The 281,885-nt window shown below is 40.5% G+C and overlaps 46 protein-coding genes across 74 annotated transcripts; 29 read left to right on the top strand and 17 right to left on the bottom strand.

The window, feature by feature from the left end:
* Positions 1–9,741: 9,741 nt before the first annotated feature.
* On the top strand, positions 9,742–10,734 carry RB195_002859 (uncharacterized protein; the record flags this gene model as incomplete). 2 transcript variants are annotated; one of them, XM_064200301.1, is made up of 4 exons in its annotated part: positions 9,742–9,948; positions 10,009–10,088; positions 10,202–10,458; positions 10,625–10,734. In XM_064200301.1, 4 exons carry the CDS (start codon positions 9,742–9,744, stop codon positions 10,732–10,734), a joined length of 654 nt encoding a protein of 217 aa, XP_064056182.1. The 2 variants fall into 2 exon arrangements, with proteins under 2 accessions (XP_064056182.1, XP_064056183.1); XM_064200302.1 differs by having other exon boundaries at positions 10,157–10,458.
* Positions 10,735–17,596: 6,862 nt separating this feature from the next.
* Positions 17,597–20,334, top strand: RB195_002858 (uncharacterized protein; the record flags this gene model as incomplete). 2 transcript variants are annotated; one of them, XM_064200300.1, is made up of 2 exons in its annotated part: positions 17,597–19,647; positions 19,701–20,334. In XM_064200300.1, 2 exons carry the CDS (start codon positions 17,597–17,599, stop codon positions 20,332–20,334), a joined length of 2,685 nt encoding a protein of 894 aa, XP_064056180.1. The 2 variants fall into 2 exon arrangements, with proteins under 2 accessions (XP_064056180.1, XP_064056181.1); XM_064200299.1 differs by having other exon boundaries at positions 17,597–19,726.
* Positions 20,335–20,459: 125 nt separating this feature from the next.
* Positions 20,460–22,229, bottom strand: RB195_002857 (uncharacterized protein; the record flags this gene model as incomplete). Its single annotated transcript, XM_064200298.1, has 1 exon — positions 20,460–22,229. One exon carries the CDS (start codon positions 22,227–22,229, stop codon positions 20,460–20,462), a length of 1,770 nt encoding a protein of 589 aa, XP_064056179.1.
* A 6,085-nt stretch (positions 22,230–28,314) lies between these two features.
* RB195_002856 (uncharacterized protein) lies at positions 28,315–35,567 on the top strand (the record flags this gene model as incomplete). Its single annotated transcript, XM_064200297.1, has 9 exons — positions 28,315–28,372; positions 29,517–29,651; positions 31,697–31,830; positions 31,894–31,995; positions 33,527–33,614; positions 33,825–33,973; positions 34,482–34,640; positions 34,738–34,795; positions 35,380–35,567. 9 exons carry the CDS (start codon positions 28,315–28,317, stop codon positions 35,565–35,567), a joined length of 1,071 nt encoding a protein of 356 aa, XP_064056178.1.
* Positions 35,568–37,686: 2,119 nt separating this feature from the next.
* On the bottom strand, positions 37,687–42,618 carry RB195_002855 (uncharacterized protein; the record flags this gene model as incomplete). The annotated part of the gene is made up of 8 exons (XM_064200296.1): positions 37,687–37,903; positions 38,552–38,669; positions 38,881–39,128; positions 39,195–39,353; positions 39,478–39,591; positions 39,995–40,125; positions 42,417–42,506; positions 42,571–42,618. 8 exons carry the CDS (start codon positions 42,616–42,618, stop codon positions 37,687–37,689), a joined length of 1,125 nt encoding a protein of 374 aa, XP_064056177.1.
* A 74-nt stretch (positions 42,619–42,692) lies between these two features.
* Positions 42,693–69,648, bottom strand: RB195_002854 (uncharacterized protein; the record flags this gene model as incomplete). Of its 2 annotated transcripts, XM_064200295.1 has the most annotated exons (23): positions 42,693–42,798; positions 43,190–43,299; positions 43,358–43,482; positions 43,982–44,084; positions 45,189–45,292; positions 46,303–46,457; positions 54,279–54,376; positions 55,262–55,402; positions 56,338–56,532; positions 57,039–57,139; positions 57,244–57,307; positions 57,564–57,655; positions 57,825–57,902; positions 58,276–58,393; positions 58,449–58,527; positions 58,710–58,808; positions 58,870–59,033; positions 59,118–59,242; positions 59,309–59,433; positions 59,497–59,601; positions 60,551–60,680; positions 69,193–69,230; positions 69,605–69,648. In XM_064200295.1, 23 exons carry the CDS (start codon positions 69,646–69,648, stop codon positions 42,693–42,695), a joined length of 2,499 nt encoding a protein of 832 aa, XP_064056175.1. The 2 variants fall into 2 exon arrangements, with proteins under 2 accessions (XP_064056175.1, XP_064056176.1); XM_064200294.1 differs by lacking the exons at positions 69,193–69,230; positions 69,605–69,648 and having other exon boundaries at positions 60,551–60,657.
* Positions 69,649–81,773: 12,125 nt separating this feature from the next.
* Positions 81,774–96,700, bottom strand: RB195_002853 (uncharacterized protein; the record flags this gene model as incomplete). Of its 3 annotated transcripts, none has more annotated exons than XM_064200293.1 (18): positions 81,774–81,817; positions 81,875–82,000; positions 82,067–82,185; positions 84,337–84,503; positions 84,993–85,099; positions 85,247–85,364; positions 85,423–85,555; positions 85,702–85,862; positions 86,128–86,238; positions 86,331–86,456; positions 86,507–86,620; positions 86,686–86,777; positions 90,030–90,136; positions 90,942–91,081; positions 92,229–92,283; positions 92,507–92,572; positions 96,382–96,514; positions 96,571–96,700. In XM_064200293.1, the coding sequence occupies 18 exons, from the start codon at positions 96,698–96,700 to the stop codon at positions 81,774–81,776; spliced, it is 2,049 nt and encodes a 682-aa protein (XP_064056173.1). The 3 variants fall into 3 exon arrangements, with proteins under 3 accessions (XP_064056173.1, XP_064056174.1, XP_013307653.2); XM_064200292.1 differs by lacking the exon at positions 90,942–91,081 and adding an exon at positions 94,577–94,670 and having other exon boundaries at positions 96,420–96,514; XM_013452199.2 differs by lacking the exons at positions 90,942–91,081; positions 92,507–92,572; positions 96,382–96,514; positions 96,571–96,700 and having other exon boundaries at positions 92,229–92,275.
* Positions 96,701–106,517: 9,817 nt separating this feature from the next.
* On the bottom strand, positions 106,518–107,599 carry RB195_002852 (uncharacterized protein; the record flags this gene model as incomplete). The annotated part of the gene is made up of 5 exons (XM_064200291.1): positions 106,518–106,607; positions 106,923–106,997; positions 107,056–107,111; positions 107,198–107,338; positions 107,587–107,599. The coding sequence occupies 5 exons, from the start codon at positions 107,597–107,599 to the stop codon at positions 106,518–106,520; spliced, it is 375 nt and encodes a 124-aa protein (XP_064056172.1).
* A 56-nt stretch (positions 107,600–107,655) lies between these two features.
* On the bottom strand, positions 107,656–117,174 carry RB195_002851 (uncharacterized protein; the record flags this gene model as incomplete). Of its 4 annotated transcripts, XM_064200289.1 has the most annotated exons (14): positions 107,656–107,754; positions 108,975–109,140; positions 109,198–109,364; positions 109,420–109,529; positions 111,064–111,232; positions 113,247–113,357; positions 113,440–113,530; positions 113,626–113,716; positions 113,843–113,907; positions 113,971–114,106; positions 115,113–115,188; positions 115,282–115,355; positions 116,712–116,835; positions 116,906–117,007. In XM_064200289.1, 14 exons carry the CDS (start codon positions 117,005–117,007, stop codon positions 107,656–107,658), a joined length of 1,581 nt encoding a protein of 526 aa, XP_064056169.1. The 4 variants fall into 4 exon arrangements, with proteins under 4 accessions (XP_064056169.1, XP_064056171.1, XP_064056168.1 ...); XM_064200288.1 differs by lacking the exons at positions 107,656–107,754; positions 116,712–116,835; positions 116,906–117,007 and adding an exon at positions 115,644–115,680 and having other exon boundaries at positions 108,852–109,140; XM_064200287.1 differs by lacking the exons at positions 107,656–107,754; positions 108,975–109,140; positions 109,198–109,364; ... (7 more) ...; positions 115,113–115,188; positions 115,282–115,355 and adding exons at positions 115,823–115,917; positions 117,111–117,174 and having other exon boundaries at positions 116,906–117,009.
* Positions 117,175–121,011: 3,837 nt separating this feature from the next.
* On the top strand, positions 121,012–124,494 carry RB195_002850 (uncharacterized protein; the record flags this gene model as incomplete). Its single annotated transcript, XM_064200286.1, has 5 exons — positions 121,012–121,081; positions 121,147–121,284; positions 122,782–122,933; positions 122,991–123,382; positions 124,305–124,494. 5 exons carry the CDS (start codon positions 121,012–121,014, stop codon positions 124,492–124,494), a joined length of 942 nt encoding a protein of 313 aa, XP_064056167.1.
* Positions 124,495–127,240: 2,746 nt separating this feature from the next.
* RB195_002849 (uncharacterized protein) lies at positions 127,241–137,049 on the top strand (the record flags this gene model as incomplete). 3 transcript variants are annotated; one of them, XM_064200285.1, is made up of 22 exons in its annotated part: positions 127,289–127,312; positions 127,388–127,491; positions 127,974–128,081; positions 128,172–128,324; positions 128,381–128,580; positions 128,645–128,721; positions 128,775–128,846; positions 129,635–130,219; positions 130,278–130,439; positions 131,559–131,642; positions 132,901–133,022; positions 133,087–133,222; positions 133,291–133,369; positions 133,532–133,630; positions 133,819–133,944; positions 134,005–134,109; positions 134,603–134,605; positions 134,700–134,782; positions 136,486–136,530; positions 136,600–136,730; positions 136,788–136,865; positions 136,953–137,049. In XM_064200285.1, 22 exons carry the CDS (start codon positions 127,289–127,291, stop codon positions 137,047–137,049), a joined length of 2,673 nt encoding a protein of 890 aa, XP_064056164.1. The 3 variants fall into 3 exon arrangements, with proteins under 3 accessions (XP_064056166.1, XP_064056164.1, XP_064056165.1); XM_064200283.1 differs by lacking the exons at positions 127,289–127,312; positions 127,388–127,491; positions 127,974–128,081; ... (4 more) ...; positions 129,635–130,219; positions 130,278–130,439 and having other exon boundaries at positions 133,819–133,981; positions 134,035–134,109; positions 134,412–134,605; XM_064200284.1 differs by lacking the exons at positions 131,559–131,642; positions 132,901–133,022; positions 133,087–133,222; ... (8 more) ...; positions 136,788–136,865; positions 136,953–137,049 and having other exon boundaries at positions 127,241–127,312; positions 130,278–130,505.
* Positions 137,050–138,908: 1,859 nt separating this feature from the next.
* RB195_002848 (uncharacterized protein) lies at positions 138,909–151,012 on the top strand (the record flags this gene model as incomplete). Of its 3 annotated transcripts, XM_064200280.1 has the most annotated exons (21): positions 138,909–139,010; positions 139,111–139,234; positions 139,367–139,440; positions 139,836–139,905; positions 139,986–140,121; positions 140,178–140,242; positions 141,098–141,188; positions 141,258–141,348; positions 141,971–142,081; positions 142,375–142,543; positions 143,319–143,428; positions 143,480–143,646; positions 143,716–143,881; positions 146,534–146,657; positions 149,082–149,217; positions 149,876–149,940; positions 149,995–150,085; positions 150,161–150,251; positions 150,299–150,409; positions 150,467–150,635; positions 150,927–151,012. In XM_064200280.1, 21 exons carry the CDS (start codon positions 138,909–138,911, stop codon positions 151,010–151,012), a joined length of 2,349 nt encoding a protein of 782 aa, XP_064056161.1. The 3 variants fall into 3 exon arrangements, with proteins under 3 accessions (XP_064056161.1, XP_064056163.1, XP_064056162.1); XM_064200282.1 differs by lacking the exons at positions 146,534–146,657; positions 149,082–149,217; positions 149,876–149,940; ... (3 more) ...; positions 150,467–150,635; positions 150,927–151,012 and adding an exon at positions 144,597–144,744 and having other exon boundaries at positions 138,975–139,010; positions 143,716–143,820; XM_064200281.1 differs by lacking the exons at positions 138,909–139,010; positions 139,111–139,234; positions 139,367–139,440; ... (8 more) ...; positions 143,480–143,646; positions 143,716–143,881 and adding exons at positions 145,912–145,965; positions 146,730–146,791; positions 146,920–146,995.
* Positions 151,013–153,719: 2,707 nt separating this feature from the next.
* On the bottom strand, positions 153,720–155,272 carry RB195_002847 (uncharacterized protein; the record flags this gene model as incomplete). Its single annotated transcript, XM_064200279.1, has 9 exons — positions 153,720–153,733; positions 153,798–153,912; positions 153,974–154,099; positions 154,156–154,265; positions 154,323–154,459; positions 154,527–154,680; positions 154,747–154,885; positions 154,945–155,119; positions 155,181–155,272. 9 exons carry the CDS (start codon positions 155,270–155,272, stop codon positions 153,720–153,722), a joined length of 1,062 nt encoding a protein of 353 aa, XP_064056160.1.
* Positions 155,273–157,697: 2,425 nt separating this feature from the next.
* On the top strand, positions 157,698–161,625 carry RB195_002845 (uncharacterized protein; the record flags this gene model as incomplete). The annotated part of the gene is made up of 5 exons (XM_064200278.1): positions 157,698–157,719; positions 158,239–158,348; positions 158,404–158,570; positions 158,679–158,796; positions 161,317–161,625. 5 exons carry the CDS (start codon positions 157,698–157,700, stop codon positions 161,623–161,625), a joined length of 726 nt encoding a protein of 241 aa, XP_064056159.1.
* Positions 158,428–158,967, top strand: RB195_002846 (uncharacterized protein; the record flags this gene model as incomplete). Its single annotated transcript, XM_013452207.2, has 1 exon — positions 158,428–158,967. One exon carries the CDS (start codon positions 158,428–158,430, stop codon positions 158,965–158,967), a length of 540 nt encoding a protein of 179 aa, XP_013307661.2.
* A 4,618-nt stretch (positions 161,626–166,243) lies between the features above and the next one.
* On the top strand, positions 166,244–166,990 carry RB195_002844 (uncharacterized protein; the record flags this gene model as incomplete). The annotated part of the gene is made up of 4 exons (XM_064200277.1): positions 166,244–166,419; positions 166,502–166,559; positions 166,657–166,782; positions 166,877–166,990. 4 exons carry the CDS (start codon positions 166,244–166,246, stop codon positions 166,988–166,990), a joined length of 474 nt encoding a protein of 157 aa, XP_064056158.1.
* A 1,244-nt stretch (positions 166,991–168,234) lies between these two features.
* Positions 168,235–168,816, top strand: RB195_002843 (uncharacterized protein; the record flags this gene model as incomplete). The annotated part of the gene is made up of 1 exon (XM_064200276.1): positions 168,235–168,816. One exon carries the CDS (start codon positions 168,235–168,237, stop codon positions 168,814–168,816), a length of 582 nt encoding a protein of 193 aa, XP_064056157.1.
* Positions 168,817–169,147: 331 nt separating this feature from the next.
* On the top strand, positions 169,148–169,417 carry RB195_002842 (uncharacterized protein; the record flags this gene model as incomplete). Its single annotated transcript, XM_064200275.1, has 1 exon — positions 169,148–169,417. One exon carries the CDS (start codon positions 169,148–169,150, stop codon positions 169,415–169,417), a length of 270 nt encoding a protein of 89 aa, XP_064056156.1.
* A 910-nt stretch (positions 169,418–170,327) lies between these two features.
* On the top strand, positions 170,328–171,976 carry RB195_002841 (uncharacterized protein; the record flags this gene model as incomplete). Of its 2 annotated transcripts, XM_064200274.1 has the most annotated exons (2): positions 170,328–170,935; positions 171,034–171,976. In XM_064200274.1, the coding sequence occupies 2 exons, from the start codon at positions 170,328–170,330 to the stop codon at positions 171,974–171,976; spliced, it is 1,551 nt and encodes a 516-aa protein (XP_064056154.1). The 2 variants fall into 2 exon arrangements, with proteins under 2 accessions (XP_064056154.1, XP_013307662.2); XM_013452208.2 differs by having other exon boundaries at positions 170,328–171,191.
* RB195_002840 (uncharacterized protein) lies at positions 171,347–171,976 on the top strand (the record flags this gene model as incomplete). The annotated part of the gene is made up of 1 exon (XM_064200273.1): positions 171,347–171,976. One exon carries the CDS (start codon positions 171,347–171,349, stop codon positions 171,974–171,976), a length of 630 nt encoding a protein of 209 aa, XP_064056155.1.
* Positions 171,977–173,411: 1,435 nt separating this feature from the next.
* On the bottom strand, positions 173,412–176,948 carry RB195_002838 (uncharacterized protein; the record flags this gene model as incomplete). Of its 2 annotated transcripts, XM_064200272.1 has the most annotated exons (10): positions 173,412–173,556; positions 173,605–173,728; positions 175,454–175,598; positions 175,654–175,779; positions 175,836–175,945; positions 176,000–176,136; positions 176,202–176,355; positions 176,423–176,561; positions 176,621–176,795; positions 176,857–176,948. In XM_064200272.1, the coding sequence occupies 10 exons, from the start codon at positions 176,946–176,948 to the stop codon at positions 173,412–173,414; spliced, it is 1,347 nt and encodes a 448-aa protein (XP_064056153.1). The 2 variants fall into 2 exon arrangements, with proteins under 2 accessions (XP_064056153.1, XP_013307665.2); XM_013452211.2 differs by lacking the exons at positions 173,412–173,556; positions 173,605–173,728 and adding an exon at positions 174,490–174,647 and having other exon boundaries at positions 175,484–175,598.
* Positions 173,481–173,993, top strand: RB195_002839 (uncharacterized protein; the record flags this gene model as incomplete). Its single annotated transcript, XM_013452210.2, has 1 exon — positions 173,481–173,993. The coding sequence occupies one exon, from the start codon at positions 173,481–173,483 to the stop codon at positions 173,991–173,993; it is 513 nt and encodes a 170-aa protein (XP_013307664.2).
* Positions 176,949–178,541: 1,593 nt separating the features above from the next.
* On the top strand, positions 178,542–179,065 carry RB195_002837 (uncharacterized protein; the record flags this gene model as incomplete). Its single annotated transcript, XM_064200271.1, has 2 exons — positions 178,542–178,745; positions 178,811–179,065. The coding sequence occupies 2 exons, from the start codon at positions 178,542–178,544 to the stop codon at positions 179,063–179,065; spliced, it is 459 nt and encodes a 152-aa protein (XP_064056152.1).
* A 2,010-nt stretch (positions 179,066–181,075) lies between these two features.
* On the top strand, positions 181,076–181,612 carry RB195_002836 (uncharacterized protein; the record flags this gene model as incomplete). The annotated part of the gene is made up of 1 exon (XM_064200270.1): positions 181,076–181,612. One exon carries the CDS (start codon positions 181,076–181,078, stop codon positions 181,610–181,612), a length of 537 nt encoding a protein of 178 aa, XP_064056151.1.
* A 176-nt stretch (positions 181,613–181,788) lies between these two features.
* On the top strand, positions 181,789–182,511 carry RB195_002835 (uncharacterized protein; the record flags this gene model as incomplete). The annotated part of the gene is made up of 1 exon (XM_064200269.1): positions 181,789–182,511. The coding sequence occupies one exon, from the start codon at positions 181,789–181,791 to the stop codon at positions 182,509–182,511; it is 723 nt and encodes a 240-aa protein (XP_064056150.1).
* A 323-nt stretch (positions 182,512–182,834) lies between these two features.
* RB195_002834 (uncharacterized protein) lies at positions 182,835–183,446 on the top strand (the record flags this gene model as incomplete). Its single annotated transcript, XM_064200268.1, has 1 exon — positions 182,835–183,446. One exon carries the CDS (start codon positions 182,835–182,837, stop codon positions 183,444–183,446), a length of 612 nt encoding a protein of 203 aa, XP_064056149.1.
* Positions 183,447–185,864: 2,418 nt separating this feature from the next.
* RB195_002833 (uncharacterized protein) lies at positions 185,865–186,784 on the top strand (the record flags this gene model as incomplete). The annotated part of the gene is made up of 2 exons (XM_064200267.1): positions 185,865–185,928; positions 186,471–186,784. 2 exons carry the CDS (start codon positions 185,865–185,867, stop codon positions 186,782–186,784), a joined length of 378 nt encoding a protein of 125 aa, XP_064056148.1.
* Positions 186,785–186,829: 45 nt separating this feature from the next.
* RB195_002832 (uncharacterized protein) lies at positions 186,830–187,261 on the top strand (the record flags this gene model as incomplete). Its single annotated transcript, XM_064200266.1, has 1 exon — positions 186,830–187,261. One exon carries the CDS (start codon positions 186,830–186,832, stop codon positions 187,259–187,261), a length of 432 nt encoding a protein of 143 aa, XP_064056147.1.
* Positions 187,262–187,456: 195 nt separating this feature from the next.
* RB195_002831 (uncharacterized protein) lies at positions 187,457–190,131 on the top strand (the record flags this gene model as incomplete). Of its 2 annotated transcripts, none has more annotated exons than XM_064200264.1 (3): positions 187,457–187,660; positions 188,120–188,829; positions 188,874–190,131. In XM_064200264.1, the coding sequence occupies 3 exons, from the start codon at positions 187,457–187,459 to the stop codon at positions 190,129–190,131; spliced, it is 2,172 nt and encodes a 723-aa protein (XP_064056145.1). The 2 variants fall into 2 exon arrangements, with proteins under 2 accessions (XP_064056145.1, XP_064056146.1); XM_064200265.1 differs by having other exon boundaries at positions 188,120–188,867; positions 188,960–190,131.
* A 30-nt stretch (positions 190,132–190,161) lies between these two features.
* RB195_002830 (uncharacterized protein) lies at positions 190,162–190,968 on the top strand (the record flags this gene model as incomplete). Its single annotated transcript, XM_064200263.1, has 1 exon — positions 190,162–190,968. The coding sequence occupies one exon, from the start codon at positions 190,162–190,164 to the stop codon at positions 190,966–190,968; it is 807 nt and encodes a 268-aa protein (XP_064056144.1).
* Positions 190,969–192,022: 1,054 nt separating this feature from the next.
* Positions 192,023–192,691, top strand: RB195_002829 (uncharacterized protein; the record flags this gene model as incomplete). 2 transcript variants are annotated; one of them, XM_064200261.1, is made up of 4 exons in its annotated part: positions 192,023–192,149; positions 192,299–192,365; positions 192,461–192,483; positions 192,594–192,691. In XM_064200261.1, the coding sequence occupies 4 exons, from the start codon at positions 192,023–192,025 to the stop codon at positions 192,689–192,691; spliced, it is 315 nt and encodes a 104-aa protein (XP_064056142.1). The 2 variants fall into 2 exon arrangements, with proteins under 2 accessions (XP_064056142.1, XP_064056143.1); XM_064200262.1 differs by lacking the exon at positions 192,023–192,149 and adding an exon at positions 192,172–192,220.
* A 49-nt stretch (positions 192,692–192,740) lies between these two features.
* RB195_002828 (uncharacterized protein) lies at positions 192,741–202,171 on the top strand (the record flags this gene model as incomplete). 4 transcript variants are annotated; one of them, XM_064200259.1, is made up of 21 exons in its annotated part: positions 192,741–192,843; positions 192,930–192,995; positions 193,053–193,138; positions 193,214–193,304; positions 193,533–193,560; positions 193,622–193,638; positions 193,672–193,716; positions 193,783–193,806; positions 195,930–195,982; positions 196,788–196,908; positions 197,691–197,764; positions 197,863–197,938; positions 198,027–198,162; positions 198,383–198,447; positions 198,506–198,596; positions 199,092–199,182; positions 200,264–200,374; positions 200,456–200,624; positions 200,753–200,862; positions 200,936–201,102; positions 201,892–202,171. In XM_064200259.1, the coding sequence occupies 21 exons, from the start codon at positions 192,741–192,743 to the stop codon at positions 202,169–202,171; spliced, it is 2,004 nt and encodes a 667-aa protein (XP_064056138.1). The 4 variants fall into 4 exon arrangements, with proteins under 4 accessions (XP_064056138.1, XP_064056140.1, XP_064056141.1 ...); XM_064200260.1 differs by lacking the exons at positions 198,383–198,447; positions 198,506–198,596; positions 199,092–199,182; ... (3 more) ...; positions 200,936–201,102; positions 201,892–202,171 and having other exon boundaries at positions 197,863–197,936; positions 198,027–198,066; XM_064200257.1 differs by lacking the exons at positions 192,741–192,843; positions 192,930–192,995; positions 193,053–193,138; ... (6 more) ...; positions 197,691–197,764; positions 197,863–197,938 and having other exon boundaries at positions 196,863–196,908.
* A 113-nt stretch (positions 202,172–202,284) lies between these two features.
* Positions 202,285–203,753, bottom strand: RB195_002827 (uncharacterized protein; the record flags this gene model as incomplete). Its single annotated transcript, XM_064200256.1, has 3 exons — positions 202,285–202,387; positions 203,456–203,552; positions 203,645–203,753. 3 exons carry the CDS (start codon positions 203,751–203,753, stop codon positions 202,285–202,287), a joined length of 309 nt encoding a protein of 102 aa, XP_064056137.1.
* A 204-nt stretch (positions 203,754–203,957) lies between these two features.
* On the bottom strand, positions 203,958–204,949 carry RB195_002826 (uncharacterized protein; the record flags this gene model as incomplete). Its single annotated transcript, XM_064200255.1, has 4 exons — positions 203,958–204,019; positions 204,093–204,211; positions 204,672–204,744; positions 204,805–204,949. 4 exons carry the CDS (start codon positions 204,947–204,949, stop codon positions 203,958–203,960), a joined length of 399 nt encoding a protein of 132 aa, XP_064056136.1.
* Positions 204,950–205,297: 348 nt separating this feature from the next.
* On the bottom strand, positions 205,298–208,730 carry RB195_002825 (uncharacterized protein; the record flags this gene model as incomplete). The annotated part of the gene is made up of 13 exons (XM_064200254.1): positions 205,298–205,378; positions 205,556–205,642; positions 205,817–205,912; positions 205,983–206,129; positions 206,801–206,914; positions 207,216–207,308; positions 207,454–207,560; positions 207,638–207,732; positions 207,911–208,008; positions 208,082–208,182; positions 208,259–208,439; positions 208,524–208,600; positions 208,706–208,730. 13 exons carry the CDS (start codon positions 208,728–208,730, stop codon positions 205,298–205,300), a joined length of 1,302 nt encoding a protein of 433 aa, XP_064056135.1.
* A 314-nt stretch (positions 208,731–209,044) lies between these two features.
* Positions 209,045–209,599, bottom strand: RB195_002824 (uncharacterized protein; the record flags this gene model as incomplete). Its single annotated transcript, XM_064200253.1, has 1 exon — positions 209,045–209,599. The coding sequence occupies one exon, from the start codon at positions 209,597–209,599 to the stop codon at positions 209,045–209,047; it is 555 nt and encodes a 184-aa protein (XP_064056134.1).
* A 2,716-nt stretch (positions 209,600–212,315) lies between these two features.
* Positions 212,316–224,610, top strand: RB195_002823 (uncharacterized protein; the record flags this gene model as incomplete). Of its 5 annotated transcripts, XM_064200252.1 has the most annotated exons (16): positions 212,316–212,360; positions 213,242–213,428; positions 214,000–214,145; positions 214,269–214,407; positions 214,472–214,617; positions 214,694–214,840; positions 215,125–215,188; positions 215,252–215,346; positions 215,464–215,604; positions 215,662–215,700; positions 217,195–217,222; positions 218,270–218,415; positions 222,608–222,746; positions 223,114–223,259; positions 223,328–223,468; positions 224,374–224,610. In XM_064200252.1, 16 exons carry the CDS (start codon positions 212,316–212,318, stop codon positions 224,608–224,610), a joined length of 1,986 nt encoding a protein of 661 aa, XP_064056129.1. The 5 variants fall into 5 exon arrangements, with proteins under 5 accessions (XP_064056129.1, XP_064056133.1, XP_064056130.1 ...); XM_064200251.1 differs by lacking the exon at positions 212,316–212,360 and having other exon boundaries at positions 213,426–213,428; positions 214,032–214,145; XM_064200249.1 differs by lacking the exons at positions 212,316–212,360; positions 217,195–217,222; positions 218,270–218,415; ... (2 more) ...; positions 223,328–223,468; positions 224,374–224,610 and having other exon boundaries at positions 213,248–213,428; positions 215,662–215,859.
* A 143-nt stretch (positions 224,611–224,753) lies between these two features.
* On the bottom strand, positions 224,754–224,990 carry RB195_002822 (uncharacterized protein; the record flags this gene model as incomplete). Its single annotated transcript, XM_064200247.1, has 1 exon — positions 224,754–224,990. The coding sequence occupies one exon, from the start codon at positions 224,988–224,990 to the stop codon at positions 224,754–224,756; it is 237 nt and encodes a 78-aa protein (XP_064056128.1).
* On the bottom strand, positions 224,754–226,867 carry RB195_002821 (uncharacterized protein; the record flags this gene model as incomplete). 2 transcript variants are annotated; one of them, XM_064200246.1, is made up of 2 exons in its annotated part: positions 224,754–225,297; positions 225,351–226,867. In XM_064200246.1, the coding sequence occupies 2 exons, from the start codon at positions 226,865–226,867 to the stop codon at positions 224,754–224,756; spliced, it is 2,061 nt and encodes a 686-aa protein (XP_064056126.1). The 2 variants fall into 2 exon arrangements, with proteins under 2 accessions (XP_064056126.1, XP_064056127.1); XM_064200245.1 differs by having other exon boundaries at positions 225,209–226,867.
* Positions 226,868–228,822: 1,955 nt separating this feature from the next.
* RB195_002820 (uncharacterized protein) lies at positions 228,823–230,032 on the top strand (the record flags this gene model as incomplete). Its single annotated transcript, XM_064200244.1, has 5 exons — positions 228,823–228,843; positions 228,893–228,956; positions 229,135–229,229; positions 229,622–229,762; positions 229,841–230,032. 5 exons carry the CDS (start codon positions 228,823–228,825, stop codon positions 230,030–230,032), a joined length of 513 nt encoding a protein of 170 aa, XP_064056125.1.
* A 4,841-nt stretch (positions 230,033–234,873) lies between these two features.
* On the bottom strand, positions 234,874–238,505 carry RB195_002819 (uncharacterized protein; the record flags this gene model as incomplete). Of its 2 annotated transcripts, XM_064200242.1 has the most annotated exons (5): positions 234,874–235,107; positions 235,284–235,425; positions 235,482–235,720; positions 236,451–236,617; positions 238,445–238,505. In XM_064200242.1, 5 exons carry the CDS (start codon positions 238,503–238,505, stop codon positions 234,874–234,876), a joined length of 843 nt encoding a protein of 280 aa, XP_064056123.1. The 2 variants fall into 2 exon arrangements, with proteins under 2 accessions (XP_064056123.1, XP_064056124.1); XM_064200243.1 differs by lacking the exons at positions 235,284–235,425; positions 235,482–235,720.
* Positions 238,506–246,191: 7,686 nt separating this feature from the next.
* Positions 246,192–249,634, top strand: RB195_002818 (uncharacterized protein; the record flags this gene model as incomplete). The annotated part of the gene is made up of 6 exons (XM_064200241.1): positions 246,192–246,337; positions 246,390–246,508; positions 246,570–246,744; positions 248,031–248,131; positions 248,193–248,245; positions 249,359–249,634. 6 exons carry the CDS (start codon positions 246,192–246,194, stop codon positions 249,632–249,634), a joined length of 870 nt encoding a protein of 289 aa, XP_064056122.1.
* A 1,234-nt stretch (positions 249,635–250,868) lies between these two features.
* Positions 250,869–261,910, bottom strand: RB195_002817 (uncharacterized protein; the record flags this gene model as incomplete). 2 transcript variants are annotated; one of them, XM_064200239.1, is made up of 9 exons in its annotated part: positions 250,869–250,967; positions 253,129–253,241; positions 253,743–253,901; positions 254,642–254,772; positions 255,801–255,892; positions 256,283–256,366; positions 259,012–259,125; positions 259,321–259,430; positions 261,595–261,910. In XM_064200239.1, 9 exons carry the CDS (start codon positions 261,908–261,910, stop codon positions 250,869–250,871), a joined length of 1,218 nt encoding a protein of 405 aa, XP_064056120.1. The 2 variants fall into 2 exon arrangements, with proteins under 2 accessions (XP_064056120.1, XP_064056121.1); XM_064200240.1 differs by having other exon boundaries at positions 261,595–261,748.
* Positions 261,911–263,608: 1,698 nt separating this feature from the next.
* On the top strand, positions 263,609–271,020 carry RB195_002816 (uncharacterized protein; the record flags this gene model as incomplete). 2 transcript variants are annotated; one of them, XM_064200237.1, is made up of 6 exons in its annotated part: positions 263,609–263,628; positions 268,465–268,600; positions 269,858–269,986; positions 270,489–270,619; positions 270,709–270,837; positions 270,921–271,020. In XM_064200237.1, 6 exons carry the CDS (start codon positions 263,609–263,611, stop codon positions 271,018–271,020), a joined length of 645 nt encoding a protein of 214 aa, XP_064056118.1. The 2 variants fall into 2 exon arrangements, with proteins under 2 accessions (XP_064056118.1, XP_064056119.1); XM_064200238.1 differs by lacking the exon at positions 263,609–263,628 and having other exon boundaries at positions 268,490–268,600.
* A 480-nt stretch (positions 271,021–271,500) lies between these two features.
* On the top strand, positions 271,501–277,844 carry RB195_002815 (uncharacterized protein; the record flags this gene model as incomplete). The annotated part of the gene is made up of 20 exons (XM_064200236.1): positions 271,501–271,605; positions 272,556–272,673; positions 272,741–272,808; positions 272,881–273,005; positions 273,070–273,149; positions 273,213–273,288; positions 273,366–273,430; positions 273,693–273,767; positions 273,841–274,034; positions 274,416–274,522; positions 275,036–275,107; positions 275,185–275,301; positions 275,357–275,499; positions 275,659–275,729; positions 275,799–275,869; positions 276,520–276,624; positions 276,854–276,929; positions 277,395–277,517; positions 277,570–277,650; positions 277,755–277,844. 20 exons carry the CDS (start codon positions 271,501–271,503, stop codon positions 277,842–277,844), a joined length of 1,962 nt encoding a protein of 653 aa, XP_064056117.1.
* A 193-nt stretch (positions 277,845–278,037) lies between these two features.
* RB195_002814 (uncharacterized protein) lies at positions 278,038–281,553 on the bottom strand (the record flags this gene model as incomplete). Of its 2 annotated transcripts, XM_064200235.1 has the most annotated exons (11): positions 278,038–278,184; positions 278,270–278,384; positions 278,621–278,714; positions 278,861–278,986; positions 279,046–279,220; positions 279,282–279,341; positions 279,488–279,664; positions 280,440–280,555; positions 280,642–280,842; positions 280,920–281,115; positions 281,410–281,553. In XM_064200235.1, 11 exons carry the CDS (start codon positions 281,551–281,553, stop codon positions 278,038–278,040), a joined length of 1,551 nt encoding a protein of 516 aa, XP_064056116.1. The 2 variants fall into 2 exon arrangements, with proteins under 2 accessions (XP_064056116.1, XP_013308303.2); XM_013452849.2 differs by lacking the exon at positions 278,038–278,184 and having other exon boundaries at positions 278,258–278,384.
* Positions 281,554–281,885: the final 332 nt, after the last annotated feature.

The following is a 281,885-nucleotide window of genomic DNA, read 5'->3' as shown; positions in this document are numbered from 1 at the left end:
AGGAAAACGGGGTTGTCGATTTAAAATAAACATATATTAAGGCGTACAAAATTTAGCGTAATTTAGGTATACAACATTCAGCAGAAAAACAGAAGTGAAAACTGCTTTTTTCAGACGTAGTGCTGTAACTTGAAGGAAGATCAGCAGTTAATGGCATGTTTTCACTGCATATCAGAATATATTCACAACTGAAACGTATTCTAAGGTTTTTTTTTCAGGTCCCGATATCTGCGACTAAAAAATGGAAGAGTTTTCTCAAGGAAGAAAAAAGTCAACAATACATATTCATTACTTGAGTTCAAAATAAATTTGTTTAATATTTGAATAAACGATTGGAAAAGACTCGCGGTTGCGTTGAGGAAGACTATTCTAGCATAAATAGTTAAGCTAAAAAGAGGGCACACAAACCACAAAATGATTTTTAAAAAATTCATTCTTCATAATTCTGGTGATGAAACTGCTGCACTTTTTGACATCTTGGCCATTACATCCTATGTTGAAATAGTGGCTGATGCTGATGCTCCGCAGTGATTGCATGGCTCAATGCGATGCTTCGATGTCTTTATTGTGACGGTTAGTGATCAACCCTTGCCAAAACTGCTGTTTTTGCATTTAGCTTAAAAGAATTTAAAGAGCACATTTCTCATCCGACAGTGACGAATTTCTTACTTTCAGTCGAAAAAGCAATTCTGATGCTGCTACTGAGCGGAAAAAAGACATCTACAGGCGCAATTAGGGTTAAAATTAGCACGAAGTTGGGTCCACGAGTTTCTGAATATCGACGCTCAAAGTGAATTTCATGCAATAAAGCTGGCTGCGATTTGCGTAGAGAGAGATTTCTTCTATGTTAATAGTCGAATTTAAGCAACAGCCAAGATTGTTAACAAAATTTATTACGGCTAACGTTTCGGCGTTGTTACCTTCGTCAGATCCTGGAAAGTAAGAACATTTGCAATATATCCTCCCAAATGCCTCATCCAGAACAAGTCATTATCCCCTAGGATGATTACACCCGGAAACAGAAACCAAAAAAGCCCAAATCGTTGTACCTACCTCAGTAGCCGCGTTGCCGTGATGTTAGCGGATATCCGCGTGGCGCAATCGCTCCGCTGATACTAATTAGGATGCGATCCGCATATGATCCCGTAGATCAAACCCACAAAGGTTTTGAAACAGAGCCAGCTCGTTGGTCACGGCTAAGCACTCTTCCTTTCTATTCATTTTTGGACCTTTTGCATTTATCCAAAACGCTTCTAAAGTTCTTTGAGCTATAATTTCGGGTTCGTACGATAGAATTGTGACAGCTATGCAGAAAGGAACGTTTTCATGACATTGTCTGCGGTGATTTCTTCTATATTTCTGCAAAGCTTGGTGCCTCTAGCTTTCCTAGTCTCTTTGAAACCTAGTTGAGAAAAATTCCCAATTTTTGCCTCAAATTTTCGAGTTTTTCTCAACTAGCTTCTGAGAGAACCAGAACACCTACAGAGGCCACAATTTGCAGCCAAGGGTTTTCCCTGATGCTCTATCCAAATATGGGGTCGAATTTTTCAACGGCGCTACCGTATCCTCTCAACGGGAAAAAGAGCGAAATCTCAGATTTTCGGCAACGCGTCAAAATCTGTATGTCTTCAAACAAATTTCCATAACTCAGCTATTAGTTTATAAAAACGAATTCGGTTTGCAGCGTTTTGTAGAGGAAGATTTTTGCTATCATAATTTGTTTTTACTTTCTTACAGGTGGTTTTTTTCTCTAAAAAAGCTAGTTGAGAAAAAGTTGAGAAAAATGCCGAATTTCTCAACTTTTTCTCGACTAGATTTCAAAAGAACCAGAGGCTCCCTGCAAATGAATTTTTTTACCATTTTGTATCGCAAATCTTCCTCTACACAACGCGGGCAGCTTTCTCTTCCAATGTCTCTTCGTTAATGAGTTATTCATGTTTATTTCAAGGTAACAAAATCCGACCAGTCCAGCGGTGATTTCCAATTAAGACCTGGTTCTAATCGCTAAAATAATCTCTGTATAACACTCCTATGTGGCAGACTGAATACATTTTCAAAAAAACTGTCGGTGAAATGTTCTCCTCGGTGGTTTTTTTCAGTTTTGCAAAAATCTAGATTCCGGCGGGGATGGAACTCTCAACCGTTCATTTTCACTGTCAATGAGTAAAATTGTTTGTTAGTAAGTGGAAATAGTGTGAAAGTTGAAAGTTAAAAGTGTGAAATAGGCTCTAAAAAAAGGGAAAACCCAAATAACAAAATTTGTTAACAATCGTGTTGCTTAAATTCGACTTCAACTGTTTTTTAAAACGTGTTCTCCTTCTTTTCCAGCTGTTTTTTTCGTTTTGCAAAAATAATGGTTTCAGGGATCGAACTTTTGATCATCCCTTTATCAATGTCAAACAGTACAATTGTGTTGCCGAACACACATTAAGAGCTCACTTATCTTTTCAAATTATATATCTACATATATACTGACTCACTTCTAATTCTTGCAGTAACGTCTACCTCGTGCTAATCCAAGCAAATATAGCTGGAGGATATAACATATAATTTCTAGTTATTATTTATTCTATTAATATCGCTGTATTACAATATATATATATATATATTGTTTTACTTGTAGCATTACTATTTTTTAAAAATAATTTATTATTTATTATTATATCGTATTATTTTAACTTATTTTATTTTATTTTATTTTTTTTATTTATTAGGCGTTTATTTGTTTTTTAAATTCTTTTTATTATACCCAAATTTTGATTGCTGTGTGGGCAGCTATACTAGTAGGAACGACATGAGGGGGCCAACTATACGCTTGACCCTGCCCCAGATTCGTGAAGTGGTGCCATTTAACTGAAAGTTTGAGTCAACAAATTAACTATTTGAACGTAAACCTAAACGTTAACTATTTGGACCCTCACTTAGATGATAAATTTCCCAGTTCCTCTTCCTAATATTTTCTTTTAAATGCCCTACCCTCATATAGATTATGGAGAGGTGGGTGATTCCGTCCATTTCTTGCTAATTGGCGTAAAAAACGGAATAGAAGATGCGGCGAGTGCACACGGCTGACGCGCTCCAATCGAACTCGTTGTGGAAAAGAGCGCGCTGGAACACTCGAAGCCGTATCTTCCGGGCCGTCTTTTACGGCTGTTAGGAAGAAATGGACGGAATCACCCCCCTCTCCATAATCTACGATCTCGTACGAATACTCCATCTGAAATCTGTACCATCTACGAATCTAATATTCGTTGGGTAATGCCTTTAACTTTCAATCAATTTAAAGAGTGTAGTCTAATTCGAAACTGGTAAAGTAATTATTTAGAGTTTTAAGATGATTTAATGACAGGATGAAGAAATTTCAAATACCATCCAGTTGATGTGAAGCAAGAGAAAATCCGCTGAGAGTCAATTTCTAGCTCCACATTTCACTGCAAGAAAAGTAGAAATGAAGCAAGTAAAGAACGAAATCAACGACACTCTACTGAGCCCTTCAACTCACTTTTAAGAATTTCAAAGTCAAGCTGTGACGGAAACACAATGTAGTGTGGTCCACATGAAGTGTGACGGGCTACAGAAAATCCAGAGATGCGGTGATTCCTTGAGCTAACTAAGCCGGTAAAGGCACTGACTGGACCTTCCTCCAAAATTGAGCATCAGTCCACGGCGCAAAGAAGACATTAAAATGTTTTGAGACCAATCTTCCGGATTTCTCCACGAAGGTGTTTGGCAGTCAAACTCGCCCGATCTCAATCCTTTGGATTCTGCTGTTTGGTCGATTCTAGAGCAAAAGGGCTGGTCTTTTGAAACCAAGTCACTGGATCGCTGAAAGCTAAAGGCAGTCACTCCGTATGTGATGTGTGGGACCTTACGTAGGATTTTCTGAATATTCAATTTAAAAAAAATTCGTATTTGGATTAATTGGTGCAAAGTGGTGGGATATATGGATCACAACGAAGTAAGAAGAATTTCTATTGGTGAATTCAAAATGTTAAGTGAAGGTTCGTGGACATGGTATATCATATTGTGGTAAGAAGTGACCGAAACAGAATAAATGCGGTTCACCTTACTCTGCTCATATCCAGTAATAAATTTTTCCAACAAACAACAACAAATAATCATTAGAAAAAAGAAGTATCAAACATCAACAACAGTTAGGTAATCTGAAAACCCACAAACCAAAGTTAGCAAAGATGACGGTGCTAAGATTCCAGGGTTGCTGCTTGAGAATTAATGATACTGAGAAGCAAAAACGCCAGCAGAGATATATGGAAGCAGCCGACGCTCGAAGAGACATCTTATCGGAAATTCAACAAAACTTTTCATCAGCCACAGCGTAATCCTCCATTTCCTCAAACTAACACGTACGCATTCCCGAATCCCCTATCCACTAATGATCATAGAGTTGCGAAACGCGGGGCACTAGGGCTGAATCAACCACTGGAAACCGGATTCTGTATCTTTTACATCCATGACCTTTTCCTCCTATATTTAAGAAATCATCGCTCATCTCCAACTATCGACTAGACCCAGAGTAGGAATAGGTAGAGCAGAAGAGCTTGCGGCGATGAGTTGTTTTAAAAATTTTCGATGTAGTGAAGGTTCGTGGAAGGAACAACCGTCGACGGGAGTCCAGGCGCGAAATATAAAGGTCCGTCCAGGAAGACAGTGAGAGGTCGATGTTGTAAATTACCTCCAATGAAAACGATCGAAAGTGAAAGTCCTCTCAAAAAAAAGCCGAAGAAATAAAAGTGGGATTTCCGATTACTCAATTACCCGACTACTTACTTAATCTCATCTATTAGTTAAGAAAATCTATCTTCCAATCTTTCGGTGATGAAATTATGGAGAAACGAAAGGGAGAAGAACAAGGAAATCGAGAAATTTTCGATGGTGAATGAGCAAATATGACTACTACTAATAAAACTGCTGGTACTCATAAATCCATAGGAAAGCTGGTGATGTGGTCTAAGAGGAAAATTACGTAAAGTTATGTTTACATAGTCTCGTTGTGGAATACGGTAACCATGAAAGGGGAAGCGATTTAGTCATTTGCTTCCTCTGTCACTCAAAAGAATACTTTAATTTTTTCAAAAAATGTATAAAGCAATGAACTAATAAAAGCTCCCTCATGTATAGCACGTGACATCATAAACTGCGCGCCTTCCGTTTAGTGATGGTTGGCCGAATTACAGGTTTGTGCGTAGGAGGAATTTTTAGTTCTGTTGCATTCGAGATTTGCATCCGATTGCTGAAGTGCAGAGAAGCAACGTTATCACATTAAGAAAGCAAAATTGGTAGTTCACGAGACTACAGTACGCGCCACCGTATTGCATCGTACATAGATCATATACCGCACCGTTCTTACAGAGTGAAAACCAAAAACAAATAACTTGGATCTGTGCCTGGATCAATTTATTAACGACATTTGTGGCATGTATGGCTTAAATCAGAATAATACTAAAAATAATGAATAATACTAAAACGAATGGCACGTCGGAAAGCGAAAATGCTCAAAACTGTGCAGAAAAAAAGTTCAAAACAGTTCTAAGAAGTGCAGATTACGGTCATTAGAAACACAGCAATAGCACACGTTACTTCTTCAGACTTCAGTTCTCAACTCTACAAAATCGTAAAGATGAGCAATAAGTGACAAGAACTCCGCCAGTGAGGTGCAAGTAAAACTTCATTATCGTCTCCATAGAGAAGAAGAAAAAATAATAGAAGACTGGCTAGGAATTTACTGAACAGGAGTAAAAACTGAAAATTGCTTGATTCTGCGTCCGTTCGCATATTACTGATGGAGATTAATCCACAACAGGAAGTGACGATCAACAATGATGCAATACAGCTGTAAAATCCGAATCTCCACCCAAATAAGGATTTACTTGTCTCGCATGAAAATGTAAAATAGTCATTTTGGGAATATCTACAGAAGTAGTTATTCAAACAAGATAAAAAAAACGAACTGCATTGAGAAAATAGGAAAACAGAACAGCATGAAGCGAATATGGATGAAAAACATAGGCATAGATTTCTATTAAATGCCTCTTCGGCCTTTTTTTTACGTCGTCATTAGAGAAATGTGGGAATTTTTTCAAATGTGATTCTCTACACAACAACACTGGAAAAGAAATGAAGGCGCATTAAGAGCTGAACCGAGCTTTAACCATAGTGCACAAGGGCTTCTAAACAAATCGAATGACGTCAACTTACGCCAAATTCTGCAGCAGAATAGATAAAATCGTAGAAAAACACGCTGCACATTCGGCTTCGCGTCAGATGTTACTTAAAGGCTCTCATAAAGAAATGCCCAATATATGATAAATAAACAAAGCATAACGGAGGAGAATGAGACAGAATAATTAGTGTCGTTGCTGTAATTTTTCTTTCAGAGTCCCACCACCACTTTTGAACTCTTGTACTTGTAACACATCCTGAATTCACAGTTAAAGCAAGATCTGAAGATCCTAACGATTTCATTGAAGCTATTACAACGTGAAGCTGATCTACAGTATTGATCTGTTCACAGTACGACTAGGTATAATGTTTTACAGTACAACCGGGGATTTTGAATTGATCTAAGATCAAATTCTCCCTTTGAGTATGGCGTAAAATGACGTGAGCGATTACGTAGGAATTCAGGAGACTGTTTTTCTGAGAACGTTTTTAATCGCTGCGGATGAGCTTCGAGCGAAAAGCGATGTGAAGCGATACTCGAGCAGACGATCATTGTCAATTTGTCTATCAGAGGCACACGACAACGGACCTCATCGCAGAGATCTGGAACTTTTGATCGGATTGTTGTTGTCATGTTTAGAGATCTAAATTGAAAAGCGACCAACAACTATCATAAATATGACGTTATAGTTACATTTATCTTCGAAACACATGAACTTACGAAATCAATAGAAACGGAATTCTAAAACGGCTCTACTGCAGGAGTGGTACACGGACCGAGTCCTTAGGAATACCATAAAATTTTCGATTTGCAAATTCACTGGAACCCACGTAAAAGTGGATTTTTGGTTCAGGTTTGCTCTTTTGTAACTCATTGTGGTTTCATCCGTATTAAAAAAACAAGCTTCTTGAAGTCTGGGACAATCGGACAGTTATCGGATCCACTGCGATGTCCACAATCACAGCAGTGCGGGGATGTCACGCGAGGGACTACCTACTGATCACCGGATAGGCAAGCACAGCTTATGTACCTCGACATTTCTGATTGAGCATCATCATTTGATTTCATTAGATTGTTTTTTTTTGATACAAAATAAATATAAAAGTATAGGACATAACATAAAGAAAGCAAACTTTTATATAAGACTACAGACTTGGATGAAACCAATGTGCATATTGTTCTGATGGAATTTGACAGACACGGCAGACATGACATCAGAAGAAATCGCAGAAATTCTTAGAAATTTATGCTGTACACAACACGTGCTTTAAGAATAAAATACCAAAAACGCTAAGTCAATATCCAGTTCGAAGACATTAAAAGCTTTTAAGAAAGATAGTCAACTGCAGTCTTCTCTCGACTAAGCTTGATTTCGCCAACGGCAGAAGAAAGAAAAAACTCGCACTTTCACAATTTTTAATATGTCTCCGGTATATGAGACTTTAATGAGGCAATCAAAGCTTTAGGGTCTTATGTTACTTCCTGTAAAAAGAAATTAAGTCACTCCGCATGTACGTGAAGGAAACGTCATGGACAACTGATGGATAAAAAGCAACATGTAATTATACGTACCAGTAATGTTCGTCGATATCGATAGGGGAGTGCAAGAAATTTAGTGGTGAGACATTAGTTAGACAGTGGTCTAATCTCGACTACATGGTTAGAATGAGAGCAATAAAATAAAAAAATAATTTATGAATTCCGGGAAGAGAAATCCAATCATAAAATAAAACAGGGGAAACAAAAAACTCACCTTGTGAAACAAAACAGTACTTCGGTATTCGAACTTGAAAGCACTCTGATACTGAACCTCCTTGTACGCTAGTGAGGCATAGCGAGTGAGGCAAATAGGCGGCTTCTTTTCGAGTTTAGCCCATCCCTGGTGGGAGTGAAAGCAGCCTAAACTGACACGGTATTCACAAAGCAGTTCTTGACAGTAGTAACAGAAATCCTCCCCATTATCGTTCAGGCGTCTTATCTGAGCAACTATAATAATCAAAAATGAACTTTTCGCCGCAGCATAACTCCATTTCAAACAAAGTCCGCTCCATAGTTCTCGAAAAAGCCCGCTCTGGACAACGCTGTGTTGATCGGTGGTGAGAAACAATCGAAAAGGCTTTGAAGCTGAAATTTATCACATGAAGATACAACGGACACAACGTACACTTCGCAAAAATTACTGTCGCACAACCGCAGACATCCTGCGTCAGTTTTTTTTGCTTTGCTGGATGGTATAGGCTAGCGGTAGAATGTTGTGTCTCATTTTTATTTCATTTCCGTTTCCAGAGCGAAACATTGAAGAAGTATTCAGGAATTGCCTACAGGAGCCGGAGTGGTGCATTGGTCTACGACGCTGCGCGAAGAGTTCAGACTTCGATCCCTAACCAGGGCTAACCAAATCTTCCATCTCATAGGATTGGTAAATTGGAAATCAGCGACAGGTCTGCGTGGCAGGCTGATCGAAGAAACTCCTTTGTCACATTCTCTTCGTCGGGAGGCGTCGAAAGCACGTAGACATGGCTTACAGTCTTACAAGAAAACACAACGACATGAAAGATTGGAAGGTCGTCGATATGTTCGTGCGAGCTAGTTGCTGCTCTAGAAAAGTGCAGGATTGAAATCGTCACGGTGAAGGAAACAGGATGGCCACGTAGCAGTGCAGAGAACATCAGGCATCTTCAATGGTAGCGTAAACAACCGACAACGCTTGAACAACCGTATTATGAAAATAGTTGCCGCCACTGATGGAACACTTCTTCTTGCGGTACGCCCCTTAAGGTATTCGAATCGAGGACGACTTCTGAGAGTTGCTCAGAAAAAAATGTTGAGATACCCCCAGGAACACACAAAGATAAGAGGCCGGTGATCTGAACTAACACGTCTTTCGAGCCGTGAAGGATGATATGGACAGGACGCAGGAACATGGTGGCGAGCACTTTCTTTTTGCCAATTTGTAGGGCATCTTCACTGAAAACAGGAAGTCTTCATGGCGATAACTCTACGTTTCACCTCGTCACCCTTTACAGCGGCAGCGCTAGGACGCATATTGACTTCGTGTTCATGAAACGTCCAGATCTGAAAGATATACCTTATGAAACGGTTGCAATGCAGCTTCGTACGCTTATCCTCACAGTCAAAATCGCGTTTCCAAAGCGGAACCACGATGATCGATAGACGTAAACACAAAGGTTCGTGAGAAGAAGGACCTCTATCACGTCTTCCTCTATCTCTATCTCGTCTTCCTCAATAGTAATATCCCAGAAAGTGTATTAATTACGGGAACGCAGGAAAGGACACAAGGGCCGCCCACAGCTAAAGATGCTCGACACACTCGAGGCACGATGGTGAAAGTCTCGTACACCAACTAGAGAGTTCGCGCCACCGCCAGACCGAGGATGTCGGTTTGTCGTCGATAATAAAAACGGAAGTCCTCAGATGGGACTGAAAAAATCTAAAGGAGTGGCGTAACTACTTCGAAACCATTTCTACAAGAGAGTTCAACGTTTGATCCACCAATTAGTCCAGCTCTGCTTACACATGAGCCAGTTCCGTAGATAACCATGGACGAATGTGAATTGGTCTTTCGAGACAAATGGAGGCAGAAGTCACGGGGTTGGGATCCTGTTAATTTGCTGGAACAGTTTCTGAAAAGAGTCGCCGAAAAAAGACGTCCGTGTGTTGACAGCGAGGCACAACAATACCTGTACAGCAGAAGGAGGACTCCTCGTAGTTGTGGTATGTGGTGGTTACCAAGTTTAGCTAATGGGGTGAGCACTAGTCAATGTGTTGTTGTTTGAGTTTGCCTACCGTTTGGATGCTTCCTGTAGGAGATAAGGCACTTGAGAGAACAAATCACCAATGGCTTTGATTCTTCTGACGGCTCTGACGAAGGCGAGAACGCCGAAACGTTAGCTGTTAATGAACATTAATAGCAACCTTAGCCACAGCTCAAGCAAATCAATAAAAAAGCTCAAGGGCAGTCGGACACGGGCAATTCCAAGAAGGCTATCTACTATCCAGGCGAGTACTCGAATTACAGGCTGATTCCACTGCTCATAGTGGAAAGATCCCTGAACGCATCATCGAACGAGGAATTCGGGTCACTGTTCAACTGCCATTAACCACTGCGGTTTGGTCACCAATCAAGGCGGCACCGATTCCCTCCACAGGCTCATGCTACGAGGCTTCTGAAAAGCACCCTGAGAAGCAAAAACAGTTGCATCTCGCATTTTTCGGCTTGAAGAAAGGTTTCGGCGCGTTTCGCATGAAGTCATCTGGTATGTTTTGCGGCAAAGTTCTGTATTTGAGAAGCAGATCAGATTTGACCAAATTTTCTACGTTGACCTATGAAGTCGAGTAGTGCGGACGTCTACGGAACTCTTCATCTTCACTGCATCATGGCTCAACCCTCTCTGCTGCTCCTAATCATGGATACCATAACAGGAGGCCTACTGGTGGATGTACCACTGATCCTGCTGTACGCTGATGACGTCATGCTGGCGTCTAAAGACAGAGAAGAACTGGAGCAGCAAACGCAAGTGCAGCAGGGATAGGGTGATAAGGTTAGGGCTACTTCTTAACGGCAAAACGATCAAGTACATGTGGACCGACGTAAAATGGATTGGCACCATTTAGACATAGACCTTTGGGGGACCGTCGTTTTCAGATGTTTGTTTCGATGAAGATGGAAGATTCTCGTTCGTGTTAGTGCTGCACGGCTGACGTTTCGAGCAAACATCAGTGTGCTTTGTGACAGAAGGATCCCTGACTGCCCCAAGTGAAAGGTATGTTGAAGCGCCATTAGACCTGCAGCGTTCTATGGAGCAGTGTAGCTTGTAACCGAAGAACTGGAACGTTTTTTCGAATTGAAGGAGATGAAGATGCTGCTATGAACGATTAGTGTCACTCTCCTCGACCACAGCCGGAACGAAGATATCCGACACATATTAGACGTGATTCCAGTAACCGAGAACATTTGTGGAACTCGTCTTCGATGGTAGTTACGTTCCAGCACCTGGGTGAAAATTACGTTCCTCTTAAATCGACATAGACTTATGCAAATATACCAGAAAAGCGACCCAAAAGAGCAGTGTCTTGATACGATTCACAACAACATGAGTCTAACTGCCATCCACCTTGACAAGGCACATAACTGGGCGAGAAGGCGCCATCTAGCAAGAAAAAAGGTGGACCCCGCCAATAAACGCGAAAAACGCTGGGTAAGAAGGAGATGTAGGAATTACCTATAGCACTCTCGAGGTGCTAACGCCAAGAGTGTGTTCTGCAAGAACTACATAACACCAAGTCAACCGAACGCCCCAGTGAGGTTTAAGAGCCATAATTTAAAATTCTTTCGTATAATACAGGCAAAAAGACATGAAGCTCGGTGCAGTTGCGTAAGCGGTTTGCACTTGAAGCGTGCGGTCGAGCGTAGCGGCTAGGATCGAGTGAGGATTCTTGCTACCACCGTTCATTTCTCACTTCGCGGTGGTCCCAATTCGATTCCAACCGCTCTCAACGCTGGGCCGCTTCAAGCGCAGCTGCATGCGCGACTGCAATGTGCTTCATGTCGTTTTGACTCGAGTATACGATCGATGGTTTGAAACCACTCTAGTAAAAGCCAAACCCCCATCGTTCCGAGAATAATAATAATAAAGGTACCAGTTTTGTCTGGGAGGAAAAAAGACTAACTTACGAACATCGGCTCCCACTTCCCACAACGATTCTGAATTGAAGTCGAAAGCATAAGCGTAACTCATTAGGGATTAATCAACGTTGTGCAATTTATCCCTTAAGCTTTCAAAACGCTGCGACTACATGCCAATTCTTCCGCCCAGAGGGGCATGGTTGAGAACCAGTTTTTTTAGAGGCACTTTTTCGCCGACCCCGTATAGGCATCACCCGTCGAAACCCTTACCTCCCCAGATTTGTGGGGTGATGCCTTTAAATGGGAGAGTAATTAGGCGTTGGGGAAACGTTTATTGTAACGATTCCGCTTAGGGATTATTCCATCAGACGGCTCTGCTTAAAGGCATCACTCCACGAATCTGAGGTGGTACGGATTTCAGGTGGAGTATTCGTAAACGGCATAGTAGATTATGGGGAGAAGACTGATTCCGTCCATTTCTTCCTAATTTCCGTTAAAAAAATCCCGGAAGATACGGCTTCAGACGTTCTGGCGCACTTTTTTCTACAAGGAGTTCGACTGGAGCGCGCCAGCCTTGTGCGGCGCCGCGTCTTCCGGGCCGTTTTTTCACGGCAATTAGGAAGAAATGGACGGAGTCACCCTCCTCTCCATAATCAACCATCCCTTATAAGAATACTCCACCTGAAATCTACCTCACCTCAGATTTGTGAGGTGATGTCTTTAAATTGGTCTTCCGAATTGGTCTTCGACGAATCGTAGGCGGGGCGGGGCGCAACGGTTGCAACAGAAAAGAAACAGTTCCGGGGTCGTCCGTTTACACTGAGACAGGGAGAGGTGAGCGGAATCATTCTCTTCCCCACAATCCACAGTCCCGTTAGGCATTACCCGCCTGAAACCCGTAGCACCCCTGATTCGTGGGTGATGCCTTTAATGAGCTACAATGTACTCGCAATGTTTATAGCTCATTTGCACTTGAGCTCTATTTTCCACAATTGTGTCCTTGTTCGTTTTAGTCTCACTTGAATGCGACTGAAAAGTAATAACTCATGCTTTTATTGAACTAATAAGTTGAAAGATACTTGATAAAGTGTCTTGCGTTAATCATTCCGCTTCGGGTGCACTACCGCTTTCACTCCAATTCAGAATCATTTGGGGTTTACGAACGCGAAATTCTTGGATGGAGTACTAACTTAAACCACTCACAATTTTTCGATATGGCAGTCTTTTTCCAGCATCTCTTGTACGTCCACATTCCCAAAAACTAGAGGGGTATATAATGACACGAATGATCTCAAAGACTTACGATACAACAATGTTTGAACTTTGGAAATGCCGTGGGAAAGTGCGCAATCACTCGTTTTCGTAGGATTCGAAAATGCCTATCTACGTTAATGTACTGGAACAGATGGAGACGATTTTTTGAAATGTTTGAAATGATTCGCAAACTTTATTGTTAATATGGTGTCACTTTGTTAAAATGGAAGTGTGTTCTTCCACGAATTTTGGAGCTGAACTTTTACGCACCGCTTATGCCTTTCTATAAGAAACAGGATATTCTTTTGGACTGCTCTGAACAAGCTTACGGGTCTAATGACTGGTTAATCGTAATTTTCAGCAGCGGAGGATTTATCACTCTTCGTTACAAAACCAACTCCGTCTTTTCATCCGATGCTCACAATTTCTCATCGAGGTTTAGATGAACGGATCTTCTGGCTGCTCTCAAATGTGAAAATATGCAATATAAAATACGTGAATATATGCAATCATTTGTTGATGTTATTTTGGTAAATCAGGAACTGTTCCACTTTACTTTCATACACTACAAAAATCACCTAGAGCTGGAATAGATAGCTAAAAATAGCTATAAATAAAATAGTTTTAAAACAGTAATTTTGCTTCCCCAAAAAATAATGATTGCTCACTTCAAATAAGAAAAAAAATGTAATCAAAGAACAAACTAACAAGCACCAACATTTCAAAACCTGTGTTTGCTTGAGTATGCCGTTTGACGCATGGAGCGATTATTTGCTCAAAAAAAGACCGAGACGGCAAGCAAATACGCGTAGGGACTCCCATACATTGTATCTCCCCTTCCAAGTCAGCCATCCCAGCGAGAGGTGAGCTCATGATTTTTCCCCATGTTGCTGAAAGTCTCAGCTTTGAGAAATTTTTGGTGAATTTCTAATCTTTTTTACTATTAGGTAGATACCACTATATATCTGCTTTCAAAATATAGAAAGAGAAGAAGAGAGAGAAAAAGAAAAAAAAATGATCCGAGAGAAAAAATTTTAATTTTATTTGGAATTATAGTCACTCTAATATCTGTACAGTAGTAATGTAGTTTTTTTTTCTAATTCAGTCGATATTACATTGCGGATGATTGTGTATTTATGTGAAAGTTACAAAAAATCTCCTCAGAGAACGATGTCGCCTTATTTATACGTCAGTTAGTGCGAAACAACGACATCTTTCTGAAAATGGTAAATTTTGAAGTGCATAGGGCAAAAAGTGGAACTCAGAGATTGGTGGACGATGATGTAGCGAATATGGTTCCTGTTCGGAGATCATATTCGGGAAAATTCTAAAAAAAGGGGAGTTTATTTGAAAGGTAGCACACAATTGTCTTATGGTTTTAGCTATACCCGATGTGGCGAAAAATAATTAACGCCCATCTAAATAGGGAAATACACAAATTATTTCATAAACATTCGCAATACTTCGCAGTAAGCTTTAGCTAAGGAAAATGAATTATAAGTGTCTCGTATGATACCATACTTGTACAAAAGAAGTCAATATTTGGTTAAAAAGCTTCTGATATGGATAAAAGGCATGTAACAGGATCTCTAACATATGACTAACGTGATAAATACAGCAAAGATGGCCGCAATGCAAACACCTTTTCAAATATTGCCGAATAATGAGCTTGGCGAAATTTCAGCTATGACGTCGAATCTTGAGAAAACTGTTCCTATTCACTTCGAAGAGATTCTCGTTCGCAACTCGTCGATAGTCAAATTTAAGCAGCAGCCAAGATTGTTAACAAACTTTATTACGGTTAACGTTTCGGCGTTGTCGCCTTCGTCAGAGCCTGGAAATTCTCGTTTCTCTCTAGAAAACAGCGTCAACTGCGCTTAGAAAGTCGAACCAACGAGACCACGTTCAGTCAGTTATTTGCACACCGTCCAGTCATACACAATCGATGCCGCTTCCTATCTTTCCGAATTTTCGGCTGGATGGTAGCTAGTTGGAGAATTTACTCATTGCTTAACATTGAATTATAGCTTTTTTTCAGCTGATTTTCGTTCTCCTTGAATATAAACACAAAAGTTTCAAATACTTTTCGATAAGAAAAATGTATGTGCCGATTTCTAAGAACCATTCTAAAAGGAATAATTTCCTTGTGGGCGAGAAGCGTTTCCGACCCCGCATATCTAATGTCAGATTTTTTTCTCAACTTCTCCGACTTCACAATGTTATCAACCGTTTCAAATGACGTGCGTACAATTGATTGTCTCGACATTCCTGCAAATTGTCACAAAACACATGTTATGTTTTCAGTTTCTGAATCCTTTTACAGTTTCTCTTAAAATTCTCTTTTCTTTCTCTCATTCTTTCATTCTTTCCTAACCATGAAGGAAAAAAATGTATCCAGAAAAATAAAAACATTTGCACGATATTCAATAACTGAAGAGTTTTTATTGAGTAGTTCCATCGGAAAGATTAGAGCTAGTAATTAGTTTCACTTTTTGGAAATTTTTTTAAATTTTATTCCCTTCTTACGTATTTCCACACTCTCGAATTGTCCGCATGTACCATAGTTACCTAGAGTTGCACGTGAAAGATTCACATTCTTCCCTCTGGGAAGCACATAGTTTTTTTTAATGACATAATGTCCCTTTCAAGGAGATTATTTGACTTGTGCAGAGTCTCTCATGAAATATACATTGAAATATTCAGGAAGTTTTTGAGAACAGAGATAAATGTCCCAGTCATTCATCGCTATCAATATTTCACTCTTCTGAGCGTCATTTTCACAGTCGAATATTTGCAGTTGAGTGTACGAACCAATTTTATTCCAAAAAAGCAAATTTTTATTTGCGACTTTTTTTAAGGGGCACACCCTTAAGTACCTTTACATGTTTCCGCGCAATCGCTACAAATATTAGAGAAAATTATAAAATTTGTGAAATATATTTGTCGGATGCATCCATTAAAGTACATAGAAAATCAGTGAGTAGTGCAGAACTAATAAAACAAAATTTTCCTTCAAACATCACTGAAATAACCATGCGATACAATTTTTTTTTCGCAAACGACGACATTAATGTAAGAAATGTTTAAGTGATCCGTAACTTCCATGTGTTTGCCATTTGCCTTTCAATCACAATTCTTATGAAACCATGAATAAGTTTTATAGGAGTTTGAAACACTAAAATTATCCAGAAGAACTTTCGGATAATCCTTAATAATAATGTCCTGTATTTCCTTCTTTTCTCATGACTAATACGAAATCTCCCTTTAGTCTGGAACAAACTCTTTCTTCTAGAATCTTCTCCCATTTTTCTACAGGACATTGAGTGCCTCTTTTCCGAAATTCACCTGTCTGTGACTGAAAGTACTACTCCAGTTCAGCTGAAATCACTACTTATTGGAGGACCGAATCCGAGTGCTATCACCAACATCACGGATGCACTTTTTTCTACGACCTTTTTTTGTAGGATGAAAACATGCGAGGTTGTCCCGGAACGTGCAAATATTCCCAAGTTCTCCTTTGAAGATCATACTACTTGTGTTTTCGTTTGTGTTTCCAGTCATTAGAAGCACTACATCAATTCTTCCTTCGCTCACAAAATTAACTTTTAGTTATTAGATTATCGATTACTTTAATCAAACGCTTATTTACTTTCCCTATTTGATGATTCTCATCGTTGACAGATATCCTCTTCTCTCTCTCTCTCTCTTTTGTGGGGGGGGCCCTTTTTTCTTTTTCCTCCTTCCCCCCCCCCCCACCAACACCTTCCCATCTCCCCCCCCCCTATCCCCCCACCCCTTCCCTTCCCCCCCCCCTTGGCCCTTCCTAAACGTTGGGCTTCGGGGGGGGTTTCGGCAAAACCCCCCCCCCCCCCCCCCAACCCACCCAACCAACCCCCTCCCCCTCCTTCTTCCTCCTTCTTTCCCGGCCGGGGGCGGGGGGGGGGGGGGGGGGGGGGTTTTGTTTTTTTTCTCCCCTTCTCCCCCCCCCCCCCCCCCCCCCCCCCCCCCCCCCCCCCCCTTTCCCCCTCTCCCCCTCTTTCTTTGTTTGCCCGCCCCCCCGCCCCTAAAAAGCGGAAAAACCCACACCACCCCCCCCCTTTTTTTTCATCCCTTTATTACAGGCTTTCTTTTTTTTTTTTCTCCCCCTTTTCCTTTTTTCCTCCTCCTCCATCCCCCATTAACCCCCCCCCCCCCCTTTTTTATATTTGCCGCTGTTGGAATCTCTTTTGAAAAAAAGTTATTTAAGCTTTTTTCCTTTTTTTAAACCGGGAAAAAAAAAAAAAAAATCTGGGTCCGCACTCCATGTACTCAGTTTTTGATGTGTTGAAGCGCAATCCATATTGCTGCAGCTGATCCTTCCAAGACTGCACTTGTTTCTGAAGATCATCTCGAGACTCCGACGCGAGCATGACATCGTCGGCAAAGAGTAGAGTCCACGGATGCTGCTTCTGGATTTCCTTCGTTATCGTGTCCATGCACAGTATGAACAGCAGAGGTGAGAGGGATGAACCCTGATGAACCCCTACTCGTACAGGGAATGGCCTGCTTGTTCCAACAGCACATCGTACAACGCTGGTAGGCTTCGCATAAAGCAGCTTCGTCCACCGCACATATTCTTCTGGTACTCTATGCGAACAAAGAACATCGACTCTTTTGAACAACTTACGACCCGAATCGGACGTCTGCGGATGAGAAGATGTGGCCCAATACCAGCTTTGACTATCTTCGTCGTTTACGCTCCAACATCAAGCTACGAAGAAGAAGAAATCGAAGCTTTCTATATGGACCTGGAGAAGTTCTACCAAGAAGATCATGCCTTCTACAAGGTCATAGTTGGCGATTTCAACGCTAAGGTTGGCCCAAGAAGAACGCCGGAGGAACTTCACATCGGGACCCACGGCCTACAATGGAATGACCAGGGAGAGAGGCTCTCCGAGTTCATCATGACGACTAAGACCATCCATAGGAACTCGCAATTTCAGAAGCCCTCTTCTTTACGCTGGACGTGGGAGTCACCCGGTGGAGGGTACCGTAATGAAATAGACCACATCATCGTCAATAAAAGGTTCTGCCTGACGGACGTCGGTGTTGTACCAAAGTTCTATACGGGATCGGACCATCGCCTCCTCCGAGGAAGATTTTCCTTCACAAGGAGAGCAGAGAAAGCCGCCAAGTTCAGAGAGAGAAATCCCAGGACTACCATCAACTGGGATCTCTTCGCTACGCTAGCCGGCTTTTGGGAAGATTCAGCAATGGACAACATTGACGAGGAATATGACCGTCTTGTCGAACACCTTCACGACTGCGCGAAGAAGGCTGAGAGTTTTAAAACCACCAAGAGGCGTCTGTCTCTTGAAACTCTTGAGCTGATACGCCAGCGTGGAGCAGCACGAGCCGCAGGGAACCAAGAACTCACGTCCGAGCTCGCAAGGCTTTGCCGAGAGGCGATAAAGGAAGACCTTAAAGAGAGAAGAGCAGAAGTGCTGGCTGAAGCTGCAGAGGCGGGGAAAAGCATCCGCTATGCCCGTCGAGACTTCGCCAGTCGCAAGACGAGGATGACTGCTCTCCGGAACCCAAAGGGAACAGCCATTGCATCGAGAAGGGGGATGGAGAAAATCATCTACGACTTCTACTCTGATCTCTTCGACAGCCATGTCCACTTGCCTCCTCACCATCTGAGGGAAGATGGACAAGTCATTTCAGAGGTTCTCCCGTCCGAAATACGACATGCTATCATGTCGGTAAGAAATCGTACGGCACCCGGTCCCGACAGAATAAGACCAGAACACCTGAAGAGCCTTCCGCCAGTACTCATCAACACTCTGGCGAGGCTCTTTACACGTTATCTGTCGGAATGCAAGGTTCCTAAACAGTGGAAGACCAGCAAGACCGTGTTGTTGTATAAAAAGGGAGATCCACATGACATCGGCAACTATCGCCCAATCTGCCTACTGTCCGTCATCTACAAGCTCTTTACAAGAGTAATCCTTAATAGGATTGAAAAAGTCTTGGATGAAGGACAGCCATGCGAGCAAGCAGGGTTTCGAAAAGGATTCAGCACGATTGACCACATTCACACTGTTTCGAAACTCATCGAGGTATCACGAGAGTACAAGATGCCGCTCTGTCTCACCTTCATCGACTTAAAGAAGGCTTTCGACTCGGTTGAGACGGAAGCGGTCGTGGAAGCCTTGGACAACCAAGGCGTCCCTACTCAATATATAAAGGTACTTCGAGAGTTGTACAGTAACTTCACGACCGGAATTTCGCCATTCTACAAGAACATCGTCATTGACGTGAAGAGGGGGGTCCGACAGGGTGATACAATTTCACCCAAAATATTCACAGCCACCCTCGAGAACGCAATGCGAAAGTTGGAATGGGACGACATGGGAGTGAAGGTTGATGGTCGGCAGCTACACCATTTGCGCTTTGCTGATGACATCGTACTGGTAACACCTAGCATCAGCCAAGCGGAACGAATGCTGACCGAATTCGACGAAACATGTGGATGCATCGGTCTTCAGCTGAATCTACAAAAGACGATGTTCATGCGGAACGGAGGGTCTCGGATGCCCCATTCACGCTCAACGGAACGAACATATCCGAATGCACCAGCTACGTTTATCTGGGTCGGGAACTGAACATGATGAACGACCTGACCCCCGAGCTGGGCAGGAGGAGACGAGCGGCTTGGGGAGCGTACAAGAGCATCGAGGATGTAGTGAAGAAGACCAGGAACACCCGGCTCCGTGCTCACCTCTTCAACACCACCGTACTTCCTGCTTTGACCTATGCTTCGGAAACCTGGGCATTTCGCAAGCAGGAAGAAAACGCGGTGAGCGTCATTGAACGCGCAATTGAGAGAGTGATGCTAGGAGTATCCCGTTTCACGCAAGTGAGGGACGGGATTCGAAGTTCTCTCCTACGTCAGCGATCGAAGATTAGAGACGCTGCCGCGTTTGCCAAGGAAAGTAAAATAAGGTGGGCCGGACACGTGATGCGCTTTAATGACAACCGTTGGACCAGAGCCGTGAGCGACTGGGTTCCCCGCGATATTAAGCGCACTACAGGAAGACCGCCGACCCGATGGTCAGATTTCTTCACGAAGTCCTTGAAAGAAAAATATGATGCTCTTCGTGTCCCACGCGAAAGGAGGAACCACTGGGCTACTCTGGCACGCGATCGGGACAAATGGAAGAATTACTGGCGCCCGCTCGACCAGTTCGAAGATCAACGGGAGTCAAGGTGATCAAGGTATCGTGTCCATGCACAGTAAAAAAAGGAGGGGGGAAAAGGGAGAAACCTTGGTAAACCCTAAATTTATAAGGGAAAGGCCGCTTTTTTACCAGAAAAAAACAGAAAACTGGGGTTGGTTTAAAAAAAAATCAAGGTGACTCTATGCGACCTCATGGACATCCATAACAGCTCATGTGGGACACGGTCGAAAGCTTTCTCGAGATCGAGAAAAGCAAGATGCACACTGCGGTTCTTCTCTCGATGTTTCTCCAGAAGGATTCGGACAGCATGGATAGCATCTATAGTGCTGCAGTCCTTCACAAAACCGCACTGGTTGAGTGAAACGCTAACAATTTTCCTCAGACGAGCTTCCAGCACACGCTCAAAAACCTTCATCGTATGGCAGAGCAGTCGTATAGGCCTGTACGAGGTGCAGTCAGCAATGTCTCCTTTCCCTTTCCAGACAGGCACGGTCATGGAAGTTTGCCAAACGTCTGGAGTCCGTCCTTCTGCAACGATCTTGTTAAATAGAGTTGCGAGCCACATGGACCCTCGATCTCCTAGCAGCTTCCAGAAATCAACAGGTATGTCATCAGGACCGGTTGCCTTGTTCGACTTCATTTTTGCGAGGGCAGCACTGACTTCGACGGCAGTAATTGGTAGAACAGGACCCTCGACGCTGGAAACAGTTGGGATGGGAGGATGACAGAACTCTTCGTTACACAAGTGACTGTAGTACTCTCGCCACCTCTCCAGGATCTGACCAGAGCGGCGCAGAACGGCTCCATCAGCTCCCTTAACGATCTTGGTGTGTTCCATATCCAACGTTGAGCGATGACGTGCTCTGACTAAACGATACACTGCCCGCTCGCCTTCTCTGGTATCAAGCATGTCGTACACAGCCTTGTAGCGGTCCGACTTCGCCTTGGAGACTGCCTTCTTAACCTCCCTCTTCGCCGCTAGGTAAGCACCCCGATCCTCAGGCTGACGCGTCCTCCACCAGAGCTTATACTTGGACTTCTTCTCACGAATTGCCGCCTGAACTTCCTCGTTCCAAAACCACGTATCCTTTTGTACCTTTGGCTTACCTAGAGTCGTCTTTCCCAGAGTGTTTTCCGCGGTCAAGCGTATAACGCTGGAAGTAGACAACCACATTTCCTCCACACTACGAGTAGGGTGGGGAAGTGTAGATGGAGCCATGGACGCAAAAAATACCTCCTTTCGATCCTTCAGATTCCACCATTTGATGCGCTGTGTTTCAGTCCTTGGATGTCTCTTCCTTGGACGGGAGATTTTCAAGTCCATAACGAGCAGATGGTGTTGGGCAGCGACATGGTCTGTAGGGATGACTTTTGAATCCTGCAGAAGTCGGCGATCTCGTCGGCGTAACATCCAGAAATCTATTTGTGTTTCACGACCGCCGCTGGTGTACGTGATCAAATGCGATTTTCTTTTCCGATACTGCGTGTTAGCAATGATCAAGTCACTTGCAACAGCATACTCCAGGATTCGCAACCCGTCGTCGTTACGAGCTCCATAGCCGTATCCACCATGACAACTCTCGAATCCGTCTTTCCGGGAACCGACATGTCCGTTGAAGTCTCCTCCGATTAAAAGTACTTCTTCGCTTTCCAGGGATTGGACGTACTGCTCCAGATCTTCCCAAAAGCACGCCTTCTCTTCTTCACTACAGCCCATCTGTGGCGCATAAGCAGAGACGACTCGCAATTCCACTTCTCCTGTATCTACTTTTATAGCCATCAAGCGATCCGATAGTCGATCCACCGCTGTGACGCTATTTCTAAACGACTCGTTCAATATGATACCAACGCCGTTGCGATTTGATGTGCCGTGGTAGATCAGCTTGTAGCCTTGGAGCCTTTCCAGCGAGTCTCCTGTACACAACATATGTCAACACGGCGTTTTCTGAGACTGTCTGCCAGTTCACGACTTCTTCCAGTAAGCGTCCCAACGTTAAGTGTTGCCAAACGCACTGGATGTTGCTGGCGACGGCGGACTAACTTCTTTGGCCGGCTTCGTCCTCTAGCCGGTACAAACTCTTTCTTCTAGAATCTTCTCCCATTTTTCTACAGGACATTGAGTGCCTCTTTTGGGGAAATTCACCTGTCTGTGACTGAAGGTACTACTCCAGTTCAGCTGAAATCACTACTTATTGGAGGACCGAATCGGGGTGCTATCACCAACATCACGGATGCACTTTTTTCTACGACCTTTTTTGTAGGATGAAAACATGCCAGGTTGTCCCGGAACGTGCAAATACTTCCCATAGTTGCCTCCTTTGAAGATCATACTACTTGTGTTTTCGTTTGTGTTTCCAGTCATTAGAAGCACTACATCAACTCTTCCTTCGCTCACAAAATTAACTTTTAGTTATTAGATTATCGATTACTTTAATCAAACGCTTATTTACTTTCCCTATTTGATGATTCTCATCGTTGACGGATATCCTTCTATTCATCTTTGGAAATTTCTTTGCTTCAAATACTAATACCTCCAAACACATGTTTAGACAAAATTACAGTTTTTATTCGCTCACTTCAGTTTAATCAGGGATTTGTCAGCATACATAACCGTTTCAGAATGCGTTTTCAGATTTTCAACAAGCGCTGATGGGGTTTAATACCCCAAAAACAATAAAGCTTCTCATGAAATGAATTAATAATCAATACTGGAGTGAAACTGATAAAGAAGTATTTCGGAACGTCTTATCAGTCTACGTAAGCACGTGTTGGCAAATACATGTTCGCCCTTCACAGCTTCACCGGATCCAACATTTGAAACTCTTAGAAATTACCTATCGACAAATCTACCCATATAATACGTACCTGATTCTTCTGGCACTAAAGAAATGATCACGTCGTTTACTTTCCCCAATGCTCTTGTCGACATAAATTCAACGTAAATCCTTTACTTGCGCTAATCTCGTCCGAATTTCGATACCGTCATATTTCTAGGAATATCCACGGTAATATTGCCTTTTTGAAATTAGGACTCAGTTGAAAATAGCATCTATCACCAATTGTGGTACACAATGCTTAGTGTGCATAGTGCTTAGTCTTAATTTCCTAGAAATTATAAACCGAATCAGGAGTAGTACAGTAGCAACCGTGAATCCTTGAAAGAAAAAGAGAAAAACCATAAATGTTTCGTTGTGTTTTTTGTGCTTTCTCTTCGTTTCCTGACGAAAAATTAGCGGTGTTACTGCAACGCCCGTCCACGGAAGATTCCCTCACTTGTTCGTTTCTCCACAGTTTGCATTCAGAAGGGATGTTGTTGATCTGTAGAAGCTGTGCAAAAATCTGCCGTATACTGTAACCGCAGTAGCTTTCGGACACCTGAGAAGCGTAACAAGAAGTTGACGTCAATTGCTATTTTCATTGTGTTTATGAAAATATTTGGGCGGGTGTAGCGGTTAGAGGTTCCGTTTCCTGCACGATCAATTGAAGGTTCGAATCCGCCCTTGTGCTAAGCAAGCCCTTCATCCCTGAGGGGTCGATAAATTGGTACCTGTCTGGGAGGATCAAAGCACTGACTTGACACATCGGCTAGCCACCGCAAGTCATTGTATAGGCCAGTTACACGTTCGTAAACCTCAAACGATTCTGAATTGAAGTGAACGTGGGGGCGCATCCCAAGCGGATTGATTAACGTCAGAAACTTTATCTTTTATCCTTTATGAAAAAATTTATTTGCTAAGTGGAACAGCAAATAATACCCAGAAATAGGTGTTTTCAAAGAATTTGAACATTCTTACTCGCAACTCCATCCATAGCACAAAATCTGGAGTGGTGGTGATTTGTTACGGCTGCAAAGCTGCAAACTTTTGTATGTTAACTTCGTGGTTACCTAACCATAAAGCAGCCAAGAGACAGCTGACTCCACGATGTGACTGCAATGAGAGTCCATTGTTGAATGACTGAGAGTCATGTTGAATGGAGCTGCCATGACCTCTGCTTCATGCAGTTTCGACTTTACTGTACGTAGAAACCTACAGTAAAGTCAAAACTACATGAAGCACAGTGCAGTTGCGTAAGCGGTTACGCTCGAAGTGGTGCGGTGGAGCACAGCGGTTAGGATCGAGTGAGGACCTATGCTACCATCGTACATTGCTACAGTTCGCGATGGTCCCACCTCGATTCCAACAGTTCTCTCCACCGCACCGCTTCGAGCGCAACCGCTCGCGGAACTGCACTGTGCTTCATATCGTTTTGGCCGACCATATTTCGCAGAAAATAGAACTAAGGCACACTAATATTTCTTCCGTGATCGTTCTTACTAACGCTGTTTGAGAGCCTTAAAGGCAGCATATCATCGGAATCTGAGGTGGTGCGGATTTCAGGTGGAGTATCCGTATACGGGGTCGCAGATTATGGAGACGGGGTGGTTCCGCTCAACTTTCCCTGAATCACTGCAAACAGAATGCTGTTTCGTACGACGCCATCTGCTGCAACGCTCCACCCCTTGCGCCGCCTCCGCCCTGCGATTAGTCGAAAATTAATTCGGACTGCCCCGTTAGGCAGTAAAGGACGCTATGCGTGCAAGGGTGGCGCGCTGCAATAGAAGGCATCGTAGAAAACAGCATTCAGGGGTCGGCTACTTGCAGTGATTCAGGGAGGGATGAGCGGAGCCACTCCGGCCTCCATAATCTACGATCCCGTATACGGATACTCCACCTGACATCTGTACCACCCCAGATTCGTGGTAGCTGCCTTCAAAGGAGGTCGTTGCTTCTGACGCGTCGTAGTTCGTTTTTAGAAGCGTAAAGAGTACAGACGTAGCAAAAGTTCCGCTTTCAGATAATGACTTGCTTCCACGCCTACATGTTCGTTCTAACATGTTCTCACTTGTTTGGGAGCCTTAAAGGAGATGTCAGGTGAGAACGCTACAAGTCCACCTCAAGCCTCAACTCCAAAGCACCCAGTGGTTCGCGTGATTTCTTTGACTTCGTTTGCCGTGCGCCTTCTGTCATGACATTGTTTCCTAGGTGCCTTCTGTCATCCTTTGTTGTCCTCTGTCATGTACGCAAGATCACGCGAACCATTGAACGCTCTGGAGGGGACGTTTGATGTTTACTCGTAACGTCCTTCCCTGACATCTCCCTCAAGGCTCCCAAACAAGTAAGAACATGTTAGAACAAACATGTCATTCCGCAGGACAGTCATTACCTGAGAGCGGATCCTTCGCCAGGTTTATATTTTTAAATTATTCGCCGTTTTTTCCCTTGATGACTTTGAACCAAGTTTATATTTGGTCAGAGAATTGGTCTACGTTTGCTCTAATTCAAATTCTATAAGAAATGATGTGGACATAAAACAAAAAACAATAATTGGAGTAGGAGTTATTCGGTTTTGTACTACGAAAATCTCAGAAGATTTTGAATTGATATATTGTATTTTGAGGTGATAATAAGAAAAATTCAATTTGTCGCTTCTCACCAGATCTGCAGTTCTAGCGTGGAGCATCGGTAATTCTACAGTGCCCATGCTCCGCGCTGAAACTGCAGATCTGGTGAGAAGCGACAACTTGAATTTTTCTTATTATCTTATCTTCTTATTTGCTAGGACTGTATATCATACTTCTCACGCACAACGAAAGCTTCATACGCGTCCGAAAAATATTCGTCAATTATAAATCCTCTTCATTAAAAGGATCCTAGTCATTTGATACCAAGGCTACCTGGCATCCTTGAAATTAAAGAGTCTCTTCAAACGTACGTGGAGGATAACTGAGGACTAAAAGTGGCTTTGTGCCCACCTCAGAACACAATTCAATCCGAAACCGTCTCTTTTTTACTGGTCTGCCAGAAATGATCCACACTTCACCTGTGGTCTCAACCGTGTTAGGCATGCGCACGAAGATAGGTCTGCATGTTTTTCGCCCTCCGCCAAAACCCTGCAGTCGAGCGACTCAAAGAGGCATTTGAAGCCGTTTGGAAATGCCGCCGAAGAACGCGCTTCCGGAAAACCTGTTCCGGACGAAGCGATGGCAATCCATGGGCGATCCTATAGAGCCGGGGATAAAGAAGAAGCCCACGGGTTCTTCTCCTTGACATAGGGCTAAGAAATTCTTGACTTGAGAAAACGTCTTGTACAACTGTTCCAGAAAAATAGAGTTTTAGAAACCATCTAGGGGATCTTAACAGAGGAGGATTATGATGTCTAACTGTACATACCATTCAAATACGCTCATTGTAACCATGAGAACAAGAGATTCCTTGAGTTTACGATGGCAACAAAGATCATCGATTGGAACTCACTAGTCCAAAACCCCTGCTCTCTGCGCTGGACCTGGGAAACATCCAGGGAAGAGTACCCTAATGAAGTCGATCATATGTGGTTGCGGTTACCATTAATGCCCAGTCACCTTTACTTGTCCCTTCATCTTCCTTCTTGCAAAAAAAAGTGGTAAAGTTAGATAAATTCCTCTTGGATCGTCGAATTCGAATCCAACATATCGGCAAGGAACTCTATAGCAGAAGATCTCGTCAGGATCAATTCCCAATCCATTAGGGATCTTCTGCAAGTCTTCATTAACACCACAAGTTCCCTCATACGCTATCTGTCCGAATGCCAAGTTCCTAAGTGGAGAAAAACTCAAAAAATCCACATGACAGTGGCAATAATCATCTGGTTGCTGTGTCTGTCATCTGCAAGAATTTTATTATACTAATTTTAGACACCATTTAAAATTATATAGATGAGAGATATGCGAGTAAGCAGGGTTTCGAAAATGATTCAGCGCAATTAACTGTATTTTCGTACAAGATTTCAAATACTCATTGGAGTATTGTGAGAGTAGGAGAAGCCGGTAAATCTTATTTTCAACCACTTAAAGAAGCCTTTCGACTCACTTCACAGAAGCAGAAGCGGGCAGGAAAACGTTAGACAACCAAGGAAGGGGTACATCAATATTTTTTGTGTGTTATCCACTTATCCAACGACAGTAAAGTAAAAAATAAAGCAAAAATATTCATGATCTCTGGAAGGATAAAGTGCACGGCATTGATTCGATCCGTAAATCGACTGCAGTTCAGAATCGTTTGAGGTTTCAAGTCAGTGGTTTTGTCTTATCAGACAAGTCTGGCACCAATTTTTCCTCGAAATGATAAATGGCCTGGTTGACACTAGAGCGGTTTCGAATCAACTATCAATTGTTTAGTTACAGCGAAACGTCTTACGTGCTGCGTTACACTCACCCATCCCTGATCTATGGTGGTACGAATTCTCTACAGATAAAGCGATCTCTGGGATTGACTTAGGTGGGAAGAAGTGGGAATCAAAAATGACGCATAAATTTTGTAACTTTCTCGTAGTCCAACAAGTCAGCGCAGAAAGACTCGAACGATATGGGAAATTCAAGCTCAAAGTGAAATTCTCGCTCAAAGTGATCACTTATTTAAAGGCATCACCCCACGAACCCGGGTTTCAGGTGGGTTATGCCTATACGGAGTCGTAGGTTATGGAAAGAAGGGTGAATCTGTCCATTTTTTCCTAATTGCCGTAAAAAACGGCCCAGAAGATACTGCTTCAGGCGCGCTATTTTCTGCAACGAGCGATTTGAGCGTGCCGGCCTTGTGCACGCGCCGCATCTTCCGTGCCGTTTTTTACGGCAATTGGGAGGAAATGGACGGAATCACTCACCTCTCCATAATCTACGACCCCGTATAGGAACTCTCCACCAGAAATCCGTACCACCTCAGATTCGTGGGGTGATGCCTTTGATTCTTAAAACCACATGGCTACAAGAAAGTCACATCACAGTCGTGATGTGAAGCGATGAGATCTAACTCCGAGCAGTGGTTATTCTTCGATTCCGAACGAATAAGTATCATCCCTGACAGTAAAAATCGAAGCATCAATTCAAATTTGCATAAATCAATCGTCAATTTATTTTCAGGATTATCTCAACGTTTCCCTCCTATATATGTCAACTCCTACTCTTTTTCTGAATTCTCGGAGATGAATTGTGGGTGATGCCCGACGACCTACCAAAAATTCCTCGGTTTCGAGGGAAAAGAAACCAGCCTAAAGGTGAGCTCACATGTTCTTTTATTGTAGTCGAATTCTTAAAGAATAGTTTTCGAAAGTTTCCTTCACGCCTTTTTAGAACTGCGCAGCAAAATCTCAAACGCATTGAAATTAATGTCCATTAAAGCTCTAAGATTTCAAAAGAATTGTTTCCTTAATTTTTGGAAAAAGGGGAATAACGTTGATCTGGCTAACCCAAATCTGCGTCTTCTCTATATCCGCTGAGTTCCCTGACTTGAAAATTCTGACAGTTATTGCCAACTCTCGATGTAAGATTTTCACGCTGACGATTATCGAGCTGTAGGCAAATTCTGCGAGAGACAAGTCCTCGAGAAGGCAGCACACATATTTGATCCAAATAGGGTACGCTAGCACGAATGTTCTGTCCTGGAATGTCTAAACTCACTTCATGCGCTTCTAACTAAACGAAATTTCTCTAAAAGATAACATAACGCTCCTAATTGTTCGCAAGACTTCCTAAAAAGGACACTACAGTACAAAAAAACATTGTCACATTCTCCTCAATGAAACTCAGCGGTTTACCTCGTTTCCGATGCATCCAATAATTGGATAGTTTTTGGAATATTTGAAGAAGAGAGATTTGCATGAGTGAGTACGGAGTACAGCAGTTTGCAACCAAGAATAAAGATCAAGAGAAGTAATAATGTACATTAAGATTTGTAAACATATTTAGGATAAAAAAGGTAGTGTTAGGAAATTGCTAAGCAATAACGTGCGTTAAGGGCGGGTGTGGCGCAGTCGGTTAGAGGTCCGTCGTAGCAACACGGCAGAGGGTTCGAAACCACATTAGTGCAAACCAAGCCTTTCATCCCTCCGGGGTTGATAAATTGGTACCAGACTTGTCTGGGAGGATAAAAACACTGAGTCGATCATCGGTTGGCCTCCGCAAGTCATTGTATAGGCCAATACGCGTTACAAACCCTCAACGATTACGAATTCCAGTAAAACGCGTTGGCGCATCCCAAGTGGATTGATACTCTGGTGACTTTACCCTTTTTTATACTTCAGTATACGCTAGAGCTCCGTCTTGACTATTGTGTAGAGCACACATGTAATCATAAGCTGAAACTGGTTAAATTCCTCTACAGTAACACTGGTAAATTGAAAAGTCGCAACATTATTTTAGAAAGTGCTTGGCGGCAGCAACGTCTTCCTTCATATCGACCAGTGATCAGTGCACGGAATTCACTGCCATTTACAGTTGTTACTGGCGTGATATTTATTGCAGTCGGGGTCCTGCTCAAGATTGCTTCTGACTCCTGTAAGTTTCGCTACATACTTGTGTTTTTGCACTGTTAGAGAAGTTCTGGCATGAATTCTCTTTTCCGACTCTTCGCAAGGATGTGGAGTGTTCGGTCTACATGGAGCTAAGTAAAGAAATAGCGCAGTTGGTCATCAATTGTTTTTGTGCATTGCCTCGGGTGCCGTGGGTTACAGCTAGAGAATTTTTGAGGAATAACCGGAGGAAAATGTGAAACAAACACAATCTCAGATTTGTACATAGAAGAAGACAGCGGCAGGCTGTGTTGTGAAGAGGCAAAGAGGCAGGATGAACTTCTCGACCTCTCGTGATTTATTCTCCCAACAACTTCCTTCCCGCCCTCAGTGGCAACCCTCCTTGTTTTGCCATCAATTGATTTGAATCTGGTTAAATTTTGATTATCCTGGTGACTGATGAAATGCCAGCCCTAATTCGGGAAAGCTCAGGGTCGCAGCTCAATCTTTTTATATACAAGTGGAAGCTCATCGCAAAAATCTACGTCTACAGCTAACATACCATATCACCGTCACACTACAGTGTAACAATGTCGTGATGGAATCCACAAGGATAGAAGTCGCAAAGGTTTTGTGAGGGTTATGGTAGAATTATGAGCTAGAGGCTGTCCTTAATACTATATGGTGAGTCAAATGTGAACAGCAACTAAAATTACGATTCTGACAGCTTTTCAGGGTAAAATTATTAGATTGCAAATTAGAGCAACTTGCCATAAAAGGCGATTCTTTTGATGAAACTTCTTCCTCGTCCACGAGGTACTTCTGTAGCTGATGACATATCTGAACTCGGTGCTGTACTTGAGCCAGGATCAATTCAAAAAGAACAATTTTGCGTCTCTTGTTGACCAGACCAGTCTTATGCAAGCGACGAACAATGGCGAATTGTGACGGGCGATGTGCGTTTTACGAGATGCCTCAGCCATTCTGACGGCTTGACGAAAAGTTTGCGAATTCACAGAAAGGGCTGCTCATTTATCACTCAGGCTGCCTCTTCAGACCTTTCAAAGTTGTCATATCCTTCGCCACATTAATTTGTCCAACATTCCGCGACAGGTCTAAAGCAGAAGAAGATTGCAACGTTCTAAACTTTTTGGGCATCTACAGATTGGCGAAGAACTATGTGCACCTAGAAAAACTTTGTTTCTTGTTTTTGTTTTATTTTTAGAAACTTGAACTTTGTTTTGGCTAACAACCACTTGAAAAAACGTATTCAAAGCAATAAACCAAAACATTTTAAAAAACATAACTACAAAAGGTTTCGAAGTGGCCGCCATGAGCTTTGATACAGCCGTCAATTCGCTCATTCGTCCAATTAGTGGTGCGACGATGTAGTTAAAGGCATCACCCCACGAACCTGGGGTGGTACGGGTTTCAGGCCGGGTAATGCCCATACGGGGTCGTAAATTGTGGCAAAAATTATGATTCCGATCATCTCTCCCTGCATCAGTGTAAAAGACGACCCCGGAACTGTTTCCTACGACGGCTTCTGTTACAATGCGCAACCGTTGCGAAGAGAGATAAATGAAATCACCCTCTACCCATAATCTACGATCCCGTATACGCATTACCGCCTGAAACCCGTAGCACCCCAGATTCGCGAGATAATGCCTTTAAGTCACTAAATTCTTTACTTTTCGATTCTCCTTAGTTGCTCTTTCATAATTCCCCGAACAGAAAAGTCTAATGGATTGAGATCCGGGGTGTTCGTAGGCTACAGATCTCTTGTCAATGAATAGCCGATATTAGTCTCGAGGAAGTGGATCGTTGTTTTGGTTAGACGGGCTGAACTGCTGTTTTGTCCTGAAAACATTGCATCACTCTTCTGTCTACGAGATCTCGGATACTGATCTCTGAAAACGGTAATGTTTAAAGTGTTAAAGATCGGAAGTGGAAACGTATCTGCAGTGCCGTATAACCCAAAGAGGTCATGCCTAGGGGGAAAAATGTTGCAGAAAAGAATAATTTATTGCGACTGTTTCTCTAGCTTCCTACGGATTCACACAATTTTCTACAATTACGATAACAATTTAGCCTTGGAGTTGGTCATTAAATACACCAATTGCACCACCACCGTTGGTAATTCAACTGAAGAGAATTCGGATTTCTCCTATCCAGATGGAACAGCTCAATGTCATCTCACGTTTGCGATTACTGAGAATTACACCGTTCGTATTAATATTTGTGCCTCCACGCAATTATTCTCGTCCTACATGCAACAATTCTTACAGGGAGATATAAGATTCTATTATGGTCTTCGAGAGTTCTATCAAAATAATCGGTTATACGTTGAGTCGAGGAATGATGTCCAACTTCTCGGTAAACTGGATCAGGTAAGGTCCTGGAATTTGCCTGATGAGTACTTCAGATTCTGTAAAATATAACAATTTATTATAAGTTCTATGCAGTTGGTTGTAAGCTCGAAAAGTCGTTATTAACCGTGAATTGTAAATATTGGATGGAATGTTAAACGAACAATGGCTACCTCAACTTCAGTTAGTTTTGCAGTTCCAACTTCTGCGCACATGTTGCTGCTCACAATTCTTTGTCTCCTTTTCTGAGGATAACTGGGGTGTTTGGTCTTAATAACGCTGTAGAATTCATTTGAAACACTTTCAAACTCTGAATTGAACTGGATTACTGATCCTTAAGTAAGAAGAAGAGGAACGAAAAACAAGAGAATATAGACTGGTTTTCGCAGCAGAACTGCCGCAGTCGTGGCATTAGTGCCTTCTGAAGATTGATCTGTCCAACTGTTTTTCTTGATAGTTGATATTGGTGGAATATCACGGATTTTCAGTCTATAGCTAGATCACATAAGAACATCTACCAATGGGACCTCGCAAATTCCTACGAAAATGAGCTTTCTCTGTTAACATTGAGTAGTAAAAAGGTGATCAAAGGGCTGCCGTCATCAACCGTGAAATTGGAAATAGCAACTGTGTATACGTTTGCCGACATTGGACATGGCCATCCTCATCCTAACACGGTTCCTCCGTCGTTATTTTCCACAATGCTAACGTATTTCGCTGAGAATTCTTTCCGATGTGGCGCAACATATAGTCGGGTCAAAACGACACGAATCCCGAGTGCATTTGCGCACGCGCTCGGAACGACGCGGTGGAGGCAACAGTTGGAACCGAGGTGGGACCGTCGCAAACTGCAGCGATGAGTGGTGCCAGCAAGGGTTTCACCACGCTCTTAGCCACTACGCTCCATCGAAGCGCCTCGAGAGAAGCTGCGTACGCAACTGCGTACGTGGTCCATGTCGTTTTGACCCTACTATAGCTTCTCTTACATTTTCCGGCGAATGTGTCACTTCAACAACAGTCGAATGAAAATGATTTGGCAGTTGGGGGAATTTTGTAAGCGCTGCACCTGAAGCTTCGCAGTGCAGCCAGTGGTTGCGAACGAGTTCCACGCGGACTGCAGGGTAGAATGGAGCTACAAAGGGTCCTGCGTATCGCAGCCGCAACTGGATCCAGCGCGCCGCTTCGAGTCTAGTCGCTTACACAAGTGCGGCAGCCCTTTACTATTGCTTCAGTCAGGCTGCAGAAATGAGTTATAGTTTCACCGGGTCACTTCGAACCTTACACAACTCCCGTAGGTTTCATGCCGTTCTAACTTCACGGTGGTGGCAGGTTGCAGATGCTTCACTGAAAGACTAGGGGCAGTTGCTTCTAAGTATACCTACAATCGTACTTTTTGTGTTCCGCCCAGCAAAAACACAAACAGTAATTTGCTTGGGACTTTCACCTAATGTTACTCGAAGGCGGAGAATTATATCAAACGTAACTACAACGTCTAAAAAAGATTATCGTAATTATCATTGGTTAAAATAGCAATATTCGACCAAGTTTGCAGGTTGATGGCTGCAAACCTTTGGATCGCGTGCAAGGCACCAATTTTACGTATGCACCATGTGGATTTGTAGCAAATTCAATGTTTAACGGTGTGTTATTTTATTTTTGATGCTCCTCGGTACCCTGTACAGTACCCGCCGAATCTGTTCAGCCTGATCAGCAAAGTGTGCGTTCAACACATACTTTATTCCACCACCCGGCCTTCGTCCATTCTGTCTTACCTCTATCGGACTCATTCGGTTGAACACATTCGGCAGCGACTATACCTCCCATCGCTACCGTTCAATTTTCAATTTCAGATAGTTTCCAGCTGGTCTTTCATGGGAGCCATGGTGGCGACATTGTGGTACCATTCACAACTAGGAACATGCTCCCTGATAGAGTCAAGAAGAGGAAATATCGCAATCCAAAGCCTGAAGGAAATGGAACTCTCTGTGACGCTTTTGCGGTACGGTTTTTTCATGTTTTTCTTGTCTCTGCCTTGAGCACTAAGGACTAAGAAAATAAACATTTAAGTGGTGATATTTTAAGACCAGAACTAAATCACATGATGGGAATCCATTACGCCAGTATACAGTCGGATTATTGATTCAGTACTGATGGACAAGAGACACTGAAGACAAAAGCACGATCTCAGCACTTGAGTGTACGGTTTTACTGCACCCTGATCAGCTGAAAATTCAAATTAGCCAAGCTCTCTACCGTATGCGTTCTAAAGCACGAAGGAAATCTCCAGCATTCCCCTTCCACTCTGCTCGTTTCTCATTAGCGCCGCATCTGTAAGGATTTTTTTTTGCGTTTTTTCCCTACGAGGTTTGCCTCCTCCATAATGGTCACCAGACCCGAATAGCACCTTTGAAGAATAAAAAGCACTGGTTGTTCTAATCTAAGGAGAATGATATTCCCTTGTATGTTGGCAACCGTTTTTCTCTGCAGATCACAGCTTTTCTTTACAGAACACAGTTCGACCGCCATGGTGGCAGACGGACATCTGCAAACTCGGCGCTAATGTGCAAGGTATCGGTGTCGGTTTCGAAAACATCGACTTTATGATATGGATGAAAACCGCTGCACTGCCACATTTTCGGAAATTGTACAGAATGTTAGATAGAGAAGTGGGTGTATTTTGGAGCAGTTTTTTCTTTTCCCTGAGGGAACTTTCGTTGAGTGTGAGTCCACCTCAAGGAAGGAATGGAAAAATCACATGTTCAGGTAGACGGCTTCCGCGATGGTCTTCCAAACGGCATGTACACACTCGTCATAAATTACAGTATGTTTTGTCTACAATTACAGTATGTATGCAGCTGTCAGATTCTCCATTATTTCATCTATCTGGTGCTCCAACAAAAAAGCACTCATCCTAGTTCCTTCACCAATGCTCTCCTCCTTCTCTCCCTTTCCACAAGAGGTTTTTTTTCTGGAAAAAAAGATTTACGCTCCGCTAGTAAATGCTTCGAGAAGGCACAAAACGCATCACCACTTTTTGTTTGACTTTGGAAGGGACTTATCTTTTTTTGAAGTATGTGCAAGATAGGGGACTATGTAGTTGCCCCAAATCTAAGGCAACTCTGTGCTTCACCTCTTCTCTCACCTGTTGCCTTCTAATTAATCAACAAACGTTTACTTTCAACCAAGTATCTGCAACAATCCTCGCCTTGATGGTGAGGTGTTGGAAGAGAATTGAAAAGAAATAAAAAGAAACAGTAGATGCTCAGAAAAGGGCTCAGAAAAGTGTTTTTCATTTTCAATTCTAATAGGGAGATGATACATCTTTCAGTATTGGTCAATGATGTATCTATGTGTGAAATTAGTCACAAGGATACAATGGATCTCTCCTAAAGTTTTCCCTTTCAGATTACCCTGCCACATGGAAGGGAGCCGAAAAATCCTTTATAATCACTCGTGAGAGCTGGATGGGACCTCGAAAAGAATTCTTAGCATTCCTTTACATTGCAGTTGGAGTGTTTTTGCTCTTAGTTAGCATTTTGTTTCTGGGAATTCATATTAGGCAACGAATACTTGAAAGCCGAGCACAAGCTTAGTCGCCTTCCTGATTAGCAGGAGGAGGAGGTGATTGTACTGTGTCGTACATAATCACAGTTTTTTTCCTCTACACAAGAGTTGTAAGACAAGAAGTCTCCAAAAGAATCTCTCCACCTGTAATCCATTTTAACAGTGACTAATGTTCTCCTTCGAATCCGTCTTTTTTTTATCAACAGTTTATTTGAACTAAGGAATGATCTATGCGGGTTTAAATGAAAAATGATCCCAATTGCTCAGTTGACGTAAAAATCAAGCAAGTCTATCTATGTAAAGTAACTCTACCTATCACAAGTCAGATTTAATGGAACAACCAGATGTAGAATCTTTGCATCTAATCGTGTAATCGCGTAATAGAGTAGACTTTGAAAAATTACGATAAAAATGTCAGCTATTACAGTGTTCCAACGTTCCACAGTAGTCCCATACTCGAAGAAATAAATTAGTTGAAAATTTGCATGAGTGATTTGTTTAAAAAACCGATAAAGGCAACAAAGCTTTTTCTTGCACTTTGAAATCATTATTGCGTGGTACTGCTGAAAAGTAGAACCGTATGCATCACATTTCTCAGCATTTCGTGAAATTTTGCTCAGGGGGAGTGCTTAAGAGGCAGATCACCAATGTCATCTTTTTTCCTTGAGTCATTTTGTGGAAGAAAAATGCAGTCTGGATGACGCGTTACACCTTTGGCGGCGTGAACTGAACGCTTTCCCTCGGTTGAGAAGAGGGAGAAGAAGTCGATGGGACTTATAAGTGCCGCGAAGCACTCTTTTAGTGATTTTTTTTCGGAAAATTTCCATTCATTTCTCGTATACTTCTGAATTACGAGGGCCACCTAGTCTTAGTAAACATCTTTTTGTTAGTTTTATCGCATTTTTCTGCAAGAGTACCTCTAAGTACCCACGTCGCATCCAGCTGCGCTGCGGTCGAAAGACAATTTCTCCTCGGCTGCCTATTCAAGTGAAACCAATGAACATGCTGACGAATGGACCAGAACGTACACGTGGAGGTGCGTTCTAACGTTCCTCGTAGGAACTAAGGCGGTTCCCACGCCATTTTTTTAGAACGATTAGGGAGGGGTGAGCGGAACCATCCTTGATCACGCAATCTACAATCCTTCTCTAGCTTGTCCCGTGGATTCCCTCACCACGTCAGATTCGTGGTATGCTGCCTTTATGAGCACCGTATTGATGAGTCTTAGTAAAACGATTGTAATTTTGCAGCCAACACTTCAAAATGTACAATTCTTCCTTTAATAAAAGTTCTACAATGTGTACAATCATACTTATCTGCTTTCTTTAAACCATTAACTTTAGCAATGATGAATAAATCATTTTTGTTCGCTACAGAAAGCAAAGGAAGGCTGAAAATCTCTCCAAGAAGAAGAAATCATCTTCATCGGTGAAACAAAAACCAGGTACTCTATGGACTCAAACAGCAGAAAAAAAGCAACCACTTGCACTTTGTTGGAGAATTGACATCCCTTTTAGATTTATAGATATTACTTTCAAAAATAAGTTCCCTTGACATTTTACCGCTTCGGAGACATAAGATGGGGGTTTGGAATAAATTTTGCACCTCGTTCATCAGACTTCCACAACCGTATGCTATTCGCTCGATATCATTCAAAGCACTACACCACAATTCAAAAAAAAAACCCTTCCAGTGGATAGCACTGAACCCAAAGGGTCATGACAAAACGACTGGATATCACCAACAGTTCAGGGAGTGTCAGCTTTGGTTTCAGCTCTTCAACTCTGAAAGATCTTCACACGTAAAAAAGACATGTAATTTTTATTTCACTTCTCTACTAAGGATGGAAGCCAATCTCGAATAAAAAATACTCTTTCCTGATAAGCGACTAAACAAAGTATCCCTTTGATAATATGTACAATTTATCAATACGTATGAAAACCGTACTTAATAATAGGCATTATGACCTAAACTATCGAATCTCATAAATATCACTCGATACATCAAGGTAAAAGAAGGAAGAACGAAAAATGAGGAAAAAAGTGAGCCCGCAACGTGTTCATATGTCCAGAAGACTGAGGTCCCAACCAGCAGTACAACAATATCTCATCACTGTGATCACAAATCAATAGAAGAACTCTTCGGATTTCAAAGAGCAAGTAGCCTGAGAATAGCGCTAAGAAGAAGCGAAATCAAAGCGAATAGTGCAGCCCAGTCAAACAAACGCATTATATGCTGAGCTACATTCGGTTCGATGAATGAAACATTTTCCGAGGTTGTGGTAATTGAAAGGCGAATGTCGCGACCGCAAACGCACAAACTTCTTCTCACGACGTTCGGCTTCGCGATGCCGCAGGGTAGGAATCTGCAACGATCTGAGTGATCTATGTTCTACAATAACAAGTCATGTGGAGGTGTACCGTATTTACAGATGATAGATAGTAAGGGTAGGTTTAGATCGCTTTCTAATTTTTTTAATTTTCGCTTTCTAATTCTAATTTTTCTTTAATTAGTCATAATAACGCAAGGGACTCTACAGTGACCGACGAATCAGCAAAATTACGGTCTCAGTGCTACGCTTCAGTTTGTATAAACGATCAAAAAATAAATCAAATCAAAAAACAAATGAATAATAAAATAAATTACCACAATAAAAACAATAATGATAAAATAGTTGGTTCCTAATGTGTCTTAATATTCCCTCTTTTTGTGTGTAAATTTACGGAAAAATAAACATTAGAACATATTCCTCTTATTATGTACGCATCGCAGATCAGTCGATTTTGATCGCAGGCGTCTAGCTTGAGTTCACAGTGTCCCTCGATAAATTTTGTTGAAACATTTGACATTTATTTCTGACAAATTTTGGCTGACGAAGCTACAGGACAAAAGGACATTCTATTTTCTATTTTCTCATATTTTAAGGAAATCTTTACCTGTGATAGTATTTGCTAGTATCCATTACAGGGCTTCTGAAATTATCAGCTTTGGGACCCAGAAGCAATGAACAAACCTAGGATTCCACTTTGTAACCAGACGACGTAGAGAGTTCGTATGGCGACATGTACGACATCTTGAAAAGGTGGATCGATAAAGACTCACAATTCGTCTGATGTCCAGAGAAAATCCACCTGTAAACAAGTTTTTGCGTTACTGTCATGGTCCTGAACTCCTTTTTTTCTTTTCCAAACCAGTCTTGGTTAGTTGCAAAGCAAAGACTTTTGATCAACTTCTTTTCTGAGAAAAACGCTTTCTGCCAGTTTAACAACTTGTTAAAATTTTATTTTGTTTATTAGAACTCTAAAAGTCATTTGCAAGTATGGTCTATTCATGGTTTCCTACCTAATTTGTTCCTCTGACGTCTCCAACTCTTCTCTGACGTCTTCGCTTTTGGTGAAATATCAGAGGATGCGGAAACGTGATTGCTCCTATCCCGACTCTGGCTTCTGCTATCCAATGGTCTGACTCCAAGCAATGGCTGCTCTCCTCTTCGAAGCATCTGAGGACGCTGAAGAAGTCTTGGACGGCTTGTAGATCGTTGAAGGGGAGGTAATGAGGACGACATTGGTAATGTTGGTGGTAGGAGGCATCTTAACTCAAGATTGTGAGCAAACATTAATTGATTTCCGGATGAATATTAATTCTAACGGACGGACCTAGATTCGTATCCGGCTACACGGATGGGCTGTCGTGTTCTGCATCTTTGCAACAGTAGTTTTACCTCTTCCTTCGAGTTACTGCTCTCACCACAAAGCTGATCTCCAGAACCAACTGCTATTGGCGAACAGAACGTATTTCGGCGCAAAAACGGGTCTCTAAAGAAGAGTTACATGCTCAAAAAGGACGGAAATGCCATAACATTTTTTCAAAGGCACAGTAAAATCATCCTAGTCTCTTCTAATCAAAATGTGTAGAAAAAATGTGATATTATGGGCTCACTGTTCACTCGAAGTAGATAAGCTTCTCGACATTAATATGGGGATCTTCGTAGATTTCGGCGTAATTTCGTGTACACTTGAGAGTCCCATACGACTACGTGGCGCAGAAAATCCTCTGGAATCGCTCACATATAGTTCTGGGGAAATGAACAGGAATGTGACATTGTTTTTTCCTACTAAAAAAATCCTCGTAGAAATATTTCAAAGCACGCTTGCAGTAGGTTTCAGCGTTCAACTAACTATAAGCGTAACATATGAACTAGCCAAAACTTTTGGAGAAACCAAAAAGTATAAAAAATGCGAAGAGACGACGAAACTAAATTAGAGAAACTGGTCTAGCTGCGGCTTCCATTCATTCCCACGCACTTTTCTGCAGGTTTTGCCCAAAATTTCTTACTAAGGGAAAAGTGCGGACGCTTTTGTTTCATGGAATGGTTTCATAGAAATTAGGCACAGCACTATCCCTACCCCCATAAATGTGGAAATTATCTCTGGAGTCAAACTTGATCGATGTTCACCTGTAGGCAGGGCTCGTATCCGAGAAGTCTACCGAACGATCCATCTGAGCCGCATTTCTGTAGAGGGAGTCGTTTAGGCGTCGGGTCGTAATTTCGTCCTCAAATGTGGATGACGTCATCGAAGTGCTGTTCTAAAAATGTCGAAATTTGTTAGCAAACATTTGTAGTTATTCAGCTGTTGCTGGAGAAATAGTGATCATTTAGTTGATTCTGAGGTAACTTCAAGGTATGGCTGCTCTCTGCAAGACTGGCTAGTAATAACTAGGGATTAGTGATCAGAAAAATTTACTTGCAAAATTGCCTAAGTGCTAATAACTCGACGCTAACTTTTGAGTTCAGATGAAATAAGGGAACAAAATTTCTCAAAGAGTTCAACATCGGGAACTTCATTACGCATGACAAAGCCAATGATCTCATTAATTCCTACTTCCGACCATGCGGTTGTGGATGAAACCTGCTCATTCATCAATTCAATTAACAAAAAGGGGTAGCAGTAAGGGTTCAGAGTAAGAAATTTACCGATTTATTTGAGTGGTGTACTCCCACTCCTAAATTGCTTTACCCATATAATACGTCGTTAAATGAGAATAACATGCCAAGAACAGATTATGATGTTCAAGACCTCGACTGCACTTTCATACGCAACCGCTATCAAATACCGCAAACCACAGATACAAATATTGTTTTTTGGGTGGCATGTAGTTTGGGTGGGTGAGGGAGGCATTCTGACGCGACAGAATCGAACTGTGCTACTACTGTAATATGGCGTGTATCATCTACCTGACTCAGAGCGCGAAAACTGTCATGGAGCACAACAGGCACGAAGACATCCGTGCAGCACAAAAACCATTCTCCTCGTTAAAGGCATCGCTCCACGAATCTGAGGAGGTACGGATTTCAGGTGGAGTATTCGTAAACGGGATCGTAGAGTATATAGAGCTGGATGATTCCGCCCATTTCTTCCTAATTGCCGTAAAAAACGGCCCGGAAGATACGGCTTCAGGCGTTCTGGCGCATTATTTTCTACAAGGAGTTCGACTGGAGCACGCCAGCCTTGTGCGGCGCCGCATCTTCCGGGCCGTTTTTTACGGCAGTTAGGAAGAAATGGACGGAACCACCCTCCTTTCCATAATCAACTATCCCTTATAAGAATACTCCACCTGAAATCTGCACCACCTCAGATTCGTGGGGTGATATCTTTAAACTGTTTCATTTGCATAATGGCTGCCGCTAACTTGCTGACTCTTCGCTATTTCACTCTAATTAATATGTGGCTGAATTTTGCATCGAAGTCCGACGAGGGATTTGACGAATGTCTCGCTGATCGTGGAAGGAGCGACCCTACTGAGGATGCTCCCTTCTTCAAGGGCCATCATTTTGCGAATAGAAATCGAAAATGTGTGAATAAAAGTTGTTGCATGCATGCTTGGTGATCATGGATTGCCACGGATTCCATTTTCGGTTCTTTTTATTTCTCTGGAAGTAATACATGATATAACTTAGCTATTCACTCCTGGTAAGCTTGTTTGGTAGGTTTCGTAAAGTTGAAGCAATAGTATTTCCGGTTCTGTCTTGCTTTTTTCTTAGTGGCTTTAAAGGTATCACCACACGAATCTGGCGTGTTATGGAATTTCGTTGGAGTATAAATATATAAGGTCTTAGATTATGAATACAGGAGTGGTTCATCTCTCCGTGCATCAAGAGATGGCTTCTGGATGCGCTTCCTTACGAAATCCTTTATTGCAACGCGCCCTCTTTGCGACCCGCCCCCCGCCCGCGATTCGTCGACAATCCATTCGGACGCCCCGATGGGCAGTTCCTTTCATCCGACGAATCGCAGGCGGAGGCGGGGCGCAAGGGTGGCGCGTTCCATTAGAGGACTTCGTAATGAACCGCATTCCGAAGCCGTCTGTTTACAGTGATGCAGAGAGAGATGAGCGGAACCACCCCTGTATTCATAATCTACGATAATGTTCATATATAGGTATAATCCAACGAAAATCCATACCACGCCGGATTCCTGGAGTGATGCCTTTAAGCTACATTTCGTGGATCCTCTAAGATGGATGCTTAGGTTTTAGGGCTCAGCAATTCGCCTCCGCAGATGATCTGACGATTGATGAACTATCGCCTTCGCAAATGCTTCTCAAAGAACTCATTTATCGCTTAGGAACGATTTTGTGCTCTGTGGATATCTTTGCAACTTTACGCTTTCGCCATTACACGCTGTACTACAGTAGTAGCACAGTTCGATTCTGTCGCGTCAGAGTGCCCCCCCCCCCCTCAAATATGTTCACCAGTTTTTTTTTTGTTATTTCGACAGTTCTCCGTATACCTTTATGACAATTCTTCACATCCTTACTCTAAATGTTGCTCCAATAAACTCCTACCTATAACAAGCCTGACAAACAAACAAACTCACTTTGCTTAGGTAATCTGCGCAAATTCCCTCTGATTCGGAGGAGTCGGAGGTAGAAGAAGTACAAGGCAGATCAAAACAGTGCATAGCTGGCTGGAAAAAAAAGATTTTTCCAAAAAAAGTCTCGTTATCAGGAAGAAGACTGCAGAGTTGATACCTTTTTGCATGAACGGAATGATTCAACGACATCTGCATGTCCTGACATTGAATTCGGAATAAAATATGATGGAATTGAAAATTTGACGAGATATGGTGTTCCATGTGGGACCAATGTTGGTGTTATTTGCCGACGAGACCTCGTGCTTTTGGGTAAAGCACTGCGGGTGACGTGGGCGCGGTGGATTTGGCAAGCACGTTGCGGGCGAGTCCGTTTTTTGAGCGAGATCTGAAAGGAACAAGTTGAACCAGCGAAAAATCATTCCACGAACGAATTTGTATTTTAAAAACCAGTAAGATACAGCTGAGAAATAAGGTGAAGTTTTCCATGGGTAGAGTAGACGAAAAAAAAACACGTGTAAAATCCATGGGGTTAAAATGTAGTTGGGGGGTGGGAGGAAGGCACTCAGTGGTGCCCTTATTCCTGGAAGTGAATAACTAAATCACTCCGGGCCCTAAGCCCTAAGCATTAATCTTAAAGGATCTATGACAGGTAAGCTTAAGTTACTAAGAGAAAAAAGACAGAGCGTCCAGAAATAAGGGCGCCAGTGGGTGCCCCGACTACATTTTCGTCAATCCATGATTAAGAGAGACGTAAATGTCAACTCATAAAATCCTACCTCATATCTGTTGACGGCGAACGAAGACGACCCTTTACAGTTGGCGCAGCTTTTGATGCGTCGATCAACAGGCTTTTCTCCTCTTGTCGTACGACTTGGTCAAGTTTACTCTGGAAGTGAACGAATTCAAAGCAGTTGAGAAAATATGATGTAGTTTTCGAGAATTACCTTAGTGGGGTCGTAATCGGACACTCGTGACGGTAGCCGTTCAAGCGATGAGAACACGAGCACATTTTCGCCACAGAATCGTATAATATCTTCGTTTAGTATGGCCTCTACAGTAGCGGCCGATCCTGAAGACGGGACATTAGTTGGATAACAAAGAAAAAGACAAACAATAAGAGATGCGCAGCGTAGTATTGGTTAAGCAACAAATAATTTAACAGATAGATCTGATAACAGAAAAAAAACGAAAAAAAAAAGATTCAGCAGCTGCAGGGGAACACAACTTTTCAATGAAATGTGGGTGGAAATGATAAATATAACTGAAAAAGAATGAACATATAGTCAGATTTCTAGTTGATGAGAAATTAACATTGAAGTTAAAGGAAAAAGAAAAAAGACAAAGAATGACAGCTCGAAAACTTAACGACACTAGTGGAGTAGAAGAGTTTAAATGGGACTAGGGTATTTCGCTGCTTTGCAAAAGGTGAAAAATTGCTCTTTACGACTCTATAGGACGAAGAACGATTGTTTGCTTGTAAAATATGCTTTTAAACACGGATAATAGTAGCAGAAGCTATCCAGAATTTAACTATACGCAAATCACTCCAACGACAATACAAAACCAACCACTTATGGGAGGGCGTCGTTGCCGGCTCATTTGCTCTCTTGCTCGATCGACCATCATCCGCTCCCAAGAAGACATAGGTCGACGAAGCCCGGGTGTAGAAACCTGGACCAAAGGTACAGTTAGCAGTAGAATAGTTAGTGACAAACTGGTGTATTGTGTAAACAATATCTTATAGGTAGTTATTCCCGAGAAAATGAAAGAATATCGCTCAGCATTATAGTGTAAACGAGATTTTTGTGCACCACGTATACGACGAAAGTAGCGAGTTCGTTAGCCGACAAGCTTTGATTCCATTTACGGGACATAAATCCTTCCTAACTAATATGAAGACGTAGGCAGTCTGGTTGTGGTTGGGTAGACGAAGAAAAAAGACTTGGCTTGTATGTATGCAATCCTGCATAGAATTCATCCTATACGTCAGTTTCCATTAGTTTTCGTTCTTAGCAGCATCGAATGTACCGTACGGAAGATATGAAACATGTCAGTCTTCCAAGAAAAGTGGATCTTACTCGTAAAGGACAGAATACAAAAAAGGGAGTTCAACGTTTCATCTCCTCCATGACTGCTTCTGACAGTTTTGAAAGCAGAGGAAAGCATTACCACCTAAGGAGCGAAAACCACATCTACTTTTAAACAATAAAGGAAGCCTTAAATCTTGGAAAAAAACCTTACATTTTTCCCCACTTTCGTCCCTCTACTCCTTTTCGAAGGAAGAAAGGAATCGGTGGAGGGACAGAACATTGAGGAAAGCATCCGCAAAGAGTGCGTTTTTCTTGTCAGCCGAGCAAGTTCCCCAAACTTTTGTTTCGATTTTAAGATCATCTCCGAAATCCTTATTGATTAAAAGGATGCTGACGCAAGAGTTAGTGTCAGCAAACGAAAACTCGTTTAACTCAACATCGCTTTATTTTCTCCCACGCACTGATACGTAAAGAGTACGCAATACGCGCTAGTCGTCTTCTTAACGACAGCAACGAGCCTCATAACGCTCTAATCGGACACGATTTGATACCAGCCATCTCCTACACTTTTGAAGCTCTCAGTGCTGTTAAATAACAGACATTACACAAATTAATATCCAAGGATGGGCAAATGGAAAAAAAGTGCAGCAAAGGGATTCAATATCTCACATCTGCCGCTCATTAAATTCCACTCGTTAAAAGAAAAAACAACCAATCCAATCCATAAGGATGTAAGCTGACAAACCGGGCGCTTATCCAAATAGTCGTTCTGTTCCACTGAAGTGCTTGCGTCCGTACTACACACTCCGGAATCAGCTGTTGAGTGTGTTAGCAAATTTTGACCATCCACTAAAATGTTCAGGATTCACTGTAGGATCAGTGGAATTGAAGATTTTATAAAATGGAAAAAGAAAAGTGGTTTTTTCTTCAACAACCGAATACACGTAATTATAAGTTTTAAGAAATATCAGCAGAGGAATCCAGAAAGAGAGAGAGAAAAAATCTCAACGTAAGCTTTCTGATAAAATTCACGGTGCAAAATGACGTGAATTATTTACGTGAAATGTGCTGCGGCTCTTAATGTGTATCCATCAGCTTTTTTTTCCTCCTAAATGCATGTGATTTCTACGTGAAAACTCGAAAACGCATCAATGTTCCTAACGAGTACCTAAGCCTAGTAAAAAGTTGCGAAAGTGTCTCGTCCTGCAGATTTCTTACGGTAGGTTCGTCGAATACGGACACGTGACAACACAGTTTAAAGGCATCACCCCGCGAATCTGAGGTGGTACAGATTTCAGGTGGATTATTCGTATACGGGAGAGTAGATTATGGAGAGGGGTGTGTTTCCGTCCATTTCTTCCTAATTGCCGTAAAAAACGGCCCGGAAGATGCGGCGCCGCACAAGGCTGGCGCGCTCCAGTCGAACTCTTTGTAGAAAATAATGCGCCAAAACGAATGAAGCCGTATCTTCCGGGCCATTTTTTTACGGCGATTAGGAAGAAATGAACGGAATCACCCTCCTCCCCCTAATCTACGACCCCGTATACGAATACTCCACCGGAAATCCGTACCACTCCAGATTCGTGGGGTGATGCCTTTAAAAAACTTAGGCAAAATGAATTCTGATGGAACCGAGTGTTTGGAAAAACAAATAGTATTTGAACGGGGATTATTGCTCTTCGTTTCTCCGAGAATCTATTAGTTTTTCGGATTTATACTTTTCAAAACCTAGCTGCGTACCCAGTAACCACGATAACCTATCAAGCTACAGTTTGTAGGAGAGCGGCCGGTTGTTCCTACCGCCAAAGAATTAAAATAAACAATCAGTGAAGCAACAGATGACAAGGTAATGAACTGACCCAGCACATTCGCCAACGGTGCAGTGGGTGGTCGGCTGGCGGAAAGTGGCCGAGCGCCAGGCAACCGCCACTGCTGCTCGTCGTCCAGCCACTGGGCTCGTTCACGGACCCGGTTAGCGACCTCGGGTGGGACGAAGTTTTCGACTATAAGCAACCTGGAAAAAAGTAGAATATAAGGGATTCGATGACGAAGAGGAACGAAAAGGATTCAAAACGTTGGTGGTGGGATAGCAATAGGACCGCGAGGATATTTTGGCGAAATTTTTCGTAGCCGCCTGAGATTCTCTTGGATATGCTGTTCAATAAATGTCGCAATCGCGCCGTAGTCACTAAATAAACAAGCAATTTCACATGCTGAAATATGATCGCGACGAAGGCAGGAAGGCGCCACCTTTTTTCATGCATTAGAAACGTCAATAAGGAGAAGGATTTAGTAAATGGTGAGTTGGATTCGTACACAGAGTTACTGAAAAAAAACAACTGTGACAAATCCTCTGAAAACGTGGGTCAAACGTGGTTCTTTTTTTTTCGCAAAATGGGATGTGAACCGTACAACGTACATAGGACAAATGACGTATCGGGTCACTGAAGCGCAATAAAATTATTACAGTTGAAAGCGACATAAAAAAAGGGAGGGGGAAGAATATGGTAGGCTAAAGTACGTCTGATATCGGACCAATACAATCGTGTTTCCTGATAATATACTGGAAAGTAGCTTCCAGAAGACAAGAAGTATCAAAAGCATGGATACGGTAATGAGCACTCCGGGAGCAAAATGGAGAAATTCATAGCAATAACAAAGTGACAGGATGCAAATATAATGAAAGTGATGTAAAACGAGTTTCTTTCCAGAATTTTAGGATGTTCGAAAATTCATCGAGTTATTCAAAAATAACAAAATAAGAAAACTGTGTGAAAAGAGTCTCACGGATCAAGAGATCTTTGCCGGAAAATAGTGGTTATCCAACAAGTGGAAGTCACAAAACTGACGGGAAACCACCAAGAATTACTGTCTTTATTTTTTTCTTGATTTAACCCAGCGCATTTGTCGCTCAAATGACAAGCATTCCTGGACAGTAATTCTCTGGAGGATTATCATGTCAGTTTGCTCGTATTCCCCCGTCAATCCAACATTTTGATTATAATTCACCTGATAGATGTATCAATTAATTGCATTCCTTTACTTAAACCCATGAAATTTTGTCCCGGCAGAGGAGATGAAATGAACAATAAACAAATAGCTCAAACAAAAAAAGAGGAAAACCGAGTCTTGTAGTCGCAATAGTCATCCAAACGAATAACTACAGGAACCAAGTTGTTCCAATTGGGACCTCACCTCGCTCCACTCCTTCCAGTCACAATAGGCAATTTTAGAACAAAGCAAATTTATTCAAAATATTGTTATAGAACACTACTACAGCTTAAATGGGGGTTGTCACTATACGAGCAAGTAGGCGGCGGTCAACAAAAGAACCAGAAACGTACGCAGTTCGGACGGCGACCGATAACAACCATACGATCCGCTTCCAGGCTATTTATTCAGGTGTGAGCCTGAACAATGCGTGGACAGTGCTTACTAGGAGCGATTTTGGTGCCATTCTGTTCGTATCGCAGCGTAAAGCAAGAAGGAATTCCAGAATAATGAATAGACGTCTGAGATAGCGAAAAAAAAGTAAAATGGAGGCTTTGAATGCGTCGTGAACCACAAAAACGTCCTGACCACACGTTTTCGACTGGGTCTTGACCATTCGGTGATTTTTTTTTCAAAAGGAAAAGTCGCAGAATGGCGATTCTACACAAGTTACCTTTCACTTTATTTTATTTATTATTATATTTTCAACGGCTATTTTTAAAATTCTTCAAAAGATGACTCAGAAATGCAGAAATGCTGCCCCAGATTTTCGTCAGAACTGTCTGACAAAATCTTGGAGTCATGTCCAGGTTTTTTTTGGAAAATAATTGTAGTAAGGAATGCATGGATGTCAGGTACAAAATTGTTTTGACAAAATTATGCAAACGAGGGACATTTTTTCGCACAATAAAAATTAAAAGTCGGAAAAAATCGGTGCAAATAAACTTCATAGTTCGAAATCGATATTTCTAGCCATTATCGTTCACTAAAGTTTTATGAATTTTTCAGAGCAGTTTGAATCACTAATATTATTATCTACACTTGTAATTGGTAATAAATTACAATACTACCTGTTAATTTTTTTCTTTCTTTTCTTTCTGAATTTCTAAAATTTATGAGTACTATGCGTCAATTAATAGCTGCCTCAATTTTGGTAAATAGCTAATTGTTACAAATATATTATATAAAGTTACGTTGAGGAATAATATTGCCAAAATTGTTGGCACTAAATTATTAAATTATATCATAGTAATTAGTTACACAATTGTCATAAACATGTCACCTATAATAAAGGTAACTGACCGTTGTATTGCAGTTATTGTAATTGTTTTCTCTTGGAGAAATTTACGAGAGGAAGCAAAAAAGGAAAAATGCAGATTTTCAGAAGAATGCAGGAGAAAAGGACTAGGAACGCCAACAACAAGATTTAATTAGATTTACGACGATTTCAGATCGTGCGCTGAAGACTACGTCGTTCAGTGAACAACGAGACTTCAAGGGTATTATTTTTGTATATTTGTGTTATTTGTTCCTTGTACCTTCCGTTCATACGTACAGATAAACACGTACGGATAAACATGTAATAAATAAATAAATAAATAAAAGATAGAAGCAAGAAAATCCTAGAAGAAAGTAAGTATCACGCAAAAATAATATGATACCAATTTTCCGACAACGACTCTCTCCTCTGTATTCACACAACCTTTTAGATTATCAGTAAAATATGGGAACCTCTAGAATTATGACTTTTTTTAGGAGGCGATGGATAGGAAATGACTGAACTAAGAAATCCGGAAGAGTTTCAATAAACAGACAGATTATATTGTCGAAACCCCGTCGGATTACACACGAAGCAAGCGGTTGATTGAAAACATCTGTCAATTACAGCTGCAACCGAGCTGCGACGGAAATCAACTAATGATATATTGTTTTGAATGGGATAAAAAGGAAAAAAATATAACTGGAAAAGTATGAAGTTTTAGGGGATTTCACTACGGTAATTATCACAATTTTAATCCTAATTATATATTTAATTAACTATATTATAATGTTTACCTCTGACATTTTTTTTTGCAACTGGATTGAACGACTTTTTCTGCTTGTCAATTTATCCTGAACGCTTTGTGAAAGGTGTTGTATCACCTGCACAAAATTAAAAACTGCTATTTTCCATATTCTCAATTTTATGACCAAGAAAATATACTGTTAGACTAGCAGTCAATTTTCAAAAGCAAATCCAGAATAATGAAAACCAAGCGCTATAATAAATACAGCTAGATGAATCAGCCCCCGCTAACAAACAAGGCAAAAGAATTGGAAAAGAATGAATTCCCCCTTTTATGACATTTTGAGTTATTTTTGGAATTTCTCCTTCAAAATATAGTTTTGCTGGGTATCGAAAGTTTGGGATGAGCAAGGCTTAGACATGATTGTTTTATAAGACAAGGAAAGTATTTCTTTTGTTCATGGAGAGGAGGAAACTTCCTCCTCTCCATGAACAAAACAAATACTCTCCTTGTCTTAACAATTCAAACTCAACTCACTCTAATTCTCTGCATTTACCTTATTATTAGCTACGTTGTTTACTAATGGGAGACTATGCAGAGAAATAATAATTAGCAATGAGTAACTAAAGTAATTAACAAGTCCGAAGCAAATTCTGAAGCCAAGGATAATAGATTTCCACGCGGTCGAATGCGAGGTTTCAGATGCATATGAGAATTCAAAGTAATTTCCTCTCTGGTGTCGTAAAAACGATTTGCCGCCAGCAGGGGTCGAACCTGCGACCTTGGGCTTATTAGACCCACGCTCTAACCGACTGAGCTATGGCGGCTGCCCTTTGCTGACAGTTCCATAAAATGTATAAATTTGTGAATTCTTATGAAGAATACGAAGGAATTTTAGCCAGCTAATGGTTTCAAGGGCACTGAAAATCTTTCCGGAGCTCTTTCGTGAGTGAACCCGTCGGGTTGTAACCGCAGACGGCTGTCGACAAGAATTAAGGGGGATTTATGTGATTTCTTCCGACGAATTAGCTACGACTCGCAAAAGCAGGTGACCACTTTTTGCCTAAATATACATGCAGACCTGTGCAAGTGGTGTACACTACTCAAGAAAAAATATTTGCATAATGAGAAGTAGAAAAAAACGTATAAAAGTTCGCCGAAAGAGGTTCGACGGGGACTGAAGGAGTGTCATTGGAGAAGATCTGTCACGATAACGATAACGCCAAGGACGAGATCGTAAAGAAGAATGACAACTGAGTGCTCTGTCGAAATGAGGATAAGGATACGAGGACGCCTATGCTGTGGACATTTCACTCGTTTAGATTTATTCATATATTATATATTTATTATAATTTACAATTTATTATTTATTTATATATATATATATATATATATATCTATACTTCTGTAATAGAGTTTGTGTTCGAAGAAAAATCATTGAAATGCTACTTTGTTGTGTTCTTGTTTGCTTGCTATTTATATGTTGCTTCCTTGTATTATTTTTTTTGTTTTGCACTTTTTCCTTGCCACATCCTTTTTCGTGCCCCACTGAGCGTAATAAATAAGTAATTAAATAAATATATAGAGCTGGAAGAACAAAAAAGAAGGAAATGAAGAAGAGAAAAAGAGAGAACGACAAAAGCGATCTAACCTCGTGGGCGATTACGTCTCGATGCTAAAAAAAGCATAGATGAAAATTTGAAAAAAATTTAATTAACATTCCATGCATTCAGAGAGAAAATGAAAGCGTAATCTTTCTCGAGGATAAATGATGAATCCGAGAAGCAGGACCTGATTAACGAGATTTTCGATGCCGTTACTTCAGCACAAGAAAAATCAGTAGAATCTTTCAGAAAACGAAATATTTCTAGTGAAGATAAAGCAACGTCTAGAAGCGTTTGGCAGCGTGCATTGTGTTTGTCGTTTATATTAAGGACGGGGCGAGGTAGGCGTAAGAGGAGGCGCAAGCAGGAAATGCAGGAAATTATGCGCTGCTCGTGCGTGAACGACTTTCTGTCGACATGAATTGACAGCTATTCAGGTCGTCGAGGAAAGATTAGCGCTGAGAAGTCCGTCTTGCGAAAAACTTGTGAAAAACCACACTTATGATGAAGAATTCCGACAACAGCGGACACAGAGAACTAAAGTACAAATCCTTCGAAACATTCGTGGAAAGAAACGCGTGGATTTTCAGACGCTTAGCCTTCAAACAATCCTAAGCAGCCACAATGAGTGTTACTGGAGCGAACAATGGAACGAATATGTTCATTAATTGAAAGCATCCAGCAAATAAACCATGGTGGTCCATTAGTGTTCCCTCGTCTCGAGTGCCACTTATATACAACGAGGATTTCTGTGCTCACTGCATAACATCCACAAAATGAGATCCAGACCAGAATATGCAGATAATGTGGTGCGTATAAGGCCAGAAACATTCACTAATAAACTCAGCGAAAGCTATGAGACATGTAGAAATCCGTAAATAAACTATTGTGAAACTAATAGACTAATGTGAAATGTGGGTAAAAGAAACATTTTAATTGAAATGGAAAGGAACGAAATAAACATTGTCATATCTATTGTAGGAAAGAATTTTTTTTTTTGCAATGGAAAGAACGAAAAAAGAATTCATATTTCATAAGAAAAATAATTCATAAGAATTCGTGAGCAAATTCAATCTTTGCAGACAGAAAAAATAATAAAATCAGCGAAATTACAATAAACGACTTCTTTGGGAACTCGTCTCATTTTTGCCTGCGCCCATTCCAAGTAGCACCACCTTGAAACAATGAAAGGCTGAAGTATGTGACGTATTAATGCACTTGGGATGCGCTAACGCGTTTTACAGTAATTTCTGATCTTTGGGGTTTATGAACGCGTGCGCAGCCTTACTGAGGACTTTCTGAGGCCAGCCGATGTGTCAGCTCAGTGTTTTTATCCTCTCAGACAAGTCTGGTACCAACTTATCGACCCCGGAGGGATAGAATGCTTGGTTGGGACTAAGGCGACTAAGGTTTCAAACCATCGACCGTGCGGCTACAGCCGCTTAACGACTGCACTACACCCATCCTAGGACCATCTTTACCGCCCATAAAATGCAAAACTCGTCTGTGATTCGCTTTCCAACGTCAGGTCCCAACGTGCAGAATCAGCATTCTGTAATGTTTAGATTTTATGGGTGAAAAGGGACGACAGTGGGTTTCAGTATGGGACCCCTTCCCATTATGGGCTCCATAGGTACTGCGAATCATATTTTCAGATGATGAGCGAATTACATAAACAACTTTCGCTTTTGTTTTAAACTTTTACAAAAATTGAACAACGGAGCACAAACGTGTGCTGGGACTTATGTTTACTCGAGTCACCGCGATGCACGCATGTTTAAAGGGGCGCGTTCCGAGCAGAGAGAAAACATGTACATGAAGTGTAGCGTACGAAAGATAATATATTACTAACTATAGCAGAGAAGGAAAAGCTGGAAAAAGAAAGCCAATTAGCCACTGACAATTTGCGATCATTTTACAAAGTTCGCTCGAAAAATTCTGTGAATATGATCCTAAACAATTAAAACATTGACAACATAGCGGTTTTTTACATATCCGCTGGGTGTTTGTGTTTTTTTTTGCGCTCCAGTTGTCCGACTACATCGTCAAACGACAATGACAATGTCCCCCCGAAGAAAAAAAAAGATTACAGAAAAGATAAAATACTCGGTAACACTCCTCATAAAGTTTTTTTTAAATGATGATGTTATCCCTAACATCGTTGGGAACTGTCGCACGCGGGAAAAAATGTCCGGCAACAGTGTCGGACACCGTTGCCAACGCGATAACCTACTTCGAATCGATCAATAATTGCTTCCTACTTCTTTCCACTTATTGTTCGAAAGAATTTATTTTTCTTATCCTACAGGTTTTTGCGTGATTATTCCGAAATTTTGTAGATACACTAAAAGATTTTAAAAAATAAGAAAAATAAAATTGATAGTAGGAAAGGAACTGAGAAAATAGATAATAACCACTGTGACATCACACCAGCACTTTTTTTTTAAAAACACCTTACCACCTAAAGTTTTTTCATAGTTATAGGAAGTTGGTAGTACCACGTGCAGTTTCCATTGAAATCTCTCGTAAAAAAGTAGCTGATTTACTGGATTCGTTTTTACTTCTTTTGTCACCGAGGTTTTAGTGAAACTTTATTTATGGCCTGACGTTTCGACCAAACAAGAAAACAAAAATCCAGTTCAACATATCGAGACTTCAAGAAGAAAGGACTTGGCGATTGTTAGTCTCCCTATACTGCACAGTCGTGTATGGTTTTACTGTGTGTTGAGGTTAGAGGGGCATAGGGCGTTCAACCTCGCTCCTATTCTGGAAGTTCCTTCTTCCTTTTCCCTCTTATTAGCTTTAGCCTACATGTCATAGATCCTCTAAGATTAATGTTCAGGATCTGAGGCTCCGACTAACTTAGTTGTTCACTTCCAGAAATAAGAGCGCCTTTGAGTACACCCCCACATTTATGGTTTTTTTTTGTCCTAGATTTATCAAATTTTAGCTTTTTTTTTACTTATTTACTTATAGCAGCATATATATATATATCAAATAATGACGATGAAACGAAGAAATGCCAGAATTTCAGAGCACCGTGGAAGAGAGGAAAGCGAGAAAGTTGATTTCCACGTAGAAGATCAGGTTAGATGCAAGGAAATCAAGTAAAATGACTCAATTATTTTAGAAATGATGACGAATGTCAGGGAATTCTATTGAAGTTACTAATAATTGCTTCCCACAGATATAATTAAATTTCAAAAAAGGGAAACAGAAAAAAGACTGGCTTACTTTAGCTTTAACTCTTTGTTAATCTCCGTGACGGAAGCTTCTAGATCTTGCCGTTCCTGTGAATGTAAAAGCACTGAATCGTGAAGCTCATTTCTCGCCTGAAACATGGGAATAAGTGAAGAGAATAAATTTATCAAGTAAATAAACAATTAGATTTTTTTTCGTAGATATTAGCAGAAGAAACCTCTGTACTGAGTAAAGATAGAAGAAACCTTTTCTAGGAGGAAATTCTATCAGGAAAATGCCTCAGGATTCAGTAGCAAAGATTGCGAAAAAAAATTGAAAAGCGTTCCTTTTTTGAGGGAAAAATCCGTGTTTTCACAATAAGCAAATACTTAGAAAGATTAATCACATGTCTACAGTAAAAAGAGAAATACATCGCCAGTAATTAAGGAAATCAAAGGACGAAAAGAAAATAAAAATGCGGGAATGACTGTATTGGTGACCCCACACTATTTGTATATTTGTGAAAAAAAAACACCCATAGGTGCACCATAAATCGGAGCTCACGAGAATTAAAGGAGAGAGTCCAGCTTTTCTATCAACGATAATCTTTATAGAAGCAAATTAAAATTAAGAAAGTAGTGGATTGATGGAAAACGCCGAAGATTGGGCTCTAACGAAATTTTTTTCATCTTTTTCAGCCCAAAACAACAAATCTTTGCAATGTAACCATTTCAAAGTGTTCTATCAATGAAGCGAAATGAGATCAAACATATAAGACGAGGGTCACTTTCCCCCGTTTCTTTACACACGAGAATCCACATGTGCGTCAGGAGAATTTTGAAGAAAAAAGTAGTTCTATGAGATTTTTTTGGCTGAAATTCTGGTTTCAACCGGATTCTCTAGAAGAACAATTCTTCATGTCCTTTTGGTGTGCAAAACTAGGAAGAAGTTAGTCTATTCATTACATTCTCCGGACTTTTAAAAAAACCTCATTCCTCAAAGTTAGTATGGAAAGAGAAAAGTTGAGCACCACCAACCTTCTGCAGTTTTAGATGTAACTTGCGTAATTTTCGAGTTTTCGCCTCGACTTCTTGTTGCAAACTGGAGTACGTTTGATGGATTTCGGCGGTGTCGTCTTCCTGTCTCTCCAACTGTCGCAAAATCTCACGTTCACGTTTCTGCAATTAAGGATCACGTTCACGGATTAGTGTAGGATTTATTCTATTATTATTATTATTAGTATCATTTTATTTTATTTGTTTTCGTTTATTAATTTGTTTATTTTATTTCCATTTATATTCTCAGGTTCTTTGAATGGAACAAATTCCGCTGTGTGAATAGTAACGTAGGTTATTTATAAGAAATAGGAAAAAAGGAGCAACTTCCTTTTACGTTACTACTTTGTCCAAGGACCTTAATTCCCATTTTAACTTTTAGTGTAACATCTGTTTGGTACTTTGAAGCACTTTCCTTGGGTTACTATAGGAGTACTGTACATACATACCTTATCGGTAATAAAAAGGATAAAGTCACTGGCGTATCAATCCACTTGGGATGCGCCAACGCGTTTTACTGGAATTCGTAATCGTTGAGGTTCTGGAACGCGTGTTGGCCTATGCAATGACTTGCGGGCTGCGCGATGATCAAGTCAGTGTTTTTATCTTCCCAGACAAGTCTGGTACCAACTTATCGACCTCGACTGGATAAAAGGCTTGGTTTCCACTAGGGCGGTTTCGAACCCTCGACCGTGTGGCTACAACGGACTTCTAACCGACTGCGCCACTCACGCCCTTTATCGGTAATAAGACCATGAAAATGCAAAAAATTAACATAAAACCCGGATATACTTGGTATTATTTAGCAAATAAAGCAAAGTGACGAGGTGGACAGAGAGAAATACTATTTTCAGTGACAATTTATCAGTGTCGAAAACTGGAGTGTCCTTAGATATTAAATTTTCCGACATATAATAATACTAATTTTTCAATCCCAGTCTATAACGTAATAAAACTGACATAGTAAAGCTGATATTTCATTCCAGACCAAATACACGAGAAATTTCGGGCTTAAAAACTGCTTCGATTAGGTTCTGGGGAAAAAGGGATGTTCTCACCTTCTGTTCAGCCAATTCTCGCCGACGATTCTCAAGCTCGAGTTGTTGTTGCTTGGTGTGATCCAGGAGATCCGTGCCGCCGAGCAGTTTACTTTCCATTTTTGCGATTGTTTCCGCAACCTCACGTTGCGCTTCCTGCTCTTGTTCTAGTTGTCTTTGTCGTTCTTCCAGGTCCGCAATTATACGACGTCGCTCCTTAATGAAAGTTTGATGAGAGGCTGAGGAGACTTTCAATAAAGTTACGAGAGAGAGAGAGAGAGAGAGAGAGAGAGGAAAGGAGAGAGAGTAAGAGTTTAAGAAAAGTCTAGAAAAATCATAAAATTTTTGATGTTGTTTTGAAACTCTAGTAAACCTACACATCAGACAGCTAAAATCCAAATCATTGAGTGAAATAGTAGTTTCAAAGGAAATCTCAGTTACCCCTTAGATACGCGATCAATTTGTGGAATAGTTTTCCCGGGGGAAATCATTTTTTCGTCAATCAAATCTACAATTACTCCGCATAATTTCCTTCTATGTAGTCCCATTCCGAAAAAAAAAAACTTGTTCTCTCCGCACATTTTTTTCTGGGTAGCCCTATTTCGAAAAACAAAAACCTAAAACCTAACAAAAACTTTGTCTAAGAGATTGAAGAAAGTATTTTTGCTCTCGTTTACAACAAATTTCTTAGTGACAACATCTAGTGTCACTAGAAAATTTACCTCCATTATGAGCGAAGTGTCCCGCAATGCATGTTCTCTATCTGCAGCCAATTTCATATGCTGTTCACGGAAATATTCTTCGCTTCGGGACTCATCCAAACCTGAAATACGATAACTATGACCACAAAACAAGGAATTAGTTAGGAATTTCTCAGTTCTAGGAGATGAGCTCTAGCAACTTGTGGGAAGATCTAGGTTCACTCACCTCCTCGACCTCCTTTTCGACGTGACCGTTCCTCGAGCAAGGCACGTAGCCGTTGAATCTCATCCTAAAAATCGCTATAATTCAATGGCAGTGGATGTAGCGGAATGCTGTTTCTGCCAAAATTTCTGTTCCGTTGGTGTTCGCATCGCGACCACATCGCGTGCGATTGCAAAGCGGCCCTTATTTCGCCGAATCATGCTATCTAGGGTAGCGGACATATGAAGCGCAAAAGTATAAACATTTTGGAACTTTTAAAACGAAAAATTCGACCCTAAGATTTTCAGCTATTGATTTTTCTTATGCATATCAAGAATGCTTACTTGAAACTCTCGAAGCATAGCATCCTTAGGATCTTCATTGATCTTCGGCTTGTTTTTGATGTTTTTAGCTCTGTTAGCGTAGCGAAGAGTTCCTGGAAAATAGTGGTTTTTCTCTTCAAAATAAATAATATCCGTTTCCAGGCTAATTTACATTTAAATCCATGTTCATTCGTAAGCAACAATAGCTTTAGTGAAGCTAAGTAACTACAAACCACTTTGAAAGTAAGAAATTCATTTTTTTTAAAAGAAAAACCTTCCCACCTAGAGTTTCTTCATAGTTATAGGAAGCTGGTCCAATACAAGCAACCATAACAGTTTTCGAATTCCCTCCAAGTGAATCTGAAACGGAAATTTTCTACAAGTTAGAACGAGAACTATCCATTCTATCCTATCTGTTCTATTCTATCTACCAGTATTTTGAAAATTGAAAATTCCAATTTCTTCTTTAAAACAATGGTTTTACCAATGAGAAAATAAGACAGTTATGTTTGGTTCTATTTTAAGAAGAAGCTAATCGTGCATGAGATGCAATATTAATAAATTTTCTTAGAATTCATAAGACTATGCTTTGAAAAAATGTAGATTTATGATTTATGAAAATGATTTTTCATAAATTTGTGGCAGATATATTTAGAAACACAATAAAGAAAATAATGGATTGAAAACTACATTCTGCGAAAAAAATTCAACTGAATAACGTCATCAAACTTACCCTGAAGTAACCGAGTTAATTTACTGTCTCGATACGGTATGTGAGTACTTTTACCGTCCACTAATGCCGAAATGACATTGCCCAGCGCTGACAAGGAGAGGTTGATTTTGGTTGCTTCCTAGAACCGAATTCTCAATTTTTTTCCAGGAAAAATGGAGCCTAACGTCACATACCTTGAATCTTTCGCCGGTAGCTCCGGTTTTTGCTTGACGTTCACTACCCGCTAAATCGACGAGATTGAGTCGTCCCACTCTGAAACGAATGGTCCAATGAAAAAAAATAAAAGGTGAGAAATTTTGACGATTTTGATGAAAATTTTTGTGAAAGGATGATTCCTCCAAGCAAAAGGGCGAAGTATGGTAGTGGGCGTGGTCTAGAAAGGAGGGAAAATCCCGCCCACTTTCTCTTTTTTCCCCTCAAATAGCAAAGCCTACCGTATATGATTTTCGCCATCTGGACCCGTTTCACTACATTCTATAGTAATAATAAAAATTGCATGCGATCGACTGGAATGTTCGTTCATGTTAGTTCGCCTGAAATATCGCGTTTTTATGTCGTATACAGAAATCGATTATTGATCACGTGCAAACGTACCCAACAGATCGATTTGCATTCCCAACGGACATCACACGTTGGATTTCTTCTACGGATTTCGTTAAGAAAGTGGTTAAATCTTTCACATAGACTCCGATATCTGCTTTTTCTTTCAGTTCCAACTTGACACGATCATCTTTACTGAGCAGATCGCGAAGTTCTTCCTGAAATCAGAACTCGTCGAAACTAAGCCTAATTCCAAGTATTTTTGCTTTTTTTCCAGCAATTTTTCCCTCAATTTCAAATACCTGATATATCTCTAGGTAGCTGGCCCTGACCAGATATTGCTGATTTCTGGATCTTGCAATGTGCTGGAAGATATGCTCAAAACAATTAAAGATGACACCACGTTCTTCGGGGATTGAGGATTTTCCTGAAAAATTCCCTAATAACCTTATAATTATTAATTGATGACTGTATAACATGCGTTTTGACTAACCCTCCATAGTATAGGTCTTTCCGGTTCCAGTTTGTCCGTAGGCGAATATCGTACCGTTAAAACCGTTCAGCACGGAATCCACAAGATCTCGAAACGTCTCATCATAGAGATCAGTTTGTTTGGAACTGTAACATGGATATAATCTGATCTTGATAGGCAAATATCCGAAAATTCCCGGATAGCCTCACCTCTCGTTATAAATTGCATCGAAAGTGAAATCTTTCGATGGATCCTGGAGTTCTTTTGGATTTCTAAGTTCCACAAGACCTCGATCCGGATACATAGACACAATACTGAAAAACTCTATTATTAGGGAGGAAAAAATCGCATCAGAATTAACCAGAGGTCCTCAAGTTACAGTAATCATTTATCAGAGTGTATCCGAAAGGACATATTTTTGCACGGGCGACCGTGACGCGCTTGTCGCCGACGCTTTTTGCACGGTCACCCGTGCAAAAATAATTCCTTGCGGCTATACTACACCCTTGTGAAACCATTTTAGCCTGCCGCGCTGATTTTTTTCTGTCAAAAAATTTCTGGAATTGAATAGAACCATTTGATTTTAGAATAACATCGCTGGACGTGATGTGCTGTACCATTCCAAAAATCCAAAGAAATGCCACTTCAAGAAAATGACTGCCTCAATTCGCTCAGATACATTTAAGAAATTAACCGAAACTTTTTAGTAATTTTCCAATTTCTACTTTTCGTGCAGATTCTCCTCGCAGCCGCGCCCCAACTGAGTGCGCATTGCGGTTGATCGTGCAAATATATGTAGGACAAGAAAGGATATTCAAAAATAGACAACGCCGCCTCTTTATAAATTTCAAGAAACTATATTTCAAGAAATTTTTGTAAATTTACATTTTTCTATAGCTGGATTTCTAACTTCTGACGGATTTTTTGAAATGAATGCTAGCGAGTCAGCGAGCGCAAATGAAAAACAAACTATCATTTACCGGGATTTTTTTCCCTTAAAAACTCATAATCAGGAGAAAAACCAATTAAAAGCAACGCACCTAATGGGTCTCCTACGGGTACGTAGAACTCACTTTTTTCCGTCATCTATTCTCTATTACTCTACTATTACTCTACTCTATTTGTTATTTCAAGTTAAAACTGCCTCTAACTGTAAGTACTAGAACTTCTATACTCTATATCCTTTGATTAGAAATTTATTTTTGCAAAAAAAGGATCTCAACGAGGCAGAAAGAGAAGTATAAATTCTTCTTTTTCACTTACCTTTGATGTCCTTGTGATATTTCTGCTTCAGACAACGGTCGACATCTGACGATCACTCGGACCGTTTCTTGTTTTCCGGTTCGTGGACGTCGATCGTCGGCTGTCATTTTCGAAAGCGTGGGATGTCTTTCTGAAAAGAAACGCATACATTCTACACTCTTTATGACGCTCACTGCTTTCAAACAAATCATAGTTCCTTTCGAAGAATAAAAGTGAATAAAGTGTCTGACGTTGATCAATCCGTTTGGGATGCGCCCCCACGTTCACTTCAATTCAGAATCGTTTGAGGTTTACGAACGTGAAACTGGCCGATACAATGACTTGCGGTGGCCAGCCGATGTGTCAAGTCAGTGTTTTTATCCTCCCAGACAAGACTGGTACCAATTTATCCACCCCGGACGGATGAAAGGCTTCGTGAGCACTAGGGCGGATTCGAACCTCTTATGAATCGTGCAAGTAGCAGAACCTCTTACGGACTCCGCTACACCGCCCTTTTCGAAGAATAACCGTTGCATATTTTCAATGGTATTATACTAGGAAGAATTATTCGTGCAAAAGAGGGAGGAACATGTTCACAACCACATTAATTATGTCAAATGAGAATTTGTAGCCATAGAGACACGAACGGCGTCCGCTGAGTCACAAGTTATAACAGGAAATTAAACATACTTCAAGAATAATTAAGAAGGATAAATTTTTGACACCAACTGGAATTATCCATTTCAAATCAGTTAATTGAATTATTGCAGTCAGCAACGTGGAAAAATAGCAAATTTTCAACTATCTTTTACATCCTCCCCTCTACCTTCCCCGATTTTTTGAACTATTTTTTTTATTATGCATTTTTTAAAATTTCATTTCCGACAGAAGTGACAGAGAACACAAGAAGAAATTCTCAGTTTAGAATAGTTGGGGAAACTCTTGAATAAATGCCCCTATGGACAAACTTGATCCAGAAAAGAGCTTGATCTGCTGAAAACTAAAGAAATATTGAACAATCCAAGTGAAAATCAACGTAACCTAAGCCAAGCATGAAGGAAATGAAATGAAAAAAATCGCATATTTAAATAACACGGTTTAAAATGATTTAAATTCAAATCCTTCACCAGAGGGACAATTCGACGTTTTGTAAGAGACTAACCGAAGTGAAAATGAGTTGAGTTTACCAGTTTTTTTTTCTTTCACAAATTTCTAGTTTTTTTCTTCTTGTACTGTTCACTAAGTGGCCAATTCGAGAAGAAATATGTTATTTGAAATACCAAAAATTCTAAATCCTCAAAGAAAATCAAATAATGTTCACAAATAATTTCCACGCCACCACATTATACGAAATTGTACAAGTAACCAAGAGTAATACATAATGGGACGCGTAATTACTAACGTCCGATAGTTCACGCCCGACTACGTTCCGCAAATCCCTATTATACTGCGAATGGCATGCATTAGCATAATCCCTTAAGAACTAAAACATCTACCATCCCTACCTTTATATATCCATTCTTACACGGAATCAAAATACAGTACTATTTCTTCCTAGAAAAAAAAACCACATCTTTCTCTTCTTTGCTTTGATGCTTCCATGGCAAGCGAAAAAAAAACCAAATTCTCCTCATCGTGAGAAAATGACTACCTTTTACGTAATTTCAGCCTTTTGTAATCGATCATATCTCTTATCAAAAAATTAAAAACAATAAAAATAATATGTACATAAAAATTGAAAACTGATTGGTAGTTTTAGTGCAAAAACACAGCTCAAAGTGATTACCACGTAAAAAATGAATTCTGAAAAATAACTTTAATGAGGTTTTACGCAAACTTCCCCATACCTCTTGGACTACATACATACAGCTATCACCTTGACTAGTAAAGTTGCTAGCAGTGAAAAATTATGGTCGTAAAGCAAATAGCAGATTAGAGAAATCTTTTTAACCCATTTATAACTCCACTCAATTATTGGATGACGTAAAAAGAAAAAGAAATAATAACATCGGTAGCTAATAGCCAGATGCAACGATCTGTGAGACATTTATAGAAAAAAAAGAAATCATACAATATATAGCGTGTTTCCGGATGAAGGAACAGGACTGAGTTGTTGGAAAGATTCGATTAACGGCTATGCAACGGTGAGGAACGAGTGAGAAAATGACGAATGAGTCAGTGAATCAAGGGATGACTTGATGAATGAATGAATGAATGAATGGATTGTGAGTGATTGGATGAATGAATAAATAAATAACCAAATTAAAGAACGAGTGAATGAATGAACGAAAGAGTTACTGAAAAAGTGGATGATGAATGAGTGGATAAATGAATGAATGAATTATTAATGAACGGATGAATAAATAAATAAATAAATAAAAGAACGAGTGAATGAATGAATGAAAGAATGAATGAAGAGGGCAGGGTCCATTGTTCCGAAAGTCAAAAACAAGGCGACCACTGCTCGTAGTAAAGTGTCCGAGTTCAATGATCATTCGCAATTGAAACGTCCAGCCACAGCCACGTGGATAATTTTCAAAGCACCGAACTTTTCCAGAGAAATCTTTGTAGAGCGAATCTAATCATCCTGTTGGAATCTATTAGAAGTCTCTGATGCACGTATATTAATAACTTTCACCGAAAAAAAGGCCGGTTAAGGACGAAATTTGAAATTGCTCGAAAAAAGTGCGTCAAAGGTATTTTACCACTGGAAAGAAATAAAACCAGAATTCTGTGAAATGCAATCGAAATTATTTCACATAGGATTAAGAACATGTCAACAGAAAACCACGTAACTTAAAACTCCTCTGACGAAGATAAATAGTTCTAAAGCAACTAAAAAAAGTTGTTCCTTGCATGTTTCTCGAGCATTTCTCGTCCACCACTTTCTCCAACATTACATATGTATGAAATAAAAATAAAAAGTTTCGCCAAAACTTAAAACACACTATTCTTGCTGGAAATTGCCTGAGCGAAAAATGCATGTGCAGGGGCGATTTTTCGAGCCTCTATCAGAAAAATCGAAAGCGTTGAAGACTTCTGTGCTTTACATGAGAGTGATTCGAAAAGAAAAAAGATGAGCTTCTTTTCGTTTTTTAAAGCGATTCATTAGGAAAAACTACATTCGAAAATATTCCCAAAGGTAAGATAACAAAGAATAAGTATGAAAGGAGAGTAACAGCCAAAAAGAAGGAAAAAGAAATGCCCAAAAAAATGAAGCTCTTCTTTGACTTCCTACCTACTCAGCACTTGGATATAATAGAATAAAATTATTTCTTCATATATATTTCTTCACCATTTCTTTTTCTTTTCATATACATATATCTCTTCATATTCATAATCTTCATATATAACAGTAGTAGATTTTTTTTAACATTTGAAACAACTACAAATTCAGAATCGATGCATAAAAGGAGCGAAAGGGGTACAGCGAGACTTTCATTCATTAAATACGTTGCCTCCGGAGCGTTGGGCCTAATGAGTAGGCGTGTGGCCCATAAAATTGAGGCCGTTCACCTGTTCAATTTCTTCTGACGAGTTTCACTTGGAAGCACAAATACATGCATTTGTTGGAATTTCTGGACAAATTTCAGGAGTTTTGTTGTCAAATTCGCGAAGATTTGTCAAAAATATCTAACTATGAACTTAAAGTCCTCTAAAAAAACTAGACGTATGAAGGAAAGAAGAAGCAAAAAGCGGAAGTCTTTCGGAAGCTTCCACGAAATTCATAAAAACACTTCCCGTTGTGAATAATCACCTGTAAATGCGTGAATTAATTCAAATTCAGAAATTTCAGTAAAAGAATTTCGCAGATGAACGAAAGTATGTTCTTATTTAAATACTGTGGAGAAGAGGAGAGACTCTATCAAAAAAGACAAAAAAAAAACAAAACAAAACATAAACACTAAACACCGATCAGATGAGTAAATATCAATTCACTTCCAAACCTACCGCGTTCAAATACTGCAATTTAGATCCTTTATATTGTTTTGCTGTTTTTATAGATTGTTTTTTTGTGCTTTTTTCCATCACTGATTCTCACTCGTCATGAGCGCGCAAAAAAATGTTAGAAGAAAATAAGCTGCTAACGAGACTCAATCGAGATAGGATAAAAACTAAAGGAAGCTGATGAGGAGGAGATCAAAAAGTAATTTGATCAAGGATTCTCCTTAAGCACCTAATATACGGCAGCTTAGTAGAAAATGTTCGAGGTAGAGGACTGAAACTGGAACTCTTGCATAATCCATACGAAGATTTTCGTACTAGCAACGGTTGCTTAGGAGTTCGAGTGCAGCGGCGAGGCAAGAATCCGGTGAAGTCGTTTTTCACTATGCTTAAGTGAGGGCATAAGTGGAAATCTGTGTTTTTGGTCGGTGCCGTGAAGGCAGCCAGGTGGCGCGATTACGCTTCGTATACATGACGAATCGCCGGAATACTGCAGAACACAAATGGGCAATGTGCCGGAAAAATGCAGTGCTTAGCGCGAATATATTTCCGTGGAAATTTCTCCGATTTTCCACGGTACAACGGTTACTCCAAAAAAGAAGTTGTCCAAAAAAAGATGTGGAAAATGTGCAGTGGAAATCTTTGCTACTCCTAGCTATGGGAAATTATTCCACGAAAATCGATCCTCGCTAAAAATGGAGTCGTAGGTGGAAATCCTAGATACCCGGATAAGCAAATAGCAATAGCCTTGCACAAACGAATGAAATTTTCAGTTTGAATTTATCAGTTACTCTTTAAAAAAAACTTTCTGGGAGTAATTGATTGAAAAAATCTGTATACGAACGTAATTCCATGCACAGCAAAAGTAGAAGGACCCAACGACGATCTACAATATTTTGTGAAAACAGTAATCTATTGACATGTTTCACTTTCATGGCTCTTTCTGCTCAATTTCCGGAAACGTTTAAAGACAATTTGATTTCCCATTATCGAAATATTCGTTCTGCTTTTATAAGTTGTGTCGGCTGTCGGTGTGACACATCAATAAAAAGAAATCGAAAACAAAAAGAAATCAATCGCAGAAATCAAACCACCAAGAAAAAAGTATGAAAATCTTTAGAACCAATGAGCCAATTAATAAAAGTGGATTTGTCTGATTTACAAAAATTTGAGGTAAAAAAAATGATGAAAGAAGTTGATTTTAAAAAAAAATATTAAAAAATTGTTTCAAACTAAAATTAGAGTGCACCTATCTTAGAAGGTAAAGACAAGAAAATAACCGACAGCCGACACAACTTATAAAAGCAGAACGAATATTTCGATAATGGGAAATCAAATTTTTGACAGCGATTGTCAGGAAATGAGTGAAATGTTTCACTGATTCTGAAACCAACTACTAATCTCATGAAATAATAACAATATAACAATATAAATATTGTTGTATTGTAATTGTTATTTTTATTGTATAACAATGTAAATAAATAATATATAATGATAACAATAACAATATAATGTGGGTATTAAAGAAGGAAGGACAAAGTCTCCGGCCAATCAATCCACCTGGGATGTGCCGACGCGATCGACTGCAATTCAGGATCGTTTGAGATTTACGAACGCGTGTCTGGCCTATGGAATGACTTACGGGGCCAGCCGATGCCGACGATCAGGTCAGTGTTTTTATCCTTCCCGACATGGTTTGTACAAATATGTTGATCATGGATAGGATGAAAGGCTTGGTCGACACTAAGGCGGTTTCGACATATCGACCATGCAGTCGCAGCGGAACTTGCTACCACCTGGGCTACACTCGCTGCATGTGTTAAATTTGCAAAATGAGCAGCAATACCTCCCAGTCGGACCTCAACACTCTTTTCAAATTACTTTTTTTTGGCTTCGTTTACCAAGCGGGGTTTACTGCTTCTTGAACATTTCCTTCCCTCTTGAAGCTGGAACTTTCACGAAAATTTAACTCAAATATCTACATTCACAATCAAGCCTCTCACCAACTGAGCCACACCATCCTTAAATCTATACGATTAATGCTATATTATTCTAATGTATATGGACAAAAAATCGATATTAGCACATAATATCCAGTGGATGCCTTTAAAACCTTCATAAAGGACATAACATATGAGGTACGTTCAGGACGGAGAGGCATTCCGAGCAACGGAAGACAAATGATGCCCACATCCATGGTATCGCGTCTAGGAAACCTCGCAAAAAGCACACACTTATGTTCCGCACGCAACCAGAAAGGGATTCATTTTAAAACTAGCCATTTATTAGCATTTAAAGGCATCACTCAATGAATCTGAGGTGGTACGGATTTCAGGTGGAGTATTCGAATACGGGATGGGAAACTATGGAGAGGGGGTGATTTCATCCATTTCTTTCTAATTGCCGTAAAAAACGGCCCGGAAGATACGGCTCCAGGCGTTCTGGCCCACCATTTTCTACAGGGAGTTCGACTGGAGCCTTGTGCAGCGTCGTATCTTCCGGAAGAAATGGACGGAATCACCCCCCTCTCCATAGTCTCCCATCCTGTATACGAGTACTCCACCTGAAATCTGCACCGCCTCAGATTCGTGGGGTGATGCCTCTAACGAGGAAAACTGTGGAAACATTAATGTCTGACTGGTCGGTTTAAAAAGTCCTTTATTTGATAGAAAAATACACTAGCACCGGTTGTCCATTCTAAAAAAAATACAAAATAAAAAAATTAAAATTAAAAAATTAAAATTCAGATCCTTTCTAATCACTCAGCTCATCTCATTATTTACGATACACAACACCTGCCGAAGGAATTTAATATGAATGGTAATGAATAGGAATCTAGAACCTTGAAAGGTCAAGAGGAAAAGCATGCTGAAAGAAAATTGATTTATGAAGAGAAAAGGCTTATTTAATTAAAAAGGTCAAATTTATATTATTATTTATTTGATTATTAGGTTCAAAAAGTTAATTTTACCAGAAAAATCACAATTTAAACTGATGTTGCCGTTATGTTTATTTAGTTATTCCGAATAGCAGCGAATTATTACACATTCAAGTTAAATTTTCCCTTTTGTGTTTTTTTTTGCATTTTTTTTTCAGTTTCAGGTGAGAATCAAATACTCAGAGAGATGGCTCCTCTAGTTAGTCGATGTACGCAAGGAAGAGATCTCAAACAGGTGACGGCGTCTGGCAAGGAGGTGGTGCTTCTGAATTTCTGAAACATAAAATGGCCGTAACGCTGTGGTAGGAGGTTCCGCTGCGACTGCGCGGTCGATGGTTCGAAACTGCTCTCGGCTGACTGCATCCCTTATCCATCGCGATAGGATGGTGCTAGGCTTGTTCCAAAAAATAAAAACACCGACTCAATCATCGGCATCGGCTGGCCCTCACAGGTCATTGTAGGGGCTACACACGCGATCGTAAACCATAAACGATTCTGAATTGAAGTCGAAGACGTTGGCGTTTCCCAAGTGGATTGATCAAAGCTAGACACAATCTCTTTTTTATTCTTATGCTCCCTAGTGTAAGTCTAAAGACAATGACAAAAAATTAACAAATAACAATAACTAATAAATAAAAATGACTTCCTTGGAAGGAAACGTATGCAAGGAAAGGAGTTATCCTTCTACTTTGGGATAAAAACTCAAAGGAAAAGAAACTAATAATTCGACCAGCTTTTGAATATTAACGGAAATATGAGAAAATGGGTCTTAATAATGCTAACGAACACTTCTTTACAATTCCAGCATGAGCGAAGAACCAATTTAAGAAATCTCATGATTGACTCGCTAAGCTAACGAATTAAACCCTAGTGCTTTTAAAAAGTACATTTTTAAAAGTATTTCCATTCAAAATGGTTTTAATAGTTTTATACCCGGAAATGTTCGAGTGGGAGTCGCAGGAGAATCGAAATACAATAATGAAGGACTTAATTGCACTTAATTCAAAGCAAAAACCGTTGACTACAAATTTGAAAGGATAAAAAATGAAAGTAAAAAGTGAAAAAATGGAAGTGAAGTAAATGAAAGTTCTTAAATGCTTAACTTAGTTTCCGCATCCATCGGTAAAAAATAGAGGATAAAAGGAAATAGGATGAGATAAAGTTATAGCAAAATATTGGTAAGTGAAGGATGTAGAATGTGAAAAGATAGACGTTGGTTTCAATTCATCTGTAGGGAAATTAAAATAAAAGTGAATTAAAATGGGTCTGCAGGGAAATCAAAGTAAGACGGATTACTGTAAGAACTATGAACAGGAACAGAAAGTAACCACAACAACAGTGCCCCTTATCCGCAATGGATTACACCTTTTGTCGAAAAACATTTTAAAAAACAAAAATTAATTGTTTTTACCATTGCTTAAGTATGTATCGGACGGTGTTCCAACATAAATATTTTCAGATGCTTTTTCTTTCTCTGTCACTTCTGATTGCACGAAAAAACAATACAGAAGTCGCTTTGGGGAATTCTGAGAGAAAATCTTATTCGACGAAGTCCCGAAAAATTTGAAAAGAACGACAAGATCACATAAGGTGCTTCCGATCAAGTAGAAAATCTACAGTTTCATGAAAAAAAAACACTACAAGGTAGCTCATGACCTAATTTTTGAAATATCAGTGCGAAACCAAAAATTTCAGGAGGAAAAACTACGCAACAACAACAACTACGCAACACGCATAGGAATCAAAATCAAAAAAGTGGCATTTACGAAGAAAAACTCACCAATTTTCTTCTTTCTTCCTAACGGGGATTCGTTTATGCTACATCTCACATACAACACATTGGCTAATCATCGGTAGGGTAATATACGCTTGAATGAACACAAATCCGCAGTCAATCTGGAAATATTACGCGTGATTATTAGCGAAACGCCTAGGTGACGTCGTAAACACGAAGCAGTATAATATGAGCAACTGAGAAGCAAGAATATATTCTCTAGAGTAGATGTTCAAAACAAACAAACAAATAAACAAGAACTTGGGAGTTTATTAAATCCATTTTAATCAATAATCCACTAACCAACACGGTCAATTGATACCTCTAATAATTCAGAAGAAAGAGGTTGCAATCCTGCCCCTCCTACGACGCAACTTTTTACGGGCGGTAAACCGCGGGCATCCTGCAACGAGCTCACAAATGTGCACGTGATGCAGCTTTTGCTGCTAGTTTATGTTGCATTCGTTGGATTGAATGTTTGTAGGATAACAACGGAGTTGCCCGTGTTCTATCGCGTAATAAGTTGCATTAAGTTGAGAAGGGATCACAGAAAGCTGTTTCGCACGCTGTTTTGGGATTGTTAGTGGGAGTTGAGCGTGCTCGTGCACGTGATCGTGAACTACTCTCCAATCCTGGCTATTCGTGCAGAGATTCCAACATCGTCCATTTCATGATACGCTGCCCCCAATGTTATTGCTAAGTGAATTGACTTGAAATATGGTGAGTTGCATGGCAACATGCAAAATATTGCAGATTAACTGCAGAACTGCAGAATGAACGGAGAATGAGCAGAGTTTCGAATGAAAAATGGCTAAAAATGGTGAAGAATTCCTCGGAAAAAGGAGGATTGAAACAAGAAAAAATCGGAGAAGGTCTGTGTTATTATTGAACGATTAATCCTGATAGAAGAAGGATTTCAGAAGAAAAAAAAACAAGCGATTGGTCAGACATGTGTATCATTCCTGGTCAGCGTTCTCAATAAAAGTGAGATTTCAAGGAAAGTAATAATAGATAAGTAAATCAATAAATAATGGAAACAGTTAAGAGTAAGATGGATAACATACAAAGAAACTGAAATTAAATATAGAAATAAGACCAGTGGTTGTTTTATTTCTAAATAGTGAGTGACACAGATGGGAAAAAACAAATATGCAAAACAAAGAAGAGGACAACAAAAAGAAAATAACTAGGAAAGAGAACAAAAACGAAACTAGAAGGAAGTTGGGAAAAGCTCTATAAGTGGTGTAAAGAGTTGTATAAAGAGTTGTTCGGCTACATGGGACCCTGGGCAACGCCTCCTCAACCTAGTTGAGAGGCACAGGGACACGTGGGGTTTGTTTCTACCAACCGCAAATCACTCATCCCGGATAAGGTTTAACCGTAACATACATGCTGGGATGGATAATCGTTCCACTAGCACAATTCTGTCATGAGTGCATTCCTCCGGGTACCCTCAAATGATTTTGAGCACTTTTTTTTTTAGAGTAGAAGTTGGTTTTTTTATTTTTTTAATTAATAAATCAACCTATTTAAAGTTGTTTTCCTTTTGTACTGCAGTACTTTTTTTTAAGATTTTTAGATAGTTTTTTGGAGTATTCCGGATGCTACTACCACGACATAATTGTATGAAGGTTTCGTACGAAAAAATCGCTTCACTGGTTGTACTGAGATTTCCACATTTAGAAGAAATAACCTAATCGCACAAACATAATTTTCAAGCGAAAACCAACGGTTCAAAAGAATTCCGAAACGGACAGGCTTACAGAGAGTTGACAGAGATTTTCACTGCGGTTTAACGTAGAAGAACTACGCGAAGAGGAAAGGAAAAACAAAAAAAAAGTAGAGAAAGCCGGAAATCATATCACAGTGGTCAAAGTAATGAATCCCCGCAATTTTGTGTTACAATTCTTTTTTCAAAATTTCCAAGGAAAAACATTATTTATCGCTGTTCTCATTTGTTTTGCCATCTATGCAGAATTATCGAAATTCTTCAATGCATTTTTCCAAGCAAGACTCATATCATAACAAGGCAAGGGGAAAATTTGGTTGGAAATAACCCATACCTGTGAGATTTGGGCAGAAGTTTGATATCCGGTCTATAATAACAGGTTGAATGTGCTTGGAGCGTTTATAAATGTGAATCGTTGCGGAAAACTTGTTCTCTGCTCCGTACAGTCGCTAGGTTACCGCAAATTTTGTGGAACGTGGCGTGCAGCTTTTAAGTAAACATTTGCTGTGACATGCAGAAAATACAAACAAACCCTTAATGGAAGGAATAATGGCGATGTTAGGACGTGTTGCACAACGGTAAGTGATCCATGCAAACATCAAATAAATTTTTCCATGATCATCATTCCCAACCACGAATTTCGGATAATAGAGAAAGTGCAGCGTGGAGTTTTCGTGAAAAATTTAAATTCACTTCAAGCAAACAATCGAAAATCTACAGGACTAACAAATCCACAAAAATACTACAGCCTAGAAGAAAACAAATTCAAGTGGGTTAATAAATAAATTTTTTAAAAAGTCACGCAACTAATCAGCACGGTACAATGCACTTCAATTAATAGTGCATAGAATAGGCATTGAAGCAATTAGGAACGTCTTCTTTCCACCGGAAGTATTTTTAAATCCATAAATTTTTAACTCCTGCTTAGAAGTACTCGTTGCAGTACTCTACCGTATAATTAAACGGTGAAAGAACTGATAAAATCTCTTCGAGGGTCAACGAGGGTGAGAGCTCTCGTCACTGTATCTCAACATTCTTTGTTTTCGCAATGCTCTTAATTAATACCAGATACTTTTTAAAAATAAATCTACAATGGAAATATTTTTGGATAATAACAAGGAGCTGTTATCGCAGAAATGAATCTAATAGGTGTGCATATTTATATGTGGATGCGATGTGCTCCGCCCTCCACTTTTGCGTCAATCCCAAAAGTTTTTTTTTTTTTGGCCTTCAACACCAAATCATATTGTAACATTACTGGATCTAGTTACTTCCTTTTATTTACGCCATAAAATTAAATAATTTCTTCCTACTTTTCCGAACTAAAAAAGAGAAAATTCGTAGCGAAACAAATCGAAATCGAATTGAAACATTTCCAACACTGACACCTCTAGAAGATATCAAGGAAAATGAATGGAAAGAGAATGAGCGTCCGTGCATTCCCATCCAGAAAAATGGTAACCAGTTTTGTAATATCTGTGTAAGTGCGGGGAGAGTTTTTAATAGTTTTGCGTCATAACATTTTCTGCAACACTTGTGCAGGAGTAAAAGGATAGAAAAGAAAAAGGAAAACATGTATGCTTTGACTCACCGTCCCAACAGTTGCTGTTCGTGAATCTTCTGGGGGGATTTTAAAAAATAAAAAAGATATACACGAAATAATGTAGTTCACTTTGACGGACAGAAAGCACAAAACATGAAAGGGAATTCTATTAAGAAATAGGACCGTTGCCCATTAGGTTCAGGTTTAACGACAAATCTTTTAGTGCATTGTATCAAACAAAACACATAGTGAGATGAACATATAGATGAAAGATGTGGAGGAAAACATTTGAAGAAAAAAGAAAAACAAAAAGAAAAACAGCAACCGTAACGCGTTCGGCCACTCACTCCTCAGACCTCATGAATCTTACGTTCCAAATCTCTTAAAATAGACGAGCGTGGTGTGGAGATCAAAAAATGCTAACTAATTACGGTAGAGCATGGTATAAAATGAAAGAGTATAGTAGGCGCCGAATATGTTAATCCGAACAACCGCAACGCTCCCGTAATGACTCAACCTCCCGGGTCTCACGCAAAATCCCTGCGTTCTTCTATCGTGCTCTAATCATATGCGCATTGCGGTCGTCCGAGCAACTCGAGTACTAGAACTCACAGTTGCAGGCTCCGTACAAGGAAGATTATCTTGCGGAAGTTCCGCAGTAGCGTGAAAATTCAAGAGCATTTAGTTCAAATAGGCGATCGAAAACTTCAGACTGAAGAAGGATATCCAAGCTAAAAGAAACTAATTAGCAGAATCTGAACTGTCATCGACTCCGACGGGATCCCAGGAAAAATCAACGTAGCATCAAGGTGGTAATAGAGTTGATGAGTTGTGTAATATTACGTGATTTCCATGGGAATGTCTTTCGTTTCTTGGACTGAGAGCAAGTCTGCTTAATCAAGTTTCATGCAGAACTTATTCCTAGGGAATGTAGGTGCTAAAAATAGCGATGCTAATGGATACTGAGGGCCTGCAGAAAGTTGCGATATGCAAATATGTACATCGATACTGTAGCTTCTCCGCAAACTCTCCTACAGTACTTTTAATGTGGATCAATTAAATTCATGATTTCTGACCGCTTAAAATCTTCTAATTCTCCAGAAATGTCAATCTCGAGAAAAAAGAGACTAAGCTTTGATTAAGTATTTGATCACGCCTCGGTGAAATCAACTGAAGTCATAACATCAGAACTCTAGGCAAGAGAAATAACTTTTTGGATTGCTTCGACCTGAAAAAAGGAGCTTTAAGGACGAATCACTCACAATCCGTTTTCATACATCAACGCTACACAAATCCATATTTCTGACAACCTAAGCAATCGGATCCTTTAAACTATACCTTAAACCTTTCATTATAATCCCTTCTTAATAGAAATAAAAAAATACTTGGAAGACGAAAGCAATGCCACAAAAAAAAAGACAGTCCATAGCAGGAAACGCATAGAAGACGTTCTAAATAGGAAAAAATCACTTAGAAAAATTAAACGGAACACTATCCAGTATAAGTTCTTGTTGAAAGCACATAAAGGGCTACTACTCAATAGCTTTGCTTTTCTGGATACTGTATGTAAAAAACTTAAAATGGTTGCAATGAATAGGAAGCGATATCTTATATTATTAAATATTATTCTGTCGCGCATATATTATTATCATTATATTATATTAGAAAACAATTTTCAAACATTAAGGGACTCCTTATGCCAAAATTCAAGGGAAAATCCGAAATCTAGTCCCTATAAATAAAATTAGATGGCAGAAAAAAGGATATGGAAGCTCACGCTGAAGAAGCTACGCGGGGCAGATATGACGGAAAATTTCTACTAAAAGAGGTTCTCTTCAGAATAAATTTGCCGGTTTTCACCGTCCAAAGTGGGGACAACAACCTAAATCTTAGCATCGTCGATCGTTTTCTTCACGATGTTTATGGGTTTTGAAAAACTTGTCCGTGAACTCGCTACGTTATGTTTTTGTTTACGACAAGATTTCAAAGAAACACACCGCCGACAAGCATTGGGACAAAACAACTACTAGCGAACAATCAGACGTTCCCTCTTCCTTCAATATCAGAGTGAGGAGGAGCGGTGACGATGAGGGATTTCCGCGCAAATGTCGAACATAGGCTGAGCACACCTGTTGTGTGCATAGCCGGCCGCGGTAGGCGACGGCATCCGCTGCAAATTAATCGCGCAGTGATTCCAGGCCACCCAGCCTGAAGTCGTACAACTGGAAAGTAATGGAATTCGCAGAAAAATCAATTAAATAATGCAAATAGTAGAATCAATTACGGTACCCGTGCACCAGAAAACCCGTTAATGAGTTTATTTTGCTCCTTTGCTATATGGACGAAAAAAAAGATCTCGTTTTTCTGCATTTGTTATTCTTCCGCCTAGCTTCTGACGGGATTTCTTTTTCGAATTTTCGTGCATCCACTATTTTTTTTCTCAAAAACACAAGAATGTTTCCATAAACGAAGCCGCTCGCTCGCTACAAATTTGTGTTCCACCGTTGGAAATACTTTCTCTTCCAAAAACGACAAGACGCACGAAACACATTACAGTTGGAACAAACGAAGTTTCTGTAACACATCGGGAAAGATTTGCAATTTTTATCAATTAATTCCCACCACGTGAACTCATTTTTAATTTTTCTGCTATCATTACTTAGTTCCATCTGTTGGAGGGAAAAATTCCTGTTCATTCTATTTTACTTCGTTTTAATTTTTACTACTAATAAGTAAAGGGCAAACACAGTCGCCGACCAGTCGTAAGAATGTTTCGAAATTTATGAAAACTGTCAAGCCAAGACGGAAACGGCAGCTCCACCGCAAAATAAATTGGAAATAACAAATGAGTAATAATAAATGCCATCTGATCACTATTAATTGCTCATTTATTGATATCGCTGGATTTATTCATATGTCAGCTACAAGAAATAGCATACGGAATATGTAGAGGCGAAAAAACGTGAGCCAAGGAATCCTGGAAGAGCAGAAGGAATCGTATCATACGCTTATGGCAGCCATGTCATGTCTGATTTCAAACCGCATTTAATAGTTCGGAATTCTTCCAGATGTTCGTAGCAAAGGCACAAAAAATCGGAACTATGAACAGTGAAGTGAGGTGAAGTGAGCATGCACTTAAACATGATATATTTCGATAAAAGAACATACAACTTCTTGGGAAACGCTGTAACTAAGGAAGCTGTAATTTTACAATACTGCGAAGAAACTGGAATTCTTTCGGGAAGCAAAAACCACCAACAAAGGCACATTCCAAAGACATGTTTTTTCGAAGGAACTAGAAAGGAGCTGAAAACAGAAATGCGTGTCGTTAACAGTGTAGCAAAGCATTGTTATGCGACAAAAACGCAGACTACAATCACGTTGAGCCAGTCCACGAGTGTTTTGTGCTGTGATTCTCCCGCAAAAAGCGCGACACACTTTTGTAGGGATTGTCAAATCTACACATATAGAAGTCGTAACCACGATGCACGCAATTATGTGAATTTTGAATTGAATTTTAAACACGGGCGAATAGATATGTGATTCACCAATATCAGGGAACTCGAATGATGGCTTCACACAGCACTTCCTAGAAGGAAATGAAAGGAAAATCCAGAAAATCGTGAACGAACGAAAAAGCCCCGTGAGGATCTACAGTTCAGTTGTTGTTTCCCTGTCTGTAACCTACTACTATAGAAACCGCAACGATTCCCAATTCGGCAGCGAATGAGAAATAAAAAAATGAAAAATAAGGAATTTGATGAGTTCTTGAGAATTCTTTCGAAAATTCTAGAATAGTTTTGCAGTTTTAGTTCAAACGGGGCAGGATAGTTCACGAAAAATTACCTTATTAATCAAACAAAGAAAGATATTGAAATAGAAACAAAGTCATTATTTCTATTCGGGGGCAGTGCTAAGAAATTCATTCCGGATGTAGAAAGATCGACAGAGCGTGGAAATGCACAAACTCGGACTTTACAGCTGATCCATGAGAAAATTCCAGAAGAACTGGTTGAAGCAAAGGCCAACTAGACGATCCGCTATCAGAACAACATACAGCGATCGCAAGGAAAACTCCAAAATATCTCGGCCCGGAATCCACAGAAAAAGCGCATCAAATCCAAGAAAAATGATCGATCCTCACAAAGGGAATGGCATTTGAGGGAAGTAGGCCAATCGACTTGGCACGTTGCCAACTGATGCGGCCGACACAAGGCTGTCTCCATAATAGCGCTCCTCCACACAGCTACTAGCCCTTCCACGAAAAATCGATAACGGAGGGGAAGTTAATGCCGTCGGCAGCAATATATCCAAGCATAAGGGTGTTGGGTTCAGTTACCAAAACATCCTCGTTCCCCAGGGGTCCCACAGCGATGCTGGTTCATATGGGTCGATATAAAAATTTATGACTCTTCAGAGATTTTTAAGCAAAACTTTGCCGTTTCAACTGTGGTATCATAAACCGATGAGGGGAGTTGTTGTCAGCCCACCTTCACGCTTGGGAGGTCGAATGGTCCTAGTTGCTATCTCGAGTGCTCGAAAATTCGAGATGACCTATTCGTTCGGACAAGTGAGGGTCAAAATGTCCCACTAACTGGAGGTTAAACGGAACGCGTTGACCCACACAAATGTTTGGCATGGTGACGACGCTGTGACCCAGCAGGCTCTTAAGAACACGACCCTCCTCATGAAACACTATTCATTTAGGGTGCATCGAAAAAAATCGAAAAATCCCGAAAGTCCTAATATTTGAGTCCCCGAGTTTGCATACATTTCTGATTCGTTGGCCGAGTACTATTCATTCGCGTTTTTCAATTTCCAAATACTCCGAACCAGTTGTCGAAGGTAGCGACATTGGTGTTTTCCCATCTTATACACTGCAGAAGCCAGCCGAAGTATCAAGTCAGTGTTTTTATTCTTCCAGACAAGATTGGTACCAGTTTATCGACCCAGGAGGAATGAGAAGTTTGGGTGGCTCTAGAACGGTTTCGAGCCGTCGACTGTGCAGTCACAGTCGAACCACTTACCAACTGCGCAACACCCGCCCGGCTATTAATAGAAAATACATACCGGGGTACACTACAGGGATTTTGACTTGTGAATTGTTGTGCTCACCACCTCCAGAAAGCCACTACCAATCATTAACTGTTAAGGGATTTAGGAACGCTTGAGCACCTGATCATGTTACAATTAACAATATGATAACTTAAGATCTCACGAGTTTACGACTCCTTTAAGGCATGTACTGTGGTGGTTTAATAATACAAAGATTTGACTTCGCTTGATAGCACCACACTAACGTTTTGTCCGAGCTGTAAGCGCTCGGATAAAACACGATCGAAAAAGAGGAGATGATCTCCGTCCCAACAATGAGCTGATTGCTTTAGTTCGAAAAATTTTAGTAGTCAATATAGGGATCTATCCGGAATTCCACGATTGAGCGGATCTTTTTGTATTTTCATTTTTCTTTTCTTTTTTGAAAAACAAGTACATCCAAGGTATTAGCAAACGACCCGATTAAGGGCATGTCATTTTCTAAAGGGCTGCCGTCGGATCCACTTACATCCGGTGTTTAAGGTTTACCCTTCCTTAGGTTGAAGCATTAGAATATTTCAAATGAAAACCAAAAGCGATCAACTATAGAAAATATTTTGGACGACGAGTATGCATGAAGTATGTCATAGAAGTGTGTTCTGACGAGGATTATTCTCTGAAAAATTCCGTTCTCCAGAATTTAAAAAAAAGTGCAAATATCTCTATCGCTGCTGGCATCGCAGTCCTGTTCCTGACATTAAAACATATTTGTTATATGTCATTGACAATTTTCACAACTCTAACACTCTGATTGGCTTAAAAGTATATAAAAAAGAAAAAAGTACAAATAATAGTAGTCTAAACAAATAGTAAATAACAATAGTAGCATAAAAACACTAAAAGTGATGTAATATATAAAAGTATATGCCGCCCAGTCGTCATTGCCCGGTTTGAAGAAGAATTAACCTAAAGTTTACTTTCTTTGCAGGTGCTCACGACTTTTTGGAGAAGGAAGAAGTATAGGAAGCATTTCGGAAAGTATTCCAGGCTTCCCCTAGTCCACACTGCATGATTCTGTACCTGTATTCTTCAAAAATTAATTCTGCTAGGAAGTAAGACTTAGTTTATTGATATTCTAAAGCGAATGTAAAAAGTTCCACATTTTTTCTAGATCTTCCAGCTTCCCAGTTTTAGCAGAAAAACAATCCATAGCGATCTACACGACGAAAGAAAAGAAAGCGAACTTCAAGTAATTTTCTGCTCACTGCAAATGGAATTCTGCAAGGTTGACCGTCAATTTTATCCACACATCGCTTCTGATGAGTCATTCTGATAAAATCCCACTCCATTAACGCATACAATTTAGATGAAGCCAAAAGCAGGAATTGCCGGAAGTTACTCGACATGACGTAAACATCCACACAATCCAATAGAATTCTATGAAAATATGAGGAAAATATATGACCGAAATTAAATGTTTCGTGATTATACAATCCACACTCAATCTTCCTATCTAGTTTCTCGTTTCTATCTTTCTTTCCTTTCATATCTTTTTTATCTTTTTTGGATTTTATCGCAACTATTGTTTCCCATTTCCTACCGTAGAGTAGTGATCAGAAGAGAGCAAAGAAAGCAAATCTCAACGAGGTATTCTCTCCCATCATTTGTTAAAAATGGAGAAAAAATTCGGTATCAGTCGCGAAGAAGGAAAAAAGCGGTGCACTGACTACACCAACGAGAACTCCCTGTCCTACGATGACTGCCACAACGACGAAAACCCAAACCTAGAGTACGACCTGGTCCTCAAAGGATGAGGAACATGTCCTAGACGTGCCTCGAAGCCACCCATGAACATTTGATCGAATTTCGAAAATAACTAAGGAATTGCTCTAAAAAAAGGAGGGACCTCATTGATTCGGGGATTGATTCGAATGCATCACACACTAAGCAGTTGGCGGCAATAACGCCTGTGGAAAAGTTTTGCAGGAACATTTCCCGAATGTAAGGAGAAATAGATTTTGGTAGCGCACAAACATGAGCAGGTCGGAAGGGACGTCGCATGGACCTTTGCGAAAATGATATTCTTTTCATGGCCTTGTTGAAATAAGACGAAATTCGCGACTTTTCTAGTCGTGAGATGTAAGCGTTCACAAATGGTTTCTACTCGCACCTCTTTTGTCCCCCAACACCTGCGTCAACCCCGTGCGTTCCCTCTGAACAGTGAGGTCCTTGATTTACCCTCTGGAAATACGGGTTGCGATCTAAAGCATAAAATCTAGCACAGCCACCGGGCTTGACTTTTATCACCACACTTCCTTTGCGCCAACGACCATTGTTTACATGTAATTCTAGCGGCGTACATGACCTCCTATCTTCAGAAGGAAAGCATCTCAGACAGGTGAAAATCTCGCTAGGAGTTCTTAAAAGATAAAGGGAAGGTGTCTGCCGTTAATCGATCCGCTTGGGATGCGCCACCACGTCCACTTCAATTCAGAAACGTTTGAATTTTACGAATGTGCTACTGGCCTATACAATGACTTGTGGGGGCTAGCCGATGGGTCAAATAGGTGTTTAGCTGTTCTTACTCATGAAAAAAGCGGAAGAGAGGACCCTCGAGACTACCGTCCGATATACTTGCCGAACGTATTATACAAGGTGTTTACCAGGATCATGTTACATATATGGGCAAATCTAAGACAGTGTATGTGGCCCATCTTCAAGAACAACCTGGATCCGTCAAAGTTTCAGCTGCATGGATCATATCCAGACCTTTATCGATGCACCACCAGCGATCAGCTCCTCATCCGCACCCTAACCATACCCATTGAAAAAGGGGCTACCACAAGACAGTACTATATCGTTGAACCTGCTCACTGCTCCATTACATTGGCTAACTTGGAAAGAAAGGGGCACACGGCAAATTTCTCAAATTTTCCATTAACACGTGTGTCATCAACAGTTGCTCAGGCTACGCACTCTTTTTTTGGAGAAGTGCTGGTAAAACAAAGATGTTGATGAAGAAAATTAACGAAGCAGGGAAGAGAACTCTACGCGAATAAGCAGAAAGAAAACACAGGTCAAGAAAAACGTCTACTATAAGAACGGAGAAAAACAGCTTGAAGTTTTGTGATAAGGAGATTGAATTGGAGGAGAAAAGAAAAGGAGAAAAGAAAAGCTGGATAGAAGGTGAACAAAAACAGCGTGGCAGCATGCACATCGATCAGTGAAGTTACTAAACAACTGGACTAAGAGCTCTGCGCCCATCTCTTCGACTCGATAGTTCTTCCATCACTCTGTACGTGGAGAGACCGCTGCCACGTCAAAGAAGTCACTACATACTACACATATGTATAGGACTGGAGGAATTCTCCGTAAGTTCGACCGAATTACGAGAAATGTCCTGTCTCCGCGAACAGATAATAATCTCGAGTAACGAAAGCCAAATATAGCTGTACTGGCCCCATTGTGTTAGAAACCGACAAAATCATTGCCCAAAAGAACGTTAGAGTGGATCCTCAGAAATCCTAAACACTCTCAAGAGAGATAGTCAGCGAAATTGACTGATGTGTTCGCAGCACAGATGGACCACCAAAGAACCCAGCCGTGTACGGCTCAATCACTTCGTCAACGTCACACACGAAACTTAGCGAACATCTTGGATGACGACTGCGAAGAAAAAGGAACAAGTGGAAATGGTGACCTGCACGATCGGTGAAGACGGGCGGTCTGGATATTCAGGTAATTAGGTGAATTTTTGAGCAACTGTCTAGAAAATTTTTTGAGAATTACTGTGTTTTATGTTCTTCTGGAAAATTGTTATCTTGGGAATGTACGTGTGGATATAAACAAAATGTCAACAATTTATTTATTTGGTTTGTTCACAAATTCAACGTAATTCTTAATGTGAACATGTTGAAATCAGAGGCGTCAAGTGGAAAACTCATCATTTCGAAAAGTTTGGAAAAACTCGCAGCTTTTAGTGGAAAGAATCCTAAAAATGAAGAAAGGCTCAGATGCGCTGCGGATATAATGCTATAGTTCGAACAAGAACATAAATAAATTGGTATGACTGCTGCCAGAGACTACTCTCTGAAATTTCACAGCCAAAAAGTGAATACAAAGTAAGTAACATTAAAATCCACTTTTCGCATTCCTGCAAATCGTGGAAAGGCTCATTTCACATATTTTCTACCGAATTAGTTAAAGGCAAACAAAAACATTCATTCTGATGTTTGTGAAATATACATTAGAAGGCATGGATGGAAGGTGTCGTATAGAAATTTATGAGGCCACCACTACTCGTATAGTATTAGTGAATCCAGCACCTAAAAAACTTGTTATAAAAAAGTGTAAATTTTGGAGATGCACCTGTAGAAATTCACCTATATGCCATCCAGTTACAACAATTATCATATCGCCTGCCTTAATTATTCCTCTCTTTTTGCCAGCATTAATACCGTACTCTATACGAAGTTCGACGTCCTCTTTCCAGTCTTCAAGACGTGGTTCTGCAAATAAATTGAATATAAAGTTGTGGTAGAGCAATTATGTGCAATTGCGGAACTGAAACCTACTTGCCCAATGTAAAGGGAAAACGCTTCGATAAAGATGAAGCTGCCGAGCCACTCTGTCATCTCTTGAGATGGAAATCACTGGGACCGGAGGGCGATAGCGAGAACAAAGAGCGGCCGTACTAAAACTCCATGTACTGCCATCCAGAAAAATGTAAAACCACTACTGTATTTTAAATTTAAAACATTCTCTTCATTGGTGATGAATTACATTAGCACTTGAAAATACAGCTGCTACAATACAAACCGTAACCCATCGAATTTCTCGCCCGTTACGAGGACACTTAAGAGGTCTACCTCATACAACGTTTTTCAGAATATCCTGAGAGTTTTCGGGTTGAACGTGATTTCCATTGACTCTCACTTCGCCATTTTTATTTTGCTCTCTTTGTTCCTGTATAGGCCATACGTTCTACCTTACAAGCCATTGTGAAATGTCATTGTCACTGTCGAAGTCAAACGAACACGAAGAACAGTATTGGTTCGAACAAGGAAAGAACGATTGCGCTTGTGTTGAGCTCCACCAAACCCAACTTCCAAGGAAGTGAAGGTATTTGGGAGAGAAGTAGCCTGGGGATGTGTGAGAGAAGTAGGTAGACATCCCTGAAGGTGAGATGGTGCAGAGCAGATACTCCACTGGTAGGACTCAACCCACACCTTTGGAGATTTCCTATTCTTGCCAAACCCATTGTAAGCGTGGTTTATTCCTTTACCCTCACATTCCGTATATTATGCGTATATTACGTATATTATTTCCGTATATTATTTGTATACACCAATTCGCTGAAAAAGCATACGGAATCTCGGATAAACCATGTGTAAGTAGTTAAAGCAGCATCTAGAGAACCACTGCACCGTAAACTAAGATCCAAATATGTCTATGTAGGTCCGACTGCGATACGCCCGTCCAAAAGTAGCAACCATACAATTTGCAAAGATTTGATCTCGGGCGGGCTCGAACCGCCGGCCTTCTGTGTGTTAGACAGATGTGATAACCACTACACCACGAGATCTCTGATTCAGGCGTCACAATAAGCTCTCATGAGATAGGTCGATTTATTTATACATTTGATAGTAAATGAAGCAGACACATTTACTGCCCGTTGGGTTTTGTACTGTAATGAATGACATGTGTCACAAACTAGGTGACCACATATTACAAGCGCGCCACACAAGAATGACAGAGATACAGACTCATGACTGATCAGGATGTTGTAGGAAGGGATCGTGCGCTTATTTTGAAGAGTTCATGTATCTCTGGCTATATGGATCAATAGCACATGTTTCAGGATTGTTTGGTCCATAAGTTAGGGATTAGGTGCAAAAAAACTCAGGGTAGGTTAGTAAAATGGGTCTAGTTAAAGCAATCACCCCACGAATCCGGCTGGTGCGGGTTTCAGGTGGGTTATGCCTAAACATGGTCATAGATTATGGAGAGGAGGGTGATTCCGTCCTTTCTTCCTAATTGCCGTAAAAAAAACGGCCCGGAAGATGCGGCGCGTGCACAAGTCTGGCGCGCTCCAATCGAACTAGTTGTGGAAAAAAGCGCGCCGGAACGGGTTTCAGGTGGCTCCAAGTCGTATCTTCCGGCCCTATCTTCTATCTTCTTGCGAGTCCGTATAGGTAGTGTAACCCACCTAAACCCACACCACCCCAGATTCGTGAGGTGATGCCTTCAAAGTTGGCGCACGATATGTACCATACAGGCGAACGTAATATTCGGAATACGAGTGACACTCTGGGAGCGGCATTCACGGAAATGTGTCATCCACATTTTCCGATGAACGGTAGAATTCCCAAAGAATTACTATCACCTCTGAATTGGACTCTATAGAAGAAACTACAGTATAAAATATTCGAAAATTTTTGCCGAAGCGTTTCACATTAAGGAAATCTGCGCGAAAAATCCATTTCCAAGACGATTCGTGCAGGCTCGAAGGCTACCGCTACCAGTCCTCACTTTCCAATTAATTCATACACAACTTGTATATAAGTACACTTAATGGTCAGACTTCTTTGCAAAGTCTCTTGAAGAAATTTACGGTGCTCCTCGTGTCTCTCTCAAGCAAAGAAGCCACAGGGCAATCCTAGCTCGAGATCGGACTAAATCGGAAATATGTAGGTATTACTGGCTTCCACTCGAACAAATCGACGAGCACGGGAAGCACAACCGATGCAAGTGATGAAGGTGATAATTGCATATATGACCTTCGCATCCTGAGTCTCATAGAATTTTAATCGTCGAAAAAAAAAACATTAAAGGATCAGCTCACCTTCCTGTGGTTGTGATTAGAACGATAGCGCTGGCCATACACGAGACCGCTGCCGAGACAGCAGCTATAGCCGTTGTGTGTGTTCGGTCGGTTGGTCTCTTGGTGTTGAACATGATCTCTTCATAGTATTTGGTGTAGTAGAAGGCAATTTCAGCTTCTTTGCAGATCTGAAAAGAACAAAAAGTGGAGAGTTTCAAGAGAGAGAGAGAGAGAACTGTTTGAACAGTTGTGCCTTTTCAGTATATCGCTGCGTATTTTATTGGTCTTAGTTTGTCTCAATTTTCGACGTATTTTCGTCAAATACCGGCTGTTCTCGTCAAAATTCAAGAAATAGCAGACGTGAGAGCCTGAACGCACAATACACGAAACAGGAGGTCTAAGGTAAGGGAAAAAATCATTAGGACAATATCCATGTTAGATGTTTTGATTCTTTTTTTTTCTTTTTTTTTTGACTGCAGCTACTGAGTCCGTGCTATTCAACTTGGAAAACACGGAGTATAGAAGCCAGTACTTATCTTTACCAGAGATCAACGAGATGAGTGTTTGATTGGAATGGTCTACAAAGAGGCTACAAAAACATTGTCATTGAATGTTGCGTTGCGGCGGACGCGTCGCGGTCGCTGAGGTAAACACAAGTCAGTTGTGAAGTTACGAACCGAATGCATCATGAGTAAAGCTTCTACAGGATAATCTCCTTTGGCAGTTTCACCAGATAACATCACACAATCTACTCCGTCAAGGACAGCATTTGCAACGTCACTGCCTGAAAAATGCTTATTTTGACGTTTTTTTTTTACCTTCATGGTCCTAGGAAGACTTTTCTGTCATTCCCCAGTCCATTTCTTTAGTTCACACTTTTCTTCAGACTTTCTCAAAACAGAGTCCTTAAATAAACCCACAATTCACTTACATTCGGCCCTAGTTGGACGAGGCTTCTTGATCATGCTCTCTAGCATCTGGGTAGCACAAATCACCGCTTTTCCTGCCAGGTTGCATTTTGCTACAAGCATCTTTTGAGCGAGGAACACCTGAAATTTCTTTTTTTTTTCCTCGTGGAGTGATGAGAGAAATACAATCTCTAATAACCTTCTCGGGAGGAATTTCTATTCCAAGGTCACCGCGTGCAACCATAACGCCGTCGGCGGCCTCGACAATCTCGTCCGCGTTCTCAACTCCTTCTTCGGATTCAATTTTGGCGATAATTTTGATTTTTTCGCCCCTGAAAGTGTGTCCAACTACAGAGGTGCAGGCAGTTTCTGATGACAACCACATTATTTTTCTCACTTATTCCAGAAATTAGCTTTACAAATGGAGAAAACGTTTAATTTGCTTGTGGAATCGCTTCAGAACAAAAATAGAACAGACCTTTCACCGAGAACTCGCCGAATTTCATGGATTCCACGAGCACTTCGCATAAACGAAGCAAAGATCATGTCCACATTTTGTTCAACACCGAATTCAAGGTCGGACTTATCCTTCTCGGTAACAGCCGGTAAATCCACAACGGTGCCGGGAAGGTTGACACCCTGAACACATAAGATAACTGTAAACTTAGTTAGAGGCACAAGGTCCTATGTCGAACTGGAGACGAAAATTGATAATAAAAGAATGAAAACAGTTCGGAAGAAAAGAAAATTGTTCAGTAGAGAGGTTTCAGTAGGAAGCTTTTATTCCAAGTTCTAGCTAATTCCTGGCTATGATCCGTTCTTCCGTTACCAAATGGAACGACCATACTGCATTCCGCAGCCACATGCATTACTCGAGAAAATAAGCAGCCCCGTCCCAACGTACTTTTCGGTTCCCGAGTACACCACCATTTTCCACTTCACATATCACGGAATCTTCGGTAGTTTCTTCGACAATTAGAGAGATCAGCCCGTCATCAATGAAAATTCGAGAACCCTACAATAATTCAACAATATTGCTCTATAACGTGGATCGAGTTATTTGAATCACGGAATTCAGACAACTGGGTCCATATTTTCTCACCCTACCTTTTTCACGACACGAGGCAAATTCTGATAATCAACATAGAGACACGTACAAGTTCCACTGTTTTCAAGTTTCCTATCTGTGGATAATCGAATACTTTTTCCTTGTTGAAGTGCAACTTCTTTTCCCTGAAAAGAAAGTTTCCGCGAACAAATTAATGAGATTGTTTATAACGAACCCCGGCAAGTAGACCAGTCCGGATTTCGGGTCCTTTTGTGTCAAGCGCTATTGCCACAGGGTCGATGTTGTCCTTAGCTGCTTCACGGATCAATGAAATAGTTTTTGCATGTTCCTATAATTAACGCGTATCTAGTATAATAATGCGTATAACGTGAATTGAAAGAAATTTGCTGGAACCTCGTGAGATCCATGACTGAAGTTGAGTCTAGCAATATTCATTCCATTGGAAATCATTTCTCGCAATTTCTCGAGTGTGTTGCATGCTGGTCCTTAACAAAAAGTGAGTATTTCCTGAAGTTGCAAATAATACTTGACGTTTTAGCATAAAAAATGTTTATCAGTTGTATTATGACTCTCTCGACATAAACGGCGAGCAGATGTTAAGCCCTTATCCCGGTATCCGCATCATAGCCGGAGTGTGTCGCCCTTGAACGTATCCGAGCATCTCCTCCCCCGTTCGATCTTCAGCTACAGCTCGTATAAAGTCGTATAAAATCTATCCGTTCACTGTCATTAATATTCTGCAAAACGTTACGCCTCAATTGAACTGCCTTTCAATGTCAAGTGTCCTCAGATCTTCTTTTACCACCTTCGTCTGAAACTTTTTTTTTGCCTTTAGACTTTAGACTTTGGATGCCTTTTCCAGTTTGAATCAAGGAGCAACATCAAGGCAACCTAGACGTGGTGATCAGACAATCTCTCTATAACGTGTCTAAAGAAGCGAAAACTGTATTCCGTGACTATTTCGGAAAACCGTTGTTGACGATTTGATTTGAAATTGTTGACGATTTCCACGCGATACCCGCCGGTACACCATATCCATTTCTGCGTAAGCTTCCCCTTTGTGACACGGCATCGGCCAAATTTAGCCTGAGTCTAAGCGGTTTTCCCTCCATGCAATCAAGTTTTTCCACTACTTTTGACGGAGCTGCCTGCATCTTCGAGTTGTAAATCATGATTCATGATATAGCGAATTGCGAATAGGTAGACTTGCAGTTCGGCCCGTTGGCGATAAGGGACCAGAGGCACTCGGTCAATGAATTGAATGCCGAATTAGCTTTGGCGTCTGTTCACTAAGTTTATCTCTCGTAGCTGACGTCGTTCTTCAGCATACAGCACGAATAAGAGGACTCACTCATGTGTTCAATAGTCCGTTCACTCTGACTCCGTTGAGGATTTCAGGGAGACCCACATCTGCTTACATTTTAGAAGGAATTGCAGTTCATAAGCTACAGCTAATTTCGATACAACGTTCACAACAACGTGTTGCAACTGCTGCTTGAAGCTAATATCAGCGTAATCGAGATCGATCATCGTTAGCGTAACCGAGATCGACCAAGAGACGTTTTTACTGTTGCTAAAACCAAGTCAGCATTGCTTAGGTGTTCCTTGCATGATGTCATCGACGACAAACCTTGTGCATTACACGCAGCACTGATATTTCTTGGTAATTCCTGGGTTCCGTGACGGATGACGGAGATAGCTGTGAAGAGGAATAGTCATAAAGTGTTTCCACAGGTCAGTTTTCCCTTCGTCGATCCGTATTGGACGGATGATCTTCGCTATATCACGAATTCAAGGAGGAAGACGAGATTCCACAACTTTTCTTCTAATTCCATCGTATTCGCCAGATTTTACTTCCTTTATTTTTCCTGGTTAAAGACTAGAATTTCTAACTCCGACAGTGATTTTGCGCTGACCACGCTATATGTCGGTCGTTGGAGGAGTCAGAGACATATGGCGCATACTGGTTCAGCAAAGTGTTGAAATGTTTCTTCCAGATCTCATGCGCTACTTTGACTAATTTGGTAGTGGAGATTTACACTTCTTCATCTTACCGTTGAACTAGCTGAGTAGAACGTAAGCTCTTCTCTAATTCTCTTCCTTTCAGGTCTTTTCGAAATTTTCCCATCCTGACATCCGTTTCTTACCAAGATCACTTTCCTTCTCAAAAGTTCTCTTTCTCAATTTGCTAACTTCTCAGTTCCTTCTCAATTTACTAACTGAAGTCACCAGTAGTGTGAACAACACAGACATACACAGAACTGTGCGTGGATCTCGTCTCCACAATTACAAAGACGAACTTCTTCCTTGCCGACAAAACCTAACGCGTTTCTTTTGCAGTGTCCTATATATATTTAGTAGAAAAAGCGGGGTCATTCATTGTCTTCTTGGCCTGTAGTTGATGGCAAAGTTTTTTTTTTACATTTGTCATGTATCAGACCTCCAAGTAGAGCTTCGGTTGAAATGGAACTACACGGCTTATTTTTTGGAATCGTACCGTTAAGCTGAAAAGAATCGGAAGGTGGTAGAAATTGATGCCAGACAACTCTAGATTTTCACATGTTCATTGTTAGAAGGTATTCGAGCTGAAGTTTGAGAGTTAGCGTCTTCCGCTTGCGCTGCTTCTCTGGTGTTGAAGGATTTGTCCACTGCCACGCCAAGCTGGATGACGGCGACGATTCCTCTTAAACGTGGGAGCACTATTGATATTTTTCTGTTTGCAAACGTTTGCCAATGCCATGCAAACGTTTTTTTTTTCATATTGTCCGAGGTTTGATAATACCACCTTTCAAGCACATCAGATTGTTGTTCAAGTCCTATCTTTGCATTTGCATCAATTCCGACAATTACCGCATGCCGGCTTGGAATCTTGGTTATCAGCGAACTGAGTTCAACGTAAACCGTTGAGGACCATAATAACGAAAGGAATAGTTTTTGTAGTCTTCAGTGGTTTCCGCAGCTGCGTTAAGACTTATGATCCAGAGATTGAATTCTCTGCGAACATTGATCCGTGTTTCCCGCAATTGAGCGAATGATGCATGCAGGTATCGCAATATTCTAGACAGAGCCTTTTGTTGGATTTCACTTGACAGCGATCGGGATTTCAACATTAGGGTTTGGATGTTTGTTGCCAAGGTTTCCATGTTCCTGTCAGACGTTGGACCAGCCAGGGTATGGGATCTGACAGCGTGCTGGACGGCAGCACCTTTTGCAGTATTTGGGAGGTTATATAGCTCGTACGCTCCTAAGGCATATGCTGTGTGATTGTGTATGCTGAAAGCAGGACCATATCACGTGCAGGTAACAGTCAAACTTGTAGACGAAGTTTTTATATTGTTGGTGTTCCGAACTCCTCTCTACCACTGGTTTTCAGCGAAAATAGATTGGAAATTTTTCAGATGTTTTTGTACGCGAACTCGGTGTATGATCTCAGATGTATGATCCTATTTTCAAATTTTTCTCTTTATCAGTATTCTCTAGGTATTCTCTCTATGACAATATATCTATAATTGTAACCATCATTTCAACTTCAAGACCAACGGCTAGTTTTCAAGAGAAGTCTTCGTGATCGCTGCTGTCTCATCGAAGTTATTTTTGTCGTTATGGAACGATCACAATGCGCGTTTTGTTTCAAGGGGACGGCAGAGAACGTGACTTTCCTCAAACGTACCTTTCAACAAATACCTTCCATTATTCATATTTTCCATACTTATAGTATAGACACATTTAAAACTCACCTATCGTGCAAATAATGCTGGTCTTCCTGTGTTTGGATGTAACATCAGACAATTTCAGGCTACATAAATGTTCCAGGTGTGTAGAAAAGTGTCCGTCGTCGAAGCCTCTAAATCAAAGAGTCCTGAGAAAACTTTTCAAAACTACATTGATCTGTAATTTTGGATCCAAACTTCATGTGTTTTAGCCCAGAAGTATCGGCAGACATTCTTTGGAAAATTTCTTAATTCCCACATAATTCATGGTCTTCCTACGGAAAATAAAAGTGCTTTGTTTCCCAATGGGTCAACATCGACCAGAGTCTGCGCAAAACCGGACGAGTGCGTCCTGATTGAGATTAGGCACAGGGAGGAAGTATGTAGTGTATGTGAAACGAGAAAAAAACGTGTATTACGGTAGTTGTATCGCATAGTATCTTTTCGACCTCTTATTTCCGGTTTTTCTTCAGTTTCCCGGAAATGCTTCAACTAGCTAATTCCTTTTTTATATCAAGTAACCTGAAAGATAATTAGGAAACTGTGGAGGCGTTATGAGCGGTAATGCTTTTCTCAAACCATACAAGAAGGAGAAGAACTGCTTTAAGTAAATAATCGCTTCACCTCTCATCTACATTGTCGACTGGATAATAAAGAGGGTGAATTCATCATTCCACAGTTATTTATTAAATCGCCTTCTAAGCGCACAATAAAATAAACAATAAACAGTTATAACTCGGAGTTGGTAGTAGTATGACCGATTTAGTTTACTGATAAAAATACTGTAGGAAAATACTAATACAGTGAGACGGAGATGAACGAAATACGTTTGCGCTGTTTTGCAGAATGTCTACGAGCAACTCGGCAAGCTTAGATACACGTACCTCCCTGGATAAAAACTATCGGAAAAAATCAAGGATCTGAGAAGATGATACTGACTGTTGATGATTCTGAAGCAAGAAGGGATCGTGAAGCATCGCGTGATGATCAGGGAACGGCTTGTGGTCGAGCGTGAGTGCACTTTTGTGTTTGTATTGATTTGCTCGCTCCGGAACGAATACTTGTCGAATGTTCGCTGTCTCATGCACAAAGAACGCTCATGTGGTTTTCTTTTTTTTTGTGGGCCATTATGTTGTAACCGGTATTGGAAGAAAAGTGATTGAAAGTGAAAAGATACACTAGGACTATAACCTAGAAAGTTTAAAAAATACAGAAAAGAATAGAACACATCCGCGCAAGAGTTGCTTTCAGAGAATTCGAATGTATTTCAAACGGGTTCGAATGGAACTCGAATAAAAACAGACAATATTCATAGAAATCCTTGTTATAAATTTCTACTGTTGTTTCTCAAAAAGTATTTTCAGTTCTCAGTTGATCAACAAGTTCGTTTCCTAGTTATTTTCGTCCACATGAGTCATGATTTATCTTAACAAACTAAGTTTTTTTTATGAGCACACTTCTTTGATCCTCTGTTTTGGATGGGTAACACCAGCAGTGTGATGAATTTAAAAAAAAAGAAAAAAAATGACACATTTGAAACTAGCACTACTACTATTTTGGTGGGCTATCTTAGAACGTCAAGGAGGCGGACAAGTATCCAAAACCTGCTACATTTTTTTCTAGCATTTCTCGTGATGTTGTAAACACAATAACACTCATCAGGGCCCTTCAAAAGGCAGGGGTAAAAGTGATGCAGGTCTGTAATATTCTAATACTCGAAGCGGAAACCCTCTCCCACGTTTCAATTGACCTTTGTTCACGATAAGAAGAACAAAGTATCTTTTTTATGTGCTAATATTTTTACACGCCACAAGAGGGGTAGAATTAGAAAGTAAAGTGTGAAATAACAGTCGAGAGGAAATCGAGGTCCTATTTACTCCATGTCTGTCTCCAGAACTCTAATTCTAAATTTTTCCACGGAGCCCTGCACGTTAATCCGTGACTAGATCAGATTTTCACCTCACTGAGGGTCAGTAACTCGAAAAAGTCGCACCCACTTTGAAATCTCATGCAAAACAAGCGCTATAAGTCAGTCTATTCAATCCCTGTACTAAATAATGAATATGCTGTTCCATGAATTGTTACCTGCACCCTGTGCAAATTCAAGAAGTCATGAAGTTTAGACTCAGACTTTAGAGTACTTAAACAAGAAGTCTAAAGCTAAATATAATCTGTGGCAATCATATGTGAAGAGATTGGAAAGAGGTATCTCAAAAATCTCCTCACCCATGTCTCCTCAATGTCCGCCCATGATATGGGGAAGTCATCGACATTTTTGAAACTGAAAGAAAAGTCGTTCAAATTATATCATTGAGAAGTAATTGCTCATCTACATGACCAGAAATAGACGGATCAGAAGATGTTGGTGACAGCACTGATTGTGAAAGGAAGACAGATAAAGTATTTCAAAAAAGAAATCCTCAAAAAAAAGATTTTTTTTTAAGTTACATCAACAACATCAACAGAAACCGCAACTTTTAGAGAGCGAAAAAAACAACCTTGACCTTGAGCGGAACAAAAAGTCGAAGTGATCAATGAGGCGTTGATAAGTATAATTATCCAGAGCACTACTGGACAGACAATGAATGATGGAACAAAGTGAGAATGACTGCACGAGAACTGGTCCCCAACCAGTTTCGTGTTTTTTTTTCTGAACTGCTGTGTTCTCACAGCATTGTAATATGCAGTCTATACGGTCGTGCGAAGTCCGACAAGTTATTGTGTCGTGAATAGGGATTGGAACGTTTTTGCCGTCGTAACAAGTGTTTTAGCTGTCGTCTCAGTGGTGGTATATAGTAACAATTTTGGCGTCAGTCCAAAGATAATCAGCTACTGTTAATATTTCTTCCGGATCCAAAGACTCAAATCTCGCCTCTCTAATCGATAGATCTTAGGATGGTTAGAAAAATAACGGGCAGGAGTAGATAATGAGTATTTCTCTGCTGTATAAAGGAAAGCTAAAGGAGCGAGAACCAGACAGAGGAAATATTAATAAAGGCGCATCCTCGTCTTCAATGTTATTGACAGCAGTGCTCTTCAAATCAGAAAAGAAAAGAAAAGCCCAATCCTCGAGTGAATACAGAGTTCCGTGAACTCACTTTATCGGTCCATTCGAGAACGTCTCTCGAGAGAAAGAAAGGATCTATAATTTATTTTACGTCTGAGCAACGTTACGGTGTACTCGAAATTCCCAATGTCTTTGCACGCAGTAAGATCATAGCCATAGTCGGCGATAAGCCAGGAGAGGTCACAAGAATTTACCGTGACCATCAGTTTTTTTTCTTTTTTTCTCATCTTTTTTTTTTGAGGGTGAGAACTTCTACTGCTTCTTTTCACGTGAAGAGCTCACAGAACAGTATCTCTGTAGAGTCAAGTTTGAGATGGAAAGAGTTTACAAGGTTGTATACAATAATTGCAGCAAAAATAAAGTGCTACCAGATTAGATAACTAACTTTTTAAATATATTGGTAAAATAAGGGCACGAATTTGTCCCTTTCATTAGAAGTGTTCCTGGCCCATTTTATGGAGCAACAAGGTCTTTACGCTTTATGTCCGCTCTTTAGTTAGAGCACATTCTAGCTCATCTTCCTAATCCCAACGTGATCATGGAACACCTTTGCAGCGCGCGTTTTGAAAGAGAATTTATCGTCGAGTCTCTCGAAGTCACCTCTTCTTGTAGCAACTTTTCAAAGGAAACAGAGATTGAACTACTCGCAGAACACCATGAACCTTACTGACATCTTTCTGTTATTTGTTTTCGATTGGAGAGGCCATCGCCCGGGGAACGGCAAAGAGGGTCTCGGCGGATTCTCCGCGAATGCCTCGAGACATTACGTGTCCAGTGGATATGCCGGCGGATACGCGAACATACCTCGACGAGGTCACGCTCCGGTCGTTCACGAGGACGCAGACAACCGTCTTAGATGTTTTTCTGCCCACAGAGACGCAAAGAACTTACAAGTTACAAGGAAATATGCAAAGAGTGGTATGAGCTGTCGAAATTACCGAATAAGTCAAAGAACAATAGAGTTAGATAGAAGTACATAGGAGTTTATATGGTGTACTAATAAAGAAAGGAAGTGAGTTTTTCTCCCTATTACCTTCAGAAAGTTTAAAAATCTTATCAAATTTGAACTCTTTTTCTTCCTGTAAGTTCCAAGAAGATAGAGATACAGAAGCTCCCTCCCTCATAAAATAAATTAGGCTACAAAAAGTTTGGGAGTTACAGGAAAACGATAATTCTCATTACCTTTACTTTTGAAAGCTGGAATATTCCGTTTTAATGAAAATTTTTATATATAAGTAATATACGTAAATTTTTATACACGTAATCTGAAGGCATTTAATATATCCTTATCTCATATTTCACGTGAGAATTTCTCTTGCTTCTAGTACGATTACAAGTTCATCTTACATCACAAAATTCCAGTATAATATCTAATAGCTGATTCTCCGAAACAATTTAGTAGATAGTGAATTATATCCTAGCCAGTGATGAAGCGTGTGATTAGCTGTAGGTAAGCAGAGTCAGCTTTTCAGGTAGCAACAAAGGTGAATCTCTTTAGGACACGCACCATCGCTAATTGCTCTGTTGAGGCATGTTCGGAGAATGCTCGAAATTCCGCCGGGACCCTCTTTACACGCATCCCCATCGCACAGAATAAATGCCTGAATTACTACAAACCGTCACTATCAAAACAGGTCAGGGACCCGACTGAGGCTAGGTGTTTCTTGATCCCAAAAGCATAGTAATTACTTTAACAGAAATTTCTGCTCCACTGCCACTGTATTAATGATTGTAGTGTGTCTTGCTTAACTCGAGGGTAACTTTTTCGATCTTTTTAACCACAAATTTTTTAAACACACAAAGTTTATACGCCCACAGAGTTCTTACGATCTCGGTACAAAGACTTCTGCCCAATGGAATAAATTGGATGCGAGATCACGACTCCTTCCGGGAAAGCAAAGCAAAAACCGAGCCAAGAACAGGAAAAAAGCTAAATACCGAATAAAAATCCCGAGAAAAAATTTGTGATCCTCGTTTTTGAAAGCAGCACACCACGAAACTGACGGTGTTGGGATCTTTCATGGACAATGTAGGATTCGCGGTGTGGATAGAAGCTTCTGCGATGTTTTATAGTCCGCTACCCTCGCACAGAGGTCGCATCCACGAGCCATGCCGTTTTTCAGGACGATCAGGGAGAATTGAGGGTGAACACGCTCGTATTTCTAATCTGCACAACGAGTTCTATATGGTCCACGAGACATCTCAATATCTTCAGTTTCGTGCTGCCTTTGACTCCAAACTACTTAAAATGTTTACTCAGTTAGAAACGCAACTTCATGACACCTTGAGGTATTTATACAATATCCAGTCAACGAAATAGAAGGAAGTATGTAGTAAGTAGTCGGAAAAATTGCTCAGTTACTTTATATTCCATTAAAAGAACGTCGACGCTTTATGACAAAGAAAAATTCATCGAGGACTTTTGGAACTCATCTGAACAACGGTACCGGAACCTTTTTTTGACAAAGTTATCGTTGTCGTCCGTGCGAACACGAGATTATGGTCCGCAGGGCTCTAAAGACGTCCACATATAAACCAAAAATCCAGAAAAGGAAGAACGGAATAGAAATGAAGAGTGCACAGCTGTAACCAAGGAACCGGCATTGCATCTATCAGGACTTTCGTGGGTATTGATCTACGAGGGTCATATGATAGCACTCCAATTACTAATGGCGGAGCAATTCTATTACACGATGTCTTGCTAACGTCGTCGCAATAGAACTGCTGGAGCATGGATCGAGGTTTTCAGCACTTTGATCTTTGGGAGCTTCCGGATGATTCTCATAAAAGAATAGTTTCTGCTGATGAGGCATTTGAGAGTGTAGATTACATCTATTATACGTTTGACTCTGAATGCTCTGACGGAGACAGCGACACTAAAGCGTTAATCATGCGTATTAACAATATGCATCATTCACACAACCGCGATGGCCTTGAAAATACTACATGTGTACTGAGAGGTCCAGCAGCCAGGAAAAAAACTATGGAACAAGCTGGCGATCAGTTATCGCGTCTTCATTTTCCTCTTTTCAAAGTAAGCAACATTGCTGAAATGAATAAAGTTCTAGAGAGGCAGAAAATGATCTTCTACAGAAAAAAATTCCAAAAAAAAACGTGCGGATATTCACATGTTTACTTAGGAATGGGCGATTGGATCTCGTGTTTTGCTATTTCTGAGGAGAGATTATCGGAGAAAAAAGACTAAGGAAAATATCTTTTTTCGGAAACATTAAGAAAAAGGATAAAGTTTCTGGCGCTGTCAAGTTCAATAAAATGAACTGTCAAGTGGACAAAAATGAGCATTTTCGACACCGTCTTCGCTCATGACTTTCTTCATGGATTCGATTTACCGTCACTTGATCACATGCCATCTGCTCAGCCAAATCTCTTTTCGTGTGACGAAGATTTTCGCACAAAAGTTGACTCAATCGCTCCTCGTCGAACTCTACAGAACGTCCGGATGGAATCGCATCTTTGTGGGCAAAGTTGCTTTCTTTGAACCAATTAAACCAAATAACGCCGTTATTACTGCCATTGAGTCTTCTCCATACACCTTACAAATCTCCCGAGCAGCTTCTATGGCTTTGGCATCTCGACCAAGCGCAAAGAAAATGATGTCGGAAATTATCATTTTTGTCGATCTGGCACTCCATGACACTTTATTGATTCAAAATTTGAAAAAAATTAGATTATCATAAGAAAATCAAGAGCGCTTTATTGTAGAGAATGAAATTCTCTTCTTTCAAATAACGTGTAAGGTAACGCCAAACTCTTTTTTCGTGTTTTTTTTTCATGTTTGTTTTTTTCTTGTGTTTTTGCGTGAGTTTCAATCTCAAAAATTCCATCACTTAAAACACCATCGCTTTCAAAATACCATCAACTTAACAGTAATAATTGAGGAACACAAAAACACAAAGGCGAGTAATGCTACCATTATCCTGTGAAAAAATGACTTCTCAAGATTCTAATAGAGTTCAGGATCAACTTTCAGGAAATGAGGGAAGGTAACATGTTTATTTTCTAATGAGCAGACTTATTTCACAAAGATAATAGTGAGGAAACATATTTTAAAAGAGCATCCGTGAAAATAACATTTGAGGATCACGATTTTTGCTTGTGCGAGTTCGAGCGAGTAGCAGAATTTCGCTTTGTTGCTAGTTGAAGGACTGTTTTGCTGCTTCCATGTTTATATAGAAGCAGCGATCGATGGGAAGTGAGGAGGAACCTCCCTTTGTGCAACCTTTCTCTGTGTCTCTGGTGTAATAGGAAATAAAAAAAATTGTTTAACGCGTCTGGGTGTGAAGTGTTTAAAAAGGGGCAGAAAATACACCAAAAAACGACTAGTGAGATTTTTTTAATTTTTTAACAGTGACGAAGGTGACATTAAATACGAAAAAAAAACACCTCAATGTTTTTATTTATTTATTTATTCATTCATTCATTTATTATATTCAAAGATGTGCCAAAACCGTGTGGTGAGGACCAATACAGTAAATACATGGTGAAAAGATAGAAAAAGAATGCAAACGAGTACGGATCAATTCTGTGTAGGATTGTGTTTTCGTGAAATTCAACGTTTATACTAGCGAGGGCGTGAACAGAAGAAAAAAAAAAACTCGAAAAATTAGGATGAGATGTCAATGAAGAGAGAACGATCGATATGCCTGGGATGTGCGCGATTGTGGAATGGAAATCGGTTGTTTTCGTTGCCGCGCCAGGTGCTGTATTATGAGCATCGAAAATGAGTTCAACATTAAGCCAAACACTCATTTTCGTCGGATACGCTTTTAACAGACGAGACGTTGTGTCCTGGAAGATTCGGGGAACGGAGATCAACGAAATCACCGAGATCAAAGAAGTTGTTTATGGATAGTTTCATTGTCAGCTGCTTGTCTACTGCTGCGTCAATTAAAGAAAAACAAGAATTAGAACAACAAGAGGGTAGAGTCCCAAAGAATTGTGATCCTTAAGGCTTTCAACCGTCACATCCGACTTCCCTTCCTCGAAGAGTTCAAAGGGCTTTTTGATGGAAAGACATCGGACACTTTAGAGGCTTAAAAGGAGAACAAAATCTTGATAAATAGTTGTGAGTTGCTGTGGAAATCAGGAATGACAAATTTTTAGCTTTTTTTCTAGGAAAAAGGATGTTGCCTGAAAATTGCATCTTAATCCTCTGATTCATTAAGTATCCGTACAATTTTTGTTTGAATTCGAGAAAGATTGCTTCTGATTTAGAGAAAATAAACAAAAGAAAACAGCGCCGGCATCAAAGCGTAAACAGCTGAGATAGTGAGCAGGCGTGTTAAGTTTTCAGCCAGTAAAAGTAGTTAAAAGTAAAAGTAAGTAGGCTAGTAAAGGGACCAGTTCTCGCTCAATTTTTGGCTGCAAAAACAAATAATCACGGTAAAAGCAACGGTGTTATGACAGAGTAGGAATATGGAACACTAATCCGGTTGCTAGCACATGAGTGAAGAATATCGAGTGATCGCGTGTGCGGAAGGATATGTAGGACCTTCGGGAAGAGTTTTGAGTGGACGCTGACAACGTCAGAATTGAGCAAAATTTATCCAGTGCAAACAAAAGTTGTTTTCTCCGAAAAAAAGAACCACTTTTTCTAATGTTGAGATAGCGCCGACATGATGTGCAGATGCACTTTTTCAATTGGATTTCTACTTTACAACACTGTTTTTTGCGAAGAATACTACATTTTCATTTTTCCATAATTTTAACAAAATATTCCCTAAGAAGAAAAGGAAATTTCCTACTTCTTCGCGGTGAAAAATTTGAAATATCGAGAATGAATTATAAATGGGAGAAACTTCCACAACTAAAACATCGACGACAAGATTCTGTTTTCTGAAAACTCATGAAATAATTTGAGTGACGAGGGAGCCCCACTGAAAATCTGTTTTGCACGCAAAATCCCTGCCAATGGAACAGGTTTTGTGCGTGTTTCCACCTTAGTTTTCATTCGTATACTAGTAGTAATTATTTTCAAAGAGGGGTCGCGATAGGCAGATTTCCAAGATGGCTACGAGCATTGGATATTAATAATATGTACGTCACATTCTAAGGGTAGAATCAATATAAAATAATTTACTTCCAAGATAAATACAATTAAATAAATAATGACTTATTTATTTAATTGTATTTATCTTGGAGGGCTTCATGCAAAAAGATCCAGGAAAATCTGCATCCAGAAAAATCCGTTGCGATCGGTTTGACATTTACTTTACGGCAATTGTGAAATGAAGTGTACTTGTTCACTTCAATGCTTTTTTAGATTCGATAAGAAGACCGGCTGCGACCAAGACGGTCGATCGTTCGAATCCCAACCTAAAGTCAACCAAGCACACCACCATCCCTTCCTACTAAACGGGTCGGATACCAACATTTTCCTAACTTATCGACCTCGATACGATCGAGTTTTGTTAGCCTAGGGCGGTTTCGAAAGCCCCGAGCGAGTCTCACAGTCGCAGCCGAACCTTTTATTGACTGGGCTACATCCCCCTTCCATCATACCTACGAGTTCGACAAATTTGTACCAGACTCGTCTCTTCACATTATTGCATAGGTCGTACACGCATTTATATATCTCTGACGATCCATTGAAGTCGAAAGCAAAGACGAACCCCAATCACAAAAGGTCTGGCTAACTCTGTGTCCTTTATTCTTTCTTACAGCTTCATTGAAGCATTTCAACCAAGACAAATTGTAGAAGAATTGGTCTTCAAACAGCCGCACAACAAACGCATACATTCCTGCATATAAGGTAATTTTATGAATGCATATAACTGCATGCTCGTAATAAATTCTAGTATTTATGTTATTATTTCCAGTATTCAAAGCTCACCGTTCAAAACCGAATATTCATCGAATGAGCTAGAATAGCCTTACAAAAATTTGCGCTTCTCAACACGAATAAAAAAATGTCTGTCGCAAGAAATTAGGTATGCATAAGGTGTCGAATAAGATATCGGTAGAGTATTGAGATAAAAACAGAAATCTGAGTTCCGAAAAGCATATCAAGGATTGCGGTAATAGCAGCAATAACTCTTTTTCCTACTTCTACTCCGACACTCTCTTTTGTCTGAAGACTTAAAAAAAACTGCTTTGAAAAACTCCTCTTCCGCAACCATTTGTTTATTGCTGGTTTTCTCAGCAGAAAGAAAACATAAAGGGCATTTCCGCTGCACTTCATAAATGCATTGAGAAAAAAAAAGAACCAGAAAGTCTAGTGATGGGTGACAATGCAGTAGGCTGAGAAACACGGTTGTCGTGCCTCAGGTCTGCGTCATGGTGAAGCAGTGGCGAGACCTGGACACGATTGCCCAGATCCGCAAAGGCTCGTGCTGTGCTAAACCATCATACAACAGCTTGGTCTCTCCGAACCCATACGTACGCGTGGCCAGTGCACCAATCCTCCCGCCCTGGCTCCTTCATCGGTGCTCTCGCAGTTTTCCTCGCTTCTCTTAAGTTTCACCTCTGCACACTAGCAGGGTCCATTGGACCATACCTTATCGTTAATACACTGATACAATAATGGTAGTAGTAGGTTAACAAAACAATGGATGAGATGGATGGGTTAAGATAGCAGATGTCTGGCTAAGGCCAGCCTCTGGATGAGCGCGGCCGAACAACGGTTTCAGATGGATCTAAATACTTTCGAAATTTACGAGATAACGAAGTAAATTCAAATTTAAACGCAAACATGGCCGAACAAACACAAACCGGTCCTCATATACTAGTCAGCCGTCGGAAAATAGAAGAAGGAACACAGGAACGTGCGGTACGATTTCGCGCGCCAGCTTGGGGCCACTGAAAAAAAAATCCGCCGATTAGAAATATGACCTTAGTTGAGAAGGTCACTAATGGAGCCCCTATGGAAAGGCTAACGCGTGAAGGACATACCGTCACTTACGAGTCAGAAATAAGTACTCTAGAGGTTAATGCAGCTGTCGATCATGGATGCCTACTACGTTCCAACAGGGCGCCATCTTACGGCTTTTACTGTATTAACGTATTAACGAAAAACCATCTTAGAGCGGTAGAGCGGCGAGGATTTGAGGGATGGAAGGTTAGCCGCACAGCCTTTAAATGAAGTTCTCAGTCTCGCTGGTCTTCCATTGCTTACGAACCTTGCATTCCGACAAGCAACGAGTAAAGAGCCTTGCTAGCGTGTTGATGAGGTTTGGTGGTAAGTTCCTCAGTCCTCTGTTCTGACTTGATTTTGTCGGAAGCGACTGAAGTACGATTCTTTAGGGTACCATAATGAAATTAACTACATAATCGTCATCAAAAGGCTCTTCCTGACGCATGTCGCCGTCGAGATTGTTTTTTTTCTTGAGTAGGAGCAAGCAAATTCACCATTGTTTTATGAGAGTTGTTCTCAGTAGACTCTTTAACACGTAGTGCGAAAGTCTCAATTCCTTCACTAGCTTGACGCGGTATAGGTCCTGTTTCATTGGGATTGACGGTTCGAATGAAAAATAAAAAGTTGAAATATATACTGTGTTGGAGTAACTGGATTTGACTTCGCTTGGAATTCGCACTGAATGATATAAATCAACAAGTTTCTTTAATCTTACTTCAGTATTGAGCGCGGTAAGATGATGTCTCATTTTTTTTGGAGTAGCATAGGTTCAGCTTGCAACTTGCTGGCGGGTAAGAGCAGTCGCTATCTTTCACACACGGTCCTAGCACAAATCCCGTATTCAAATGCCCATGGACGCAGCACAGTGTGGCTTTTCAAAATCCACTTTCATAATCCAATTCGTATGAACATCCATATTATGCCGCATACGGGTCAACGAGCTAAGCCATAGTTCACGTAGATAACAATGTCATTTGCATCAGAACAAATTGAAACAGCTGCCTTAGGAAACTGAATAGGGTCTCTCAAAATATTCTCCAGCATGTTACCCAAGCTTCTAGGGTGTTTTTTAAACATTCCTCTTTCAAACACAAAACGACAAATGTTTTTAGAAACATTTTTTTGTTAGATAGTTTGCAGCGAAAATCTAACAGAATTCAGACAGCTGGATGCTATAACTGGAGTGAAAAAACGGGGGGAATTTCGATGTGAAGCATTTCTAAAGTCTGTTTTGGGTGTTGTCTATGTTATCTCAAGTTAGTTATCTCAGCGTCCTCCAAATTCTCCTTCTTGGCAACTTGAAATATAAAACTGCCTCTTTTCGTAGTAATTCAAACCAAAAATCTTTGTAAGTACCCGTCTCGTTAGTTACCTTCTGCGGACAATCCTGATTTTTGCGAATCTGGTTGCGGCGTGTTCGTCGTGACCCTTTCTATATTGAATGCAATCGTTTGACAGTGCATTCCATGCACGTACGAACTCCATAAATGTACAGTTATTTGGCGCAAGTTACTCAAATATTGCAGAAAGCTATTGTAGTTTTGTTACGCCAAACTGCTGAACATTGTCTACATGAAGTACTCGGGTCACTCGGTGTCGATAGGCAGTTCACGCGAGACATCAAGTCTTGCAGGCTATGGAACTGTGACAAATGGACGGATTCTGGTGAACCTTCGCTTAGATCGAGAAGGTTCGGGAGAACGACGCTGAAAGACAACACGAATCGGCGAATATGCGCGGGATCGCATTAGGCGATAACACCAGCCCGCAGATAAAGTGAAGTAAGTCTGTTGCCTTCTGAAGCGAAGTTACTTTAACCCCAATTTCACCTCTGAACCCAAATTGAGACGAACATCTCTTGCAAGAAATTTAGGAAGGAAATATATTTAAAATTAAAAGGTAATTCCAGAAAATAAGGGCGAAAAAACGCTCTTACAACAAAAGATGCCCATGTCCAAGAAGGAGGCATTACTCTCACTGACTGAGTGGGAGACACCTAATTGCTGAAAGCAGAAAAATCCCTCTTAATTGCTGAAATGATACTACGGAAGTGAAAATACCCTTTGACGTGAAATTCGCTGTCACGTTTTAGCAGCACCTATGGATCATCCACGAAATTCCTTCCTTCCTCTTTCAGACCACCTTCTTTATTCTCAAGAACTGAAGGCACATCTGCAGTCGGAACAAATTTAGATGCAAGAGACTCCTAAAGAAAGTCGTCAAACTTCCATACGATTTCCAAAAATGCACACGGCTAAACAAATAGAAATTCAAGGATTTCAATTTCAGGGCAAAACAATTCCAATTAGGATTAACAGTTGCTGACTGCTTTTTTTTTAGCCTTTATTGCATCTAACAACAATTGTATAATGCAACAGCGGCTCATAATGTTTTTCTTATGAAGTGCGCCGCAATAGGTCGTCATTTTTTCCCATACTCTGAGAAGGGTTCAAGTGATAGGTAAGAATGTGTTCCTAAGATCTGACCGAATAATGAGGACCACACAAATAGGCGACTTTATTTCATCAAGGTAAAGAAACGTAAGTCAGCGTGGACATAAAGTCACATCAATACGTTGAAGAGCTGCGTTTCGTGGTGATGAGCTAAGGAAACGTTCAACAGAACGCATCTTCCGCATAGAAGACAAAAGTATGCGATTTTCTTGTATAGTTTGCGGTTCTAACAGTGATATTACGGCTTATTAATCGCTACACCATCACTCACATCAGCCGTATCGCTAAAAATTTCATTCCTCTAAAACATTGCCTGTAGCAACATTGTAACGAAGATAAGAATTCATTTTGCGTTAGTAAATTCGGCTTTTCTCATCTGAAGACACACTTCTGACCGTCTCTTCGCAAGAGTCAGGACAGGATTTCCTGCTACCGGAATGACGGTCAGAAGTGCAACCTGAAAGAAGGTGGTAGTGAAAACGGGACATAATTGAGTTGAAACGTGTCCGATATGAATTCGTATTCCTCAAATTTGATGGTTATGGCAGCAGGATGAATTTTTGGACCAAGATTTTTACTTAGCCACTTGCATTTGGAACACTTTGTTTCAACTTCGTTACCTTTTATCAGGTTGTTTATAGTGCACTACATTTACCTAAGTATTCTATAGTTTGTTCATTGGTTTAGTAGTTTCCCAAACTAGTACCTGGAAAAAAAATTGCGAGCTTATATTAGCAAAATCCTTCAAAAAATACCACACGTCACCTATTTTCCTAACATTTTGCAACCCTTAATATGTGTTTATTAACATCGACTACTCCCTCATGGTTTTCTCCTTGCTCCTTTGATTTTCCCTCCTCTTCCGACCCGCATTACGACCCTCTCCAGTTTTCACACTCCTCATACAACTACCTATTGAGAAATTCTCAACGCACCTTGACTCTGGGTTCGCTGTAGCCGTACGATCGATGGTTCAAAACCGCTCTGATGCCACCCATGTCCTTCAACCCTCTGAGGTCGAAAAAAATTAGTACCAAACCGTCTAGGAGGATAAAAACACTGAGTTGATCATTGACAGGCTTCTGCAAGTCATTTTATAGGAGAACACACGTTCCAATCCACAACGATCACAGTAACGACAGTAAAAAACCGCAACGGAAGCTAGAGAAGAGGTTGTAGATTGCGGAACCCAGCACGGGTCCGCTAACCCCTCCCTAATCGTCCTAAAATACGCCGTGGGAACTGCTTTAGTTCCTACGAGGAACTTTAGAACGCTCCTCTATGTGTACGTTCTGGTCCACTCAGCAACCTACTCATTAGTTTCACTTGGATAGGCAGTCGAGGAGCTTACTGGCACTGGCTTTTGACCGCTGCGCAGCTGAATGCGGCGCGTGCACAAGGGTGGGGTTTCCCCAATGGTTTCCCTCACTACGTCAGATTCGCGGTATACTCTCTTTAAGCAGGGTACCAGTGAGTTAAATCAGATATCACTTCCTAGTAGATTCGTTTGTTGAATAGGAGCTAAACGCATTGCTCTAGAACAATACGAAAATCACAACGATTTTCGTATTGGCCGCTGTTTTTCGTCGAAACGCCTATCGATTACAGTATATGCAGGAATTCCACAAGTAATCAAACGGTGAACACTAACGGTATCAAGTACGAAAATAACTGTAAAGTTACGGGGCAAAGTAACCATAGAAAATTAAAGTAAAGTAATCATTACTGCTGTAATGAACTCTCGTAAGTCCACCATTAAAAGAGTTCACCAAGAGTCGTCTCAGAAATTTGTAAAAATTCCATGGAAGTTTTGCGCTGTAGCATAGTCACATGCACAAACGTAGTTATTTTAGGTAAACAATTGGATGACTATTGGACACATCCAGAACGAACCCAATCATTTTGTAAGCACATATCGGATGAAATAATAGCAAGAAAATAAGCGAGGGATACAGTGTCATCTAAGAGTGATCGACATAAATTATTTTATGCATTGATGGATTTCCTTTGAAATGTCTGAGAGAGTTTTTTCAGGCTTTCGTTTGAACTACATGACGTGATGATTGCGAAAGGTAATCCTGCACAGAGAACCAAAAAAAAAACCCAGCATGACGACTGATGGAACAGAGATGAAAGCACGCTGTTGCGATGTGGAAAAAAAGCCGTTTACCTGACTGTGGGCGAATGCAAAAAATATGGTGAAATGAATTGCGGAACACCAATACAATACCAACAGTAACAGAGAACACTTTGACTTGGATTTTGAGGCAACATGAGTTTATTGATTTGTTGGTGATTAATAGAAATGGCTGAGCTACCCTTACCCTCATAAATGTGTCTGAATTCTTTTGGTGTGTGTTTAACGACATTCAGGGAATTTTCTAAGAAACCCTCTCTTCTTTGCCTGAAACTGAATTCCTCTGAGTAGTCATTTTATTCTTCAGAATTGGAAGTGCTGTCATTACGTTTCTTCTACAAATTTTTTTTTTCTGTGCAGTAACACAGAAAACTTTTGCCTCACTTCTGGTTTCCAACCGTAATTTTCATCTTTCTGTATCAACTCGGCTTAAGTTCCAGAGAAACCGCGATGATGAAGAAGCAAAATGAAAGTTCGAAAATTAACAAACTTTACAAGGAACATAAAGAAGTGCATAGCTGATAGTGTATTTTGCGAATTTATGAAAAATATCAACGCAGACATGGTTTCTGATCAACATCGAATTACCAGAATGATACCAGATCAATTTCCTCCTCTCCCATCTTTCTTGATAAAATTGAAACTCACGTAACAGCTTCGTATTTCTTCACACATTAAATATTTTTTGAACTTTGAAATAAAATGCTCGAAATCCGAGAAAGAAACGGTTATGTCCTATCTTCTTTGTCATTTTCCTCATTCTTCGTATCACGGACCTGGTAAAGTATTGTTTCTCCTCTAGATGTGCGCTCTATGATCCCGTTCGTATTCTTATGTACGTACGCAAAGCAATATCAAGAAAGTGCTGGAAGTTGATTATGTAGATCAAATGCTGCTCTTAGTAAAGCGTCCTCAATGATTTCTTCTTTGTGAAAATCAATGATCTTTCAGTATATTTATTAGTCCCATTTGTCCGAGTCACCGACTAGTGCATTTCATATTCATCATGATAAATAGTGTAGCCATCACAATCTCGACGCCAAATCTGCAGAAACGATCCATGAAGTATGCCATTCTGAAAAGTTCATAAATCCTGTTCACTGCCAAAAATCAGAAAGATATTTTTTGTCATTATTCATTAGTGTAAGTTTTATTTTTCGAACAAATTATAAAAAAAAAAACAAAATTTTACCCTCAATCTATACGTGTAACACGAAAATGTATCAGAAATACAAATGAAAAATGCGAAAATTTTGTTCTCCTTCTACTTCACTTGAAAAGTTAGATTCGCTTTTCACAGTGTGCTGGCATTTCACTGAAGATCATGGGAAAGTAACAGAAAACCGTTCGAGGTGGATCAAATTTTTTAAAATACATCCTAGGAGTATACCTTTTCTGTGTGGAATGCAAAGTCTGTAGTCACATTGTAGAAATCTCCTATTCCTTCGTATTTTGAATTTGAAATCTAAATATTTCTTTTTTTCTGTGGAAGTAAAATTTTTTGTAATTTTTAGAAGTCGCACCTCCATTCTCGTTTTTCCGCAGACAGTTGCCATTTCAAGAAGTGAAGCTACTATATCTGAAAGGAATCGCACTCTCATATATTTTAGTGCGAGTGATTCACACAAAAATGTGAGTTTTTTTTCAAACTTTTCCGAAACGTACCTTTTTGACCCCATAGCACACTTTTGTCCTTCTCAACCATCACAGAATTTTTGTGGTAGAATTTGGCCATCTGATCGAAATTCCCAGAATTGAAAGTGTGTACGTAGTTGTTTAGAAGTGGTTCAATAAAATTTCGTGCATCTGTGTAGAATAATTTGAAGTGAAATCTGGTCACATTTATCCTGAGAGTTTTTTAGAGTACCAAGTCTCGCCGCGAATGCAACCATTAACATCATTCTAAGATAATAATTCAATGTTTATTTTAGTCAACTGTTGTGTTGAACTGAAGTGTTTACTAGCAGAATGAGAGACTCTTAATGTAGCACATGGGAAAGGAATAAAAACTGGGAACCATACGAAAATCCGACTGATAAAAAGTGCAAACTCACTTTGGCTGGTCATTTTGTTGTCGTTGATGGGGAAAAAATGGATGCACTTGCAGTGACGGTAGCATATAGCTACGTACGCAGCGATGGAACAGTTGCTTTGTTAAACCAAGGGTCACCACATAAAAGCGGATAACCTTGCCGTGCAACGTCCAGAGAAGGAGAACGAAACTGATATAAAAAATCCGGTCATTTTCACAGCAAAAATAAAAAAAAGATAGAAAATAAAATAATTTCTGATAAAGAAATTCATGGGACTAGCAATTGTACACATTTATATATAATGAAAATCTTTATAAAGGGAAGACATATTTATATATTGGACACAACCCTATGGATGTTAAACCAATGATCACCACAAGGAAAAAAGTGGTCACGTAAAAAGAAGCGTTAAGATTTACTTCCACATTTAATCAAGATAGCACTGAGAAGAATCTGTTTGTTTTGATAAAAGAAATGAAGGTAGCCAGAACACGAAGCAGAAGCAAGAGAGGACGTCATGGACTGGGAAGAAGAAAATGAAAAAGTGTACAGACGACAAAATCAGAACTGTATGCACCGTAAAATGACAACTGTAAAGTGAACAAGCTAAGTCACTCAACTCAAGTCATTGTATAGGCCAACACGCTCATTCCAAAACCCCGACAATTACGAACAACAGTAAAACACGTTGGCGCATCCCGAGTGGATTGATGCGCCACTGACTTTATCCTTCTTTTAAATGAATGCTTCAAGTCGTGCTGAGATGACGATGCTATGAAAAGACGTCGATGAGCTATAGCACGTATCTCCATTCTATGTCGTAAAAATAAAAAGAAAATTCTGTCTTGACGCAGCTGAATGAGAAAATGAAAAATACATTTAAAAAACCAGATAATACTGCTTGGCAGCTACTTTGTTCTGGATCAAAAACAACTAGTAACTGCGTGACTTCGGTACCAAACATATACCTTTTTAGAACATTTCTTTGTGAATAATCATGCTTTTCTGTGAAAACAGTAAAGCACTGCAAACGTTCAAGTTCAAGTGTTAATCAATGACAGTGGAAGGAAACCAGCAATAAAGGGACGTTAATCAAATACACTTCATATTTGAGATATAGTGTTTGTGACTTGAAAAAAAAGTAAAAGATTTCAAAGACAGAAGATAGAATGCGCTGAAGGGTGCAAATTGTGGCTTGAAATAATCGACCTGATGGCTATGGAGTATAAAATGGAACTATGGTTAATGGAGCATACAGAAAAAGAAGTAGTATTTGAAAAGTTCTCCTACTCATGTTTCTCCTTTTTAGTACTCAGGTACAGGTTATATAACTTCTTAACTGTGAGTTTTAACACTGTCCACAAAAGATATAAAATGAGAGCAAGAGAAGACAGTAAGAATGAAATCACATCTAAAGAGTAATACTGGAAGAAGTTGAGTTTAGTCCCTGCTGGCACGAGATTCTCCAAGGTTTTGAATTCTGCGACGAACTCGGCCCACGAAACCACAAGATGCGAGGCATTCACCGGTTGTTTCTTTCCCATTTGCGACAACCTTTTGATGTTTTCGGAGTAACTTAAACAGATCTGTAATTCTAATTCATAATATCAAGCAAAAATTGTTATTGTGCACCTCCGATCCGTAATTATTTTATTTAGTGCTTCGGCTATCGTATCCGCGTTAACGTCACTTTTCCGAATATTTACAGCGAATCCATGTTTCTCTGCCAGTCTTGCGTTTCTTGGTTGGTCTCCAAACAACGGTACAGTAATTAGTGGAACTCCTGCTAACATTGCCTCCTGAATGTTAATGTTTCTATTTTACTTGAGAAAAGTACGAAGGGCTTTTAGTTACCTGCAAGCTATTGTACCCTCCATGAGTTATTATAGCCGCGATTTTCGGATTTTGAACGAGATCCGATTGCGGGAGCCATTTGAATGTGTGAACATTTGATGGAAGCTTATCTGCGATGGTGACTCTAACATAAAACTGAAGGGGAGTCTCCTCAGAATAAAAGCATATTTGCTGAATCACTTTACTTGATTGAGAATCACCAGAAATAAATACCAGTATTGAGAGCGTGAAGCAAATAATAAATATTAGGATTATTCTGGCTTTATAAATAGTTAATTTCTAGCATTTTGAAACCATATGCTCTAAAATTGAAGGATAAAGCCTCTGGCAGGAGTAGCGCAGTTAGATAAAAACACTTACTTAACACATCGGCTAGTCACCGCCTGGGCCAGGCCAGTAAACCTCAAACAACTCTGAACTGAAGTGAACATTGTGCTTGTGTTCCAAGCGAATTGATTAACGGCAGACGCTTTATACTTTATTAGCCTCAACAACCGGGGAAATTCGGAATTCAGACTTTTTATGGTTTTCGCTTCGCTCGCCTTCACCGATCAATAAAAATAGTAGTGACATTCTCTGTAAAATTAGAATTGTTTTTTCGAAAAAACAAAAAATTCGAAAAAATTCGAGCAGATTTCATAGATGAAAGTTTTCATTGTTTTCTTCATAAACGCGTCAATTTTACATTTAGAGAACATTCAAACTTGATTGTACATTTATATTTCTGTGAAAGCATTTTTGAAACATTATTTGAAGAATTTTATATGAACTGACGAGGGACGTTATCTTTATCCGTAGGATGGTGCCTTTCACGTCATTTTATGCCAAAACATTACTCTTTGATAACTGTTGGGGAAAAAAGGAAGAAAACTCATATTTCGAGCAATACTTTTAAATTTTGTCCATAATATATTGGTAAGGAGTGTTTGAAGCTAAGGTTTGAATATTCTCAAAACGTAGGACTTACGCGTTTAAAAAGGAAGCTATGAAATCTTTCACGTTTATTTATAGCAAAAAAAAGTAAGAAGAAAAGGTTGTTAGAAAAAGAGAATTCTGATTTTATAGAAAAATTCATAACCGTTAATTTTTGAGATTAATTGTTCACTGAGGGCGAGCGAAGAGAACATCACAAAAGAGTCTGAAGTCCGGCTTTAGCCGGTAATTCAGACTGGTATATATATATATATATATATATATATATATATATATATATATATATATATATATATATATATATATATATATATATATATATATATATATATATATATATATGTAAACAATAAACACACGTGGCGGAATAAGTCCGTTATTATATAGCATGGTATATATTAATTTGTTGCAATGTTTTTCTTTAAAAACGCGATAGCAACATATATAAAAGAAGTTTTCCGATAAGAAAACATGATGGTAGCTAATAGTAACACCAAGAGCTTCATAACGTTAATCGTTCGATTTTCGTTCCATCCTTCTAGGATATAGTCTCAAGAATCGTTTTTTCTTTATACTTATTTCTGCTGCGGCAGTTTTGTGCACCTGCTTTCAAGTGTTTTCACCATGAAAGGGTTTTCCTTTTGTTTTAGGTTTCTTTACAGAGTCTACGTGAAGAGATTCAGAAATCAAATATTATTCATAGAAACTGACCTTTTAAGTCTGCTCCTACATACCTCCAAAAGAAATGATATTTTGGAAAACGCTTGAAGGCGTCGATGAAAGCCATTTTCCAGCTCATAGGCATTCTATCGCTAGGTGCTACTGACCCAAAAGAGAAGACAACAATTCCTTCGGCATCATCAACTATTCGCTGGAACTCCTAAAGTGCAATGTTTCAGTCTTTATAACAGAAATTCTATAAAATATGTTCATGGTGCAACCATAAACTTTAAAAAAATAGAGGAATTAGCTATATCTCATTCAAGATGATAATGTTAAAGGATAAAGTTTTTGTCGCTAATCAATCAGCTTGGTTTGCGCCCCACGTTCACTTCAATTCAGAATCGTTTGAGGTTTACGAACGTGTAACTGGTCCATACAATAACTTGCGGGACAGCCGCCCCATTTAAGATGATATCATGATCATCATATATATCGGTGTGTGTGTGTGTTTGTCTGTGTGTCACGAAATTTGAAAAAGGGGGTGCGACGGGTCCACCTGGCGTCAGATAGCTATAAAATGAGCTGCGATGGGTCCCGCGGCGTCGGATTGGCATGGCGGCGCCAGATAGCTATAATATGGGCTGCGACGGTTCCACCGGCGTCGGGTTGGCGTGGCGGCGCCACATACCTATAAAAGGAGATGCGACAGGTCCCGCGGCGTTGGATTGGTGCGCAATAGCTTCGTGTGCATGACGCAAAAGATAGATGGTTGCCGTTTCATAGCCGTGGCCACTGGGTGCTTTGCTTTTCACCTTTATGACTCCTCCGCATGCCTATTTCCTTCTTCGTTCGCCTCAGGTTTGCAGCATGCCGCTCTCAGAAAGTGGAAACACGCATGCAAACGGCTGCTTAAATATTGGCAAGATGTTTATGTGATCTGACGTGGAACGTTATCTTCATCAGTAGGATGATGTCTTTCACGTCATTTTGTGCCAAAACATCATTCTTTGATAACTGTTTATAGAAAACAGAAGGAAAAACCCATATTTCGCGTGATACTTTTAAACTTTGTCCATAATATGTTGATAAGGAGTGTTTGAAGCTGAAGTTCGAATGTTCTGCAAATGTGGAACTGACGCGTTTAGCCGGACATCCAGACTTTTATAACATAATACATAAAAGGGCGACGCACTCGGTAAGGGTGCGTGACACCCGCCCTTTGCACGATCGATCAATGTATCGAAGGGGCCTTGACGCCAACCAAACTTTTCGTACCTCTGGGGTACTAGACCTTTCTGCGAAGACGCTATAAAAACACTGGGTTGATACATCGACTAGCCCACGAAAGTCATTGCACAGGCTAATTGCCCGTGCGTAAACGTCAAACGATTCTGAATTGAAGAGAATGCGGTGCTGCATTTCATTGTTGTTCATTTCATTGTTTAACGCCAGACGTTTTCTCATTTATCCTCCAACATAATATAATATATGGTATATATTATGTGCGTTACTATAATGTATTTCAGGGAATATTCGTGCGCTCAATTAACGACATGGCGACGAAAACGACTGTTGCTACTTGTAACACTGGGCGAATGTTCTTCACCTTCAGAAGTGCCAGAAGTGGAAACTAGACTGAGACAAACCTACATGACTAATGGGACCTCTTCCGTTGAGTTTTGCCACCGATGACCCAATGCGAAGAAAAAGTGAGCTTTATACTGATAAATAATCCAGTCTACATTTATACTCATTGACCAAGTGTCTCGTCGACCCTCCTCCTGCCAAAGAAGTCATGCTGCGAGTCTACCATTTGCACATTGCAATGATGTGCTGATTGGAGGCGTAAGCAGCAATGTCAGCGGTGATGGAGGAGCTTGACTGCATAGAAAGAAAGCTGCTTAGGGTATTTTAAGCCGATTTTGTGCCATAACGAGGAACTTTTCACAGAAGAGGATAGGGCGATGATGGCGGGTGACAAACATCTTCTCTGATTTTCAGAAGTAGTCACAGAAAACCATCTTTGCTTCCTATGTGGAGACGAAACGTTATGTTAGTTAAAGGGATCTAGGTGGAAGGATCGGTTCGGATACGCTTGAGGACCAGCGAAGATGAGGCCTAACCGCCTTAGACTTTAACATCTCCCCACCGTTTAAGTCAGATAGGCATGTGCATATATCGTAATGTATTGTCTTATATGCATATGTACATTTGAAAACGTGTAAACATACGGTTGACAGCGGTTTCACGTCCTGTGCTTGAATTCCAACACCACCGATGTTCACTATTTTTGCAAGAGTTGGTCTTGGAATATCATACAAATCATTCGAATTGACCATAACCTAAGTTTTGTAGCCGGCGTTGATGATTGAAGCAATCAACGTACTATAAGATACGTAACAGGTTAATCGTCAAAATACCTACCAGAGGACATTGTTTTGCCAAGTCAATCAAGTTTGGAAAGTTAGGGTCAATAAGTTCTCGGAACATTGCCGTTTCTGGATCATTTAGCATCCTAGAGAGCATTTTTCGGATGCTTATCTGATAATTAGATTTTTTTGTTCAGTATTAGAGAAGATTATGATATTTAAAAAGGCAAAGTCGCAGAACCATTTCCACGTAGGAATTGTCATCAGATGGCCAATTAAGCTCTTAGTCCTTTCCAAAAAGTCCATCTCATCCGTACTATCCATCATGATCGCTGAAACTGGTTTTGATACTACTTTGCTTAAAAAAAGGAAATCATTCCTGAAAACGAGAAACAAAATCGATATCGCTGTTCATCGCGAGATATTTTGACTTATACACAATAGAGCTTGAACCTTACGTGGTATGTAGCTGGGAATAATTGGTACTCCCATGTAGTTCGCCATAGCGTCTATCAGGGGGGCACTAAAAAGTAACTTGATTAACAAATGTGGCGAATGATACCATTGAGAGTGCTAAACGTCACGCCTATTCAGCCAAATCCAGGTCGGTATTTTAGCGTGATGGATGATTCCAACAGGGCAAAAATTCATTGCATAGCCAAAAGCGAGGTCAAATTTCTCGGCTGCCAACCAATCTAAGAAGGTTTTGTTCTCCAGCATCTCTGCAAATGAACGCATTAGTCTTTCTACCCTTTAATTTTAATAGAACAACCTTTAACCTTTTCAAAACAACACGAGCCAAAGGTGGATCCTATGCATTTGGGTTCATAGAGGAAGAAAAGTATTCTCGGTATACTATTCATGCACTATTATACCAACAAAGATGAAAACTAACAAAACGAAAATAAGGTACTATTCCAGTTATGGTACTCCGCCAAAATTTCTACCGACGAAGGGCTTTAGGGGTTTTCTACCCCCGTGATGACGAATAAGACGTTCATTTCACAGGAGAACCGCTATTTTCGCAACATTCGTGGTTAGAGCGCTCACTGACGAGTCGCGAACGCGAGCGGTACCCCTTTGAAACAGACGATAAGCGGAGCTTGGCGTGTTATTTGTTCTCGCTTTGTTCATGATGGAATTCAAAAAGGAGGTGCGACGGGTCCACCGGCGCCAGATACCAATAGAAGGGGTGCGACGGGTCCACCGGCGCCAGATACCAATAGAAGGGGTGCGACGGGTCCACCGGCGCCAGATACCAATAGAAGGGGTGCGAGGGTCCACTGGCGCCAGATACTTATAGAAGGTTGTGCGTCGGGTCCACCGGCGCCAGGTACCTATAGAAGACACAACACAAAACCACTGCCACAGGGAAGAATAGGGCGAATCATATGCGAGAGATCAAAATAATGCAATAGTTCTATAGCCAGTGAAAATTTAAAAAAAGCTGACCGATGTGCTTAACTGCATATGTAGGATATTTGAATGAAAACACGTGAAGACAAGGAGCCTTATCAATGCAGCTTTCTAAAGGTCGCATCAGAGAGAATCGCGCTACTTCAAAGGCAGCATTCTCGCTGAAGAAAATTACACTGTTCTATAGTTTACAGCCCTAGCATGCAATTCGTAGTCGCGGAAAACGATGTCGGATCAGAGAGGATTGCGCTACCAGCAGCAGCTTATTCTGTCTCTTCTTGTGCACTCTTTAACAATTGAAAAAAAAATCACTTCGACAAGATGTCAGAAACACGGTCCTCATCAGTGCAACCGACTCCAGATGTGATCGGTCCAATAAGGAAAGGTCCTAGAAAAAATTGTACGACCTGTTAGGAAAGAAGCACCAAAACACAATGTATAGAATCATTTAAAGCAGTGTTCGTGATACAGCAAAATTCACCTCAAAAATGAATTTTTCCTGCTTCCTTTCAAGCTCCTTCGTTGTCAGACCAAATGATGCATTTACATAGTGAACTGGAAAAATACATACTAGCAATATACAACCGTAAGTATCTACTGAGTCTTCCAAATAAGGCGGCCTTTTTAGTCGCATTGGATGAGTGCGCTTTGTCAAGAACAGTGAGTATGGGAAGAGTGGTATTGGTCGTTCACCAAAAAAAACGAAGAGAATCATGGAAAAAAGTAGACTTGCAAAACTTTTGTTATCATGGTTTTTATTTTTTTTCTTCATCATAGTTTTGAAAAATAAATCAAGCGTAGACCGTTTGCGTTATATATGGTTTGATCCTCTATATTTCTCACCAGAAATCTGAATTGACCGTGATATATTATGGTTCATTTAAATTGAAAAAATTAAATTGAAAATCACCAAAAGATTTGAGGACTCAAAAATACGAACGAAAAAATACGAAAAAAACGAATGGATCAATGAAATCAATGATTAATCTAACAAACGCATAAACGCTGAATACCTAAGGTATTCAGTTGAACATTTTGAATGAATGCTCTTGTTGTGAAATGCCCTCTGGTGCTTCCTGTTGCACATATTTTCCTCCGGTTGACACCGATGCGTCCGCTGCAATGCGTTCACTTTCTTCTCTTGACACAAATACCGCTTCATCAGTAGCGTCCGCAAAGATACTAGGAGACTATCACTGAAAGCAGTACAACACGAAATTGACGATGTTGGGATCTCCTAACGAAGAGGAAGGATTGAGACTATACATAGATCACGGACTATGACTGCGATCACCTTCAATTCCCCTGATTCTCCTGAAAAACGCCGTAGGAGATGCTCTTGTCGGTCGAATTTTCCTACGAGGCACCTTAAAGCGTGTCTACCGAACAACCCATGGCTTACTGACAGTGTCTATCCGGCTAGCATGGGAAAAAGCCATGTCGATCGAAACATCTGCAAGCACAGACGTAGTTCATTGAGAGTACCGCTCCCATCAACACGCGTACACCCGCGCTCGCAGATACGTCACCAGGTGCTTCATGGGGAAATTCGATCAGCGGAGCTATTTCTCTCGTATTATTCTTCAGGAGAACTCGAGGGAACTGAGCGCGATCACTCACCTACTCGTTATCTACACAACTAACTTGATCTCCATGTGGAGAGATCCCAAACTTCACTTTCGTTTTATGACGTCTTTAAATAAAACAAGTGACGGTGTGAAGACCTTGCAGAGGAATCACAGTAGTATTAACTGAAAGCATAACTAGCAGTTAAGTTTACTCTGTGCTGACTTAGTGTGGCGGGAATAATGGAATTTCAAAAAGTTAGGGGTTAGAGTCAAAGAGTCAATTTCAAAGAGCAAGATGTTGTCATAAGATATGTCGTAGCTCCTTATGAGCGGTCAAACAAACCTCTGATTTCTTTCTTGATCTTCACTCGCTTGAAATCAAAGCCATCCAATGGGGTTATCATAACCATTGTGACGTCGTGACCTGCATTTGCCAACGTTTCAGCCACCCTACTGTTGAAAATCACCTAAATTCACATTTTTCGACAAAGCAACGATTCTATGGAATCTGAGAAGTGCATGGATTAGTGGCGTTACCTGACTGTTTGCTATACATGGAACGAATAGAACCAATTTGTGACCAAAACTGTTTTGCAGCAAAACCAGAAAAATCGAAATCAGATGTAAGAATACCGCCATTACTATAAAGAAACTAGTTTTTTTTCGGGGGAGTCAGAAATGAATTAAAGAAGAAAACGTGTTATGTCCAAACACATAGTGCTTTAGTAAAGTTTTCACGCACTTTGCTCTTGCTTTATCAGTAATGGTAGCCGTAAGAGATAAGATAATCGGACAACAGGAAGCATTACCCTGCTAAAACTGGTATAGCCTAGCATTTGTTAAATTTTGAGTTGTAACAGCGAATAAGATATTTCTGCAACTGGTTTCCGCTGAAGCATGCTGCTTATTGTTTGTTTCCATCATTTATATGTCAAGATTAAAGAACCAGTTTAAATATGATGTATCTCCTCTCGAATAAAGGTGTTCGAATTTTTTGTCCGGGACTCATTCCATGCCGTTATTAATAATTAATAATAATTATTAAAATAATATCGACTGATTTGTCGCCCAGGAAGAGGGTCCAAAGTACTGTGACGGTGTAACAAAACTTCTTCGTCAACCTAATGCAATATAATACATTTGTAAGTATGTTTGTGATAAGTGGTAGAAATTTGTTCTTTAATTCCTTTCTTACCCCTAATGGTTCCTTTTAACCTCATACGCTATGGCGCTTGACATCTGCACGCATAGTGCTTCGTTTGATTATTAAATTATAAAAAAATTACGAGCACTCGTAGCAGGTACTGCAAGACCTGGATTGATAAGCTTTGCACAAAATGAAACAGAATAATTAATGGCAAATGTTTACTGAAAAGAAGTACAGATCTTCCAACAACTTAAATCGAGATCTCATAAAACAACCAAGCAAACATCGCAAAAGAATATGTGATACTGAGATCATTTCATACTCCAGTGCAAAAGATTTGTCCTTAGGTGCTGATTTTCTGGATGCTACATCTATTAGAATCAGTAGGATAAGAATGCATTATTGGGAATTTATGTTAAACGTTCGTCTATCTACGTTTTCCCTTATGCAGGTAGGTAGATCAGGCACTGAGTTGAACACACAGTGGTGAAGATGGTTCTGTAGATCTCCCACGGCGGTAAGGAGATAATTTTTGGCAGCATAAATAAATAACACGGTCGATGGTTTGATTGCGATGAATGTGGTCGGAGACAAGTATTCAAGTAAGATTTTCTGAAATCCAACTGACACAATTTCTCTTTGAGTGAGAAATTCATGAATAAGAAGTACGAGTAGATGAGTACAATTCACGATTACATCTTATCTTATCCATCTTACAGTGTTATACATCTTACAGTGCACATAGGCGTTCGCAATTCCTCTCAAAAAAAAAACTCCTAAAAAACACATTAAATTGGTTAGAATGCGAAGACTCTCTGTTGTTTTCTTTTCTTTTCTTTTTTTCTTGAGTGATTTTTCAAGAAAACTTTGCAAATTGCCTAGGAATCGCTAATTATATTTGTTTAGAAATACATTTTTGCTAAGTGATGCGCAACTTTCGGTAATTACACAGGCAACTAATGGCGTGAAGAATGGTGAACAGTGAAGAATGGCGATTCTTGATTAATTCTAAATATTTACATTATACCTTTGTTTTGTAAAGTGATTGGTATTGTTCTATCTTTGCTGCCTTATTATTATTATTATTATTATTATTATTATTATTATTATTATTATTATTATTATTATTATTATTATTATTATTATTATTATTATTATTATTTGTTTGGTGTTTGTTCCTTTTCCCCGACCGCCATAAATAATTGAATATGGAGAAGACTGTACATTAAGTGGCTCCCTTATTTTTTCCCAACGAGTTAAAGGCTTAGTATCGCGAAATTGACAGAGTGAGGAAACTGTTGGAAAACATAGAGCTCGTGGTGTAGATTACGAATATGAGCGTGGCCCGCTCAATGTCTTGAAAAACGTCGTTTGTTCCCTAAAGGTACGTTAGAACGCGTCCCCTTCTACACGCTCCGTTTCCCTCAGCAGGTTGATCATTAGTTTTACTTGAATAGGTCAGTGAAGAAACCTCATTGATCTTCGACCGCTCACTCATGAACGCGGCGCGTGCACAGGGGTGGAACATTTGCACGCACCTCGTAAGAAAAAAATCGCTGTTTCCCACACCATTTTTCATTGTGGTTAGGAGCACGTCGACATTCGTAATACACACCCTGAACTTCATGTTTTCAACAGGTTTCCACCCTACATCTATTTAGTCTATTTAGTGTCTATTTAGTGTCACGCTGCTTTTGAAAAATAAAAAGGATAAATGATAAAGTTTCTGGCGTTAGTCAATCCGCTTGGGATGCGCTACACTACACCCTCCCTTTGAAAAATAAATCCTGAACCACCAGGAATTGAAACCTTCGTCGTTTCCTCTCTTTGCGCGCAATTGTTTGATATGCAGTTAACTTATCCGCAAGGAAGGTCTCTTTTTTGCTTCTTTACAACAGTTGTTGGAGGATGGAGCGAAACATGTATCCTTCGCCAAGACATGTAACCAGAATGGAGTGAAATAATCATCTGAATAATCACAGAGCAGGCAACCACTTTCTAATGTATGCATATACATTTGTATTTATTTGTGTTTATACGTTTACAAATATCATGTGATTTAATCACGTTCAAGAACTTATGGAAGTTCTTTCCAATCCTGAACAAGCAGTCCAAATGGGTCAAAGGAGAAAAACAGCGCCAACGGAAACCATATATTCGTCTTGCTAAAAGTTCCAAAAACGTTCTAACATACATATTTTCGCACAACATCCACCCACATAAATGTTTTATTGTGAACGTGTACATATGTACGAATAGGAAGTATCCAGCAGTCTCTGATCCAAGCAGTACTGTAACAATCTTATCTACTAAAATAATAAAATAAATTATTCATAAAGTTGCCTGCTTTCCAGGAATACTCTCATGAGAAATTTGAAATAACGGAGAGCACGAAGCTTAAAGGACTGCATAGTTGTTCCCTTGTTTGTTCGTAAGCAAACTACCTGTACGTTAAGGCCTGGTCGATTCATTCAAAGCAACGAATTAAGTTATTATTTGTAATGGGATCATTTGATTTTATGCATTAGGTTACGTTAAAATGTGCGTCCACCACATTGCTACAAATCCATGGAATTAAATCTCCTCCAATGGGGTCTAGAGAGGTAAGTCGCTACAAATTTGTTCTCTGTTCCGCCTGAGTTCGTATTTCGGTTTCAAACATTCATATGAGGATTTTTCCTGCAGTGACTTGATTATACACTACAATTAAATATTATCTAAACAGTGTTTAAAAAAAGGAAAAAGTGCTACACATCCGACCCGAAAATCCATCAATAACGAGGCGAACGGTGGAGTTTTGCCGTTATATCGCCGATTTATCCAGCCGTTGGACAACAATTTGCCCAGACGATCGATCGCCGGCGCGCCTTTTCCCAGCTCGCCGTCGGACGCGTTTGTCCTAGTTTGGTTTATTTTCGTTCGACATTGTTATTTTTTGACGTTCATATTGGATTTCTTCTAGAAAGATGTGCCTTTCCTTATATTATTAAGTGCTGAGTTTCTTCGTAGTAAAGTGAAAGGGAAGAATGAAGTAATGACACTTTTTTCCCTCATGTCGGTGGAAAAATGATTATTTTATTATTACATACATATTTCTTCTATTTGCACATACTCTGCAATATATAAACAAACCTTTTCGATTGTAAAATGTGTCAACTATTTAACAGTTAGTTTTTGTCCCGTATAATGTGGCGGGAATGTGAAGAATTCGAGCACCTCTCCTCTTTCTCTTCGCTATGCTATCTTCTTTTAAGTTATTTCAAGTGTTTTGGCGATGTTATCACTTTCAAAACAGGACTCTGTTACGTTGTTTCAGTCACTTATTCGTATATTTAAATTGACAAATAGACTTTTTTCCTAAGAAAAGTGACCACATATTAAGGAGGTAACGTATTTCTTTATTGCTTCTATGACTTTTTTCTCCCCACAATTAAATCATTCACTGACATTTTTTGCGCTTATTGTACAAACAGATTTGTAGCTCTGCTTACTTCAGATGAGTTCCACAATAAGTGTCGATAGTCACAAGTTTCTCCTTCGAAATGTTGATCATGATGAGAAATCTGGTGGGAGATTAAATTTTCTGCAAGCATTTAAGAGAACCAAGAAGGAAATATATCGGAATTTCTAGGACCGGAACAACAAAAAATTGTACGGACCCATGTGAAAAAGAAAGTGAAATCATCAAACATGGTTTCCGTTGAGAATGAACTACTCTTCAAGTTGGTCGTTCGAAATTTCAAGGAATTCAACGCAAAACCACCTCCAGGTAAGAAATTACTGTTTATCCTTTTGTTTACGTGAGAAAAAACTTGTAGAAATACCTGGAATCCATCGGTTATCTCCCCGTTATCTGCTGTTGGCAGTAATTAGCTCTCAGCAACGCCGCCCATGGCACCGTTCCCGGGAAAGGTCATCTCTGCTGCGCTCCATTGCAGAAGAAGTTCGTGCAACGACCAGCTCTCACTACGCTACAGTTTGTCCTTTAAAGGCATCACCCTACGAATCTGAGGTGGTGCAGATTTCAGGTGGAGTATTCTTATGAGGGATAGTAGATTATGGAGAGGAGGGTGATTCCGTCCATTTCTTCCTAATTGCCGTAAAAAAACGGCGCGGAAGATGCGGCGCCGCAGAAAGCTGGCGCGCTCCAGCCGAGCTCCTTGTAGAAAATAGCGCGCCAGAACGCTCGAAGCTGTGTCTTCACGGCCGTTTTTTACGGCAATTAGGAAGAAATGGACGGAATCACCCCTCTCCTTAATCTACGATACGAATACTCCACCGGAAATCCATACCATCTCAGATTCGTGGAGTGATGCTTTTAATATGTCGCGAAGCTGTGAGCCCTCGATCCTGGGAAGGGTGGAGATCTGCGCCGTAAACTGCGTATAATGTATTTGGGATATGTGGTATGGTTGTTTGGTTCATACAGGGCCTGGTATAATTCCTGGTTCGCAAAAAGTGTATCCTTAGCCATCTGTAGTCGGGATAAATTATATGGTTCATTCGGAATGAGCGCTCTTGACGTCCAACTTTATAGAGAAAGTTTAGTTGCCGAGGAATTCCCATCCTATTCAGCAGTTGAGAGGCGAGGAATTCTGGTTTTTTGTCGGACACACGTCATGACACTTCTTCCATAGAATGAGGTGGAGTTTATAGTCATACTGAAGTATTTGGTAGGACCACTTAATAGCGCATTTGACTAAGGATTTTGGACGTAACACAGCTTTCAAAGGTTTTGGTAGACAGAGGATTCCACCATTAGTTGGAGTGGTAATGTCGTGGAAGGAAACTCTTACTGATTTGCCTTGGAAAATAGACGTGTAAAAAACGATTTGCCTTCCTTTCGAAGTATAGCCACTTCTTTGGAGGACATACCCGGAAAGTGTTAGTCGGGCTCATTGCGAGCAGAGTGATGTAAGCTGGATATTAATTTATTCGTTCCATCGAGACAATCACACTTTTTTTTTTGCTATAATTGGTCACAGTAAAAGTAAAGTAAAAAGTCATTGTCGTATCAGTCCACTGCGGATGCGCCAGTGCGTTTTACTGGAATTCGTAATCGTTGTGGTTTTGGAACGCGTATTCTTCGCTCATGCAATGACTTGCGGGGGGTTGAGGAGGGGGAGGGCAGCCGAAGATCAACTCAGTGTTTTTATCCTCCCAGACAAGCCTGGAGCCAATTTATCGTAAGGCTACGACCGAACTCTAACCGACTGCGCCAAACACCCACCGCCTGTTCGATCACAGTATCTTTCCACATTTCCAGGAAAGAAGCATGGAAAATCGTGTCGGCAACGTCTTCTAGAAGAATGGGCCGAACAGGTCACCGGTTTGGGAATAAGCACACGTTCACCGGAGCAAATTCAGGAAAAAGTGCGAAAAGCAATAGAAAGATGTCGCAGAGCTATAGCAGTAGAAGTAATCCATTTTCTGCTAATTTTGTATTTTTAAATTGTTTATATGTCTAATTTTCAGAATGAAAATCCCTGCGGTCTAGTTGGAGAACATTCTTTGCCACTTGTCGAACTTCCATACTATCTGAAACCTCTTAAACAAGCGTTATTAACTGGAGTAGAGGAATGCGGTTTGCCATGTGAATCGAACGAAGAGGATAACGAACCGCATTTCGAAAATATGGACATGGCAAAAGCCATGCAATCTCCCAACAACTCAATTTTCACTGTAGCATCAATATTTAACACTCCTGGAACTTCAAATTCATATGATGCGCCTTCATCAACAAGTACACATGCAAATTCTGTGAAGAATACATCAGCTTCCGAGGAAGTTCACGTTTCTACCATTTCGCCATTCCTTGCCGGCCCGTCTTCGGCTTCCCCGGTGCTTAAGAGAAGCACCAGTGAAATGTAGGTTCCATTCATTGTTATGTCCACCATAAATAACAACTTAAGGAAAAAACTAGGAGTTTCTTCATTTTAAAATAAATTGTATATGGAATACAACGAAGAACTCGGATAATTTTGCTGTTGCCATTACTATTGTTTTAGTATAGAAGCAATAACTGGGAAAAAGTGGATTTTTTTTTGAAAAAGGTGACTTTGATTACTGTTACTTTCGAAGAACAGTCCACTTTAGCGTACTTTATTTAAAGGCAGCACTCCACGAAACCGGCGATTGTTAGCATCTCGAGGAGATAACGTTAGGGATAGAGATTAGGAGGATTCCCGCTCAATTTCCGCTAGTCATCCCGAAAAACGCCGTGAGAAAAGCTCCAGTCGGTCGACTTCTTCTACGAGGCGCCTGACAACGTGTCACGTGTGCGAGCGCACGCGTGCGCGCTGCATCTGCCAGCGAGCTGGAGAGGCAGCTCTATTGGGTGTTCGTTCGACGAGCTGTTAGGTGCCACGTAGGAAAATTCAACTGGCAAGGCTGTTTTCCAGGGCATTTTTCAGAACAACCAGTGGGAAATGAACATGATCGCGCTCATACTCGCAATCTACGCCTCTAGCCCGATCTTTTAGTGGAGAGATCGCAGCATCGTCAACTTTGTGGATGTTGAGTCTTTTTTTGTTTCTATAGTCATTACATTGCCAACGATGAAACCTTCTCGTCCGAAAAAAAAATTCATGACATACCCAGAAATTCTACAGTTAATTTGTGAAATGCATCGATCTTTGCGAGGAAACACCTTCCCATGTTTTCAGTATTACTTTTTCTAGTCCTCGTTTCTAGTCCTTTCTAGTACACTTATGTATTTCCATTTTTAGTTATATTTAATGTATTATTTCGTTTATTTTTGTCCAATAAATGAGCATTTTTATTTTTCAGGGAGGCTGATGCTGAAGCCGAAATGAGATTGTCGTTAATGGAAGCGGAAAGGAAAGCAGCTGAGATGAAAAAAGCGTACTATGCCAAAAAGATTGAATTAGTGGATGCACAACTAGAGCTAACTATTCTCCAAATCCAACAACAACAACAGCGGAATAGCAAATCCAGTGATGCCAATAATCCTACATAGTTTTTTCTTTAAAAACAATAATTGCTGTAATAAATGTGTTCAATCTTTGATCGATGGTCATCTGAATATGAATGTAGCTGTGAGGAAGAATCAGCAATGGTTCTTTGGGATCAAAAAACAGGATTTTTTTCAGTGCAGGAAAGAGTAAGAACTACCTTGAGCATAGAATGAACTGTCGAGCACTTGGATATTTATAATAGGATTGGCAGATCTGAAAGCTAGTGTAATCGTGTAAGCGGTAAGGCTCCAAAGTGTGGCCGTGAGACCTTCGCTAGTCTTTACAGTACGAGAAGCCAGGGAGACTGTCACGTCGTAGAATTCGACGTCCAAAAGCTTAGCGCTTAATTCTTTCTAGCTCAATTCCTCTGAAGGCAGACCGGCACGAGGAGCAAAAGTATTAAAATATAGGAAGAACTGAGGCGCGTGCATATACATATATTAGAGGGGTAAAGTCTCTGGCGTCTCACAATCCACTCGGGACGCACTAACGCGTTTTACTGCAATTCGTAATCGTTGAGGTTTTGGAACGCGTATTGGCCTATACAATGACTTGCGGGGGGCAGCCGATGTCTCAAGTCAACGCTTTTATCCTCTCAGACAAGTCTGATGCCAATTTGTCGATCCTATAGAGATAAAAAGACTTGGATGGCGCACCAGAGCCGTTTCGAACCGACCGTGCGGCCACAACAGACCTCTTACCGACTGTGCTACACCTGTTCCTGTATATATAATATTAGTGGGGATAATTTTTTTTTGTCGAAGAACAATTCGTCTCACTTTTCTTTTCGTTCATTTTCTACTTATTACGAAGAAAGAATATTATTGATTCCCACTTATTACGAAGAAAGAATATTATTGATTGGGCTCAGAATAACAAATTAATGGATTCGTTAAAATATTTCCACTGTGACAGACACGAAAAAATTGGCTTTACCATTATGTTCACCGAATGTGAAAGTTTTTGTACTCATGCGTTAACTTTCACAGGGTAATTCTCTAGTTTAATTAATTTGTTTTACTATTTTCCTTGAGCAAAAGCCACGAGTGTTATCGATCTTCATTTTGATTCACGTTCCAGAGCCGAGAGTCTTCACGAGAGAGCGAATTGCTAAAGTTTTGGGCAGTGAATCAATCAATGTCAAATCGAATTGTTAAAAATGTTAGTAGAAGCTTGACGAAGATCAGGGCAGAAAGCCAACAAAGAAAATCATACACCAATCATGACGTCATCCATCCAAGAATGAAAAAGCGGAATAAGTAGCTTTTCACGAACAACATTCAGATCAAGTATAACTTAGACATGGATAATAGAGGGCTATCCTGGTCTAAATTTCGATGCTGTGTGCGTTATCTCAGAACACTTGCCCCGTACATCGGAATGACGAAATAACGAGATGGAGCGTGCAATTAAAGGCATCACCCCACGAATCTGAGGTGGTACGGATTTCAGTTGGAGTATTCGTAAACGGGATCGTAGATTACGGAGAAAAGGGCGATTCCGTCCATTTCCTTCCGGGCCGTAAAAAACGGCCCGGAAGATACTGCTTCGGGTGTTCCGGCGGGCTACTTTCTACAAGGAGCTCGATTGGAGCGCACCAACCTTGTGCACGCGCCGCATCTTCCGGGCCGTTTTTTACGGCAATTAGGAAGAAATGGACGGAATCACCCTCTCCCCTAATCTACGATCACGTATACGAATACTCCACTTGAAATCCGTACTGAACAGTGATGGAAGGGGAGGCGAGAGAAAAAGACGTGGAATATTGCCTGAGGGGATGGTACAGCTTCCCCTTTTGTAAACAGCGGAACACAACTTGAGCACTAGAGGTAATCGGCGACGCTGACAACGAATGTGCGTAGCATTTGAAAGGTGTCCTCTTGTCCAACGAAAGCTCCCATCACTGTTTTTACACTATTCTGTCACTAAGCTTCCAGACAGACAAAAGGTAGGTATGAACAGATACTCGGGTCAAAGCGACTTGAAACATGCTGCATTTGCGTACGCGCTCGAATCGGCGCTGTGGAGGCAGCGGTTGGAACCGAGGTGGGACCGTCGCAAACTGCAGCGATGGATGGTGCCAGCGAGGGTTCTAGTACGCTCCTAATCGCTACGCTCCACCGCACCGCCCCAGAGAAGGCGCGTACGCAAGCACCGTGCTTCATATCGTAGTGAAACATCCAACAACGAAAATTTTCTTCCGAGAAAACAAATCCAACCAAGGATTCACATAAAAACTTAGAAAAAATTGCCTTTTAAGAAATCAAACACACGTTAGAATAAGATTATATCTTTTTTCCACTACTTGTGTACGTAAGGTTATGCAGATCCCTAAAAAAATGCTGTTTTTAAAAGTTCTCTACATTTTTATGTCGATGCGAAGGGAAATTCGTAACGAAGAAAGTATTTTGTGAAAAACAAGTACCTCAGCAAACTTTTTTCGACTTTGAGCATGGTAGGTACACTGCGTTGACTCACTGATGAAACTGTGCAAACATAGGTGATAAACCGCGCTTATCGATACTATGAAATCGTTGCGTTGCGTCTCACTGCGTACAATGTGCGGCTTCTGCTAGTAACCATAATCCTATTTTTTTGTTTTTTTTTTTCTGTCACTACTTTTTTTTCTGCTTTTCTTTATATGCTACGCACTTCTATGAAAGACATATCCATGTCGTGTTTATTTATTTGTTTATTGTTGCTATTTTAGTGGATATTTCTCGGGACTCCAGGCCTTTTTGAGCGACAATGAGTTGTATCAGTAGGAGACTTTTTGTGGAGTCGATTTTGGAGAGGATGCTCAGGGATTTAGAGGAAAAGGTAGACATAAACATGAGTTTAACAGTAAACTTTCATAACAAAAAAGGAATTCCCGAATACCACAAACAATTATAGGAACGCGTTTTTGAAACTTACAAGGTCGCAAGCGGTTCAAATCTTCGCTTCAAGACCAGATCAATAATGGATTTTATCGATTTCGAAATGCACAGAGTTATTAGGTAGGTCACGATTTAAAATAGTATATTGAATTTTTTAAACTACAAACATTGTTAGGGGCAATTCCAAACAACTTGTGATGGTAAGAGGAGTCGTGAAGGAATCTTAAACCATCTTTCATATCTTTCCATTTCATTCGTCTACTTTTTCTTATTTTGTAGATATTTGCCATTTTTTCTTTTTTTCCTCAAGAAAAGCAATAACGCTCACTAATTACCAAAGTTGCACAAAACAGTTACATGATGCACGTAAAAATACCAATAAAATAAAATAAAATAAAATAAAATAAATAAAATAAAAAAATAAAAGTACAAACAATAATGCTGAAGTACCTCTTTCCTTGATTTTCTTCAATTACTCTGTTTTTTCCTTGAAAATGCACTGCCAGAAGTCGTGAACGGCTCCTCCAAAAAAACCACCCAGAATTCATGTCGTGAATTTCCAGAAACAAAACAATTTTCCCCTTCACAAGACGATTTTACAGGGTTCCTCTTCACCAAATTTACGACGTTGATCCTGCGTTGTGCGAACTGCTCTGCAACGCCTTTTTCGGCAGAACTAAGTGCTGGAAACGTGAAGATGTTAACGACATGTGGGTTTTTCGTACGATTGCTTTGTAAACACAAATACAAATTCATACCATAAATAAAGAAATATCACCTGCGTTCACTCCACATTGCAGATCCAGCCAAGGATACGACATGGATCTTTGGCCTAACTGCAAATTTCACCTATACGCAGGAGTTTTGTGCATGTACGCATGTGTTGTGATGGAAAAGTTGTTCAGAGGTGTACATGATGAATATATGGCAAGGCTTTACGAAGAGAACCGAAGGTCCTTTGCCTTCAGTTTTATAGCTTTCCTTAATTCCATGATTTCCAACATTTTAGCAGTTTTGAACATCGTGCTGTTGACTTGCTGAATGATATTTTCCGTGAAAATGCCAGCATCGCCCTAAATGTGCTCGAGATCGATTACGAGCGAATTTTCAAAGGAGGAGAAGCCGGCTTTTTTGAAGGAGGTCAGGTTTCGAAAAAGGCTGACACACGCACTCGTCAAGCGACCACGTGTTGGGGAGGTTGTTGTCGAGGTAATCTTCTCCTTATTCAATAATTTATGCCGGTTGAGGAAAAGGAACAAATTTGTGGATTTAGTTCGGACTCCATTGGGCATACGAAGCGAAGAAGCATCGATTGAACTAATGGCAATAGCGTTTAGAGCCAAAGCTATGGTATCCACGGAAACTTCGTTCTAAGAACAAAACACAATAGAAAAGTTTTCCAGGATTTTCTCGCCCACAACTGCTGCCAGAGTTTGATTGAGAGACGTTGGCATGGAAGACTCCGATTGAGTCCGGTAAGTGCTTGAACGTTTGCTTAGCTAATTTTAGCACTTCCAACGGAAGAAGTAGAATCTGACCTTGGTCTGTATTTTTTTTTGGTAAGAATAGTTTTGCGGCCGGTGTAGCGCAATCGATAAGAGGTTCCGCTGTCTGCACAATGAATGGGAGTTTCGAATCCGCCTTAGTGAAAATTAGGCCTTTCATCTCTTCGGAGTCAATAAATTGGTATCAGAATTGTCTCGAAGGATATAAAGCATTGACTTGACGCGTAGCCCCCGCAAGTCATTGTATAGGCCAGTTTCACGTTCGTAAACCTCAAACGATTCAGAATTGAAGTGAATGTGGGGCGCATTCCGAGCGGATTGATTGACGCCACACACTTTATTCTTTATCCTTTATTTTGTAGATGGTGGAAACGTGATAGATCAACTTTTTTACCCACAGTGATCACATTTTTTACATCTGTCAAGAAACTTCCGGACTTTCTTGTTTAGTCTATAGACTTAAAAATTTTCATAGGAAAACTCTTTTGTGAAATGGTCATTTCTAAAACACGGGTCAAAACCACCTGAAGCTCGGTGCAGTCACCAGAGGCTTTTGTTAGCACGACTCATCGCTGTGGTGCGGCCTCGATCCCAGGCGCTGATTCCACTGCAGGGTTTTGACCCGACTTTGGCTATACCAATGCTAGAGGTGAAGCCGGCAGCTCATGCTGGTGATATATATGAAAATGGATATATATATACTATATAAATAATAATAAATAAATAATAATATGAATATATATACTTTTGGTTTGCAGACGAGGACACTCATCAGCTACTTGTTCCCATGTTTTATCTATAAAGAATTTGCTCTGAGAAAAGCAAGGGGACCCGAACTGAGGAAGGCAACTATCGCTGAAGAACCTGTCGAGCCACCCTCTACTATGGAAGAGCTGATAAACGATCAAAATGGGAGACTTCTTTCTCATGTTTCTAAAAATCCAGGATTTGCGAACGCTGTGGACTTGGACACTCCAAGGCTGGTTGCAGCTGAAGCATCAACACCTACGTCTATGGAATTGGAATACCTGCAGAAGCCTTCCATTCTTAGCACTCGACGAGTTGCTACCCCTAAAAATGTGATGAAATGCCCTCGAGTTCCTAAGTTTCCCGTGAAAGAACGAGACCTCTGCACCGTCCATAGTAGTGGAGATCCATCACCGTCTATAATTGAGAGAATTGCCCAATCCACAGTGTTTCCAACAGAAGAAGAACAAAAAAGAGATTCACCGATCTACGATCGATTCGATTTGCTTCCTCATTATATCGCGAAGAAACCGCTTTGGCTTTGGTCTACATTGAAGTTCTACACCACTACGAAAGCAAAATTCTTCTATCATGTGGTGAATCTTTTTTCTTTTACAAATACATCGAATTGTGGATGACATCTGCCTTTTTCAGGTTTTTCGTGTTGCTTATGTGATACTGTACAGCTGGGTTCTTGTTGCAAAACCAAGGAGAAGATCGAGTGTACCGAATATCTCGAATTATTGGCCAGAATTGCTCGTAGCACTTGTTCAGCTGTCACAATTGTGTGATGGCGTCGTCGGGATCCGACAAAGGGTACATACTCAGTGGAGCTGTTGCACGGCTGGGGGAACCTTGCTGTCAGCACCGAAGTCCTATTAGGGGTCATGATTGTGACAATTTAAAGGCATCGCCCCACGAATATGGGGTGGTATGGGTTTCAGCTTGGTTATGTCTTTGCGAGGGCGTAGATTGTGGGTTAGAGGGTGATCCCGCCCATTTCTTCCTGTATCAGTGGAGACGGACGACGCCGGAACGCTGTTTCTTATGACGGCTTCTGTTGCAATGCGCAACGTTTGCACCCCGCCTGCAATTCGTCGGAAACCCATTCGGACGAATCGCAAGCGGGCGGGGCGGAAGGGTTGCGCATTGCAACAGAAGCCATCGTACGAAATAGTATTCAGGGGTCGTCCGTTTACGCTGATACAGGGAGAGATGAACGGAATCACCCTCTTCCCTACAATCTACCACCCTTTATAGGCATTAACCGCCTGAAACCCGTACCACATCAGATTCGTGGAATGATGCCTTTAAAGGCAGCAAATCACGAAATTGACGACGTTGGAGTCTCTTTGGGACAATATAGAGCTGATATTGTAGATTAGAAGTATGAGGGTGGTCATGCTCAATTCCCTTCGGTCGTCCTGAAAAACGACGTTCGAAGAGGCTCGCGGAAGCGGCGTGTGCATGGGATTAGTGGTGTAGCTTTAAAGGTTTGCTGCGGCGGATACAAGTGCTACATGTTTGACATGTAGTACTTGCATCCGCCGCTGAAAAAGACAGCGCTAGTCTTCTCTGGCAATAAATTGGGTTCCAAGTTCAGTAGAGTTTGTAGTTTCCTTTTGCTCCTAAGATTCTCTGACTCAGGCAAAGTGTGTTCCATTTGTTTTCTTTTTATCTTTCTTTTCTGGTGCACCATTGGTGTATGTGAATAAGTAAATAAATAAAAATAAATAAAGGGCATCGTGGACATTTTGCACGCCGTTTTTCGGGACGGTTTGGGGAATTGAGCATGAACACACCAGTGCTTCAATGTTTGAACAGTGTAATCTACAACTCGAACTCTGTATTACCCGCAGAGGTCCCGAAATCAGTGTCGTGATATGCTGCCTTTAAGGAACTGGGACTGAGATTTTGGTTATGAAAACTATTCAGATGCCTCCAGCTACACGTGTTTCTGAACCATGGCTATGCAGTATTGCGGAAAGGTACACCAGAAAGTTCAAGAGAATACGACTGGTAACATTTTGTCTTACTCATCTGATCAAACCAGGCTGAACGTCCGGCTAAAGCCGGACTTCAGGGTTCTTGTGGGCTTGCTTTTAGTTAGTAAAAATTACTAAAATATATGAATAAAACTTTAAAGAAGAGGCATCTTCTGTAAAATTAAATGTGGGGTTTTTTCAAAAGGCGCTTTCTCAATTTTTGAAAAGAAATTTAACCATAGATAAAGGAACTCACAACTTTCTTTCTAAATGTGTCGGTTCTGAATTTGAAGAATATTCAAAATTGTTTTTGCAACAGTGTTTCTTGGATAACACCGCATTTTGAAAACATTATTCTGGGTGTCAGTTTTTTCCTTCTTTTTTTTCGAATATTTAAAGGCATCACTCTCACGAATCTGAGGTGGTAGGATTTCAGGTGGAGTATTCGTATACGGGATCGTAGATTACGAGGAGAGGGGAGATTCCGTTGATTTCTTCCTAATTGCCATAAAAAAACGGCCCGGAACATGCGGCGCATGCACAAGGCTGGCGCGCTCCAATTGAGAACTCCTTGTAGAAAATAGCGCGCCGGAACGCCCGAAGCCGTATCTTCCGGACCGTTTTTTACGGCAATTAAGAAGAAATGGACGGAATCACCCCCCTCTCCATCGCCTCCCATCTCGTATACGAATACTCCACCTGAAATCTACTATTCAAGAAGCTGTTTGCAATTTCTGAAGGAAGGACGCTACTAATCTGAGGCGAACGTGCAAAGGAATGGAGTTGAGACACATGCAGGCTAGGGCAATGAGTCAGTTCACGACGTCCTAATTACCTCTTGATAAATCCATTTTGAGCTATTGCGCAGATCTTCTGCACCAGTGCGCTCCAGTTCGAATCCGTATGTTCCAACACGCATCATTTTAACGCCTTCTGGCGCTGCTGCACCAATTCGATGTCGTAGAACCCGACCCACTCCAATTTACATCTTTGTGGCGCCGGCGCACCAATTCTACACTGTTGTTCTTAACGCACTTGATTTTATCGCCTTCTGGCGCTGTTGCACCAATTCTTCGCCATTGGACCCGTCTCTCCCCGTAACGATCTACCGCTGTACCTACCGAAAGTTGTGCTATCTTTGCTTGCTCTTTCCTGGACAAAAGGTATTCGTAAATCAGCATAGTTCGCAATTTCTGGGCAATCCACGAAAGTTTCTCTGCGCAGTACTTGACCAAAAATTGGAAGGGAAACACAAATCTTCGCATTTTGACAAGCCTCATGTTCTCGTTCAGGGGTTCTTTGAATGGAGTTCTGAACACTTGTTTGGATTCTATCGTAATATGGTTATAATCGTCAATTATATTTTACTATCTGTACTTCTTATTCATGCAGGATTCACCCAAGGCGAAATTGTGTGAGTTGTTTTCCTGGAAACGTTACCCATCTGTCTCGTACTACATTCAGCAACTCTTTTTTAGAGGTTATTGGGCAGCGTTAGCAACTCTGAGTGATCTGATTTTCCATGTTTCCTTCTTATTTGCTGCTGTTTCTATGATACGGTTCCTGAGTGTCTTCTACTTTTTTAGTGTTCTTACGTTTATGCTGAGGAGAATGGTAAAATTTAACTCCTCCTAAAAATTTCTATCTTATTGGAAAAGTAATGTTAGAATGTTTGAATGCAGGTTAGGACTCTTGGGAAATTTTTGTTGATTTTTGTCATGTTCTGGGTGATATTCGCAGTATGTCATATAAGTATGGCAGGTTGGTTGCTCATAGCTCGCGCTAGTTTTTATTTTCCTCCTTTCCTCGTTTAAGCATTGGGCTATCTAAAATTTAAAATTCTTATTTCTCTTTATCTGAAATTTTCTCTAAATCTAAGTTATCTAGATTTTTTAATCGCTCTTCTAACTTTTTTCTTCGTAGAAGAATATCCTGTTCGAAGTAATCACTCACTAGTGTGGATGATGTTTCAAAATGGAGCGTTTGAAATTTTTGGTGAGGTTGACGACGAAGACAAAGTTGGTAAGGAGTTTTTTTCCATAATGATTCTCATAACCGAACGAATTTGAATAGTTTGCAGTAGATTTATAAAGCACTCAATGCATATAAAGATCCGCGTATTTTAACAAATTTAAACAATCGATATATCAATATATTGGTATGAATATACTATCACGTACAGAGGAGAAAAAGGTGATTTCTTCTTCCAGGATCTGTAACAGGATGTGGAGAGACTTCGTGGAAATCAATGTGGACGGCAAACATTTCGGATATGCGCTGTCTTTTTCGTTCTACTCTAATTCCTATTACTGTATTCACTTACATGCTTGTTGCTAGTATAATGCTCGTAAATTTGTTGACAGCCTTACTTTCGTGAGTTTTTGATTCTTCTATAGTAAGAAAATGGATTACTGTTAATCGAGCAGGAAAGAATATGACGAAGTATCAGGAGGAGGATCTGCAATTTACTGGAAATACGAAAACTACTTTTTACTTGCAACGTGAGTTCCTTCATATTGTTGTAAGATTTTCAGAGTCAAGATGAATCGATTTAAAATGTTATGCTGGGAGAAAAGACTTCGTTTATGTTAAATTTATAGGGAGACACATATACGGTCATCTTCTTATTTCACCTCCATGATATGTAGTCATGTGGTTTTCGATTTTTGTTAACGAAATTATGCAACTGACATTTTCCTAAGGACTAAAAATTATTTAAAAATACTAAAAATAGTAGAGTGCCTCAAAGATTGTTCTGAGCATTATGTTAATTTCATTCTTTTTTTTCCAAGAGTTTTTCTAGGTACGAATCAAAATTGTGGCTACCACCGCCTTTATCACTCGTCTACTATTTACTTCATCTAATACTCTTGCTTACAAGAACAATCGCCTGCTTCTCTTGTATTTTTTGCATATGTTGCTCGCCGTCTGTTCTCAAAAATAACCCATTTTCTTTCATTCCGAAGTGGTTGGGTCGAATATTTCGAGCTATAGAAGGTACAAGTTTTTCGTAGTCATTTTTATTCATTTGTAATTATTGACGCGTTTCAAAAATCAAGGAAATGTACAGTTCGTCATATAGAAATTTCAGGTCGACCGTGGGGAACATTAAAACAAGTGCGAAGACACTATCGTGATCTAATTGACCTTGATGAAGTCCGTAGATTAGTCCCTGTAAGTTGTTATGATGAAATTCTGTGAAAACACCTGTGTGAGACGTTTCCTGAAATGGCGCATTTGTCCTGTTGTTTTAGGTGCAGCTGGCCGTTGAGGTATCAGAGATAGCACTGTGCGAAGCCACCGAGTAGCGGCCTAGCCCTTTCGGACCTATATTGGTGCCTAAGCAGATCCCCAACTCCTGCCTCGGCCTTCTGTTCCAGGTCCTCCGGAATGCCCACCATCCTCATGTCCTGCCGCTTGCAGAACACTTCGAACACTGTTAAAAAAGATGATTTCATCCCTAATGCACAAGAATACGGCCTGAAAACACAGCACTACGACTACATACAGCACCACACGAATGGAATTATGACAACACTGTACACGAGACAAGTTACACGGCTATGTGGTTACATCGCGTTGGGCAGGAGCACCCACACCTGGAGAATACGAAACTAATTCAAAACTAATTTAAATCTGAAAGGTGAAAATGCCACCTAACTGTTTGAATGCAAGAAAGTTACGAATTAGAACCGGAACCGAAAGCGCTGAGTGCTAGCACTTATACGGTAAATGGCTAAGAGAGAGCTACAGTAGAAAGCTAACCGCAACAATACTTTCGTCGTCGCGCCGACTGCGAAAGTCGTGCGCAAGGATGGGTGCAGTACGCGTCATTTGTCTGTGACCGTGGTTACTATCATGATCCCATCAACATTTGTGACATTGTTTCTTTTACTTGAAGAAATTGTTTTCTGATACCCCTAAACATTCAGTTCCTTCAAAAATCTTAAAACATTTTGTTGAATGATTCTTGAATGTTTGTTGAATATTTCTCAGACTCAGAGTGACTCAGTTTACTTTTTAACAAAGTAGTGAGCTGTTATTTGCCTTTTGGCTTATAAGAGAACGAATACCAGACACCAATATTATGAAGAAGGAAGTGGCGAAAAATTATCCGTATAAAGAATAAATACGTATAAAGTTCCGGATTCTTTTAGGAAAAAAAAGCTTCCGAAATGAAACAACATTGATTGCTTACAGCGACCGGTAATCATTATTTTGCATTGAAGGTGAAGCATTATCTTGAGCGGAAGCTGCGAGTTACAGCGAACGCGTCGCCTTCGCTGAATAGAAGCGGCAGACTTGTTTGCATGGTCCACGTTCGCAAAGTGCTTTTTTATAATGCCGGTTCATGGTCTTCACGGTTATTCGCAAAGTGCTTTGTTTTCGAAAAGACTGGCGCGCCAATCGAACCTCTTGTACAAATGGTGCGCGGGTTTTTAGAAAATGACTACTTGTATTCCTGATACTCCACCTGAAACTCCCCTCTTCGGGTATTTAAAGCAATCATCCGATGGATGAAAGATTTTGGAATGAAGGGAAAGAATGGAAAGGAAAAGTGGAAAAAATGGAAGACAATAAAAAATGTAAAGGAAAGGGATGGAATGAAGGGACTAGGATGAGAATTTCTGGAACCAAAGAATTCTGTCTCTTGTACTGACTTGCGAGTGCCAATTAACGAGGTCGTCTAACTCCCTCCCGGGGTCCCACGCTGATGGCCCAACTCTTTAGCGTCCATTTAATTACCTTTTCTTGGCTTGATAGATTTATGGCTTAATCGATCAACTTCTGTTCCCATTTTTCTTATTGGATCAGAAGCATAGAAACATTGTACTAGTCCGGATGATCGTATTCTCTCAAAAACAAAATAATTTCAGAAAAAGAACAAGAAGTCACTGTTCCATTCGCGTTTGAGAGATTTGGTAAGTTTTGATGGGTATGCTTAGAGTTAGCAGATTTTTAAAGAACAAAAATTGTTTTTTTTTTACCAGCTGAACTCTTCCTCTCAAGAAGAAGGGTCTAGTCCGGAAGGACGCATTCTTAACGCACAAGCGTTGTTCCAAAACATTTTCAATATCTTAATGGAGTGTATCCAAGAAGAAACTGGTCAGATACGTACACGGTAAGGAAGTGGGCTAATATAAATGCGATAAAAACTACAAAAATTATCTCCTTCTAGGGCCAATACCGCCGTGGGAGATCTTCAGAACCATCTTCACCACTGCGGGTCCAACTCAATGCCCGATCTTCTAAAAGGGTAAGCATTCCAATCAAATTCTAACAAATTCTGCAATTTTCAATAATATATTCGCATCCGATTGATTCTAACAGATGTAACTTGTAGAGAATCAGCACCTGAGATTTCAAGGCCAACTCTTTTGGAGTCCAATATGAGACGATCTCCATATCACACGTTCTCTTCTGATTTGCAGTTGGCTTAGTTGTTTGATGAGTTCCGTTGATGAGAAATATGTCTTTACCTCCATTTAATTACCTCCGTTTTTACCTCTGCCGTGTACCTATTTAATCTATTAATTACTCTGTTTCACTTTGTGCAAAGCTTGTTCCTTCTGGTCTTGCAATGTTTCTTTTTCCTAGGAGTGCTGGTGATTTTCTATAATTCAGTTTTCGTATATAGGTCTTTCCCACTCAGATCTCAGATACCTTTTCTTGTCACGATTTTCAATTGTTATTTTTTCTTCGATTTGTGCCGTGACAATGAGACGTCCACTACCATTGTTGCTATATAGAATTGCTCAGCATTATTCTTTTTTCCGATGAAATTATTTGATGATCTAAACGGGAGGGGGTGACGTAAACTTTTACTTTTGATGAATTTATTGACTGTGTCGTAAATGACGCTCCATACTGCTCGTAAATTATAAAATGATGTCTTTTCTGGATCAACCAGTAAAATCATCGAAGTTTGTAGTAGGTTTGCTGATTTTTTGGAGTTTTGTACTATTTGCTCTGATAAACTTGTTTCTATCCTGTATTATTTTCCGAAGGTTCTCTTAAAGGCATCACCCCACGAATCTGAGGTGGTGCAGATTTCAGGTGGAGTATTCGTATACGGGATGGGAGACTATGGAGAGGGGGGTGATTCCGTCCATTTCTTCTTAATTGCCATTTCTTCTTAATTGCTGTAAAAAAGGCCCGGAAGATATGGCTTCAGGCGTACTGGCGCGCTATTTTCTACAGGTAGTTCGACTGGAGCGCGCCAGCCTTGTGCATCTTCCGGGCCGTTTTTTACGGCAATTAGGGAGAAATGGACGGAACCACCTCCTTCTCCGTAGTCTCCCATCCCGTATACGAATATTCCACCTGAAATCCGTACCACCTCAGATTCGTGGAGTGATGCCTTTAACAATCTCAAAAATCGTTGAGATGAGTAAGAGACCAGGCACTAGTACCTAAGGTGGACCTGATCCTCACCATGTCTGCGCTGAATGAGTTCTGGGGTCGCGCAGCTCCTGGATTCCTGCTGGTAGCACGCCTCCATACTATGGCTATCTTCCCACTTTTCAAAACTTGGACTGATATTTCTTGTACTCTCCTTCTCTTCCAGTAATTTTAATCAAGTAATTGACTTTCACATTGAACACCAAGGTCATTTTCGTTATCGCTATGAAGCGCTGGTTTTCGAAAAGGATCGCTGCCTACAATCTAAAAGGTGATAAGATAACATTTTCGTAACATGCGGGACTAGAAATTTCCACTACTTCTTTCCCGTTTTGCAACTTTTTCCCCTGAGATGTTCATAGTTGTTTCTGGTTTCATATGCTTGGATATATATCTGCTATATTTGTAGCAAAGTTATATGAAACCGAGTCTTGACTGATTGATTTGGATGAAAAACTAAGTACTGGATTCGATACAGAATGTGATGAAAAATTTCATATAAATGACCATTTCTCCGCAAGTAAACGCAAAAACCGTTTACTTATTTATTTATTCTTTACATGGCAATCCATGTGTTTAACAATGGAGTATACAATGAACGTATAGCACAAACACCAGCAAAATAATAGCAATCAGTACATACATAGGTTAATGAATATAAGTAAAGAAAAATCTAATTAATTGCTTGCTTAAGGAATCCTTTAACAGTTCTCTTAAATACAGAAAGCTTAGCGGGAGTGGGTACTTTTTTGCCATAATTGAGTAGTCTCATTATCAGTATATGGATGTTAAGCACAAACAATTTCTTCTTTTTTTTTATTTTGAGGTTTTCCTTATCTCCGTTTTTGTGATTGATTCAAAGAATATTGCCTTAAATTTGCTCTATAGGAGATTGCAAATGAAAATTCTGCGAGCAATCTTCTTTTTCCTTTTCCTTTGCGTTCACTATGGAAGTGCGTACAAAATGGTGCTTTTCGTGCTCGATATGTCAAATAGTCAGGTTAGTTGAGTCAGTGATTTCTGTCGGTGAATTCTCGTGAGCTCTTTTTTTTTCTTAAAAAACTTTTTTTTTATCTGCATTTCCACAAATTATTTTCAAGCTTCTGTTCAACAAAAGAGTAGCCGAAGCGTTAAGTGCTGCTGGCAATGATGTCACTATGGTATTGATCTCTCCGCTGGTTGATCGAGACATAAGCGACATTAAAATAAACAGCAGTGTAAAATGTAAGACAGTTTCTATAATTAGCACTACATAGTATTTATTACTGTATGATATCCTGCACTGTGAACCTTTAATCTGTTCACTAACGAGGTTTTTTTCTTCATTAGCGTACTCAATCACTTATTCCCATTCAGTGCACACGGTACCGGTTTCAATTGGCCTCTCTAAAGCAAAAATGGAAGAGAACCAAGAAAACTATGTATTTAAGGTGAGTTAAACCACAAACTCCTAACTTAAAAAGTTTAAATTAATTTTTTTTTTCGTTTCAAGCTTTGTTGATTGAAACTAAGACAGTGGGGAAGTGAAGGATAAAGTTACAAATGATTGAACAGTACACTAGCACCGAACGAAATAATCATTTCCCCTCAAAACCCTTCAGTTGATTTTTCGACTCGAATATGGCGTAATTTGGAAATGAGGGTACAGTAAACACAACGCATTATGACCCGAGTGGAAACTCTGATTTTTAAGGAGAATCCGAGTTTCTTATTTAGGTAGGGGATGCAGCACAGTGCAGATGATCCATATACTATTTCTCTTCGTTGATTCTTCACGAAGCTATAAAAGAATCTTTGAAAACAAACTTCTTTTGCTCATTTTGAGGTGGAAAGTGAAGGAGGAGCCATTCAAACAGTTTCGAAAAAACTTGCAAAATTTGTGGAAATTTGTGGAAGTACGTTATTTTCCATGTCTGGCTCATATTCGAATTTATTTCACACCATACTTGCCTGAAAACGTACAGCTAATTTACAGAGATTCTGAAAAACAAGCAATTCCTTGAATGGTTGGAAGCGGAAAAATTCGACATAGCTTTTGCGCATATGTTCGACGTATGCACTGTCGGACTTGTGCACACAGCAAAAATACCCAGTTGGATATGGTTAAACAGGTAAACAGTTATTCAGTTCATGATTCAATTCATTCTTTCATCCATAAAATTTACAGTGGATCTATCATGGATTATGTTGCGTATGCTGTTGGTGTTCCAATTATTCCGAGCTATGTACCACGTAAGTTAGAGCTCACACAGAAGTAGCAGCTATGAGGAAGAGAGTTTCACTACAAGTTACCAGAAATGTGTGTGCATTTTTTTTTCACGAAGAAGGCACAAATAACAAACACAAATAACCAGTTCTCACAAATGACTGTAGCCAGATCCCGTAAATTAGTAAATTCTACATCAGACCACATAAACGCAATATATCACAAATGACGATGTTGGGCAGAAATAGGCTATCTTGGGATCGTTCCACGAGTAGCTAGGATTGGAAGTGTAGATTACGAATATGACCGCGATCAAGCTCAACTCTCCCTAAAGGCATCGCCACATGAATCTGAGGTGGTACGGATTTTAGGTGGAGTATTCGTACACAGGATCGTAGAGATATAGATATAGAGAGAAGGGTGATTCCATCCATTTCTTCCTAAATCCCGTCAAACCGGCCCGGAAGATACGGCTTCAGGCGTTCTGGCGCACTATTTTCTACAACGAGTTCGGTTGGAGCGCGTCAGCGTTTTGCACGCGCCGCATCTTCCGAAGTGTTTTTTAACAGAAATTAGGAAGAAATGGACGGAATCACTCCCCACCCCCCACCCCCACCCCCTTTTCATAACCTACTACATACCATAATACTTCCCGTAAAAGAATACTTCACCTGAAATCCGTACCACCTCAGATTCCTGGGGTGATGCCTTTAAACGCGCCACCTCAATCAGTTTATAAATGAAATGTACAGGCTAAAAAAATATCGGATGCCAAGAAATTTGAAACTAAAGCTACTAGCTCAGAAACGTACATATGCATTGTGCAGTCGATGTTACTCTGTGGAGACATCTGATTACATATCAACCTCTTTTTTCTTCAGCAATGATGATGGATGTGGCAGGTGAAATGAATTTCATTGAAAGAACAAAAAGCGTCATAGGCCATGTGCTGATGAAGGTTTTATGGAAAAGGTAGGTAGTAAAAATATCAACGATGCTGCTAAAAAAAAGTCCTGAAATTGTCGGTATTTCCTTATACAGGTTAGTTGCCGATCCAGAAACTGAACTGTTCCGCAGTTTAATTCGGTCGGATTTCCCAGACCTCGTGGATCTCTCGTCAAAGTGTCCGTTGGTAAGAGAGCTTGAATATTTCGAAGAAACAAGACTCACTAGAGGAAACAGTGCCAACTGTTGGGTGTCTTCTGATTTTTTATTCGAAATTCGAGTTTTCAAGAAGAATATGAAGGAAATTTCCAAGGATTCTGCAATATTTTTGATTACTGTTTTGTTTCAAATGTTTTTCTTTCTCTGAGAAGTCGAATTTTCACCAACGACTTCCTGCCTTACAAATGATTCTTTTCGTGAATGACAAAGATGAATAATGCTCCATTTTGTCTGTATTGTTCTCTTTTGTTCTTTTACACATTATTTTCTTTGCTGAGCAAAAAAAAAGTGTAGAGAGAAATTGTGAGCATAAATCCGAGTTTACGGCCGGAAAACGGCATGTCGCAGGAGAATGGCTAAGCAGGCAACATTCTCCTCAGGAGTTGTAATGACGTTCACCTCGCACATAACCCTACCTAACGCATGGTGAATAGAGGTAGCGGAGTGATGTACATGGCCAACTTACTTGGTTTTTGATGTATATGCATTTCTCAGGCTACCTACATACTTGTATATCATTGCAATAAAGAATACAGTAGTGACTATCTAGTGTAGTTTTCTTGTTTTGTGTTAATAGCTATGTCTTTAAGGTAATGGCAAATACCAACGATCTGTACGATATGACTCGACCGTTGCTGGCCAAAGTGGTGAATATCGGGGGAGTTGGAATGGAGGTTGTCGATGCAAAGCCTCTTCCTAAGGTTGAACCATTGTTGCATAGCATTTTGCACGCATATTCGTTCCAGTGTTTCGGTTCTGGCCGACCTCTTAGTATTTTTAGAGACTCTGGATGAATAGAAAGCGCAGTACTAGCGAATTGATCCAAGATAAAGCTTTTTTCCATGAAAAAAATACAGAGAAACGTCTTAATAGACAGATTTTCTCAATTTCGAATCCCTTATCGCAGACGTATCTACTTAGACACATTTGGAATGAACTATGTCATTTCTTCAAAATAACTAGCAACATAGAAGATTGTCACTTGTATTTTCAGAATATAGAGGAAATTGTAGCCAAGAGCGAAGGAACAGTACTATTCTCGTTTGGTTCGGTTACGGCAGCTCATAAAATGCCTATGGAATGGAAGAAATCATTCATGAAAGCCTTCAAATCTTTTCCCAACTATCAATTTTTTGTGAGATACGAGAAGGAAGATCTTGACGGTTTGTTGTTGACTCTTGTTGACTTCTCTGCTTACATGCTACAAAAACGCCTACAATGTATTTTAATTTCTTGATCGGCTCTTCCAGGCACTACGCTATGCTCTGAAAATAAAAAAAACATTGGCTAATTGTTAGGGTGGAGTAATTCTTCCACAAATCTATTTATTTTATCTAACTGTTCCAACTACTTGTCTTGTTCTATGTCTATGGTTACAGTAATTAATTCACTTGCTTACTCTACATCATACTGAACTCTGATTTCACAAAACTTCCAGAACTAAGTGTTTTCGCCACAGATTTTTGCCATCTGATCTACATTAACCTTTAATAAGCACGGCAATATTTTGTGAAGTGAGCGTTTTCGTTTTCACTCAGTAACCGAAACATTCACATTTAGGAGAATCTAAAACCTGCAAATAATTTAAATTTTTGTGAGGATCCGAGTGTGACAGTTTTGATGAGCGTTTTCAAATAGCTGTAGGCTCTGAATTTCGCGTTCTACCTTCTGAAATCAACCAATTCTTTGAAATCTAATTCAGAAATTTTTTTAAAACATTTTTTTCGCTCTAGAAGACAATTTATAGTCGTTTCCTCAAACAGTGTGCAAGCGACTGAGGATTTCTCTTCAACCATGGTGTTCTTTGGTTTCTTGTTCTGAAATGTTCGATATGATATGCATTTCATGCAATTTCCAAAGCGCCCTCTGCCTATCTTATTTCTTGCTCTTTCTGGCTTGTAGTGCAGAAAAAAAGAACTGGTTGTGACGTGGTTGCAGATTTTCTTCCTGGAAACGTTCATTTATTCAAATGGCTTCCTCAATCTGACATCCTCCGACATCCTAAAACAAAGGCTTTCATTACTCACGGTGGATATAACAGTGTACAGGTAACATTCCCGTTTATATGTGCGTTTCTTTCCCGAAATAAAGAATTCCAGGAGGCGATTCTCACGGGCATTCCATTAATAGCGATTCCCCTTTTCGGTGATCAGCTAAAGAATTCACGTCTTATAGAACATCATGGTATTGGAGTAATTCTGCAAAAAGCAGAAATCTCCACTCAAACAGTGATTGGAGCTATAGAGGAAGTCACAGGGAATTCACGGTTGGTTCAGTTTAGTCCTTGGTTTTTTTTTCCATAAATTGAATGCTAAGTTAAATGTTCTTTTTGCAGGTATTCAAAAAATGCGAAACGTCTTTCGAGAATGGTTGAACGAAAGCCAGTCAGTTCAGCTCATCTCTTGGTGAAATGGGCGGAATTTGTAGCAGAATTTCAAACGTTAGAAAATTTGGAGCCGGCTGGAAATAAGCTCAACTTCTTCCAGTATCATTCACTAGATGTTATTGCATTTTTAATTTCAGTGCTAGTCCTAGTATTATACGTAGTTTTCAAAGTAATGAAATTAATTTGCTTAACCATATATCGTTATCTTAAAGGAATTAGGAAAACGAAGACTGACTGATTATTCTACAGATAATTCCAGTTCTTTTCGTTTTTGTGTGTATATTTTTCGTACATAATGAGAAAAGTGAGAGTATTTTAATTTCATTTTAGTGAATGAACTTTGTGTTCGAAGAGATATTAAATTATTACGAAAACGATTCCTTATGCACCCTATTCTTCAGACATCATTCCATTAGAGTGCCACTTGTTCCGAGCCCTTGAGCATCCCCTCAAGCAAAAATTCAATTTTTTCACTGATCTCAATTCCTTCTTGGAGTTTTTTGAGTTCCAGCTCTCCAGCTTCTTGTCCCAGAGAATCGTAACTCTCAAAAAAAAATGACACAGTGATAGACACGAATACAGCGGACCAATGGACCGACTTTTATCAATGTACCATTCTGAAACTATGATACTGTACAGGGTAAGCGTGTGAAAAAAATAAGTAGCCAACCTAATAATATCATAATAATTATTGGGATTACAATTGCAAACAAGTGGAGTGCATTTCCTTGTTAAAGATCAACACAACTATGATATTTTGCTGAATATTTGAGGAACATCATTCTTTGTCAAAATTTCTACTCACCATTATTAATTCTGTTAAATTCTAGCGTCCCATTCTTTTCAGGTGGAACAACTGAGAAAACAGATGTACTTGCTCGCTCTAGCCCACTTGGGCTAAATCCTGTACATAAAACGTCACTACGTGCCCGAAACACAGCTGAACAATCAACAAAAACGGTTACTGGCTTCATTTGATGTGAAAGAATCTGTGTAGATCCATGAGAGTTTCATTTATGAACATTATCTGTGGGCGGCGTAACCACAGAAGTTCACAAACACAGCACTTTTTACTTCGAAGGCGTTCTATACTAAATAGAGAAAAGAATATCCACAGTACTACTTTTGAGATCTTACTTCGAGTGTAAAGACTGTTCATGAGACAGAAATAAAATCATCACCTCCATGGGGACCAGTGACCATAAAACTATCCACAAACATTTTAGTTTACTAAAAATTAAGTTTACTAAGTTTCCCTTAAGGAAGAAAAATATTTTTGTGTCTTAACAATTTAGCAATGCAGATAATTTGAATACTATAAATTTTTCATGGACACGGATCTGTCGCGCAGTTCCTCTCCTCAGTGAACGGAAACTGCATAAAATATTTTATGGCCCCCCTTGTGGAGCTTCTTTTACCTTCCTTCATCTGTTTCTTCGTAGAAAAAAAAGTGATATCCAAAATTCAGCATCACGTAATGAGGAACGGAAAAAGTGAATGGTACTGAATAGCTGCTGCGAAATTCTCGAGACGAATTTGTAAAAGGTAGATAAGAATACATGGATAAAGTGGGACCTTCCGCTATCGCTGAAGAAAACGAAAACAATTGACTTTTTCGCCGGTATTTTTAGGAAATATTTCGTTCACTTTCAACAATAACCACCAGAACGTGGTCATAAGTTTTCTAGAAGTCTTTCCCCTAATAAGGGATCAGGAGTAGGATTTAGCATCGGTGTGAAATCAGTGCAGCAAATCAGCTGTTTGAATTGGGTCATAGATTTACTGATAAAACACTTGTTATGACGAGAAAAACCAGGCTACGTCCTTATCATGTGTTCCGCTACGACATTTCACAGTTAACGTCAAAACCAGGCATCCAGAAAATTAGGATACCGCACCTCTATTATCTATCTGCAGCTTATTAGGTTGATTTGATTGGTTCTCTTTTCTTCTAGGAAAATTGCACTTCTGTCGTATGTTGGTTGATCTATAAAGGCTAGATTTGTGGAGAATCCTTAGATGTGTATTCCCAAAATTTCAGCGCTAGTTGTATTTTTGAATCTTCTAATGAAAGTTGTGGAACTAGCCTCTTTCTCTCTTTAAGCAATGAATATTCACGGAATATCGTTCCTTTTTCTCCTCCATATGGCTTCTGGCTATAAACTGGTGATGTTCGTCTTGGATATCTCTAACAGTCAGGTATCATTCACATTTTCCTGAAAAGTGTTGATGTATTAAACAAGTATTACTAAGTAATGGAGTTACATATCCAAAGGTTCTTTTGAACATATGAAAGTTTTTAAGAACTAATGAACTCAGCACATGTGAATGTGTCAGTACTTGTGTTAACCCAGACAACCGTTACGCAACATCTGCATTCCATCTGAGCACTCTCTAGCTATTTCACTCTTTCTGTCCGAAGTCTTATCTCAAGTAGAACGTTGTGCTCTCCAGAATAACACAGGCAGAGGCATCTGTGCATCTATGCATATTTTTAACTAACTTATTTTTTTTTGAGAATTTATTATTTTCATGTTTTTGAGAGTTTTTTTATTTGAGAATTTACTATTTTAATGTTTTTAATTAATTAATTTTTTGAGAATTCATTATTTTAATGTTAGCCGATTCATTATGCTACGTACTGTATCTCGAGAAGTACGTCTTAGCTTCGTTTCGCTTAAATTGGGTTCTTTTGACGGAAGCAGTTTTGCTCAAAATATCCTGAAGAAAGATTAGCATATTGTAATCATTATATGGTGTCTTTAAGGTGCTTTTTAATAAGCGTGTTGCTGAAACCCTTGCTGATCACGGACACAATGTGACGGTTGTTCTCATGCAAGCGGTGGATGACCGTGCCGAAGCAGAAATCAAATTCAATGAGAATGTGAATAGTAGGTTCTCAAGAGAAACTGATCGGTAATAATAGTGTTCGTAATCGAAAGATGCAACATCACTCATTTTAGTTTATCGTGTGAACGGATCAGTAGGAGTCAGTCGGCAGGAATTAGAAGAACAACAAGCATCCGTTATTTTTGAGATAAGTTCAATAATTCAAAAATAGGTTCAATTCAAAATTGTTCTATCGATCACGAGTCAAAAATGACACGAGGAAAAGCTGTGAGAGATAAAAAAACTCACACCGCCAATCTTCAGGATTACTCAATGTTTGACAGACGAGTATGGAAATCAATGCAACAAGGAATGCGTCTTATCTTGGGATCATGCAAAAGTACGTTTTCAACCATGGATTTGTGGTCGTAAACGTGAGGATAGTCAATCGCGAAGTTGACGATGTTCGGATCTCTCCGGGAAAAGATGGGGTTAGAGGTACAGGTATGAAAGTAATCACGCCCAATTCCCATTTCAATTCGAATTCCAATCCAATTCCCAGACACTCCTGAAAAATGACGTGAGAAACTTTTTAATACTGCCTTTTCGAGGTGCTGCTCTTTTGGTTTTTTTCTTGTAAGAGTCCTCTATGCTGGTGGCGGGGTGTGGGGCCTGGCCTGTCGGTCTTTGCTGGCACTTCGTTTGTTTTCCACGCCGTATTGGAGTTTGGGTCTGTTGTTTGGTGTTTCTCGCTCACCTGGGTTGTCGGTGGGCTCCCTCTATTGTGTTTTGCTGGCTGCGCTCGGTATGTTGTTATATATTCCTGTGCCTCGTTGTATTATTGTGCTTTCTGTCGCTTTGTTGGTGTTCGTTTTATTGAGAGTTGGGTGTGTTTGGGTGGCCCCTGTTCATTTCGCTCCTTGTTTGACTTTTCGGTGTCTGGCTGTGCTGTTTGGCTTCTGCGACTCCTCGTGCTGCCTGTATGTCCCTGCCATGCTGTACGACGTCTCTGGTTTGTTGGTGGGGTGTGGCTGGTATGTTGTGGGTGCTTTAATTTGTAATCTGTAGGACTTGGTTTTTGTGGTTATAATACTCGACTTTGCCTTTGTAGGCTACTGGCCCTTTTTGACTATTCGCTTGTTTCTACCACTTTCTCCTCGTTTAATGTTGTCTTCCTTTTGAATTGGCTTATTTGGAGCCCTTAGAAAATTTGAGTGAGGTGGGCTTTTCGCGTTGTTTGGAATGTACGACTTGCGGTGTGCTCGGATCGTTAAATTGGTATGGGTTTGGGACGACGTTACAGCCGATCTAATTTGTGTTTTGGATCCTCGATGAACCAATTAACGAGAGTATTGGTGTTGACCTCTGTGAAGAACTGGTGGTTTTTTATTCCAATACAGTGAATTTGCTGTGTTCATACTTTCTTGACGCTGTGGTTGCTCTTCGCGGGATATTGTTTAGCCGACTGTGGTATTGGCGATTTGAAATTGAAAGCCGGTGTTGATATTGTGTTACGCTGTCTATTTGCACTTTGTGTCTGTGCTTTGGGCTGGCTGGTCCGTTCCCGTTGTACCTTTGTTGTTTTTGTTTTCTGTTTTTGTACTGGCTTCCTTGTTACCTTTTTGTTACTGGGCTTTTTTTTCAATGAGTCTTTTCCTGAGCTTTGTACGGATCTGTATCTTTGGTTATTCTCTTTATTTCTGCGTCTACTACTCTCTTCTTCTTCGGAATAACCTTCTTTGTAGTACCGCATCTTTTGGCGGTTGTCTTGGCTGTTGCTTGTCTGATTGTGGTGGTCGTCGTTTGGGATCAAGTTGGTGACCCTCCTGCTGGTCTCGGTCGACTGTTTTGTCACGTGCTCCCTTGCTTGGGATTTGCTTTCCGAAGTTGATGTTTCGGCAACGTGACCATGATAAGCGCTCTGGGGGATGTGTGTCCGGGATTCTTCCCTTTGGGTGGGAGATGTTGCTTGCACTTGTTATCTCGCGGGCGCCCGTCTTTTTGATAAATTGGGTTCCGGTTTGTGGTTTGTGTTTTTTTTCTAGTCTCTGTCGAAGGATGTTCATTTGTTTTTTTGTTTTTTTTCCTTTTCTGGTGCACCATTGGTGTATGTGAATAAATAAATAAAAAAAAAACATGCTACATCAGGCTACAGGCGTAGGCGCCGTGTCCACGAGGACGAGGAGAGACAGCGGTAGCAGTGTACAGGTTGTCTGCTCGCTGGCAGATGCGGCACCTACGCCTTCGCCCATACGTGGGGCACATTACCAGGTGGAAAAATTCGATCCCCAAGGCCGTTTCGTAAGTAGTTTTTCGGACGTGTAAAGGGGAACAGAGCCTGATTGCGCTCACACTCATAATCACCAGCTCTAGTTTTCTCTTTTCCTGGAGAGATCCCAGCTTCGTCAATTTCGTTGTGTGTTGTCTTTATCAGGTGTATCAGTGAAGAATTTGTTCGTCATATGCGACTGAAAGATAAGTTTTAGATATTATAAGCAATCAGGAGTTCCTCGCTTGGCTCCAGAAGGAGCATTTCGACCTTGCCTTTGCTCACGTCTATCAGGTTTGTCCAATAGGACTCGTTCAAGTTGGTCGCATTCCAACATGGATATGGCTTAATAGGTGAATGAACTCCTCTTAACATTCTATTCAATAATTCACCTCCCACTAAGATACTCCGCCACAATCGAACGTCAATTGATGCGATGAATAAAAATCGCTAATTCTTCGACAGAAGGCGAAAAAAACTCGAATCTGGGTCTTTTTCACAACTCGCTTCAATTTGTTCTCTTTCGTCATATTCGGGCATCCATAAATTTATAAGCGCAAGGTCCATCGATAAGGTATGTATAAGTAGAATTTTTGGAAATGGTTCTTGAAAAAAACTACCTGCAGCTACAGACTAGCGAGGGTAAGGTTGAGATAATTGCACACTAAGGATACATGATTTCGCACTTAGTGCCCGCTCAGGTCAATCGAATATTAAATGGGACCCAAATGATATAAACGTTGTCAGAGATTAGCTAGGAACATAGAACTTCATACCTCTCAACCTCGTATGAGATTGTTGTTGCCTAATTCAGAAAAAAACGAGTTCGTTGTTCAAACTTCTTGTAAGGGAGCGATGAAGGTTACATCGCCTTTCTCCACCTTCTCGACAATCAAAACCTACCAGAAATTGAATAATCTTCCGTAATGTTGGACGTCATCTCCACCAAGAAAAAGAAATAGAATTTATTCATACTCCTCAAGTTTACGAATAAAATGGAGTAAATTTCAGCGCGCCATTGGTTGAATATGTTGCTCAACAAATTGGAGTTCCAACAATCCCAAGCTATGTCCCACGTACGTAAACATTTTTTCTAATGCTTAGTTGTTGTGTACAAGAGAGAATTACAGCACTTGCAATGGAAAGTCACGACGTGATGACTTTTTACGAAAGGACAAAGAGTTTAATAGGACATGCCATGACTTCTTTAATGTGGGAAAGGTAGTTGAGCAAATATAAAGTGTGGCACAAATCAGTTTGATTGCACATAAATGAAGTGGCAACGTTTCTTTTCAGAATAGTTGCTAATCCAGAAACTGAACTATTTCGTGAATTCATTGATCCATCATTTCCAAACCTGGCAGATATGGCGAAGGAATGCCCACTGGTTGGTCCTTCCACAGATTTGAAAAAAAAAACGTTGAATTCTGAAAGGTCATGGTGAACTCGAACGAGCTGTACGAGTTACCCCGTCCTTCTCTCGCGAAAGTTATAAACATTGGAGGATTGGGAATGCAGCTGCAACAAAGCAAACCGCTACCTGAGGTATCGTGAGCTTTGAAATGCCAATGCTAGCAAGAACTGATAATGGAATGTACATAGGAATTCGAAAAAATAGCAGCAAATGCAGATGGAATTATCATATTTTCCTTTGGATCCGTGGCTCCGATCCAGAAAATGCCTAAAACATGGAAGATGGCATTTTTCAAGGCATTCAGTAAATTTCCAAACATCCATTTTCTGGCGAGATACACGGGTGAAGACGTAAACGGTTAGTTCTGTCATTTTTGTTTGCATAAAATTTGAATATGTACGACGGGAGAGCGCAGCGCAGTCGGCAAGAGGTTTCGCTATTTTTGCACGAGGTTCGAGTCCTCCCTAATGAAATAAAGGCCTTTTATCCCTCCGGAGTCAATAAATTGGTACCAGCCTTTTCTCAAAGGATTAGAATAACGATTTGACACATCGGGTAGACCTCAAACGATTCTGAATTGAAGTGGTCGTGGTGGCGCCTCCAAAGCGGATTGATTAACGCCAGACACCTTATCCTTGATACTTTAAGGAGAGTTCAGCTTGTTTCAGTGTATTGCAAAAGTTCACAATGAGATCCTTCAGCGAGAAGAGAACAGTAACTCACATGAAGACTAACTGCAGGTCATCTGTAGCAAATAACATGGCGTTTATTTTGAGCAAGCACTAGATCAAACCAAAAAACCATGTTTTGTGACATTTAATTTGAAAGAAAAAAGTTCCAAATCACTTAAATCCTTTATTATTATCAGGAGAGAAACCCAAAATGTGATTAGAGAGCATTTTGCTCCAGTAATATCTACTATCATATAAATCGCAGAATTCTTCCACGCGATTTCCCACGGACCCACAGAGACAAAGCGACTTCAGCATAGGCATATTGATTAAAGCCAAACATTTCGAGTTTGATGAAAATTGAAAGGTATGCATAAGTTATGTGTATTAAATTTACATCAAATTTAATATACATAACTTATCCATACCCTCCAATTTTCTCTTTTATCCTTTATAATATGATAATATAACAACACATTTATAATACTATTTATTTAAAGTACACTTTATATATAATATATATAATATGTATAGAAAAAAGTTGGATAGGAAAGAGTTCCCTCAATAAAGCAAAATTTGCCACTCTTCGTGTTACTTCCTACAGATTAGGCGGGGATAAATCTTATAGTAGTGAAAAAAGCTCCATTGTAGGCTCCTGTTACAACTTAGTGAGTTGATGCTGATGCATAAGTATCCCACCACATGGTTGTTCACTCGACGGGCACTGTAAATCCCAGTCCCTGTCCTTTTTGGAAGAGGGGATCGACGAGGAGGAGAAGGGTGCCCACCTCTGTTATCTAGGCCGATTCGTTTCTAAAATATTTCTAAAAGTTATGTGGCGAAAAACTTATGTATAAACCTAATGTTATACAGAGATTCGTAAGTACAAAAACCAATTCGTGGCGACGTCAGGAGAAAAACAAAACTTTCCTTCAAAGGATGACTGGGATTGCGCGCTTTTTATTTGTAACGTCTGTATTTTAAGCTATGCAGATATCCAATTCTTGTCGTACCAATTATCATACATCTTAAAATTTACATGTGTATACATAGCTTATGCATACCCTTTCATTGAACAGATGCATGTTCAAATACAGTGGAGTTAAAACATTTGCAAACGGCAAAGGTCCCCTCGATCCTTACCGGTACACTCCGCCGCCCCGTTTTGAGCGCAGCTATTTACACAACTGCGTTCATGACGTTTTGACCATACCTTTCAAATAATATTCGTGGTCGAAATGTAACGGGGGTGGAAAGGCGGAGGGGGAGAGGGGCATGAGCACTCAACGCTGCTCTTGCTAAACCGTACCTTTTGAGCACAAACTTCCATATAGAAGTAGATCCCAGTATCAGGGGTGGTTCCACTCATCTCCCCCTAACCGTAGTAAAAAAAAAACGGCGCGAAAGACTCCGTTCGTCGCGACGCTTTCAGTTGCAACGCTCCACTCTCGTACAGGCGCCAAATCCCGTTACGCAGCTGTCTAGAGATGGTGAGCTCTTATCGACTGGCTATTAAAGTGAAACCAATAAATAGGATGCTGAGCGGATCAGAACGTACACATGGAGAAGCGTTCTAACGTTTCTCCTAGAAACTAAGGCGGTTCCCACGCCCGTTTTTTTTAGGACGATTAGCGAGAGGTGAGCGGAACCATCCCAGGTCCCGCAATCTACAGTTCTTCTCTAGCTCTTCCCGTGGATTCCCTCACTACGGCAGATTCGTGGTATGCTGCCTTTAAGTTACAAATGTTTTTCCCAATTGAGAAGGCGACAGTTCATCAACCGACTGTTCATCACTGGAAGTAAATAGTTAAGCCAGTCGGTGTCCTAGAACCTAAGCATTAGTCTTCGATGACCCGTGACATGAAGGCCTCTATCTTCCTTTTTTATTTTAGTAGCTTTAGCCTTACATTTCATAGCTCCTCTAAGAATAATGCTTTGGTTTGTTTCCCCGAGTGACATCGTTTCCTGTATGAAATAAAATGAATAACGTCCGTGAAAATCTTTTGAGTGAAATTTTTGTGGGAAAAGTGCCACAATTATTATTGAATCAGAACACTTCAGTACAAGTAGTGAATGAGAAGCACCCCGTCAAACATCAACAAGTAAGCTTCTCATGGAAATCTGCAACTCAAAATCGGTTTTCAAGTTTTTCTCCTTCGTTTTTCTCTTTCTTCATTATTTGTTCACTTTTCCCCACCACCAGCGCACAATTGAATATTAGTATTGTAGTAGTATCATTGTACTTTTTATGCGACACCGAGTGTTGGATTTCTCACGGTTCGACGTAATTACTGGGTTCGCTTTAAGCGCACGCGATACTATTAATATTCGGGACGGTATCATGGGTTACTCTGATTTCTGCTTATCCAAGCTAATACTGTCGTCGACTGTGAGCTCCTTGTAACAGGTGATTCTTGTATCACTTCCGTTAACCTAGAAAACAAAATAAATCATTGCTTCCAATGTTACCTCATAATTTTGTACTTTATCATATAAATACTTCATATGATAAGCCGTAAAGATACCTTTTAAGTCACAGAACACGCTTAGCTGTGCCATCAGCGCTACCCGCATCTCGTCCAGTCTCTCACTTTAACCTTTACACCACCACTAAATGAAAATTTCCAGAAATTTTCAATTATTTTGTCCATTCATTGTGTTAAGAAAATTATGCGGAAGATATCGGGCAAACTACGTCTAGAGGTACTATAAAACACTTGAAAGAAGTGAAGTTTATTAATTATCACTGATAACGAACGTCCTGTTTTCATTAGTATTTCGTAGCTGAAAGAAACAGCCGTGAATCTATACATCCAACCAGGACTAAGCTCTTTGTATTGTGGTTCACCTATTTTGGATTGTGCATTACAATCTTCATAGGAGCCAACAGAGTTGTAAAATGTTCGCCAGAGTTTTCTGTCTTCGATGCACACAGCGCCTCCACCACGTTTGAATTGTGACTCCTAAATACAAGCAGTCGACATTATAAACACAACTGCTGGATTGATGACCGATCCATCATACCTGTCTATTCACATCACCGATGCATACATAGGGAGCGTCTGGATTCATGGATACACCCCACTTTGAGTGGTCCTTGGAACTGCTGTATGTCATGTTGAGAATCTTTACGCTGTTGATATCGTACACCTTAAATGGAAAAACCATTGGAAAATTATTTTAAAAATCTGGCGTTATATGTCGACATTTGTTCCTGGTCCGCACTGTGTTCCAACGTCCTTAGCACCTCCATTTCTCCACGTTTCTACAGCCATCTCGGTCTTGAGATTAGGTGCAATAAAGTCGTGCCAAAGATCTGCATAATCGCCGGAAATCAGTGAATTTTAAAACTGTAGTATTAGTAGCTTGTTACCATGTCTAAATCTCTTATGCTTTGAGAATGTCAGAATTTTTTTGCCGCCAAGTGTTTGAATTGTTGGGGAAATAGTGAACATAGTGTCCTTTCGAGTGAGTGAATTCATACCAATCACGTCTAGAAGTGACGGCGCTCTGAAGCGAGAGATTTTGATTGTATCTATTTCTTCGTAAGAAATCTAGATCTAGATTAATTACGTACAGCACATTAAAGTAGGTAGCCAGCCTCTTGATAAATGGGGTAACCTGTGCAAATTTCATGTAACGGCTAATGTCCTCAAGGTAGTTTGCATCAAGGGAAAGGCAGAGGAATGACTGAGCAAATTTGGTCCCGCTTTCCGGGTAGTCATACTTCTCTTAATAGAAAGAAGTTCCAGAAGAATTGGAAATGAAACCTATTTTAGCAACTTAAATCCAATCACCTGGGGGTGGGAATCTCGGTACACTATGCACCATCCAGAATCCTGTCTCTTTATCGAATAGCACCACTCCTTTGCTGTGTCCACGCCCATGTCCTAATTTGAAAACTGGACAGTCGTCGTTGTATGCGATTCTGACCGTCTGAAGAAATCCAATTATTAAGGACGCTTAAATTACGTAGAATATAAAAAATACGTCACCTTTCCAAATTCCTTATCTTTCTGATATATTTGATTAACAGTTCCTCCAATCGCAGATTCAGTGCTGTTGATTAGTTTGGAACTTTTCACCCACCCACTCTGCGTCGAATCATAGTAAACAAAGCTGTACCCTTTCGTATCATCAACGTTGCTTGGTAGTTTTATTGCGGCAAACCTGTATATTCGGCGAATGCATTTCAAGTCTTACTGTATTTAGGTTGGTTTAAAGGAATTACCAGTCAACGTCATCTCCTTCCATATTCTTACAAGAAATTTTGGCACTGGTGTAGCTCGCAAACGCAGCAAGAAGTATGAGAATATGCATCATGTTTACCTTGAAAGGTGAAAATGAGACCTACAAAACGGTACTCACCATATTTTTAGGATACTAATAATAAATGAGAAATAGAACAAGCGTGAAAAATTTTGCGAAGTCTGACTGCTTTGTTATGAAGTGAACGGACATTTAAATAACGGGCTTAGTTATCGCTGACGTCAGTCCACATCCACTATCTTCCTTTACAATGAATGAATTCGGGCTGTGTCAACGATATTCTGTATGTCCACGCAGAGTTACAAATAAAATTTGACGCTTTGAAATAAAAAGTTCCATTATCTCACACGAATGCACTTGTCTTTTTATTCTTCGTTGTGTTCTTCGCATAATCACATTAGAGTTACTTGACGAAACGTGCACCAATCGCTCCTTTCACCTAAAAAATAACCATATGGTTAAAAAAACCACGTTACGGACTAAGCATATGTTCTGGAGCAGGTGTATAAAAGCCTAAAAACCGCAGCCGGTGAGATCATCGCAGGTGTTTGCAGGAAAGAGATGCGTTACTGATGGAGTACAAGGTGATAAATTGTTAAGAAATCCGGCACCAATTTTTCGGTTTCTTTAGTTTCGAAATCAAATCATATGTTTGGATTTCAGCTTGGTGATCGTGCCAGCTGACTATATTCTGACTTCATTTGCAAACAAATGAATAGGTCTACGTTCTTTCAAAACTGAGATATTGATTTCCATATTTTGATTCTCTACAGAGGATCGATAGCTTGTAGTGACGGTTTCTTTAGTACTCTTTGCATAGACAATCTAGAGTAGAGTAGAGTAGAAAGCATTTCATAGTGACAGGTTCGAAACCTATTTTATTAGCAAAGTGTAAAAATGCGCTTGCTTCCAGTACTTCCAGTACAGTCAGGCCGCAACAAGATTTTTACCTGGAGCCGATGAGAAATGGAACATCTTCGTGAAACGCGGAGCAGCAGAAAATCGGTGCGCCGAACTGTTGCAAGTACAGGCATCAAATTCACAACTAAAGGAAAAGACGCTTGTATCTATAAAAATGGTTAGATTATGTGAATGTTGCATTTCGTGCTCTCAAGGATTTGACTAAAGACAACCTTTTAAATTAAAAAAAAAGGTTTTAGGAAGAACACACATTAGCTATCCCGGCTAAATTGCCCATAGTCGTTACTATTGCTAAACAGCGGTGTTAACTCAAATCTTCTGTAGTGTCCCGATCCTCCTCAGTTTTATGTGGGTACAAAATATGTAAAGATAAGAAAAATACATTTATAAAAAAATCCTATTCAGAATCTGCTGGCACACAGACATAAACGAATTTTGAACTCATTTTAAAACCTGCCCTTTGCTATATATTTCAAGAACACTTCTTTTGAGTTTGGAGGACTCGACCAGAGTATCTGTGATAGTTACACTAATTACGCCTGAGAATAAATGCTCACAAGTTGTCGCTATGGGTCCGTATCTGTAAGTATGTATGTGTTATTCACTAAACGCAATGAGGCATCCAAATATGCACCTTAGGAGCGTTCAAGCTACATAGCGTGCACTGTAATACTGTTGTGTTATACTGGAGCAGGTTTCCCAAACATTGCAAAAAGGCGCTGGCACCTACCACACCCATCCACTGATACGTCAAATGCCCAGAAAGAACATGGAATCTTCGGTAACAAATGTCCGTCTCGTAACGTTCAATTATCGGTCGCTGTCAAGAGAGCTCCAACGGGCTGCTCTTTCCAGACTGTTAGGTCCACGCACCGTTTGCTGGAGTGCAGGAAACACGCATCAAAATTCACCCCATCATTGGCACCGATAATTACACTATCTACTAGAGCGATGCTGATGAAAGGAAAGTTGGAGACTGCACAATAGGTGTGAAGGATGACTACAACAACCTGGTAAAGGAGTTTGTATCAACGTTGCCAAGATGCTCTTTTGTATGATTGCAAATTTCCAGAGGACTCAAACTTTGAATTGCAACTGCTCGAAAACAAGGATGCATTCGGTGATGATATCAGCACGTTGATGTTCAAATCCAATAATTTCGCACGTTTGCATCAGCGGAGACCAGATTCACGTACAATTCTGTACGTGTAGCCCGCATCATTTGTGATTTTAATCAGGAGAAGCGTCTAGGAAGGAGGCTGCGCCGTCAGCTGAAACGTGGTCGTGAGAACGAATGGAGATCAAGTTTTTTTTAAAACCATCTGCCTTCATGAAATGACAATTCACCTTGACAACAAATTTCTTTTTAAAGGACGGGGAATACAAAATTAATGATATATTACATTATTTAACACAGACTCCGTCAACGCCAGGATAGGTATTTCATTTAATTATGATTTTATCTGTTATCATTTAATCGAATCTATCATCGTGATTAAAGGCATCACACCATGAATCTGAGGTGGTGCAGATTTCAGGTGGAGTATTCGTATACGGGATGGGAGACTACGGAGAGGGAGGTGATTCCGTCCATTTCTTGCTAATTGCCGTAAAAAACGGCCCGGAAGATGCGGCGCCGCACAAGACTGGCGCGCAATCCAATCGAACCTCTTGTACAAAATGGTGCGCCAAAACGAATGAAGCCATTTCTTACTAATTGCCGTTTTTTACGGCAATTAGTAAGAAATGGACGGAATCACCCCCTCTCCGTGGTCTCCCATCCTGTATACGAATACTCCACCTGAAATTTGCACCACCTCAGATTCGTGGGGTGATGCCTTTAATCAGGCATGATATATAGCACTCACATACCGAATAGCCCGAGAATAAATCGTACACCTGAAAGAGACCTCGGAAATTAGTCTATTTCCAAGAAACCTTGAAAATTAAATAAAATTTTGTGTCTCTACAAGAAATTATGGCACTGTTTTTCTGTGAGCGGCGGTGAACTGCAGCTAGAAAAGTCATCGATTAATAGTGTCTAACTATGCTATTTTGAAGCGTCTTATAAAAGTGAAACTATCAAATAAATTTTACAGACCTACTTAGCGAGAACGTGCATCTCTTCAAGTGGCTTCCACAGACGGATTTACTGTACCATCCAAAAACCAAGGCATTCATCACTCACGCAGGCTACAACAGCGTTCAGGCAAGAACTGTGTAGAAGCGTGAAGTCCACAACAAGTCAAAGCATAATGTTTCAGGAGGCGATTCACGCCGGCGTTCCAATGATATGTCTGGCTCTTTTCGGAGATCAACCAAGAAATGCAAAGGTCACTGAAAAGCTAGGAATCTCTACAAATCTAAGAAAAACTGAAATCTCTTCGGAAAAAATTGCAACAGCAATTCGTGAGGTGCTAGAAAACGATAGGTATAGATATCTTTTGGATATTTCACGGTATTGTAGCCCAACCTGTTCGGATTTACAATGTAAAGCGAAAAGAAAAACTCTAAGAATGGAGCCAAGCAATGTTTTCAGATACCGAGCGACTGCCAGGAGACTAGCTCGTATGGTTCGCAAGAAGCCTGTCTCTCCAAAAGATTTGCTAATAAAATGGACCGAATTCCTTGCCGAATTCAAAACACTCGAAAATTTAGTACCAGCTGGGAATAAGTTGAATTGGATACAATATCACTCCGTAGATGTGGTTCTATTCTTAGCAACAATTATGTTTTCAGTAATTCTCATATTTTATATTGTTGCTAAGCTTGTCCTTGCGTTGTTGTGCCGGCGTTTCAAGCAGAATGATGAGAAAAAAATTCTTTAAGGTTCCCCATTCCGCCAAGGATTTATGTCGTCACACGATGTCTCTATGAATGTCTTTTTAATTTTTAAAACTATAATTAAATTCGTTTAGTATCTATGTAGAGTTTTATAATTCCAAAATTTCTTATACATAAACAGATTACCTGGAAGAATTAGCTACTCTTTTTTTCTTTTTTTTTTCAACTTCCAACTTTTTGTACATATTTCAAGGCTATTCTTTATTCTCCGTGTTGATACGATTATATCAGACAACATGCATATATCATCTATTATATTTTCTGGAGTAAATCACTTCTTTTTCTTTCTCTGGAACATTTCTATCGAAAAATATTGCTAGGTCGAACAACGTGAACTTTGTCACAAGCTGGTGCTGAGATATTTGCTGATATGCGGAGATATGCACGCATTGGGAACGTACGAGCTATATGACCCGCACTGTAATACGCCAAAAGATTCCCATACATTGTAAAAAGATTTAGTTTCTAGAACTATAATTAAATTCGTTTAGTATCGTATATCGTATTCAGTATATAAAGTTTTATAGTTCCGAAATTTCTTATACATAAACAGAAGAAGAATTAGCTCTTCTTTTCGTAACTTTCAATAAGGTGCTGCAAAAAGGTGCTGTTGTCTAGCATATCTGCGAAGCCCATGACCTTAGAAGTCAACTGCCAGGAGGTATCATGGAATCTTCTGGAAACCATTCGTTTCTATCGGTCCTGTCTAGACTTCTGCGATATCTTACTGTGCCGTTTACTACAGTGCAGGAAATACGCATGAGAAATCGGCCCGTCATCAGCCTCGAAAATTACATCATATACTGAGACGATGCTGATGAAAGGAAAGTAGCTGGCTGCGCGATAGCTGTGAGGAACGACTATAATAACCTGGTGGACGAATTTGGCTCAACGTCGCCCAGATGCGCTTTTGTACGACTGCGGGATCACAGAGGACGTAAACTCTGGACCTGCGGAGGCCGCTGAGAACTATAATACTGACGCCTTCTATAATGAACTTCTATGTGTTGATGTTTAAGATTTTCAGCAAGCAAGTGGTGATTGTCGAAAACAACGCATGTATGAGGACGGAACTTGAACAACAATCCGATGTGCTAGGAAAATGAAATTATCTAGCGAAGCTTACGTCGTATGGCAGTGACCGTCTGGTTGACTTACGTGAGCCTCATCATCCCCTCCACGTTTAAGAGGAATCATCGAAGATCATCGAAGAAGATGAGAACTCTCGTACTTCAGCTCAACTACGTTCTGACGAGAAATATTCCTGAGTCAGATATCTAACTCAGAAAAACATCGTCTCAGTCAGACATCTGAATCTAGAGCTTTTTGGGACGTCGCATTCGACTTCCTCACAGCTTCAAGATACGGTTTTACAAGAGAGATCGAGGATTTCCTCTTCAACCGAAAATCAACATGGTAGGCCTAAAAGAACGAATTTCCGTCAACGTGTGTCTGCCCATGTTGAAGTACGGACCAGAAAGAAGCTTTGCAATGCGAATTCCTTCACGAAGTGCATCCAGGACGCTGCAAGGAACACGCTCCCGGTTATACTGCCGTGAGGGAAGTTTGTCTTTGCATCTGCGGAAATAAAATTCAAACAAAATTCAGAACACCTATAATTCTTTATGCATCGCCTGCAGCACTGTAAAATTCAGCCTAGAAAAGTTCTTAAAACGGTACAGCGGCATAATGAAAAGATGTTCTCCAGTTCTCAACAATGGCAAAGGAGTGGGTTTCGCTGAAGCAATCCTTCCAATTTTATCACTTCAAAACTTTGCTGAACCGGCAAGCGCCGTCAGTTCCTGAACTAGCGCAGAAAAACTAAAATATCTTCCTCCGTCTGGGATTCGTGAGTAAACGAGAAGGCTCATTCGTTCAATGCATACACGAAAGGATATCTGACTCGTGGAGGCACGCTATAATTCCCCTCCACAAGAATGTATCCGTCACGGACTTTAGGAATTATTGAGAAATCTTTTTGGTGTATGTTATTACAAGGTTTTGGAGTTGATTATGCTGGACTGATTTATTAAACATCGCGAAGAAGTAACGCTCGACGAGCGAGCTAATTTTCGTCCCGGGCGATCTACGAATGATCGATCTATGATGAAGTGTTCATCGTTAGGAGAGTGATCGGGTGGCGATATTCAAAACCAATGTAATTAGAGTTTGTGGACTTTAACGCCGTTTTCGACTCTCCTGATGGAAGCCGTCTTGTAGACGTGCTCCGCGTCAATGGAGTACCAGAAAAGTTCGTTCGCTTGCTTGATGACTTGAATCAACTAACAACTGCTGCAGTTTGAGCACCAACCGGATGTATAACACCGTTTGAGGTGGTAACTCGAATAAAACAAGGGGCAGGACCCTTCCTGTTCAATTTCGCCATCGACGACATTACACGAGGAACAGTAGATCAGTGTCCTACCCCTATCATCCTAACACCATCACAACGCCCCTTGACCGATCTCGAGCCGCTGACGACGTTGTTATATTCGCGGAAAGCAACACGAGACTTCAGCTTGTTGTCAACCTTTTATCGAAGCTGGCTGCAGCCTATGGAATACGTCTACGCTGTGATCAATGCATGCAGATGTGTGTCTCTTCGGAACCTCGAACGGGAATCAGAGTGGGCGGACAACTGATCGAACTCGTCGATGAGTTTAGTTACCTGGGATGTACGTCGAAGAACAACGGCGACTACGAGAAAAATGTTCAGCGAAGATTTGCTAAAGACATCTCTGCATTTACCTCCTTAACGAAATGTCCGTGGACGACCCTCATTACAAACGAAATCAACCTGCAATTCTATCTATTCGCAATTCGCCCCATCATAATGTACGGATTGTAAAGTTGGGCAGCACCATCTATGGTGATGGGGAGGCTTGATTGCACGGGAAGGAAGCTGCACAAACTGCTCTTTGGGTACCTCTGGCCTAGGGTATGCCACAAAGAGATCTTTACGCGGAAATCGATGTGGTGTAAAGGCGGATGACATGTGAAAGGAATCATGATCTTGCACCACCATCGAAAGTGGCTACAGAAGATCGTCGTTACCTGGGTTATACATTAGGGGTACTAGTAGATCGCCTTGTTCAACGGGTTCTGAGGAGGTTGTGGAGTTCGTGCTGCAAGAATCTACTTGATCGGAAACGGAAGTTCTGGACTTAGTTGGTGAAAGAGGACCTGAAGACGCTCGGCCGGTGATAGGCAGTTTAGGCAAGACGTAAAGTTTCGCAGGGCGTGGAATAGTCTGTACAAGCTCTCACAGAAGATCGTCAACGTTGAACAGAGCTATGTTCAAGGAGGGGAAACTCCGGCGAAGATGCGGGTGATCTCGGAGGCGATGACATCAGCCTGGCGATTAAGTTAAGTCATTTGACGCCGTTAGAAATAGTAAAGACCACGGGAATCAGTAACTCTTATCTGGCAGCAACAACGTGAACGTGAGGGCAACTTAACCGAAATACTACGTTCATTACTACAACATTCGTACTACTACATACATACTATTACTACATTCATTACTACTACGAACTACATCCGTTCATAAGACACATTTTCCATTTAGAAGCGCGAAGGGACTGGATTGTAGGATTTGAAAACACAGTTCTTCAGCAAAAGATCGTGTTAAGGGAGGGGTTGACTACGAGCTTAGTGTTCACGCTATGTTCCGTGTTTCAGTGTTTTCACAACGATTTGTGGAAACTGAGTGTTTACGTTCAGTCAGCACTAACCGTACTGAAAAATGGTGTTCGCGTTCAAATCTCCTACAAGACCCCCTTGTAACGCGGCACCTTCTGCACACCATCTTCGACGGAGAGGACGAAAGTCAATGAGATTCTGCCGTCTATTTAAGTCAAATATATGAATAGGGTGGTGAGGAAAAATAAATCCTAACCCCATCTTTTTGTGGAAAGGTCTCAACATAATCACTCTCTTGGTTTGCTACTTCTAACAAATGTACAATTAGGATGGATCTGGTTTTCTTTCTATTCCAATGAATTATATTGTGACGAGTTGTCCCAGTGCAGATAACACTCATGAAAATGGGATGTTAAACAAATACGTGATACTTCAGAACTGAAAAAGATAACTACGACCGTTCCGCGGAGACAAGAGCTACCTCGTACAGTTGCATTGGAAACTAGGAAAATCAGGTAAGCATCAAATGATATAACGGAAAGTTGGCGCTAGTAGTCGATTTCCACACAGGTGAAAAAGCGGGTTCGAAGCTTACGACATGGCAGCGATCGAAGATCAAGAACGCCGTTGCCTTTGTCAAGGAAAGTAAAATTAGATTGGCCAAGCTTTGCGGTATTAAAAGAAACTAGGAACACGAACAAGATGTAGATGGTTAGGTAACTGGCGCCCGCTCCAGTCAAGCGAAGACCAGCTGAGACCCAGGTTCCTTTTCTCCTTTTATTTAAGTTCCTCCACCTAAATATCATACAAAGTCGTCATTGCCTAATTTCAGAAAGGAAAACAAGTTCATTGTGCTTCCTCAAGCGAGCGATTAAGAATATTTTCTTTCTCCACCTCCTCGCTAATCGAAACCATACGCCTTAAGCTTAGAATAAGATGAAGTAAATTTCAGCGCGTCAACAGTAAAAGATGGTTTTCATCAAATTGGAGTTCCAATAATCTATGTTCTAAGTACGTAAAAATTTAGTCTGCTCCTTGTTGTGTACAAAGAAATAATACGGTACTTGCAATGGAAAGTAATGACGAGAGGAATTTTAGCGAAAGAACTAAGAAATGGAACATGTAACGACCTCATCAATATGAAAAAGGTTATGATCTACTAAACGTGGCAAAAAATGCCCAATGCTTGGTCTTCACATTAAAAGGCTTTGATTTTGAAACTTGAACATTCATGAACTCGAACGGGTTTGCCTGTCCAGCCTTTTCTTACAAAAATTGGAATCTCGAAAATTGACTGAATGCTTTGAAAAATACCATATACCACGCTCTTCCCATTTTCTGAATCAGAGCCACGGATCCAAAGAAGATATAGTGATTCCAGCTTTACTTGCAGCTGTTTGTTCAACTCCTAAATATATTCCATTATAAGTTTTTGCTGATATTTTCATTGCACAGCCTCAGATACTTCATAGAGCGACTTTCTTTGTTGCAATTGCATTCCCAGTCGTCGAAAGTTTATAACTTTTGTGAGAAAAGGCTGGTTCGAGTTCACTGTACCTTTTCAAGTTTCAAAATCAAAGCGTTTTTTATTTGTGTGGAAAAACCAAGCAATGGGCATTTTTTGCCACGTTTAGGAGGCTTGCAGATCATAACCTTTTTCATATTGATGAGGTCGTTACATGTTCCATTTCTTAGTTCTTTCGCTAAAATTCCTCTCGTCATTACTTTCCATTGCAAGTACTGTATTATTTCTTTGTACACAATAAGGAGCAGACTAAATTTTTACGTACTTAGAACATAGATTATTGGAACTCCAATCTGATGAGCACCATCTTTTACTATTGAAGCGCTAAGTTGACCACTTTCTCGTTCTCGTTTTTTTTTTCATTTTTTCGCGATGGTCTCACCTCGGTAAAAACTGGTAGAAATTTTCTCGAACCGCGATTGTTTTGCGGTGAAATGAATGGACTTTTGAATGTCGGGTTTAGTCACCAACTGACGTCAGCTCACACCATCATTTTCTTCAACAATGAATGCGTCCGGGCTGTGTCAACGATATCCTGCTTGTTCAAGCAGTGTTACAAATAAAATTTTGCAAAAAAAAGCTTTGGCCTGGCCAAATCGTACCTGGCCAAATCGTACAGCAATCGGTCCTTTCATATAAAAAAACACGGTAAAAACAACAGAAACCACGGTTCGGAATACGTATGAGCTTCGGAGCAGGCACATAAATCTACAAATGGAGTTCTACATCTACAAATACAAAATACAAAATCTACAAATAGAATGGAGGTTCAATGATATCCAGCATCGGTTCTTTCCTTTAGTTTTTTAGTTCTCTTTACACAGACAAACTAGAGTGGGGCCAACATCTTATAATGACATATTGATTCGAAGCCATATTTCAGTAGAGAAGTATCGAGATGCGCCTGCATCCAGTACAGTCATACCGCAATCAAATAGCAGACCCCGACAAGAATTGGAACATCTTCGTGTAGCACAACGCATCACAACGTAGGTTTGCAAGTACCAAATTCACAACTGGAAGAAGAAACATTGGATTTTATAAAAACGGTAAGATGCTGTAAATGTTGCATTCTCTGCTCTCTACAACTTGACCAAAGAGTACTTTAAAGACGCATTCATTAACTACTTAGGTTTATAAATTGGCAGTAATCACTACGGCTGCTAAACAGCGGTACTATATGTGTAAACGCAAATCTTTTGTAGTGCCCTGGAACTCCTCAGTTTTATGTGAAGGCCTCGATTTATATAAAAAGAGATGATTACGCAGAATCAGTTGGTTTCCTAACATAAATGAACTGTAGATTAATTTAAAAACTAGTCCTGCGCTCAATATTTCAAGAGCAATTTATTTTGAGTTTGGAGGCGTGGTAAAAGTATCTGAGATAGTTACAATAGCTACGTTTTGGAATTAATTTTCGCAGCTTCTCTTTGCGAAACCGCATATACAAGTCTGACTTACCTGTTCTCAGTGATCTTGCCTCCAACAAACGCAACGAGTCAGAGTAAACGAGTTATATAATCTGCGCTGTTTATGTTTGCGCCATGCCTTCACACCACAAATGCTTAGAGAGAATATGAAAGATTTGGCAAAAAGAGATCCGTTTCGTAATGCAGAACTGGCTATCTCTTTCGAATGAATTCCTACAAGCCACTCTGTCCAGACTGCTACGATACCGCTACATTGCAGCAAACACGTATCATTAGACGGAACGTCATCAGCATCGGAAAATGCATCCGAACTGGAACAGATACTGCAGAAATGTTGAGCAGAAAATAAGAGGCTGTGCGGTAGCTGTGCGGAACAACGTTTTAACTTCAACTCGACTACTTTTTGACAAGGAACATCCACTCGTCAGATATCCGAAAATCTAGAGTTGTGTGGGATGTCGGATTCGATTCCAACCACTGTCCGGTTTTCCTCAACTTCGTGGTACGGCTACAGGAAAAAAAAAACTCAAGAGTTCAATCCTAACCAAAGATCAACATCGCAGGTCTGAAAAGCCACCGTTTTGATGTCTAAGTAAGAAAAAGTTCTCCTTTGCATCTGCAAAAGAAGAATGCGGAAAAAAATCCGCCAACGGTTGTCGACAAATGTTAGAGCTCTATTCCGGGCGCTGCAAAGAAAAGCCACCGTTGTCGTGTCTTAGTGAGAAGAACTTCTCCTTTGCATCTGCAGATACGTACAAATCTGTATGTGTCGCTCGTACTACTGATGATCTGAACGAGGAGAAAAATCTGAGGAGAAAGTTGCGCACGTCAACAGAAAGGTGATCACGAGAACGAAAAGAGTTAGGAGCGAAGGAGATTAAGTCAGTATTGTATGCTCCCAGATAAATCTATATCATCCAGTTTTATCAGTTTCCGAGGGAAGGCTTGGTTGGCAGGATGGCGGTTCCAACCATCGACCGTACGGACAAAGCGGACCTCTTACCAACTGCGCTACACCCGCTATGTCGAAACATAGGCAAATTTTTCAAATTATCTTCTGATGTTTTCCCATTCAGGTATACGATATTAACAGCGTAACGATACTCAAGATGACATACAACAGTAACAAGGACCACTCGAAGTGGGGTGTATCTATGAATCCATGGGCTCCCCATGTATGCGTTGGTGATGTGAATAGACAAGTATGATGGATCGGTCATCACGTTTATAATGTTAATTGTTTACAATTACAATGTATTATAATTGTGTTTGTAATGTCGACTGCGTGTATTTAAGAGTCACAGTTCAAACGTGGTGGAGGCGTTGTGTGCATCGAAGATCGACAACGCTGGCAAAAGTTTTACAATTATGTTGGGTCCTATGAATATTGTAATGCACAATCCAAAATAGGTGAACCGTATTACAAGGAATTTAGTCCTGGTTGGATGTATAGATTCACGGGTGTTTTTTTTTTCAGCTACGAAATTCTAATGAAAACAGAGCGTTCGTTTTCAGCGATAATCGATAAACATAACTTCTTTCAAGTGTTTTATAGTACGTTTAGACGTGATGTGCGCAATGCTTTCTGATCTATATAGCGATGATCTATATAACTAAATGTAAGAACAAAATAATTGCAAAGTTCTATAGAAAACATCAGTTAGTGGTGATGTAAAGCCTAAAGAGAGAGACCATCGAAAGGTGCGGGTAGCGCTACTGGAAAAGCGGAGCGAAATTTATTTACTGATTTCACGTACAGGACATCTTCACGGTCTATCACACAAATGATCAAGTACAAAGTTATGATCGGATCTGGAAACAAAGATTTGTTTCTTCTCCTACATAACCGAAATTACCGCAAGAACGGCTTGTTTTGGAAAGTTTATCATAGATGACCCGGATAAGACATCATTGAAAACCTTGATAGCTTTCTGAATCTTAGTGGCAACGATTGCGCTTAAAACGAGGCCAATCATTACGTAGAGCACTGAAAATCCTCACAGTCGGAGTCGCATGAAAAGTTGAGAGGGACTACTCAGCTGGCATCGAAGATTAGAAGAAGCTCATGAAATGATTGTCCCATCCTATTTGAGCTTGGAGGAGGTATACCACAAATCATTGATGTTGGGATCTCTCATAGACAGTTAAATAGTAAGTGTGTGAGCGTGTTCACTGTCAATTCTCCCTAGTCTTCCTAAAAAAAACAGTATACGCAACAGATTTTGACTTGCAGATTCTCTTGACTAGCTTTCTTGTTGATGGTTGATGGGGATACACTTGCTACACTGATTCCGTGTGATCCCGTAATAGGTGTGGCATGTTTACTCTTAAAGACATCACCCCACGAATCTGAGGTGGTACGGATTTCAGGTGGAGTATTCGTATACGGGATATTAGATTATGGAGAGGAGGGTGATTCCGTTCATTTCTTCCTGATTGCCGTAAAAAAAACAGCCCACAAGATGCTTCACGTGCACAAGGTTGGCGCGCTCTCGCCAAAAAATAAGCACTTAATATGAACCATAAACTCATGTCTTGAAGTTCTGCAAGACGATCTTCCAAATTTCTTCCCCACTGCTAACGATGACGATGTGTTGGACTATGCCGAACTACAATCGACCCACCATGAAGACCTCTAGTTGGAACTACGAAAAATGGAAGCATTCAACGATGAATGGACAAACCTAATGACGGCTGACCCCAGCGAAGTTGCCACGTTTCACGAGTTTATCACTAAGTATGGTGATTATAGTGACGATATGCAGAACGCTATTGCAATATTGAACAAAATGGACACCGACGAGACTCTCATCTACGATGAACTCGCCAAACAACAAATTGTTCCGCCTTCCCCTGCTTACCCGGTTCAACAAACGCAGAAAGACGACGACCAAATGCAAAATGGACACGCATATTCCATGGACCCGCCTTGGTCACGCCCGCTCCAACTACCTACTTCGACAGCCCTTCCACCCATATATCCCATACCTCCCACTGACCACTCATCATCACTTTTCTCCAACAATCGTCGGTTCCCTCCCCAGTCAGATCCCATCGTCCATTTACCATCCATCCACCTTCTTCGTCCATCGGTCATCGCCAGCTCCATCCACAATTGTCTCCATATGACGTCACCTACCCTCCGCTCTCGTCAAACCCTTTCCCCCAAACGCGTCCCTCAACCAACGATCCTATCAATCAACAAGCAACAGCTTCACAAGAGAGTCCGAACTTGAACATCTTCGATGCTTCATTGCTCACTCGTCTCGATTTACCTTCCTTCTCCGGCAACCTACTTGACTTTCCTGAGTTTTGGACTCGCTACCATACTTTGATTTATTCCAAATCAACTTTATCCAAGGCAACAAATTTCTCTTTGTCTCAATGGACGTGCACTTCAATCGATTGATGGCCTTCCAGTGACCGACGACAACTACACGATTGCAGTCGACATTCTGCTTACTACTTACGATAAACCATCTACCTCGTCACTTGATTTAAACCCAGCTGTCTACCCTCCCGCAGTGTGATCCAGATGGGAAGCAACTATAGGATCTTTACTTGAACATGCTTCGACTCGTTTGCCAATACACCGCCATAACGCCCGACTCTCCCGAATTTGCCTTAGGAGCCCTGCTTTACAACAAACTTCCACGCTTCGTCAGAGCGAAGATCTACAACATGACTGGTGGACAACGGAACCTCGCACCTTCAGAACTAATAAATTTACTCGAAGAAATAGTACGAAAGGAATCTACCCTACGACAAATGGACTATTCAACTGCTTCTCATAAAATGTCCTATCACGTCGACGTAAGACCCGGACGTCACCAATAGTGACCAATCCACCCTCAACAACGAGATAGCCGCGACTCCACGATGACTTGACGCCATCCAATGTAATGTGGTTGCGAAATCCAGCAAAATGTGTGTAGACCAAGGACATCGCACCATCACATGCACCCGTCCTCCATGCCGTAAGTGCAATTATCACCATCATCCAGCTCTCTGTTTCCAACTCGTGTTCCTCACGGTATCGTCTTCAACTGACAGAACTCGCAACCCTCTACAACCCCCTCAATTCAGTGCACGAAGTCGTTCTCAGGACCACATCCCATCTCGTCACCCCTCAAGCTCCAGAACAACAAACAACGCCTCCAACGAACGCTCTCCCAACAGTCGTCCAGAACAAGCGAATCGACAGATACACTTTCCCAACACCGCGACCGAAACGCAAGTAGAATCTGTAGAACAACGCGAAGCCGCTTTATTCATCTATACCGCCACTCTTAATCATGATACCACTTCTGCGAATTCGATTCTTCTGATGTGCACCAAGGTCACATTTGTGAATCCAGGTGACAACTCCCGAACAGTTGAAACAATCGCCTTTCTAAATAGCGGATCTTCGCATTCCTACTTTACTACCGACATCGCCAATCAATCAAAACATGATCAGACTCCGTACACCATTTCTACCCAATCACTACAAATTTTGACTTAAGCACTGAAAGTTCCAATCGCCTCACATGATCAATTGTTGGCATCTACGCATACTGTGGACATCCCTACTACATCATCCGCTCCCGGAATATTGATAGGCATGGATCATTTCTGGAATCTTGTCCTTTCACCATCATTTTACTCCACTGTACTATCAAATGGATATTATCTGCTCAACACACGTCTTGGAAGAGTGATTTCAGGTAAACTCGCGTAATCAACGCCGCTGTTCACGATACAGTTGATGAAAAAAACAAACTTGGACGAGTCGATTGAAAAATTTTGGAAGCGCGAATCGTTTGGAACCGGAGACGAAGCCTGTTGCTCAGATGATGCAACCTGCGTTGACTTCTTCAACGCTACGACTCGCTATAACGAACGCGAAAAACGTTACTACACACGTTTGCCATTCAAAGTTGAAAAAAGCTGTCTGCCAGATAACTTCAATCATAGTCTAGCATGCCTACGATCCAACTGGAAGGCACTCACCAAGAAATCTGAGTACCTCGACAGATACAACGACATCATTCAAGATCAGCTCCAAAAAGGCATCATTGGAGAACTCCCTCCTTCCCAAACAACACAGCCGGGCACATTTCTGTCACACCATGCCGTCATCAACGAATCCAAAAAGCAGACTAAAATTCGCCTCGTTTATAACGGCAGTGCAAGAGTACGAAACGCTCCGAGCCTCAACGATTGTCTCTACAGAGGACCTGTGTTGCTGCCCGATTTAAGCGGAATTCTGCTCAAAATACGTCTCACTCTCATCCTACTCACAGGCGACATCGAAAAAGCATATCTCATGGTTGGACTACAAGAATGTGACCGACCATCCACAAAATTCCTTTGGTTGCAAAACCATCGTCATCCGCCCACAAACGACAATCTGATCTTCTACTTTCTACGAGTCCCGTTCGGCTTGATATGCAGTAAATTTATCCTTGCAGCAACAATTCATTTACATTTAACGGAGACAGCAACACCCTTATCACAAGAAATTTTGGAATCCTGTTATGTGACAACATCTTCCTTTCTGCATCATCAGTGGACGAGGCCATGCAAAAATACATCGAAACAAAAAAGCTCTTCACGCTCGCTGGTATGAATGTTCGCGAATGGACCTCTTCCTACTCTCAAATAAACGCTACCCTCCAGCCACTCGAACACGCGCCTGTGGATCGAATTACGAAACTTCTTGGACTAACGTGCAACATCGTCGCCGATACTCTTTCCAACCGCGTACCCTTTTTACAGCACCAAATGGATCACCCCACGAAGCGATCCGTACTTAAGATCATAGCTTCCATCTACGATTCGCTTGGTTTTATCGCACCGGTGACGGTAGTCGCGAAGATGTTCTTGCAGAGTCTTTGGAAAAAGCAGTTACAATGTTACGAACGTCTTCCCGAAGATAAACAAAAAAAATGGACCAGTATTACATCCTCCTGGACTCAACCGTATCTCGAACTCCCCCGCAGAATCGTTTCTTCTGAATTCGATTGGCAATCTTCCCAAATTCATATTTTCACCGACTGGTCATGTCAAGCCTACTGTGAAGTCGCTTATTTAAGATTGGCAACTTCACGCCAAGTTGAAACGAAGCTGTTAATGGGAAGAACTCGACTATGGCCGCTTCATAACACAGTCACCATTCCACGATTTGAACTCAGTGTCCTCACACTCGGCTCTTCTCTCATGCGCCATCTTACGCATGAACTGAAAATCACCTTCCATCAACTCTATGGTCAGACTCTAAAACTGCTGTTCAGTGGGCAAAGACGACATCAAGCCTCCCAGTATACGTACAAAACCATGTCAAAGACATCAAAAAGAACGCTCCCAATGCGATCCTCCGGTATGTACCCACGAATTACAACCCCGCTGATCTAAGCAGCCGCGGTAACACCATTCTAGAACTCCTCGTCATCCCATATGGTGGAACGGACCTCTCTTTTTTCAATCTTCCGAAGAGCAATGGCCGGAAAATAAAAGTAACAATTCGACAACACCGGACAACATTAGCCGTCACTCACGCTGTCACACATCCCACTTATGAAGCTCCGACACCAATTATCCATTCATGACGCTCATGGATCACAACCCTCTATGTTCTTCACCAACACACGAGAAACAACCACGTCGGCACTTCTTAGACACTAACGATCCTTCGCCAGTTCCTATGGATACCGCAGGGTCGCGCCGAAGTACAAAGAATAATCAAAAAATTCTGCTTTTACTGCAGAAGAGAGAAAGCAACGCCTTTCAAGTTACCGCCATTTCCAACACCAACCAGATCTCTTTTTGAAACGATATGATTCTTCTGTTGGTTCCAAAACTCATGCTCACTCGGACACATCCGTATATCATTACCGTTTCAACCCAACACCAGCTACTGCGGCGATACCTGTAAATGCCCCCAACTGACGGACACCTGCAATAATTACAAAGGAAAACTATCGTACACATCAAAAGTGTCGACCGTCCCACATACAACATCCCAATTTATACCGACACACGTCTGCTCATTTACACCTTCATCTCTTTGTTCTTCCGAAAAACGACTCGACACCTTCTACCAAATTCAATTATATGACGGAACTCTCATAGTAGTACACGAGCTGGGCATCAAAACATCAGAAATTCAATCAGCTGGCGATTTCATCTGTGTTAACCTTCAAGGAAATAAGCTCTGAATCCCACCAGATCCTTCAACAGCCAGCGAAACACCAGCCTACTGTCGCCGTCACCCTTGCGTGTCTTCTCGTAAAGCTACCACATTCTGCGCTTATTCTACACCTATCACGACGTACCAACATGACAACTTTTCCGTCATCATAAACGTATGGGTTACCACGACGAAAACATGCTACGCTCCATCTACCTCATTTGCATCTGCATATCTAGCTGTACCGCGAACGCCAAGATCCTACTACCTACTTCAGTCCTAATGTTCCAGTGTACTGTAAAAATGTCTGCATGGAAGAACGGCAAACAGCAATTTTACGGTACTCAAACATGTGATGGAAGGCCAATCTGCGAAATTCTTGACTGCTTCATCTGCTGGGAACATATGTTCAACCCCCAATGCTGGACTTCGACTGAAAACGTAATCACTGTATTATTATTCGTCCTTTCCATCCTGTTTTGTCGTCCGATATCTCCAGTGTTCTCCAGCACATGGTGGCTACTCAAAAGAATACCTGCATGCGTCAAACGCTGTACGGTCTGGATTTGGAAATGTGGACGCCGAAGAGGGAACCATTCACTACCACACTTCCCTTCCTATACCCAACCATCTACACGCAGAACAACTACGAGAATTTCTTCATCCATTCTCTTCCTCTGTGTAATACACTACACACACCAGTACTCTAACGTCGTAAGCTTCACCGGCATGAGCCCATATTGCACGACTATCTTTACACACGAACAATGTTCCTTCAGTGAAACCGTTTCTCTTCAACTGCAACCTATAGAACAAGACGTTTGCCTTCTCCTACGAAACAACAAGAATCAACCAGCAGGCACTATCTCGCTCCGAATTCACGACATCGCCTACGCGTGTCAGCAAAAAACCGAATGTTACACTCGCGACCACAAGTTCTACACCGAGTTCCATCACCAGTGCTTCAATTCCAAGAGCTGCAAAGGCGAAACGTGCAAAGGAATCGCGAAGGAGAATCCAGGATTCACCTACTGCTCACCCAGTTCTAAGTGCCTATGGTGTGATTGGTGTTTTCGATGTAAGGAATCGTGTATATTCAAGGTATATGCATGGGCAACTTCCGATACGATTTATCGAATATTCACATGCCCAACGTGGTCTATCACCGTAACAGGAACAACCACACTGGAAACTCCTACCCGAAAGCAACAACACGAGTTCGTTCTACAACCCGCTCGTTGACACATTTGGAGTAACATCGAACTCACACTAACAGCTACGACCGTACCAAGTCTTCCTGTCTTATCCAGCTTCTTTCTTACTGACAGAAAAACGACATCAAAAGTCGAACCATCACCCGCCGGTCATCTACTCCCTCATTCGGTTGGTCAACTACAATGTCGCTCAGCAAGTTCCGCGAAGCAATTTTCATCATGTGCCTTTTCGACAGCTACATGCACATGCACACCGCTGGTATATGAAGCCACCTGTACCTGCCCAGAAGGGAACATTCGCCAGTATCTTGAACACGGACAAAATCATCTACCACTTGCCGGCAAAGACGTTGTCATACTTCAGTGTAGTAACGAAATACAAGCAAAAACGCCTTCAGGATCAAGTACTTCAATCCAGGTATCTATGAAAGTGATGGTCGTCATCTATAAACGTGCCAACAACAACTGTCACATCGGGCTGGCTCACTTATCGGCTGTTATTTATGTTTCCAAGGATCTCACGTTCAAGTATCATGCACATCATCCGTCACTAAAGAAAGTGCCGAAATACATTGTGGTAACCAAACACAATTCGCTCTATGCTCACCATATGGAAAGATTTCTAATCTCACTTTCCACTTTTTAACCTCATCGGTGAACGGTAACTGTTCAGTAGTCTGCCCTGAAGGAACTACCACAATACAACTCCAAGGACATCTCGACTACATCAACGACCCATTCCTCCCACACCTCGTGCAACAACTAGACACATATCGAGCCACATCCAGCGGATTCGACTTCAGTGATATTTCAAACACGGTATCGAATTTTTTTCCCTTCACTATTTTACTTCTTCCAATATTGGAAAACCATCGTCTTTATCATACATGGCAGATCCCTTCCTTTGCATTATTATCCTTCTTACTCGTAGACGCATCCTTCGCGCGACATTCATCAAAAAGTCAAGATAAAAGGCCTTTTTTTTTGGTTGGGAGTATTATGACTATCATAACCTTCTCATAAAAGAATATTCAAATTCTGCAGAAGCAAAGTAGCATTTCTCGCATTCTATGCACTGACTCAACCTTTCCTATATTTTGATGATATTTCCGAAGTAATTTTTCATTGCTCACGAATTCCAATAAACTGGAACGAATAAGTGAATCATCTTATTATATGTTTTGTCTGTTATCCATATTGCCGCAAATCCTCGCTTTCATAAAAGAAAGTGAGGAATGGTATTGTCGGATTTCCATAATAAATAGATCCTCTAAGGTGGTGACAATTATTTTGTTAATACATTTAGTTATATAGATCATCGCTATATAGATCGTAATATAAATCGGAAAGCATTGCGCACATTACGTCTAAACGTACCATAAAACACTTGAAAGAAGTGAAGTTTATTAATTATCACCGATAACGAACGTCTTGTTTTCATTAGTATTTCGTAGCTGAAAGAAACAGCCGTGAATCTATACATCCAACCAGGACTAAACTCTTTGTATTGTGGTTCACCTATTTTGGATTGTGCATTACAATCGTCATAGGAGCCAACAGAGTTGTAAAATGTTTGCCAGAGTTTTCTGTCTTCGATGCACACAGCGCCTCCACCACGTTTGAACTGTGACTCCTAAATACAAGCAGTCCTATCATTACAAACACAATTGCGGGATTGAAGACCATACCTGTCTATTCACATCACCAATGCACACGTAGGGAGCCTTTGGATTCATGGATACACCCCACTTTGAGTGGTCCTTGGAACTGCTATATGTCATATTGAGAATCTTTACGCTGTTAATATCGTACACCTTAAATGGAAAAACCATTGGAGAATTATTTTAAAAATCTGGCGTTATCTCTCGACATTAGTTCCCGCTCCGCACTGTGTTCCGACGTCCTTAGCACCTCCATTTCTCCACGTTTCTACAGCCATCTCGGTCTTGAGATTAGGTGCAATAAAGTCGTGCCAAAGGTCTGAATAAAAGCGACTACAGTGAAATTAAAACTGTAATTTTAGGAGCTTATTACCACGACTGAACTTCTTATGCTTTGAGAATGCCAGTACTTTTTTGCCCCCCTGTGTTTGAATTATTCGGTGAGAAGTGAAAATAGTATCCTTTCGAGTAAGGGACTTTTTGAAAATAACATCTTGAAGTGAAGGTGCTCTGAAGCAAGAGTTTTTAAGCCTTTCCACTTTTTCATAAGAAATCTAGAATAATTAATTACGTACAGCGCATTAAAGTAAGTAGCCAGTCTCTTGATAAATGGTGTCACTTGAGCAAATCTCATGTAACTGCCAATGTCCTCAAGGTAGTTTGCATCAAAGGAAAGACAGAGGAATGACTGGGCAAATTTGGTCCCGCTTTCGGGATAGTCGTACTTCTCTGAATCGAAGAAAAGTTTTTAAAAAACTAGAGTCCAAACCTGTTTCGGTTAATCAAATCCAATCACCTATGGGTGGGAATCTCGGTACACTATGCACCATCCAGAATCCTGTCTCTTTATCGAATAGCACCACTCCTTTGCTGTGTCCACGTCCATGGCCTTCTTCCAGGTCTGGGCAGTCATCGTTATATGCTACTTTGAATGTCTGAAGACTTTCAATCCATAAATATATTTGAGTTACGTGTGGCACAACAACTACGTCACCTTTCCAAATTCCTTATCTTTCTGATATATTTGATTAACAGTTCCTCCAATCGCAGATTCAGTGCTGTTGATTAGTTTGGAACTTTTCACCCACCCACTCTGCGTCGAATCATAGTAAACAAAGCTGTACCCTTTCGTATCATCAACGTTGCTTGGTAGTTTTATTGCGGCAAACCTGTATATTCGGCGAATGCATTTCAAGTCTTACTGTATTTAGGTTGGTTTAAAGGAATTACCAGTCAACGTCATCTCCTTCCATATTCTTACAAGAAATTTTTGCACTGGTGTAGCTCGCAAACGCAGCAAGAAGCATGAGAATATGCATCATGTTTGCCTTGAAAGATGAAAATGAGAGTTACAAAAGGGTGGCAAATTTTTGCCTAACTAATAATAAAACAGGAACAGAACAAACATGGAAATTTTTCAAAGTCTGACTGTTTTGTAGTGAAGTGAACGGACTTTTAAATGTCCTTAGCTTAGTTATCGGCTGACGTCAGCTCACTCCCCCCATCTTCTTTAACAATGAATGAATGTGGGGCTGTGTCAACCATATCTTGTATGTTCAAGCAGTGTTACAAGTAAAATTCCACGTTTTGAATAAAAAAGTTTATTATATCAGCTGGGAACTCTGCTCTGTTTATTCACCGTTGTGTTTTCAGGATGATCATTTACCGCACGTCGTCAAATTGTGCACCAGTCGCACATTTTATATGAGAAGCAACTATTTTTTTTAACAAAAAACTCGTTCAGGAATACGTAGGAGTTCTGGAACAAGTGCATAAATATACAACTCCACCAAGTAAAGTCTTCGTAAGTGTATATGGAAGGTCACGTTACCGATGCAGCATGAGCTGCTAATTTGTTTTGAATTTTGGTACCAAAGGTATATAGCAACGGTTCTTTTCTTTAATTTTTTTTAGTTGTCTTCGCATAGACAAACTAGAGCAGCAGCAAACATTTCGTAGTGAATGGTTTGTTAGCGATATCTGAAGATATGCTTGCATCAAACACAGTCAAGTATGTAGCAGCGAAACTCAAACATTACCTGGTGCCCAAGAGAAGTGGAACATTTTCGTTAACACAGCAGTGATGGCCGGAAGTGTTTGCAAGCATCAAATTTACGACTGTAGGTAGGGACTTTCGGATCTAAAAAATTTGTTACATACTGTGAGTGTTGCATTCCCTGCTCTCTACAACTTGACCAAAGTGTACTTTAAAAACGCATTCATTAACTACTTAGGTTTATAAATTGGCAGTAATCACTATTGCTGCTAAACAGCGGTACTATATGTGTAAACGCAAATCTTTTGTAATGTCCTGGAAAACCTCATTGTGAAGGCTTCGATGTATTTAAGAAAGACGGTTACACAGAATCTGTTGGTCTTCTAACATAAATGAACTGTAGATTAATTTAAAAACGAGTACTGCGCTCAATATTTCAAGAGCAATTTATTTTGAGTTTGGCGGTGTTGCAAAAGTATCTGAGGTAGTTACAATGGCTATGTTTTGTAATTAATTTTGCAAAACCTTCTGTTTGCAAAACCGCATATACAAGTCCTACTTGTATATGCGGTTTTGCATATACTTGTGCTGTCGGTGGTCTTGCCTCCAATAAACGCATCGAGTCAGAGTAAACGCCCTGGGAGTGCACGAACTATATAACCGTTTATGTTCGCTTCATGCTCTCACAGCACAAATGCTTAGAGAGAAAATGGAAGAATTGGCAAATCCGTTTCGTGACGCAGAACTGGCAGTCTCTTTCGAGTGAATTTCCACAAGCCACTCTGTCCATACTGCTACGGTACCTGAATACACCGTTTGCTACATTGCAAGAAACACGTATCATTAGACGGAACGTCATCTCTGGAGGAATTTTGGTCAACGTTCTCAAAGATGAACTCAATACTCACTCACGCTCAAAATGCCCAATCAAACGGTTATTGCTAGAATTAATCTGATTGCAAAGATGGGTGTCAGAGAACATTCCTACGTGCTTGAAAAATGGTGTCATCCCGCAAAGCAAACGTTGAATGGTGATGGTCTGGTGGATGATGGTCTTTCCGAGCACACGAATCTCATCATTGCTTTCACATTTAACAGAGGAGTCATGGACATCATCACTCACGTGACTTGCGCCAACTCTTTTAATGCTTGAAGAGCAGCAGAAGCGAGAGATGCCAATCCTTAAAGTGTGATTCAGCCACGTTTTGGCAAGGAACATCATCTCGATTCCAACCACTGTGCAGTTCTGCTCAGCTTGAAAGCAGGACTTTCAAAGAAAAGAAGTCTAAGAGCCCGGCTTTACCCGAAGACTTTACTTTGCCCGACATGACTGGTCTGGAGGACAAAGAATTCAGAAAGAAATCTTGTGAAAGGGTGTCAATAAAGGCTGAAGCAATGGCCAACAAGAAGTTTAACGACGCCAACTCACAGGAAGTAGCGTAGACAGCTGAATCGTGATAACGAGAACGAATGGTCATCAAGAGTGAAGAAGCTTGAAGGGTCGTAGGAGAACGGAAGTCTGAGAGAATCTTATGCTCTGTTGAGACAGTGAAAAATGTGGAAAAATTAAGAGGTGTTCACTTGTCTTCTACACTGCCAACTGGGTCGCTGTCGATGAAGCAATATTTTCCAATTTCGAGAGATAATTTCAACGTCCTGTTGAGCCGAAAAGCGTCATCAGTATCTGGGCCTGAAGTACATCCAACGATCGACGTACACAGTGGTCAGCGAGGAACCGCCGACCGAGTCGGAGCTCCTGGAAAATGAAGAAAAGAAAGAAAGATGATCCGTTTAATATAAATTGACGAAAACTCCAAGAGAAGTTATTCGTCACGGAACCCGAAAACTGCAAAGGAGTATGTTTGCTGCGTGTAATCTACAGGATTCTGAAGCAGATCACCGTGGATCAGCTTATCAAACAATCGCTAAGAGAAGCCGTGATGAACGAGCCGGCTCTCGTCCTGGACGATCTACGATTGACTAGGTGTTCACTGCCAGGAAAGTGATTAATGGAGATAATCAGCAATGATGCGCAAAGGCCAGTCTTGCGTTCATCTCCTTAACAGGGTACTTGTACTCAATCTCATCGCCATCGAAATCAAACTGCGAGTGTACTTATCCGCAATTCATCCCAACATGATGTACAGATCGGAGACGTGGGCAGCGCCGTCATGATGATGATGGGGACGATGATGGGAAATCTTTTCCCCATAGAAAAAAAAATAGCTCAGGCTTACACTAATTTTGGCCAATGGTGTGGCACAAGAAAGAACTCCACGTTTTATGTGCTCAATATTTAATTTCGCACACTCCCAAGGATTCCTACGCTTTGCAATGGATTAATCCTTCGGAAATAGATTTTGAGACGGAAGTTAGCAGCAGTGTAGTATGCACACAGAGATACACACAAAGACAAATGATGCTTCTGCAAGCGAGCGATAGGGCTGCTGACGCAGTCTCCGCCACTCGCTGGCAGACGCTGCGCAATTCACGTCTTTATATCACAAGTTGTCAGATTAGGTTAGGTCCCTCGTAGTAAATTCAACCATTGCCGTTCCCCATACCGGTTTCCAGGATAATTAAGGCGAACTAAACTCGATTCTCATCCCCAAATCTATATTTTCATAGAAGGATCTTAACATCATTAATTTCGTTGTATGCTGCTATTAAAGTAATTCAATAAATCTCAAAAGCAAGCATTTTTTTAAAATCATTTCTCTCCAATCGAAAGTTTGATTGCACGGATCCACAATTCAAGCGGCTGATTAAACAAGGAGAGACAAAGCAATCACTAATGTTGGGAGATTGTGCTAAAAGCTGAGAAAAAGAATTCAAAGATATTAATCATAGAAATAAACCCATTAGATCATGATCTTTAGCGGGTAGATACTGAATAGCCCCAACATAAATCCAACACTTGAAAGAGGCTTCCAAAACTAGTAAATTTTCAAGAAATTCTGAAAAGTAAATAAAATTTTGTATCTCGTCAAGATCCTCACTAGAGAGAGCGCAGGCGGTTAGTGGCGAGGCTACGTTTCGCATCCCCGGGTGGCAGATAGGGGGCTAATAGCAGACCAAAAGCGACCTTGTGCTTGCCCAGAGACGCGGTTGGATTCAGAGGATGGACTCCCTGTTTCTGCTGAGCCAGGACTGACTCACGATATCCTTGTATCCCGCACGTTGGTCCGGCGAAAAGCCTGCAATCAAGTGACTGGGGAGTGCAAGGGAGGCGGTTTGGAGTCGCCTCTAACAAATAAGCTCCTCTTCACTTCGGGAGAGCGCAACGTTCTCCCAAAGACTTATGGGATTAAAGGCTTGCAAATTGCCCATGGGTTTTAAAATTTTACGCATGTCACATTAATAGAAAAGAGTCTCCTGAAAGGAAAGCCTGATCCAGGAAAGGCGGCGTTGTAGGAGTCATATAGGCTACTAAAACGGAAAAGGAATAGGATCATGATCTGTACTTATGACGCATGTATGCTTGCATCGGAAGCGGTCATCGAAGACCTGATGATGCAACCAAAGAAGACCAAGTACCACGTCATCGGCCTGAACGAGACGAGACGACGTCATCCTCTCAGCGACGTATATGAAACTGGAGAAGAACTGTTCTCAGGAACATGCAACACTAGAGGTGTTGGTGGAGTTGGCGTCTTCGTCAACACGAGTATGGCAACGAACATCGTTTCTTTCGAACAACTTACAACCCGAATCGGACGTCCGCGGATGAGAAGTTGTGGTCCAACACCAGCTTTGACAATCTTCGTCGCTTACGCTCCAACATCAAGCTACGAAGAAGGAGTCGAAGCTTTCTATATGGACCTGCAGAAGTTCTACCAAGATCATACCTTCTACAAGGTCATAACTGGCGATTTCAACGCCACTCGCAATTCTAGGAGCCCTCCTCTCTACGCTGCACGTGGAAAACACCCAATGGAGGGTATCATAATGAAATTGAAAACACCATCGTCAGTGAAAGGTTCTGCTTGATGGACGTTGCTGTTGTGCCAAAGTTCTATACGGGATCGGACCATCGCCTCCTCCGAGGAAGATTTTCCTTCACAAGGAGGGCGGAGAAAGCCGCCAAGTTCAGAGAGAGAAATCCCAGAACTGTCATCAATTGGGATCTCTTCGCTACGTTAGCCGGCTTTTGGGAAGATTCCGCAATGGACAACATCGACGAAGAATATGACCGGCTCCTTGAACACCTTCACGACTGCGCGAACAAGGCTGAGAGTTTTAAAACCACCAAGAGGCGCCTGTCTCTTGAAACTCTTGAGCTGATACGCCAGGGTGGAGCAGCACGAGCCGCAGGGATCCAAGAACTCACGTCCGAGCTCGCAAGGCTTTGCAGAGAGGCGATAAAGGAAAACCTTAAAGAAATAAGAGCGGAAGTGCTGGCTGAAGTTGCAGAGGCGAGAAAAAGCTATACCCGTCGAGATTTCGCCAGTCACAAGACGAGGATGACTGCTCTCCGGAACCCGAAAGAAACAACCATTGCATCGAGAAGGGGAATGGAGGTAATCATCTACTTCTACTGTGATCTCTTCGACAGCCATGTCCCCTTGCCTTCTCACCATCTGAGGAAAGACGGACATGTCATTCCAGAGGTTCTCTCGTCCGAAATACGACATGCTATCATGTTGGTAAGAAATCCTACGGCACCCGGTTCCCACAGAATAAGACCAGAACACCTGAAGAACCTTCCGCCAGTACTCGTCAACATTCTGGCGAGGCTCTTTAAACGTTACCTGTCGGAATGCAAGGTTCCTAACAGTGGAAGACCAGCAAGGCCGTGTTGTTGCACAAAAAGAGAGATCCACATGACATCGGCAACTATCGCCCAATCTGCTTACTGTCAGTCATTTACAAGCTCTTTACAAGAGTGATCCTTAATAGGATTAAAAAGCCTTGGATGAAGGACAACCATGCGAGCAAGCAGGGTCTCGGAAAGGATTCAGCACGATTGACCACATTCACGTCTCACCTTCATTGACTTGAAGAAGGCCTTCGACTCATTTGAGACGGAAGCAGTCATGGAAGACTTCAACAACTAAGCGTCCATATTCCGTATGTAAAAGTACTTCGAGAGTTGTACAGTAACTTCACGACCGGAATATCGCCATTCTACAAGAATATCACACTGACGTCAAAAGGGAGTACCGACAGGGTGATATAATCTCACCGAAAATATTCACAGCTCGAGAACGCAATGCGAAACTTAGAATGGGACGACATGGGAGTGAAGGTTGATGGTCGGCAGCTACACCATGATTGCTTTGCTGATGACATCGTACTGATAACACCTAGCATCAGCCAAGCGGAACGAATGATAACTGAATTCGACAAAACATGCGGATTCATCGGTCTTCAGCTGAATCTGCAAAAGACGATGTTCATACGAAACGTATGGGTCTCGGATGCCCCATTCACACTCAACGGAATGAACATATCCGAATGCACCAGCTACGTTTACCTGGGTCGGGAATTGAACATGATAAACGACGTGACCCTCGAGCTGGGCAGGAGGAGACGAGCGGCTTGGGGAGCGTACAAGAGCATCGAGGATGTAGTGAAGAAGACCAGGAACATTCGGTTCCGTGCTCACCTCTTCAACACCACTGTACTTCCTGCTTTGACCTATGCTTCGGAAACCTGGGCATTTCGCAAGCAGAAAGAAAACACGGTGAGCGTCATTGAACGCGCAATAGAGAGTGATGCTAGAAGTATCCTGCATCACGCAAGTGAGGGACGGGATTCGAAGTTCTCTCGTACGTCAGTGATCGAAGATCAGAGATGTCGCCGCGTTTGTCAAGGAATGTAAAATAAAGTGGCCCGGACACGTGATCCGCTTTAACGACATTAGTTGGACCAGAGCCGTTAGCGACTGGTTTCCCCGCGATATTAAGCGCACTACAGGAAGACGATGGCCAGATCTCTTTACGAAATCCTTCAAAGAAAATGACGATGCTCTTCGTGTCCCACGCAAAAGGAGGAACCACTGGCGACTCTAGCACACGATCGGGAAAATAGAAGAATTACTGGCGCCCGCTCGACCAGTTTGAGGATCAACGGGGGTCAAGGTGTTCAAGGTGAAGGTGATCCCGTCAACATGTTCTAGCACCATTTTTCTGTGAGCGATGGTGAACTACAGCTAGGAAAGTCATCGATCAATCCTCTCTAAGTAAGCTATTCAGAAGTGTGTTAGGAAAGTGAAATTATTAAATAAGCTTTAAGACCTACTTAGCGAGAACGTCCATGTCTTCAAGTGGCTTCCACAGACGGATTTACTCTCCCATCCAATAACCAAGGCATTCATCACTCACGCAGGCTACAACAGCGTTCAGGCAAGAACTGTGTAGAAGCGTGAAATCCACAACAAGTCAAAGCATAATGTTTCAGGAGGCGATTCACGCCGGCGTTCCAATGATATGTCTGGCTCTTTTCGGAGATCAACAAGAAAATGACAAAGGTCACTGAAAAGTTAGGGATCCCTACAAATCTGAGGAGAACTGAGATCTCTTCGGAAACAACAACTGCGATTCTTGAGGTACTATTAGGTTGGTGCAAAATTAATTTCAGTTACTAGATATGTGTAAGTAATTTTTTTACCCTGGATTACTTCGTCTCAAGGCAAACAACACATACCGTTTTATAGGTATTTTTGTGCTCTTTCAAATTTTCAAACTTTGAAATCGAATCTTTTAAATGAAAGGCTTAAATTTATTGACAATTAGTTGGAAAAGATGTGTAGATCCTGATGTTTTTATTTCGATTAATAAAGTTGTGTTTTAGCTGAGTTATGGCAATTTGCGGTATGCGGTCCGTTTCCGAAATTAATTACGCAGCAATCTCATAGGAAACGATAGGTATGGATATCCTTTGGATATTTTACGATGTTGTAACCCATCCTTTTACAACGTAGAGGAAAAAGAAAAACTCTCGGAATCAGTCTCTCAGCCAAGCAATGTTTCCAGATATCGAGCGATTGCCAAGACACTAGCTTGTATGGTTCGCAAAAGGCCGCCCTCTCCAAAAGATCTGCTTTTTTTTCGAGTTTTTTCGACTCAGTTCCTTGGCGAATTCAAAACAGTCGATAATTTAGTAGCGATTGGGAATAAATTAAACTGGGTATAAAACCATTCTGCAGATTTGGTTCTATTCTTAGCAACAATTATGGCATTTTCAGTAATCTTAGAATTTATATGGTTAATCTTTTTCAGTTTAGAAACAGTATTATATAGTTGTTTTAGAAAGAATGGCAGGGAAAAAAATCCTACAAGGTTTCTAAATCCTAGCAAGGATTCAAGATGTCATGTAATACCTATCCGAATGTCTCTTTGATTAAAAGAACCGTAATTAAACCGTAATTAATTAATTAATTAATATCTGTATGCAGCTTTTTACTTCTCTCGTCTTCTACACATACGGAGACTGCCGCGCAAAACATCAACTCTGAGTTCCTTCCATGATTTTCACTTTTTTTTTGTAATTAACTAAAGAGTTTATAACTCCTTTGTGTTGATACGATTATATCATATTACATGCACAAATCATTTAAAAAATTATCGTGATCATGATATATAATAACGGGCTTATTCTGTCACGTGTGTGTGTCAGTCACGAAATTCAAAAAGGGGGGTGCGACGGGTCCACCGGCGTCGACTTGTATATAATAATCATGATATATAATAACGAGCATTGTCCGTGTGTGTGTGTGTGTGTGTGTGTGTGTGTGTGTGTGTGTGTGTGTGTGTGTGTGTGTGTGTGTGTGTGTGTGTGTGTGTGTGTGTGTGTGTGTGTTTGTGTGTGTTTGTCTGTGTGTTTGTCTGTGTGTCACGAAATTCGAAAAAGGGGGTGCGACGGGTCCACCCGGCGTAGGATAGCCATAAAATTGGTTGCGACGGGTCCCGCGGCGTCGGATTGGTGCGCCGGCGCCAGAAAGCCCTGAGATGGGCTGCGAATTGTTGTGCCCGTGTAGTGCGTGCTGTGGTGCAGTAACATCACGCAGTAACTTCGTGTCGCAGAAGGTAAATCAAATGTTGCAACCGTTTCTCAGCCGTGGCCACTGCCCGTGTTGCGTTTCAATTCTATAGTTCCTCTGCGTGTCCATTTCCTCTTCTTGGTAACACTCTTCCTCCAGAAAGTGGAAACAAAGATACAAGCTGCTGCTTAAATAGTGACTTAATGTTTACGTGATCTAACGTAGAACGTTATCCTTATCAAAACAAAGATGAGGTTCATGTCATTCCATGTTAGCTCTCAGTTTAAGGACATTGCTGATCAGATCGGTCGTGTTTTACCGTGTTCGTTTTCATTGTATTTGTAGTGATGTTTTGTATTTGTAATGTAAAATCGAATAGGATAATTTGGTAATAGAAGTGCAAAAACTTCTACGTCGGAGGGTTCGGGAGCAGAGCGAGTGCAACAAAAGTCGTTAACGGCCTGCGTTTGTTTGTTTGTATGTATCGTTGGATTGGCAGAAACCGTACGTGTATTTGTGTGTGTCTGAGTGTGTGGTGTGTGTGGTGTATGTATGTGTGCGGTGTGCACTACGATTTCACTTCATACACATAAACTTCCATAATAGTTAATAATACTTTGAGTTTCTTTAGTAACTTTAAGACAATTCCCAGTTGATGGTTGCCCTTATAACTTTTAATTATTACCTAATATTTACTTGGCCAAAGTTCAGACTTAAAGAAATGATCATATTCATAGTTTATTAGATCTCCTTTGCCAGCGTGAGATTAGTTGAGTGGTCATTTTTTGGAGAAAGTTTGCTTTGATCTCACTGTACATTAACTCTTCACTGTAAATCCTTTGCTTCATTTAGCTGCCTTTTTAGCTTTCAAGAGAATGGACACCTCTGTAGATCCAGCGGCAGTATCACGTGGACGAGGGCGTCCACGCATGCATGCCAATGATGCTGAACGGCAAAGAAATCACCGCATTGCCGAAATGAGTGTAGTACGGGAAGCACGCCTGAGCGCGAATGCGCAAAGCCAGCGGATTCGAAGACTGAATGAAAGCAGCGCAGAACGTATTCTTAGACAGCTGGAGGACTCACATCGTCACCAATTGCTGCGCCAAAATGAGAACACCGAGCAGCGTTCTATTGGGCTCATGACAATTTCGCAGCGCCTACAAAAATTACACTAAAACGAAAGTACTGAGAGACGATCCGAACGTCTAACTTAGAGTTCGATGCGGCAACGCAGACGGCGCCAATCTGAAAGTGTAGAGGAACGAAGGGAACGCCTTTTTGAAAATGCGCAGCGCCAGCAGAGGCGCAGACAATCTGAAAGCGTTGAGGAAAGAAGTGGACGTCTGCTTGAAAATGCTCAGCGCCAGCAAAGGCACCGCCAAAGCGAAGATGCGACTCGACGCTCTGAACGCTTGATTTTGAATGCTCATCGCCAACGAAGGCAATGTCTCAACGATAGCCACGAACACCGAATCCGGCGATTGCACGCCGATGCTGAGAGGCAGCGGCGGCGGCGTCACGCTCCAGTAGAGACGATTGGTCTAGCGCTTAGAACCCAAACAGCAGAAACTAACTACTTGGGGGAAATGAATTGTCGTTGTGTAAACTGTGGAGCGCGACACTTTTCGTTCGAAGTGAAAGAGCAAATCTAGGCACGTTCAGCGACTGCTGCAATTATGGCCGCTTTGTCCTCGATTTATTCGAGAATTTCCCTGAGCCTCTTAAAAAGCTTTTCTCAAGAGAAGGTCCCACAGATCCAGAGCACAGGCAGCGCCAAAGGAACTTTTTGGAAAATATAAGGAACTATAACTCGGCTTTAGCGATGGCCTCAATGGGTGCACAAGTGGATGTCCCGAGAGGACGAGGGCCGTATTGTTATCGTATCCATAGCCAAATTTATCATCGAATTGGATGTTTACATCCTAACGCAGGAGAACGATGACAGTATGGGCAACTTTACATTCTTGACACCGAAATGGCAGCTCAGCAGCGCCTTGGAATTGCTCGAAATTCGAGCTGTGATCCAGACTCTTGGGATTTCTGAGCGAGTGGTTCGCCCAAAACAATCCTTATGCGCGGTCTTTCAAAATGATGAATGAAGTTGAAAGAGCTGAAGAAGAAGCAGCGATACGTGATAACTGTCGACCAACTACTATTATGGTATGGTTTTTGAAGAAAATAGGGGAAGCAATATTGTACGTGGTAAGTATGCATTGTCTACGGCTTAGTTCGCAGTTGTGTATGTTAGAGAAGAAAATGATGTTCCTCTTGCCAGAAGTCTTGCAGTTTTCCTCAGGGAGTCAGATGGGACTTCTTTACTAAATATCAGCGATATTGGCAAAAGATGCGACCTTCTTGCGTATCCTCTTCTTTTTCCGAATGGAAGAGGTGGTTGGGATACAATGTTGGTGGACAAAAGAGGGGATCGCACCATCCAGATAAAATATTACTCTTACCTAGTCGTTCGTGATAGCTTCAATGCGGTTCTCCATTCAGGCAAGCTCTTTCAGCAATTTGCTGTTGATGCTTACGTAAAAATAGAGCAGAATCGCTTGAACTATCATAGAACCCATCAAGTCAATCTTCGCTCTGACTCCTATAGAGGTCTGCAGGATTACCTAGCCAGAGAAGACAATTACGGACCTCCAGGAAATCGCATTGTGTTAGCGTCGTCACATATCGGTAGTCCAAGGGCAATGCAACAATCCTATCAAGACGCCATGGCTATAGTTTCTCGATATGGAAAACCCACCTATTTTCTTACAATTACCTGTAATCCTCAATGGCGCGAGATTCAAGAGAACCTTTACGAAGGACAACTTGCCTCTGATAGACCAGATCTAACGGCGCGTGTCTTCAATGGAAAACTAAAGGAATTATGCAATGACTTATTCGAAAGACATGTGCTCGGCGAAGTAGAGGCGTATGTTTTTGTCATCGAATTCCAAAAAAGGGGTCTTCCGCATTGTCATATGCTGTTGATCATGAAACAAGGGTGGAAAGCGCAAACAGTAGCCGACGTAGATAATGCTGTTTGTGCTGAAATACCGGACAGAGAGGGAGAACCGGAAGCATATGAGGCAGTAACCATGTATATGATGCACAGAAAGTGTGGCGCTGACGATCCCCATTCACCATGCATGCGTGATGGGAGATGCGCAAAGCGTTTCCCCAAACAAATTCGTGAAACCACGTCCATGGAAACTGATAACTATCCGAGGTATAGGAGACGGAATCGCACGAGATTAATGGGAGTGTGTATAGTGATGAATGGGTCGTCCCGACCAATTTGTACCTCCTCACGAAGTTTAACTGTCACGTGAACGTTGAAATTTGTGGTACAATTTCAGCGGTGAAATATTTGTACAAATACATCTATAAGGGTCCCGATCGTGCACGAATAACTATTGAAAGCGATTCTGATGGTGGCGAAAATCATGTGGTAGACGAGATAAAGCAGCATTTGAACACTCGATATGTCTGCACACCTCAAGCTCTTCACAGAGTGTTTGGGTTTGCTATGCAAGAAAAATCTAACACTGTGTGCAGATTGGCTGTTCACCTACCTGGCTATCAGACAGTTCGCTTCATCGCGGGACAAGAACAACAAGCTCTAGATGGCGCACAATCTAACTTCACGACCCTTACCGCTTATTTTGAGCTCAACTGGCTATGTGCTAATGTTTTCGATAATGGCCAGCCGTCTGATATGAACATTGATGCTCGCGAACTTTTTTACTCCCGGATCCCCGAGCATTTTTCATTCATAGCACGCCGTGGTTGGAAACCAAGAAAACGTGGAGGGAAAGAAATAGCACGTATGTACACGGTTTCGCCGCGAGATGTCGAACGATACAGTCTCCGTATCCTATTGCTAAACACCAAAGGGAAGATATCATTCGAAGACCTGAGAACAGTAGATGGGCACACTTACGAAAAATTTTCCGAAGCGGCAAAGGCTTCTGGATTCCTCGATGATGACACATGCTATCGTCAGAGTATTCAGGAAGCTGCGCAGTTTCAGACAGCATCAACTTTACGTAGTTTTTTCCCCTGCTTGCTCTGTTACTGTGAAGTCGCAAACGCTGAGGAGCTATGGAATGAGTTTTCAACATCGATGGCTGACGATTACATCAAAAGAGGGCTAGGAGCAGAAGATGCAATTGTTCTCTCCTATTTCGACGTCGCCGATCGGATGTTGTTGCTTGGCAGAGATTTGGCCCAAATTGTTGTGCCACCTGTGAATCAAAGACCTTCACTTTCCGATGTTCCAGTTGACTATCGTCAGCATGAAAGTGAAGGATCACGATTATATGAGTCATTGAATTCGCATCAGAAAAGTGCTGCTGATGATATCCTAACAATGGATCGCAATGACGGACGCTACTTTTTTATCGATGGTCCTGGCGGAACAGGAAAAACCTATCTTTATAATACTATTTACAACCTGGCCGTAGGACAGCGACGTCAAGTGTTGTATGTTGCTTGGACAGGAATCGCAGCTAATCTTCTGCCAAATTGACGAACAGTCACTTCAGCGTTCAAGCTCAATATGGTTGACGGAAATCGCACATCTCTGATGAAACGGCAACAAAAAGAAGCACGACAACTTGTTGCCGCTGAAATTATCATCTGGGATGAGATTTCTATGACTCCGAAGTGCGCTCTTGAAGCCGTCGATGGTTTGCTGCGTGATATCACGCAGAACGAAAGGCCATTCGGCGGTAAATTATTCATCATAGGAGGCGATTTCCGACAAGTGTTGCCCATAGTAGAGCACGGACAGCGAGAAGACTTTGTGGATTCATGCGTGACAAAGTCTGTTCTATGGCCAGTTTTCAAGATTCACCGGCTTCAACTTAATATGAGAGCTCGAGAAGCTGAACTTGAATGGGCCAATTTCCTCCTGGACATAGGCAATGGCAATGCTAACGATGACGAAGGACGCGTTCAAATTTTGGAGGAATTACGGTGTCAAGGAAGTGTCGTTACGGAGATTTTCGGCGAGACTATTAGTGCAGGTGATGCGGACCTTTATGAACGGGGTATTTTGGCTCATACAAACATCAGTGTAAGGCAACTGAATAATGAAGCCTTAGAACGGCTATGCACATGCGCTCCACAAGATGTGCGTGTTTACAAAAGCGTCGACGAAGCATTGTATCACGAAGGAAGCTCAGATGAGTTGTACCCGATGGAGTATCTAAACACGTTAGAACCTACGGGAATGCCACCTCACGAGCTACGACTGAAGAAAGGTGCTATTGTCATGCTTCTCCGCAATATCGATGTCGTCAATGGTCTCTGCAACGGGACGCGACTAAGAATAGAGACCCTCGGGCGCTATGACTATCAATAAAGCCCAGGGACAGTCCTTCAACAAAGTTGGAGTGTATCTGCCAGAAGACGTGTTTAGTCACGGGCAATTATACGTGGCATTCTCCCGTGTAAGAACTCAGGCCGGATTAAAGGTCCAGTCACCGCATTCATCGGTGAAAAATATAGTGTACAATGAAGTTTTGCTATGAAAAATGCTACAGCTGAGAAGCGGATCAAAAAAGGAAGGTGACTAAAAAAAATTCTATTACTGCTTATATGAATTAACAAAATTATTTTTAGAACTACAGAAAGAAACCTAAAAACATCAGCAAAACGATAAATGTAAACAACATGACTGCAGTCAAATGAAGGAATGGAGAGCGTAAAGAGAATATCACAAAATTGTACCATGACGATAAACCTCACTGTACAGAACTAGGTAGGTAACCTAAGTCTATTTGTTACTTAATTTCTTTGAACATTTAATTGGATAACGCTCTACCTCTCCCAAATACATCCAGGAACGTACTTTAAAATCATGAAGGTGTTATCAGAATCCATGAAAGGAGTGTTGTCAGAATAAAACCTAGATAAAAACCACAGTGATGAACTTTACTGCGGAGTGAAGCGTTCGTTATCAAAAGAGTGCTGTCAGGGTGCTCGGTTCTCATAAAACATTTCAGTGCTTTGCACGATTAGGTTCTTTATGACTATTGTTAGAATCTCTGAAGAAAAAGCCATACTACTCTTAGATACTTTCTGACGCGTTCCCTAGGTGAAAAGAGTGGTGTCAGCGCATGGAAAAGCTCGGTTCTCATGATTCATTCCAGCACAGTGCATTAGTAGGTTCTCTATTTGTTTTGATAGAACTTTCAGTGAAAAAAATGCCACAGTACTCTTAGATACTTTCTGAAGCGTGCCCTAGGTGAAAAGAGTGGTGTCAGTGTATGGAAAAGCTCGGTTCTCATGATACATTCCAGTACAGTGCATTAGTAGGTTGTATATGACTTTTGTTAGAATCTCTAAGGAAAAAGCCATACTACTCTTAGATACTTTCTGAAGCGTTCCCCACGTGAAAAGAGTGGTGTCAGTGTATGGAAAAACTCGGTTCTCATGATCCATTCCAGCACAGTACATTAGCAGGTTTTCTATTTGTTTTGATAGAACTTTCAGTGAAAAAATGCCACAGTACTCTTAGATACTTTCTGAAGCGTGCCCTAGGTGAAAAGAGTGGTGTCAGTGTATGGAAAAGCTCCGTTCTCATGATCCTTTCCAGCACAGTACATTAGCAGGTTTTCTATTTGTATTGATAGAACTTTCAGTGAAAAAATGCCACAGTACTCTTAGATACTTTCTGAAGCGTTCCCTAGGTGAAAAGAGCGATGTCAGCGTATGGAAAAGCTCTGATCTCATGATATGTTTTAGTGCACTGCATTTGTGGGTTCCCTATTTGTTTTGCTAGAACTTTCAATGGAAATAGCTTCAGCACTCTTAGATACATTGTGAAGCGGTTAAAATAGTCGATTTTACAGCTTCCTTGCTTCTGCAGAACTAAGTAGGTCCCCTAATTCTTTTGTTGGACATTCAATTGCATAAAGTTTTGCCACTCCTAGATATTTAAAACATACTTCAAAGCCATGATGGAAGTTTTATCAGAATATTAAGGAGCTGTTTACTATTGTGATGTTCTCCGCTGTGCAGAACTAAGCAGGGCACCTAACTCTTCTCGGACGTTGAAACGGATGAAGACGTACCACTCTTAGAAACTATAATGAGTATGCTCTTACATGCAAGAGAGAACAGTTTTAGCACATGAGGAGACTGTTTAACGAGTATTTTCGTTACAAAAGTGAGCAGAATGAGCAGATTCCAAAGCTGGGACAGCATGATATGCTTCACTGTGCAGTGAATGTGGGTAGTTCACCTAATACTGTGAGAGTTTGAATTGGATAAGACCTTACCACTATTAAAAACTACGACACGTACACTCCGGTTTTGAAGAAGCTGTGTTATCATCATATCAGAAAGCTGTGAACCATAATGATGTAGTCCACTGCGTGGGATTATGTATGTTCTCCTATTCTTCTGCTGGATTTCCTGCGGAAGATTCCTTTTCAATTCTAGATATTTCGTTATGCATTATTTCACATAATAAAAGAAATGGAATCGACATATGTGAATGGTGCGAAACATGCATCTTTACAATAAAGGTGAGGCTGACGATTAGATATCAAAGTTGCGATGACACTATATATATATATATATATATATATTTTACTGTACAGTATTTATTTTTTGTTGGATTTTTCATTGCAAAAAGCTCTACCTCTCTTTTATCTTACCTCGAGAGGATTTATCACGAAGGAAATGATGGACGTTAGCAGATGCCGGTGCTGTCATCGCAAGACATATTTTCCTCCTCAGCATTAAGTAGGTATCTAATTCTTTTGTCGAATTTTCCATTGTAAAAAAAAGTCTACCACTCTTAACTGCTTCTAAAATTATTCTTCGACATGGATGATAGAGTAATATCAGCATTTGAGAAAGCTGTCGAACAAATATTTTCATTAGAAAAATGAGCAGCATGAGAAGAAGCTGTGACAGCAAGACACATTTTTCTCTGCACCATTAAGTGGGTTAATCACTTTGCTGGATTTTTTATTTTTTTTTTTGAAGAAACTCTTCGCTCTCAGATACTTGGAAAAGCATAGTTTGTCCTGAAGAAGATTAGTTGGTTGATCAGATGCCGAAGCGCGATCGCACTATATTATTAACTCTACGGGACTTAGTACGTTCTCTGTTTTTCTACTGTAATTCTCACAAGAAAAAAGCGTACTACTCTTAAATACTCCAGGGCAGATTATTAAGCTGAGGAAAAGTGAGTGAAATGAAATCGGTGATCTTCGGTTCTTTCTAAACATGGTCGATAAGGTTGATTTTTGCTGCTTATTTGTGAGCGTTTCCACAACTTAGTAAATTCATGAAGTTGTTTTCAGCATTAGGCCTTTATTTCAGGTAGAATCGTCGGTATTGTTTTGAACAAATAAAGATGTCAATGTACTATTTTGGCGTCTTTTCGCCTTTTTGTTCCTTTGCAGGTTACTGATGCTCTGCTATATACGTAATGTTATGGGACCGTTACCAAAAATTCTGAAAGAAAACCTATTCGTTTGAAGTTTTGAGAGTAGGAATGTATTGATTCAATGAGAAGAGTTGTGAAAGCACATTGGAAAGTCTGAGAGTCCGGCGTCAGCCGGACGACCAGACTGGTATGTAATAACGGGCTTATTCTGTCACCTGTGTGTGTGTGTCAGTCACGAAATTCAAAAAAGGGAGTGCGACGGGTCCACCGACGTCGAATTGGTTTCTAGACGCTAGAAAGCTATAAAATGGGGTGTGACGGGTCCACTGGCGACAGACATCTATAGAGGGAGGAGCCACGGGTCCACCGGCGGCAGGATACCTACAGAAGCGGGTGGGACGGGTCCACTTGCGTCGAGTTGGTGTGCCGGCGCCAGAAAGCTATAAAATGTGGTGTGACGGGTGCACCGGCGTCCGATTGGCGCGCCGGCGCCAGAAAGCTATAAAATGTGGTGTGACGGGTGCACCGGCGTCCGATTGGCGCGCCGGCGCCAGACACCTCTAGAAGGGGGTGCGACGGCTCCACCGGCGTCCGATTGGCGCGCCGGCACCGGACACCTCTAAAAGTGGGTGCGACGGATCCACCGGCGTCGAAATTGTGCGTGATAACTTCGTGTGCAAGACGCAAAAGATAGATGGTCGCAACCTTTTCATAGCCGTGGCGACTCGGCGCTTTGCTTTTCACCTTCACGACTCCTCCGTGTGTCTATTTCCTTATTTGTTCGCCTCAAATTGGTAGCATGCCGTTCTCAGAAAGTGGAAAGCCGCATGTAAACGGCTGCTTAAATAGTAGCAAGATGTTTATGTGATTTGACGTGGAACCTTATCTTTATCGGTAGGAAGATGTCTTTCACGTCATTTTATGCTAAAACATCCTTCTTTGATAACTGTTTGAGGAAAACAGGAAGAAAACCCATATTTCGCGTGATACTTTTAAATATTGTCTATAATATATTGATAAGGAGTGTTTGAAGCTGAAGCTCGAATGTTCTGCAAATGTAGAACTAACGCGTTTAGAAAGAAGACTATGAAATCTTTAGTTATAATATAAAAAAGGAAGGATTGCTGGAGATACACAAGTCCAATTTCATACAACTAATAACACTAATATTAATTTTCGTTGACCAGTGAAGGCGAGCGAAGCAAACACCACAGAAAGTCTGAGGTCCGGCTTTAGCCGGACGCTCAGACTGGTTTAGAAAAAATTTCTTCTTTTTATCCAAAGAAGAGTCCCTGGAACATTTTTATAGAAAAATACGGTCAGGCCGAACAGCTTGGTACAGGCTTATGCGGTGATATTTGGACCCGCTGGAACAGTGACAACCACGGCAATCAGTGACTCTTATCGCACACACCATAGATTGAAGGCAGTGTCACAGGTTTCATGCTCGGTGTTTTGTGATTTGGAACTCATTTGCACCACTTTGAGCGATCCTAACAACAAACACTTCACTGTAAATTTCTTGACTTGTCATTATTCAGCTATATACCTTGAAGTTATTCGACAGCTTTCATGCTAGTAAATGAACTTGTTTTCACAAATAAAAAATATCCTGAAAAGTGGTTGGAAACGTACGTCGAATGACCCCAACAAAGAAGTCACATCCTCTAAGCTCGGGAGACATTTCATTGTAGCGACTAGACCTCTTCAAATATTCAATAACCTAAGCAAGTAGCATAAGCAGTAGCACTAGGGTCCTTGCACTTCTTTATTACTCTAATTTTTTTTATTTCTCTGGTATTCCGCGGATACTTCTTCTCTTTGTTCAACAAATCCATCTGCTTGCAGAACTGAAACAAGCTGAGTAAGCTGCCTCACAACTATGAGGAACTTGTTCTCTAGCTTCTTGCTTGTTTCAGTGTGTTCTTGCTATAAAATAGTCATTTTCGCACCGGATATCTCGAATAGTCAGGTACGTAGCAGTTTAACATTTTGCAAATGTAATTACATACGCATGAAGTTCTTACGTCTATAATAACCAATAAACCAGTGTTTATATATTTTATAGTTTCGGATTTGAGATGGTGTAATAGAACTTAGGACCTTACCAAAAAAAAACGAATTTCGGTCCCTTTAGACGGGCAAGAATTCCAGACACTGAACAGTATCTTATGCTAAAAGAATTGAATGTTAATTGTTAAGAACATTTCATAGAATACATCGCGCCCACAATCTTATCTGTTCCTTATTTTTCCATCTACAAAAACATACTTTTCCTCTGAGTGAATGCAACTACCTTTATAATTACAGACCTCACAAGAACCACATTATTCATGAAGTCGGTAGACATTAGCCTTCCTAACGTTAGTTGGACAAAATTCTAAAACATTCACTTCTTGATCTACCTGTGCAGCTTGCGTTATACCACTTTTGATCATTTAAACCATTGTTTAAACATCCACAAAAAAGGTGTATTTATATTCATTCCAGCGTTTTTGAAATCCACAAAATCAGACTGCGAGAACCAAAATTCTAGATTCTGTGGATTTCGTCGAAGAACTAAAGTGAAGAACTACAGAAAGTGCTATGTAGTCCTCAAAATAGATATCCCAAACGTTTTGCTTAACCCTTTCGTAATTTCTTCGAATTTTAAGATATTTAAAAATAATTGCACTAACAAAATTAAGATATTTTAAAATTCGAAGAAATTCAATAAAAAAGGAACATTGCAGCAAATGTTTCAATTGCACTAACAAAATTTCTCTCTATTATTGTAGGTCATTTGGAACAAAAGAGTTGCTGAGGAGCTATCACGAGCAGGACATGACGTTACGGTCGTACTAGTACAATCTATGGAAGACGCCGAAAAAGATGTGCAGTTCTCTTCAGGAGTTAACGGTGAGTGTTACTTTTAGGTATAGAAGAATAAGTATTGTAATGCTAATTAAAAAACAAATAAAAGACAGAATTTTTGCATCCAAAACCCACAAACGGTAAAGCCATTTCATCAAAAAATGTTCGTGGTTTCTGAAAATTAATCTGAGATTAAAGTCATGAACACTTAGATGGTAAAGGATGAACTGAATAAAGAGTCTGGTGTTAATCAATCCGCATGGGATGCGCCCCCACGTTCACTTCAATTCAGAATCGTTTGAGGTTTACGAACGTGTAACTGGCCTCTAGAATGACTTGTGGGGGCTAGCTGACGTGTCAAGTCAGTGCTTTAACTCTCCCTCCAGACTTGTCTGGCACCAATTCACTGGAAGAATGAAAGGCTTGGTTGGGACTGGAACAGATTCGAACTTCCAATCTATCGTGCAAAGAGCGGAACATCCAACCGAATGCGCTGCACACAATCCCACTTAGATGGTAATGTGTTTGAATCGACAGTAGAGTCCTTTTCCATCAAAAAATTCTTTTGAATCCAACAATTAGCTTGTGATTCAAATTCCAAACAGATAGATAAAAATACTATCTAGTTTTTTGAAAATGGACGGCGCAAAGTTTATTTAACGCATAGTCTTGATGTTTACATCAATTTGTAGGTTTGTGAAAAAAAAGGTTCAAAAAGGAAAAGACTTGATTTACCGTCAACTTCATATCAAATCGATATCAATACCACAACAAATTCTTGAGATTCCATCACTGGTTTCTCCCGCACCAAATCATAAAATATTCAGTTTATCCATTGAACGCATCATCAGGTGTTACCAGGAAAGCAATGGAGGAATTTCAACAAAAAATGGTTTATGGAGTAAGTTTTCTACAGATCTCTCAATCCTTCTATACGGTACTGTGCTAAGAATGTGACTTGTTCATTCATGATGAAATCAGCGGTGACAGTTATTTTAGGATCTTCCTTTTTGGAGCATAGAGGGAAGAAAACACATGAATCTGTTCATGGGAATGTTGCTGGACAGTTGCAAGTGTGAATACGTCCTTTATTACATTGCACATCTTTTATTTCCCTCCAATGGGATATTACGGAACCATGAGAAAATATATGTTCTTTTCAGTGACAATACAGAACAAGCAATTCATGGAATGGCTAAGTAGCCAGAAATTTGACTTAGCTTTCTCTCACATGTATCATACTTGTCCGGCTGGACTTATTCATGCAGCGAAAATACCCACATGGATTTGGTTGAACAGGTCCGTAGAAGGGTGATTTTTTTTTTTGAAAAGAAGAAAAGCCCAGAAAGTACAGTAGCTCAAAGATAGGATGGGCATAAATAGGGACCTGTAGTATGGGGTCGAAACACGAAACTTTTTCCACGTTTGAAAATAATAACGCGGTCATATTGCCGTATAAAAGAAAACTAGAAGGAGATAAAACCGAAAGAAGCGTCAAAATTCATGTTTTCGATTACAGTGGCCAACTCATGGACAACGTCGCCCATGTCATCGGTGTACCAACCTTTCCTAGTTATGTTCCCCGTATGTGGAAAATTCACTCTTTTACTTGGTGGCTTTACGATTATACATGTTACTTTAGCGCTTATGATGGAAAGTAGCGACGAAATGGACTTCATTGAAAGGACAAAGAGTTTCATCGGGCACAATATTTACAACCTAGTGTATCCATGGTGCGAATCTTTCATCACTAGGCAAACACCACGTCTTACTATTATATTAGTCATCCTCTTGTTTAAAAAAAACTGTTGCAGCTATGGCTACTATGAAGTAACTCAGTAACTAATGGGTCAAATTTTCATGTATAATATATGATAGTATAGTAGTGTCAAAACGGCGTGAAGATTACTGCAGTTGCGTAACCAGCCGCACTGGAAGCTGTGCAGTGGAGCGAACGGTTGAAATCAAGGTAGAACCGCCGTTAGCTTCTCTCGAAAAGGGATGATGAACAGGCTGATGCCAGCAGGGGTCACTGCTCAATCCCAGTCGCAACGCACCATCGCAATTCTTCGAGCGCAACCGATCACGCAACTGCATCGAGGTTCAGATTGTTTTGAACCGTCTATAGTGCACTATATAGTGAACACGCGTTTATTCTTGCTTTGCAACTTTGTTCACTGTTTGTTACTATTTGTCCACTTTTTCAACATCAAATCTGTTTTTTAAAGGATGGTGCCCAACAAAGAGACCCAAATGTTCAGGGATCATTGGGATCCAGAATTCCCAGATATAATGGACCTTTTACGAAAGTGTCCTTTGGTGAGGTTTAATTGTTATCTTTCAGGAAGTATGTAATCAGAGAAAAATTCCCACATCACTTAAATAGACAATCACGTGCAACTCCTTCCCTTTGCTGTTCTTTTAAGAACCTCGTCTGAAACAGCCCCATAGCTCCACAACGGTTCCGTCGCTCTGCACTCTGGGCATATCCTTACCTGTTCTGAACCGCTTGAGTTCGTGTCTTCATGCTGAGACCCCAAGGGAACACTCAGACTTGTCAGCAACCAGTTGCCCACCATAGGTTCAGCCTAGGTGAAGCGAACTAATAGGCTCCTCTCGACTGTGAGCGAGTTCTTTATATAGTGCGGTTCCTCGCGAGATATTACATGAATGGGCGCTTGTGACTACCGAGTGCAATTCAAATTAAAACTTACGAAATCGATAAGGCAAACGTGATGAAACGACTATAGTAAGGTCAAAACGACATGAAGTACGGTGCAGTTACGTAGGCTGCTGCGCTTGAAGCGGCGCGGTGGAGACAGCGGTCAGAATCAATGTAGGACCATCGCGAACTACAGCGTGGAATAGTGTCAGCAAAGGTCCTCCTAGTACTTTAACCACTACGCTCCGCCGCACCGCCTCAATCGCAGACGCTTACGCAAGTACACCGTAGTTCATGTCGTTTTGACGCTACTATACCTACAGTAATGGCATGCAACATATTAAGACATAACATTCTATATATGCCAGTACAGAGTACTGGCAGCGATCCGATTTCTTTTCTTTTCTTTTATTTTCGGGCTACCGAGAACTTCTATGGTTATTTCATAGTCTGAGAAAGAAAATTTCATCTATTCATTATACACATTAACTCGGTCTACGGTTTTCGAAAAAAATTGAAATTGGTCAAAAGTGCTTCTCGTGGCCTGAGTCTTCGTAAATGGGGGAGGAGGGGGCTGCAAAAATTCGAATAAGGAAACATTGGCATATCGTAAAACATAAATCTGAACGCAGTTCTCTTTAAAAAAAAAAACAAATTCGAACAATTTTCGAAATCGTTCAAAAGCCTACTGGCCCCCTTCGACCACCTTAGCACCGTTTAGAAGATATATTCTCTCAGGTCATGGTGAACTCCAACGAACTTTACGAGCTTCCCAGACCGACTCTCGCTAAGGTTGTCAATATTGGAGGAGTGGGAGTACAATACAAAGATGCAAAGCCTTTGCAGGACGTAAGTCGGTTAATACTCACGTAACAGAAGATGATATGTAAAAAAGTAGAGAAATGTCACCCTAATACTCATTCTGGTTAGGAGTTCAAGAAAATAGCAGACACTGGAAAGGGAATGGTGATAATGTCATTCGGCTCCGTAGCACAATCTGAGTTGATGCCGGAATACTGGAAAACTGCACTCCTGAATGCTTTTGCTCGGTTTCCTGATTATGAGTTCATTATCAGATACGCCAGCGACGACTTGAAAGGTTTGTAAATAATTTAAACGTGCACCACATACAATATAGACATTTTCGCTTGGGAAAAATCTCTAACTACCACATCATTTAGTGTTGACGAAAGCTAAAATTCCAGACAACATCGAAATTTCTTCTAGATCGTCTTCCAAAGAACGTCCACGCTTATCGGTGGCTGCCTCAAGCTGATCTTCTCCTCCACCCTAGTACGAAAGCTTTTATTTCTCATGGAGGCTACAACAGCCTTCAGGTCCGAAACCATCCACAACATCGATCTTCAGTCTATTTGGGAATATGACATTCGATTTTGAAGTTGCCTTCAGGAATCTATCAACTCTGGAGTGCCACTGATTACTGTGGCGTTGTTCGGGGACCAGTTCAAGAACTCAAAAATTGCAGCCAAACATGGATTCGCAGTGAACATCAAAAAGACAACACTAGACGAATCATCGATTGTCGCAGCTCTCAAAGAAATTCTCAGTAACGATAGGTAAGCGACCAACAAAGTACTGCAAAGCCTAACAAAAAGCAATATGTTTTCGTGAAACCTTCAGGAGTGACCAGTTCAGGTTAAAGGAGCCTTCTTAACTATCAAAATAGAGAATGCTCACGTGCTTCGAAGCTAGAACGAAAAAAGCTTGAATAAACAATTCACGATCGTAATCTTGAGTTTGGTATACTTGGGCCAACCCGGCAAGAAGCTCGGTCCATTTATGGTTTTTTTTTGTGGCGCTCAAAGTGGCGGAGTGTGAAATTAACTCCTTACTACGATTGTATCCAGTGACGGGCCTAGCGTAGATGCTTGTGCGACTGCACCACGAGGTAGTTTTGACCCGACCGCAAATTCAAATTTGGAACTGCGAGTTCCAGAAGGCCCATCTATAGTAGAGTCAAAACGACATGAAGCACGGTTCAGTTGCACTCGAATCAGCGCAATGTAGTTAGGGGTTGGAATTAAATCTGCAACCCGTGAAGAGTTACCGTTTAGTGTTATAGCCTTGCAATACATTTTCGCCCAAGTTTGAAAAAAAGAAAGAAAGAACAGAGTGACAAAAGCGCTTTCTGGAGCTTGAGAAGGCTACCCATACTCTGGAGATACAGTAGAACTCCAGCAGATTAGAGTTAATTAGCAACTTAGATAAAAGAATAATAGATTATGTTCCCAGATAATCTACACATGATGTTAAAAACTTAGCAGAAGAACCCAGTGCAAGTACAGATAACAAAGTCTGCTGGGATCCTAGCGTTTTAGTGGAAGGATCTACCGACACATTTGCAGATATTCTAAGAACGTGAAGCGACTTTCATCGATGGTGAAGAGGAAACCAGTCAATTCAACTCACCTGCTCGTGAAATGGACCGAATTCCTGGCCGAGTTTCAAACACTCGACAATCTAGCTCCTGCAGGAAACAATCTTAACTTTTTTCAGTATTTCTCCCTGGATGTAATAGGAACACTATTTCTTCTTACTCTCGTAGTTACTTATCTTATTTTTAAATTACTTGCATCGATTATAAGGTGTATTCTAAGTAGAAGCAGAAAAGAAAAGAAAGAATAGTCTGGTTTGTAATGTGATAAATTCAACCAGTAATTAATTACAATATATTTGTAATAATGCTATGCTTCTATAGATAAGAAATTTCTTTTCCGGTTCTGTTAGTTGTATTGTTATCACTCCTTTTCTCCTCCATACTGCTTCACACAGAGCGCTTGCTTCATGAACTGCTCCTCACATTCGGCACCTCTTGGAGTCATTGTGGATGAGTTGTAACAGCTAAAGTATGAGAGAATGAAGTGTCTGGGTTTAACCATTCCGTTTGTGATGCGCCAACGCGTTCACTTCAAATCAGAATCGTTTGGGTTTTAAGAACGCATGTTTACCCTATGCAACGACTTGCGGGGTAGCCGATGAATCAAGTCACTGTTCTTATCCTCCCAGAGAGGTCTAGTACCAATTTGTCGTCGCCCGGGGACGAAAAGGTTGTTTTGCACCAGAGCAATTTCCAACCATGGGTTGATCGTTCAATCACAGCGGAACCTCCTACCGGCTGCGCTACACCCGCCATTAACAACTAAGTTCTAAGTAAAACTTGCAGCAAATACCCAAATTACGCTGTGCAACCCAAATATCCTCCATTTTTAAAGGTCAACATCGGTAACAAAGCTTTCCTTCCGAAGACCTTTTTCTTAACAATTTGTTGTTCAAAAGTTCAAAAAGGGAGCTCTCTCATCCTTTTTTCATCGAAATTCATCTTTTTTTTTTCGTTCTCGCTTCTCCTCTCCAACTCATGGTATGTAGTCTTACTACTGTCACACAGCACTTATCCTAACTCATCCTTTTTCTTTCCGTCTCCTATGCATTCACACACCCATATCGTACGTGTGCGCCGCTGGTGATAAAAAAACCCTAAATAAAACACAATGACCAATCCGTTGGCCACTGGTTCGTTTAAAAATCCAGTTGTGTAAATGTGTAACAACCAATAGCAAATATCAGTTTCCTACTTCCGTTGAGGAGCTTTGGACAAGATGAAAAGAAACATGGAGAGTTTCCCATCTATGGTATATGAACCTCAACATAGGGGGATCTTTCGCAGAGGTTGTTCTTTACTGAAATACTACGTTCATGTGCAATCTGAGCGGGGCTGATTACAACCACTACCAACAATCAATGCGAATCATCTTAAACAGACACAACTGCGTGCATCCGATTTTTTATGCCCTAACATCACCAACGGTGTCCCTTCCAGGAACCCGTGATTCAAAGACACATAAGATTTCCGGAAAAAAAATGCGGACTTGAAGTGAAACTCGTGGAATAATTGAGACAAGACAAACTAACTGAATAGCCTCTCGCATCAGATAACCACACCGATGAGCTAGAGCAGAATGAAGACAAGGACATTCCTCGTTAATGCGACCATCATCGTGGAAAGAGGCTAGAACTATCGGAGCTCTAGCAATAAACGAGATTCAGAAAGTATATGAACCCAAAGTGTACGATATTCGGAAGCAGTTGATAACAACGCACTTGGTTCATAAATCCTGTCATCCAACAAATGTTTCAATTCACTTGGCAACGGTTTCAAAAGCTCTTCGTGACTAATGAAATGTATGACATGTTTTCCTTCTTGTTTCATAGTTATCCTGTTAAGCAGTTGGAAAAAGATGCAAAACAACATCAAGAACGAAAAATACAGGTAGAGAAAGTAGTCCGAACTAGTAAATCAAAAACGTGCAAACAGATCTCATAGGTTTAAAAATTTGTGAATTTGGCACTTTTGCGATGCACTCAGAATCCATGACACAAACTAGATATCGAACTAGACAGTACACAGCATGCGTTAAGACTTTTCGTTTTCATCATTCTCCAGCAAATGAGCTCTCATCTGCATTCGTCGTTCGTCTGAAAAACAACAAGAAGTCCCTTTGCTGACTTCATGTGAAAGCAATATGTAAAAATCTAGAGCTCGACACACCACTCATATTTTGCATGCAGGAAGCCCAGTCTATGAACTGTTCCGGACACTTTATTGTAACGTCTTTCTCCTCGTTTTCAGACATGCAAACGTAAAGTCGACGAAAGTAGTGACCGCATCTAGAATTTGCACCATTGAGGATTTTTCTGTAACACCCTATGATTTCTCGGAATTCCTTCTTCATGATTCTATCTTTTTGTAGTAAGTTCTAACGACTATGTTGAGTTACTAATCAAATGCAAACTACGTCCAATACGAGTTCCAAAAATCCTCCTACTTCTCTGTTTTTGTGGAAGCAAGACCTTCCTTTCCAACATCAAAAGTGCGAGCGGTACTAGCAAAACATCTTTCTTTGAGAAATTCCAAAGTAAAAGACTTCAAATATCAAAATGCATGGACATCTGGACATCATACAAAGGTTAAGCTGGAGATACAATGCAAAGCCTACCACAAAGAAATATTTTAAAAAACTCGCAACACAAGAACACAATTATCAGGATCTCTTTCTTCTCTTAACAAACTGGATGGACCATAATTTGTATCGCCACCTTTTATGTCTAACGAAAGTTAAAACCGCACCTATGTGCGACAAGCGAGCCTCCCGCCATACAGGGACATTGCCAATTTATTGAACCATCTGGGTATCTCGGACCTGTCAAAAGTTTGTTTCATGGGCTTTTCTGCAACAAAGAACTACCGAACAAACAAACACCTATAGGTTTTTTGAACAGAGTCAACGCGTTCATCCACGAACACTTCTTTGAAAGAGGCTTAGAATGGTCTTCAGAAGATACGAACAATATTTCATCCTTCGGACAAGCATATACTTTGCGAAGTACCCATTCCATCACCCACATCTAGATTAAAAAGGAGCACATCACCAAGAAGACGCTTTACAAAAATCTCGATTTGGTGAACTGCCTACCATATTTCGTTGACTTATACAGACTTACTTGTACATTTATCTGGAAACGTATAACAAAGGAAAGGATGTTGGAGTAGGAAAATACAGAAAATGTCGGTTTTTGAAATAAATAGAGATCAATATAAACACCATATTAATTAGTGCTAAAGTTCCAACCACATTGTAGTCTTGCTAATATCGAAAATTAAGCAACACGATGAAAGATAATTCAACTGGGCACAGACGCACTGTGATTATCTCATATAAGGAGTTACACTTTCGAAAAAAATGTGCTCGCTGTTCACGGACATCGATTCTCAACAATGGTGCGACCCGTTTCATCATACTCCGACTTGGCTATCCACATTTGTTGGAATGATCCCTGTAGAAAAGGAAACATGAGTAAAATGAGGAAAAATTAGGCACAAAAACCTGCAATGTTGTAATTAAGCATTCTACAAATACTGGAAAAACCGCGTCTGACGAACTAAAGTATAGAACAAGTAAAAAAAAACACGGAGTCGAGTAAAAGAATGGGGAAAGACAAGACATAGCATACCAACGATCCCAATATTGATCCACCGATCCATGCTCCAAACCGCCTTTCCATTGGTGTTGGCGCCGCAGACACACGAAGCTTGATCGTCTGAACGTAAGGCGTATGGCTACACAGTACAAGGTCACAGTACAAGTTAATCTAAGTTATAGGTGGAATAAAAAGATGAGCAACCTGGAGATTGATAATTCACATGTTGCGAACCTTGTGTTAAAAAAAATAAAACAATTAAGATCTGACTGAATGTGAAAAAAATCCACTCACTGGAGGACATTTATGAGCCAGATCATGATTTAGTCTCTCAGTGAAACCAAGAATTAACGAGTTCCCACCCGTAACCATTAAACCGCTGTACAATGTCTGAAAAAGAAAAAGAAATCAATCTCAGATCGGTGACGAGCTTCACACTCGAAAACATGCGGACACTAACCGGCCGAATGTCTATATCACACATGCCTGCCGCAGTAGTAGCTATTTGTGTGACATTCAGTAACGTTGATTGCGTGGCTGGCATATTTCGAAGGTATTTCAGATCGAAAAGACCCTCTGGAACTTTTATTCTCTCAGCAAGAAATTCCTAAAAAAGTAAATTAGGAAGTAATAAGAAAGTGAAGCGGGAGGAGAAACTATAGTATGAAAGTGGATTCAGTGCGACAACGATCAAAACTTCAGTCCTTTTCAAGATCGTAAAGTTTCTTCTCATCTCATATTACTTGCCTTAGAAATTAGAGTAATTACGAAAACAAGAGAAAAGCCGACACAACATATTGAAAAATAGGCCAAAAACGCAAAAATGAGGTTAGTACAAGAAGAACAAAGTTTGGAAAGGAAGAAGAAAAACAAGGGGAACCTATGGATTGAACGAATGGGTAAAGCGGAAAAAAAGTTCATATTTTTGCCTGCGACTAAGAAACATTTATCTGGGAAATTAATAGTCCTGGGCAAAACTCCTTTTCGAATAAGCGAAATATGTTGACAAGGAAATTTGTTTTTTTAATAGAAGTCTCTCCATTCCATCATATCATGAAAAAAAAGAAGTTGATAGTGCACAAGATCTGTTCCGAAGTGAACATCAATAAAGCTCGGCGACTCCACGATAAACAAATTTTAGAGTCAGTGGAAAAGGAGATTTGTTAACAAAACAATTAATAATTTTGTAACAATTGTTTAAAAGAAAAAATGAGTGAAAGGAGTAAGACAAAGATGTAAATTCGAAGCAACAGTAGTTGAAGAACAATTACAACATACCTTTGTGAATCCATTAGGAAATGAGTAAGGGGCGGACGGCAACTTTTCGGCATATTCAGCATCGAGAGGAGTATCACAAAGTTGTAGAATCGTAATGGCCATGTCTTCTAAAATCTAAAAATAAACTGTCAAAGCAAACAATGCGAATGAGCAAGGATGAGCCCCAAAAAGACATAAGCTGAAATTAATTCTCAGTGAAGAAACAAGTCTCTCCAGTGCTTAGTTCCTAGTTATCACGTCATAGGTCATAGTTGTTGTTTTGTAAATCTAAGTCGTGATTTAGATTTTAGATTTAGAAGAAACATTAGTATTATGCTTCAAGTACTATAAAGACAGAGAACACACAGATTCTAAAGGTAGAACTACTTCGAATAGTTGCGATATCTAAACAGTAGACGATAAAAATTGATCTAACCTGCTTCTTCATGAACTTGTCGTAACTTTCAGTGACTTCTGGCAGATTTTTCTTCTTAGTCCAACGAGGCGCTTCGTTTTCATTCACCTCTTCCTGCACAATAAAAGTGAGCTACTACAGACACATAGTACAGTATTCAATGTAAAAAAAACATTAACACTTAATACAAAAATGATGTGACGCTACAAATCACTCATAGCTTATAACTTTAAAAAGAATGAAGGCACTTTTAGCTTACCTTTCCGCCTATTTTGTATGTTGGCACTACCTCGATGTTTTGTTCTTCAAGCATGTACTGCAGCTGCTCGGATATAACATCACCTCCAATGGGAGACCGCACAACGGCTTAAATATCACGATAATCACATTCTATGGAGGAGAGGAGGACGAAAAAAGGAAGAAATAGTGCGACAACATCCCACCATGAGTGACCGCGTATCCGTCATATACAGGAACAGCTGAGGTATGTGTTGCACCACTGTCTACTACCAAACCGCTTGTTCGACCATTCGCAAAACTGCAAACATATAAGGGTAGCACTCAATTCATCTCGAAGTATAACTAAGAACATTAAGAGAGCAACCATTATAGCTGAAGCAATCACAGAAAGTGGGGCAATCGGCACTAGCAGCATAAATTTTGAAACCAGAATTCTAGCTTTTCTCCAGCAAATAAATTAAATGCACATTACTTACGCGGTCAACACAGCGTTTTTACACAGGAAAAAAGCAGGGATGTTGTACTTCTCGAACATCAGTTCTGTTAAGCGTTCTCGCTTTGCCTTGTCATTCCACTGTAACAATCTTTTTTTGAGTAGAGGCAATACTATGGAAAAAAATGTCAGATTTCAGTAGAATGGAACTTACTGCACTTTCAGTAAACAAAGCCGGATGGTACTGAGCTTCACTATGGAGTACTTCATTATATGAGTAGTCAAGGAGGTTTTCGAAAATATCCCAATCCTCAACTGAAACTCAAAATAACTTTTTCAAGAATCCAGATCCAAATTTTAGGACGAAATAACTGAACATATCTGCACCCACTCATTCCATCTTTCATAAAATTTTGAACAGTAGTCCGTGCCCTCGGGACAATTATTTTCGTAGTACCAATGAATACATTCCGCTTCTTTTTAATATTAGCGTCAGCCTCAGCAGCTTCCTTCATCTCCACGTCGCCATCGGGTTCTACTTCTTGCAGCGCTACGTACGACGGGATGTCACCCTAATTAAAAGCTGTGTACTTACATTTGCGAATAGAAAAAAAGACGAAACTTATATCAACAGTGCCATTATTAAATAAACCTACCTTCGGGTATTCTTCACCAGCAAAACCAACGCGGAAACTGTGAGAACCAGCATCGAACACTACGCCGCTGACTTCGTCTGGAAAACATACTTCTAAGCTCCAGTAAATAACAAAATAGGAACTAGAAAAAGGCAAACATAAATATAATCACGAAAACCTATTCAGCCAATGAATCCCCTTACCTCCGCCGTAGATGCCACCGCTCATCCTGCGAGGACACCTAAAAGCACATGATAACTAACCACAAAAACACTGGACTGTGAAAAAAAAACATATAAAAGAGAAGATCTATGCGAGAACGAAAAGATGCCACGAAATATAGCTTATGAAAACAGCTGTGCCACAAATTTGAAATAATTGTAGGACGGAGAACTCGTCCTCGGACGGAGAACCGGTCACCACACCCTTCCACAGTGTTTCATTACGAATTTGTATTATTTCACGTATGCAGTGGCGGGATATGATCACATTACAACCGGAGATGTGAAATGGATGAATATAATTGAACAATTAGTTGTCATTTAAGCTTGGTACTCTTGTGAGAAAGTATTTAGTGCGAGATAAAGTTCAGATGGAATTCGGGAGAAAAGCAATAGGTCCTGGTTCCTTAACTGCTCCACAGGTCGTCTATAATATTCAGCCTCCATAATCGCCGATGTACTTTTAATGAAGTTTCGTGGAGAGATCCAAAGAGAAAGCAGGGCGTTCGGCAAGCGATCCGCGAGCATTTGAGCTGCTTCTTCACATTGGCTGATGAGTCCCGAAGCAATAATCCCAGCAGCGACTTGGAAAAAGAAAGAGAGACCATAGGAGTGGAATGAGCGAGAGAACACGGATTCAACGCAAAGCAACTGTTCGACTTTGTGAACGGACGAGTTGACCTCGAAACTCGCGTCGCGGCCTACCTTCGTTGCACGGAATGATGTTGGAAGTAACCAAGGTTGTGATTGATGGAATGAGTAAATAAGCTGAATTTGCACATGCTTTAGGTTAAATCGTTCATTGAATGTTATATCTGATGAGTTTTTGATTCGTGGGACCTCCAATGTTATATTTATTGCGGTGGGATGATCCATTAGTTATTACGCAATTATTGTTCCTGTTTCTATGTTCTGAACGTTGCTATTTAGTTTTTACTTGGCATTCTGCAATGAACTGAAAACCAATCCGATCTGCTATCATTCGCATCTCATTGTTTCAAAATATCTCCTCAGTTCGGTTAATACCGGATTTCGGAGAGATGTTGGTGTTTTTGTCAGAAATCTCTTCAAAATTATATATTCCAAAAGTCTGAAACGTTTCAAAACAATTGGTTGACATGTGTGGCTCATGTTAATGTAAAGAGTTTTTCGATAATGCTTATTGATAAAGTGAAAGGGAACATGCAGCCAAGAGTGTGAAACTCTTATTTTTTTCATATTTCCGTTCGAACTTTTGTTCTGTTCGAACGGGGATAGCGATTGTTACTTCGAATTGAGCGAAGACGGTATTGGATCGTTTTAGTCAAAGGTAACAGCGTAGTGCAGTATTTTTTCTTTTCTTTTTTCTTCCATATTACATTTGCGAAAGTACATGATATGGCATTTCCTAAAAACTGGCTCCAGACGGTATTCTTTTCTAGTGTTCTCACCCCCGTATTGAACTCAACCTACAGTTACAGAAATTCTCGCGTCTGAATTTGCTATGTTATCCCTAAGAACGACACTTTTTACAATATCAGGGAGGTCATTGTTGTGATTCTATAGCCGGGTCAAAACGAAATGAAGCTGGATGCCATTGCGTAGGCGGTTGCGCTCGAAACGGTGCGGTAGCGATAACGGAAGTGATCGAGGAGGGACCATCGAGAAATGCAGCAACGAACGGTGGCAGTAGAGGTCCTAATTCGATTCTAACCGCTGCGCTCCACCGCGTCGCTCCGAGTGCAACCGGTTACGCAGTTGCACCGTGCTTCATGTAGCTTTGGCTCTATCCGTTAAAGTGCTAGTTTGTACACATTTGGAATTTACACAGTTTACATTTGGAATGAACTTCCATACGAAAAACAGCAAATTAGAAGAAGCATATCACGAAATTGACGACGTTCCGATCCCTCATGGGCAATGTAATACTTAGGGTATAGATTATGAGTACGGGCGTGATGACGACTAACCGTTCCAAAAATACGGCATGGGGAACGGCTCGCGGGGGAGGCGCGGATACGAGGGTCTCCTGTTGTAAAGTCCAAGTTTCACACAGTTCCAGTTTTTTCAGTTCCATTACCGGGAGTTGAACGTGGTCACGCCCATACATGGTGCGAACCCTACATTGTCCGATTGTGATTCCGATCATTGTGATAAATCCCAACACAGTCGATTTCGTCATATGCTGCCTTTAGAAGCAGCGTACCACGAATCTGAGGTGGTGCGGATTTCACGTGGAGTATCCGTATGCGGGGTCGTAGATTATGGAGACGGGGGTAGTTCCGCTCATCTCTCCCTGCATCACCGCAAACAGCCGCCTCCAGAATGCTGTTTTGGGCGATGCCTTCTATTGCAGCGCGCCACCTTTGCGCAACAAAACAGCAATCATAGGCCGGATGCTTGCAGTGATTCAGGGAGAGATGAGCGGAACCACCCCGGTCTTCTCAGGATACGACCCACTATACGGATACTCCACCTGAAATTCGTACCACCCCAGACTCGCGGTATGCTGCCTTTAACAGAGCCGTGGATGATCTTATACATCGGATCCAGTTTAGGTTACTTATAGTAGGGTAAAAACGGCATGAAACACGGTGCAGCTACGTAAGCGGCTGCACTGCAAGCGATGCAGTGGAGATGGCGGTTGGATTCAAGGGACCATTGCGAACTCTAGCGATGAGAGGTCCTAGCATGGGTTTCCGCTAGTCGATCCTAAAGGGCTGCACTTGGTGCGGTGCGGTGGAGAGTAGCGTTTAGGATCAAGTGGTGACGCGCAGTTTAGTAGTAGGGTCACGGCGACATGAAGCACTCTGTAGTTGCGTAAGCGGCTGCTGCGGTCTAAGTGGTGCGGTGGAGCGTAGCGGTTCGGATCGGAAGCGGATACTTGCTCCACGATGGTCCTTCTCGATCTCAATCTCTAGCTCCACAACCCCACTTTGAATGCTGCAGGTTATACAACTATACCAACCTTTAGGTCGTTTTTATCCGATATGTTTGTTCCTTTCAAAACGCTTGATTGTTGGCCTAATAACTTAAAGGTATCGCCCCACGAATGTGAGGCGATACCTTTAAGTTGGAGGGATTTCAGGTGGAGTATTCGTATACAGGACAGTAGGTTATGGAGAGGGGGTGATTCCGTCCATTTCTTGCTAATTGCTGTAAAAAAATGACCCGGAAAATGCGGCGCGTGCAGAAGGCTGGCGCGCTCCAATCGAACTATCTTGTAGAAGATAGCGCGCCAGAACGCCCGAAGCCGTATCTTCCGGGCCGTTTTTTACGGCAATTAGGAAGAAATGGACGGAATCACCTCCCTCTCCATAATCTACTATCCCGTATACGAATACTCCTCCTGAAATCCGTACCACCTCAGTTTCGTGGAGTGATGTGAACTTTAAGTATGAACTATTTTACGAAATTCATGTTGGTGCGCATTGAGCTACTGCATTGAGCGGAGTTTCGTCCATGTATATCTCGATGAACCGACACCAAGACAACGACGGAGAATACTGAGGCGGCTGATATTCTCTAAAAGCTTATTTATGCGTTGATTTCCTTGCCCTACTGAGGATTTGAAGTCTTTGTGACTGAACTGTACCAGCACATCTGGAGCAGGATGCGGTTCGACAAACTCACAATAAAAGAAGTTGTTTTCATCCTGGTCAGTTGGGTTGTGTCCCTCATATCGAAAAAGTAACAGCCGGGGTGACAAAGCCTGCGAAGGGTCCGTGGTAAAGTTCGGTTCGAATCGGTAAGTAATGTAGTCGGAAGAATCATCGAAGAAGTCTCACTAACCAATTTTCCATACCAATCGATTTCAGTTGTTTTTCATGAATAAGAAAACCACCCACTATGGTTTGTAGTTGAGGTGATTAGATAACACCAGTTCGCCGATCTGTGTACAATCGTCACGTAATAATTTCTTCTATGCCGAATTACCTGCTCCACTAGAAAAACATTCTGATTTTGCTGCGGGTTTCGTTGGATCCTCTACAGTTCTTAAAGTCTCTCCTCCACGTAGCATACAATTAATTTCAGCTTTGACGCATGTACAGTTCCTTAAAAAGAATGGTTACAATACCTTAATCAAAACTACTACATTCGACGTCATCCAAAGTCATTTTTTTTCGAAAAGTAATGGGAGACGGTGTTAGACCGGTTTCAAACCGCCACCTTTGAACAAACCCATCTTCACAACAAATCTTAATCTAAAAACTAAATTTTCATTAGAATTACCCATACCAGGGTAACTGCCCGGTGATCAGTCTCGGTCTCAAACTTCAGGTTGCATAGTTTCGACGCTCATTTGACGGGTGCATCGTTATTTGGTCCTAGTTAGTACTAGCTATGTCTTCTAGGATCCCCTCTCATAAAGTGGGATAGGGGAGTTCTTATACTTCTTATTTCATTTTCGTTAGAATTTGAATCTGAGATATTTGATGCTATCAGTCACTTTCATACCTATCTAATGTTTACTGGAGTTACTCTAAAAGTAGTGTTCAGTAGCTGGTGATCATTATTAGTTGAAATTCACCTTTTCAGGCGAATATGGGTAAAAGCACGACAGAGCGAGATCCGTATGGGACAGTGACATTATTTTCCGTGACACTACCAATTCCTATTGCTTTTGCGTATTTGCTATCCGTGCTGTATAACGTCACTTTTTTCATGCAATTTTTCACTACTCCGTATCTATTGAAGTCACTCGGGATCTCCGACACGGAAAATGGTAAATGAGTTGCATATGTATAGTCGGGCCAAAACGACAGGAAGGACGGTGCATTTGCGTAGGCGCTCGAAACGGCGCGGTGAAGGCAGCAGTTGGGACCGAGGTGGGACCATCGCAAATTGCACCATTGCAGCGGTGGGTGGTACCAGAAAGGGTCCCAGTACGCTTTTAACCGCTACGCTCCACCGCACCGCCTCGAGAGAAGCCGCGTACGCAATAGCACCCTATCCTGCATAGCATCCTGTACTTTTGGGTCTACTCTCTAGATTAAAGTTTTTTTATTAAATGTTCAGAAATATTTCAAACTATAATCGGAACAAAACGACGTGAAGCTCGGAGCAGTTGCGTACGTGGCTACGCTTGAAGCGGCGTGGTGGAGCTAGCGATTGAAGTCGAGCTGGGACCGTCGCGAACTGCAGCGATGAGATGGGTGTTGCTACCAAGGTCCCCTCGATCCGATCCGCACCGCTTCGAGCGCAGCCGCTTGCGCAGCTGCAGCGGTCCTCATGTCGTTTTGAGAGCTGTCTGTAGCAATACGATGAACGAAATAATTGAATAAAAACGTTTCCAGGTTATGTGCAGACCTTATTCGGTCTGTTGCAGATGTGTGGTAGCCCTTTTTTTGGCTACATTGTACAACGATTTGGAGTTCGCATGTCACTGTTCATCTGCTACGGCTCCACAATGCTTTCTGGCGTTCTCCTCTTTTTTTCTAATGTGAGCAACAAGAACTGTGCGGTTACAAACTTCTTCTTTAATGAGTACTCCTTGTGTGTTCCTAGTGAAATCTGAAGTTTTCTGAGACTTACGAGTTTTGGAGGTTTTTGTCGATGAATTTAGGATCTCTCAACGGTATTTCTGAGCCGAATTCCGTGTATTTTTATGCATGGGCAACAAGGACATCAGACTCTACTATCCGCCTTAACCTCACCTGGAAAAGAGCGAACGAATGCATTCGGGAGAATGGGGTTAACATTTGGTTTGTCACAAATCCACGATGTTAACGCACCAAGAGCTTCAACTATATCTGCTCCATTTTTTAGGCCTTGGATTCGTCATAACACCAATATTTTGCATTATTTTCACAAAATTGTTCTCGGAAAGTGCCCCAATAATCGCCTCTGCTGTTTTTTGTGTCCTTCCATTTCTGGTTCTGGAATGTTGTTTGGATCGTCGCTCGTACGAAGAAGTAAGGACTTTCATATGTTTCATAGTACCGAGGAAAGTACGGATTTTAAAATCACCTGGCAAATGCTTTATTCTAGCATCAGTCGGAGGTTGCTATCGAATCTGAAACCAACATGAGCATAACGAATGTGGTCCGTATTCTGAACCGACCGGGAGTGTTGAATGTTATGTTCAAGAAAAATGCTCCAATTGTGCCAATGCTTCTTATATTCTCTATCATGCATGTATGTTTGTACCCATTTCACCAGCTTAAAGATTCTTCTGTTTTGGTTTAGGTTTTGCTTGGTTTGGTATAGGGTTTTGATCTATACTTTTTTCTGAGAGATTTCCTGTCTTAGTCGGGACAAAACGATCTGTACCCTGGGGTGATTGCAAAAGCAGCTGCGCACAAAGTGACGTTTTGGGGGCGCTACGCAAGTGCAGCAGTCTTCAGGTCATTTAGACTCGACTGGAGCCATTAAAATCTCATTTGTTGGCTTTTTTTTAAATCTCAAAATCTTTGTTTAAGTTGTACCTTTTGGAGGAATTCAAATCTGATGCACAGACAGGCCAGCTAATTCAAATGATGACGGGTGGGGACCAAGGCTATTTTTTTTGTCATCGAGGGCTATACCATTTTAAACTTTGAATTCTAGGTATATGCATAATGTGCAGTAATGGTTTTGGAGTTATCTGGATGAGGAGAAGATTCTCCGAGCAAACTCTACTCTTCATAGGAATGATATTCTTTGTAAGTATTAAGTTTAAAATTAAAACAAACAATACAATGAAAGAGATCAAGTCGGTAGTTGCTCTACTACGTTCCCTTTGTCAAAGTATGCTCGTCAACTAAGTTTTCTCATTTGAGACAATATCATTCGTTATGTTCTTCTTCTTCTATCGGCTATGGATGATCATAATTATCATGCCGTTCATCTCATTTGGAATGAGTCTTGTCGCAACCGTTGCTGACAGTCTTCTCACTGCGCTCGTGGCAGAGAATGAGCAGGTTGTTTACGCAATTATTTCCGCTGCTTTGGGCACTTATTGAATTTCTTTCATTTAGGGACTCGTGCTTGGCGTTGCAACCTCTTTTAACTCTTTTGTACGTGTTTTTGCACCAACGATCTCCGGATATATGCTTGAGACATTTGGATTTTCGTCGTTTGCTTTAATAGGCTCATTATCGACTGCGATCGGCCATTTAATTATATTTATGTTTCCATTAAATGAGAACTTACTCAGGAAAAGAAAAACGGACTGAAATCTTCATTTATTCATATTTACTCCACTTTTTTCTCGACTAGTGGTGAATTGATGCTGCAAAAAGGTTCTTCTTCAAGAAGATTCACTCAGATTTGAATAGTTGTCTTATTATATAACTCTTTTCCCACTGGAATTCTACCTCCACCTCTTTACATCACTTTTAAGGATCTAGTCAACTATTCTAGATATATCCTAGGCTTCGTTAGTTTTCTTTTTTCAGTTTTATCAACCACAGGTGATATTGTCGATCTTCTGAAATATATACATGTTTCCTTCAGCTGATGCTAATAAACTGTACGATTCATGTGCTGTGTTTATGTGTGTAGCCTGTACAAGTTTGTTTTGATCTGTTCAAAAAAACAAAAACATATTGTCTCTAGGTTTCTCTACAGACGTTTCTGTGGTGTCTGAAATATCAGAGGCATTCTCATTTTAGGTAAAATTTAGACAGGTATAATCTATATTTATGGTTCATAGTGGATTCTTGTTCACATTTGAGAGTATTATCGTTTAACTTAGTCTCAATGTGCTTATTTAATTTTATATTTTGTTTTTATTTGCGATATATTTCAAATTTCATCACTTAATTTCGAGAATGAGTTTTTTTTTGGCATCGCACAAGAAATCTTTTGGTTCTGGGAAGAAAAAAAAAACGGAGTTTGGGACAGTGTGGATGATTATAATTTAGTTGCTAAGTACGCGCAGCAGTTGCTTATTTCCGGCGACATTAATGGGTGGCTCATAACACAATAAGCAGTCGTAATGTAATTGTAAGTGTAATGTATGAATTCACACGAAATAATCCTCAAAATCTGTCCACGTTTCCTTTATAGAACGTACATTTGTATGTAGTTTGCATTGCTCTTGCCTTGGACGTGTCTGCAAGGTGAAAGTCTCCTTTAATCATCTTCAAATTTGTTTCCATTCTTTGACAACTCTACAACGGTTCAGATCTTTGTGATGTTCTCTCAGACTGGTTCCAGACCTAACTGAACTGCGCCTCGTTTAGAGAATTCCTCACTCTTTTATGGCGTGGGTTATTTCATTCTTCTTATCAGAAACCACAGGTGATCTCGTTTAGGGAACATGGTTTTTTTTCGCTGGAAATAGACTTCAACTTCACTTGTATAGGCTCCAGTTCCCCTATAAAGTATGACTCGTCGCGGCAGAGACAATCACATCGCTGGCGAATCGCCTCAAGGAACTCGACTACAGCATGCTATTTCTTCCCGTAGATACTCTTCAAAATCCAATCGTTGCTACTTATTTTATTTCCTTTTTGTATAATATTGCCTTCTTCCTACAAATCTTTACAACTCCACGTTTTTTTAAGTCGCTTGGATTGAGCGATGAGAAAAATGGTGAGCGGCTTCAGTGACTTGCGGTCATCAACTCTTTCTATATGTAATAAGTAGCAGTGGAAAACCTCGAGAGAAAAAGGCCTACAAAGGAATGTTGTCATAATCTGAATTCTCTTATGTTTTAGGGAGAATTTTCCCTGTTTTTATTTTGCTCGTTACGAACAACAAGCACGGTGATAGATTGTACTGGTAGGTCTGGTTCCGACGAATTCGAAAGAAATGCGGAAATTCGAGAGCATTGTTCTCTTAAAATTGGGAATTGAAGCTTTATCGTTTTGGTCCGCAATCCATACAGGGGTCACTGTGAAAACGATCACCATGTACGTTGCAAGCTTTCTAAGTGCCCTCGGAGGGGAATGATCTCGGTAGAAATTAAAATTGAATGCATATTTGTCCAAAACCTTATGCAGCCAGAATCTATTGTTTCTTGGTATATCTTGTGAAGAAGGGGGAGCGACATAAACACATTATAACTTTATTCACAACATTTTGCCAGAGCAGATTTCTGATCAGAATAACCATAAGAATTTTGATTTGCTGGGGAAGTACTTGTTATAAGAACTTGCGAGGGGAAGAAAAACGATTTAGAATGAAAAGAAGAGTAGAGAGGAAAGGAAGAGTAAACAGAAAATGGTGCTGGTTCTCAAGAAATAGTTCTATAAACAAGGATCGACTATGTATTGTGGAAACGTTTTACTAGAGAGTCGAAGGAAAAATCAAATGAAGTGAATAAAGATTCTTGACTTGCCGCGTGTGCCATACTCGTAGGTGACTGAAGCACTACCTTAAAGTTGGTATTAAAAACAATATTTAAGAGATTTTTATAAAATGATTTAAAAGAAGACTATCCAAGTTTTGTTGTTTTTTTTTTCTTGTAGCATAACGTGACAAAAAAAAAGATGAAAAAAAAGACGATGACGTGCCTTGGCAGTAATTCTGACTTATAATGCAAATTATTGAAATTTAGAAATAGAATAGAAATTTGATGGTGGGGAATGTGACATAATTGTGATTCCTTTTAGTGTTTTGATATCGGGTCATTTTTAGGATATTTGCAAACTTTCTTTGCTCTCCTACAACTATGCGGTGGAATACTGTTTGGATTTATTGTTCAGAAACACGGTATTCATTGTTCCCTGAAGGTTTCCTATGTTTGTACCGCACTCTCTGGAGTGTTACTCTTTTTTTCCCGTGTAAGTGTTCCTGTTGTTGTATACGAATTTTTGTTATGTATCTCCACCTATCCCTCTCCCCATATGCACATATTTGCCATATTGACTACAATTTTAACACCAATTTCTTATTATAAGTCAAGTGCAAGTGTAAGCAACGGATCACAAAATGTGGGGACTTTGTTTTCAATAAGCTAGATCCCAAAAATAAGAAAGCCTACAAAAAATTGAAGACATTGACGCCACTGTAGTGAACTGATTTGGATTTCCGATGGAAATCTCTTTTTTCCATCAGTATCCCATGTCATGTCCGGTTAAAAAGTGTGGGAGAATTCTTAGGGATACTGAAGCCGCCCGCCCCGACTGCAACTCATGCCTCCGATGATGTCCTGCTTGAGCAATTGCCGGTCGAGGGTATGAGAAGAAAAGCCACGTACGCCATTGCGTACGTGCTTCATGTCGTTTTGACCCTACTATAGCTTGTGGAGACTAACCGTCATTGCTACCTAAATAGCTGACTCTGCCTACCTAGCGCTGATCGTACACTGGATCACCGGCTAGGATATAATTCATGTACAACCGCAGGGATAGCAGGTGATCATCAAAAAGTCAACATTTCACTCGCATTACAGCTCGCGAGAACGTGGCTCAAGCAAATTGGGACAGAAGCTGTACTGTTTTCCGATGCTGTACTGTTTCCCAATGATATTGATTGGAAGGTCGGAAAGCCTTTTTTAGTGTCAAACCCTGTCGTTGAAGCAATTAGGTATGCCGCAGGAGAGGATGAAGTCGAATAGTAGATTTGAATCGTACTCGATACCATTTAGATGGTGCTCATAGGAAAAATATGAAACCCTGTTTGAATTGATTTGGTCAAGCAGCAGTTAAAAATTTTCGAAAAAAAGTGTGCTTATATTTCATTCTGCTGGAGATAGAAATCCATCCACTCTTCTTCCCGTTTTATCCGAACATGGTTTCAATTTTGCTTTGTTCTGTCCAACTGCTTTGACGGTGCTTCCGGACATTATGTCTGATCTCACGAATTTTAGTCAGTCTTTGCAGACTAAAGAAAACGAAGTTTTCTCAATTTGCCTACATTTGAAAGGAGATTGCCGCAGAGGAAGTTTCGGTGTTTGACTGTATAAGTTCAACAGTGAAATGGGTTGAAAGTGTTTCTAGGGCAGAATATTCGGATGTACTGGTTACAGGAAGTTTACACTTGGTGGGAAGTGCTTTATCCATTATTGAGTCGATTGCTGACTAGATTCCTCTATTCCGTACTTTTCTTTGCTCAGACATGTATAAAGAACTTTGTGATTTACTAGTCGTATAATTTTTCTTCAGACTGTGATATCTGTGTTGCTTGCCTTCTCAACTCTTTTTCTTTGTTTCTACTGATAATTTCCTCTAACATTCCTGCATACAGGAATAATTTCCTCTAACCTTCCTGCATACAGCATCCGTTGATTTTTTTTTCGGTGACGTCATCAGATAATCCTTGGGCGAGAAAATATAATTTTGATGGTTTTGTTCATCGGAACAGTACGAGCAAAGATCCCAAGAGTCTCCGCACCACTCACAATTCACGACTTACTAAGGAATCGGGGAACTTTCCAGTTTTCAAAAATAAGGGGAATGAGAATTGTCGATGTTCGACTGTCTCTGAATTTTGGCATGCTGAATTCATAGCTTCTATATTGATGTGCGTTAGCTGTGGTCAAGATTGGTTTTGATCTTTATTAACAGCCAACGTTTCGGCGTTTCCGCCTTCGTCAGAGCCTGGAAGAAATCAAACCATCAGTGAGATATCTTCTCAAGCGCTTCATCACCTTACAGAAAGCATTCAAACGATAGGTAAACTAAAACAGCAACACAACGACTAGTGGTTACCTTATTTGCTAGATTTGGTAACGCAACAGAACACCACGTACTCAAACTACGAGTCACAAGGGTTTTTTTACAGGGACCTCACAACCCGTCCCGTATATCCAAACCCGCACAGATCTTGATACGGGGCTAGTTCGTTTGTGGGCGCAATGCACCCATCCTTCCTGTTCATTTTTGGACTTTTGACGGTGATCCAACATGCCTCTACTGTTCTGAACGATAGTGTAGTAACCTCTTCCTCTATCTCTACCTCTGTTTCCCCTATGTGGTCGTCACCGCACAACTTGCACGTGATGCGGTACACCACTCCTGCTACCATGCAATCATCCTCTCTGCGATACGCAAACCAGGCAGCTCGGAGATGTGCAGACTACGTACCAGCGGACGCTTGAAGTTCGCTGGTGATATTTCCACAACCCTCTTGTCGTTCTGGACATCTCCGTATCGCTCTGTTTATATCATGGGATATGTAAAGTAAACACAACGGAATATTTTCTGGGTCATCCACTACGATGGATTTTCGAGAAAGGTGCCGTGATTCTCAAGCGTCCCATCTCTTAGTAGACCACCACACAAAAAGGAAACAGTCACAAAATACTTGTGACTCGTAGTTGGGGTACGCGGTGAGCTGTTGCGTTACCGAATCTAGAAAATAAGGTAAGCAGTAGCCGATGTGTTGCTATTTGAGTTTACCTACCGTTTGAATGCTTTTTGAAAGGTGATGAGGCGCTAGAGAAGATATCTCACTGATGGTTTGATTTTTTTTAGGCTCTGACGAAGGCGAAAACGTAGAAACGTTGGCTGCTAATAAAGATCAATACCAATCTTGACCACAGATCAAGCAAATCATTATAAAAGCTAGGAATGAGAATTATTGTTGCATGTGAAAAGTAGAATAATTAGAAACTGAAGAATGTGATGAAGGACTGGTGGATATGGATGGAAAATAAACGGTTAGGAGAGACACCTTCTACATATCTTACTTTCAGAAAAAAAGTTCATTTGATAAGATCTCTAGACTTTCTAAATGCATTATCTAGACGAGATTCACGTCCTATCTCTTAGTTGACCACCACACAAAGCGACATGTTTTATTGACTACACCAGTCTAAGAGTCCGACTAAAGCCGTACTTCAGAATTCGTGTGGTGCTCGCTTTACTCACCTTCTCTGATCAATAAAAATTTATAATAGTGGGATCCTCCTTAAAATTAGAATTGTGTTTATTGTGTTGTGTCTGGTTCTAATAATGCAACAACGCTTTCATCGTTTTTTTGAAGAACTTTAGGCGTGGACGGAGACTTTATAGTTTTCTTCCTAATCACGTCAGTTCTACATAAAAAAAAAACATTCAAACTTGATTTTAAACCTATACTGCTCCAACATAGTCACATTTTGAAAGCATTATCTCAAATCCGGGGTACGAAGTTTTCTTCCTGTTTTCCCCAACAATTAACACAGAATGATGTTTTAATTTGAAATAACATGAACGTTATCATATGATGCTGATAAAGGTACGGTTCTACGCCAGTTCACGCAAACTTCTAGCTACAATTTTTATAGCAGTCTTTATGCGTGTTTCCAATTTCTCTAGAAAGCATGTTACCAATCTGAGGTAAAAGTGCAAGGACGTAGATATGCGGAGCAGAATATGGGGGTGAAACTTAACAGTTGCAGTTGTTACGGTTATGAAAAGGTTCACAACGTCTCATTTACTTTTTTTCAAATCGACGTACATAGTGATATCGCGCGATGTTACTGCACCAATTTAACATCGTAGGACCCGTCTGACTGCTTTCTGGAGTTTCGTGAGTGACACACATGCACACGTGACAGAATAATATATAACATAATTGTTCTTTAATTGATGCGATTGATTCTTGATGATTCTTTAATTCTTTAATTGATTTAATCAATTGTTGACAACTCTCACCACTCTTTTTTCATATTTCCTTCTAACTATTGAGCTCTCTCCGTCTCTACGGGCTGAAGAGCATCTGAAATGGTTGTCTGTGTTTCCATAAACAACTACAGCGTGGTTTGGAGAGATATGTTAGTACTTCTTCGAGTATATCTAGCGGATACGAATTGTCTCGGAGGTACTCACGGAAAGCTGTACGGGAGTCTCTCTACCGTTCCTTGTGCAGCTCCACAAATTAGTAGCTGGAAGATAACTAGTTAGCAGAGCTATGCATACAAAGTTTAACCTTGAAATAGAGTTTTTGATCCTCTTAACCGACTAGGTCTTTAGTTCTTTTATTTATTCGATCTTAATTTCTGTTGCTTAATTTGATTCATTTGATTCCTTTTCTCTCGGGTATTTTCAGGACCTCAAGACCGTGCTACTAAGCAGAATCCCATGCATCCTCATGCAAGGACAACAAGGTCATCAAATCCTTATTTCGTCACTCACAGTCTCAGGTCAAGAGCGCACAAATGCTTTCGGTAGGATGGGTTTTGTACACGGTATGTGCAAAAATGTTGTATTTAAAAATCGAAAAGTGTAGTGACTTTTTAGTAGTCATCGCTTTCAACTTTTGTTCTGATACTTTAGCGCTCTGAACGAATGACAGTTTGATGAGTTTAGTCAAAATTACACATCATGGTCTTCGCCTATGTGTGGATTTCGATAATTCCCAGAGATGTTGGGGAATTACTGCCATCAAACTATCATCATTTCAGTGCCCTGAAACAGTATCCGTGCAGGAAAAACTCTACAGCTTCGATCACTCTAAAAATGATCTGTCTGCGTTTATCGACAGTCAGCGTCTTTTTTTTTGGAGTGGCACAGGGCTTTTGCTTACCCTTCTGTTTTCTAAATTACATCTTATAGGTCTGGCTCTCATTGTAACGCCAATCTTCTCGATTGTCTCTGCTTTTGCATTCTCGGAAAGTGCACCATTGATCACTTCTGCTGCTGTTTCCGTTCTGACGCTATTTTTTCACGAAATTCTTCAAGAAAAAAAGTTATTGGAAGAAGTACGTTTAATGTTGCAAAAAGTTATGGTTTTATTTTCGCACACTAATGAATTAAACTGTCATCAAAGCGTGAGTGCGTCATCGACACTGTATCAAATACGGGCTTTTCCGACATCGTGAAGGTTCTCAAGAGGCCGGCAGTTCTAAATGTTTTGTTCAAGAAAAATGCTCCATTGATCTCAATGACCCTGCTCTTCTCCATTTTGCAGGTAAGGACCTTCATTATTTAATAACTTGATTGAATTCTTCACGCCTAACGCTTCAACACTACCAGCAATGCATTTTCTGTGTCAGTCAAACTGAGACTATACCAATTTTGGCTCCGTAGTAATTCCTCCCATCGGGTGCGTACCGTTAGGTACCCGCAGCCTTTGCGACAACCTATCCTTAAGGGAAACGAATGGCAACGGCGATCGTTAATTGCGCTGCGCAGCAGTTAATAGGGTCAGCAGAGCATTGCGCTGCGTTCGCCTTATGCCCCGCCCATCACATCGTCCAGCTTCGGCTCTCATCGTCTGAGGTGCGAAACATACCTCCTAGGAGCATGCTATTTCTGGTATTGCTTCTGTACGGACTATCGATCGTTTTCGTATAGAGATACACCGAAAGATTGCACTCGAAATGGCAGAAATAGAAAATAAGTATTTTATTTGTGTAGAACAAACAAATCGAAATTTTTACAAAATAATGCAGTATCAAATAAATACAATGCACTAGAGCATTAAATACTCTGTATAAATACAAATATATGTCTACATCTTCTACAAAGTTTTTCCAATCACAAATCCACGTCTTCCAACGACCAGGTTCTCGTTTTTACACTTTTACCTTTTATTTTGGTACGTTTTCAGCTTCATTCATGTTTTTTGATGTTGTCTTACTTTTGTACAAACCAACAACGTTTTTGCTTCATTTTTAGCATTTTCATTTTCTACGTTATTACGTTGCTGCCATTTTATTCTTTGAACCTTCCCTGAAGTCAACTCTATTACGTTATTGCAATACAAACACGGCACATGACCTCTGAGATGTGGTGATGGATGGGCGTGGCTTAGCGGTCACAGCTAACCTAAGATATGCGGTCACAGCTAACCTAAGATAGCCTCTTCTCCAGGCACTTATCCGGCTGCGGGTACCTAACGACCGCTCTCCTTTCTCCTCTCCAATCATGTGGATGCGCGCAGCCGGCAGCCAGCCAGGTTACAATACGAGGACGTTATACTTGAAGGCACTTCGCGGCAACCGTAACGATATGACCGTAACCAACAGTTATGCTTTTGATCTCAGGGGAAGCAGAAGGAAATATGATGAATTAGACGTATTGAAGAACGACACAGTGAAAAAGGACTAAAATAGTAGCTTGTAACGTAGCAGCCAAATGACAGCTGAACGTGGACAACTCCCCGCATCTCCTTTCTCTTCACTTGTTCTTAATTTTCCGTGTAATAAGAAATGGACAGTACTGCATGTCAGCAGCCCTTAGCAAAGTCTTTTCTATTGGTTTCGCCATTTGTTTTGATCATAGGACACCTCTAATACCATAGTTTGTGAGAATTCACCTGAAGACAGCTGAAGACCGATGCATCCACATGTTTCGTCGAATTCGGTCAGCATTCGTTCCGCTTGGCTGATGCTAGGTGTTACCAGTACGATGTCATCAGCAAAGCGCAAATGGTGTAGCTGCCGACCATCAACCTTCACTCCCATGTCGTCCCATTCCAACTTTCGCATTGCGTTCTCGAGGGTGGCTGTGAATATTTTGGGTGAAATTGTATCACCCTGTCGGACCCCCCTCTTCACGTCAATGATGATGTTCTTGTAGAATGGCGAAATTCCGGTCGTGAAGTTACTGTACAACTCTCGAAGTACCTTTATATACTGAGTAGGGACGCCTTGGTTGTCCAAGACTTCCACGACCGCTTCCGTCTCAACCGAGTCGAAGGCCTTTTTTAAGTCGATGAAGGTGAGACAGAGCGGTATCTTGTACTCTCGTGATACCTCGATGAGTTTCGAAACAGTGTGAATGTGATCAATCGTGCTGAATCCTTTTCGAAACCCTGCTTGCTCTCATGGCTGTCCTTCATCCAGGACTTTTCAATCCTATTAAGGATCACTCTTGTAAAGAGCTTGTAGATGACGGACAGTAGGCAGATTGGACGATAGTTGCCGATGTCATGTGGATCCCCCTTTTTATACAACAACACGGTTTTGCTGGTCTTCCACTGTTTAGGAACCTTGCACTCCGACAGATAACGTGTAAAGAGCCTCGCCAGAGTGTTGATGAGTACTGGCGGAAGGCTCTTCAGGTGTTTTGGTCTTATTCTGTCGGGACCGGGTGCCGTACGATTTCTTACCGACATGATAGCATGTCGTATTTCGGACGGAAGAACCTCTGGAATGACTTGTCCATCTTCCCTCAGATGGTGAGGAGGCAAGTGGACATGGCTGTCGAAGAGATCAGAGTAGAAGTCGTAGATGATTTTCTCCATCCCCCTTCTCGATGCAATGGCTGTTCCCTTTGGGTTCCGGAGAGCAGTCATCATCGTCTTGCGACTGGCGAAGTCTCGACGGGCATAGCGGATGCTTTTCCCCGCCTCTGCAGCTTCAGCCAGCACTTCTGCTCTTCTGTCTTCTTTTATCGCCTCTCTGCAAAGCCTTGCGAGCTCGGACGTGAGTTCTTGGTTCCCTGCGGCTCGTGCTGCTCCACGCTGGCGTATCAGCTCAAGAGTTTGAAGAGACAGGCGTCTCTTGGTGGTTTTAAAACTCTCAGCCTTCTTCGCGCAGTCGTGAAGGTGTTCGACAAGCCGGTCATATTCCTCGTCGATGTTGTCCATTGCGGAATCTTCCCAAAAGCCGGCTAACGTAGCGAAGAGATCCCAGTTGATGATAGTCCTGGGATTTCTCTCTCTGAACTTGGCGGCTTTCTCTGCTCTCCTTGTGAAGGAAAATCTTCCTCGGAGGAGGCGATGGTCCGATCCCGTATAGAACTTTGGTACAACACCGACGTCCGTCAGGCAGAACCTTTTATTGACGATGATGTGGTCTATTTCATTACGGTACCCTCCACCGGGTGACTCCCACGTCCAGCGTAAAGAGGAGGGCTTCTGGAATTGCGAGTTCCCATGGATGGTCTTAGTCGTCATGATGAACTCGGAGAGCCTCTCTCCCTGAGCGTTGAAATCGCCAATTATGACCTTGTAGAAGGCATGATCTTCTTGGTAGAACTTCTCCAGGTCCATATAGAAAGCTTCGACTTCTTCTTCTTCGTAGCTTGATGTTGGAGCGTAAGCGACGAAGATAGTCAAAGCTGGTGTTGGACCACATCTTCTCATCCGCAGACGTCCGATTCGGGTCGTAAGTTGTTCGAAAGAGTCGATGTTCTTTGCCATACTCGTGTTGACGAGGACACCAACTCCACCAACACCTCTACTGTCGCATGTTCCTAAGAACAGTTCTTCTCCAGTTTCATATACGGCGTTGAGAGGGTGACGTCGTCTCGTCTCGGTTAGTCCGATGACGTCGTACTTGATCTTCTTGGCTTGCATCATCAGATCTTCGATGGCCGCTTCCGATGCAAGCGTACGTGCGTTATAAGTACAGATCGCCATCCTAGTCCTTTTCCAGTTTCGGTAGCCTACATAACTCCTGCAACCCCGTCCCACCTGGCGCTACCGTACCAGGCTTTCTTCCGGAATCAGGAGACTCTTTTCTATTACTGTGTTTTGCTTAAAATTTTAAAACCCATGGACAGGTTGTAAGCCTCTAGTCCCATAAGTTTTTGGGAGAACTTTCGTTCTCCCGGTGTGGACATGTGGAGCTTATTTGTTGGAGGCGACTCCAAACCGCCTCCCTTGCACCTCCCAGTCACTTGATTGCAGGCTTTTGGCCGGACCGACGTGCGGGATACAAGGATGTCATGAGTCAGTCCTGGCTCAGCAGAAACAGGGAGTCCATCCCCTGAATCCACCTGCGTCTCTGGGCAAGCGCAAGGTCGCTTTTGGTCCGCGATTAGCCCCCTATCCGCCACCCGGGGACGCGCCACGTAGCCTCGCGACTAACCGGCTGTGATCCCTCTAGTGAGGGAGATCCGTAGCGATTTATTGTTACGCCTGAAATTTGTCAGTCGACACTGACCCACTACTACAGTTCTTCCGCGAAAGAGTTTGTGTTACGAGGAGAGCGAAACAAGAGACTGTGAGCAAATTATTTGCCTCACAGCGCATCAACACACTATTTCGTCAAATACTTAGCAGGTTGACTTCGATTGGGCTGGTCGGATTAATTTGTTCGACTGACTCACGTGAAACCACTTGCTTCGTACTCGACGGCGCATCCTACTTAGCACTTTCAACTGCTATTCTGTAAAGGTCCTCGAAATTTCACTTCCATTTTTACGGTAAAGGCCATGGCAATGCACAGGCATCGATAAAATCTCAACTATGTATGGTAAGGATTCTCGAGCCCACAAATAAGTTTAGAGGTCAACAGGAATATTGCGATTAGCCTCTTAAAGGCATCATCCCACGAATCTGGGATGGTACTGGTTTCAGGTGAGTTATGCCTATACGGGGTCGTAGATTGTGGGTAAGAAGGTAATTCCATCTATTTCTTCCTGTATCAGTGGAGACGGACGGCCCCGGAATGCTGCTCTCTTATAACGGTTTTTGCTGCAAGCGCAAAGTTTGCTCCCTGCTTGCGATTCGTCGAAAACCCGGAATTCGGACGAATCGCAGGCGGGGGGAAGGGCGCAAAGGTTGCTCACTGCAACAGGAGCCGTCGTAAAAAACATCATCCCAGGATTGTCCGTTTACACTAATACAGGGACAGAAATGAACGGAATCACTCTCTTTCCCACAATCTACTACCCGGTATAACCCACCTGAAACCCGTACCACCCCAGATTCGTGGGTGATGCCTTTAAGTGGCGCGCGCCTGTACAAAAAGTGCACTCTATGAAGTACATGTTATACATCACAAGCACTAAACAGGTTGAAGATTCTAAAACCACTCCAAAACTACTATGTCCGTGTATTATGTACTTGAATCGACTGCTCACAGCATATCTGAACTGTTCTCGCTTTCTGAGTTATCCGAAGAAGGTTCCTTTAATTCGACTAAAGAAAGACATTCACGAGAAAAGACATCACGAACATACAAGGCACTGGAAGGAAATGCAGTGATTTCAAAGAATCCTTTCGTGGGTGTTTTCGACCATGCTAAAGCTTTCGTAGAAGGAGTAGAAGAAAGAAATAGTAGAAGTAGTAGTAGAATTTTGTCTCAGGAATGTCGCGCATGTCTCACGGCGCTGCTCTCGCACGAATTGTAAGGTTCAGAAGTCGCTGTCCACTGTAGTCTATATTTTTTGATCAGAAGCGTGTTCATCTCCAAATAACCTGGACCTTAATCGATTGGACTATTACGTTTAAAGCTTTACTGACGGAGAATGTGTGACAAAGTGAAACATTTCAACATAGGTTTCCTGATGTTAAAAACCCCAAAAAGACTGTGAACACAGGAACAGTGCTTATTTTTTGATTTTAACGTTAGCGGGGTAAATTCTGTGATGAACATAGCAATTGATAAGGTTTGCGTGTATATTCAAATGTAGACTAACTCAACTCTTCGCATTCCAGCTCTATATAATTGATGAATTCCATGCTGACGTTAAAACTGGCCATTTAATCCAAATGACGACAGGTGAGGGAGAATTTTGTCACTTTTCACGAGTACGAACCATGAAAGACACAATCTATCAATTTTTACTGTTCGTCGTGAAGTTTTGGCTGTATTTGTTGAGATCAGAGATAACCTGAACCAACGAAAATCAAGTGCTTGTCTGGTAACTACAAATTTCATAAGTCATTCAGATTTTCAGGACTTTGCTTAATGTGCAGCAATGGGCTTGGTGTGGTTTGGATGAGGAAATTGTTTTCTGAAGAGACATTGCTTTTTATAGGGTTGAACTTCTTTGTAAGTAGTCTTCTTACTTAATCAATCTACAATTGCCTATTATGACTTACAACTTTAAACTCATAATAGGTATTTGTAGTTTGGTTGGTTAAGTAGTAGTCACAGTTTATTAAGTTTAAAGTTTTAAATTGCACATCTCAGTTATCATCGTACACATTACTGTTTACAAAAACTACAAGACTGAATCGAATTGTGTCCATCGTCTTTGTTTTTATCCTTGTGAAAAAAAGAGTTCAGGTCAATACGAAAACGAGGGGGTTTTCCGTCTCTTTCATTGAAAGTGCACCTTTTGCATGGAATTGTTCGTATGGTTTTGATTGTTTTCTGTATGACTCTCGCATTAATTTTCAGCTAAAATGTTCTGGTGTACAGTAGATGACCGTGCCTTTCAGACCATGACATTCATGCTATTTTTCTTCTTCTATCGCCTATGGATGATAGTGATCATTATGCCATTCGCTTGTTTTGGAATAAGTTTGGTTACAACATCGGCTGACAGCCTCCTCACATCACTTGTGACTGTGAGCGAGCAGGTTATTGCTTGAAATATTATTCACTTATCGCTGTTTTTTATTTGTACTGCTGGATTAACAAGCTGTTTTATCATTAAGGGAACTGTGCTCAGCATTGCGGCAACTTTCCACTCTTTCGTCCGTACCTTTGCTCCAGCAGTTTCCGGATTACTATTGGAGAAACACGGTTTCATGATTTTCCCCTTTTTGGGGACTTTGGCAACAGCCTTTGGTCATGCAACTATTTTATTATTTCCAATCAGAACACATCTGTTCAAAAAGCAGAGCTGAGTCTACAAGTTCAGTTTCGTCTCTGGATTCGGTTTTCCATTCATATTTTGTTTATGCAACCAAGAGAAAAAGCTAACATGGTTCCTTTATCTCCTATGTAGATCACTGAGAGAAGTCATTATTTTCTTGATTTCTGAAACTAAAAATCTTTTAAATAAAGCATGCTTTACTTCCACTAATTCATCGTTTCACTTTACATTTAGTCGTCAAGAATTGTGTTCTTATCACCGCACCATAATGCGGGCAATAAGACTCCTGTAGATTTTTCTCCGATCATATCTTGCCCAAGCAATAAGCGATGGGAGTATCCTGGAGAGGTTCACCGTCGTCGCTGCCCAAATAGGTGACGCTGTCTTCCTGCTAATGATCATACGCTGCATCACAGTAGCATTGAAAAGGATCCTGATGTCCATCGATCGTCACGGAACTTATTTAATAAGCTATCATATAGTTCACGAGCCACTGAGCTGTTTCGAAAAACCGACACATTTGTTGGAGTTTTTTTTTTCAAACACAAATCCACGAGAATGTCAGAGGTTTTCAACGAGAAATTTCATCTACGTAATTTGTGTAGTACGTACATAATATTTAACACTTTTTCTCAAAAGTGAGAAGATATGCGGATGGGGATGGCGATTACGTAAATTCCACGTTTTTTGTAGCTTAAGTTTTTTTCCGTGTGAAACAGATGAATAACATCGGCACTTTTGGAACAGATGAAAACATATGGAATGGGGTAAGGCAATCCTGTGTATGGGGAATACGAGTGACAAAATAATCTCCTCGTTTTATGAGGAGTCTTTGAGGGGTCAGAACATGTGGAAATCGCATGGCGATAAGTCTGGCCTGTAAGGTGGATGATAGGTGCATTTCCCCCAATTTCGCGCTGCGTTATATCTGGTGTATGGGTTTGACGGGGTATCTTTCATTTTTCTTTCTTTACTCCCCGACTGCACGCCTTGACCCCAGACTTATCACCCTGCTCTTCCCACATGTTTGGACCTCTCAGAGAAGAACTTGGAGATAAACGATTTAAAGTCAGTGTACCACGAATCTGAGGTGGTCCGGGTTTCAGGTAGAGTATCCGTATACGGGGTCGTAGATTATGAAGAAGGGTAGTTCCGCTCATCTCTCCCTGCATCACTGCAAACAGACGCCAGAATGCTGTAGTGTACGACGCCAGCTATTGCAACGCTCCACCCCTTGCGCCGCCTCCGCCCTGCGATTCGTCGAAAATCAATTCGGACTGCCCCCATAGGCATTAGGGGACGCTACGCGTGCAAGCGTGGCGCGCTGCAATAGAAGGCATCGTATAAAACAGCGTTCAGGGGCCGTCTGCTTGCAGTGATTCAGGGAGAGATGAGCGGAATTACCCCGGTCTCCATAATCTAAGACCCCGTATACGGATACTCCACCAGATACTCCACCGTAGAACACCAGATTATGCTGCCTTTGAACCAATGAACAAGTGGAACCACTCGTGCGCAACTAGTCCAATTTTATTCTCCAAAAACAGAAAGAAGAAATTACTGAAACGTTGGGAAAATGTATCATAAAAGGAGGAGATTATTCAAAAAATAATTTGTAGAAATGTGAAAGTTTCTTATGAAATAGGTTTTGTTTAAACAAAAGTTTTGTTTACATTTGATTTTCCCTCGTAGGTGTTGAGAGAGGGATCTGCTGTATCTCTGACTTCTTGAAAGAAAAAGAGTTCATTTGAATTTGATTTCCAAACTTCATGAAGTTGATACCTAGACAGCATTCTCTCTTTCAACCTCACTGGATCAACACACTATTTAATATGTCATGTGGTATTAAGTAAATTGGTTTTAAATGTTGTGAGCAAGTTCGTTTGCTAACCACATTACACGCCTACAAAGGCTATTCGTTTGGCTACTCGCCTTATTGTTCTCAATATGTTTTCTTCTTTCCATATTTCCTTTTAACCTTGTAGCTTGCTGCATTTTTGTAGAGATTAGAGCAATTGGAACTGTTGCATGCGTCTTCGTGAATGACTGAAGTGTAGTTTCTTTAGGTCATGTTGGCGTCTTTTCAAGAATATCCACTGTATACGTAGTGTTTTGGAGACACTTGGGGAAGCCTCTTTAGAATTTCTTTAGCGTATACGTCCAATTTCTTGTCGAAGTCCACGTGCATACCTCCAGCCTGAAAAGTCGTTGGAGATCATGCGATATGCAGATCCAGAATTCTTGGGATTCTTAGCAAATTGTTAGGAAGGACGTGCTAAAAAGTGTATGTTGACGGCACATAAGGAAGAGGAAGTTACGTGTTGTTGTTAGTTGGAGTCATTCACAGCTTGTATATACTTTTCTAATCATTACTAAATGGAAAATCTTGGAAACAGAACATTGAGTTATTGCAACCTTTTTCATAACAAACTGACGAACTGTTTTCGAATACGATCACTTTGATTTGATGTTACTCAAGTAACATACACATCACATTGTTCATGCACAATCACAAAGCACACAGAAACGTTAGGATTATTATCTTAACAATGAAAAAAGTCTAATTACTGAATTCAACTACAGCCACGACATCTTTAGGGTGACCATAAAGACAGAGCCAAAGACCTACAAAAAATTATTAAATTGTTTGTGTTATTAAAAAGATTGCTGGTAAAAAGGGCCCACTCTGAAAAGACTGTATGAGATCTAGGAAGCTTTTAGAGAGCGATCTATTTCTACAATTGACGCGACAGATAATTTTGGGATCGAAGGATCAGTACAGTCCGTAGATCAAAAATTTCAAGTGCTACTTTGGAGAGTGACAATTGGCAGTCTTTTCGACGAGGAAGCGGATTCGACTCTATGCATTCGAGAAAAGTCGAACGTTGTTGAAACTCTCCGTTTTATCGACGACCAACAGATGTACATGGTCGCAGCACGAACATCCTGAGAACATACGAAAACTGAGAGAGGGATTGCGAGTTGTGGAGCCATCGAAAAAAGGTTCTGTAGGCGAGAGAGAAGCACGTAGTTAAGGCCGTTGGGAGGCGTCACTTGCATTACCACATGTAATATTAGACATGCCTGAAATACTATTTTAAATGGTGGATCCGCATAGAGAACTTTTGACGAATTTCTTTTTTGGACTTGGAAAGATTTGCACAGGTTTCAAGTGCAAATACGTCCCCTCAAAAACATTTTAGAAGACAAAGCTGTACAGTATGAGCAAGATGAGAGAGTTATCGAGGATGTTGCGGTCGTCATTTCTACAATATCCTCTGAGACTCGTGCATTGAAGGCAGCATGCCGCGAAACTGACGATGTTGGGGTTTCTGTGGGACAACAAAGAGTTCAGATGCTTGATTGCGAGTGGTATAAGGGTGGCTACGCTCAATTCCTCTCAAAGTGGATTAAATATTTGGTGTTAATCAGACCGCTTAGGACGCGCCACCATGTTCACTTCAATTCAGAATCGTTGGGGGTTTACGAAAGCGTGTCTAGCCTATATCTTCACTGGCGAGGGCAGCCACTGAATCAAGTCTGTGTTTTTATCCCTCTTACTTAAGTCTGGTAGCAATTTATCGACTACGGAAGAATGAAAGGCTTCGTTGGTATTAGGGAGGTTCTGAACCATAGGTTAGTACCAGAATCGTCTGAGAAGATAAGAACACTGACTTCATGCATCGGCTACCGCCCCGCAACTCAGTATGTAGGATAGACGCACACTCGTAACTCTAAAACAATTCTAAATTGGAGTGGACGCATTTTCGCAGCCCAAGCTCATTGATTACATATCCAGATGCTTTATTCTTTATGTTCTCCTATTCGTTCTCAAAAATGGCCTTGGAAACCGCCTTATTTTCAACGAGAAATGTTTGAACAGAGCGCTACTCTTACACACTCCTGCGTTCAAAACGAGCGGTGTGAAGTTGATGAATTTTCCTCAGCAGCATATTAAGGTAAAACCAACGCTGAAGAAACGGAGCATGTACAAGAGATGGCGCGTTCTAACGTACTTAAGAACAAAGGTGGTTCCCTCGTCATTTTTCAGGGCGATTAGGGAGAACTGGGCGTAGACAGGCACCCCATATTGCATAGAGATCATAACATCGTCAATTTCGTGGTACGCTACCTTTGAAACATAGCTTGATTGCTTTTAGCTTCTAAGTCCATTCAGTATTTCATACTGCTAATAGTCTGCTCTTGTTGCCATCTATGAGTTCTTGTCGTTTTTTTGAGGTTCATGAACTTATGCGGTCCAATTTTGAGGATTAAATGAAAGTACAACAAGGTTCGGTTTGTGGATCACCAACAAGCCACGACCCCAAATTTCATCTCACGCGGACCATTCATTTCATGGAATGCGATGAGTTAAAGGCATCACCCTACGAATCCGAGGTGGTACGGATTTCAGGTGGAGTATTCCTGTACAGGATAGTAGATTATGGAGAGCGGAGTAATTCCGTCCATTTCTTCCTAATTGCAGTAAAAAAAAACGGACCAGAAGATGCGGCGCGTGCGCAAGGCTGGAGCGCTCCAGTCGAACTCCTTGTAGAAAATAGCGCGCCGGAACGCCTAAAGCCGTATCTTCCGGGCCGTTTTTTACGGCAATTAGGAAGGAATGGACGGAATCACCCTTCTCTCCATAATCTACGATTCCGTATACGAATACTCCACTTGAAATCCGTACCACCTCAGATTCGTGGGGTGATGTTATTGTTCGCAACGAATATTTTTCCTCAAGAAGATTGAGTCGTTAAAAAGTGAAGTTTTCAACGTTGTTGGCTGCCCTCTATGTGAATTGCTTTGAAAATTCCACGTTGATTATATATTTGTAGGAATCACTGGAAAGGAAGTAATGTTTAGTTTAAACTAAAGAGCATTCAATTGAAGTGGAACAACTGTTCGAGACATTACTAGGAGACGTACGAGATATCCAGTAAGTATCCAAGTCCCCTGCTTGAGACTGCATCTTTCGGCTTTGTCCAGAAGCATTTTTGTCTTCTCACTGACTGCATCCGCCCTTTGATGACGTAGTGAGTTGAACACTGCCAGATAGAATACTGAAGAGATGAGTGGGATCGCGTAGAATACATAGTTGGAGACCTGCAAAACATGAGCTATAGTTTTCCTCGCACTGAGTCGCTTTTAAGTATCTTTGCAAATTTATTCATGATTATTACTGTAGCCTGAGGACACAGGAAAGTTGTGGGACCGGACATAATTATGGGAGAACTTACATACAGTATTATTCAAAATCTGTTTAGAAGGACTGGCGATACCTGCATATATATGGGATTGGTGATATAGTTAACCATGACATTTGATTCGTAAACTCGTTTACAGCTGCTCAGTTGAAATATCACAACACTAACTGCCACAGATAGAAGAAGAGATAAGCTGAGAGCGTAGCGAAGCGTTTTTCTGCAAACCAACTTTTGAGAGAGTAACTTTCGGGAAGAGTGCTGTTAACAACTCACTTGTTCATCAGCCGCTCATTCAAAGAAGGAGACGAGAAGACAGCGAAGCGATTCAGTCCCAAGAAGAACATAAGTATGGTGGAGAAGTAAGAAATTATCAGATCAAGCAAAAGCGAAGCTTTGTTAAGTCCAGGTGCATCCATATTGATTCCTTCGACCACGATTCCACACACAATTTCGCATATATTGCTCACAACCATAGTTACAGCGAACAGGCTGATGATTGTGTAGAAAGAATTCTGGAAAGTGGACTTGTTTGCGAATCTATAAATAGAACTTCCTAATTGGACCTTTCAGTGCTTTAGGGTCACATCTGAATTGAAGGCATCACCCCACGCATCTGAGATGGTACGGACTTCAGGTGGAGTATTCGTATACGGGATAGTAGATTATGGGGAGGGGTGTAATTCCGTCCATTTCTTCCTAATTGACGTAAAAAACGGCCCGGAAGATGCGGCACCGCACGAGGCTGGCGCGCTCCAATCGAACTCCTTGTAGAAAATAGTGCGCCGGAACGCTCGAAGCCGTATCTTCCGGGCCCTTTTCTACGGCAATTAGGAAAAAATGGACGGAATCACCCTCCTCTCCATAATCTACTATCCCGTATAAGAATACTCCACCTGAAATCCGTACCACCTCAGATTCGTGTGTGATGCCTTTAAAATGACGAGATTTTCGAAGAACCCATCAACGTATCTATGTCATTCTAGACCGGCTCTTGATCTACTTTCTGAAATCGACAAGCGATTTTGAGTTCCGACATGATTTGTGCATCGAAAATATGGTTTGGTAGACATGAATAAGGAGCCACATTTTATTGCAATAATAATCCTTCGAGAATCACTGTTTGATTCGTGTGAGAACGTTATAATTTGCTTCATTTTATTAATTCGGACCCTCTAAAGACCATTTATATAAAATTCACCTTGATTAATCTCTTCATTTTTTCGCTTCTGATAATAAACTCACTTTGAAGGTTTTCTCTCTTCCAACAATCATAGCTGTGCTTAGTAAAGCGTTCAGCACCAGACATACAGTGGCAAGCGTCATGTTCACTGTATACCATAGCCAGAAACTACCATCTTTTGCAGCAGGGGGAGCAATGGGGACATATCCTTCACCACGACCTGACGAATCTGAAAACGTGAACGACATTAGGTGATACACGATCGTGAGCCCTGTCTCTTTTTTTCCTACAATTTTTCTCGGCAAATATTTTTTCTTTGCATGAGTAATATCACCATATATAATGGATGCATATAGTACCGTAGTCTGGGAAAAGGAAACGAGCGGAAGATATGACGTATCTAAGCGCAGAAGAGTTTGGATAAAAAGAAAGAAAGACCACAGTAGGAACTGCCGAAATTAGAAAGCAAAGACCTTTGCTTAAAAAAAAACTGTGACAAAAAGGAAGAGAAGAGGGATATTGAAGGAAACGCCTCCAACGAGAAAAAATTAGTTGCAAGAAAAAATTCGTTTCCAGGCAACCAGCTTCAAGCTCTATTATTCCTTTAGTGTATCTTGGAGAACTTACCATTTGAATTTACTTACGAGGAATGGTTTATTTACTTTATTTTCTTTATTTTGAATTTGGTTTTGTTGAATTGTATGTTGAATTTGGATATACGGAAGTTAGGTTAGCAGGAAATATTGTTGTTGATAGGCTAATTTCTTCCCAGTTCCAATTACTCTTAATAAATAATTACTCCACGCATAATTGTTTACTACTATACTATTGTTCACTTTCATATAAAACAGCGCCGAATTATAACAAAAAAAAATTAGAAGGTACAAAGGGCCTCTACATCTCTCGAGATATGCCTTTGTCGTTTGCATCTGTTTCCTTTTTTTGGATTTTTCTTGTGTTATTATCTACTTTAACCCATTCCAGACGTTTTTCGGTCTTTCGACTTTCGAAATCAATGTAGTTCGACGTTCAACTTTCAACTTTCTAGGATCTACATGTTTACTTAAGACACTATTCTGTTCGCGTACAATATCTATACAATTATAACAACCATTTCTAAGATACAATAACTTTGCCCTCATTACCTCAAAAATTCTAACTTGCTGCTATTAGCTTTATAACCTAAAATTATCTTAAAGTAAAGACATTACAAAAAAGGCGCTAACCAAAATACTTACGATGAGTTTCTTTCTTCTTTGTACAGAGTAGTGACGAGCCCAGTGCAGTACTCTGTCTCATTACCTTGTGTGGGCTCACTTACAAGTAAATGGTCGTCCCTCTGCAAAGAATTTAGAGCTCGAGCTGAGTTTCTGGTTGTCTGCGGCTCGTGCACTGTGCGCTGATGTATTACAAAACTATCAGTGTCAGCTTCGTGCATACCGCAATCGGAAACATTGACGAGGGATACGATCGGTGCGTTGGGCTGCTTCTCGTGAAGGAGTTGTTGCTCACTGCGGTATCTTCCCAAAAGCGAGCTAGCGTAGGAAAGAGATTCTAGTCAATGATACTTGTTGGACTTCCATCTCTACATTTTGCGGCATTTTCTGCTTTCTGTGTAAAATAAAATCTTCATCGGAGGAAGAGATGATCCCATCGGAGGAAGAGATGTGGTACTTTGGTACAACAGCTACATCAGTGGGGCAAAACGTTTTGCTGGGGATGATGTGGTCTATGCCGTCATGGCCCCGTCCACCGGGCGATTCTCACGTCCAGCGTAGAGAATAGCGCTTTTGAAAGTAGAAGTTTTCACGGGTGGTTTTTGTCACCATGATAAACTCGAAATCCTCTGTCCCTGCAGTATCGAGGACCGTGGGTCCCAAATAAAGCCCCTTGGGCGTTATTCTGTGACCAATTTTCGAAATCACCAACAATGGCTTTGTAGAAGCACGATCTTCTCTGTAAAACTTCTCTGGATCTGTATAGGAAGTTTCGATTCCTCCTTCTTCAAAGCCTGATGTTGGAGAGTAAGTTTCGAAGAGCTGGCGTTTAACCGTACCTTCACTCAGACGTCCAACTCGAGGCAAGTTGTTTGAAAGAGTCGATATGTTCACTGCCATACTCGTGTTGACAAGAACACCAATTTCACCAACTTCTCTACTGTCTCATGTTCTTAAGAACAGTTCTTCTAGATTTCCAAGTTTTGCATTCAGTGGTTGGCGTCGTCTCATGATGGTTTATTTGGCGAGATCGTACCTAGTGTTTGTGGATTGCATCATCAGATATTCAATGGCCGCTTTCGATGCATGCGTTATATGAACAGATCGTCATCCTAGTTCTTTTCCGTTTCAGTAGCATAGATGACTCGTGTCCTTCGTAGCGCACCACGTTTTCGTCCGGAGTCAGGAGACTCCTTGTTACCAAAATATGCATATGATCTTAAAACCCATGGACAGCTTTCCGACGTCTGGTCTCCTAAGTTTTGGAAAAAGTGGCGTCCTTCCAAATTGGAAATTTAGCGCTTATTTTTTGGAGCCGACTTCAAACCGTTTCGCAGGCACCTCCCGGTAACTTGATCGCTGGCTTTTGGTTGGACCAAGGTGCGATAGACGGACCTTATGAGTCAGCCATTACACAACAGAAACAGGGAGCTTGTCCCTTAAACCTATAATAGATGCATCTCAGGGCAAGCACAATGTCACTTTTGTACGAGGTTAGCCCCTTAGCTTCCACGTGGGGAACGAGACACGTAGCCAACTAACCGGCTGTGATCCCTCTAATGAAGCATGCCGTGACATTTCTTCCCACCAAGCTTTCGACCAGAAAAAGAGTTTCTGCTTACAGCGTATATACCTGCGCCGAAGACGCTGGTAATGTTTCTCTAAATTAGATGAGTAAAAAAAACCGTGGACTGGTAACCTAGGACATGCCTTGCCATAGATTTTTCCGTCGCAGTTTGCATTTGTTTATTGAAGTGTGCACTAAAAGACAGAATTCAAGAGCCAAAAAGTTATTAAGAAATATTAGGTTATTCAAAATAATCAGAAAGTGAACCACGTTAATAGAGGGCTACAGAATTCTTCCAGTTGCCACACACAAGAGAAATTTAAGGAAGAAATTCTATGACATGGATCTATTGTTTTTTTAATATACTGTAGAACAAACTGTTGTCACACAAGAAACACAGAAGAAGGGACATTTGAAAAGCAGTAGACATAAAAAAATAAAATAAAAGTACCTGAATTAGTGTTTCTCGGCCCATCCGCATCGATGAACATGTTGCGGGCTGCGGTCGTACCCAAAATCACTACACTCCCTTGAAGGACCGCCTGTTGGACTGCTACTCAACAAGTTTTTGTGTGAGATGTGCTTAGAAAAAGTTGTATTTTCAAAGGTTTTTCAATCAAGGAAAACTGAAAATCAAGCAAAAAAGACAGATTTGTTAGACTTACAAAAAACAATAATGTCTATGTAATCGAAAAATTACAGTAAAAGTTACGAATGAGCTTAAAATGGTAGGGGCCATTATACTGCCACACACAGGAAAAATATTAGGCGGCTAGGCCAAAAGTTGAACAAGCATCGAAATATTAAAAACATGGGAAGGCAGGAGTACGAAAGAAGTTAATGCAAGTTCATGCAGCTTTATGGAAGTTTGAGCATCATGGACGATGAGGAAGAAAAGTGTTTCAGTGCTACAAGAGGAAATAGAACTTGCACCGTTATAGACATATAAATAAAAAAAATTCTACGCAGTTGGAGAAAGATTCATTTCTTTGAGATGAGATGAGCTTTCTCTGGTGCTCATATTGTGTAAATATTTTGGGAAAACTCTTTCTAATGAGCAGAGATGAAAATCGTTGTCCGACATGTAATAAAACACACTTTCCAGGTGGTTATCGTTGCAAAAACAATGTAGCTCAAGTACATTCATTCCACATCTGCAGATACTGCATTCAGCGCATCAATTTGAAATGCTTCTCTTACTAAGGAAAAGGTTATCTACGAAAAACAGCAAGTCCCAAGTGAATGAACTGCTCTGGCAAATAAGAATACTGTAAATAACAGTGTTGGGTGTGTAATCGCATGTATGTAATTGCTTCGCCGTCGTAATCTTTATTCTTGAGATAGGCGTCGCTGCTTACCGAAAGAAGTCAAAGCTTAATCTGAACTGGTTGCGAAGAAGAAGGAAAGTCCGGGAAGGGTGTCCGAAAAAAGTTCTTTTACAAATTCGCTTTCGAACTGTGTGTGTTCTTCTTCATTGAAGGAACCAGTGATAAGAGAAAATCGTTCTATGTCTAACTCTGCTGCGTAGAAAAATAGTGCAGTTAGTTACGCTGATCCTGTAAGAAAAAAGTAAACTCCACACGTTTTTCACTATTGCAGAGATTTCTCATGTAATCTTCTATTAACAGTTTGGTATTTCTTATAGCATGAAGAGCTGTTCCTTTTCCTGTGACAGTAATATTTCCTAGTCGTTTTTATTTTCAGTAAAGCCTTGCAGAAAAAATAAATTTCCTAGTCACTTTTTTCAAGATTGTTCTAAAAAAGCATGGAATTGGACTAATCCTCTCTTCTATCGGATTCTATCGTTGTCGTTCGACATGAGTGGTGAACTCGGTAAAGAGTAATTACATCCTACGCGTCATGTGCTCCGCATCATTACTAGCACTAAGCAACCCGAAAATTAGGTTGAGGACGAAAACTGCTTGATATCGTTCGATGGTCTAAAATAAAATTCTGCGTAGGAGAATAACATGCTCATACATACATTACCATATTTGCAATTACCAGGTGCGCTACAGTTGTGCGTTACTGAGAATTCTCTCCCTGGTTTTAGGGGTCTAACCTGACAAAAAGTTGCGTAATAGTTCTGGTATTCTGTAAAGATAATTTCTCCCATGAAAAAGTTGCACAAAACGAAAGCGTTCGCAACCCATACTTGTGTGGAGAAAGTATGAACATTATATATTACAGCAGCGGAGATATTCATGTTGAAAGGTGCACGGAAGTTGATGAACGAAGAAGATTTGAGTGGTTTCTCATTGTGTTCGTTTCCATCTCATTCAATTCATTGCAGCTCAGCTGACGCATTTTGCTGGTTTCGCCCAGATTTCGACGGGATTTGGCTCTGAATGTACAGTTCATTTTCTGTACTCAAACATCTAAGAAAGCTCTGATAATTTAAAAATTGTTAGAGGAGGTCCGAACTAGATGACGAGCTCATGTCGCTCTAGTCATCGACTGAAAATGTTCTGTACCAGTCGAAATATGATCACATCATAATTTTTTTTTCGTTGTACATCTGAAAAAGTCACAGTTCAGAGCCAGATGTTGACTATTGACTGTTGAAGGAGACTATACAAGCGTGTTGCGCTCACCAGCACAACATATAGGAGTAAATATTCCACACGAAACAGACAAACAAGCCCCCAGTTTCCTATATTATTTACTAGCAGTCTGAACGTCCAGCTAACGCAGAACATCAGCGTTCTTGCGGTGCACGCGTCGTCCGTATTTACTGATCAGTAAAAATTAAAATTAGCGGCATTTAAAAATTTAGCGTGTACATTTTTCTAACGTCACTTCTTTCGTTCTTTCTTTTAGAAAATTAAACACTCATAAAATAATAATGAAACAAGGTGATGATTCCACGGTTCTCCTCTTTAAGACGCTGTACTACACATGGAGAGTATCCAAGCTGGATTATACACCTACACATATTTCTTTGATGCGGGAAGTTTGGAAATATAACTCAAAGCATGAGTTTTTCTTCTCTTTCCTCTCAACAATTAGCGCAGAATAATGTGCTTGCATAAAATGATATGAACGCCACCATCGTATCTATAATGCCAGACCATGCAAACTATTAGGTACCATTGAACAACTGTTTGTATTCGGGTTTCCAGTTTCTGAACAAGAATGTTACTAAGACGAGGCGGACGTGCGGTTGGAGTAGAAATGTGGTGGAACATGTAGGGGTAACACGACAGCTTTCACTGGCATTAAATGGTTCACAACGTTTCGTTCACTTCTTGGCAAATTCAGTACGAGTTACAGTGCGGCATTGCTGCACCGCAGCGCAGGAATGGACCGACGCCTTGTGACCCGTCCTCCCCATTTCACGGTTTTCTGGCGCCGGGCACCAATTTGAAGGCATAGAACCCTCCCACCTCATTTTATCGATCTCTGGCGATTTGACGTCGTTGAATCCGTCTCACTGTTTTTTGAAATCTCGTTACACTGGTACACATACAACCTAACGTGACAGAATAGCTCCGTTATTATATAGAATCATGATCATGATCATGTATACAATAACGGGCTTATTCTGTGTGTGTGTCTGTGTGTGTGTTAGTCACGAAACTCAAAAAGGGGGTGCGACGGGTCCACCGGCGTCGAATTGGTTTCTCGACGCAAGAAAGCTATAAAATGGGGTGCGACGGGTCCACCGGCGCCAAACACCTATGTAAGTTGGTGCGACGGGTCCACCGGTGCCAGATACCTATAGAAGGGGGTGTGACGAGTCCACCAGCGTCGGATTGGTGCACTGGCGGCAGATACCTATAACGTGGGGTGAGACGAGTCTACCTGGCGTCGGGTCGGCGCGCTGGCGCTAGATAGCTATAACTATAGCTAGTGTGGTGCTATAGCTAGTGTGGTGCGACGGGTCCCACGGCGTCGGATTGGTGCGCCGGCGCCAGATACCTATAACGTGGGGTGAGACAGGTCCACCGGCGTCGGATTGGTGCGCCGGCGTCAGATAGGTATAAAAGTGGGTATGATGGGTCCACCCGGCGTCGGGTCGGAGCGCTGGCGCTAGATAGCTATAACGTGGGGTGCGACGGGTCCCACGGCGTCGGATTGGTGCGCCGGCACCAGAGAGCTAGAAAATGGGTTGCGGCGGGTCCACCGGCGTCGGGTTAACGCGCTGTCGCCAGATACCTATAACGTGGGGTGAGACGAGTCCCGCGGAATCGAAATGGTGCGCAATAACTTCGCGTGCATGTTGCAAAAGATAAGTGGTTAAAGCTGTTTCATAGCCGTGGCCACTGGGCGCGTTGCTTTTCACCTTCATGACATCTCCGCGTATCTATTTCTTTCTTCGTTCGCCTCAAGTTGGTAGCATGCCGTTCTCAGGAAGTGGAAACGCGCATGAAAACGGCTGCTTAAATAGTAGCAGGATGTTTATGTGATCTAACGTGGAGCGTTATCTTTATCAGTAGGATGATGTCTTTCACGTTATTTTATGCCAAAACACCATTCCTTGATAACCGTTTGTAGAAAACAGGAGAAAAACCCATATTTCGCAAGATACTTTTAAATATTGTCTATAATATATCGATAAGGAGTGTTTGAAGATGAAGCTCGATTGTTCTGCAAATGTAGAACTGACACGTTTAGAAAGAAGACTATGAAATCTTTCGCATTTAGTTATAATATAAAAAAGGAAAACGGATTGACGGAGATACACACATCCAATTTCATAGAAATAACACTAATATTAATTTCCGTTCATCAGTGAAAACGAGCGAAGCAAACACCACAGAAAGTCTGAAGTCCGGCTTTAGCCGGACGCTATACACGGCAGGGCACCTTCTTGGAGTTCACTTGACAGTGTTCGGCAGTTCATTGTGTTGCCAAAAAATATAATGAATACAAACGAATGGTTGTTGCCAAAGATTATATACTCCCTACAGAAAATTGACTATTCAGGTTTTGGGTTTTGGCGATGTGCTGGACGACATCTTTTTGGTATATATGGGAATCTTGCAATATACTGCTATGCGGTAGGTATAGCTCGTACTTTCCACAACCGAACACTCGACTGCGTTAATTTCAAGCAGGACCACCTCGAGCAGGTAGCAGTCGGACTCGTATGCGCGGCTCCGTGTCACCATTAATATTTAATATTAATATTGTTTATATTTGCGAAATTTTAATCATTATTGTTTGTATTCGCTTATTATTGTTATTAATTACTAAGAGAAGTAGGGTGTAGCGTGGTTGGCAAGATGGTTTGAAACCACCCTAGTGCCAACCAAGCTTTTCATCCCTCCATAGTTGATAAATTGGTACCCGACATATGTGAGAGAGCAAATATAAAACACAACGAGTTGTTTTGTTGGTCATAGTGTCACCTTTCACCTGGGGGAACGGTAAGGAGAGTCCCGAGGATACTCCGCGAATGCCTTCGAGACACTGCATGTGCAGTGGATATGCCGCGGAATACGTGAACATACTTCGACGACGCCGCGCTCCAATCGTTCATAGCAACCTTCTTAGATTGTAGTCTGCCCACAAAGACGCAAAGTACTGCACAGTTATAAGAAATTATGTAAGGAAGAATGATTTGAGTTGTCGGAATTACGCAATCAATTGAAAACATTGTGCTTAACAGTTCAGGATATTTTGTGTGGTGTTCTAATAAAAAAGAGAACGAGAGCGAGTTTTGTCTAGATATTTCTTTCAGAAAGTCTAGAATAAAATATATTACCAAAAATATTGTAATATATTGTCATATAGTACAATATATTACCAAATAAACTCTTTTTCTTCCAGGAGTTCAGTAATGCAGAATAGCCCTCTCTCCACAAACAAATTAGGCTACATAAAAGCTTGGGACTCACAAAAAAACAAATGCCCTCATTCCTGGTACTTTTGAAAGTTGAAATGTTTCATGTTTCCAACGAAAACACGGAACAGCGTGATTTGGAGCAATTAGATACATCTTTCTCTCATATTTCACGCGAGGATTTCTCTTGCTTCTACTACGGTCACAAATTTGACATCACCTCACATCATAAAATTCCGGTGGATAGGTCTGATTTTCCTAAACAATTTATTAGCTCGTGAGTTGTACCATAACTGATGATGCAACATATGACTGGCGATAGTTGAGCAGAGTCAGCTACAAATTTAGGTAAAAACCGAAGATGAATCTGTTAGGGATACATACTGTCGCTAACTGCTCTCCCGAGGCATGATCGGAGCATGTTTGAAAATCCGTCAGGATTTTTTCTCTATACGCATCCTTTCGTTTGCCTTGTTCTACTGTAATCACCGGTAGCAGTGAAGTTCGGACGCACAATATGATCCACACGTTAAAGGCATCACCCCACGAATCTGAGATGGTGCGGTTGGGTGGAGTGTTCCTATACGGGGTCGTAGATTATGGAGAAGAAGGTGATTCCGTCCATTTCTTCCTAATTGCCGTAAAAAACGGCACGGAAGATGCAGTGCGTGCACAGGGCTGGCGCGCTCCAATCGAACTCGTTGTAGAAAATAGCGCGCCGGGAAGCTCCAATTCGTATCTTCCGGGCCGTTTTTTTACGGCAGTTAGGAAGAAATAGACGGAATCACCCTTCTCTCCGACTCCGTATAATCCGTATAATCTGGGGTGGTTTCAGGTGGCATAACCCACCTGAAACCACCCCAGATTCGCGGAGTGATGCCTTCAACTCATATTGTGACAATCTTTCTGTTAGTTCCTCAGAAGCACTATATTCGCAAGGTTAATGAATTATTAAGTCACTCACTACAAACCTGCACACTCCTATCCGTATGAAATCTCACATTATTTTTACGCTCAAAACCTATGAATTATTTTTGGTCGAGATGGACTCATCAAACCTTTTCGAATTACACAAATACTCTCCGCTACACATCGAAAAATTATAAGCAGATGTTTATATAAAGAATATCAGTGAGATGTTTTTCTTCCATATCTAGGAATCATTTCTATCACTTCCTGTTCCAGCAGGGTTAGATTCATTGTAATCACTAACCCGACGTGTGTTGGCGCTATGTTCGACACTTTTCCGGCAAATGATGCCAGGAAATGGATTGCTGACCATACTCCGCATGTCTGGCTTATTTCAGCCTGTTATCTCGGCTTCGTACTCACGGCACCTGGAAAAATCGTTATGAAGCATGGGATGTTACCACAATGGTACAATCTCTATAGTGATTAATTTTCCGGTTTTTCAGTACTCCTATTCCAGGTACTACTTCAACGGGTTGCTGCAGCTATGTCTACTGCTGGCATTTGTTCCACAAGTGACATTTTCATTAGGTTCAGGATGGAGAGATTCTGTTTGCTGCAACCATTCGCTCTACACTGGTAAATTGAAGCGAAATTTTCAACTTAAAAAAATTCCATTTATAATCATGAGTGCTTCTAGGAGTGATAAGTGGCACAGTTATGTTTCTTTTCGTATTCACAAAGCTTCTCGACCTAGCTGAGACGGTGCTAATAATTTTGGACGGTCGCCAACCATTGCTGATCCATATTTTTCATCATATTATCACACTTCTCTTTACATGGCATAGTTATTCTCATCATCACTCTCTTGGGAGGTAATCGTAAAAGTTTAAATTTTAGAAGTAGGCTGATTTAATTTTACCGACTCTTCGCAAAAAAAAAATCCGGTGGATTGGAATATTGGACAAGGGATACGAAAGACAGTAATCATATTACCATACCTTAGACATTCTTCTACTTTTACGACGTTTGTCTACTTCTAGCGAAAAGAACTAAGGTTGTAAAGGTGAAGCAAGGCCTTGCAACGCTGTTCAAGGTCCAAAACCATTTGGAACAGTTCATTCCACAAAGCTTACCGCTAGATATGATGTCTTGTTTGCGGTCAGACACGATAGCTGCTTTAATGCGATACTGTATTTACTATGACGTTATGAAAATATACAAATAACATAACGTTATTCAGTTATAGATTAAAATGCTTGTACAAGCTGTGTCCTTATATGCGTCTATGTGTCTGTGTGCTTTCTCCAATTCCCTTACCGTCCATCCATTCGGTCAGGATTGTCCGATTGATCTGCCGATACCAAAGTGGGACCGAGACGTCGGCATAATGTCTTCGTGCGTCCATCTGATAGATGTGCTGGCAACAAGCAATAGAACCATGGGCTTTCGAGCTATTTACTTGTGAAACACTATGAGGACGACTTTGGAAGTTCGAAAAGGTCAAAGAATAGGATCGCGTATGATCCACCCAGTCCAATCCATTAGTCAATCGATCGAATGTGAAAATCTGGGGAGCCAGTCACAATTTTCAACTTTTTTCACCCCAAAGAGACAGAAAATTAGGAGCATAGGGCCTATATCTGTATCGTTTCTTAGCGCACCGAATATTTACTACCGTATCCACTGATCAGAAGGTCAGTGGGTTTTATTAGCAAAACACAAACACAGTTAGTGGAGTAAATGTACAGTCTTATTTACTTCTACGCCTTTTTTAAACCGAAATAGCACTAGTAAACTTGTAAAAGGAAAAGATCCTTAGTTTGTGAAAGTATCGTTGTCAGCTGTCGCTGTAAAAAGTACATTATCAAAATCTGTATTGTGCATTGAGTTTGCGAGAACGTTAAGACTGAAGAAATCAGCACAGAGAAGTATTCTTTAGCATAAAGAAAAAAATTGGGAAAAAATTGAATGCTGTTAGATTTTCCAACGACTATATATGCCTTTTGTTAGATTTTTTCGTCTGGTACTAAAAGTTATTCCACTTTTATTACTGTCTCATCATCGATTGCGTATATTAGACATAAAGAAAACATAAGATGGAACTTATTCATTATTTCTTGTGCTGTATTATTTTTCAAACGTGCAAATAATCATTCAGATGGTTCGTATTTATCAATCTTTTCTCTCATGTAATACTGTACTCCTACCTCAGCCCAAAAAAGTTTGGCATTGCTCCATGTTGGCTATTTGTCGCTTTCAGTAAGTGATTCGAGTTTGTTCGCATCGCTCGCTTTCCAAACTTCCATTTTCTTAATTACAGCCCAAGTGTACCAGTTGGTTTTCTGTCTCATCATCTGCTTTACTGCACAGAATGTGGGTTTCATCCTCCGAAATTCGCTTATTATGAACAGGTTGAAATATATTTGAATATTAGAATATTAGAATACTGAGCAACTTCTATTCGTAACGAACATTCATGACGAGATGTAATTAAAAAAAAAACTAATACACAGAAGTCGCCTTACAGTAACATGGTGGTCCTACATATTTACCCTCTCCGACCCTCGATATGTGATGGAATGGTAGATCAAGGAACCTATCTAAACTCTAATTTCCGAGATCTAAGGTCTTTAATCTAGGACCTCTTAATCCCAGGGAAGAAATCAATGACTGTTATGATAAGTAGTTTTTAATAGTTCTTCCTTTACCAATACATATCCAGATCAAATAAATGACAAATACAAATACAAGTACAATGTAGTTCCTCAGATGGAATGAATATGATGTGTCATAAGGGAATCAGCTGAATGTGTGTGTTTTTTTAAACGAAAGTACGCTCTTTGTGAAAAACACAAATACACTACGGAATAAAGGATGATTAATGCTTTTATTTATTTTGTTTTTCAAATCGCGTACAGAATTCTCAGCTAATTGTGAAAATTAATTAGGTGAGATGACAAAAATTTAAATGGCACCTCAATTTTTGTCTAGCTAAAATTTGTAATCAAAATCAAATTGGTTTGCGGTTCCATTTGTATTCGCTACGCTTGACTATTATTACCACTGAGTGTTCCCAAACAAATAAACTATCAACAAATTCAATACAAACACTTTCAAGAAGCCTGTGCACGTAAATGACTGATCACCACAAACTGATCTGGGTTCATTGATCCTTATAGGAGCTGCCTAAAACTCTTCTTTAATGAAGCTACATGTTTCTCCTGTTAGAATGAAAATAGATAAATGAGTGAAAAAATAAAAAGTGTTACTAAACTGGATATTTTTTTTGCAAAAGAGAAGCACTGTGAAAGAACTGTTTGGCAACATGTTGCCCTATTTAAATAAAAGAACTCCTCTTGACAAATAGTGGTTTTGGGGCAGGCTTAAGAATTGTCGGAGAGCGTGTGTCTCTTCAGTTGTTGTGAATCCAAATGTGATCTTCCCTTCATTTCACTTTTCCTTCTCGAAATGAGGACGAGATTTCAGGTAATCGATGAAGGTGGTAAATGCGATGTTGACCCTGGACGGTTATCGTTGGACAAATTTGTGGCGGCAGTATTCTTTTTCATCTTCGCCGATTTCTACCACGTTAAGTATCGAAAATTTCGAGAAACCCATGAATGCGCACTCGCACAGTATCTGCGAAGTTCACCGACACGTTCCATTCGTCGAACAACTCCACGCAGAAGTCCACGCGATATTACAATCAGACCGTACTCTCCGACTGGTATCACACCGACAGATCCATATGTTACGAATTAGTAGCTTCACTTTAAATAAAAACTGTTGTAACTGGGTCTACATCTATTGCAGTTGAAGACCTTTCGCTATTCTTTGAATTTAAAAATTACCTACAATTACTGCCATGCACATCAAATTCCTTGAAAATCTGCTAGTTTTGCTTTTTATTGCTGAAAACTATATTCGTATCGAAATCAGAGAACTACTCCATCGATCATAATTTATATCGATCATAATCTAGAAAAATTTTTGACCTCGCTCTTTAAACGCAGCTCATTTCATCCTCATCTCATCATTGAACAAATTCCTTAAGAGAATTCCTTGAATTCCTTTCTTCCTAACGAAGCTATCACATTTCTGAGACGACAGACATTATTCGGAGAAAATGCATGTTTTTTCTATTAGGAACAACATTGAAACCCATTCAACGTGCTATAAAGTTTGAATTTGTTGCACTTTTGAATAAAAGCACGTTTTAGCAATGAGCCACATTTCAAGAAAAAAAACTTTTCTTTTTGAATGACTCATCAAATCGCATAAGTACAGAATCCATGTGCAGTATTCCTAGTTTATTGATTGAGAAAACGAAAACAAATAAAGCAAGATCACAATAGGCATAAGACCGGATGAGCGTGAAACGCACAATAAAACATACAAACAGATCAACAACATTTCGAAACATAGACATTCGTTGATGTTCAACCAACCGAAAAAAACAATTATTTTTAAAAAAAATAGTAATCTAAAGTCCTTTGAGGCTCTCTGAATGTATATGGTAATATTGGAGACTCAAAATGTTACTGGTCTCAACGTCTGAGTAACACCCATGTAAAACGTGACCCTACTTGAAAATTTAAATAAAAATATGACGAAATTAGCGTAAGTTCTCTAGAAGACATCCGGATGAAAGGTGCTCAAATTCTTCTCGTTCATGAAAAAAATTGCTACACAACTTATTATTGAAGAGGAATATCGTACTAAATACTACATGACAAAATTTTGCTAACCTCCGTCCTTGCATTTAAAGTAAACGAGAATCATATTTCCCGGGAAGCATAGACAGTTTTCTAATCACCATACAACACATTTCATTGAGGATGAGAAGCAGAAATTGCCTAAGAAGGCTAGACAAACTCAGCCGCACAAAAAAAAAAAAACCGGAATGGTCAAATTAAACATGGGCGTTTCCCAAAGAATAGTGGAAAAATGGTGGATGTTACAATAAATTTTCAGCATAGCACCTGGTTGACTACAATCACTTGTAATAACTTCGTATAGCGGACTCGTTGATCTTCACCTTCTGCTCCACACCATAGCGGAAGATACAGGTCCCCTTTGTTTCGTATTTCACGACCTGAACATATAAGAATTGGCATTGAATGCAAGAAAAGATTCCTCCATTTCCACCCCATAATCACCTCCTCAAATGTTCGTCGACGGTCGACCCAGTCAACCGCCCTGTCACCCCCCTATATGTGCGCATAAAGGCGCAATTCACAATCGCCAACAAAGAAGTGACGCGGAGGATCGAGGCACTTATGAGGCACTGAGACTAGTTTCCCTCGCTTGAAACCCTGTCCTGTCGTCGACGACTATCTTCTCAACCCAACCTTCGTGGCTCAACATCTGGTCAATACGCGGCTCATCAAAAACGTGTGCGTAGCGTAATATATGGCGAAATCGGGAACAATTGATGTGAAACGGTGATGAGCCCGTGATCATAAAAGAGCGACAATGGCAGATGCGCCACCGGATAAGATTTACTCTATCCTCGAAGATGTTGAGGCAATAATCACGGAAAAAAGTGATGAAAACAAGAAATTTTCTCAAGGTTGGAGGTAAAAAATAATGCAGGCTGTTTCCCTAAGTCAAGCTTCTATCAACTCAAAGTTTAGACCGTCTATTCTAGAATTTTTCTCAGCAAAGCAAAGAAAAAGCAGTAACAGTAGAGAGTTGAAAATTGAAAACTCACATGCTTAACAAAGAAATACTCAGACAGGAGGAAAAGGGATAGTTCATTCTTCAATTAACTATTAATTAGATCATGTATGAGGAAAAAAAGACTACGCGATTATTTCAAAGTCAAAAAACTCTCACTGCTTATCACAGGTCCTGGTACAAATATGTATTTAATCGCGGTTTAATTTTAACTAAGAATACGGGCCCAGCATCTCTGTGCCAAATAAGACAAAATAAACTAACAAGTAAAAGTTCACGTGAGATGGAGTAACGGATAGGACTTGAAAATCTCCAAGTTCTCTTCTCTTGAAACTTCTGCATTGGGAAGTGTATTCATGTTTTCTTCTTATTTAAACGAGGTTTAACATAACAAGAAAACATTGATAAGACTTATTTCTCGGATAATTGCAAACTTATTTGCTTCGCTCAAAGTTGGAAGGAAAAAATTTCGTGCACGTTTGTTTTTCTATAGAACTAAGGGTAGTATTTATTGCGTTGAAGTTCAACTACATATTATACGCTGCTACAAAATTTTTGGAAACTTCACAGCAAAATCCTTATAGCAAGGAAACGACAAGTAAACTAGAAAATAATAGATAAATAGTAAATAGAATATAAAGTAGACGTAAAAACTTATTGCAAAATTTCGTTTAACTGAAGCTTTATTCTCTTTTAACAAAACATTTCATAACCAAAAAATATCAGCTGCTCATTCGTACGTAAGCCATTTGCTCAGACGTTAAATTTTATCGCTAAGCCATTTAGCTCCATTTTATTTATTTATATTATATCGAATACTACTCCATTCCTCCCCTTTCTGTTAACTTTCTTAAGTTTTAGTTTAGTTGCATACGCGGCGATTTGAGATAAGATTTAAGGTTTACTTCTTCACTTACTTGTTCAATGTAATAACTTATTCCTTATTCAGTATTAGTACTGCTTCTTTCTCCCAAAGGATTGTTTCCTCAAAAACGGGTTTGAAAAATCGAAAATTACTTATATGTTATTGAATTAATAACAAAGTAGACGTTAACTGAATACAAAGTTTCATTTAACTAAAGCCTGAATCTCTTTTAGCAGAGACCTGGAACATTCTATAGCCGAAAATATCAGCTGCTTAATCGTTAGTCAATATTAGCTACATAAGCCTGATCGCTCCGAAAAATTATTGTGCTTCAACATTTCGTTTAATCTAACAGCAAAATTAAAAATTGAGGATTTCTCTCGATATCCTCCAGAATGCAGAATAATCCTCGAACTCAAACCCCTTCTTCTCTTCAAGGGCAAAATCCAAAAAAATTGAAAGTTGAAAAGTTCAGTGGCGCATATATGACTACTCTTCTTACTAAATTCATGGTTTGAGCCAAAACAGCGAAAACACAGAATTTTCTGTAACCTCCGATCCTCAGTGTACTCACACGTCAATCTTCCGCCGACTAATTGCAACAAAACGACAATCCTCCTACTTACCATAACCAGTCTGAGTCATTCCATCGACCTCTACAGTACTCTGATGAGTCTAGAAATGAAATCGCAAATCATCACGTTAAACCCACATTTCCCTCGATCGTGAATCCTTTCGACGCGTAATTGGGCATACCACGGATAATGTCAGCGATGTTGCCTTCAATCACAGTGACGAGACTATTGTTCAGCTTTAAATTGGTCACTAAAAAAGTTCTTGATGTCTTTTCGTACAATAATTTCTATGGTAAATGGCAATTATTTTAATAAGTGAGCAATTTAAGCGCAGTCCTTGAAAGTAGCTCTTTGCGAAATTCGCCCTCACTCTTCTAATGACCGCACGCCATTTTTAGACTCGTCTTCAACCTCACCCCCTCAGCAACGACGTCAATTTTCGCCACTGTAATGGCTCACGCGATGTCGTTGTGACATTGAAATTTACATAGGAAATCAAGTGGTCGAACGCATATTAAGTCAAGTACCAGTGAAGGATCTTCAGCGCAGTTCTCTTTGTTATGGATTGAGGAAAGTGGCCAGTTCCGTGGAGTTACAAGTAGCAATGTGTCACGCTCCACAAATAAAAAGAAAAGACATCGAACACTTTCAAATGCGGTAGAAATCCGATTTGACTAGAAATTTCACTTTAGAAAACGTTTTGAATTGAACTACTTACCTGTGAGAATAAAAAAAAGTAAAGTAACCTTACCAGTAACTAAAATCTTTCCACTCATTCGATTATCGATTCGGAAATCTCGTTTACATTGCTCCTCTAGGATCACTAATTCGGCAATGGTTTCACATGATGGCGGTACCCGTACACAGCTATCTACACCCCAGCATAATTCCTCTTCGTTAGTGTTTTCGCCTGAAAATTACTCTCAGCGGACTGGGAATTACAGAAAATTAGAGCAAATTATAGAAAGTACGTAAACAAGGCGATTCAATGCTTCTTTGCTTTTTGCTCTAAGCCTCTTGCAAGTTTGTCTATTTTATTTATTTTATGTTTACTATTTCAATCTAAGCGAAGAAGATAAACATGGCTAGAGCTCATAATCCATTGTTTTCTTGTATTCATCTATAAGTATTCACGGTCAAAAATTGTTGGGTCAGATTACCGATTTATTGGAAACGTTGCCTTAAGATGTATCTTAAAAACATGGTATAGGGTAGAACACCGTATTATTGAACACCGTATTTCTCCCAGAAAATCCAAAATCAACTGTGAACGGATACAAAAAAATAGGCTTTGCCCACTGAATTGGTGTTTTTGCATTGCGAATAGACCTTTTAGGAGGATCCAATTGTTGAAAATAAAATTGAGGAATTATGGAGACTTGATGAGTTACAAATATTAGTTTCACCTACCCTCTATTTAAAATTTGCACTGTTTCTGTCAGTGAAATTCAATGAAAGTTCGCAAAGTGCACACCTCTACAGTACTGAAACGAAGGAGGAAAACCTGTCGTTCATGTTTGAGGTACATAAAAACTTTTAAAAAACCTCCATACGTTTGGTTATTGCAGAACATTACGGTAGTGTCGTTCTGTACATATCCGGTTGAGTAATATCGTATAACTGTAGAAAAACACATACGGAGAGACCTACCGATGTGATTTAATTGAACCTCTTGATGGAATCCTGCGTTAGCCTCAACGACCTCACAAGGTGTCTTTAATTTCAGAGCCACTTCCATTCCACGACAAACACCTTTCTCAATGATTACGGTCGATGTGCTTCTGAAAGCTGTTTATTCGCTTAAAAATATTCATTTAAAATAGAATTTAAATAACCTAAATAAGTAACGAGAGTTCGACGTGACTAAGACTGAGTATTTCCTCCATTTCTGAATTTTATAAAGACTTGCAAACATGTCCAACGTGATCATAAAAACCTACAATTGATGAAAAACTGTGACCAGAGCATCTTTTCCCTAATTAGTTAATAATTTTTGACATAATGTCAAAATGAACTACGCCAGCAATGGAAATTAATGTTCACGATAAGAAACTATCTATGAAATTCGCGTTTCATTCAGTATTTCCCAGTAAAAAAGGAGGATTGCGAATGTCCAGCCGTAATTAGCCACCTCTTTAATTGCGTATTCCTTGACCATTCTCCCAGGTTTCTCTGCTCTCAATTTTTTTATGTGTTACTATGAGATAAATCGGAGTTTTTTGGATTTGCTAACAAGATTTTGGAGAAAGTTTATTTATTTCCTGACGTTTCGACAACTTGGTCTTTATCGAAGCTTTGAAAATGGTTCGAGAGTTTTGAAACTATCGTTCCAAGTGCACTACGCAAGAACTCCGAGCGGAAAAATAAACTGACTAGCGTCTCACCGACTAGCGAGGCAGGGGAACCACTGCGTTCTAACGGATTGTCACCCAAGGCAAATAAGATCCACTGATATTTTCGTGAGCGCTTTTTATTTAACGAGAAGGATGCGATGCTCACTAAAGCTCGCTGGGCTACTAACTTTGTCGTAATCCAAAGAAGTCAAATATATTGTGTAACACGTGGGGCCTTCGGTCATAAAATAAACTTCCTAATGGGCTCATCAATCTGTTTAACGAGTGGATGTACTAGTGATGCTAATGGACCACACTTGTCTACGACTACAACAAAAGTAGGAACAGGTGTTTTGAGAATAAAGATTTTTAGAATGTTTTTTTCTGGGCCCAAGACGAGTTTTTACTTTTCTATTACGAAATTGAACTATTGTGAAATTTAAAATTTTTGTAATTTATACGGTTCTAGGTCATACCTCGTACATCGTTCTGTTTTAAAGGAATACTCTTGTTCTCGTTGTGTTGTGTTCGTGAACGTCGTCTTGAATAGTACTTTTTCCTCTTTAGGCTGAAAACATGAATTTCATTTCATTCGATAGTATTTCTTAATCTTTAAAACTTTGTAAAACTAAGTGCCTGTCATTTCCCCTTCACAACAGCAAACTTCAAAATACCAAATGCAAAGAATAATGAAAACTCAAACAGAATCTATTTTTTCAAAAGAAAATTTTGCGGCGAAAAAATCTATTTCCTGATCGTTCTGAATCAAAATCCGCGGAAATGTCCAGAAACACCTCGTAGATTTCTACTTCTTGTGGTGCTCTATTGTTTTTATTATTGAAAAAAATAAGCAAACGGGTTGGTTTAGTCTTGAGCAGATTAAGTTTAGATCTAAGCATTTGAAGGGTGATGAACTGGGACCGTTAAGGAGTGAAGGAGAATGAACTCATGAACTCACCGCTGCAACATTTCCCTTCGCACCTTGGTATATGTACTCAGGTTCCATCGACTCTTGGAACAACTTGGTCCAGTTGATATTGAACTAAAAAGGAGTACTTTTAGAGATCTTCTTAGGTGAAAACATTTCTATTTTAACGAAATTTTTCATTTTATATTTATCCCAGTTTGTTCTTCAACCTTAGGTGAGTATGTCCCTTGGGATCCCAGCTACCTTCGCCCCCAGGTTTGCTGGGGCTTCTCAGAGGCTTCTTACAGCTATGTAGTTTAAAGAAGTAAATAATGTCTAATGTTATTTTCGACTAAAATTGTCATTTAGTGCTATAACGACTTATCTTATTTCGACTTTCGACTTATCTTATTTTGTGATTGACGAAATAAACATAAAAATAACGTGAAAACCAACAACATAAACGTAGTATAATATTAGATAGTGTGCTTCCGTTCACCTTTTTCCCCACATTAGTGGAGTAGCTGTCTCTCTCACTTCAATACTCAGTAGCACTATCCAGGCATATGCATATCTAAGGAAGTGAAAACGGACATCTACGGCATAAGGGAGAATGCTTCGTGAATGAGAATCCGTAATTAGCGCGCAACTCCAAGAAACGTACATATCGTAGATGAAGGGGCAGGAAAGTTTCCTCATCCTCTGCCGTAGTTCCAATCCATCCCTCTGTTCTTGTTGTTTGTTTATATTTCTGTCTTTGTTTTGCGGAAAACATTATGTCAAGGCTAGCGCTCTTATATGCGAAACAAAACAAATGCTGAATTCTGTATTCGACTGAACATAAAATAACTCGTGCCACAACATGGTTTTCAGTGATTAATTTAGACTAACTCTCAATAATTTATTTCTTTTTTTTTGTAATGAAAGAAGAATGTAAGAGATGCGGTTTGCTGTTCATCTACGCGCTTATAAGCAACGTTCTGATCCAAAGATGACCACTATTTTTTCCTGGATAGTCCCTTAATTTACCGATTAAAAATAAGAAGAGCTGGGTAATACCACTATTTTTGAGCGGGCATTAGCAATGAAGATTTCCAAAAATGTGGTCGGTTACAAATCTCAACTTAGTTAGATTTTAAACTCAAAGTACGGATAGAAGTCTTTCTTTTCGTCAGATAATTACAGTAATTATGCTGAATAAGACGTTCAGGGTTGCTCATAAAACCCAACCAACAATTGCGGGACTTCCTTTGAAATTTCAAGCAGCTATTGAATTTCTTCGTGAAAAGGATGGCGACCTATTATAGCGGTACTGTGTTGCGGCGCGGTCCACGAACGCAACAAAGGATTCGGAACGTGAAACGGTTACGATATGATTTGGTCTTTTAGAGGCTGCGAATTCTAAGAAGTTTTTTCGAAAAAAAAAGAAAATTATAGCTAGTGGATTTGTAATAAGGTTTGTGATAACTTTTTATGCCATTAATTGCCCTAGAAATTTTATTTGCTGGCTCCTGAATCGCAGCGAAGAACGATTTGATTATCGCAGTGCGTCCAATTTCCGACTCCTCGTTCGAAACCCCTCTGGGTTGATTTGAATGTTTACGCAAGCCATTGCGCTAATTGGAATCGCATGCGTTAAGCGAATTCACTTGCACATTATGCGAGCAACGTATAGATATACAGCAGATAACAAGCTCCCATGGGCGTCGAGAGTAGGCGGATGATTCCACTTGTGCATTGATTAATCTCCTAGTATTTCGATGAGAAATCTTAGAATCCGAGCTTGGCGACGTGCCAAATTCGCTTGAAATCGCACAGTGTTGCAGTGTAAACGACGGCTGCCAACATCTGGTGCGTTCAGAAAAAAAAACGATGACGAAGTGTGGGTTGTTGTGGAAAAAGGATCCGAGCACAGGTGGCTGCGGATAAAAAGATGTGGAATCGCTGTGAAAAGTGGGCTCAGATGGCGTATGCCTCTAGGGGAAATCAATGCCCACCTAAAATCATTCGATCACTCGATTCTTCCATAATTTTCCAACCTATGTGACTATAAATTTGCCGTCGGATATGTGCGTTCGTCCATAGAGGTATAATAGATTGCTAGGCGTGGAACAGCCGGTAATGCGTTTTATTTCCGGACCGCGGCCTAACAAGATCAGCGCGTAATGAAGGGATATTCCTGGCAATTATAAGGAGGGAAATCGTGCAGAGAAGGAGGCTAAGGAGAGGAGGAAAAAAAGAAAAATAAATTCTTGGATAAAAACTATAAGGATAGGAAGACGCTCGTGGAGAGGATTTTCACCGTACCATATATAAAAATAAGTACTTGGTTTTTTTTTTCAAATCAGTATTATCATCCAGTTCTACATATTTTCAGGCGACATATGTTATACAATACATTATTATTTCTTAACCTAATCAATGTAACATATGACTAAATAGTAAAAATAATAAATAAATAATAAAATAAAATAAAACATAATAGACTAAACAAGTTCGGAGAGGTCACCGATAACATCCAGAGCACTGTCGATTTTTAGTATAAATAAAAGGAAAATTACGACACTATAAATAGCGAGAGTACGATAAACAAAGCCCATATATTGGAAAAATAACCGAGTTACTCAGGTAAATGATTTATAAAAAAGACTTTTCTGCACTTTCAGAAATATAACTCCTTATAAGGTAGTCAGGTAGAAAGAGGAAAATTTACTTCAAAAAAATTCTAGCGAATTGAATGTATGTTTGTATAAATTTCTAGAAATTAGAAAAGCACTCACCGCCAGATACTTCTTCTTAATTTTAGCCTCTGCTTTCGTTTTTGTAGTGTCAAATATCAATTTAGCCCAATTCAGCACAATCTCCTCCAGATCCACTAGATTTGCCATAGCATCCTGAAATTTTACAGAGTTATTTATAATCTGTATCCTCTCGAATCCGAAAACTGATAGAAGACAGTTTGCCCTGTTTTCAGAAGAAAAGATTCTACAGAAAGAATAGCATGAGCTTGAACATAGAATAAGGTGGAAAAAATTACGTTCATTAGTGGAAAAAATTGCAAAACGTGCTCTAAACGTATCCTAACGTACCTTGCTTGAAGTGTTCACAAACGATTGAGGTTCATTTTGCCTGTGCTTCGATGGACCCAACATTCTTTCGTTCTCAAACGGGGACGATGGAAGTTGTGGTTGAAGGCAGCCTAGAAATTCAAAAACTACAACCTGGGGCCACTGACTCAGAATGAAAAAGTATCAAACAGCCGTAAAGCCAGGAAAAATTTACTTTTTAGAATTTCCTAGGTGGGAGAAATTCCTACGAGGGAAGCAAAGTGAGTTTCTTCGGTTGTTATTCTATTGAACAACGGGGCTCAGCTAATTTAGGTTTTTCAGACTAGGATTTTATGGGATGTTTTTGCCATTTAAGACATGGGATACTGAAATAAAGTGAGAATTCCAGGATCTGATACGGTGCAACAATGGAGAATATATGAACGTTCTTCCTCAGAAGAGGTCCGAAGCCCTCATGGGAGTGACTAAGAGCACTACAGACTCCTATCATGTAACGAAGAAAATTCTCGAGTCTTCCCAATTTCCAGTTGATTTCTGGAAGAGTGCGACACAGCGCTGAAAATCCTCAAAGCAAACACCTTGCGCAACCTAGTTCTCGGCAAAATTCGGCTACATACGCTGGAAAATGTGGGTTCCTTTGAAGATGTGAGTCAGTAGTGCTGCGTAAAGCACATTAAATACGGTGGATCGATGGAAACATTTAGGGGAGATGACATTCAGGAGCGAATCAATCGCCGCCGGCTTGTCTCAACTACCGTAGTTGCGGCCTATCGATTCACGTCGGAGTTGGCGATGGAGGAGCAGGAGGGTAACTTTACGCTGAATCCTTGACTCACTTCTTGTGATTCATAATTTCGAGGATATTCAGGTAATTTCTCAACTGTACCATAGCTCAGCGTTAGTAGTTAAAAGCTAAATTAAGTTGAGCAAGAACTAAAAATAACAAAAAAATATGAATAGCTGAGGTTACTCAAGGAGGTCAATACAAATCCGAGGGTGAAATAAAGGAGAAAAAATAGAGGTATAAAAATAATTAAATGATAAATAAATAACAGTTAATCAACATCAACTGTGGTTTTTGCCGTACTCTTCTTCTACCTTCTGTAGAGAAAGATGTGAGCCTGGAACTTTGTACCCAGAGAACAATCTGTAGGTTTTACAATGCAAAGTGTCTAGTTATTTCGAGATTGAGGCAATTAATTCCAAAATCTCTAGCACTACATAGCATGCGCTTAATTTTACTTCCTTGCGTTACAAAACAAGAAACCATCCCCTTTAATAAACTTGATGCTGAAATAAATTCCTTCTTTCATTTTTGAGTCATGAACTAATTTACCAACTTTTAATTTCAACCTTGAAATCTTGGAATAAAATAAATATGTTCAACAGAATATGACGCGAGCCAAGTCGTTTAACTGATGACAACTGAGCTATCATCAGCATAACATTTGTAACGACATTAAAAATACACAGCAACGAGAAAAGTCTTAAAGCGAATGCTGTTTCAGGAGTTAACATCATTTCGACACTCTGCTAATTTGCTATCGTAATGTTCCGATACAGAAGAAGAAAAAGCAGACATTGAGGCGTTTCCGATCTTCAGAATCTTGTGCACTTTTTTAAACTAAAAGATGATGAGAACACAAAGCGTACAGTTCTTCCTACAGCACTGGAAATGTTCGCATACAGCTCTATAGAGCTACTATAATTAAAGCATGAGTTTATGCGTAGAAATTTAATATTTGGAATTTACATACGTTATGAACATATTTTATTCAATACTTCAGATTTCTCATCCTACTCTTTCACCACAACTGGATGCGGGATATCAGTTTTCGACGGGAATTTCAGTCGTATCCTGTTATGCATAAGCGATGAATGCATTAATGGTCAAATAACCATTGGATTGGTGGAGCTGTGCAAGGTTTCAGCCAAGTGCTCATGTCCGAGCCATCGCTCGATCACGGCTGAACTCACATACAAAGGCGGAAACTCGGCAAACACAAGCCTGAGCATTCAGAATTGGAAGGTTCTATTGATTCAGGCCATGTAAAGGTCGGGGTTCCACATTCCACAAAATAGAACATTCGTGAAATCCTAAGCCTCAGTGATTTGATTTGACAATTTGGCCTCACTTCAACTAGAGGACTAGGGCTTCGAGGGACTGCAAGGAGATGAAACAGGAACTCAAGGAACTGAAATTTTCGACTGAACGAAGTGATTTTCAAGGAATTTGCCGCCTTGTTTTGTTTAACTGACCATCAATCAATACTCTAATCGGATTCGTAAACTAACCGCAGAACATGTGCTGGAGACAAGTGAATGCTGAATAGAAACGCAGCGAAACACGGTGAAAGGCGATTACGCCACAAGCATCACAACCTCCGCTGACTCCGCCCCATTTCGAGGCGGCTTTCCCACTCGACCAATCGCAGACGTCGGAATGCATGCACATCGATCGCCTGAGGTGATTCATCGTCGTCGACCTTTTCTGGAGCTCCCGTTGAGGCTCAGAGTTGTCCTTCTCCATCAAGACTTCACTGGTAGCTTTTAGATAGAAAACAACGGGTTTCTGGACGTTGTTGAGGTTAGTGAGGAATCGGTTTAACATCACCTCACTGTAGATCTAATTAATGAAGAAGACATAGTCAATAGGGTTCACCTCTTCACTGAATGACTTCTTCAGCACAAAGTCTGACTAAGATGAGTTATCCACGTGATTGATCGTAGAGCAAATCACTCTATATCCAAGGATCACAGAAAATTTCGATCAAGGGGTCGTGAAAGGGAGTGCATATAGAGAAAAGACACAGAAACTACTTTAAATTCCAAAGTTCTCTGCTGTAAATCCATAAAAATTGACGAGCTTTTCAAAATCATTTCACCTCCTGCACCGTCCTTAAAAACTGCCATTTGCATCTGTCTTCACAGCTTTAGAATCATAATCATGAGTGAAAATGACTTAGACACGTTCGGAAAATTCGCGAATGTCGTTACCATAAATTTTTTCTGCAAATAGGATTTCTCATCACAGAAAATATATCTACAGCAATAAAAATATATAAATGAAGAGAAGAAGATGCAGTTAAATTAGAAAAAGGATGAAAAGAATAAAAAAGAGGAAAAAAAAGGAAAGAATGACTTTAATTTCTAGATCTATAGTGCGTATTGTAATTTTGAGCCGTTTCTGAAAGATAAATTACTGATGAGATCACCAAATATAGGTTTTGAATATGACTAGATCAGATTTCTATGAGACACTCCCTTTCTTACCCTTAAACCTCGTACAAAACCTTACGTATTCTAAGGTTAAAGGACGTATGTAGCCGATGTGCAAGATCATGACTAATCACACAACCGGTATCAGGAGAAGAATTTACATTCGGGATTAACAAGCCAAAGTAGCACCAGAGTACGGGTTTTTAGACCAATTAGTAGAAACCGACACCACTTAAATCCTTTCCTCAAATCGTAACGAAAAGAAAATGAGGGTCGAACCACAATCATTGGCGTTTTTCACTCGGTGAAAAATGAAAATGTTCCGATCTGGTTCGGAGGAGTAATGTGGTGAGAAGTTTTTTTTTTTCATCGGTCCCTTTTTAGCAGCACATCTCACAATGGACTTTAGCTTTTTTCGAAGACCTTTACCATTCCCGTAAATGACGGCCTCTTTCCGCTTCATAGCTTTTAGGGAATTTCTCGTAACGCTTCAGTAGCGGTTCATTGAATAGATCATTATCGACGGGGGATGTGTCACGAAGACGTTTCGAGCCTGTTCGAACGGAAGAAGAAGGGTGAGATGAGAAGCAAAAGTGATTTTTTCTGGGAGGTATGGAGCTTTCTAAAAAGATTTCGCTACGTATTAATTAATTTTTTTCACTCTGTAATTCTCTCCCTCTCTGAAAATGCTCTCTGATCGCTCTCGCCCCCAATGTCTCCCAGCCACTATTGAAACATCGCTAATGGATACCTTTCAGCCTGGAAACGAGGCTTCGATCCATTTGTTATTACAGAGGTAGCATGCCTAATTGTGCGCGTAACACTATATGCTTTACGCCAGGTGCGCCAAATTGATTGTTGCAATTGCGGTCGGCATGAGGACCTTTGTGGAGGGGTGGATTAGGCTGGAAAGCCGAAGTGCACCCGCAGACCACCTGGAAAATCGAGAAAACGAGGAGTTGCGGGCTCCTTCTTCCTCCTACTCGACTTGCACCAACGAAAACGAGAACTTGAGAAATTCGCAAGAAGAAAATTGGCGACAAATGAAAAACCAGCATAAAGGTGAGTTCTAATAACTGATGAGGCGAAAATGCGAGCTGTGCCGGCAAGGTAGCACTTTTGCTGGACTAACGAATGATTTGATGGATGAATGAAGATCGCTGAGCGTGGCTGGCGTGAATTCTCTGCAATTTCTGACAGATTACCTGAGGATCGTGCAAAAAGCTGAGGTATGATTGAGGAGTTCATTTTTTATTTGTACTACATGGGTGGGCACTGATAGAGATACAAAGAACATGTAAATAATGAAGAAATAAAAAGAAATAGAAAATCAACTTACGCGAAAAAAAGTTATGCAAAAAAACACTGAAAAGACCTACATAGTTTATATATCACATAAGTAATTTTTGAAAAATTCTCAAACTACGTCGTTTTCTGCTCTTTGAAAGGAAAATATGGTATTTCTTGATAGTTTGGAGTGTTAATCCTGAGCAAAAAAAAACAAACATAAACAAGCAGATTGATTTAGTCGCCTTTTTCTCACAGTAAACCTACACCTACAATTGCGTACTACCGAAAATCTAGATGCATTTAAAAGAATAAATAAAAATAAAGTCTTCTATAGGGAGAAACGTGAGCCTACAGGGGACTTGGGAGTTATAGTGGCACAATTCTCAAAAAAAAAATAATAAGAAAAGCCGATAGATGTATTTCTTTTCGTGAAGGAAAGATTTAGTCAACCATATGCTTAAGAAGTCGGCCAAATGAGAGAAAATGAGAAGACCAACATGGAAGTGGTGGTGAGGAAAATTTTTACCCCATCCTAAAGCTGAGGCAGAATTGTCCTACAGCATGGCTTCAAATTTCCATAAGATGTTTCGTGCAGTAAAAGTTCTGCTGTAAAGTGAACGTTCACGAGGATCGTGTTACTATTATCGAGTTTATGACATTCTTGCATGACATGTTACATAGGTACATATGTCAACTGTCACATGTCACATCCATCTATTTCAAAGAATTTTTCTAATTAGTAAAATTTTTTAATATGGGATTTTTTAATGAAAAATCTTATTTATTTACTTAATAGAAATTTTATTAAAACCACAAAATGTCTATTGCGAGGTTGCTTGAAAATAGAAGAGTGAAATGTGTCAAATGGGAAAGTAGTAATGAGAAAGCAGAGTTGATATCCCAAAATTAATTTTGTCTGCCTGTCATTTTTTGTTATGTTTACTTTTACACAGTTCCTATGTGAATTGATTTTCAGTTCTAAACATTTTCAGCTCCGATCCTTTTTCTTTTCTTAAGAAAAATATATACAACTGTTGCTGCTATTTTAGCGGAAAAAAAAAACTTTATTGTTCCAGATAAACCAAACATTTGCTTGTAATAAGCTGGTTCTTAAAAGTATATTTCACACATAATTGGGAATGGAGAGAGCTGCGTACGGTTCATGATTGAATATAAATAGTAATGCTAATACATAAATAATGGAAAATATGCTGATGAATAATAATGTATTAATCGTATTTTTGGCGTTTGGTAACCATTGCGCTGCCAATACTTTGAAGAAAAATTTGAAGCATTTTCTTTAAACATCTAGCCCCTCAGACTACTCAACCAAATGTTTCCAGATAGATTGAGAGTAATTCTGCGAAAAACTAAGAGCAGAATATCACTTAGCTGTCTATTCAGGAATAAGATTAGCCTCTACAATTCAAATGGTTTGCTTCTGAGGTTGAGTGGTTTAAATAGAGCTGAGAATTTCTTGACCGGTGTGGTCGGTGTAGAATAAAAATTCAGTGAAAGTTCATGTATATGACCAAAATTAATAACGTTAGACGTATTGTTGTAGATATATATTTCATGTTTTATGTCATAATTGTTTTATATGTCTTATGTATAGCAATAGGCAAGCATTACAATTTTTACAAGTATATTTTCAGACATTCTCGCAAGTTGCATATCTGTACCAGAAAAAAAAAAACAAAAAAGCCACAATGCAGGGTAGTCTTTCTGAAAACCTTCGGATCACTTTCAGAGGAAACTTTCCAGGTTCTGCTCCCATGTCTCCGTCTCTAACTACCACAGACTTCGTGATTTGCCCAGATTGCAAACAAGTCATTGTTCTGTCATCTGCTCCGACTCAAACGAACATTATTCTGTGAAAGGCCAGCCTTGTTGTGTAAAACCTAAGCGGAATTTTAGTGTTTTCCTGTTTTTTTCTGTTTTATGGCACACCTGTAGGTGTTTTCAAATGAATAAATAAATAAATTTCGGCTCAAATGTGCTCCCGCTTCCGTGAACCACCCGAAGAACTTCAGATTTCTCCCATAAGATCTACTAATTGTACGGATTCCTCTTCTGCAGAGATTCAATGGAAGAGCAGGAATGCCTGGGAAAAATGATATACGACAAATATTTCTGTGTATTAACTGTCGTCAGTCCATGCATTTAATCGCGCATATGTTAAACGACCGAGAGAGCGTGGAAAGTCGGGAGACGCAGACATTGGAGTTACAAATTAACCACAACCGAAACGTGTCGTGTGCTGATTTGAAATGAATTGAACAGCTGAGGGGATTTTAATGATTTGTCTGAAGAGAATTGGTCCATGTCCCGTTAAAAATATCGAATAGTATGGATAACTGGATAAGAAATACGATTACTTACCAATTACAACATTGAACATCCTAATTTCAAGCATAAACAAGAAAAATTTGATTTTCCTCATAACAACCTCCAGAATTGCTGGAATAAGTTGTTCTTCCTGGCTTGACTTAGACTTGTTTTTAATGCTTTTTTAAATGAATAATCGAATTTTCATTTGTTGAGAAGATATCCACGCTTGAAGTTATGCGCAGAAGAGATTTTCACCGTTAACTGTAACAAGCGCGGGATGTCATTTTCATTTCTCTACATGTATTACTGTAAAATAATAAATTACTGATCTGATTTAAAGAAAACAACCAACACAATCCATTGTCTCTTGCCTATTTTATTTACCCTATTATATATCTAATTCATTATTTATTTCCTTAATCTCCATTCTTGGACGAGAAATCAAAAAAAAAAAAACATTCTAAAGCATAACACAACGCTATCCACTTCTTCCCTAACCCCCCTTCTGTACCGTTGATGACATGGAAAATTGCATAGAACAGCAAGTATGGCGGATAGTTTACAACAAAAAAAAATACAACTTACTCCACAAAGATCGCACCCTCCCACTTATCCACTGTATTTGAGAGTCTTTTTTTTCCTTTGCTATGGAGTAATACTACTTCAATGACAATAATATTTAAAGTCTAGTCAAAACGATCTGAAGCTCGGCGTAGTTAAAGGCATCACCCCACGAATGTGAGGTGGTACGGATTTCAGGTGGAGTATTCGTAAACAGGATTGTAGATTAAGGAGAGGGGGGAGGGGGTGATTCCGTCCATTTCTTCCTAATTGCCGTAAAAAACGGCTAGGAAAATACGGCTTCGAGCGTTTCGGAGCGCTATTTTCTACAACGAGTCTTATTGGAGCGCGCCAGCCGTGGGCACACGCCGCATCTTCCGGGCCGTTTTTTCACGTCAATTAGCAAGAAAACCCATCTCTCCATAATCTACGATTCCGTATGCGAATATTCCACCTGAAATCCGTACCACCTCAGATTCGTGGGCTGATGCCTTTAATGTAAGCGGCTCCGCTCGAAGCGCCGCGGTGGAGCGCGGCAGTTGGGCTGGAAAAGCTAGGCTCCACTCATGCAGTTCCAGTGAAGCTAACGATGGTCCCACCTCGATTCCAGCCGCCGCTTTCTCCGCCGTGCCGCACCCGCCGTAGCAGCTTACGCAACTGCACCGAGTTCATGTCGTTCTGACCTGAATTTAACCTCCTGTATATAAAGAACGGCAAAGTACCAAGTTATACGTGTAGAGCTACCACGGTCTCGTAATAATATATGAAATGAATAATATTTCTTTTTTAGTGCCTAGGTGAAAGATTAAAGGAAAACTTTCAGATCTAGACACAGCTACGTGAGGTGTATTGCTCATGGGATGTATGGAACGTGCTCTTTCCGCGCATTTTACGCTGGAAGTTATTGTTGTGTTAGGAGACGATTTTGTAAGTGGAATGCTAGCATTTCTTTCAATATGGATTAACATTCCATGTAGAAATGCAGGTCCAATTTCCAATTCGAGGAAGAGGATCTTTGGGGAAAATGTAGTTGTATGTGTTTGTAGAGGGAAAGTTAGTGGTGCCCTTGTTTCTTGCTTACTTTTCTCTCTTAGTAACTCTAGCTTACATTTCATAGATCCTTTAAGACTAACGCTTAGGTCTTAGGGCTCCGATTGATCCAGTTATTCGTTCCCAGAAATAAAGGCGCCATTAATCCCCCACTACACTTTACCCGGATCTTCTCGGACAATGGACCATTCTAATATCCAAGCATTCAAATTTACTCAGATATTTTCTCGAGAACTAATATCCTGACAGAACTACTAGACAGATAGAACTAGCGTTGCATCTCTTCGTCCAGGAAGCTGTGGCTATTTTCGAACAATGGTAAAATCTCCTCCCGTGTGATCCCACTTTTATAACTGGCCATTGTGAGAAGAAGCGTGTGAGGTTGACGCGCTCCATCCAGGAAAATACGCCCCAATCAGTGGTCGTCTTTTGAAATTCGAAATACTCATGTGTACTCTTCGTTAAGGTCGTTTTTTTTAAACTACTATGGTATTTGCCAGATAGAGTCTTGAATTTAATACTTGGTGGAGAATTTGTCAAATTCGAGCGAAATGCGACAAAATTCGCCTTATTCGACTTTATATCGGACGCTTTTGTTGTGAATGTTAAAGGAGAAATTGATAAATGTCTTTGTGGGACTCTTTCCTGGCTTTTTATCTCTTTACTTTACTGCGTATCTAACTGCATTAAATTTCTGTAATGTTTTTCTTCCAGGTCTTTCTTCGGCTTCTCAGCTTTCATGAACATTTCTATTGCGAGTGTGGACGAAGGTCCTCATAGATATCGCAAGAACATGGTGTACAGGAGTCTCCGGAGATCATCCAGTCAAATCATGACGAATATAAAAAAGGTGAGTGGGTTCTCATTCTTTGAATCTTTCTCTTGCTCCACTATGTTAACTAAGTCTTGCTGTCAGTCATGGGAAACACTATGGTAACCCTTAATGTTCTATTGTAGAACATTAAGAGGCTGTTATTCCTTTTTCATAAAAGTCAGGAGTCTTTTGTTCATTAGAAATAAAGCTGTGTGCATGTTCGCTGGCATCGAAACTCTTTAGGGGTATTAATTCCATGGCCTAACAGCTGTTCAGTCGGTTATTTTTTTGTTTCTTCTAGGATGGGCCCAACAGCTCCGCTTTCTTTCTTTTCCAATAACTCCGTTTTGTTTCTTCTAGGACGGAGCTATTAGTCCCATCCTAGAAGAAAATAGGCTTTTTGTGATATACTTTTGAGCCTAGACGCGATAAATGGAGCCGGTGCTCTAACCCCTTTCACTTTTAAACAGGGCGACATTACCCCCTTCACTTTTGGACTGCTATCGAAAGGACCCCCTTCACTTGAGCTGCACCCCATGAGCTGAACCCTTTTCACCTAGGGAGGGTCCGGCTTCTCCCTATTGCACCTATGGTTTTGAAATTGAATTTTCTTTGATCTTGGGGACTTCACCAATAAGTCCCTAAAAGCGAAAGACAAATAACTTAGGTTTTCGATTAAGTAAATAGAGTACAAGAGTTCCTTAATGTACCTTTCAATGCCGTCATGGTTTGTACAGTTAAAGGCATCACTCCACGAATCTGATGTGGTACAGATTTCAGGTGGAGTATTTTTTTAAGGGATAGTAGATTATGGAGAGGAAAGTGATTCCGTCCATTTCTTCCTAATTGCCGTAAAAAACGGCCCGGAAGATGCGGCGCCGCACAAGGCTGGCGCACTCCAGTCGAACTCCTTGTAGAAAATAGTGCGCCAGAACGCCCGAAGCCGTATCTTCCGGGCCGTTTTTCACAGCAGTTAGGAAGAAATGGACGGAAACTCCCTTCTCTCCATAATCTACTATCCCGTATACGAATACTCCACCTGAATTCCGTACCAGTTCAGTTTCGTGGAGTGATGCCATTAATTGCTGAGTTACTCGGAGTGTGCAACATATAGTATTATAAATTTTAAAGATGGTTTGTGTAAGATTTTAGCACTTTAAAATACCTTGTACCTGGCTACTTATCTCCTTATTCTGCAAAATCTGATCACCAAATTTTACCCTTTTATGCGCTCTTTTTTTCAAAGTTTCCACAGCATTTACCTTTTCACATTTCTGATACAAGTATTTTTAGAAAATTTCTGACGCTGAGAAGTCTGTTCGAAATCGACGTGCACTTCGTCCTTTGAATGAGTCCCGTTCGCCAACTCCTCCTCATGTTGCAGTGCGCGTTGTCGCACCCCTTCACGCCACTCACGGCAAGGTAAGTTTTTTTATTGCCTTAATATGGTTTATTTCTTTCTTTAACATCAAATTATCAAATGTGTGCGTATCCTAATTACCTTATCGTTGTAGCTTTTGCTTATGAATTGTTCATCTGTTTTTAATTGGAGGTTTAGGATACTAGTCTTCCGCTGCACTCTTGCATTTGCAAAGTGGTCTCCGATTAGATTCATGTCTCATCAAACAAACTTTTGTCCCTTGTTACTTGAACAACCATTTATGAAGGATTATATGTTTGTTGATGCAACCATCCAAAGTATGGGAGCAATAATATTGAATTTCGCCGTAGCAGCGAGCTATGTGCTTACCCTTCGATGCGAAGATTCAATACAAAAGATAAATTTGGAAAATTTTGTATTGAATGGGATTCTCTTTGACAACAGTGCTTATCAATCGGTCATTTAAATGATTTTTTTCTACCACTTTTTTAATATTGTTAGTTTTCTTATCTCATTTCTTCTGCTATTTCTGTTGAGTTACAGAACGTCTACACTACTCCAAAGGCATTTGCAAAAGTGCTTAAAGGATATGAGTTCGACCATGACAGTAATCTACTGAGAACACCAAAGCAGACTCCTACCACATCAGTTTACCCGAAGAAAGGTGGAATGGGGTTAGTTCCTCACAGTACTTTCTCTAATGGTTTTCATCTGTTAGCTATTTGATAATCTACTATTATTCCATCTACCTACAATTTTCTAGCGCACGATTGCGTGAACTCGCACTTCGACGACCGCAAAAGAAGTCTCCCCGCTCCTTGTGTTCTCCAACCGAAGGTCGGTTAGCGAAACAGTTGGCTCGCGCAAAAATTCGGGAAACTCAGTCTCCAAAGTTAGTTGTGTCTTTTGCAAAAATTGCGTTTTTGTTTTTCTTCTTCCCGTAATTGTGTGAACAGAATCAATATTTCGATACAGAATGGCACTGCTCAGTTCCACAGCATGTGACGCAGATCACATTTCCAGTCGATTAACTAAAGAATCCACGAAAGGAGGATTACAGCTTTTACAGTCTTGAGTTCTTTGTACCCTAGCACTTCGTGTATTTTTTTTTTACCTGCTTGTCAATTGTTATTTAATCCTATTGCTCAATTATGACACCCTCAGTTTTGTTTCTTTTAGACATTAACACTGCACAATATAATCTTAAAATTTCATACATTTTAGTCTTACATTCTATAGTAACACCTTCTATTAGATCGTTTCATTTAGAAAATTATTCTTGTTGTTTTATTGGAATGAGAACGGATATATCGATCTTCACTTCAAAAGGTCTCACTGCGTAGAACCCTAACATATTATATATGCTTCTGTATTACAACTGACTTAAATGAACTTTCTTTGTACTGTTTCTGTGTTTTCAAGCAGAGGAGGTTAAATGACCTTCCCTAGTCATTTTTGTAGCGCCGAAAGAATGGAACAGTTCAAAGCTCAGATTTCTAGAATCCCGGTTTTGTTTGTGGATTCCTCTGAAGCTGTCTTCATTACAGTTTGCCAGATGGATCGAAGCATATTTGTAAAGAGGCCTACTGCTAGTGAGACAGAGGATGATATTCTTGCTATGCAAGCGGAATGGGAAGCTAGAAAAGCTAAGGAAAGCAAGGTGTGCTCAGACTCTATTCGCTTGTAAGATTCTTCTTCCTTGTGGCAGGTGCTGGAGCAATTATGTGCCTTCGGAGGGCTACCTTAAAGGCAGCATACCACGAATTTGGAGTGGTACGGATTTCAGGTGGAGTATCCGTATACGGGGTCGTAGATTATGGAGACAGGGGGGGAGGGTTCCGCTCATCTCTCCCTGAATCACTGCAAGCACCCGGCCCCTGAATGCTGTTTTGTGCGATACCTTGCACCTATGCAGCGGTGGAGCATTGCAATAGATGGCGTCATACAATACAGCATTCTGGAGGCGGCTGTTTGCAGCCAGAGATGAGCAGAACTACCCCCGTCTCCATAATCTACGAACCCGTATACGGATACTCCACCTGAAATCCGCACCACCTCAAATTTATGGTATGCTGCCTTTAAGGGAAGTGCATTGTGAAGCTCGAGTGTGGTATCCCTCCGTCCTTAAGCATAGTGTAGGTGAAGGGGATTTTGCAAAATTCACATTAGCATTCATATGTGTCAGGGGATTTGCTAAGGGGAGGTAAAGCTTAGAGAAATATTGTCTAGAGAAGCCTAGGATAATGCAATAGGTACGGCATGATTGGTGTTTTCCCTTCTTTGGATTTCGCAAAGAAGCTGCATGGTCATCAGAGTTCTGCAAAGTACTTTCTTTGCTCCCTTTGTTTTTCCGAGAGTTCGATTTATCGTAGAGAATCGCAGGTTATAAAGACGGTTTTGCTACAGTTTTTTACTATGCTACTTTGATCCAAGTGGCAGCGAAAGCAGGGCGAGCGTAGTAAAAAAAATTTCGGTGCTATGTGCTTAACACTTTCTGGTTGCGTTAGATAAGCCAGGTCCACCGCTCACCATGAGATGCATTTATACGTTGCTTTTAAGGTGAACTCAACTAGTGTATTAGACGACTTGTAATGCTTGCACATATTCCAGCCTACTGTTCAAATTCATCGACCGAAAGGAAAATCATCTGTTTCTACCAATTCTGAAGACGTTACGAGAAAGCCACGGACTTTCAAATCGATATCGTCACGAAATTTACGGGAAGGAGGTAGTGATCCAGTTGCTTCAGTAGTTTTATTCTGAAGCTACAGGATCAAATTATGTTCTAATTTGAGGTCGGTTCTTCATCGATCTCGATAAAATAACTGAGGAATGGTCTAATCGGGTTCTTTTCGACGTTGAGGTTCTCTTTGCATTTGTATTTTCTTTTGTCTATTGTTTCGTTAATATATCTCATTGTATTCTTCACTTCAAGGAACGAAACTCAGATTGGTTGGATTCTGATCATAGCGATGAGCTCACTCGTCGAGGATTTGAAAAGTTGCAGTATTCCACTGATGAAGGATTTCCCGAAGTTCTCGATCTCACCGCATATTACAAGTAGACAATAATATTAGTAATTATTACTTGTATTTACAACTATATTGGTCAGTTCGAATTTTAGGCAGGATGCTGAAGTGAAGAGAGTTGCTGAAGGGAAGAGCTTTTTTGCAGCGGAATTTGATCGCTTGCATGGGAAAATAGGCCAGAAATCGTTTATGTAGTGCTAGTTTCTGAATGTTCTCATCTTTTGCTATATGATTTTAGAAGAAGCCTCCCCCTTATTGGACGACCAGGAAAAAAACATAGATGCAGAAGAAAATTATGCGACAGAAAACGATAAGTATGTTCATTCTTTCCAGTTTTTTTTTGTGTACTCTCATGCAAAGTGTTAGGTATTATAAACAAAGCCCCTTCCAGATACTTGGCTAGTCTAAATCAGGAAGAAATCGATCAACTAAAGAAGGAAATTGCTGAGAAAATAAGTAAGCTTGTCTGTTATTCAACTGATGTTGTTGTCATCTTAACTTTGATTTTGTGCTGAGAGTGCAGCTCGTAATCCCAATTTTGTCATAGATTTGTTGCGCTGCATAACTATAACAGTTGTATTCTATTTCGTTATGATTGCTAAACGCAAACATTCTTAACCGCTACTAAAATTGTTCTCCGCCTTTCAGCTTGATCTAAAGTTTGGTGTAAAACACTTCGATTATGCTCGAGAGTTAGTCAAATTTGTAGAAATTTTAGATCCAGCAACCATTGCCTTCCTAAAGAATCGTCACAACACCAAAGCGAGTGCGAACGAAAAGAACAAATCTACAGGTGCTTACATGTGTATCCCCAAGTTTTGACCGACTTTTCGCTGTCTTCGCCAAAAGAAATGGTGTTATTGCAGTTTCAAAGTTCAAAGCATCTCGGAAGACCGGGCCTCCGCCGGACAATCCATCTGGGAAGAAATTTGAATCGCCAAAACCACATCAAGTACCGCCGCCACCTCCACCTGTGGTTCAAGAAATGCTTGATCAACTTGAAGTTCTAGACGAGTTTCCTGATCGTAGTGAACAAGAAAAGTACAATCGGCTGGCTACGGTAACTTTTTTCCTTGAGAGATCTTCGTCGCTTCATTTACCTATTCTACGGTCTGCAACACATCCGATTAATAGTCCAAACAGCTTTCTCACTTGAAATACGTAATTTTCTGCATGAATCAACCATATATCTTGTAAACCGAATAACTTGAACTTTCAAAAGAAAAAAGAACAGAAAATCGAAGTGTATTAGGAGGTTACCCTCCATCCAGTTCTCCCTTAGTTTTTTTCTTCAAATTTTTCTTCATATCGTGGCAGTTTGCCGCCGTTGATCTTTGCCACATTGCAGAAGTCACTAATTTTCTTATTCCTTTTATCTTTTCTTAATCATATGTGCATAATCTTAGTAGAGTTTTCCCAAATGGAATTCATACAATTTTAGGATGCAGTCCAACTAGACTTTGCCACAAAGTGTTTGCGTAGTGTTGCCCCACGTCAACAGAGAAACGCTGTGAAGTTGTTCGATAATTGTAAAATTGCACCTAGCGGGTATGTTTGCTATAATCCTTATATCAAATACACATATATCTCATTCAGAAAAAAACGCTATCATGCAGAAACATAACATTTGAGAGTACCTTTCAAACTTTGTAGCAACATTTTGCTCTCCATTGATCGTGAAGGTTAATTCCAGTTGACTTATTAGTTTTTTGTTCGGTACACTAAGGACCTTTCTTCTTTAGAAGTGAATTTTTTGAAGTTTGGATGTATTTACGTTCGTATCTCTTTAATCTTCGTTGGTACTCTCGATTTTTTAGAACCTTTCATATCAGAATACAGAATACCTAAATACCTACAGAATACCTAAATTAATAAAAATTAATAGATTGAATGGTCAAACAGATGAAAAGATGCTCTAGTTGGAGTCTGTTGGAAAAGTTGCATTGGACTGCAGATAAGTTCTTAGAAAGAAAGAGCTAGAAACTAAGGCCAATGTGAACGAAGAAACCTGCTTCGGAATTTTGTAGTCAGAAAAGTCGTTTGGGATAAGAATTTTTTTAGAAGCAAAGATCCCATCCTCGACCTTGCCCGTTCCCGTATCGAAGAAATAAAGGAACTATACTTGGAGGAAATGTATGTTCTTTGATAATTCTCATTTTAAAAATGAGAATTATTCGCTCATTTACGTTTCATTTTCGCTTTTCTTCCAGCAAGTCAGGGAATGAGACGTTTTTCCAATTTGCTGCTGGCGTTAATCCTCTTGTGGATGGGTCCTGGACATTGGTTCCTATTCGACGAGTGCTTGACGCCATACATAAAAGAGAAAGGTAGGTATTACTCGTGTCATCTCTTAGTTCTTGGTTGAACCACTTTCACCTTCAGCGATGCTTCCGAAGATGACATTGACATTGTCCGACTTGCCTTGTTATGGACGTTGTTACTGCATGACGAAAGACTTACGGCGTTTTTGGCTTTCGCGGATGCCAACGATATTTACGTTAGATTGGCAGAGGTGCTGCTCGTAGGTATGTTCCTGTACTTGTTAATGGGAAAGTTCGTCCGAAGTCATCTCTGACTTTAGTTTCCAAAAGTTTGTTTGACTTTGGTTTACAAAAAACACAATTTTTCTCTCCTTCTTCTCTTTGTTAATGTCTCTCATTTTGCTAATTTCCAATCAAAATTAGGACGTGACGTACTTGCCGACGACGTTATAGCAACTTGTTATTCTCGCCTTCTCACTGGATATGTTCTTAAGGTTGGACATTTGTCTACACTTTAATTGTTTGTTATGAATTTTATATCTACTACAAATTTCCCACTTCAGACAGCATTAGACGGTCGACTGTGTTTTCGCATGGAATGCCGAGTAGCTGGATTGGATGCGTTCATGCCTTTGTAAGTTTCTGTGGAGTAGATTAGTCATGTATGCTTCGTTTATAACAATCTAGAAAAGAAGCCCAGATCCGCAACACCTCTGATATGGACTTGGTTAGTCTTGTGCCGGAGAGATTGCTGTGGGCTTCATTGGGTTGTATTACTTTTTTAAGTAATTGATGAATGCTGCGGAGTATGACCAAAGTTTCCCCTTGTACGATTATGAAACAATCTTCAGTGATGGAGTTTTTGTTCAAGTTTTCTTAAGTTTTTTTTTTGTAAGTGAAAGTATACTCGGATAAAAACGACATGAATCACGGTGCAGTTGCGTAACCTGCGACACTGTGCGGTGGAGACGACGGTTATAATCGAGGTGGGACCATCGCGAACTGCAGCAATGGGTGGTGCCAGCAAGGGTCCCATCACAATCCCAACCCCAATGCTCCACCGCTTCGCTTCGAGCGTGGCCGCTTACGCAACTGCACCCTGCTTTATTTCTTTTTGACTCTACCATAGATCTAGATCAGAAATCTATATAGCAATGTAGAATTGGTTATAATATTAAACCAGTGAGGAAATGAAAGACACGAGTTACGAAAAAACGAGGTCATTTTGAATGGAGATATACAGTTTGGTCTCATTTTAATTACGAAATAAACTATTGTTTTTAGCTTCGAAGATTTACTCGTGCATTTTGAAGAGTATTCCGTAGGAGACGTCAGCTTTACCAAAACCTTACTCATCGGCGCATACTTGAATTCTGCTGCTCGTGACAGGTAATTTCTTACACTGTTTCTTCTCCTTTTGTTACCTTGTGCGCTTCTTTCGTCGCTTCCTTGTTTGAAAACAGCAAAGTTTTTTTTTTTTTTTTGATGGAATCAAGCCGCCATTAGGGACCATTATCCGAAGTGATTAAGAAGCAGCACTAAATTTGTAATCGTTTTGCATTTAGTAATTCCTGCTGCTACGATGTGTGCGAGTTATAGAAATGTATGTTTTTTTCAGTTTGGAATGCCGTTTCGCTATTTGGTGTCCCAAGAAGAACACAGCTAGACAGATTACGACCAGCATAAGTGACGCTGTAAGTTTTTTTTTTAAATGATTTCTGCTCTTATCTGGAGAACACTCTTGTAGTGACTCTTCAATTTTTTTAAAATCGTTTCTCCATTATATTTTGTGTAAAATTTAGATATAATTGCTAAAATGTTTATGTAATTCGTATATTTATTAATTAATTTTTTTCGTCTTGTATAAGACAGCTTGCTCAAATTTATCTTTTGAGTAGCCTTGGTTGTCAAGCAGGCGTTGGATAATAAAGACAAAAAAGAGATTACAATGATAACAAATGATTCAGAGTAGATGTACGCGCAGGTACTGCACGGAAACCTAGTAGCGGGAAGCAATAAACTACGTAGGGTTTAGCTAAAGAGGTTTTTGCGCTGTAATAAACACGTTGTTGTTTCTGTTCTAGAACAATTGTTTCTGTTCCAGAAATACCGGTGGCTCCTTCTTTGTAAATCGTTTCTTCGTCACGCTGGTTTTTTAGGCAGATATCTTGAGCCATATTCGGCGACTTTCTACCGAGCAAGCTTCTGTTTTTGAAGAACAGCACTACGTCCAGTACACTTCATTATTGGGCGCTTATGCAGGATCAATTCGAGATGAGAAGGTACGAAACGGTAAACATTATCACTTCAGAAGCGGAATATGCTGTCTTTCAGGTGACTCGTGACCGTAATCCACTTATGTTTGCCATAGCAGCGGAAGAGCTTGGGAACTTTATACAACGGCACACGAGACAGGTATGTTTCTACCTTATAAATCAGACTATTAAGTGATTGATACTTTGAAAATCCGTGCATCGTAGACATATTAACCATTTCACTTCTAAATTTTGTGTTTCAAGGATTCTTCTGTGAACAATAGTAAGGTGAAAGAATTCGATATGTTGGTCGAAATCATTCGAGGGACTGTCAAGGGTAAACTTGATCTTTGATCAATTTCTTTGCATATTGTTATTTTCCCTTTTTTTGTTGTTTTGATTGTTATGCTAGTTTTATGCTGTTCGAGATTGGTTCCAACTTTATTACGTTACTGAAGAGTTTGTACATTTGAAATATACAGTGACATTTATTTACAGTTGAACAATTGTTAATTCTAATGTGTCTTGATTTTTGCAGATAAAATACCTATTTTAAAAATTGTTCGAAAATTATTAAGGATATTATTTTCCACACGATAATGGATGCAATAGAACACATGAAAAGAAGTAGCAGTATACAATCGATACAATAGTACTCCAATACACCAATGTCGTGTCCGGGAAGATTGAGGATCTGTAAGTGGTCACTGTTAGACAGTTCTGTATTTACAAACTTACAGAAATCATTTTCTCCCATTTTTTTTGTCTCAAGCACTAACCCTGTGTAGATTTTTGTTGGCTGCGGCGAATTCGATCCACTGCACAAATTGGTCACGGCCATTCTCCGGCTTTGTTCTCATCATCAGTGAAAGTTGCTTGGCGTTTTCCATATAACTGAAAATTTACCATGTTCGACGTAATCCTAATTCTAGTATGGTGAATGGGCGTTTGTGAAAGCGTAGCTATATAGTATAAAAAAAGCAGTTCTCCATCTTACAACAAAGAAAGTATTCAAAAGTAGGAAAAGCCAACGTGAGCAGAGAAAAGAGGATAGAAGAGCAAGAGATTGAAAAGTTACAGAAGGGGGGAAGGAAAAGGAATTAAAGAATAAACAACAAAATGCAACCAACCTTTTCTCATTTAATAGTTTCTTTAGGGCATTTTTCAAATTATCACTGCTGAGTAACTGTGGCTTCACGACAATCGTTGTTCCACGGTAGGCACCTGGGATACGGTACAGTCAACTGGTATTCTTACAATCTTCTTACAAATGAGATTTGTAATTCTCATGATAGAATACGGTAACGCGCACGTAATAGTTTCTATGCCTTAAAAAAGGCTGTATCGAACCGACTCCAAATGAGGCATACCGATGTGAGCGTTGTGAGTTTGATCTGCAAACAGAGGAATAGCAATGATCGGTACTCCGGCTCTTGATGCTTCCAGGAATGAGTTTAAACCCATATGCGAAATGAATCCGACCACTTGAGGATCATCTAAAAGTGTCGATTATGTGATTAGTTCGTGAGTACAGATTTGAGGCAAGGTTCCTCACTCAAAAGATCCGTTTGCGGTAGCCACTCAACGAGTTTTACGTTGGGGACGGTGGCGAACATGTTTCCTTCATCGCCTTGTAATTTATACGCCCACAAAAAGTTGACATTCGGGAAATGAGCAAATGCTTCGACAAACATTTTTCTTATATGAAGGGGAATGTTCTCGGTGGGTACCTGGAATGGTGCTTTATTGTGTACTGTATTGGTACTATACAGTTTGTTCAGATGAGCTTACCTGTGTTCCAAATGAGAATACCACGTTCTTCGTATAATTACCAAGCAGATTTCTCATATCCTGAGATTGCATATATATATATATATATATATATATATATATATATATATATATATATATATATATATATATATATATATATATATATATATATATATATATGCATGGCGGAGTTTAATTGTGTTCGAATGTCACTTTTAACCTACCTTTGTAAGAGGTTTGGGTTCTGATAATGCGATACCTCCAATATATTTGACTTTATGCGACAATGGACGTGGCTTCTCGATAATTTCATCGGTGTTGACAAAAACTAGGTCAGAATTGTGGAGAAGTTCGCCAATGGTTGGAAATCCTTTGCCGAAAAACTCGCGAATGAGTGCGTCCTAAAACAGATGCATTCAACACCAAAACAAACACAATGATTCTCTTTAAATTCTTCCTCTGTCTGCTGCCACAAAAATGCTCCATGCTTCATCTCGTCGTACCTACTTACCTACTATACTCTACGAGAGTCTCATTCTAGCCATGAAACATCTCTATGGCTGGATGTAGCCTCTTAAAGGCAGCGTATCACGGAGCCGACATAGTAGAAAAACCTGCGGGAATACATAGAGATGGGGGTGTAGATTACGAAGTTGAAACTGGCTCGGCTCAATTTCCCTAAATCGTCCTAAAAAAACAGTGTAGAAATTGCTTATTTCCCACGCCGTACGTCAGAGCGTGCAACCATTGTACACGCTACGGTTTCCTCACCGGCCTATTCATTGGTTTTGTTAGGTTGGTGCAAGAACAATGGTTGTGTTCATGTATCATTATGTTCCTGAAGTATTATTTAAAGGCATAACCCCACGGATCTGGGCGCGTTCCAGCTTGCCTCGTAGGAATGGACGCCTTTCCCATGCTGTTTTTGGGGACGAATGGAGGAGATTGAGCTGGACCACGTTCATTTTTGTAATCTAAATCCCGAGCTCTATGTTCTCCCACATGTTTCCCAACTACGTCAGTCTCATGATTCGCTGCCTTTTAGTGACCATGGTCCAAAAAGCAAGGTTCCCTATTTTGCAGCTTTCACCTGTCGGGCTGTCGAAAAAACCCCGACCCGACTTTTTCGGAGTGGTTTGCAAAATTCATTTCTCTTTATGAATTCAGAACACCTACGCCAAGTTCTTCATACTCCGGTCTCTCAACAAATACGAATCTCATGGCTTTCAGGAGACGTGTTGCCCTTTCAAAGATACCAGGACGATGACTGCCCGATGAAAGATCAAAATTCCCTAAATTCAGTCTTACTTTTTGGAATATTCATTTGAAAATAAGCTCCTTAGCGTTTTTGGTGATACCTAGTTTTGTATTCACTTACCAGTTACGCAACTTGCAGGACTGGGCAGTCCCAAGGAAAACGCCTGATGTGATAGTAAATTGGTTGCGGTGAATGAGGCTACGGTATTAATACCGGCCTGATGGAACAGTATGTAACCACAGAAATCGTAGTCAGATGTAATACCAATGTCGTATTTCTTTCGGCGTAAGAAACTTGCAGGCTCGCCCGACGCCAAACCATCTGAAATCTACCTAGTTTTTTTAGGCAGAATCAGGAATACATATTCAGTTTAATCTTTTAGAGCAAGTTTGACTTACATCTGCACAGCTGTGAAGCGATCCGAACGTATTCCAGAAACATCTGTGGTTTCCTTCTCTGTAGATCAAATGGTGTCTTTAAGTGCTCCACGTCTATCCATGGACTTTGACCAGGGAATGAGAAGGTGGAAACTTTGCTGGCCTTGTGCGTTCCATTTGATGTGACTAGGGTGTTCTGTCGTGCGATAAGAAGGTCCTGAAATATAGCCGGAAAATCGTTTTGCTGTTAAGCAAGGTATGCATTTAGTTTTTATTATTTCATTTTTTTCCAAAGGGATTTTCAGGTAATGGAACTAGAAATATATGAGCGCTCCCTAAATTCTTTTTGTGGAGTATAGTACTCTTTCTAGCATTGTTTTAGCAAAACAAAAGTAAAAATCATAGTTTTTTGGGTTTTCTCTTGTTGCTGACAAATATGAACTAAGAAACTAAACTTAAAATATTTCGATAGCTGCACATACCTAGACACGGTTTAAGGTCGATGACTTACCACTTCATGACCTCTATCTACCAATGAATTAATTAGCGCTGATGTGAAATCCACATGACTTTTGCCAACAAGTGATAGATATATCACAATGTTCAAGGAACGCGCAGTGCTGATGAGCAGGAAGATGTAGATCAAGCGGTACATCCTGAAATGGTCAGGAAAGTGGTGAATTTCCGCAGACGAATAAAAACATAGAGAAAAACCGGCTTTGAAATGAGAGAAATGACATTTAAGATGCACTTTGTGAAAACGTTCTGTCACCTTTTTGTGCCCTCCTTCTAGTGACCGATGTTGACGAATTACTTTTTCCAAATTTAAATTTTGATTTGTTTTGATCTGATCTGTCCAATGACGAAGGAAACATGTGTTCAGTTAAATTGGTGATAAACTGCAACAGTTGAAAGACATGTAAAAAAAAAGAAGAAAAAGTGTATGAAAGAGAAATGTGCGGTAATTCCTCTATTACTACGCTGAAA

The sequence above is a fragment of the Necator americanus genome, chromosome IV (assembly GCF_031761385.1).
Source record: "Necator americanus strain Aroian chromosome IV, whole genome shotgun sequence".
Taxonomy (NCBI): Eukaryota; Metazoa; Nematoda; class Chromadorea; order Rhabditida; family Ancylostomatidae; genus Necator; species Necator americanus.
The sequence above is the reverse complement of the archived record's forward strand: the minus strand, read 5'-3'. Positions and strand labels throughout refer to the sequence as shown.